The sequence below is a fragment of the Pelobates fuscus genome, chromosome 3, assembly GCF_036172605.1.
Source record: "Pelobates fuscus isolate aPelFus1 chromosome 3, aPelFus1.pri, whole genome shotgun sequence".
Taxonomy (NCBI): Eukaryota; Metazoa; Chordata; class Amphibia; order Anura; family Pelobatidae; genus Pelobates; species Pelobates fuscus.
Genome location: NC_086319.1, coordinates 188030395 through 188292686, shown reverse-complemented (window position 1 = coordinate 188292686; position 262292 = coordinate 188030395). Strand labels below are relative to the sequence as shown.

General features: G+C 40.4%; 1 protein-coding gene across 5 annotated transcripts; it reads right to left on the bottom strand.

The window, feature by feature from the left end:
- Positions 1-45158: 45158 nt before the first annotated feature.
- Positions 45159-245687, bottom strand: CALD1 (caldesmon 1). Of its 5 annotated transcripts, none has more exons than XM_063447827.1 (16): positions 245476-245666; positions 201164-201261; positions 178661-178763; positions 122450-122587; positions 101511-102657; positions 100178-100255; positions 97766-97905; positions 88066-88321; positions 87091-87231; positions 84041-84084; positions 80622-80700; positions 79081-79218; positions 62573-62668; positions 52397-52477; positions 52025-52064; positions 45159-48275 (listed from the first exon to the last, which is right to left on the bottom strand). In XM_063447827.1, the coding sequence occupies exons 3-16, from the start codon at positions 178729-178731 to the stop codon at positions 48247-48249; spliced, it is 2478 nt and encodes an 825-aa protein (XP_063303897.1). In that variant the 5' UTR covers positions 178732-178763; positions 201164-201261; positions 245476-245666; the 3' UTR covers positions 45159-48246. The 5 variants fall into 5 exon arrangements, with proteins under 5 accessions (XP_063303897.1, XP_063303898.1, XP_063303901.1 ...); XM_063447828.1 differs by having other exon boundaries at positions 45159-48272; positions 245476-245621; XM_063447831.1 differs by lacking the exon at positions 100178-100255 and having other exon boundaries at positions 102252-102657; positions 245476-245610.
- Between the last annotated feature and the right edge of the window lie 16605 nt (positions 245688-262292).

Sequence of the window (262292 nt, the reverse complement as noted above, 5' to 3'; positions counted from 1 at the left end):
GTTCTCAATCAGTGCTACGGGTCCAAGGTTAATCACTGCTGTACTGGAGGGACATTCCTCTGTATTGTTTTAACCCTGGAAGTCATCCCATAGTACAATCTATTAAGCTTTGTCTGTCTTTAACAATAGTGTTCTACAAATTATTTGCTACGTGATTTTAACACTGTGATAACAAAGTGCAGAATACATCACATTGTCTTGCGTAGAATCTGATACCCAGTGGGTTAAAAAGTGACATTGGTATTGAGTAGATATTCTTGCACAAAGCTCTTTAGGTTATATTCCAAGGATAAATTGCAGGAAATAACTTTCTCTGTGTGGTATGGGTCCTCCACACAGAATTCTCCACATTGTAGCAACATTAGTGTTATATTGCCTTGGAGTAGAGTTGTGTGATTATAGAAAATATATACTTCAGAGGTACATTAAATTCTATTCCGTGCTGTAAGCTGTATTTCTTATAAGCAGCCCTAGACATTAGAATAGTTGTGGTTGGGCATAATAAATAGCACACAAAAATTGGGATGAGCAAGGTCCACAGCATTAAATAACATAAATGGCCATTGACACAAATGCATACAATCTTCAAACTCACAAAAAAGTGTCTAAAGGATAAGTGTCATCACTGAAATATGAAAGATAACTCTGGACATTGCTGTGCACAGTTGCAATATTCCAAGTCGTGGATCTGTAAAAACTACTTTTTAATATAATTTGGCATAAATATCATTATACCTACCCTCAGAAGAAAATGTTTTTTTTTTTTGTTTTTTTTTTTTTAAATTCTTTATTTTTGCATGTGCATATAGGGTACAGGCAAGCGTGCAGGGCCACGACAGCTACTGCAGGCATAATCATGGTAGTTCTATGAGTGGCATTCTGTTAAAGCACATATTTTTCTTTTTATCAAACATGAAACAGCAAATTGAGTTACATTTTAAACATGCATACACTTAAGTTAACACTTTCAGGTTTAAGGAAGGGTAACATGGTAGGTATGTCGGTGGGTCGTCAATATCAATTGTGGAAGATCATAATGTAAGTCAACAATAAGTGTAGGACAGCAGCGTGTATGCTGACATTCTAATGGAGCATTGGTATAAAAACAGTATTCATTAGCATGTCACAGAAGTATAGACAGGCTGAAACTTTCCGATATGCAACATAAGTAAGAAAACAAGTGCTTTTCCATCTAAAACAGAGTGTGAGCTGAGGTTGGTCTCATGCGGGGTTAAGCATACTATTTAACAAGATGTACGAATGTTAATATTAGGTTCCCTACATGTCTAAGTGTAGGCTCATGTTAGAAGCGTGGGTGCAAGGAGGATTAGTGGTTGTGGTATGTTACGTGCGGGATGTTATATTTTAATCGGGTAGTGAGACCTATTTTGTGTGAGGCGGTTTTGATGGTATATTACCCCTGACCAAGGGGGCGGCAGGGTGGGGGGGGGGGGGGGGGGAGCATCAGTGTGTTGGTACCTTTCGCAGGCCCAGAGCCGTGTCTCAGCTTGTACTTATCAGGGCTGGAATTACATATATAAACTTTAAACCTAGGATTAAAGGAAAGAAAAAGCAGAAAAGAAATATAAAACGTTTAGTCCCATAGTCCATCGGCCAAGTTACTGGTTAGAGCAGTGCGTGGGAGGGTTGAGAAGTACCCTGTTCCCGGCCAAGTCTGCCTAGTAGTGTAGGCCCTTGTGTTTGCTCCAGCTGTTGTTGTCAAGTGTGGGGACTCGGTTGTGGCCTGTCTCTCGGGGTGAACGGCATGCTGGTGCCGGGTCTCCCATCTCGTGCTGTGACACTTGTGGAAAGACGGCAGGTAGGTCTGGTAGTCCAAGTTTCTTCAGGAGTGCTGGTGCCTCTTCGCTCGATGTTACCGTGTGAGTGAGTTCGTTGTGGGGGATTATCAGGGATCTTCGTGGTCCCCATCGGTATGGTACTCCTAGGGTGCGCAAATGAGTTGTAAAATGTGATAGTGTCTTGCGCCATTGTAACGTGGCCCTGGTGAGATCTTGGTAAAACGACAGCTGGGTCGTTTCAAAGGTAAGAGGGGTTTTACCTCTGGTTGCTGCCAGGAGCTGTGCTTTGTCGTGGGTGGAGGCGCATCGCAATATGAAATCTCTGGTGGGCAAGTTAGGCGTCCTGGAGAAAGCTGGGAGTCTGTATACACCGTCCAGCCCGAATTTTCGATTAGCTGCCGGCGGTAAGATGGTGGCTAAGAGTCTTCGGATGTATTGTGGCAGTTCGGTGGCCTGGATCTCTGCAGGTATTCCCCTTATTTTTACATGATTTCGCCTGGCTCGGTCCTCCAGAGCGGACATTTGCAGCATTAAGTTATGCTGTGTGGCTTGCAGTTGGTGTACTGCGTCTTGCATGTTAGCCATGTCGGTTTGGAGGTGCGTGATGTCTTGTTCGGAGGTTTGGACTCGCACTGTGACATTGTGCATGTCGGTTTTCAGGCGTCCCACATCAACAGCCAACGTCTTCTGTATATCTTTGACCCAGTTTTGTAGGTCTTGTTTAGTGGCAAAATTAGAGTCTCCCATTGCAGTGTTCGTTGCCGGCATTGTGAGTGCTGCGTCTGTTTGGGTTGATGATGAGTGGGCCGGTGAGTGGGATTGAGTTTGGGCCATGGTGGTAGTTTTGGGCTGTGCTGGGCGCTGGAGCAGAGTTCCAATGTCTTGTGCTGTAGAGGAGCCCATGTGAGCCTTCTGTGTGCGTTTTCCCATGGGTATGTGAGTCTCCGGCCCGTACGGGTCAAAGTCGTCTTCCGGATCGGAATCACCCTGTAGGTAGGTCCCGCTGAGTAGCTGCTCGAGTCCGTGTAAGCTCGGAGCGTGGTAGGCCTTAGGCCTGCGTTTTGCACTCCCCGACTTTGGAGTGTACCGGAAAGGCATCTGCCGGTTCGGTGTGTTGTTCTGGACCCTGTTCTGGTGTGCTCCGGGTCGGATGGTGGGTATTTTCCGAGATTTTGGCGGATTTTGATTTGCAAGGTGGGAGCTCGCTATAATGGCGTTCGCTCCGCTTCAGGTCCCGGCCCCGCCTCCAAGAAAATGTTATTATAAATAACCTCAGAAGGAAATATTATTATAATGAACCTCAAACGAAAATGTTATTATATATAATCTCAGAGGAAAATAATATGAAACTATGGTATATTTTCAAGTATAAGATGTAAACGGTCAGCAAAGGACATTATTCAGATAGTCAACATTCACACTGTCTGTCGGAAATACACATTTCACATATAAAGACATAATATTTACAGTCACTCGTAGGCATTTAATTACAGAGACACAAATACACACAGGCACATAACATTCTAACCAAGTAACACAAAGGCTCTTACTCACAAATTGTATGTATTTGTGTTTAATTATGTAAACCCATACACTTACAGAAAAATGCACGGTTACATACTGATACAACTCAAATATATAGTAACTCACTCACAAAAAAAATAACACTCACAGACATACAGTTATGGAAGTAGACACACTCACAGGCACATATACAGATACACGTACAGATGCATACTGGCTCATTGCCACATACAGACACAGATGCACATTTACAAATACATACATTTAGACACACTCACAAATACAAGCATACAAAAAAACACTCAGGTACACACATACAGACACACAGATATACTCTCATAATCACAAATGCAGGTACTCATTCACACAAACACAGGGGCGGACTGAGAACCCTCAGGGCCCCCGGGCAAAATAAATCAAGGGCCCCCTTACAGGCCCCACCCATACTCCGCAGCAAGCGCCACCCATGTCCCGCCTCCATGCACCGCCTCCAGCCACACCCTACACAATCTTTAGACACAAGGAACAAAAGTGCAATAATCCCTTCAAGGCCCCAGTAGAGACTACAATTGAGGGCTAATGGGCCATGGAGGGGGGTCTTTCTAGCAGAGGCTATCTCAGTGTCCTTTAGAGAGTGTGTTAGAAAGAATCCCCTCCAGGCCCTATTAGAGACTACAATGGAGTCTAATAGGCTTGGAAGGGGGTCTTTCTAACAGAGGCCATCTCAGTGTCCCTGCTGGAAACAGTCGCCTCCAGGCCCCAGTAGAGACTACAATTGAGGGCTAATGGGCCATGGAGGGGGGGAGCATTCTAGCAGAGGCTATCTCAGTGTCCTTTAGAGAGTGTGTTAGAAAGAATTTCCTCCAGGTCCCATTAGAGACTACAATGGAGTCTAATGGGGCCTGGAGGGGGGTCTCTCCAACACTCTGGTTCCTATTCACAATATAGCAACACAACATAGCTGATACCTAGGCCAAGTTGGCTCCTCTTACCTTAATTACTGTTGCTGGCTGGCAGTCTGTGGGCTTGCTGGAAGGCTGTGGGCTTACTGGCTGCGGCTGGCAGGCTGTGGGCTTGCTGGCAGGCTGTGGGCTTGCTGGCTACTGCCGGCAGGCTGTGGGCTTGCTGGCTGCGGCTGGCAGGCTGTGGGCTTGCTGGAAGGCTGTGGGCTTACTGGCTGCGGCTGGCAGGCTGTGGGCTTGCTGGCAGGCTGTGGGCTTGCTGGCTACTGCCGGCAGGCTGTGGGCTTGCTGGCTGCGGCTGGCAGGCTGTGGGCTTGCTGGCTGCGACTGGCAGGCTGTGGCTTGCTGGTTGTGGCTTGCTGGCTGGCAGGCTGTGGCTTGCTGGCTGCGGTTGGCAGGCTGTGGGTTTGCTGGCTTTAAGCCTAACTGGTGGCCTGTAGGCTGGCTGGCTGTCTACTGGCCAGCCTGTGGGCTGGCTGGCCTGTGGGTTGGCTGGCTTGCTGGCTACTGGGGCACTCGTAGATTATTTAAAGAAATAATCCATGCACAATAACCACTACTACTCTGTGTAGTCGTTATGGTGCCAGGAGGGCCGGGTCCCCCTCCCAGAGTAAGTAGTCAAACCGTTTAAGAACAGTTTGACAACTTACCTGGGGTCTGCTGGGATATGAGGCTGTAGTAGGGTATAGGAGCAGTGGTGCAATGTGTAAGGGGTGCAGTGTGTGTGAAATGTTCAGTGTGTGTGAGGGGGTGTAGTGTGTGAATGTGTAGGGTGTGTGGGGCAATGTGTGTACGAGGGGGCTGTGTATGTGTGTGGCAATGTTAGTATGGGGGGCTGTGTGTGTATGGGTGGGCAGTGTATGTGTGTGTGTGTGAGGCAATGTGTGTAAATGTGTATGGTGTGTGTGGGGGCAGTGTGTGTGTATGGGGGGCAGTGTGTGAATGTGTATGGTGTGCGCGGAACAGGAGTTTCTGTTTCCTGTACCCGGCCGGACTGACAGGAAGGTGCACACTCAGTGTGTGTGCACCTTCCTATCACTCCGGCCAGCACCGCGGACGCAGAGCAGCTCGGCCACGCTACGGGGAGGGGAGGTGAGAAGCTGCAGCCGCCTGAGCGCTCTTAAGAGAGCGCTCAGGCGGCTGCAGCATTTAAAGGGGCGGCCGGGCCCCCTGATGGCGGGCCCCCCTCCCGGTCGGGCCCTCGGACCATGTCCGAAGTGCCCGACCGGTCAGTCCGCCCCTGCACAAACACACACAGATACAGACTCAGTCATACACATGGAAACACACACTCCCATCCACATGCTGGAAGTAGTGGCCTTTCACTGCATAGAGAAAGTTAGCTGCCCCCATTTGAGAATGGTTTAAGTTAGCTGCCCCCATTTGAGAATGGTTTAAGCCCCTTGTTGTTTTAGTGCCTGGAGTGTCCCTTTAAGTTTGCATCACTATGCGGCGCGCGAGTGGCTGAACAGGAGGATTAGTGCTCCCTCGCTGACTGCAGAGACCGGTCGGCCGCCGGCCCAGCAGCCCCACTGGACCCCAGGGAAAGTGATAATCCACCCCAGCATTCCCAAAGGTAGGGAGGCTGGGGGTATTGAATTTAAAAAAAAAATGTGAGTGCCTGTTTGTGAGTGAGTGTGTGTGTGTGTGTGTGTCTGTTAGTGAGTGTCTGTTAGTGTGTGTGTGTGTGTGTGTGTTAGTGTGTGTGTCTGTTAGTGAGTGTGTGTCTGTTAGTGTGTGTGTGTGTTTGTGTGTCTGTTAGTGTGTGTGTGTGTCTGTTAGTGAGTGTGTGTGTGTGTCTGTTAGGGAGTGTGTTACTATGTGTGTGTGTGTCTGTTAGTGAGTGTGTATGCATGTCTGTTAGTGGGAGTGTATGCGTGTCTGTCTCTGTTAGTGAGTGTGTTAGTATTTGTGTCTGTTAGTGAGTGTGTATGCATGTCTGTTAATGAGAGTGTATGTGTGTCTGTTAGTGACTGTTGTTAGTGAGTGTGTATGTCTGTTAGCTAGTTTATGTGTGTCAGTGAAAGTGTGTGTCTGACACTGAATGTATATGTGCCTGTCAGTGAGGGTGTATGTGTATTTAGAAGGCGGGGCAGGGGGGGGGGGGTGGAGGGGTTGCCTGAGTTTAGTCATGCCTAGGGCAGCACAAAACCAGGATACACCACTGATAGGACCTACTTTTATTTTATGTCAATGATTGACAGGTAAGAATTTGCTATTAATTTAAGTTAATTGAGCAAATTTTTTATGTGACTCAACACTCTGTTTTCCAATTTATTGATAGTTATGCGCCTTATAAATGATATGTTCATTATGGTGTAGCAGCTTGACAAAAACCCTTTTGGGTCGAAACGTTGCTGTACACTGTGCCAATAAATCTGCTGTGCCTGGACTGTCTTCTGTTTCTCAACTATTTCTTAAGATTTGGCCTAGTCCGGTTGCACCCTGGTCATTCAGGTGCGGTGTCCTTCTGGTTTATCTACTAATGATTGACAGGTAGCCCAGATGGAGGTGCCCATTTGCAGGATTAAGATTTTATTATTCAAATTTAAAAAATGCACACTTTTTTTTAACTATAGGTGATAAGTAAACATAGTATTGAAAATCCTGGAAAGTGACAGCTCTCTTTTAAGAAGTGTGTCATATGTATAACTAATCCTGATACGTTTGGGTGATATATCATGCCCTTGACTGTTTTGTTGCTCACATAGTTCAATGTGATAGATTACTCACAGATTGTGCAAGTTTTCCTCTGAAAGTATCTGAATAGCAACTCAGCTCAGATCCACCATACATTTGAATTAAAACAACCACTTAATGTGAAATATTCCTAATATTTATACAACGTTATTAATAAATCATGCAATGTACCAGGTGACATTTCACAAGAAATGTTTTGACTTTTCATGTCCTTCTAGGCTTGACATAGAATTAAAGGGACACTATAGTCACCAAAATAACTTTAGTTTAATGAAGCAGTTTTGGTGTATAGATCATGCCTCCGAAGTTTCAATGCTCAATTCACTCTCATCTAGGAGTTAAATCACTTTTGTTTGTGTCCATGCACTTCTAGCCACACCTTCCCTGGCTGTGACTCACAAAGTCTGCATAAAAAAATGGTTTCACTTTCAGTTCAGTTGTAACTCACTGTAAAAGTTTGTATCTCCTGCTCTCTAAATTGAACTTTAGTCACACACCGGATGGCTCTGGCAGGGTCTTGCAATCTATTCACAGTGAAATTTTAAAGTAGGCACAATTTGCCATAAAGGAAGTATGAACATTATTGATGACTCTTTACATGATGTGTTTAGGAAGGCTGTGTAAGTCACATGCAGGGAGGTGTGACTAGGGTGCACAAAGTGTTTTAGCTCCAAATGGCAGATAATTGAGCAGTGAGATGGAAGGGACATGATCTACACACCAAAACTGCTTCATTAAGCTAAAGTTGTTTTGGTGACTATAGTGTCCCTTTAACCCTGGCTCTATGGGTGGTGCTTTAATCAAATTTACAACATATAGTTACATAGTTTACTCAGAGGGTATGACAAAATATAGCATAATAATAATAATGAATTATGTGTATATTGTTAAAGCATAAGTAAACCCTTGTTACACACTAGACTTGTACATCATTTTTGGGCAATTTGTTCATTCCTATAAATTACGAAATGAAAGAACAAATTACTTGTGTTCATTCTTTTTTGCTTAATTGTGAATGTAATTGTAATTGAATAAAATTATTTATAAATAAAAGCAGTGGGCAGCTTTTCCTTCCACCAATCTCCTGGCCTGTGAGATTGGGGCACTATTTACATTTCCCCATGCCCTGCTTAATCCATTGCCATGCGTGAGAGGACAATATAATTTTGCATGCTTATTTCGGGAAATATCTCCTGTACTAAGCAGCACATAAAAACCTATGAAGGTCAGTATGGCACACATAATAGTATAAGGGAGTTATAAAATGTCCCTTTTTTATATCTGAATAGTTTTCTCAACCTGAAGTTTTGGGGTTTTAATACTTTTTTCTCTGGTGTCTATCCCCTCTTGTCTGGGAGACTATAATCATGAACTTTAGAACTCACTTTAAAATGCACAAACACAGCAGCCATTGCAAACAATCATGGAAGGCAAATAATGGCCGCCATGCAGGGGCGGACTGAGAACCCTCAGGGCCCCCGGGCACAATAAATCAAGGGCCCCCTTACAGGCCCCACCCATACTCCGCAGCAAGCGCCACCCATGTCCCACCTCCATGCACCGCCTCCAGCCACACCCTACACAATCTTTAGACACAAGGAACAAAAGTGCAATAATCCCTTCCAGGCCCCAGTAGAGACTACAATTGAGGGCTAATGGGCCATGGAGGGGGGTCTGTCTAGCAGAGGCTATCTCAGTGTCCTTTAGAGAGTGTGTTAGAAAGATTTTCCTCCAGGTCCCATTAGAGACTACAATGGAGTCTAATGGGGCCTGGAGGGGGGTCTCTCCAACACTCTGGTTCCTATTCACAATATAGCAACACAACATAGCTTGCTGATACCTAGGCCAAGTTAGCTCCTCTTACCTTAATTACTGTTGCTGGCTGGCAGTCTGTGGGCTTGCTGGAAGGCTGTGGGCTTACTGGCTGCGGCTGGCAGGCTGTGGGCTTGCTGGCAGGCTGTGGGCTTGCTGGCTACTGCCGGCAGTCTGTGGGCTTGCTGGCTACTGCCGGCAGGCTGTGGGATTGCTGGCTGTGGCTGGCAGGCTGTTGGCTTGCTGGCTGTGGCTGGCAGGCTGTTGGCTTGCTGGCTGTGGCTTGCTGGCTGCGGTTGGCAGGCTGCGGGCTTGCTGGCTGTAAGCCTAACTGGTGGCCTGTGGGCTGGCTGGCCGGCCTGTGGGCTGGCTGGCTGGCTGGCCGGCCTGTGGGCTGGCTGGCTTGCTGGCTACTGGGGCACTTGTAGATTATTTAAAGAAATAATCCATGCACAATAACCACTACTGCTCTGTGTAGTCGTTATGGTGCCAGGAGGGCCGGACCCCCCTTTAAGAGTAAGTAGTCAAACCGTTTAAGAACAGTTTGACAACTTACCTGGGGTCTGCTGGGATATGAGGCTGTAGTAGGGTATAGGAGCAGTGGTGCAATGTGTAAGGGGTGTGAGTGAGGGGGTGTACTGTGTGAATGTGTAGGGTGTGTGGGGCAATGTGTGTATGAGGGGGCTGTGTATGTGTGTGGCAATGTTAGTATGGGGGGCTGTGTGTGTATGGGTGGGCAGTGTATGTGTGTGTGTGGCAATGTGTGTAAATGTGTATGGTGTGTGTGGGTGTATGGTGGGCAGTGTGTGAATGTGTATGGTGTGTGGGGGCAGTGTGTTTATGGGGCTAGAGTTCACTCTCACCACTGCGACCACCAGGAATCCCTGGTGGTCACAGTGTTGAGAGTGAACTCTAGCCCGTAGCTCCAGGGCTAGAGTTTACTCTCGCAAGAGCCGTAACGTTGCCGTGGTAACCGCGGCAACTATCTGTGCTCGTGCAAGAAGGACCCAGAGGAGCTGCAGGCTGAGCTCCCGGCTCCTCTCTTCCTCCCTCCCCTGACGGCTGCCCGCACGGTGCCACGCAATTGCCCTCCTCTTACTCCGCCCCTCCCCCTCTTCTTACTCCCCCCTCACTCTCTTCTTACCCCCCTTCTTACTCCCCCCTCCCCCTCTTCTTACTCCCACCTCTTCTTACTCCTCCCTCTTCTTACTCCCCTCCCCCCTCTTCTTACCCCCTCCCCCCTCTTCTTACCCCCTCCCTCTCTTCTTACCCCCCTTCTCTCTCTTCTTACCCCCTCCCTCTCTTCTCCTAACCCCCCTCTCTCTTCTTACGCCCCTCCCTCTCTCGTCCTACCCCCCCTCCCTCTCTCTTCTTACCCCCCCTCCCTCTCTCTTCTTACCCCCCTCCCTCTCTCTTCTTACCCCCCTCTCTTCTTACCCCCCCTCCCTCTCTCTTCTTACCCCCTCCCTCTCTCTTCTTACCCCCCTCCCTCTTTCTTCTTACCCCCCTCCCTCTTTCTTCTTACCCACCCCTCCCTCTTTCTTCTTACCCACCCCCTCCCTCTTTCTTCTTACCTCCCTCCCCTCCCTCTCTGTTCATTTCCCCCCCTCTCTGTTCATTTCCCCCCCTCCCTCTCTGTTCATCTCCCCCTCCCTGTTCATCCCCCCTCTGTTCATTCCCCCCTCTCTGTTCATTCCCCCCCACCCCCCCCCCTTCATTCCCCTCCCTCTCTGTTAATTCCCCCCACCCCTCTGTTCATCCCCCCCTCTCTGTTCATTCCCCTCCCTCTCTGTTCATTCCCCTCCCTCTCTGTTCATGCCCCCCCCCCCCCCCCCCGTTCATTTCCCCACCCCACCCCACCCCCTCCCTCTCTGTTCTTACTCACCCCCTCCTCTGTAGCGTGCCGAGCTGCTGTGCGGTCCGGTGCCCGGCCGGAGTGATAGGAAGGTGCACACTGAGTGTGCACCTTCCTGTCAGTCCGGCCGGGTACAGGAAACAGAAACTCCTGTTCCGCGCGGAACAGAAGTTTCTGTTTCCTGTACCCGGCCGGACTGACAGGAAGGTGCACACTGAGCACCTTCCTATCACTCCGGCCGGGCACCGCGGACCGCACAGCTACAGGGGAGGGGAGGTGAGAAGCTGCAGCCGCCTGAGGCTCTTAAGAGAGCGCTCAGGCGGCTGCAGCATTTAAAGGGGCGGCCGGGCCCCCTGATGGCGGGCCCCCCTCCCGGCCGGGCCCTCGGACCATGTCCGAAGTGCCCGACCGGTCAGTCCGCCCCTGCCGCCATGTGGAACGCAGATGTCATCAGGAAACTGGAAGCGGTACACTGGATATAATACCGCACCACCTTCGAGGACACAGAAAGACACTTCTCTTTTTTTTTTTTTATGGATCTGTTTTTATTTTACCACTGTTACATTATTGGGTCCTTGAGGAAGTTCAAAAGCGTAGGGATGGACCTGTAAAATGTAGTATTTAAGTTTCAGTGCTAAATACTGGAACAAAGCTAGTATTTTTTATCGGGGACAGGGCTGTTTGGTCGCATTAAAGAGTAGATCCTGAAGTTTTGAGACTCCTAGGCTCCCAAAAGCTAGGCTTCTAAGCTCCCAAATACACTTACCGGACATGGGGGAGGGGAGGTTGCATGGTGCTAGGATCTGGGCGTGTAAAAACTTTGCAGGGTGCTCGGATATGGGAGGGGAAATAACATAGGGTGCCAAGATCTGGGGTAACAAACATTTTATTTATTTTGAGACAAAGATGGCTTCTTTAAAGGGACACTATAGTCACCTGAACAACTACAGCTTAATGTATTTGTGATACCGGAGAAACTGACGGAAGCCAAGCACAGAGAGATGGACACAGGTTTCTTCAGGAAGGAAGAGATTCTTTATTGGATCACCGATCGGGACTCAGAGGGACTAGCGTCACCAAAATACAGCAAAGTCTGAGTACTGAATACATAGAGTACATTCCTTATATAGCACTGTAGCTCCTCCCACAATTAACTACACCCACACATACCCTTAACCTATTTAATAAATAGAGTCTAAACTCATCCATCCGGTCTAACCACGTGGCTCATCTGATACAAAGGAGAGGGACGCGTAATTCCAGTTCTTACATTCCTGCACCTGGTCAGTACAGTGATAACAGTATCTTAGCTACGTGTAATTAACTAACTGATACTACAAACACATATACATACATATGCCTTGTGGCAATCTTAGCCTGCTAAACTTGTATTTTACTGGAATTACATCACATTCCCCCCTTTGATGCCTCTGATATTTCACAATTACTTGAGGCATCACTTAACCTTGGTTTGCATATACCTCAGGTTACCATGAACCAGACCAGACTTATCTTATGATGTGAATCTTTTAACACTCATCTTCCTGCATTGGTTCTCCTTGATCTAGAGCCTTATACTTATATATCGCCATTATCTGTGCAGCAGCCTTCCTCTCTGCTATACTTCCTATCAGGCTTTGCACAGACCTAACTACTAAGGGTATAAGACACGGTAGGAGTAGACACAACAGTAAAATCAGTAGGACTCCACCTACCACTGCCTTAAGCCCTCCAAACCACTCATACCAGCTACCAAACCAACTACTTGGATTGTACCCTTTCCATACCTGAGTAGGCACATGCACTAGTTTAACCATATGGCTAGTAAGCTCAGCTATTGCTTGCCCTTCGTCATCTATTTGAAGACAGCAATTGCTCAGGTTAAACTTCCCACATACACCTCCCTCTACTGCCAAAAGGTAATCCAAGGCTAATCTATTTTGGTACACTGCTGTCCTCATCCTGGTAATATGCTTCGCTAGAAGATTGAGTGCTTGTGAGGTCTCATTAGTAATAATCTCAACCACCGCCTGTAATCTTATAATACGGTTGAGCATATAAATTGGGGTTCTATAACCAAAGGTACCATCTTCTGCCCACGTGGCTGGCCCATAATAATCTATGATACGCTGGGGAGGCCATTCATTATCTTCCCAGGTGCCTATCTCTAAGGGTCCCCTTTTCTTCCTATGATTCACATCATACACTTTAACACCTAAAGTCTCACCTGTTTCAATCGGTAACAAGAAGAAGGATGGTTTGAGCATACCCAACACACATGCCCCTTCCCAGTCCTGTGGCAACTCCGAATAGGCTTTCTTACCACAGATCCAGTACAAATTTGCTGGGGCTCTCCAGGTAGATGTGATGGATAAATCAAACCACACATCCTTTAAACTGGCATATCTAGCAAACGGGTTAGATGGTTCTGAGACATTTGAAGCCGACCACCAAGTTGTATTTTTAGTATCATCATCATAAGCTTTTTGCCCTAGACAAGTTAATTCTCCTACAGAAGTATTATACATTATTCCTTTCCTTGCTATGCAAACATAACCTATGATGGAGGTCTTTAATCTCCACTCAGATTTACCTCTAACACTCAAATGATAATCGGCTTGTGTAGATATTAGTTGGTCAACTGCCTCAGAACCGGACATTACCTCCTTTGCTTCCCAAGGCCATTGGTCTCCCATGTTAGTACCTCCACACACATAGCAGTTGGTAACATTAAGACTACCGGCAATACTTTCAGCTAGGTCAATGAACAGGTTTTTAGCGTTATGGGGGATCTTATTATCTATACTCATCTCTTCATAAAAGGAATGGTATACTTGATGAGTCTGGGAGGATACCGTATCAGTCTCTATTCCTATAAACAATAATGTCCCAGGATCTAAACCCGTCCCGTATATCTGAAACCCAAATAAATTTCCATACTTATCTAGGAACTTGTCGGGGTTATTAATAAGTATATGGACTGGGTTGCATTCCATAGACTTACAATAAGGGCTAGTCGGCAACTTAGTCACTATCATGTCTTTATCTACTGTCTGTCCCCAAGTCGCCCACCCCACACAAGACCAATATGGACAAAAGTTATAGTCTTTATTTGGGCATCTAGGACTCACATATTTATTTTTACTACTGGGACAAATATATTTATCATTAGACCCATACGTCCTCTCCCATCTAAGATCCCCACATACATTCCACGGTTTTCTACCACTTGATATCGCCTTACATGCATCAAATAGCAGAACACCCGAAGAATGTACGGATTCTAACACCGTCTTATTAATTAGGGTCCCCTGAGGATCTCCATTCCTGAGAGTCAACCAAATTTGTACGAGGTTGATACTCTGGACTGAAGCACTTAGGTTCTCCTACTCCTAAATGGCACACACTATAGTCTATATTTAGGTATCTACATCTTGATACCTCTCCTTTACATTCGTATTGTGAATGCCAAATTAGGGTTTGGGAAATATGGTTACCTGTTCTCGTAGTCTTAATGCATACCTCACAGCTAGGAGTGTCGGTACCTCTACCTTCCTGAATATAAAAACACATATAAATAAACACAATCAAAAGCACTTCTTTCGACGTCTTCATCCTCAGTCTTCGTCCGTGCGATGGAACCTCAGCTTCCAGGATGTGAGGGCTGCAGGGAATGGAGTTCTGCTCGTCTTCACAGGTGTCCCTTCGAGACTTTCCTGGCTTATACACTATGTGTTGGTAAGCGGACAGGCTTTATTATGGCCTTCTCACTCACACCTGTAACAATAAAATTTGTAATCCACAATAATTCCTCGTTACTCCGACTGAGTAGTGCGTTTCAACCGGATCTTGCAGGGATTCTCTGGATCTGCTGTAATTTGCCAAGAATCGACTGCTGCTGGTTTAACCCTGGAGTGATGTATCCACGGAGTTACTTCGGCTACTTTTATCGCTGTAGGGGTAGACAAAAGAACAACATAAGGACCTCTCCACTTGGGCCCTAACGGTACATTATTCCACTCTTTAATCCACACTTGGTCTCCTGGATGATAACTATGAACAGGGGGATAAATATTCACAGGTAATCTATCTTGTACCCATTTCTGTACCTCCTCCATAGTCTTACCCAACTCTACAACCTGCTGCCGGGTAATTCCTTCTCCCAACTGACTCAAGTCCCCCCTTAAGTTACCAAGTACGGGAGGTGGTCGCCCATACATGATTTCAAAAGGAGAGAGGCCCATCCTTCTGGTAGGGGTACTGCGGATTCGCAATAAAGCTATGGGTAAGAGAACGTTCCACTTAAGTTGGGTTTCCTGACACATTTTAGCCAACTGGTTCTTTATAGTTCTATTCATTCTCTCTACCTTACCAGAACTCTGGGGTCTATATGCAGTATGAAGCCTCCACTTTATACCAAGCATATGAGTCAGTTGTTGTAGGCACTGATGAACAAAAGCTGGACCATTGTCCGATCCTATAGAACAGGGTAGTCCATATCGGGGTATTATTTCTCGTAGCAGGAATCTTACAACTTCTGCTTTCTCTGTACGAGTAGGACATGCTTCTACCCAGCCTGAATAGGTGCACACAATTACCAACAGGTAACGATGTCCACCCGATTTAGGCATTACTGTAAAGTCTATTTGTAGATCGGACATGGGGAGTCCCCCCATAAACTGGACTCCTGGTGGCTTTACTGGTCCTTGTCTTGCATTATTCTTAGCACACGTTACACATCTGCGTACAATGGCCTGAGTCAAGTTGGACAATCTTGGTATGTAGAAATGTTTCCTGAGAGATTCTTCAGTACTGTCTCTCCCAGAATGTGTCCCGTTGTGATAATTTTGGACAATTTCTACCGCTAGTGATGCTGGTATGACTATTCTTCCATCTTCTAGCTGATACCACTTGTTCTCCAAATACTTTCCCGGTTCAGTCTTTAACCACTCCTCTTCTTGAGCTGTATAAACTGGAGTCCATTGGGACAGTGGAGTTGGTATAAGAGCAGCTATATGCCCCACATACTCCTGTCTTCCTGATTCAGCAGCACGCTTAGCTGCACTATCTGCCATCCGATTTCCCTTGGTTACATCACCATCTCCTCTCAGATGCGCTCGACAATGTATGATACCGACTTCTTTCGGCTCCCACACTGCTTCCAATAGTTGTAGGATTTCAGCTGCGTACTTGATTTCTTTGCCTTCTGAATTCAGTAGTCCTCTTTCTTTATACAAAGCTCCGTGGGCATGAGTGGTTAAAAACGCATACTTAGAGTCCGTATAGATATTTACTCTTAAACCTTCAGCCAATTGTAACGCTCGTGTTAGTGCTATTAATTCTGCCTTTTGTGCTGATGTTCCTTTCGCCAGTGGCCGAGCTTCTATCACCTTGTCTATTGTTGTCACTGCATATCCTGCATAGCGGATCCCTTCTTTCACATAACTACTGCCGTCGGTGTAATATTGAACATCGGGGTTCTGGATGGGAAAATCACGAAGATCTGGTCTACTTGAAAATACTTCATCCATTACTTCCAAACAATCATGTTGACTTTCAGTAGGTTGCGGCAAAAGGGTAGCTGGATTTAAGGTGTTTACAGTCTCTAAATGCACTCTTGGGTTTTCACACAACATTGCTTGATACTTGGTCATACGGCTGTTACTAAACCAATGATTTCCTTTGTAATCCAACAACGTCTGTACTGCATGTGGGACTCGTACATAAAGTTCTTGACCCAGAGTGAGTTTATCGGCTTCAGCTACTAGCAGGGCGGCTGCAGCTACGGCTCTTAGACAAGGTGGAAGTCCGCTGGCCACTGCATCCAGTTGCTTAGACATGTAGGCAACAGGTCTTTGCCATGATCCCAAGTACTGTGTCAATACTCCCACAGCCATTCTTCTTTGCTCGTGTACATATAAGTAGAATGGTCGTGTGTGATCAGGTAGACCTAATGCTGGGGCACTCATCAAAGCCTTCTTCACATCTTCAAATGCCGTTTGCTGTTCTTGGGTCCATAAGAAGGGGTCGTGCTCTGTACCTTTGATGGCTGCGTACAGAGGTTTTGCCAGTATCGCATAGCTGGGAATCCATATCCTACAGAAGCCTGCTGCCCCCAAGAATTCTCGCACTTGTCTTCTATTCTTGGGTATTGGTATTTGGCAGACAGCTTCTTTTCTCTCTGGCCCCATAATCCTTTGACCTTCAGAGATATGGAATCCCAGATACTTGACAGTTGGCAAACACAACTGAGCCTTCTTCCTGGACACCTTGTATCCTGCCTTCCAGAGAATATGTAGTAGATCGTGCGTTGCTTGCTGACATTTTTCTTTTGTAGCTGCTGCTATCAACAAGTCATCTACATATTGTAACAATACACATTCTCCTGGGATAGACTCGAAATCCAGTAGATCTTGACTTAGAGCTGAACCAAATAGGGTAGGTGAATTTTTAAACCCTTGGGGCAGTCTTGTCCAAGTCATTTGGCGTTTTGAGCCCGTTACAGCGTTCTCCCATTGGAAAGCGAAAATACATTGGCTTTCTGCGGCAATTCGGAGGCAAAAGAAGGCATCTTTGAGATCTAAGACTGTGAAGTAAGTAGCCCCGCCCGGAATTAAAGCAAGCAGGTTATATGGATTGGGTACAACTGGATGTATGCTAACAACCGCATCATTGACTGCTCTTAAGTCCTGTACAGGTCGATACTCATCTGTACCGGGCTTTTGAACAGGCAGCAATGGGGTGTTCCAGGGGGAAGTACAGAATTTTAGGATACCATACCGTATGAACTTATCCAGATAGGATTGGATGTTCTTCTTAGCCTTCTGCGGAATGTGATATTGTCTTAGGCTCACTGGATAAACCCCATGTTTCAGTTCAATTTTTATTGGTGGAATATTGCGGGCCAGTCCTGGTGGGTTGTTCTCTGCCCAAACTCCTGGTATGTTAAACAATGTCTCATCACTCCTAGGGTTTTGGCTAGTCAACACTGTATAAAGTCGCCACTCTTCTTCCTTTGGTACGGATAAAGTCATAATACCTGAAGGTCCATTAAACTTTAAGGATGTTGTTCCATTTGGTAGGAACGTAATCTGCGCTTGTAATTTTGATAGCATATCACGTCCCAGCAATTGGACTGGACATTCAGGCATATAAAGGAATTGGTGTTTTACTACGTGGCCTCCCAATGTACAGAGTCGACTTTTAAGAACCGGTTTTTCAGCACTTCTTCCAGTTGCTCCTATCACAGTAATAGTCCTTCCAGATGGAGGAGCAACTAGATTAGTCACCACTGAATGTTCAGCACCAGTGTCGATCATGAACGCACTCCTTTTCCCCCCTATTGATACATCGACCATAGGCTCCGCTCGACCAAGGGGGATGGAGCCCGGTCGGTATCAATAGTCCTCCATGACAGTGTCAGACAATCCTACAAAGTCCCTACCTTCTCTATCGCGGGACCTTTGCGCTGCTGGAATATACCTGTCTTCCCTAACACTTCCTCTGTTCCCATTACTCCCTCTATAACCATTACTCCCTCCGGGGCCTCCTCTACCTCTCGCTCTACCTCTAAAGTTTCCGTAGCCTGCCCTGGGCTGGTCTCTCTCGTACTGCTCTCTTTGCGGACATTCGTTCCTCCAATGCCCTTCTTCCTTGCAATACGCGCATTGATCCCTACTCAAAGGCTCCCTACTCCATCTATTATTGCCTCTATCTGGGCCCCGTTTATCTACGCCTGCGATCGCTACCGCTAGCATATCAGCCTTTTTACGCATCTTGCGCTCTTCCTCTTTCTTACTTTCTGTATCCCTGTTCATATAGACCTTATTTGCTACCTCCATTAGTTGGGTGATGGACATACCTGCAAACCCTTCTAACTTTTGTAGCTTGCGCTTAATATCTCCGTATGCTTGGCTGACAAAGGCGGAGTTAACCATTCGGGAATTGTCTGCGTCTTCCGGATTAAAGGGGGTATACAAGCGGTATGCCTCCAATAATCGGTCATAAAAGACACTGGGCGCTTCATCGCTTTTCTGGATCACCTCAACTGTCTTCGACATGTTAATGGCTTTCTTTCCTCCGGCTTTCATGCCAGCAATTATAGCGTCTCTATAGGCTCTGAGTTGAACCATATCAGCACCATTTACGTTCCAATCGGGATCGGTGTTGGGATAGTGTGTCGCGGCCCATGCTGCTGGATTGGCTTGGTTCAAAGCACGGGCTCTATCCTCTAATGCTTTAATGGCTGCTTGATTTATTCTTGTCCTTTCCTCATTGTTAAATAAAGTCATTAGTAACTGCTGGCAATCAGCCCATGTCGGATTATGCGTCTGTACTATTGAGGTGAACAGATCAGTCATAGCTTGTGGTTTCTCAGTATACGAGGAATTATGGGTCTTCCAGTTTAAAAGATCGGTTGTGGTAAATGGGACATATACGAAGACTGGGTCAGCGTGTGCCATTTGACCTGCGGCATCGATATAAGCTGACCCGGGATTCAGACGAAGAGGCATCTGATAGTGCTTTAATTGTTGGGCACCAGTCAACTGTCGGGTTTGGATGGGGCTACGTAGAGAGGCGTCAGTCATGGGTTCCGGTCGGGGAGAGATAGGGTATGGGGATGTGGGAGGTCGGTTTTGGGAAAAGGTCGTAAATAAAACACTTCGAGCCGAGCTAGATGAAGCTTGACCGGAAGTCTGAAGTGGCGCCAAATCAGGATATTCGTTTCTAATGGGGGTGGATTCTGGTTCCGGAAGGGGAGATTTAGTACGAGGGGGGGTGGATCCTGTACTGGAGGAGGAAGCGGAAGTGGATGAGGGTAATGAGGGGAGGGGTGCAGGACTTCCTGCGTTTGCGTCACTTCTTCTTAACGGAAAGTAAGGGGGCGGCAAAGGGATCTCGGACTCAGGGGGCGTGTCCAAAATGGGCCTAACACCAGTCCTAGTGGACGAGCAAGTCCTAGCTACCATGAGGCGACACTGCTCCTCGTGGCATGTCTGGAGCCATTTTGGCGAGTCATTTACGGCCTGTCTCCAACAGTCAATATAAGGAAACTGGCCGTAAAGTTCAGGCCTACCCGATACAGCCACGTGTAAGCGCTGTACCAGAGTTGGATCCAAACTGCCACGTGGCGGCCATGCCGCAACCAAAGTAGGCCACTCCCTAGTACACAAAGTGACCAAACGTACAGGAGACATCTTTACCCCAAAATCACAAACTTTGAATCCCTTTTTAAAATTCTTAACCATACATCCTAAGGGATCCGGAATCGTTGACTGCGACGCACCCATACTTAACAATGGAACGTCGTCGACAACGAATACTATACACGCGTACTATTCAACAGTCACACCCGTTTCCTCTGGCAACAGCACCACGTGGTACGGTTACCAAGTGAAACGTACACAATAACAATAAACACTCAGGGAATTCCCGTACACACACAGCTGTTACACCAGTCACTATATAATCAATATTATGCCCTTTGGCGTAACTATACAGTCACCCACGCTATAATTCTCTATATACGAATTACCCGTCTATAACACACCCCAGTAACATCGTCTTTTACAAATAGCGGTTACAGTACGGTTAGCATAGGTCAAAGCACAAGTTAAGGTCACAATACAATTATTAGTGGTTATGGTGTTAAACATGCAATGGACGACAATGATTAGTACTTATTATATAATGTCAGTAAATATACAGGGTTATGGTACCGTGCACTATAATACAGCAACACACTATTAACACTCTCGCTAGACGGCTGAGCTCGCGCTATCTAACAAGATATACACTTTACTAAAACAATCGTTAACACATTTACAATTCCCAACTAAACTATTGGCCAGTACCTTGAATGGACTACCTAAAACTATATACACCCGTTTTGGTTAGCCACACTGCCCAATCACCACATATATAGCGAGCTAGAGAACCGAATTTACACAGGCGCCTCTTAGTCGCACTATCAAAAGTCTAGTGGGTTCCAAATTTACACGCCTTCCCACTTAGCCCAGATAGGATGAGAACTAGCGAACCGAATTTACACAGGCGCCGCTTAGTCTCCCGGTCCCTCCGACCTAGCGAACGTAATATACACCCTAGAACGCTAGTCTAGACAAGACACCGGTGTCCGGCTAGGGCTATTTACACCAGGACCCCGCCTGACTAACCAAATCAAACGGTCTGACTAAAGAGCGTTCGATCGAGCGGTGCGCCTTCGCTCCTTCCCTCCGACAGAGGGGGCAGATACACAGATTCAAAACCCCTTTGGGCCTACCGCACAATCGGTATACCCCTAGTGGGTCCTGCCGTCTAAAACAGCAGTTGTCTTACCTCCTCGTTCCTGAACCTGAGTTCACACTCATCGACGGGGACACCCCAGCACTTCTCACGTAGAGGCCGATGATCTCCTGGACAACAGACCAGTGGCGCCGAGACGAAGGGAGGTCCACGCAGAAGTTCAGGGGTGCAGCCGTAGAGAACGTGGGCAAAGATAGACCGTCTCACGCCTCTGCCTCTCAGCTACCGTTGAACGATGAGCTTCCCGGCCAATGCACCAAATGATACCGGAGAAACTGACGGAAGCCAAGCACAGAGAGATGGACACAGGTTTCTTCAGGAAGGAAGAGATTCTTTATTGGATCACCGATCGGGACTCAGAGGGACTAGCGTCACCAAAATACAGCAAAGTCTGAGTACTGAATACATAGAGTACATTCCTTATATAGCACTGTAGCTCCTCCCACAATTAACTACACCCACACATACCCTTAACCTATTTAATAAATAGAGTCTAAACTCATCCATCCGGTCTAACCACGTGGCTCATCTGATACAAAGGAGAGGGACGCGTAATTCCAGTTCTTACATTCCTGCACCTGGTCAGTACAGTGATAACAGTATCTTAGCTACGTGTAATTAACTAACTGATACTACAAACACATATACATACATATGCCTTGTGGCAATCTTAGCCTGCTAAACTTGTATTTTACTGGAATTACATCACATTTGTTCAGGCGAGATCTATAGCTCCCTGCAGGCAATCTAATGTAAACACTGTATTTTCAGAGAAAATACAGTGTTTACATTGATTGATAGGAATACCTCCAGTGGCCGTCACTCAGACGGCCACCAGAGGGACTTCCTATCATGCAGGGCCCTAAAAAGGACCTGTACACGTCAGACGTATTAAGATACGTCTGACGTGTGCAGGAGAGAGAAGGCACTGTGTGTGCGCCTTCTCTCTCCAGCCTGTCAGTGAGGAGAGGGGGCGGGCAAAGACCGCGAGCTGAGCTGTCAGTCAGCTCAGCTCGAGGCCGCGCACACCGCGCGCATGCACGGTAGTGCGCTCAGGACTTCAGAGGGCGGCATGAATGCTGCCCTCTGAAGTATGTGCGCATGTGTGGCGAAGCCGCGCATGCGCACAAGGGAGCAATGACGCTTCCAAATGGAAGCGTCTGATTGCTCCCTGCTCGCGCCCGCCTATTTCATCATTTTAACGAAATAGGGGGCGCGGCTTCACGAGGCTCCCGGCGCTGGAACCAGGTGAGTAAAAACGGCTGCCTAGAGAGTCCCTTTAAGTGATTTTAAAGTTTACTTCTGGCAGCATGTTAATAGACTGAGAAATGCTGCAATAGTTCTGGGTTTTCTTTGTTTGCTCAGTACATCCCAGTACCTGGTAGCAGCAGATCACTGGGCTCTTACAGATTGATTTCCATTCTCCCTGAACACACTCTTCATCAGATCTCATTGTTCCCACTTTATGTCTCCACACAAGCTCCAGAGTGATTGCAAATTGTCAAATGACTGACAGCACCAAAGAGAAAAACTTCACAGCAGTGAGTCCATAATGAAGCCACAGCCAGCTACGGTGGACTACATTGTACACAATTGTTAAATGAAAGATTTTGCAGCAGAATTGCAGCAAATATATAAAGTGAGCTTATCTGGAGGCTTTCAATGCAGTCTTGCTACAAATATTTGAAGCTTGGCTGGTGCAATTCATTATCAAATTTGCAGCTAAATTACTACTTATCTGGGATAGAATACAGCAAAGTGACATGTAATTTTAAATAAATACTCCAAGTACCATAACAACTACAACATACTGTAGTGGTTATGGTAAAAGGAATGCACTGCCTCCGTCCAATGTAACTATTTTAGCATAGGTTTACTGTCTGGTCTAAACATCGTCTGAGAGCTGTCAGCTGATGCTCTGAGCCAATAAGCTAGCCCTTCACTGCAAGATTTAGCTCATGAGAAGTAACGGATGTTTCGAAGCAAGAGCTTTTGGCTCTTTGTTGGCTCTCGTAGCCGCGGGAAAAGGCGCCCCGTGGACCCAATTTAAGATATCAAACTGAAGGGGTTTCATTACTTACAATATGCATGTACTATGGTTATGGTGTCTGGGGTTTTCCTTTAAGTAAATTAAGCACAATTTAGTTCCTTAAGTGTAGTTCAGGTTATATTACTAATAGCTAATAGGAGCTAAAACAAAATGGAACAAATTACCAGTAGAATTAACGTCATCCAGACAAACTGTCTGGGCTCGTGGGTGGGACCATAATGTCACCTAAGAACCTTACATGCCAGCAACATGCTGCATCTAAAAAATATGTTGAATTCTGTACTACACCCCAAAATATTCAACTAGTTGCATACTTACTGTTTGTTTAAAATGCTATCTTGCATCATATTTTAGAAAAATAATGCATGTTCACTCAATAATTTTCAAAGACATACATTTACTAAAAGTAATATTGACAGGTTATTTTTTAATTTTATTTTTTATGGGTTTAAATGTTTTTTTTTTTCCTGTTGATACTGTGGACTCTGCACCAAGCATTTTATAGTGAACACTTAGCGCAGAGTGAACAGTTTCAATGGGAAAACAACCAATACCAGTGCATGCTGCAAACGTATCATTGATGTCAAATGCAACAACTGCAAAGACTAAGCTATATTTTGAAAATACATTTCTGCCTGATTAAGCATGTAAATGGAATTCTGCACAAGCAGACAATATACTAAGGGGATGCCTCTCCAAGTTCATTGTTCTTGATAAGCCTTTGCAAACGAGAGTACATTTTGTTTATTTATTTTTTTTTTTATTTTTTTTTTTTATATACTTATTTATTTTGGATATACTTTCTCACCCCTCCTGGTGGTATTTTTGTGTAGTACTTATTCTTGGGTCCAGGGGTGCAGAGACTAGGGAATCTGAGGGCCTTGTGCTGTCTTTGAGTTATTCTTAAAACAGCAATTTTCAGTAAAGCAATTTCAAAAGTCTCACCTGGAATCTGCAGAAACCATTCCCCAGCTTGGGGATTACAGCCATGATTGATCATATCACAACTGCCTTCACTTTCCACATCCTTTCGAGCTCCTCTTTCAATTCTGGGTAATTTTTTATTTTCTTAATTAATTCTTCCTGATGTTATGGTCACTAGGTATTGCCACATCCACAGCCACTGTCTTCAATTAATTGTCTACCACCATGATGTCAGGTTGGTTGGCCACTACTTATTTTCCTGTCTGGAGCTATCTGAAAGTCCTACTGGATCCACTGGCGGATCCAGGGGGGGGGGGGGGGGGCAACGGGGCAAAACACTGCCCACACACACACACATTGCCCCCCACATACATAGACTGCCCCCACACACACATTGCCCCCCACATACATAGACTGCCCCCATACACACACACTGCCCCCAAACACACACACTGCCCCAACATACATAGACTGCCCCCATACACACACACTGCCCCATACACACAAACTGCCCCCACATACACACACTGCCCCCACACACACACATTGCCCCCATACACACACACTGCCCCCACACACACACATTGCCCCCATACACACACACTGCTCCATATACATACACTGCCCCCACATACATACACTGCCCCCACATACACACACACACTTCCCCCATACACACACACACTGCCCCCATACACACACATTGCTCCCACATACATACACTGCCCCCACATACACACACACACTTCCCCCATACACACACACTGCCCCCACATACATACACTGCCCCCACACACACACATTGCCCCCCACATACATAGACTGCCCCCATACACACACACTGCCCCATATACATACACTGCCCCATACACACACATTGCCCCCACATACATACACTGCCCCCACATACACACACACACTGCCCCCATACACACACATTGCCCCCACATACATACACTGCCCCCACATACACACACACACTTCCCCCATACACACACTGCCCCCATACACACATATTGCCCCCACATACATACACTGCCCCATACACACACATTGCCCCCACACACATATACTGCCCCATACACATACACTGCCCCCACACACATACACTGCCCCCACACACATACACTGCCCCATACACATACACTGCTCCCACACACATACACTGCCCCATACACATACACTGCCCCCACACACATACACTGCCCCCACACACATACACTGCCACCACACACATACACTGCCCCCACACACATACACTGCCCCATACACATACACTGCCCCCACACACATACACTGCCCCATACACATACACTGCCCCCACACACATACACTGCCCCATACATATACACTGCCCCATACACATACACTGCCCCATACACACACACACACTGCCCCTACACACACACTGTCCCCACATACATACACTGCCCCCACATTCATACACTGCCCCCATACACACACATTGCCCCACATACATACACTGCCCCCATACACACATTGCCCACCATACACATACACTACTGCTCCCACACACATACACTGCCCCCATACACACACATACACTTCCCCCATACACACACATTGCCCACATACACTGCCCCCAATACACACACACACCCTACACACACATTGGCCCCCACACACAAACTTCCCCCCATACACACATTGCCCCCCACTCACACTGCAACGCACACACACACACTGCCCCCCTAACACACACTGCCGTCCTCACGTACACACTGCAACTTTCACACACACACACACTGCTCACACAGTCCTTCTTACACAAACACACACACGCTGCACCCCTGCTCATATGCCCTACTACAGCCCCATTTCCAAGCAGACCTCAGGTAAGTTGTCAAACTGTTCTTAAACGGTTTGACTTCTTACTCTGGGAGGGGGTCCCGGCACTACTGGCACCATAACCACTACAATGAGCTGTAGTGGGTATTGTGTCTGGATTATTTCTCTAAATAATCTGCAAGTGCCCCTCCCGAGGTCAGGCTCTGGATCCGCCACTGACTGGATCATACCCATGTCATTCTCAACTACCCTTTTTTATGTTGTTATCTCCCTTCTGGACTTATGCAGGTCTAATCTATATTCTGTGCCGATTTTTCAGTACACAATTCCTGTGCCTCTTAGTGTACCTACTAACATCTTGCACCCGACTGCTATGTACTTGATTGTCTCAGAGGCCTCTTTACACAGTCTGCACCTTGGGTCTTTCCTGGTGTGGTAGACCCCCATTCCTATTGATCTGGTGCTTTCCTGTGCTGCTAGAGTTAGAGCCTCATGGCAGTTTTTCAGTCATGCATTTTCCAACCACTGGTAGGAAATCGTAGTGTGAGCCACATCCACCATCTGCCGAAGGTGCACCCTATGGAGAGGTTTGTCTTGCCATGGAACCTTCTCCTTCTTTGCATCCTCTATTATTATTATTGGTATTTATAAAGCGCCAACTCATTCCGCAGTTCTTTACGATAATCTTTATCTGCTGTTCACTCGGGAACTCCCTCAGCATCTTCGTGATGTACTCTTGGATGCTCTGTGTTTCATCCAGGACTGTAGCCTTAACACTCATCAGGCTCTGACCTCCTTCCTTCTCGTTGGTGTGCAGTTTCTAGGTGCTGGATTAAGCACCTAGAAATAAGGGGAAATTCTCCATTCATAGTGAGTAATTTCTGGTTCTTGACATCCATGGTGACCAACTATTCTCTATTCTTGGACTGGTTATTATTCCAGCTGGATACCTGATGACTGGTAGGACAACCTTCCTCCCCTGTGGAAAATTGAACTCCCATGAGGGTAATTGGCTTCCCTCTCTAATGGTGAATTGCCACTCAGCGAGAGAAGGTAGAGTAGCCGGTTACCTCCTCAGCAGAAGATAGGGTTCCCGGGAGTGAAGGAAGTTAGTCTCCCTACCCAGTGGCAGATTGGGCTCCCAGGAGAGGAGGTAGCTGCCCTCCCTCCCCAGTGGCAGCTTGCAACCCAGGTAGTCTTGGTAGATGGCCTACCTAACAGTAGAGTCAGCTCCCATTAAAGGAAGTAGTCGACCTTCCTCCCCAGCAACAGGAAAAGCTCCAAGGAAATGAGGCAGCGGTAGTTGGCCTCCCTTCCCAAGAGGCAGATTGGCACTCAGCGACCAAAGAGGAGGTTGTCAATCTCCCTTCCCAGTGGCAGATTGGGCTCCCAGGGAGTGTGGGTAGTTGGCTTCCCTACCTAACAGTAGATTGAGCCATTATGGGAGGAGGTAGTCGACCTTCCTCCCCAGCTACAGGAGAAGCTTCAGGGAAATGAGTCAGATGTAGCCGGTCTCCCTACCCAGTGGTAAATTGAACTCCCAGGAGGAGAGGAAGTTGGTCTCTCTGCCCAAGAGGAAGGCTGCCACCCAGCAAGAGGATATAGAGGTAGTTGGCCGTCCTCCCCAGTTGCAGATTGGACTCCAGGGAGTGGAGGTAGCTGGCCTTCCTCCCCAACAGCAGATTGAGCTCCTGGGAGAGGAAGTAGATGACCTCCCACCCCAGTGGCAGATTGGGGTCTAGAGAAAGGAGAGCCAGCCTCCCTCCTCAATAGCAGTTTGGGTTCCTGGGAGAGGAGGTTCTCAGCCTCCCTTTCTGGCAGCAAATTGAAGTTGGCCTCCATCCCCAATGGTGAATTGCCACCCAGTAAGAGAAGCTAGTGCTTTCTTAGCAGTAGATTGGGCTTCCAGGAAAAGAGGAAGTCAACCTCGTCCTCAGCTGCATATTGGGCCGCTGAGGAGGAGGTAGTCAACTTCCCTCTCCAGTTGCAGATTGTAACCCAGGGAGTGGGGGTAGTTCACCTCCGTACCTAACAATAGATTCAGCTCCCATGAGAGGAGGTAGTCGACCTCCCTCCCCAGCAACAGGTGAAGCTCCAGGGAAATGAGACAGATATAGCTGGCCTTCCTAACCAGCAGCAAATTTAACTCCTAGGAGGGGAGGTAGTTAGCCTCCATGTCCAAGAGGCAGATTGCCACCAAGATAGAGGATGTAGAAGTAGCAGATTGGGCACCAGAGAGTGGAGATGGTGGCATCCATCCCCAGCAACAGGAGAAGCCCCAGGAAAATGACGCATAGGTAGCCATCTTCCCTCCCCAGCGGCAGATTGAAACCCAGGGAGAGGGAGTCGCTTCCCTCCTCAGTGGCAGATCGCAATGTGAGAGAAGTGTGGAGCTATATAGCCTACCTCCCCAGTGGCAGATTGTCTTATGTGTGCTTCGCTTTAGACGTTTGTGCATGGTCAGCCTCCGACGACGCTGGTGCATGCCTTGCTGCGTGTTGCAGGCCACCATAGGGCCTAGAGCCAAGTGTTGGTTGCAGGGTTTCCGGAGTGCTTGTGCAGGTGAGTGAGACTGTGGAGTTTATGTGACAGGCAGTAGACACCTGTCCTGTAGCTTCTGTCAGAATTGTTCAAAGTGGTGATTCAAGTGCTGCAGAATTCAGGAGCTCTCTTCAAGATGTATCAGGGAGGATGCGATCACTGCCATGTTGGGTGCGCCATTCGTGGCAACAGTGTGGATCGCGGCACCGCTGTTATCCTCCCACAGAGGTAACGAGCCCTTAGGGCAGGGCCCGGGATCACCCCCGCCGGTTTATAGTGGGGGAGAACAGGGCTTTGGCTCCATGAGTCAGTGTGTGTTGGGTCGGGAGATAGGCCGCCTCTCCCATCCGCAACATCCGCTAGGCCTCAAACACGATATCACGGCAGACGACTGCTGGATGCGTCCCCGAGACGGTCAGTCAATGCTGGATGGCAGGATGCTTTAATCCGCTTAAAAGTAGGAAGCCAAGGATGCCAGTGACTGGGCTTAATTCCTCAAGCATGAGGAGCCCTGAGAGAATGTGTCCAATTGCCATAACCCTTCAGGCCTCGCCTCCTCTACTTACATCTTTTTATCACTGAATTCAACATACCACACCATCAGTTTCTTTCTTTTATTTTACATATCTGCAAGAACATAGTAGGCGCTACACCACCCTTCTGTTTCACCAGATATTAAATCAACCTGCATATATTTATGAAAAACTCTGAGTTGACAATGCAGCTTTCAAGAAAAATCTCTAGCTTCTGGTCATCGTATGTATTAAAAGATACATTTGGCCACCATCGGTTATGCATGATATGTCATTTTAGATCCGGGTATAGCACTGACTCTTAAAAAGTGGAATATAAAAACATAATTCTTATAGGGTAAGAAATGTGTAATTTAACACATCACCATCTTAACGTATAACAAATGTTATTTAGAAACCTGCAATAGAAATTCAAAACATACTAGTAATGTCCTTTCTGCACTTTGAGCTGCAGAAAAACACAGTGTTTACCATATCTCATACCACAAGTATGCAATTGCATTGCATTTCCAAGGCCACATGGGATATTATAAACAGTTTAGCCCACTCTCCTAGGGTTTGCAGAGAAATGAAATTGGCTTTCACAGAAGGAACTGATGATTTCCTCTTTATCAGAAACTGAAATAGCAATAAACAAATCATACGATTTGAAAACATTAAAATTAATGCTTAGTAAAAGAAATACTACTGAAAACAGAGGATTGAGAAACAGCTAGTTGTAAATACACGGTATTCCGCTCTTAAGAGTATCCTCATTTGCGCCAGGATGGCAAAAACAACTGTATGAACAGCCAATTCTAATGCTGGAACATAGTTCATATCACACTCAGCATACTTCTGGCTAATATCCCTCAGACAGGGAGTCGGATAGACTCTTGTGACTGTCTCAGCACATAGTTCGTTCTACCAGTGCTCCGTTTTTTTTATTTGACATGATTAGATTCTATTATTTAATGCTAATGTTCTGCCATCATCATAGATGATTTCTGTAGCCCATGAGAAGTATCCTGTCTGATTTGTATGTCAGTGTCAGGTTATATTAGATAATCATTTCTTAAAATCTTTAAATGCTCCTGCTAGTACATGTTTGGTAGCTCACATGTGTTTATAATAATTTTTCTTTACCTTAAAATAAACCCTCAATGCTGTTTGTGACATAAATAGTGTTATCGGATGTACCAATTTATCTGCGTTATCATAGCTCGGTTCATGAATCTCACTAAGATATTTGCCTGCTCACTGCATGTCTAAATATATCCATGTCACTACTGTACAACTGTGTTTTATTGCTATGTGCCCAATAAAAATTCTGATTGACAAAAAAAAAAAAAATGACACATTGTATTCCAGCAATTGTTAAAAGGGGGAACTGCATGCTGCTCGGTTACTGCCCAAATAATGATATAAATGCCTGATGTATGACTGAAAGATGCACACTGTATCATGACTGCTGACTCCTTCGATCACCAAATCCCATCCCCAATAAGTAATGCCACAGCCTGTTAAGTGGGTGAGGGCAACAACCACAGCTTTATTGAAACCAGCACAGCCAAATACGGTCAGCTGCTGGTTTTACCCAGCAGACAGGTACACTTTAAACTTCTTCATCAACCAAATTAATTTACTAAACTTGCTGGGCAGGAAACCAACAGCTGTGACAAAATGAAAAACAGAGAAAACACAACACAAAACAACAATTCCAGAACAGAACCAATTGGGGAGGGTGGGTGGGAAAGAAACTGCCAGGCTGCCTCAGTATTGTTCACCAGTAGTCTGGTAATTTCCCCAAAATTCCATGATTCCAACTGTATCCATTCAGTTGCTATGCCAACCCCTCAGGTCAGCAGTCATGCTGCCCCCTCCCTATTTGCGCCGCGGGTTGGCCTGTAGTGAATATACAAAAAATAAGGAAATGAGGGAGGAGCATCCCTGAACAGAAAGCAAATCCCATCAAAACCAGTACCCCCAGTAGAGCACTATATAGAAACTTGTAAGAAAAACTGTATCTCAGACAAGGTACAAAAAAATTATAAAGTTTTATTTATAGTAAAATGTAAATTAGAAAACTAAACACCAAGTGTCCAAAATACACCAGACTGCTTGACCTATAGACATGGAAAAATACTGAGAGATATAATCCAGCCCAATTCAACACAAACTAGTAACGGAGTTGTGTTGTGGAGTCATGGTCATCTACAAATGAAAAAAACAAAACATATGTCTTCTATATACCTAATTTCTATGCACAAAAATACTTCAATATCCTATTGACTTACTAAATAGTAAATTCACTCAGACTGGAATAGCACTATAAATATCAAAAAGAGGAGTAAATTGAAAGGACAGAAAGAGGTAGATAAAGGAAATTAAAGTAAGAAGTGGTATAGAGGGTTCTCACGACTCCATATTTGGTATATATAACTAAAAACAGAGACTCAGCTGGCAAAAAAAAAAGAGTCCCTGGGTAGGTGTAGCATGTTAAAATATAACAGGCTACATAAAGACAGTCTGCAGAACGTGACAAAACACCCACAGCCCGACGCGCGTTTCGGCGATAATAATTGCCGTTCTCAAGGGCACGAGTAAACAAGGAAGATCCACTTACCCCCCTTCTCCTTATGTAGACCTGGCGCCAAAACCCACCTTCAATTAGTGGGCTGTGTCTCTATTTCAGCCGCCAATACAATTCAGCGGTGGGAGGTCCCAGAGATCGGGAATTAGTCAGATCCCAAAAGAGGACCTGCATGCGTGTAGCAATCTCGCCGCGCATGCACGCAGCGCACTTTAGAACGACAGTATGGCTGCATCCTCATTGATTCCACCAGGCCATTCGGTTCCTATGCAAACCCCTCAGGTCAGCAGTCATGCTCCCCCCTTCCTATTTGCGCCGCGGGTTGGCCTGTAGTGAATATGTTAACCTCTGAGTGCTGAATTCATGCCCTGGTCAAACTCTACATACATAGTGTAACGGACCGTTTTGCTCAAAAGGGGATAAAAATCGTTTAGGCGATAATCCCCTTTTTCCTACACCAGCAGCTACTGCAAGCACCAATCTCCCGAACTGCAAACTGTACGAATTCTGGAAACTCCCGAACTGGAAACACAGGAACCCTGGAATCAGCCGAACAGGAAAAGCATACAATCCGCTTACACTCCTGGCAGTCAGCATACAATCCAATTCCCCCAAAAATGAGACGACACATCGGTTCGAGGGTCAAGCAGAATCTGTTTTACTGAGAGCTACCTGCCCAGTATTTATGCAGGTCTCCCACCTGGTGGACACTCCCCTAAGGGACCACATGGAAGACTGAAACAGCAGACAGACATGTATCACTTTAGTACATACAGTCACAATACTTTCCCATCCTTGCTTCCTCCTCTCTGTCCTGGACATAATTAATAAAGTAATTCAATTATCTCCCAAGACAAAGGCAAGACTCCATTATACACGTGGTGACACAGAAACAGTATATCACTTTAAAATACATAAAGACACATTTTATACATAAAACACAGACATGTAACATATCCCCAGATAGCTCAGGTCTGGGTGCACATTATTAGGTGAATGGCACCCAGACCACGCGAATACAGTTTAAGTGCCATGGAGCTAAAGTCTTTAATTATACGAACAGGCTCCATGGCATTGCTATCTGGGTTAAAACATTCACATAAAACATAAAATACCGAATTTCCCTGCATTCACCAAATCCATACGAATTAGAACCAGGGGCTGGAGTTTCAGCGGTGCCTGCACGTAAAAGCGTCCGATTTTGGTGCATGAAAGCCGGGCAGAAAAGCGCTGGCTGCCCGGGGAGCTCCAGAACAGCACCACCTAGCGGCCGCTAAGTGTAACAGCGGCCACCCAGTAACAAGCAATTAAGCTGCGGTTAACCGCAGCTTCAGGGAGGTAAATTGGAGGCACACTCCAGCTTCTGGGTGGCCAATTAACGGCGCCGGCCAGCTTCCCACGGCTCTGGGGAGGTTGGTAAACGGCTGTTTGTTTGGTAGATGGAATCTACCGAACTGCTGTGCAGAAAGGGAGAAATAAATCCTTCTGCACAGCAAAATTAACCCTTTAGCTGCCGGTCCATAATCTAAAGGCAGCAGGCGGGCAACCAGGCTTCTCCAGTTCATAGTGGCGAGGTTGGCTTCGCCACACATAGCATATAGCTTCATTATATTTTTTCATCTCTATTGATAGATTAAGGAATGTAACGGTCATGATTATGAACAGGTCAAAGAGGAGACTTATGCCAGGGTTGACTTCAGGTACTTTATTTGTGATCTTAGACATAGTATGAACAGGATATCCTATAATAGAAATTATAGGAAAGAGCGAGAGAAAACAGATTACCGGTAAGAATAACTAGGCCATGAAATAAAATGGTTTAGACAATAAGCCCAAAGTTGAAAATAGGTTAAACCTATAAAAGAAGTTATAAAGAAGGAGAATGAAGATAAACCTAAGAGAAATTAAAGGTACAAATATAGATACAAAACAGGATATAGGCAATATGCCCCAGAACAGGATATAAAGAAACAGGAAAACCTATAGGAGAAATTATAGGTTCCAGTTAATAGAAGGAACAGAAGACAAGGTTTAGGCAATATGCTCTAAGTGGGGTAACAGGTAAAAGGGATATAATCAGATAAAACTAAACAGGAACATTAAGGATAAAGTAAAACAGGTTAAAGCAGCAATTGAGGTGATCGGCCTCTTTGGTTTGTAATCAGAACTGCAGTTTCAGGGTCTTTGAGGATACTTGCAAATAATAAGAAAGTCTATAATATCCAGGCAGTTTGTGAGGAGATCAATATGAAAACAAAGTCCAGTATAGAAATAAAGTAGGTTCGTTTTGGAGATCGGGTTGGAATAAATCAGGATGGTTGAAGGTAAGTAAGGGTGGAGCAGGTTTTCTTCAGTAAGTGGCCGGAGAGTTGTCAGGTTTTGAACACAACTTCTCTCAATGTAAAGGCCATGTGATGAGTTGGGTGTAGCCTTTTACAGCAGACTTGGATTATCATGCTATGCAGGTGAGAGCGACTGAGGTGACTAGTGGCTAGGGCAGGGGTAGGCAACCTTTTAGCAGCACTGTGCCGATATAGGATTGAGATGTACAAAAAAGTCATATTAAGTCATCTCTAAAGAGAGAGTAAGTTATTGCTCCTTGGCTAATAACTCCAGGAATGGCATCCCCCACGAATTGTCACACAAATCAGGATTTTGTTTATCTCTAATTCATTTTGTTTATCTTGTTTTTAAATGAATCAATGTCCCTACAGTCCTAGCATATCTCCAATGAAACTGCAGTATTATTTACTTACAGACAACTAACCTGACCCAGGGAAGCACCATCCAAATGGTAACATCCTGCTGCATGACCTGTACCAAATCTTGTTTCCCCCAAACATCTGCCCCATGACATTTATCTCCGTATGTGTCAACAGGGCGTTTTGCAAAAAACAAACAATAACAAAACAGAAAACACACTGCATATAATTTTTGCTGATTATACAATTGTTTTATATATGGATGCACACCAACTACAATAATACATTAAAATTATACTTTATAAGCTTCCAAAATGAAACTAAAACACCAGAAACAAATATTGCTGTTGTGTTTTAGCTTAATTTTGCTAATAAAAGTGTAATTATAAGTTATTTTATTTGGTTTCGATATATAAGTAATTTGCAATATAAGGATTGTAACCTTGATTTTTTTGCAGGTTTTTTTATGACGTGCACTCTCCTGTGATATTACTTTGCTGATTATGTAGAGCAAAAAACAGGGTGCAAGAGAATACTGAGAACAGCTCAAGTAGCTTGCCCTTCGGTGGGTACGGAGAAACAGCAACCCCAGACAATCATTTCAGCCTTGTTAGACCTTGTCAGTGAGGTCTAGCAGATACCCCTGTAGGCACATAGTTTTTTTTTTGCTCTCCCTAAGTTTAAAGTGATTTAGACATGGACCTCTTGCTCATGACAAGGCCTAACAAGGCCAAAAAGATTGTCTGGGATTGCTGCATATCTCATGTAAAGAGAGACATTTTGGATCTGCACCGCCCTTTTGGGTGGGATCAGTCTGATATGCAAATTGCCTAGGTTCTCTTTGTAATGGCACAGGATGAGCTAAAACTAGCTTAAGATTTTAGCAGGGACCCACCAAAAGGCAAGCCACTTGAGCTGTTGTCTGCTATTATTATTTATAAAGTGTTAACAAATTCTGCAGCGCTGTACAATGGGTGGACTAATGGACACGCAATTGTAACCAGAAAGACTGATTGAGGGACCTGCTCAATGAGCTTACATGCTAGAGGGAGTGGGGTATAGTGACACAAAAGGTAAGGGTAGAGTAGCAAAGTAGATTGCTAGAATAGTATTCACTAAAGACTTAGTGAGCATCAGACGAGCATCAGTGGTGGGAGTATGAACAGAGGATAGACGAAGATCTTCGGCAGATCTTAGGAGCCAGGGTGGGTCATACTTGTGTATTAGGAAGGATAGGAAGGTTGGAACAGCATTATGTACAGATTTGTAAGTAAGAACCAGACTTTTAAATTGAGGCCTCAGTATTCTCTTGCACATTGTTTTTTTTTTTTTTTTTGCTCTTCCCTATTTTCCTAATTATTCAAACATCAAAGTGACCATCTTGAACACAAAAAACAAGTACAACAATGATGTACTTTCTACTAGTTAGTTCTACCTACTTCTCAAATTAAGATAGGAGCTTATTTTATATGTGCTAGGGAGATGATGGATATTATGCAGAGATAAGAAGCAGTTTTAAGAAGCAGATTATTAGGACAAGTAGATGAGTTACAGTGTTCCACATCTTCTACAGCAGGGCTTTCCAAACTTTTATGGGCCGAGACCAACTTTTGAAAACTGTAATTTTTTTAGAGAATTAACATTGGCACATAATGGCAACTTTAGGTGCATAAACTTGGCACATCATGGCAATCAGCTTTAGATCCATACACTCGGCACACCATGGCAAACAGGCTTAGCTGCATACCATTGACACACCATGGCAATCTGTTTTATAAGCATACAATTGACACACCATGGCAAACAGTCTTAGATGCATAAAGTTAGCAAATGGCAGCTTTAGAGGCATACAATTGGCACATGATGGCAATCAGCTTTAGAGGCATCCAATTGCAACACCAGGGTATCAGCTTTAGATGCATACAATTGGCACACAATGGCAATTCTTTCAATGGCGATTCTTTCAATTAAACAGATAGCCAGGGAATCATGGGAGTTGTAGTTCAGCAACATCTGGGGGGCCGCAAGTTGGACAGCCCTGTTCTACAGCATCTGGTGTTCTAGCAGTTGTGACAGGCTGGCTTGTCAAAGATGGTTAATCTGCACCAATGGGTTAATGTTTCATGTGCTTTCCAGCTTCTTTTCCTTTGTGACAGTCACAGACATATTCCTTGGTGTGCATCACATATTTAGCTATTGACTGAATGTAAGTTCCACCTGTATATACATGGTAAGTTATAACGTTCATATAAGGCATACGTACAGCAGTTCTACATCCATGGAATGCTGGGATAATGTGTCTATTGGTTACAAATGCTAGAAATTGATGGATCCTGTCTATGAATGTCTAGGAATGCCAGGAATAGTACAGATGTCAACAGAGGTATTGCTAGATGGCAAAAAAAAATAGGACTTCGGTCCAAGGGTAAATGTTATGGTCCTTCCCACATAGTCCTTAAATAAGTCCTATACCATGCCATATATTCGAGTCTACTATGGTTATTTACTAGATTGGATATCAAATTTAAAGCCAGAGTAGCCAAACTGAAAGAATAGCTTCCATTTTGACCATAAACTTTAAATTCAGTTTGAATTCTCACTTTAGTAAATAACCCTGCATGTGTTCCATAAATTGCATGATAAGAGACCAAATCTTTGATTGAATTCAGAGTATTACATGACCCTATACTTATATGACACGCCAATACACCTCTGCCAGAAAAAGGGTTAAAATCTGCATGAAATGCTGTATATACAGAGTCAAAACACTGACTACTGCAAATGCTGCATTGGTCATGGTGCTTGGAGTAAAACGTGGGGGTTTTCTTCATAGTATATTCTGCTGTTTCCACCAAAATTTTCATTTCAGAAAACCACAAAATTTAGAGTCGCAGAAAAATTGTGACAGCTAAATAAATGTTGCATATTCAAAAACAACAGGGTGCATAGAAAGCAATAGATGAAAACACATGCCAGGTTTAATAAATCGTACCACTGATAATTGTACCATTGTAAATTCACTGAAAATAAAAAGTGTCAGTGACACTTTAATAAATATCCCCTTCAAGTCAATCTGAATGTACTCTGAAGCCTTAACTAAATGTTAACATCAGCAGGAACGGAAAGCAAAGCACCGTCTCTGGCAAGTGATGATTTAACAGGTAGTGCATTCTGAGTTGAACCTGAAGTAGCAAAATGCCAACATTCCATCAAAGTACTGCACCAGTTAGAAGAAATGCAAGAAACATGATGGCTTATTAGTGTACAAATGTATATTCCTAATGCTATAGAGAGGCATGGCAGACGTTTAGGTAACCGGCCCCCTGGGAGTAAAAATTTAGCTTCTATGTGCCACTCAGATGGTCTCTATGAGACTCTTTCTGCTATTTCGTCAGAACCGCGTCTAGTGGATATCTGAGTGACAACCACTAGACGCAATAAAAACATTGTTGTTTTGCAAATCAGTAATGTTTTCACATGCATGGTTAAAATAGAGAGGACATGGCATCGGGTCCACTTCATCTCTAGGTGCCTGTAGTGTCCCTTTAAGATAGATGTATACCCAGTTTGGAGTTCTAATTACCTGGTATGGGAGGTTACAGACATTGTCCCTTTTAAAATGTAGCATTCATGCACGATTATTCAATAAAGTGAGAAACGAGAGGGATTCAAAGTGAGTTTCAAATCTACGGCCAAATAGCTGACCGAGAAAATTCTTCAAGTCAGCTATGCAGCAAGTTAAGACACTTTGACCTTAAACTTAATTTGCATTCCTGACAATTGTCACTTTAAGTGAATAACCCTGCTTGTGTCCTGTAGTGCAGTGGCATACTTTGAGACACATGTAAATGCGTGGTATATGCGGGGTAGTATGACAACAGGACTTGAAACATCCAGTTCAGCTTGGATTCTATGAATAAGCATGTGAACTATTGTACTTTTCAGTTTTTTTCTTTAGCACAAGTAGTGAATTAGAGCTTTAGATGGATATAAAGCAGACAGGAAAGGTCCACAAAGGTTTGAATTTCTATTTCACGTATTGAACACAGAGCTGTGCGTTACATGGGTTTGTTTTCTTTTGTTGCCTATGTTTCCATGTTTCTATGGGTGGACTAAGCAAGTGTCATATTCTGGCTGGTAGCCCAGACTTTTTTTTAAAATGATACACACTGTGGCTTAGTCTTTTCCCTTTCCAAGCGCAGCGCATATCCACTATTTGAAGAAGGGACATCTGTAGTCAGCTTTTGGTTCCAGTGGGCAGGGCTTGATATGTTACTAACCGAGATCCATATTCTAACTAAGGGGCAATTTTTTGAACGGCAGGTATACATTTTTCCATTGATAATATATTGTGGGAAGGTTTCAGGGGGTTAAAGGAATATTCTTATACATATATACATACATGCTCTGTGCTCTGTGGGATTAGTTATCTTTAAAGCCTCTTTGGTTAGAAGTACCACTTAGTTGCTTCAACTTAAGGTTATGAAACTGGCTTGAATTTGAGTTGCCCAGCCCATGTGCATGTTATCTTGAATCATACACTACAGTAGTTATATGCTATTGCAGCCACACCATAAGTAGAGACAGGGATGCCATCAGAATTCTTGGATCCCTTTACAAATCCATGTGCCACCCTCTCCCCAGATAAACTTGTACCAATACACACATGCTCCCAGACACAAACACACACACAGCTTTACATTCATCATACACTTGATAGACACAGATACTTACTCAAAGACACACATATATATATGCCCCGGCAGGGCCGGCGCGTTCATAAGGCGGCACAAGCGGCCACATTAGTGCGCACCAGTCCGGGGGGAGATAGATTAGAGTGACCGGCAGGAGGTGGGCGCACAGCGCTCCCTCCTGCCAGTCACTTTGTGTAGCGTGGCCGAGCGGAGTAGTGCGCACCACGGTACAGGAACATCTGTTTCCTGTGCCCAGCCGCACTGAAAGGAAATGCTCACTGAGAGAGCACTTCCTGTCAGTCCTGCCGGGTACAGAAAACTGAAGATCCTGTATCGTGGTCTGCTCTGCTAGGCAACGCTACAAGAAAGGTAGGAGACACACCGGGGACCAAGGGAGTAGAGAGAGGGGCTCTAAGGGATGGGGGCGAGGGGAAGGAACACTATGGGATGGGGGTGGGGGGAAAGAACACTATGGGGGAGGAGAAAAACACTATGGAAATGGGGGGCGGGAGAGAACACTAGGGGAGGGGAAGAGAGGAACATTAAGGGGGGGGCACTAAGGTACAGGGGAGGGAAGGGAAAAGGAACACCGAGGTAGGTGGGGACCACTAAAAGAGAAGGGAGAGGAACACTAAGAAGGGGTAGTGGGAGGAACATTAAGGGGAATAGGGGGCACTAAGGGACAGGTAAGGGGCGGAACAGGAACACTAAGGGACAGGGGAGGGAGGAGAGAGGAGGAAGGGGAGAGTAACACTAAGGGACAGGGAAGGGAGGACCGAGGAACACTAAGGGACAGGGGAGGGAGGGTAGAGGAACACTAAGGGACAGGTAAGCGAGGGGAGAGGAACACTAAGGGACATGGAGGGAAGACCAACACTAAGGGACAGGAAGAGAACCACTAATGGACAGGAAGGGGAGGGTAAAGGACCATTAAGGGACTGGGAGGTGAGAGGACTACTTATGGACATGGAGGGGAGGAGAGAGGAACCCTAAAGGGCATGGAGGGGAGAGTTGCACACCCCCCTGTGTGGGGAGAAAGACACAGAGGGACTTGAGTGGGGAGAAAGACAAGCAGATGGGCCTGGGGGTGAGAAATACAAATGGGCTGGGGGTGAAAGAGACACAGAGGGGCTGGAGAAGAGGAAAAAGACACAGAGGGGCTGGGGGGAAGACAGGCTGGTGGTGAAAGAGACACAAAGTAGCTAGAAAGAGTAAAAGACACAAATGGGCTGGGGAAATAAGACACACAAAGGGGTATTGTAAAAGCTACACAAGGGAGGTGTAAGACACACAATGCGGAACAATAGGGGATAAGATACACTAAAGACATTTAAAAAGGGGGATAAGAAACAAAATGTGGGTTAAGAGGCACACAGTTGAAGATGCTTTGGGAAGGGGGGGGGGGGGGGGGCAAAACGAAGTTTATCCAAAAATCCTTGCACCGGCCCTATACTCCGGACACAAACTCGGGCATACCACATTGCCTAACACACAACTGGTGTGTAGATATGATCCCTTGAGTTCATGTGATCCCTCAGATGCACTAAGAGGTCACAGAGGGGTGTATGTGCCACAAGTTAGCACTGGTTTCACTAGGTGACTTCCTATTTCTGGGAAAGTTTTATGTATTTAAAAAAAGTTTCTGTTCCTTTTTTTACAACACTGTCTCTAGGAATACTCTGATATTTCCTCATTCACAGGTCACTGTTAAGCTGGTTTTTGTTACGATTAACATTTTGTGTACTGTAAAGGTGATTAACTTGCAAACCATCAGATTAACACAGTGGTTCCCAAACTTTTTAGGTTCAAGGCGCCCTTAATATTTCAGTATTTGTGATTGAGTGAAGGGGTGTGTTTGTATATATTTTTTTTGTTTGAATGCAGGGCAGGGCCAGATTAAGAGCCCAGTGGGCCTGGAGCTGACAATTATGATGGGCCTAATTACAGAATCTTATCGACCAAAAACACTAAAGCAGTCATACCTCCCAAGCGTCATGTCTCTGATGAAGATGGTGTTGGAGGGAAAGGATGCAGCTATACGAAAACACATACTCTATGCTAATCTCTCTCTAATGTATGCTTTCATCTGTCAAGTAAATCCATACCCCCTAATAGCAGTGTCCAGTGAAGCAGCACGTCAATGGGCAGGGTAAAAGGGTGTGCCACTGACGCAAATCACGTGACCAAACCTGCCAAAAGGGGTCAACATGCCCAAAAAGTGCCTGCCAATCATGCAGGCTGTCCAACTAAGGGCATACTAGGCAGCACCCTGAGCTTGACATAAATGCATCAAATGATGCGCCTACTCCACGCTTTCTAAGGACTGTCCCCTAGCACTCACATGTCCACTTGTCTCCTTATCATCTTACTAGCAGGCAGAAGTTCCTGGTGTATAGTCTGGGACAGAGTAAAGGTTAGGTAGTGAGTGTAGAAGAAAGGGGACATGCCTCAGTGTTAGAGAAACCAAAGTCTGCATTACCTAAACTAATTTTATTGTTAGCCAGTCCACACAAGTTTTGTTGCTTCCAAACTTAAAGGGACCCTATAGTCACCAGAACAACTTCAGCTTATTGTATTTGTTCTGGTAAGTAGAATGATTCCCTTCAGGCTTTTTGCAGTATACACTGTCTTTTCAGAAAAAAATAACTCCACTAGCCCTCCTTAGATGGCTGCTAGAGGTGCTTCCTGGTGCAGTACTGCCTAGTGTGCAGCACTGCCACTCAGTGTCTCCACCCTCTGCATGCAGACACTGAACTTTCCTCATAGAGTTGCTGATTGGCAAGGGCTATGTTTGACTTGTGCTGGCTCTGCCCCTGATCTGCCTAGTTGACAGTCTCAGCCAATCTTATGAGGAAGCATTGTAATTTGCTCAGACCACCACTTCTGATGATGTCAGTTCAGAGGCAGAGCCAGAATCTGCAGACTTGAATACAAGTAAGATTTTACTATATTTAAGGAGGCAAGAGGGGGCCAGGGGGGCTAGATGGTGTTTTTTTACATAATAGGGTCAGAAATACATTATTGTGTTCCTGACCCTATAGTTTTCCTTTAAGCAAGAGTATGTGAAGAGTAGTTAGAGTTGCCATCTTTGGAAAAGGGACACTGAGGACACTGGCTGGGAGGCATGGGGACACTGGGAGACATGGGGACTCTGAGTCACTAGGGACACAGAGACATGGGGACACAGAGACTGGGAGACTAGGGGAAATTGTGATCCATGTGGACACTGAGCCACTAGGGACACTAGCTGGGAGACATGGGGACACTGTGTCCCTAGTGTCTCCATGTCCCAATGTCTCAGTGTCTCCCTATGTCTCTCAGCGTCCCCTAGTGTCTCAGCGTCCCTTAGTGTCTCAGCATCCCCTAATGTTTTCCAGTGTCCACAAGTATCTGTGTCCCCTAGTGTCTTAGTGTCCCCATGTCTCCCTGCTGCCTTTCCCCCCGTCCCTCACTTACCTGAGCTGCTGTCTGGACTCTGTGCTGTGTAGCTGCTCCCCCATGGATCAGTGAGTAGTAGAGAGAGGCAGGGATATGCTGTAACTTCCCATCCCTGCCTCTCTCCACACACAGTGACCCCTACTGGCCGGTGCTGGTATTGCAGAGTAATCTCCGTTTATACTGAGAAAAAAACTGCATTTGTATTTCCGGAATTACTGCAATATCTGCACAGCCAGGCAGCCTCAAATACCAGCTGTGCCAGTAAAATACCAGTCAGGTGGCAAGCCTAAGAGTAGTGTGTGCTGCAGCTCCATCAGCCCCTATGTTAATCCGGCCCTGATGCAGGGGTGTGTTTGTATGCAATATTTGTGTTAGATTGCAGGAGTGTGCTTGTATGTTGTGCTCTGGTGTTTGACTGCTTGGATGTATGTACATACATATATACATACACAGGTATTCATGCACATTAACACATAGATTCATATGAATACATGACACACACACACACACACACACACACACATATATATATATATATATATATACACACACCAACACATACACACACATAGATACACACAGACATATACATGCATGCACCCTGACACACACGAACATTGATACATGACCACACCATGACACAGATACAGACTGACATAAAAACCACACACCCTGACACACAGATGTGTGTGCGCACACAGACACAAAAGCACACTGACATATATATATATATATATATGCACACCCTGACAAACACACACACACTCAAATACACACTCATACACTCAAACTCACACACACACACAAAGTGATTTTTTTTTTTATATCTCCAGCCACCCTCCTGTTAGCTTACCTGGCAGGAGAGTAGCTTGGAGTCCTGCTGCTGTGGTGTCTCCCTGCAGGATGCTGGGAGGAAGTGAAAGGCAGGCTGTCACTTCCTCCCAGCCAACCGACATTACGGGGCCCAGTCGCGGTCGGAAAGGACCGCGGCACTCAACCGGGTCCCTGTTCCGCGGCACCCCTGTGTGCACGCCGGCACACAGTTTTTGGAACCACTTTATTAACATACAATTGGCATCCACTATTTTGTTTGTTTTTCTTTTCGTTTTTTGGTCCTGATATAAGCCATGTCACTATTACTTACAGGAAGAACATTCAGTATCATTGGCAGTGGCAGCTGTTCTTATTGTGAGAGAAAATGGCATTTAATGGATTCCTGTACTCACTGTTGCAATAATAGAGGGTGTGACAAAATTCCAAGTAGGATTTGATGGGTAAATAACTTATTTGTTAGTAGTTACTTTTTTTTTTGCGGTTCCATATTATAATTGAGTCTTGGGAGATTCATTATGGGTAATTTCATGAAGGAACATCAAAATAGCCAGAGAAAACATTGACTTATTCATCAACTTATCATGCATGACAAAGCTCCATTTCATATAAATGGCTTTGTCAATAAGTAAAAACGGTCATTTCTGGGGTACAGAAAATTCACAGATAATTCATCAGCACCAATTGCATCCTACTAAATGCACGGTCTGGTGCGGGGTGACCTTACAGGAAGTTATCAGGCAGTAATTCAAGCACTAGAGCCTAAAACATTACCTTATGTTATGAACAATTCAATCGAAAGAGTCAGACTTGGGGAAGTTGCAAATGGAGCTCATTTAAAAGAAGTAACTTTCCATACCTAGTCAAACTAATCTCTATACATTAAGCATTTTCAGTGAAATATCACTGAAATTGGTTCATTAATAAAAAAGTACTCCTCAATGCAATTTAGCCCACCCTGTAAGTAATAACTATAACTTATATGTCACTCGGTGTAATTCTTCATCCCAAATTTAAATATACAATTCCAGTAGTCATGTTAAAGAGAATTGTTGTCTAATATTCTTTTGTTACTAATATTCTTAAAAAGTACCAGCACAGCCATAAAATACAATTGTCATTAAATTGTCACTTCTCATTTTCTAAATGTTCAGTACATTTGTTGTAAAATTATTTGTTGCACTAACAAGCAAATGAGGTCCTTTTAAAGAGTCACTCTAAGCCCATTTAACAGACGATGCTCAGCAAACAGCATTTATCTTTTTCCCTTTTCTCGGTGTGTATAATAATTGTACAGATTAAAGAGCTAGGTCATTGTGTAATTTAATTTTAAATATTAGAAGCCATGGGACAGTAGGGTTAATTAGGTGTAGATGTACTTTTTGTTATTCTGGGAGATCCCATGAACCTTGTAAATTGATACTATATAAGTTACTCCCATCACGGCATGGAATACCGTGCAGAAGGTACCATATTCAACATGGAATATAGATTCAAATTAATAAATAAATCCGTTCTTTAAAAAACAAAAACGTAAATGTGGGCATTTCTTTATAGAAGAGTTGGACAAGTAGTCCTATGATTTTGTTTAACCATTTGATTTGTAAAATCGGGATAGAAAAATTCGGTTGGAGAAAAGTTGGAGAATAGCTTACATGCATCATTTATTTGATTGTTTATCAAAAAATTTCAACAATTAATTTGTCTTGTGTGTATAGAACCTTGTGATCTTCGAGTACCACAAAATGGTGTACTGCACCATAACCACAACTGCAAGAACCATAACAACTACATGGTTGTTAGCTGTTGGCCCAATGTAATTAATCAGCACATTAACGGTCACCACCAATATGAAGCCCTTTGCATTAAGCCAAGTCCAGCACTAGAGGTAATAATAGTTAATTGACAGAGCAATCAGCTGGCATTCCGCAAATGAGCTAGCCCTGCAGAACTGAACTTCGTTCAGCTGGTTATGGTGCCTACAGTATCCATTTAACTTAGTTTTTTGACTTAGAGTTTGCAAATTAGTGGTTTGCAGGTTCCACGCATCTGTTTAATGAATATGCCAAATGAATGCTAGTTAATAAAAGACAGAGACATGGAGAAATAAATGTATCCATTTATTGTGGTTGCAGTTTCATAATACATTGTTTAAACAAATGATTCTACGCAGTTGCAATGTTGAATGTGGTCACAGAAATGATAGCTTTGCAGACAATTCAAGGCTGGCATGCCTAGGTTTATAACAACACAATAACTGAGTGCATCTGACATTTGTAAAATAACACATTGATTTATTTATTTTTTATAAGATTACTATATTGCAGCAAAGTGGTGGATCTAATCTTTGATATTACAGTATTATATTTTATATTTGTCTGAATTCAGTGGATGATGGTATCAGAAATTAAATTTGTATTTGATTCTAATGAGGGACAAGACAGATTCACTAAATGCACACTGCACAGTGTGTAAAAATTGGTTTATTCACAAAACTGAGACAAAAGGAGTTGCATATTTTTAAGCCCAAACTGCCACAATTCTCAAACGTGGCTTTTTGCTATGTGTCATTTTGTATTTTTTTTGTTGTCAAGTCAATGCTTAGTGAATAAAGCCAAATGGATATTTTCACAAAAAATAAAGTTGCGTTAGCTTGAAAACATAAATGCATAATTGAAAAAATAGGGCAAAAATAGCAGAATTGGGAAACATGCTTAGTTTACACAGTTGGGGATTTATATTACAAATCTGCTATATTGGCCTAGAATTTTCAACTCACCACCATAACTCAAGCTTTAGTGAATGGACTTCAAAGTGTTATTTTGCCACGGAACTAGTTTATTATTTACAAATATAATGAAACCTGCCTGTCAAAATTTTTGGAACAAGGTAAGATGCAAGCGTAGTTATAATGAAAAACTTAAAATAAAAAAAGGAAAAAAGAAATAAAAAAAAAGACAAAAAACTGACTATTGCAAGAATCTGATTAAATGGCATTTAAAGACTTTAGAAAATTAATACATTTCTGTTCATAAATTAACTATATTGTCCGTCCAAATTTCAACTAATTTTGAGAGTCTGAATACTGTACCTATGTCTTTTTTTTTTTTTTTTAATAATCTTCTTTTAAACTTTTAGATTTTTTACTTTAATTAAAATTGGGCATAATTCTTTCCTATCAATGACAATATTCTTTAACATAAAAAGTGAATTTAAAAAGCTGTGATGTTGGTTAGTATGTAAAAATATCTCTAGATATATTCTAGCACATAGAAAAGCGTTTTCCATTTAATAGTGCCATAAAATTAAAAGCTACCTGTGTAAAAGCTGTATTGTGTGTATAAACTGCAATTGTTAACACTATAAGGACAACCATATAAGTACCACTTACGGCTAATACAAATCAAATTTGGCATTGCCTATAATATATTAAAAAGGTTGAGGTTTAAAATTTATTTGCAAAATATTGGTTCAGTTACCAATGCAATATCATTCTGTTTGATACTTGTTCTTGTATATCTTCTAAATTTACTTGCTACTACTCTAAACTAAGGTGCTGATTCTTATTGTCACGGAATACTGCCCCCTTCTCAAAAACACTGTAACAGTACAGTTTTTAGGACTTTCGTTTTTATTCTGAATCTAAATTGATCATGACTCAGTATTTGAGAGACAGAAAACCCATAAGATGAGCTCTTTGATATATTACACTAGAACTAAATTAACCCTATTCATTGCGAACTTGTAACACTATAGTCACTTTAACAACTGAATTTTATTGAAGTTGTTATAGTGCCTGCAGTCCTGCCACCCCCTATTTTATCCCCCAAAAGACAATATTAAACTAAGTAGAAGGCTTGGAAACAAGGTTTCAACTGCATGTGCAGTGCTGTCACAGTCAGCCATAGAGAATCTGTGTATACAATGATTCTCCAAGGAGGAATTTTAGGTGCATGGCGGCAAGTGCCGCGAATGCATTTCCCAATTACGAGGAGCATTGGATTGGCCCATCATCTTCGAGTCATGTCATCAGAATGACGAAACCCAAGGAGGTGGTTGTGGCATCACGAAAGGAGACTTGACACTGTAGAAAGGAGAGTAATTTGTGGATTTTCTTTTTTAGATGGGGGGAGGGAGGATTCTAAACTATCTAATAATGTTTGTGTACAAATTGCTGCTCAGACACACCATTAAAATTATATAAATGTACACAGTTTGAATTTTCCAATTATCTGTCCTTTTGAAACCTTTTTTTGGGGGGGTGGGTGATAATCTCTTATCTTGCAGAGTTTCAGTCTGGATCCAAAATATTTACGTCAATGCAGAAATACCATTGCTGATAACTGCAAATGGTCAAATATCTTGTTTATTGCCTACAGTTTATCTGAGAGGAACAAGATGACATTTCTGGAAATGAGGATGTCTAAAAATGCCACAAGAACGTGAAAATTATTTCTATATGAATGTATAATACCCACATACAGGAAGTACAGCTACACCAATAATCTAGATAATACAGGGCTATTCGGGATGCTCTTTTAGTTCACAAATAATACCTAGAATCTGCTCTGTACTGAATGCCCTCTCTATTCCTCCTCTTCCTTGTTCCTGGCTACCAGAATACAGCCATGACGTTTCACATAAAAATGTGCTGTTGAGTGACAGAAGAAGGAAGAATGTTGCCATTTAGGTCCCTCTACAGAGATGTAGAGGGACAGAATGGAGTCCTAGAAGTAACATTTAAACAGGACGTTATTATAAAAGTTAAACATAAGTATATATGTTGTTGATAGAGAAGGGATTTCAAGCAATGTGAGTACCAATATCTGTATTTACTCTTATCTTTAATTCATCCTAACTGCATTATTGCTCACCTTTGTAAGTCAACTGGTCTATACAATAACAGGTATTTCGAGGTTTACTGATTGCTTTCTTACTAAATGTAGATCAAAATAAGGTATTAAGCCCCCATTTAAAGCTAACACCTCTCCCCCCCATGGGTTCATATGAATGGCACTACTAATCTCATGATCATATGTTTAGATTTTGGGCATATTAAATAGAGTGCAGATATACATGTTTTTTGTTTTAATTGGTATAATGAAAAACACATTTTTGGTAAGTAAACATAAATATAAAAAAAAGACAATTTAGCACTTTATAACTGAGTTGGTCCAATGGCTTCCAAAATGTTCCTAAGGTTCGTTTTCAAATCTCAGCCCTGCTGGAGAAAAAAAAAGAAGAAAAAAAAAAGAAAAGGAAGAGAATTTAAAACTAGTATTCATTACAATATAATACACTGAAAGGAAAAATACAGAAATTGTAATCTACCAACATGTAAGACTTGCCAAAACTTATTGTGATAGTTGTGTTAGTGAAGACACTATCTGCATTACCTTTTGAAACTTCAAAGTTTTTTGATTGCTTCCCAGTGAAGGTCACTCATTGTATCCTTATAAAGTTGATAAAATGAGTACCATTGAGTTGGTAACATGTACTTATCGTGTGCTGATCTGGTAAAGTCCATGAACAAAATGCTTTAATTAGACTTTAGGAGGGAAAGTGGTAGAGCTAAAGATATGGTTATTAAAATTGTAAGATCATATGCAGCAAAATCTAAATAAGAGGGTCAAATTGCAAATGAAACAGATTGGGCTAGTTTTTATTCTTGTCTTTAATAAGCCCTAACAGAATGAGAACAGTTTGTTCATTTATGTTAGGATGACATTCAGTATTTTTAAGTCGGTTTGAAATGTCATTTGAATGAATCTGTGCTGCCGCTTAGTAGATAGCTCCCTAGTACCGTGGGAATTGGGGAGCTATCTACTAAAGGGCCGAAAGACCAAGATTGGTCTTTCAGCCAACTTTACTAATAGTAGGGGCATATTTACTAAACAGTGAGCAGCCTGTTCACTGTTTTAAAAAATAAAAATAAAAGCACCCCCCAAATAAATGGCCCCATCTATTAACTAGCATGGGGGGCATAATGTTCCCGCCCAACCCTCACCCCAACCCTCACCCATGCCCCGTGAGTGGGGGCTATTCATCTAAACGGGGGACATAGGGCCCATGATAGGCAGGTGGGGGTCCTAAAAGACAATGGAAGTGCCTATGGGTGGGGGATGGGTGGGGCTAAATGTAAAAATACCCCCCCCCCCCAGTTGACTAGGGGTGCCAAAGCCCCTAGTCACCCCACCACACAAAAAAAGTAAAGCACTACCCTAAAAACAGTGAGGGGAGAGACAATAAAACAAAATACTTAATTTGTCTTTTCTCTACAACCCTTTTCAGCCCCAAAAAGGGCAAATAAAAGTCCATAATACCCGAACTTATAAAATAAAATAAAAATCCGAGCACAAAAAAAATATATGCCAAAAAAAAAAATCCCAACGCTAATAAAAAATAATCCATCTTTACCCAGCGAAGGCACCGCTCAGACTGAGCTCCGCAGGGCGGGGAAAGGCTTATAAAGCCTTCCCACGCCCTGCAATTTAAATCAAAGTACTCTGATTGGTTGGTTTAAGCCAACCAATAAGAGTGCTCTGATAGGTAAATAGTGAGCCTTACCTGATTGGTTACCGGTAAGGCTCACTATTTACCTATCAGAGTACTCTTGGGTAGGGCTTTATTTATTTTTTTGGGTGGGGGTGACTGTATTTTTACATTTAGCCCCCACCCGCCGCTCATGGGTAGTGGATGCATGGAATAGCCTTCCAGCTGAAGTGGTAGAGGCTAACACAGTAAAGGAGTTTAAGCATGCGTGGGATAGGCATAAGGCTATCCTAACTATAAGATAAGGCCAGAGACTAATGAAGGTATTTAGAAAACTGGGCAGACTAGATGGGCCGAATGGTTCTTATCTGCAGTCACATTCCATGTTTCTATGTTTCTATGTTTCTAGTGTGGGCAGATGATGTGTCCCACAGAGACCTTATCTGCCCACACAAAGATGGCGGCGCCAATGACCTAGGTTTGGGCATAAAATAAAGATTAAAAAATAGGTAATATGGGGGGCTTAGGGGCATTTGGAGGTGTCTTAGGAGGCAATTAGATGTAGTGGAGTCAGGAGGGGGGGTTAAAAAAAACAACTGGATTCGGCCAAGACCGTGCCGCTTTAAAATGCAAAGATTACATAGACTCCTTGCTCATCATTGTGGCGAAACCAGCCTCGCCACTGGGCATTGGAAAAGACCAGCCTCCTGCCCTGTGACTATGGCCCCATGTTAAAATATTTGACTTTCCTCTGCAAAGACCCAAAAGCCGGGTCATTCTGTACTTTCCCTGTGTAAGCAGTGTTACACCAGATAGCTATGCCATGGAGCCCATTCGTATAACGAAAGACTATGTGAAAGACTTTGGCTCCATGGCAATTGAACTGTATGTATGTGATCTGAGCGCCATTCAGTCATAATGTGCACTCAGATCTAAGCTATCTGGGGATATGTTGAATGTATATGTTTTATGCAATAGCTGCACAGTTATATATTTTATGTATTTTATTGTATTTTGCTACCATGTGGCTAATGGAGTTTTGCCTCTGTCCTTGGAGATAATTGGATTACTTTCCAATTATCTCCAGGATAGAAGACTCTGTGGAACTGGTTTGGGCAGAAAAGCCATGCTTCATTTGGTCAAATAGGACTTTCCCTTAACTTTTTAACCCCTGGATGGAATTGGCTGAATTTTGACTATGTTTATAATTAAAGTCTGAGTTCACATATGTTTTTATGTTTGTGGCATGTATATTTTGGAAGTTATAGTACATATATAAAAACTGTATTTCTCCTGCTTGTGATAATTATGTTAACAGATTGTGTACCATAATTAGATCACAAGCAGAGGGGAGGATTTTGTGTGTAATTGCTGGGAGTGTTTTCTGTAATGTACGTGTGTTATTGGTTGCTCTGTAAAACCCTGTGGGCAGTACTAAGTTTGTGGATTGGGAATAAAAGAGGCTGTATGTGCCAGTACAGTTAGTTCTGCTTGACCCTCAACACGAAGTGTCGTCTCGTTATTGGGGGAATTGGATCGTATGCTGATTGCCAGGAGTGTAAGCTGATTGTATGCTTTTCCTGTTCAGCTGTTTACAGCATTCATTTGCTTGAGAGCATTCATATGCTTCTCCGGTTCGGTGGTTGTGGTGTCTGCTGCAGTGCTTGGAGGCCTCAGGAAGCGCTAGGAGCATCCTTCAATGGAGGTACCCAGTTGGGGTGCCCGTCGATCCGTTACAATCATATACAGGCAATCTTCACTTACTGACCGGCTTCCGTTCTTACGACTCGGTCATAAAACAAATTGGTCGGTAAGTGAAGTTGCACACCAGTGCAGGTCTATGTGAGGGGGAAATTTCCTCAAGCATAGACAAGCGCAGCATAGCAGGGAATCCCTCAAATCTATGTTCAGGGAATGTTCCTCGAACATAGACCAGCTTTCTAACGTGGGGCATTCATTGAGGATAAGCAGTATATGCAAATTAATCTATTTTGAATTAAGGAATGTAAAGATAGACAGAATGACACACAGATGTTATTAAGCATATGTTTACATATGATAAGTTCCTTATTTACAGATTTATTTTATATTTCTTTTTTTGAGCTTGAGAAGGTTGATTAACACTTACTTCCCTCTTAATATGCACTGCTCAGTCCTATGGCACTTTGTGGGATAATGAGATGGATAGATTAAGCAGACAGACAGTGACAGAGATATGGCCAGAGAGTTCTACAGTCACATGAGCTAGATTCTATAGTTTATTTAATAACATAATTCTATTGTAATACATCATGTAGGCTGAGGTTTTAATTGATCTGTTGACAAACCTAACTAATTCAGAGATTTGAGACTAAAGGAAATATGGCAAACTCTCCTGGTTTAATACATTTTTATTTATTATCTATAAAGCAGAAACCATGGAGCTCTGTGATGTATTGAACTAAACCTATATTAAAAATAAAGCAATAATACGCTACATACCATTGGCATCAGACTTTTTCCCTCCAGTTTTCACCTGCAACTAAAATAACAACAGCATAGGATTAGAAATGTGTCAAGAAGTAAATCATATTTGATTTCAGTCATTTAATCAGTAATTCAGCTGCATGCCATCCAAATCTGCTTTTGGTCAAATTTTGATATAGCAAATAAATATGACTGTATACAACTGAAACAATGATGGTAGAAAGTGCATTATGCAAAGTGTCTTAAAGATACAGGATAATAACCACAATCACTCAATGCAAATGTAGTAGTTTTGGCGCTATTAAACTGTGGGTACTGTCGCCTGGTACATGAAACCATTTTTGAGCATTCCAAATGAAAGACAATAAACAATGCTGCTGTTCTCACCTTAGATGGCGATCCAGGTTTCTCCACTTGTTGCTTTTCCCAAATATTGCGTTTGCCAGATACATCTACAGGTCTTAAATCCTAATTGAGGAACAAAAGTGAAAGCTTAGTATAAAGGATAGATATGTTTAGATGTGAGATGTATAAAGCATGCAATGAGAGGTTTAATTAACAGTTTAGAGGAGTCCACCAAAGCAAGAAATGTGGAGAGTCCAGAAAAACATATCTCCGTTCTAAGCTTTTTCTGAGAGTGATGCAGCATACTATGTATGTGGTTGAGAGGAAAGGAGTTAATTCCTCTCTACTACTGAAAGAACCAATATAATCACCCATGCCACTTCATCGCAAAAAGTAGTTTGGGTGCGTTGGTACTGTGTTTTTGTTTTTTATTTAGAAACTGCAATATTTCCATTGCACTTTTAAACACACCTCCAATGACTGCCTCTCCTGGCAGCCACTGGAGGAACTTCCAGCTTTAGTCACAGAGTTCAGATGAGTCATGACTGCAGCCCCCATTGATTCAGTTTTTCCGATGGGGACATTTAATGCATGTGCAATGCTCACCACACATTTGCATCGGGTTCCCAATGCTCCTATATGATGAGCATTCCAATGGATCATCCAGAAAGAGGCCAAGCCTACTCTGTGTCACCACAGGAGGAAGAGAGTAAGCAGTGCAAAAGAAGTCTTGGCGCTGGAAAAACTCAAGCAAAAAACATTTATTCTTTTTATGCATATCCTGCTCAGGGACAGGAACACTAATCCGTATTTCGGTAAAGAGGTTTGGATTTTAACATTACATTTTTCACATTTCACAACTACATATTCATTAAAATTAGGGATAAGTAAACATATATTTTTTTAAATGCTGGGATGTGATAGTTTCCATTTAGAAGTATAGCACTGCAGAGCCAACAGTGTTTTTGAAAATGGTTACAGAATAAGTCATTATTATTATTATTATTGCCATTTATATAGCGCCAACAGATTCTGTAGCGATTAACAATATTATGAGAGGCGGTATTTAACTATAAATAGGACATTTACAAGAAAACTTACAGGAATGATAGGTTGAAGAGGACCCTGCTCAAACGAGCTTATAGTCTATAGAAGGTGGGGTATAAAACACAATAGGACAGGAAAAAGACATGAAAATAGGTTGGAGTGAAGCAGAGCTGGAGGAGAGAGTAAAGTGCTGCCCTTTAGGAGAGAGCAAGAGACAGGTATGTAAGGTAGAGGTTACTCTGGGAGGCCATAAGCTTTCCTAAAGAGATGGGTTTTAAGGCACTTCTTAAATGATTGAAGACTAGGGGAGAGTCTGATGGCGGTAGGCAAACTAATAGGAAGGGAGCCACCCGCGAGAAGTCCTGCAAGCGCGAGTTGGCTGTACGGGTGCAAGCACTGGACAGAAGGTCACGGGCAGAGCGGAGAGACCAAGAAGGGGCATACCTATGGATCTGTGAAGAGATATAGGAGGACCTAGAATTGGTCAATGCTTTATAGGTATGGGTTAGCGCTTTGAATTCACTCCTATAGGATTCAGGAAGCCAATGTATGGACTGACAGAGGGGTGAGGTGAGAGGACTCTCCGACTGGAGAGGAAAAGCAGTCTGGCAGCAGCATTCATTACAGACTGTAGCAGTGTTTTTGGGAAGACCAATAATCAATAATAACAAGGACAAAGTCACAGAGACAGAGTGATTGATCAACGGTGTCAAAGGCAGCAGAGAGGTCAAGAAGAATTAGTATGGAGTAGTGGCCTTTGGATTAAGCTGCGATTAGGTCATTAGTAACTTTAATAATAGCAGTCTCAGTAGAGTGGAGGGGGTGGAAGCCAGATTAAAGAGGGTCAAGGAGAGAGTTGGAATTAAGGAAGTAAGACGTACATTCAGAAGCTTTGAGGGAAAAGGGAGCATGGATATGGGATGATAGTTAGAAGGGGTGGACGGGTTGAGGGATGTTTTTTTCAGGATAGGCATTACAGTAGCATGTTTAAGGTCAGCAGGGACAATGACAGAAGAGAGAGAGCAGTTGAAGATGTGTGTTAAGGAAGGCACAAGACAAGGGGAGAGATATCTGATAAGGTGAGAAGGGACAGGATCATGCGGGCAAGTTGGGGGCGAGAGGAAAGGAGAAGAGCAGCCACCTCTTGTTCGGTAGCAGGGGAGGAAGTCTGAAGGGTAGGAAAGGCATGATCTATGTGTTACACAAGATACAATAGAAAAAGGTTGCGCCAAATGGCGCAACCTTTTTCTATTGTGTCTTGTGTATTACCTTTGTCTATAGGGCTTAGAGGGAACCCTATTTTTAGGTTGCCGCATCATACATTACCTATCTTAGTATTGGTTTATTTTAGCGCTTTTTCCTTCTTTTGTTTATTCCTTATGATCTATGTGTGGTTGAGAAAGAGAAAGGTAGGGTGGAGAGAATTCTTTCCTTAGCTGTTCAATCTTGTCGGTAAAGTAGCATGTAAAGCTCTCAGCTGTAAGGTTAGTTTGAGGGGTGGCCACAGCAGGGCGAAGAGGAGAGTTAAAGGTGTCAAAGAGACGCCTGGGATTGTGGGAGCATGAACTAATGAGAGAAGAAAAGTATGACTGCTTGGCGAGGGCAAGAGCTGTGCTGTATGAACACAATATGAATCTATAATGGAGAAAGTCCAACTGGGTGCGAGACTTCCTCCAGGAGCGTACAGCACAACGGGAGCATCTTTTCAGGTAGTGTGTTGATTTAGAATGCCACGGCTGGGGGCATGTCCTTGAGGTGCATGCTTGGAGCAAAGATGGAGCATTCAAGGCAGTGGTGAGGGTAGTGTTATATGTTGAGATGGCCAGTGAGGGACAGGAGAGGGAAGGGATGGATAGGAGTTGTGAATCAATATCAGCTGACAGCTGCTGGAGGTCAATAGAATTAAGGTTCCTCCTGAGTTGAGGGGGTTAGGCTTAGGTTGTTGGGTGAGGGGGTACTCGAGAGCAAATGATAAGAGGTGGTGGTCAGAGAGAAAAAATGTAGTGTTGGAGATATTAGACACTGTACATGCATAAAATAAAATGAGGTTGAGGGTATTGTCAAATACATGGGTTGGAGAATTAGCCCACTGCGATAGCCCTATGGAGGAAGTAATTTAAAGTACCGTATATACTCGAGTATAAGCCGAGTTTTTCAGCACATTTTTTGTGCTGAAAAACCGGAACTCGGCTTATACTCGAGTCAATAGTCTGTATTATGGCAATTTGCATTGCCATAATACAGACTGAGGGAGAGGGGGCTGGCAGAGTTCTTACTTACCCGTCCTGCAGCTCCTGTCAGCTCTCTCCTCCTCCGCGCCGTCCGTTCAGCACCTCGGTCAGCTCCCAGTGTAAATCTCGCGAGAGCCACGGCTCTCGCGAGACTTACAGTGTGAGCTGACAGAGGGAGCTGCACGGACGGCGCGGAGGAGGAGAGAGCTGACAGGAGCTGCAGGACAGGTAAGTAAGAACTCTGCCAGCCCCCTCTCCCCCCCACTGAACTGCCAATGCTGGACCACTAGGGAAGGAGCCCCCCTCCCTGCCATGTATCAAGCAGGGAGGGGGGACGAAAATAAAAATAATAATTAAATAAAAAATAATAAGGAACAAAATATATTAAAATAATACAAAATAATAATAAATAAAATAGTAAAATTGCCCACCACTGCAACACACACACACTGCACACACACACACACACTGCACACACACACACACACACTGCACACATACACACACTGCACACACACACACACACTGCACTCATACACACTGCACACATACACACACACTGCACTCACACACACTGCACTCATACACACATACACTGCACTCATACACACACACTGCACACATACACTGCACTCATACACACACACACACACACTGCATTCATACACACACACACTGCACACATACACACACACACTGCACACATACATACGCTGCACTCATACACACGCTGCACTCATACACACGCTGCACTCATACACACGCTGCACTCATACACACGCTGCACTCATACACACACTGCACTCATACACACACTGCATTCATACACACACACTGCATTCATTATACATACACTGCATTCATTATACACACACTGTAAATAAATATTCAATTAATATATTTTTTTTAGGATCTAATTTTATTTAGAAATTTACCAGTAGCTGCTGCATTTCCCACCCTAGTCTTATACTCGAGTCAATAAGTTTTCCCAGTTTTTTGGGGTAAAATTAGGGGCCTCGGCTTATATTCGGGTCGGCTTATACTCGAGTATATACGGTAGTTTAGAGGTTGCTGAGGTCAGGGGTGGGTTAATAGGAATGTTGAAATCACCGAGAATTAGGAATGGTATGTTAGAGGAGAGGAAGTAGGTTAACCAGGCAGTGGTCAAGGAAGTGGTAATGATTTGCAAATTCTTACATAACAGCATTGAATATGTATTTATATTATCTTACAATAAATAAACAGCTTTTTAACTATTTCTAACTTTCTGCATAAATTGCTTAAAGGACCACTCTAGGCACCCAGACCACTTCAGCTTAATGAAGTTTCAGAGAAACTGCTATGTTTGTGAATGGATTAAGCCTTCCCCTATTTCCTCTAGTGGCTGTCTCACTGACAGCCGCTAGAGGCGCTTGCGTGATTCTCACTGTGATTTTCACAGTGAGAGCACGCAAGCGTCCATAGGAAAGCATTATGAATGCTTTCCTATGTGACCGGCTGAATGCGCGCGCAGCTCTTGCCGCGTGTGCGCATTCAGCCGACGGGGAGGAGAAGAGGAGGATCGGAGGAGGAGAGCTCTCCGCCCACCGCTGGAAAAAGGTAAGTTTTAAACACTTTCCCCTTTCCAGAGCCGGGCGGGAGGGGGTCCCTGAGGGTGGGGGCACCCTCAGGGCACTCTAGTGCCAGGAAAACGAGTATGTTTTCCTGGCACTAGAGTGGTCCTTTAACATGGCAATGTAATGATGCATCCATCCAGAAAGGGTGATAATGACAGCCATGTACCAGTTACAAAGACAAAGTTTTGAGTAGACATCTAGTTGCCATTCTATGAACTACAACTCTTTAGTGAAATAGGAGGGAGATATATAACAATAAAGTGTGCATTATGGGAAAATTATTACATCAATGGTCTTTAGAGACACCATAAAGCATAGTACTTAATATCGAGTGGCTTATTGATATTTGCAAAAACACCAAGATGGCAAAGTTTGTCCTCAGCATTATATGTTTTTTATGGTATAATTCAAAACAGAAATGTAAAAAAATATATTTTTATTGAATAGTGTTCCACAGCTGGAATGCCATAGATGTGTGCCTATCATTTCAAAGGCTTTGGAAAGCAACATGCAGAAACACATACCCAGACACAGAGAAGAATGTATACATAAAAACACATCATTGGTTGTTTCTACAGCTAGTAACAGAACATTCATATCCTAGCCTGTACAACATGTATTGGAGTTACCGCTTCACCATAATTAATTGAGTCTTTCCAGGGCCGTCTTTAATATGAATAGGACCCTGGGCAAAGAATTTTGTTGGGCCCCCTCGGCCCTGTGACCCTCTCAATCCACCAACCCCCCAATTACGCCCAACCCCCAATCACACTGACATATTGACACATACACACACACAGACAGACATATTAAAACATTCACAGATACATACTGACACACACATACACTGACACACAAATATATACTGGCAGACATATTGACACACATTCAGACATACTGACACACACACACACACACACACAGACGCACATACATACACACACAGACACATACACTGACAGATATACTGACACACATACAGACACATACACTGACAGAAGTATTGACACACACACAGACATGCTGATACACACACGCATACTGACATACACACAGACACAGTGACACACACAGGCATACTGACATACACACAGACATACTGACACACACAGACAGACATACTAACACACACACAGACACATACACTGACAGAAATACTGACACACACACACAGACATACTGACACACACACAGACAGAAATACTGACACACACACAGTCATACTGACACACACACAGACATACTGAAACACAGACAAAAATGCTGACACACACTGACAGAAGTATTGACACACACACACAGGCATGCTGACACACACAGGCATGCTGACACACACAGGCATACTGACACACACACAGACAGACATACTGACACACACAGACAGAAATACTGACACACACACACAGACACACACACACAGACATACTGACACACACACACACACACACACACACACACACAGACATACTGACACACACACAGATATATTGACACACACACTGACAGAAGTATTCACACACACACACACACAGACATACTGACACACAGATATACTGACACACACACACACACTGACAGAAGTATTGACACACACACTGACAGAAGTATTGACACACACACAGACATACTGACACACACAGGCATACTGATATACACACAAACACACACACTGACAGAAGTATTGACACACACACAGACATACTGACACACACAGACATACTGACACACACACACACACACACTGACAGAAGTATTGACACACACACAGACATACTGACACACACAGGCATACTGATATACACACACAGATACACTGAAACACAGACAGACATACACACACAAACATACTGACATACATTTAGCCACCCTCCAACCGCCCTTACCTTTTCTGGAGGGTGGTTTCCCTGGGGAACAGTGGCAGGCTGAGGCAGTTGGGAGTTCTTCTCTTAAACTCCCCTCCTCCCTGCCTTTCTCCTCCTGTGCGGCTCTGATCTCCGGTGGGAGGAAGTGACGCGCGGCACTCACTTCCTCCCAGCCGGCTGACGAACAGGAAGGGGCCCGGTCGCGCTGTTTAAGCGTAACAGCGCCCGACCGGGCCCCTGCTGACACATGTCCACCGGGTGGCCCTTAGTGCATGGGCCACCCGGGGGCCCTCTTTAGCATGCGGGATGGTGCGGCTCTGTGCAGCCGCACCACTGGGTCCAAGGGGGGCTGCGCAAATCGCAGGGCCCACGGAGCAGCTGCTCTGGGGCCCCCCAGGAGCAACTGGGCCCGGGGCAGCTGCCCCGTTTGCCCCGCGCTAAAGACGGCCCTGAGTCTTTCTCCCCTTATTAAAATCTCAGGAGCTGCACAGGGAAAGAGAAACAATACGTCTCCTGCTCCCTAGCCATTTGCCGAGTATGCAAGTAATGGTTGTGACTCAGAATGAATGATGACCACAACAAAGGTCGTCTGCTGTCCAGAAATGTAACTCCCAGCAATGCAAGCAGGGAAATGTATTCCCCAGTGCTAGCCCATGATTAATGGCTTTCATAAACCCTGGTGCCAGTATGGTTCTTATTGCATGCTGTGACACTTACTATATAACTTGTATACAAAAAACAAAACTATATGTATGTCAATACCATATGTCATTTATGTAAAAAACTGACTGGCTCTTGGGGTAGAGGTGTTGCTAGGTTACAAAAACACCTTGTGCTTGAACTCAATTCAAACAAGTCTCCTCCACACAAGTGGTCCCTCCATAAATTCTACCAAAACCTGCAACATATGGCAAACTTGGATACATATATAAAGATACATACTCGCAATTTGATATTTACAGGCACGCACGGATGTACACATTAAAATACACACACATTCACAGATGCATACATAAACACATAGACAAACATATACACACACACACACACACAAATAGGCATTTACAGACAGACACACAAGGACATACACACAGACTGCATGTGTGTATACCTGTGTTAGTGTAGGCAGACTGGATACACAGATGCACACACACACATAGTCACACACAGACTGCACAGGAATAGACAAGCATGCATACACACAGACATCCATAGATAGGCACATACAGACTACGCAGATATAGGTAAAACACACATACACATATAACTATTTTTGTTCCCACCATCCCTACCTAACGCTGTGTAGAGGTGGGTGGCGTACTGTGTCCAGTAAACTTTTGCAGTACCAGAGGCTATAGCATGTGCAGAGTGAGGGAGAGGATGCAGAAAGCCACCGGCCCTGCTCTTCTAGACCTTAAAGGACCACTCTAGGCACCCAGACCACTTCAGCTTAATGAAGTGGTCTGGGTGCCAGGTCCTTCTAGGGTCAACCCATTTTTTCATAAACATAGCAGTTTCAGAGAAACTGCTATGTTTGTGAATGGGTTAAGCCTTCCCCCTAATCCTCTAGTGGCTGTCTCACTGACAGCCGCTAGAGGCGTTTGCGTGATTCTCACTGTGATTTTCACAGTGAGAGCACGCAAGCGTCCATAGGAAAGCATTATGAATGCTTTCCTATGTGACCGGCTGAATGCGCGCGCAGCTCTTGCCGCGCGTGCACATTCAGCCGACAGGGAGGAGAAGAGGAGGATCGGAGGAGGAGAGCTCTCCGCCCACCGCTGGAAAAAGGTAAGTTTTAACCCCTTACCCCTTTCCAGAGCCGGGCGGGAGGGGGTCCCTGAGGGTGGGGGCACCCTCAGGGCACTCTAGTGCCAGGAAAACGAGTATGTTTTCCTGGCACTAGAGTGGTCCTTTAAAACTAAACAAATTTTCCCATGCTGCTCCAAATCTCCCGGAAGCGGAAGCAGCATTAAGATGGAGGAATATGGCTATCGTGTCATATTGCCTGCATCTCTAACTGTACTTCTCCTGACAGAGCTTAACAAGGAGACTGGGAGGGAGAGCAGCATGGAAGGAGTAGATTTAGGGATCCACTTCCACCCTTCCCCAGCTACAGAGCCCCACATTCAGGGTTATAATGCCCCTGAAACACACCCACCTTGGGGGTCAGCTAACTGACCTTTCACTCACTGGACTTTTGTTATACTGGCTATTTGGAGCAAAAACATGAATCTACTTTAACTTCTTAAGAATTGCTAGTTTAGTGAAAAACCCCAATATTTGCCACATTACCTGATCAGCATATTGAAAAGTTCAAGTTCCAAGAAGGACAGAGTGAGGGAGAAGAGCAAGACATCTAAGAGTAGGTCTTTCTGAAGGCAGAAGGTCAGAGAGTTAAGAAAGATGATCAGATGAGAGGCACATCTGAGTGCACAGGTGTCAAGCCTTAAAGAGAATACATTCATTAAAATGCTATTAAAATATAAAAGTACTTAAAGTGAACCTGTCATGAATAATTTTACTTCGCTGCAATCGCTCCCAAATACATTGATTACACCACATTTCACAAACATACAGGACGTATTTAATATAAAATATAAAAATGTACTCACTTTCTTTCTTTTGTTCCAGCACCAGTTCGTGGGTGTTACTCTTTGTGTAACACGCACCTCCTGGCCATTTTCCGCTCCTCCTCTATTTTTCTTTGACTTGCCCGGCTTGGGACGCATCCCCAAGCAGGGACAATCTCACCTGTGATGTTGGCACTGGCACACCATCTTTGTTGCCAGCATCGGAATGGAGTGACATCATGTCACTCCGTTCCTATTCTCCCAAGTGCTAGAAGTGCCGGTTAGGGAGTTTTCATAGCAACCCCAACACATGTGTTGTGGTTGCTGTGGGAGGAGAGCAGAGGGACCTCCTGTGAGATGACTTTTCGGTTCTCCCTTGCCAGTCAATGCTTTTGCACACCTAGGCATTGACTAGCAACTGGATAAATAACTATTTTTAATAGGTATTTCTCCTGATCTATGCACTTGCCAGCAAAACTGCTAGCACAATGTACAGACAGAATTTAATGCTCAAACGTATGAGCACGACAGGTGTCTTTTAAAAGGGTTACTCCAAGTACTATGACTAGTTCAGTGTTTTGAAGTGGTTATGGTATTTGCAGTGTATATGTACAGCTTTTCTGCAGATATGTAGTTATTTTATGTTGCTGCTAAAGGTGTAACTTCATCTCTGTCTGGAACAACAGCCCGTAAGAGTTTCGGTCTGGTTAATAGTAATTCTGTTAATATTCTTTGCACATGACTTGGAGTCGTGTCTCCAAACAGTCTGCCAAATTACACAATCATAATCAGTAGGCTGTATTGGTTATGATGCTTTGAGTAACCATTTATGAAATTCTAGTGTAGAACAAACAAATAAATGAGAAATGTCCAATTACAAAGTGTAACTTACAGAAGGCTTTGCAGCAGGAGATTTGCTTGTATCTGGAGTTTTAGTTAGCCATTCACTAATACGACTTGATACGCCAACTTTTAAGCCAGCCGTTTCCTGGAACCATAAAATAGCCATGTATTAGAGTTACATGAAACATTTCAGCTTTTCATGTTGTATACAATCCATTGTTATAACAGACAATAAAATATAAACTATTTTTAAGCCTCAACTTCCATGACTTATGTTTCTGTTAAATAACACGGGAAACCATTATGTAGGGGGTTAACAACCAAAATGCAAAATGATGAAAAATATACTGATGCAAAATGCATGAATTGTAGATTTTATTTTATTTTTTGTAAATAAAATTTTTATTGGTTCAGCCATTCGTGCCTGATATACAATTTTGACGTGAAAGCAACATGGGGCTCGCAGGCCCCTAACAGAACATAAAGATCGGTGTGAGATACGAACACGGTATATGGTTGTGTGGGCTCGCAAACCCTGAGTAGCTGAGGACTCGCAGGACCAGTATTTTCGCGTCATACATAGTTTCGTTATCACAATACCTTAAATTGTTGGTAGCAACTCTAGTAGTATGCGTAGGTACTTTTGACATAACAACTACGCTGTTGGATCTGCAGGTCCGCAGGGAAGTAGTGTGGAGCATGTAGGTATCTGGAATACTGCTTGAGCCCTAGGCTCCGTGGTTCGCGCGGTGGCAAATCTAGGTGCGTGGGCATTACTGTAGGATTGCCTCTACTACGGTCTAGGGTGCTGAAATAATTGCAGCCCCAGCTAGCCAAGGTTTTCTCTCTACCCTCGACGTCTTGTTGGTGGTTGGCTGGTGGGGTGTCTATGCTCTAATGTCTCCCCATTGGTATTAAATTCCTTCCCAGGGCGGGTGTCATCGAACTCTAGGCATGCATAGCCAGGGCGCTTGGTGGTCTAAGCAGCTACGTGGGGGAAGGGTGAGGGTGGGATGGGAGTCGGGGAAGGCTGCTTCGGTAGTCGTTGTCTGTGTTCCCTGATGTCTGTCGTGGTAGTAGTCACTCGCTTAGTGGATAAGGGCTTGAAAGTCGGGTCTTTCTGTGGAGAGGATCTAATGTTGTACCATAGGGTCAGGGAAGGCGCTGTCTGTTTTTTTTCCAGTAAAGAGGAATCAAGCTTTTGGCGACGTTAAGGATCCTTATAGATTTAATTTTTTATTCCATCTCTCCTATTGTGGTCAGCATTTTACAATCAAGTTTATCAAATCTTAACAGCACACTATTTACAGATGAAATCATTAAAAGGACACTATAGTCACTAGAACAACTACTTAATGCATTTTTTCTGGTGTATAAAGTATGTCCCTAAAGGCTTTTTAAAATAAACACTGCCTTTTCAGAGAATAGGCAGGGTTTACATTACTGTACAGGGACACCTCTAGTGGCAGTCACCAGAGGTGCTTCTTGGGTCAGTGCTGCAGAGCACTGATAGTCATCGTCTCTACGCCGTGCAAGCAAACACTAAAAGTTCCTCATATAGATGCATTGATTCAATGCATGGTGTTTTTCTGCACATGCACTGGATTGGCAGAGATAATCAACTTTGATGATCTCAGCGAAGGAGGTGGAGGTGGAGCGGGGGCGGCTGCCCTATGTGGAACTGAAATAAGGGAGTTTTCACCCTTTTTTAACCATGGGAGACCTAAATAGTTACATGGTTACATAGCTGAAAAGAGACTTGCGTCCTTCAATTTCAGTTTTCCTCACATATGTTTTTGCTGTTGATCCAAAAGAAGGCAAAAAACCCAGTCTGAAGCACTTAGAATTTTGCAAATAACTAGGAAAATATTCCTTCTTGACCCCAAAATAGCAGTCAGATATCTCCTTGGATCAAGCAGCTATTACCCCACTAATTAGAAATTATTTCCCTGTATATTATGTTTTTGCAAGTATTTATCCAATTGCAGTTTAAATCTCTGTATGGACTCTGATAAAACCACCTCTTCAGGCAGAGAATTCCATATTGTTATTGCTCTTACTGTAAAAAAAAACCAAAACATTTTCTTAGATGAAATCTCCTTTCTTCCAGCCTAAATGTGTGACCTTGTGTCCTATGTATAGCCCTGTTTATGGATAGATTTTCAGATAATGGTTTGTACTGGCCCCAAATATATTGGTATAATGTTATCATATCCCTTCTGAGATGCAGTTTTTCGAAACTAAAGAAATTTAAAATTTTTTAACCTTTCTTCGTAACTAAAACGCTCCATTCCTTTTGTCAATGTTGTAGCTTTTCTCTGCACTTTTTCTAGTGCCATGATATCCTTCTTTAGAACAGGTGCCCAAAATTGCACAGCATGTTCAAAGTGTGGTCTTACCAGCGATTTATAAAGAGGCATAATTTATATTTTCATCCCGAAAATGTATGCCCCTATTTATACATGACAAAACCTTACTGGCCTTAGCAACTGCAGATTGACATTGCATATTTCTGCCTAATTTGTGGTTTATAACAATTTCCAAATCCTTCTCGTGTGTGGTTATCACTAATTCACTACCATTTAGGGTGTAAGTTGCTTGTGCAATATTGACTTCGAAGTGCATAACTTTGCATTTCTCTACATTAAATTTCATCTGCCATTTTAGTGCCCAGTCCCCCAATGCATCTAAATCCCTCTGCAGCAAAGCAATATCCTGCTCACATTTAATTACTTTACAAAGTTTTGTGTCATCTGCAAACACTGAAACATGGCTTTCAATGCCTATTTTAGGATCATTTATAAATGTTAAATAGAAGCGGTCCCAAAACAGAAACCTGAGGGACACCACTTACCACTTTTGTCCAGCCTCAAAATTTACCATTAATGACAACTCATTGTACTCTACCCTTAAGCCAATGTTCTACTCAAGAACAAGAATATTCATCTAGATCAATATCTTTTAGTTTGAAGACTAACCTATTGTGAGGAACTGTATCAAATGTCCTGGCAAAATCCAAGTAGATCACATCCACTGCAACACCAATTTGTTTCTTTTATATTTATTACCCAATAGTACATACTGTGAAATGTACCTTTGTAATATTTGTTTGAATAGTTTCTATTTATCTTCAGTGTTTTTTTCACAAAGGAGTTTATGCCAGTCGATCTGTTGTAGAGCTGCCCTAAGCTTATTGAAATTGGCTTGTTTTTAAATTGTACGTTTTAGTATACCCCACGTGCTTTTGCTTTTTTGAGTTTATTAAAAAAATTACCATATTGTGATCACTATATCCCAAATGCTCCCCTACTTGAATGTTGGTCAAAAGATCAATGTAACGGATCGCCTGGCACCCCGACTGGGTACCTCCGTTAATGGATGCTCCTAGCGTTTCCTGAGGACTCCAAGCACTGCAGCAGACACCACAACCACCGAATCAGAGAAACCTTTAAATTCTCCCAAGCATATGAATGCTGTAGACCATTGAATAGGAACCATATGAATAGGCTTGTACTCCTAGCAGTCAACTGGAACAGCATGCAATAAATCCTTCCCCCCCAATAATGAGACGACACTTCACTTTGAGGGTAAAACAGGAACTCATCCAGCCTGGCTTTTATTTCCAACTCACACATACAGGCCACACCCAGGGGGAGGCATAAAAGAAACAATGACATAGATGTTACCTCCCACACATCCCCTCCCCTTAGTGTGACACATAATCCCATTATTCATACAGTTTAAAATATACTTTTTACACAATATTTATAACTTCAAAACCATACATCACATTCACACGAAATTACATATCCACAATCAATCCATTCAGGGGAACAACATATTAAAAAATGGCATGGATCAGACCAGGGGTTCAAAAGTTACTAAAAGTATCTTTTAAAACCCCTAGCTTTCCAGGGCCTTCTCTGTGCTGGAGAAGTAATCCAATTATCTCCCAGCACAGAGACAGACTCCATTAAGCACATGGGGACACAAAGACAGTAAAACACTTTAAAATACATAAATTCACCTTTTACACATAACACACAGACATTTCACCTATCCCCAGATAGCTGGGATCTGCGCGCACAAAACTACCGAATAGCGCGCAGATCCTACTCACACAGTACAATTGCCATGGAGCTAAAGTCTTTCCCATAGTCTTTCATTATGAATAGGCTCCATGGTATAGCTATCTGGGGTATCACATTCCCATAAAGTCTGGTCCATAGTCCAAAGGCAAGAGGCGGGCAATCGGCCCCCTCCAAGGACACGTGGCGAGGTCGGTTTCGCCACAATCCCAAAAAGTCCCAATATGTCCATCGATGATTTTAAAAGGGCCAGTTGCAGCAATATAAAGTACAATATGCCCCAAATAACCCAGGGGCCATAGTCAGCAGGTAGGAGGCTAGCAAACAGGCTTCTCCAGGGCCCAGTGGCGAGGTTGTTTTCGCCACATTTCTCCCCTTTTCCAAACAGACTAACAGGGTACCTGACCTCTTGCCGGTCAGTGCCCTTGTTAGTCCAGCAGCCCACCCACAAGACAGAAACAGCAGTACAGCCCACCCGCAATAAATGGTTACTACACCTGGGTAAGGGAGAATCTTGTCCATGTCCAGGTGCCTTACCACGGCTGTGTGGGGGACTGGTAGGCTGCCTTGGTGGGTTGCTGAGGGGGCAGAGACCAGCGGTACTCTGTCCTGGTGCCAGCACTACCACGGGAGTAGTCTGGTTGGAGCCTGGTTGCTGGAGACCGACTGTCTCCTCTTTAGCTGCACAGCTCTGCTGCTGGAGACCGACTGTCTCCCCTTTGGATACATAGCTCCGCTGTTGGAGGGGGAGACCGACTGTCTCCCCTTTGGCTAAGCAGCCTTGTTGCTGGGGGACAGGACTGACTGTCCTTACCCCCTGTGCTGTAGGTGCAGAGACCACAGTCCCATCTGCACAGTTGTGGGGCTTACAGTCTCCCCCTGGTACATTAAGCTGCTGCTGGGGAGAGGTGGTAACCAGCTCCTCTCCCATTAGAACACTCTGCCACTGGGGAGAAGTGGTAACAATCTCCTCTCCCATGCATACTTTCAGTCTTTGTGGAGGGAGACCGACTGTCTCTCCTCCCAATGCAGTGTCCTGCTGCTGGGGAAAGGAGACTGGGCTCTCTATTCCCTGATGGACACTCTGCCGCTGGGGAAAGGAGACTGGGCTCCCAATTCCCAACAAATCACACTGCCGCTGGGGAGGGAGGACGGCCCCTTCAGCTCCCTGTAACTTGGGCGCAGAGACCACGGTCCCATCTGCGCTGGTGTGGGGCTTACTGTCTCCCCTTGGTGCGCTAAGCTGCCGCTGGGGAGAGGGGGTAACAAACTCCTCTCCCTTACACACTTTCAGCCGCTGGGGAGCAGGGCTGACCCTCTGTACTCCCTGTAGGCAGGGCGCAGAGACCACGGTCCCATCTGCGCTGGTGAGGGGCTTACTGTCTCCCCTTGGTGAGCTGCGCTGCCGCTGGGGAGAGGGAATAACAAACTCCTCTCCCTTACACACCTTCAGCCACTGGGGAGAGGGGATAACAGGCTCCTCTCCCTGCACCGTAGACTGCCGCTGGGGAGCAAGAACGGCACCTTCAGCTCCCTGTAACGCACACTGCTGCTGGGGATCTGGGCCGACTGCCCAGCATCCCTGTAGGGCTGGTAGAGAGACCGCAGTCCCATCTCCACCTGCGATCTGTGGGACTTCCCAGGACCAATCCGTGAGGCCCCTCAACATTTGTGAGTAAGGGCCACCTGCTTCCCCACCTGGCAACTCTGGCTGCTGCTGGGGATCTGGGCCGGCTGCCCAGCATCCCGGTGGGCCCGGTGGAGAGACCTTGGTCCCATCTCTACCTGCCTGTTGTGGTTCCTCACAGGACCAGTCTATGAGGACCCCCAATTCGGGTTCCTCCCGCCGCCTCAGGGAAAGACGGCTAACCTCCTCGGATGCAGCCTCTACTCGGCTGCTGTAACGCTCCTGCTGCTGAGCATACTTCCTCTCTTTTGCCAACCGGAATTCTCGGTCCAGCCTTTTGTTTCGCTCAGCCATGACCTGGTTCCAGATCACCCGGCGTGTCTCCATGGGTATATCATCCCCATACTCGGCCACTCGCTGCCTCACCTCGGCCAGCCAATCATCTCCAGAGCCAGAACCTTCCATACTTGTCTGCTCCCAGGGGCGCTGCACGACTGCTAGCGTTGCCCTCAATTTGTAAATCCAAACAGTGTCTCTGAGCTGCTTTACCTCACACTAGGACGCCATCCCACCGCTTGCCACCAATGTAACGGATCGCCTGGCACCCCGACTGGGTACCTCCGTTAATTGATTGCTACTAGCGTTTCCTGAGGACTCCAGCACTGCAGCAGACACCACAACCACCGAATCAGAGAAACCTTTAAATTCTCCCAAGCATATGAATGCTGTAGACCATTGAATAGGAACCATATGAATAGGCTTGTACTCCTAGCAGTCAACTGGAACAGCATGCAATAAATCCTTCCCCCCCAATAATGAGACGACACTTCACTTTGAGGGTAAAACAGGAACTCTGGACTGGCTCATCCAGCCTGGCTTTTATTTCCAACTCACACATACAGGCCACACCCAGGGGGAGGCATAAAAGAAACAATGACATAGATGTTACCTCCCACACATCCCCTCCCCTTAGTGTGACACATAATCCCATTATTCATACAGTTTAAAATATACTTTTTACACAATATTTATAACTTCAAAACCATACATCACATTCACACAAAATTACATATCCACAATCAATCCATTCAGGGGAACAACATATTAAAAAATGGCATGGATCAGACCAGGGGTTCAAAAGTTACTAAAAGTATCTTTTAAAACCCCTAGCTTTCCAGGGCCTTCTCTGTGCTGGAGAAGTAATCCAATTATCTCCCAGCACAGAGACAGACTCCATTAAGCACATGGGGACACAAAGACAGTAAAACACTTTAAAATACATAAATTCACCTTTTACACATAACACACAGACATTTCACCTATCCCCAGATAGCTGGGATCTGCGCGCACAAAACTACCGGATAGCGCGCAGATCCTACTCACACAGTACAATTGCCATGGAGCTAAAGTCTTTCCCATAGTCTTTCATTATGAATAGGCTCCATGGTATAGCTATCTGGGGTATCACATTCCCATAAAGTCTGGTCCATAGTCCAAAGGCAAGAGGCGGGCAATCGGCCCCCTCCAAGGACACGTGGCGAGGTCGGTTTCGCCACAATCCCAAAAAGTCCCAATATGTCCATCGATGATTTTAAAAGGGCCAGTTGCAGCAATATAAAGTACAATATGCCCCAAATAACCCAGGGGCCATAGTCAGCAGGTAGGAGGCTAGCAAACAGGCTTCTCCAGGGCCCAGTGGCGAGGTTGTTTTCGCCACAATCAACATTGTTTGTTATAACGAGATCCAAACAAGCATCCTTTCTAGTTGGTGCTTGTACCAGTTGTGACATGAAGGTGTCATTTAACACATTCAAAAACCTGATTCCCCTTGCTGAAGTACTAGTCACTCTATCCCAATTTATGTCCGGGTAATTAAACTATCCAATAATTAATGTGTTACCCCGATTTGCAGCTTTCCCAATTTGCTCTAACAGTTGTTATTCCTCATCAATATATACATTAGATGGTTTATAACATATCCCAACCAATAATTGATTTTCCTTCATTTGCCCCAATCAGATATCTACCCATAAAGCTGCCACATTTTCCTGGTCACACTCCACATGCCTAAGATTTGACTTTAACTCATTGTTGACATACAAACATACCCCACCACCCTTCTTGTTTTTCCTACCCTTCCTAAATAACATGTTAACAGCACTGTAGTGTCAGGAATACAGGTCTGTATTCCTGACACTATAGTGTTTCTTTAAGGTCAAGTTAAGTAAAGATGAGAATTTAAAGTGAAAGTCAGAGTAAATTGACAATCAAAATATATGTCTCTATAATTCATAAATATATAATATGCTTGGTTTGTTTACCAAAGTGAGCTTTGTTACAAATTTCAAATGTAAGGTCAAAATAGCCAAACTAAAAAAAAAAAATCCCAAGTCAACTATACTTGCAAATAGCACTTTTGCAGTGAACAAATCCTTCTGTCCTTGGGAAAAGAAAAAATGTGTAGATATCAATGGGTGGCAGGTAAAGTTGATGCCAAAGAGCTGTCACCTTAGGTTTAAGCAAGTTAATGAGTAATGATCTGCAATCACATGGAGTTCAAACCAAAAACGTTCTAACTGCACCGGAGTACTTTAGTGTCCTAACTCACTAGCTAACTAAGAAATGTATGTGAACAGAATCCTGCCTACAACCTAAATCTATATACTGTGAAATGTTTCTAACAGGGTTATTCACTGATGTGAGCTTTTATGGTGAATTCAAAGATCATTTCAAATTGAAATCAAAATAGCTGAACTGGGAAAATCTCTCGATCAGCTAGGCAACTCTGGCCTTACATTTGAAATTCACTCTGAATTTACCTTGAATTCTCAATTTAGTGATTAACTCCTTAAATCTATTATATAATTTTTTCCCATTGTTGACTGTAAATCTAATTGTAAATGTTCTGTGACCTTTATTCCATATGAATCAGGAACAAAAGCCAGAGAGAGCAAGCTCATCACAAATTATGTAATTACAGCAATTTGTGTGGTTTTGTAAACATCCTTAGGTTATATTGGATATTTTCTCTGAAATTACAGTAACAAAAAAATCCCTGAATTAATTAATTATTGCATTAACTTTGTGAACACATTTGCAGACTTTATGAAAAAAATCTTTTAGTCCCCCCCCACCATTTGTGAGCCTTAATTAAAGAGCTATGGTTACTTTGAGAGATGCTACATTTGCAAGGAATAAAACTAGATCAATACTCTGAGTTAAAGGGACACTGTAGACACCCTGACCACTTCAGCTTATTGAAGTGGTCTGGGTGCCAACTCCCATCACCCTTAACCCTGCAAGTGTAATTATTGCAGTTTTTATTGCAGTTTTTATAAACTGCAATAATTACCTTGCAGTGTTAAGTCCTACTCTCGTGGTTGTCTACCAGACAGCCACTAGAGGGTCTTCCGGGATCTTAGACGACTTTTGGTCGTCTAAACAACGCTGGAAGACCTCACGCTATGCATGAATACTTCTAGCGTCACCGGAATCCCCATAGGAATCATTGAATAATGCTTTCCTATAGGGAGATCCTAATGCAAGAGGGGCCATTTCCACACATGCACATTAGGTCTCCCCCGCCGGACATCGGATAGAGAATCCCTTTAAGAGAACAGCAAGCAAACAAATCGAGCATGAAACACTTTGAAAATAAATTTTAATGACTTAAAAATTCTAATCAACCAAGAATGTGTGCATAACCCCATAGTAACTGCAGATTTTTTCAAGATTTCATATATTTTTCACTGAAACTCTTTTTGGCACTTTTGTCTTGTGTTTGTCTTACCTTAGTTTCCTGCTTTCTCTTCCCATACATATTATATATTGATTCTTAATGATGCATGACATAATTATTGTGTCATGGTTGTCCAGCCCTTATTTCTGTCATGCAACGTTTTACCAGCATGGACAGTTTCTCTGCTGGTTACTGTGGAACACCAATATCGGAGTCCCTACTCGGTCAATAGGAGCCACAGCAATTTGCATTACTGTGGCTTAACTTCCATGTTCAGATGTTACTGAGGATTCCCTCCAGCAAAGAGATTTGCTGGGTCTGAGAAGACCCACATCAAGTCTCCTTACAAGCCTTCTGCAGTGCAATCACTGGCTGCAGATTGTGATCAACACTGGGCTATGCATGTTATCCAACACTGATCCATGTAGTGATCACACTGTCAGAGGACTTTAAAGGATATTGTGACAAGTTGGCACAATATGACTCAGCAGCATGAGAGGGAAATAATCCTTCTAGTCATATGAGTGTGCAGTGCAGATTGCTCAAAGAGTCCTCTAATATTATCTCTGGAATTAGGGTGAGCATTTGTTAGTGTTTAGGTTAGGGTTAGTAAGTGTTCGTCATTGTGGTTAGTGTTAATTTAGGGTTAAGATTTTCGTTGGTGTTTAGGGATAGACTTTAAGTTTCATTAGTATCAGTAGTTAGAGCTATTTAGTGTTAGTATTTCGGGTTCGTGTTTAGGGATAGGTTACAGATAGCAATACAGTAAGGGTTAGCATTAAAGGGACTCTTCAGTGTCAGGTAAACAAACCAGTTTTCCTAGCACTAGAGAATCCTACAGTACCCTCTCCCTCCTATGTTGCTGAAGGGGTCAAAACCCCTTCAGACACTTACCTGAATCCTGCGCTAATGTCTCCCGGCGCTGGGTCAGGCTCCACCCACGCTCCTAATGCGCACATTTGACCGAGCGGGGCCATTGCTGCGCATGCGCATTAGGTTTCCCCCACCAGCGGACATCGGATAGAGGGAACTCCAGGATTCTAAAGTGCCAGGAAAACAGCTTTGTGTTCCTGGCACTAGAGAATCCCTCAAAGACCGACACTAGAGGAGGACTTTACCCTGCAAGGTAATTATTGCAGTTTGTAAAAACTGCAATAATTACACTTGCAGGGTTAAGGGTGGTGGGAGTTGGCACCCAAACCACTCCAATGGGCAGAAGTGGTCTGGGTGCCTGGAGTGTTCCTTTAAGCATTAGGGTTATGGTTTGCATTAATTAGGGTTGGCATATTTATATTTACTTTTCTAATGAAAAAAACAAACAAACAAAAAGAAACTCTGCAGTAAGTAGTTTGGCCTTATAACTTTGTTTATGGAAAGATATAAGAACAGGTTAAGGAATTTTACTATAGTACCACAGATTTTTAAAAATATGCAGCAAAAATACAATGTATATGTAAATATAAAACAAAAATTAATACAACAAAAGCTGAAAGAAAATGGTGAAAAAATAAAGCTCAAACTATATCATCCGATAGTCCTCATTTGCAAATAGTATGGATTAATAGAGTAATTTAACCCCTTAAAGACGCTGAATGTAAATTTTCCATCATTGCAGTACTCCTCTTAAGGACGCAGGACGGAAAATTTCCATCCATTACTTAAACTAACCCCAGATTGCCACAATCGCAGCAATCGTGGGGTTAATGTTCCTGTAGTGTGTCTCCATGTTAGAGGCACACTACATCAAGCAGTTTCACTGATTTAGCCCATGTGATCGGGAGTCGGAGCGATCACACGTGCTGCAGTGAAACCTGGTCTGTCTCCCTGCAGCTCCATGTGAGCTGTGACGTGCAGAGAGACAGATAGGTGCTGATCTGTCTCTCCCTGTAAAAAAAACAACAACTTGTTAGTTATAAAATCCCACCCCTTTCAAATAAAATGTAACCCCTTCCCCGCCCTTTGATCACGGTCTGCAATGATCACAATACAAATATCAGTATTTCACCGCAATCTTATCTTTTAACCCCTGAGGGTTAATTTTTATTTTTGTTAATCCTCAGGGGTTACATTTATTTAGTTAGTTACTAAAATATTTGTAAAATATTTATTTATTTAGCTAGGGTGGATAGAGGTTAGTGGGGAAATTGGGTGATTTACTGTTAACAAAAAAACTTGTGAAAAGTTTAAACAAAGTTTTAAAATAGTAAAAAAATAGTTGTTAAAAGCTAGAAAAAGTTTTTAGAAGTTAAAAAAATGTAAAAAAGGGAAAAATGCGTATTACCTCTAGACTTGGTACAGACTAGCGAAAAAATGATACCACGCTAAGGTTTAAAATATGCCTTTTGAAACACCCTGGGGAGTCTTCTTTAGGAAATGGTATGCCTTTGGGAAGTAATTGGAAAACACAACCTATTAAAAAAAATTCCAAAGTAGGGCATGGACCTAGCATTAAAATTCAAAGGTTGAAAAAACTTAAATGGCTATGTCTCAAATGTGACATTTGTGACAGTCTCAAACTGGCAAAGGTACATATATGGGTGTATTGCTGTGCTCAGACGACATAGCTGAGCAAGATAGGAAGTATTATATAGCCATAGCACAGATAAGGTTTGCTAAATATACAGTACAAACTCACTATGTGTGTCAAGAAGGCAGAAAAAATGCTTATTACCACTACACTTGGTACAATCTAGCGGAAAAATTATTTTAGGCTAAGGTTCAAATATGACTTTTGAATTACCCTGGGATGTCTTCTTTAAGAAATAGTATGTCTTTTTGGAGTAGTTGGAATATGAAGCCTGCTAAAAAAAACTCCAAAGTGGGGTAATAACACAGCGTAAAAATTAAAAGTTTGAAAAAAACCTGCAATGGCTGTGTTCTTTAATGTACCTCTTCAACGTCCACATATACATGGCAAAGGTACATACGGGGGTATTGCTGTACTCAGACAACATAGCTAGGTGAGCAACATATGAAGAATTATAAAGCCGTAGCACACATAAGGTGTGCAAAATATACAGTACAAACTCATTGCGTGTGTCAAAAAGGCAGAAAAAAATGCTTATTACCACTACACTTGATACAAACTATCGGAAAAATTATCCCAGGCTAAGGTTCAAAATTTGCCTTTTGAAATACCCTCGGGTGTCTTCTTTAAGAAATAGCATGCCTTTTTGGGGTAGTTGGAAAAAGCAGCCTGCTAACCTATTTCAAAATAGAATACGAACCCATTAAAACCCTCCATGTAAATTCACACTTAAAAACCTGAACTTGTCACGTCTCTTTTACAGTACTGTAACTTCACAAAATAGTGTCTAGGTCATACATTGGTCTTATTGTTTTACTCAGAAGAGCTAACTGAGCGTACTTAGGAGGGATTTATGACTGTGGCACTGTTCAAATGTACAAAAAACCCAGCGAAAATGCAACATGTATGTAAAAAAAAAATGTTTTTTACAATTCTCACCACAAAATTTGAAATAAATTGGTGAAAAAATGGTGGCATGTTAAGGTATAATATATGCCTAATAAGATACCCTGGAGTGTCTGCTTTCTCAAATGGAAGGCCTTTGTTGGGTTATTTGAACAGTCAAATGGCTATAATTGCCACAAAATCAGACATATGACCATCTATGAAAATCCCAAACAATAGAAACTAAAATAGCATGGTCACAGAATAGGGACAAAGGCAAACAAAGGGGGTATTGTTATTCTCTGCAGATGTAGCTGAACACAATATGATGTTCTGTACAGGAATAACAAACACCAGCTTTCCGAAATACACATTACAAAATCCTTGGTATATGTGTATATGCCAAAATAGAGAAAAAACACAATTTTACTCCAATATTTAACAGAGCTTGGCAGTGAAATGGCTATGTAAAAAGTGTCAAAGTGTCCTAAGCTGGACATATTATGCACACGTTATTATTGCCAAAACTTGGAAAAATTTGTTTTTTTATTTTTTCCCATTATTTAGCTTTTTTTTTTTATATGTAATAAATGAGAATTTATATATGTACATCTGTACATATGTCACATCAAATTAAAGTCTTTATTTTTGTCTAAAAAAACAGTATATAATATGTGTTGTTACAATAAATGAGAGAGATGCAAATTGCAGTTGAACACAAACAGCAAAAATTGCATGTGTCCTTAAGGGTAAGACAAGCTTCTGAAGCGGTGTCCTTAAGGGGTTAAAAGTGTGATTTGCTAAAATGCCCCACAATGCACCACAAACCCATGATTAATTTAGTCCTGTATTTTCACAAAAAAAAATTGTAAAAAAAATATATCTGTTTCAGAGTTCTACTAGTAGGAATTATTATCTGCACACTTCATGCTGCTAAACAAAATTAACCCTAAAATAGATTAATTTATTAACTGGGTTTTTCACTGCAGTGACAATTGCCAGGAATTCAAAGTGAATATCAAAACTTTGAGCCAAAATAACCAAATTAGAAAGATTCTCAAAATCAATTCTCTTTCGCTTTATCGTTTTTTCTTTAAATTGTAAATTCACTTTAAATTCACTTTGAGTTCCTGGTAGGTCTCACTTTCATGGATAACCCTATTAGTCCTATTGTGGAAATAGAAACCAACTTTTTGCGATTTATTCCGAGTTCATTAATGCATTACCAAATATGTTTTATAACGTTTTAGTTATAGGGCCACATGTGAGACTTGCCTCTTCCACTGGAATTTTGATGTTAGGCCTATATTGCATGTTTCACTTTCATATTGCATTTCACATTGCTAAGTCGCATTTTCCATTTTTCACTGTACGTTTCTTAAAGGAGCAATGCAACGTTAGAAATGCAAACCTATATTTCTAGCGTCTGAGTCTTCTGCTTATTTAGAATTAGCCAGTAACTGAAAAAACAAAAAAAAACACCAGAATTTGACTTGCTTTTAGCCGTCACCACCTGCTAGTCTAGTCGTGGCCGCTGTCCCTCCCCTGTCTGAGTGACGATGGTCTCAGCCAAGATTTAGGGGACTACTGCGCACATGCCACACTACATCAATCAGTATCTCCTAGAGATACATTATTGTTTACATGTGTTGTCATACAGACTGAAAATGCCCCAAACATTGATCCTACATAAATTGCAGGACCTCACCAGGAAGACTCTTTCAAGGAAGTCTAAGTCACTGGAGGTGTCCCTAATGAGAAATAGAAACACTGCCTTTTTTAAAGGCAGTGTTCACAATTGTCAGACCGTATAAGGCTATAGTGGTTCTGGTGCTTACATTGTCCCTTTTAGTCTAGTATGGGTTAAAATACACTGGGAAAATAAAAGTTATAGCATGGTGTCCGTAACTGCTGCCTCCATGTCTAACTCTAGCACCTGCAGTGAGCGACAAACATGGAGAACTGAAACTGCTTGCATGCACTAATGCCAGATATGTCAAGTAAACAGATACTTGCATGTGATTTGTGGTTTCATACAACATATTGCTGAGTAAGTAGTGTATAATAACTGCTGAGGTCCTTTTGTGTGATCTGTCCATAAATCACATCACATGGCACAGGTTTTATCATAATTTGAGTGAGCAGAGAGTGGATGTTTGTTGGCAGGTTTTAGAATATAGGTATTTTGCTATGTACTAAGGAAGAGGAGGAACTTTTAAGTTTTGTTAATCACTTTATTAATTTAGTTGACTTTAACAACTGTATTAAACAGAGATCGAATACAAGGTAACTGCAGACCCAATTATTTACTATAAGCAGGGGATACCTGTACTTTGCACAGTGCATGTGACAAACAGCACATGTACACTGACAGCTGAACTGGAAACAGAATTTACTTTGATTTCCCAGCAATTCTCACTTTAATGAATATGTTGGGAAAGTTATAAACAGCAGCGAGAAAATCACATTTGTCTCAGCTTATTTGCTACTGAGCTCAGCTCAGTGACAATACAGTGAGTGAGCTGCTGCTGATTGCTGAAACTGGTGTCTACTCTGTGTGTGCCCTCTGAATGCCTATGTACCAACCCAGCATAGTCATCACTGATCTGGAATAATTACCATTGACAGATTCTTAAAACAAATTGATCTGCAAGGGATTCTAAATTTGGACTTAATTGACAGAGGGGAGACCCAGGTATTAACATCACCCTAGCACACTTTACCATATTCAAATACAAAAATATATGCACCCCAGGCACACACATACACACCTATGCACACTATCATACATGCACACTTATACAGTGATATGCATACACATACACAGATACACACTGTTAAACACCCACCCACAAATGTATACTCTTACACACAGACAGACAGACACACACACACACACACACACAGTCACACTCCCTCACGGCCATATACAGATACACACTCCCTCACAGCCATATACAGATGCACACTCCCTCACAGCCATATACAGATGCACACTCCCTCACAGCCATTTACAGATGCACACTCCCTCACGGCCATATACAGATGCACACTCCCTCACAGCCATATACAGATGCACACTCCCTCACAGCCGTATACAGATGCACACTCCCTCACAGCCATATATAGATGCACACTCCCTCACAGCCATATACAGATGCACACTCCCTCACAGCCATATACAAATACACACTCCCTCACAGCCATATACAAATACACACTCCCTCACGGCCGTATAAAGATACACCGTATCACACCTACTCCCAGACAAGCGTTAAAATGTATACTAAGTTTGTTTTTAGCCTCTCCTGTTTTGCAGTGCTACGGTGACTTCCCTGGGTGATAGCCGCAGGTGTAGGCCAGTGGCTTCTCTTGCCCAAGTGAGACCGTGCAAGTGGGCAGTTAAGATAGAGGTAAGTAAATATGCCAAACAATAGACTGAGGGATTGTGGGGGGAATTAGCTTGGATGCAGCACTTTGTTTGAGCTCTCCCATTACTAAAGTTTGCAATGCAATGTTCTTCATAGAAACAAAGAAAAAGTATGGCAAATACTAAAAAAAATTAAAATGGAAATAGAGGAACAAAAACAAAAAAGGACAGTGTCACACACAAATTGCACAGGGTATAAAATGAGAAGAAAAAAAACCTCAGTTTTGTGGATAAACCACATAATATATTGTTTACAAGTACCTTGTTTGGTGACAATACATTTCCTGGTGAAGAGAAGACATTCCCTGTCTCCCATTTGCTCTTTATATTACGGACACCGTCAGATGGCAACGGGAGATCAGAAGGTGCAGGTTTTGCAGGTTTTCCACCTTTGTTGCTCTAGAAAAGAATTGACTGGATGAGCAACATTGTAAACAAAAGTCAAACAGCTGTAGTGCCAAAGTTAGCTAACAATATGATATATATACGCTGAACAAAATTGTAAATGCTACACTTTTGTTTTTGCCCCCATTTTTCATGAGCTGAACTCAAAGATCGAAGACTTTTTCTATGTACACAAAAGGCCTATTTCTCTCAAATATTGTTCACAAATCTGTCTAAATCCTGATAGCGAGCACTTCTCCTTTGCCGAGATAATCCATCCACCTCACAGGTGTGACATATCAAGATGCTGATTACACAGCATGATTATTGCTGTGCAACACATCTCCTTCACATAGAGTAGATCAGGTTGTTGATTGTGGCCTATGGAATGTTGGTCCACTCCTCTTCAATGTCTGTGCGAAGTTGCTGGATATTGGCAGGACCTGGAACACGCTGTCGTATACACCGATCCAGAGCATCCCAAACATGTTCAATGGGTGACATGTCCGGTGAGTATGCTGGCCATGCAAGAATTGGGATGTTTTCAGCTTCCAGGAATTGTGTACAGATCCTTGCAACATGGGGCTGTGCATTATCATGCTGCAAAATGAGGTGATGGTCGATGATGAATGGCACAACAATGGGCTTCAGGATCTTGTAACAGTATTTCATGCAGATGAGCTTCCCTGAGACGGTTTCTGACAGTTTGTGCAGAAATTCTTTGGTTATGCAAACCGATTGATGCAGCTGTCCAATCGTGGAGGTGAAGATGCTGGATGTGAAGGTCCTGGGTTTGTCTGGGTAACACGTGGTCTGCGGTTGGGAGGCCGGTTAGATGTACTGCCAAATTCTCTGAAATGCCTTTGGAGACGGCTTATGGTAGAGAAATGAACATTCAATTCATGGGCAACAGCTCTGGTGGACATTCCTGCAGTCAGCATGCCAATGGCATGCTCTCTCAAAACTTGTGACATCTGTGGCATTGTGCTGTGTGATAAAACTGCACATTTTAGAGTGGCCTTTTATTGTGGCCAGCCTAAGGCACACCTGTGCAATAATCATGCAGTCTAATCAGCATCTTGATATGCCACACCTGGGAGGTGGATGGATTATCTCGAGCAAAGGAGAAGACATGCTCACTAACACAGATTTAGACAAATTTGTGAACAATATTTGAGAGAAATAGGCCTTTTGTGTACATAGAAAAAGTCTTCAATCTTTGAGTTCAGCTCATAAAAAATGTGGGCAAAAATAAAAATGTTGCGTTTATAATTTTGTTTATATACATACATATATATTCATATATATCTATCTATCATAGATGGGTTTTCATATATAAAATGATCATAAATAAAATATTTTGTAAACTTTTGTTAACCTTGTGGTATACAACAGTGTAAACACAGAATGATACATACCCCGATGGCGCTAGTATACTGTTCCAGCCTGCTGTCAATCTTGGACACAACAACTGATGCTGGTTGATTTGATTTAACACTACAGTAAAAAGAATAAGCTGTTTAGATACAGAAACCCATTTAGAATGAAACACAAAACATGCATTACGTACAAACTAAGAATATGTCAATGAATGGGAACCTGTCTTAATATGTAGACGAGAATACCATGTTGACATGCTGTTAAGGTATGTATGCCTATGAAAGTGATTTTATTTAGTTTGGGGATTTATTGCACTGGCAGTAAATACTGGTTGAACTATATTTATATGTTATTGTTATAATACGGTACATTAAGTAAAATATTCCAAAGGTGATAAAAGACACAGCCTGCTGAAATAAAATGTTATCTAAGCTACTGTTCGACTAAAAAGTGTGTGCCAACAAAAACAACCATAGCAAAAACACAGACTATTAAAAGTCCAAAAAAATATGAAGCATTAAGCACGTGTAACAGTTAAGGAACAAATTCATATTTTTTTTTTAGTCTGGAAATTCACACTCACATTTTTAGATTAGATAAGATGCTGTGTGAATATATAAACATATGAAAATTATTTTTAGCCTGTTAAACAGTGTATTTTTTTCTATCCTTAAAGGTTTTCTCCTTTTTTGTTTGTTTAATCCTTGGATAATGCACCATTGGTCTTATTCAACAACCCCCACTGTCTCAATTATAAAATGGTCTCATCCCTCACCTATCAATCAATTATGGCCATACATGGCTATGCCATCAGTACAGTATTTATGACTGACAGCCATGAGGCCTCCTACAAACATTTATCCTGCTCTTTTACAGCAAACTCGGCACATTTAGCTACTGTGATTTTACTTCTGGCAGCCGTGCCTTAATCCAGATGCTGCCATGCTAGCAATGAAACCAGCATGGGGCATCCCACAATGCTGCAGAATATGATGGCACTTAAGTGTAGTAATTAATGAATTAATGCTTTGCCATGGGGAAAAATCTGAAGCTGTAGGTCCTCATGCAAAGCGTGAGGATGTCCAAAGTCAGATACTGGACCAAAGGTCCGTTTCAATTCAGGAAGCCCTCTAGTGGCTGTCTGGTAGACAGCCACTATGGGCAGACTTAGAGCTGCAATGTAAACATTGCAGTTTCTCTGGAACTTCAATGTTTAACATTGTAGCACAAAGTGTAAAAGGCACACTGTACACTGACCACCTCAATAACCTGAAGTGATCTGGGTTTTAGCGCATCAAATGTAACCAAACTTAATAAAAGTTGATTTAATGAACACTAGTAGGACATTAAAAAAACAACTATGCACCATAATGTTACCTAAAGGTACATATAGAATACATACAGTAAAATGATATTCATATATTATTGTTTTGTCTGTGGGAGAGTCGCAGGACTCCTAATGCGCTACGTCCATTATAAAAACTACAAGGTCATAATAAAATAAAAAATAATGTTCGGTTTAGCCAACATTAATAATCTAAGTGATTTATGTTTTTTTTGGAACAGTGCAAACAAGTGCTCCAATCTAGTAATGTAAATTCTTAGCATCAGAAAGATAGGGGAATAGCGAGTACTGAAAGCAATGTAACAGTAATAAATTACAATGCCACGCTTTAATTTTCTCAATCTCTAGCACTGTAGATAACATCAGAAGTCAAAGATGGCTGTCTGAGCGTGAGGAAGTATGCGGCCAGCTTTAATCAGTGAACTGAGGCATTCGTTTATTAAACTTGTCACATTTAATGATTGCTTGCTTGAGAACAGAAATGGTGCTGTTACAGAAATTAGCAGAGGAAGTAAAATAAGCTCTGCAAAACAATCGAGGTGTAGATTTTAGACAATCACCTCTAAATCCAGACTCTACACACTGACGTCAATGAAGTTCCGAAAGATTAGGAATTTTTGTTCTGTGTATATATAAATGTTTAGAAAAACAGACTGCCCACTGCTATGCTACATTGAAGAGTCACTCCAGGTACCAAGTCCAAGAAAGCACTTGATAAAGTATGCAAAAACAAATCCTGTTTTTTATTTCTTTGGTTTGTTTTTTTATTGTGTATGTTTTTTTGAAAAAAAAGTATTTCCCTTAGTTCTACTTTAAGAACTAAAAAAAATTTCAACTTAAAGCTTTAAGAATACAGCAGTACATCTCCTCCCCCTGCCCCCCCCCCTCCCCCGCCCCTCACATATATACCTGATCTACCTTTTTTTTTTTCTTCACTTGAAAGAAATTACCGAGCCTTGGCAGGTGTGACCTCTTATCTTATACATGTGTTTACGGTTTAATAAAACTTAAGACAAAATAAAGAGGGATACATATGTGAAGAATTAGGTTTTTCTTTTAAGTACATATATGTACTTTGAATGCCTGACCATAGATAATAGAATTCTTAGTTATATTCAAATAAGTTGTGAAACATGGACAATAAACTCCCCGCAGCTTTGAGAAACCAGTAGTACAATACCAGCATTAGAGACACCGATAGTCACCAACACTTTCAGAGGAGCTTCCAAAGACCCAGAGTCACATAAAGGCAACATGGGAAAGATTTGAATGTATTATGGGCAGCTTAGTGAAACACTGCCACATCACTAAAAACCAACGTGATTTGCATCATGATAACAGGTTAGGGGTGAATGATGGTAATAAAATAAGAAAAAAAGAGATGTAATAAAAAATTTAACTAACGAAAGAATAGAATAAAGAAGATGAGGAAGACAAAAAGGGAAAAAGGATAAAGCTGAAAGAGAAATAAAATAAGGTTGGGAGTGGAAATAGGAAATATGTATAACTAAGAAATATGAACAGCATAAACAAATAATATGAATATCATATACATCAATGTCATTAGATTTACAGCAAAACAATAAGATCTGTTAATGCCATTCCCAAGTTGGTGGTCTGGATCTACCCATGCTTGTTGGATCTAACTTACTAACTATATATCTTACTACTTCTATTCCAAAATAAGGGAGGAAAAAGAAATGCCAGAAACAATGGTTTCATTTATGAATTCTATAAAATATTCATTTGAGTTAAGATTAGGCAATTTTCTTTATTTATGAGAGGAAATTTGAATAATGATAAAAATACTCACTGCGGTTACCATCTGCTTCTTTATCATCTATTCTAGACTGTAATTTGGTTTGAATTTGCATAGGTGTACCCAGGAGTTATTATAGACATGCCAAATTAGAAAGACACAGTCTGTAACCTGGTATTGTTTTAGGTAAATAATAGTGCTCAATGGAAGGAACATTTAGATCACAATGAGTTGTAATGTTTACAAACACTTTTCTTCATGTTAAAGTATGAAACTTTTATGTTTAGAACCTTTAACAATTCAGATTTTTTTTAACAGAGTTTTGTGTAATCTGAAAACATTTTTCCACTTACCTTTTTTGAGCTGACTTATTCAAAAATTCTGCCCGCTCTTCAATCTATAGAAACAAATTATTATTAGAAAACCTTTTCTTTCTGTCCAATAAATCCAAGACAAAGAAAAACATATTTTAGTCACAAAAACACAATCACATCCGAGCAGCTTCCAAAATATACTTTGGATAAACAATGTAACCTGGAGGTACATCCTTATTCAATAAAAAATAGTTTACACTAACTGTTTTAACCATGTGACATGGATGGCTCTTATGAAATATACATAATTATATTCACTCAAATAATGCCATCTGGAATTAATACCACCCATGAAGAGTGGCTTGTGTTTACGCAAGTTAAACATTGGTGGTGATTAGGACTAAATCCAGATACAATAGTATACTATGTACTGCAGAGCTGCGGTGGATAACTTTTGCAGTAGGCACTGCAGATAATCGTAAATTATATTTACCATAAGACTCAGTCAACCTAAGGCACCTGAGCCAATCAGAGATGTAATGAAAACATAATATATTACTATTATTAACAAATATATGAAAGGGAAAAGTCTACTTTGTTGCTAAATCACAAAAGCCCTAAAATTAGTATAAATATAGTATAATTAGTATTTGAAGCTTTATAACTGCCGATTTCCTAGGCCTGCATGGGCAACTGTTACTTTAAACACTAGGGGGCAGCAAAATATTACTTTAGCATTACAAAAGAAAAATTGTGAATTTGGTATAAGCCAATACTGAAAACATTATGCTGAGAAAAAAAAAAAAAGAACACAAAGAGTGCGGATTATTAAAGGAATTGCATCAAATACTATTCTGTCCATTACTATTGTTACAATTTTGAAGCACCAACATATTTGCAGTGCAGAATAGGATGAATGATACAACATAGGGCACGTAAATGTTTCACTAAGAGGGAAGGATGCTTTTGTAATGCAGATAAATGAGCTGAACCATTTTTTAAATTAGTTTTACATTTATCCGTGAGAATAGTTTTATTGTTTGGAATGATCACAGCCTTTACACTGGCATCATGAGGAATGTAGATACAAAAGTATGCAGTGCCAAGGTTTGCCATACATCCTGAATAGTCTTACAACTGATCACAAAATAGAAAGTGTACTGACTGGAGATAATGGAATGATATCCAGAATGATTGGGAAAATTAGCAGGGTGTACCTAACTTTAAGGGACACTCTAGCTACTCAAAGCACTTCCATTTATTTATTTATTTGACAATGGAAAATATGATTTCTGAGAGACTGCAATGTTAGTTTTTCAAATGATTCAATATGGTTAGAAAAAAACTTTCCAAAAGGCTTTATCTACAGAATTGCCCATTGAAGTCTATGGGATTTTATGTAGATAAGTAATTTGGAAGTGTTTCTAACATTATTGATTCATTTGGAATCAAGGACAAGGTTGGAGTGTATACATACAGTGGGTGGAATGTTGCCGCAACATTCCACCCACTGTATGTATATGACTTGCTGTGATTTTTAGTGTGGATAGAGAGGTTACCACACGGGTGTTTTGAGTGTTTTTGGTATCCATTTGGGTAACACGTTGTGACTCTGTATTTTCATTTGTATAAGGTTGGAGTGTAAAATGAAGCAGTTATGTGAAGTTCGGTAGTAGTATGATGCCCCAGGGCAGTTTCATTGCTCTAAGTCTTAATAACCTGACTGTGGCAGTATCATAGAGACACAGGAACTGGACCCAGCTTTAAACTCAAGCTCCAGGTATTTTTATATCCTTGACATGTCACTGGTTTAACTGTAAGAGACTGAGACTGGCACTGAGATAAGTTTTAAAAAAACTACTAATGTGAAATGGGCAACTGTGGATATACACTGATAAGCCACAACATTAAAACCACTGACCGGTTATTTGAATAACATTGATTATATTGTTACATTGGCACCTGTCAAGGGGTGGAATATATTAGGCAGCAAGTGAACAGTCTGTTCCTAAATTTCATGTGTTAGAAACAGGAAAAAATGGGCAAGCAAAATTATGGGATTGACTTTGACAAGGGCCAAATAATGATGGCTAGATGACTGTGGGGTGTTCCCAGTATGCAGTGGTTCGTACCTACCTAACGTGGTGCAAAGAAGGTCAACCAGTGAACCAGCGTCAGGGTCACGGGTGCCCAAGGCTTACTGGTGCACATGGTGAGACAACGCTAGCCTATCTGGTTTGATCATATAGGAGAGTTAATTTAGCTCAAATTGCTAAAAAAAAAAAACAACCAGAAAACGTAAAGCTGCCCATGAAAGAAAGGTATACAGTATACAGGTGCATAGCCACACACCCATCAGAATGCTCACAGAGAATCCACCGACAAAAGTGACTTAAATTGGGATGTTAGGGTAAGAATTTGACCATTGAGCAATGGTAGAAGGTTGCTTGGTCTGATGAATCACATTTTCTTTTAGATCAGGTGGATGACCGAATGAGTGTGCGTTCTTTACCTGGGGAAGAAATGGCAGCAGGATGCACTAAGGGAAGAAGACGGGCTGGCGGATGCGGTGTTGTGCTCTGGGCAATGTTCTGCAGGGAAGCCGTGGATCCTGGCATTTAATGAAATGTTCAGTAATGGTTTCACAAACATGATAAAGAGTTCAAGGGGTTGAGATGGCCCCAAAATTCCCCAGATCTCAATCCAATTGAGAATCTAGGGGATATGCTAAAACAACAAATCTGATCCACGTAGGCCCCACCATGCAACTTGCAGGATTTAAGGGATCTGCTGCAAATGTCTTGGTGCCAGATACCAAGAACACATTCAGAAGTCTTGTGAAATCCATGTCTCGATGCATCAGATCTGTTTTGTTAGACAGGTGGTTTTAATGTTTTGGCTGTTCAGTGTATGTTTAATTTGACATACAGATGTTTCTGCTCCTACTAAAACATCAGAGGGAAGGATGCAAATATTAAAGGTGTCTTGTTCTTGAGAAATCTGTACACCCTCTATAATCTTTCTTGTTCTTTTTTTTATTTTTTCAACACAAAAGAAGTTAATTAAGAGTTAGCCAGTCATATGTTTACCTTTAGATATGAGCCTTTTGGAGTAAAACACTTGAATGGTTTCTTCTCTTCTGATAAACCTTCGTCTGGAAGTTTCTGACGTTTTTCTGCAGCTTCTGCTCTTCTCTTCTCTATTTCCTCTTTCAGCCTCTTCTTCTCTTCCTAAATAAAGAATGATATAGAATGTTGCGATTATTTGGAATTATAACAATATTGTGGTTCATAACTATTTGAAAAACACATAATTTCAGTATTCAAAGATACAGTCAATTTGTAATTTTAATCCAAGATTTACTCCCTTGGTCTTTTAATCTACAACCACACCATCATCAAATATATAATTTACCATCATTCGTAAAACAACTGAACTCATTGCTAATTTAAAACTGCATTGTAAATGTATATCATACCTATAATAATGTATTTAGAATTGTTCCGTGTTACGTGTATTTAAATAGGTTTCCCAAGACAGACTTGAAAACGAGAGACATCTAAATGTATGCTTCTTGGCAAAACCTTTTTAAAATAAGTAAATATTACGAAAAGCCCAGCAGCCTCTAGATTCTGTCCCAGAATGATGAGCTCATAGGATTGTAAAGGATGCAGTTGGGCAATACACACTGAGCGATTGTCCATGAAAACTGTTTATAGGACAATCACTTTATTTGTAAAATATCTGCTAATTTGTTTGCCAAAACAATGTGTATAAAAAATTATTAGCAGAGTAAAACTGATCTCTGTCACATTATGCTCTAAATTCCTTTAACACTTTTTAATACTGGCCAGATGTTTTCAATTATAATTTGAACCTATCTGTAATGCATATATAGGTGAAAGAAGGGAGGACTATAACCAGAATTACTTGTTATAAAAGTTCTAAATATACACAGCATAAAAAATGTTTTATACTATGTATGGTTGATTACATTTATTGGCAGAACACTCAATCTGCTAATCCAGTACGGACTTCTAATACAAAAGACAAAAACAACTTACTTCCTCCCTGGCTTTTCGGTCAGCCTCTTCCTGCTTCTTTCTTTTTTCCTCTTCCTCCATAAGTTTCCTACGTTCTTCCCTCTTCTTTTTCAGTTCCTCCAATTCCACAGTCGCTTCCTGCTGCTTCTGTTTTAACTTATCAAACTCTCCACTCTCTGTTTCACCTCGGCGACGACGTAAATCTTCCAGCTTTTTTCCTGCTTCAACCTTTGATACGGCATCTGCTTCATCTGTGCTTGCCGAAGCTTTTGCACCACTATAATAGAACAAAAAAAATATTATTATAGCACACAGAACATTACAGTCAACCATTTATTTTATCTTACATGGTTATAGAGACATGTGTCCATCAAGTTCAGCCTCACATTTGATTTTGCTATTGATCCAAAAAAAAAAAAAGGCAAAAAACACCAGTTTGAAGTGCTTCCAATTTTGCAGCAAACTGGGAACAAATTCCTTCTTGGCCCCAGAATGGCAGTCAGATCTTTCCTTGGATCGAGAAGCTATTGCCCCACAAATTAAAATATTATATCCCTAATTATTATGTTTTTGCAATAAGTCCCTGTTTAAACATCTGTACAGACTCTAATAAAAACACCTCTTTAGGCAGAGAAATCCACATCGTTATTGTTCTTACTGTAAAAAACAAACACTTTCCTTTGCCTTAGATTAAATCTCCTTTCATCCAGTTTATATTTATATATATATATATATATATATATATATATATATATATATATACACATACATACATACATACATACACACACACACACACACACACACACACACACACACAGTGTAGAGAGATGACCAGCACTCACGGACTTCTGTAGTTAAAAGGTGTAGTCTTTATTGAAGATTAATTAAAACAGGACCGACGTTTCAGCCCCCGTTATAGACTTTCGTCAGGGTCAGGTATAATGAAAGTCTATAACGGGGACTGAAACATCTGTCCTGTTTTAATGAATCTCCAATAAAGATTACACCTTTTAACTACAGAAGTCTGTGAGTGCTGGTCATCCCTCTATACAGTGTATACTACTTTCCCCTGATTGCAAGCACCCGGCAACTTTATTTTTGAGCTTATGAGTGCAAAGACCCTTTGGAATGTATATAGAAATAAATATGTTTATGGAAATATTTTCAGACAATGATTTGTAATGATCCCAAATATATTTGTATAACCCTATCATACCCCCTCTATGAGGCTTTATTTAGTAAAGTTTCTTCATAACTAAAACCTAACATTACTCTTAATTGTGTGGCCCACCTCTGCACCATTTTTCTAGTGCCACAATATCCTTCTTTAGACCAGGTGCCGAAAATTGCACAGCACATGACAGCATTTATTATTAGTGTGGCAAAAGTGAATACAATACCTCACTTTACCGGCCTTCACAACAGGTGGCTGACATTTCACATTGCTGCCTAGTTTGTGGTCTATAACAACTCCCAATTCCTTCTCATGTGTTATCCCAAACTCACCACTGTTAAAGGTATAAGTTGATTGTACATTCCTTACCCCAAAATACATGACTTTGCATTTACCTATATTAAAGTTAATTGAACACTAACCTATTGTGTGGAACCGTATAGACTGCCGTGGCAAAATCGATCTTAAAATCATCAGCTTGAACAACACACACTATTTTGTTGGATATATAATCCAAGCAGTGTTAGTTGGTTGCAATAAGAAACTTTCCAAGTAGGTTTCCTTTGGTGAATAACAGACTTGGTGATTTTTTTTTTTTTTTTAAATCTGTCTTTTATTGAGGCATTAGTTAATTGGGGTACAGAATAAAAGAGGGGGTGTACAGTTTCATACAGCTTGGGGTCACGTCAATACAGTACATCATCTCTCATGAGAAACTGCCTCATTTTATATTTTTAAGCATTCAATAAAATTACGAACACGAGGAAAGCATTTATAATAAAGTGGAGAGCCTTAAGCAGGTCACCAAAGCCTCTCTATGAGGTCAAAACAAAGGTTATATACGCAACTTGGATAGGTCGTGTAAAACAGGCTAAACATTGTTAAAGATAAGGTTGCTTTGGTGTTAGTCAAGAGTAGGGTGCATGCTGGACATGGTTCAACTGCGAATACCTATGTGGTATCTGTTTAGGTATATGCTAGGCATTATGCAGTTGGCCCCGTGGAAATGCTAGTCGCTTACATAGGAGGTACACATGTTTTTAGGATTGGCCCTGGGAGTCTGGCCTGTAGTTAAGTATACGTAAAATATATATCATGCTATGCAGAGGCCAATGAGTGAGTGGTCGGGAGGCAAGGAAGACATACCAAGGGGAGCAAACAGGCATCCTACGCTAGTACGAGTTGCTGAATACATGTTTAAATACAAGCTAGATATGGGGGCTAGATAACCTGGCTCCTTAGACTCGTACAGCCTCACATGTGTGTCGTTGGTAGGGCAGGGAAGCTAAGACCGGCACCTTGTGTCCGGTACAGGTGAAACTTCGTTAGATTTCGCCCAGCGTCAAAGGTTATGAGGGGGCCAACAGGGTAAGCAAAAATGATAGTCTCGTCTTTTGGTATGGGCAAAGAAATTATACATGGTAAAGTCCCGCTTGGTGCTGCAGGCTGCCCAGTGTTGCATGCCCATATGTCCCGATGAGCGAAGTTCCCGCCTGCTGCGTCCCAAGGTATGTGCGGCATGTCTAGCGGTCGGACCAAGGCAATGTGCAGTGATGTTGCGTCCGGCTGTTCCGGAGATTTAGGCCCAAGTCCAGGTTACGTGGTATTACCCCCCCCCCCCCTGCTCGTCTGCACGCTCCACCGGGTACGTTGTTGTGTTTCGAGGTGGATTCCGTCCGTCTTCCATTTTCCCATGTGTTGTGGTAGCACTACGTCCGGACGCCACTAGCCTTCAGCCCGAGGCCTTTGTAGGCGCTCGCGCCCTTATGCCATTGATCCCATCAGCAGGATCGTGGGCCCTGGGTGTCGATCCTCATCTTCTCCCAGGGTGTATGGCAGGCAGTAGAGGGGTTCCTCTCGTTGAGCGCCCAGCTCAGAAGAAGGGCGAGCGGCCTCGTGGGCAGCCCCATCCACGTGAGCTGTGCATCGAGCAGGGTCTGCGGGGCTTTGCGCCCGGTGAGTCTCTGGGCTTGGGTACCTCGTTGTGGTGTGAGTTGCAGCCTCGTGTGCCATGTCAGGATGTGTCTGCTCTCTGGCTCGGGCTCAGCAGGTTATTCCTCGCCCATGTGGTCTCCGCCATCTTGGCCTTGGGCCTGCACGGTGGTCTGGTAGTGCCTCCGATCTCAGTTTGGGGCATGGACCGGGATCACCCCCCCGGTCCGGTGGGGGGGGGTACAGGGCCGGAACCGCCGTTATGTTTCATGTATGACATGCTCCGTTGGGCGGGATAGTGGAGCGGCGGCCGTCCACTCCACTCACCGCCAGGCTGGATCCCGTGAAATGCTTCAAGGGAAACCCCCTCCGGGGGACTAGAGCTCCGGGAGCAAGCCTCTCCCCGGCTCCGGTAGCTTGTCTGTGTTGCTGGTCACAGTTGTTGGTCGCCTGGGTCCGTGAGAATCACGATTTATAGCGTGGGGAAGCCATACTATGCAGGAGCTGCTCTTCCCTGCGACCGCTCGGCTCGGCGGTCCGGCCCCGCCCCCGACTTGGTGATTTTACACTTGAAGGGGTTTTATTACGGAGCAACTCTATTGGAAAGTATTGTAAACCAAGTTTTATGGTGTCAAATAGTTCTAATATTTTTATTTTTTTTAATATACATTTTTATTTAAACAGAGGGTTGGTACAATTGTACAATTGACATATCTTACATTTGTGATGAGTTTAATACAATATGACATAGCGTACAGTTTTATTTCTCAATTGACACAAGTTACATACATTGTGCTATATACAGTGATTCCACTATTCATACAATCTATGTAATTGTCCCTAACCATGTCATGGCATGAATAAGGAAAGGGTTCGGGTCAGCAGATGTCGTTCAGTCGAGGGAAAACCCACGGTCGTGTCTAGGGTGTTTCATAGCCTGTTTCCAGTGTACTGAAAGGTTGCTAATATGGTCAATGAACCAGCCCCTCATTAGAAGAAAGTAGAAGTAAGAAAAACAGTAAATAACGTTAATAGAACAAAGCCCATGCCGTTAAAGGTTATGTTGTCCGAGTCCGCCCCGTCCTCCCACACAACCCCCTAGAGAATATAGATATAGGTAAGTTGGTCTGTCAGTAGGTCTGTTAGGTGAGATTAATGTTCTCGAAATAGCCCCTTACAAGGCTGTGCCCTTAGTTAGGTTAGTGAGCTGCAGTGTAGTTAATCATGAAATTCAGTTGTCCTGTATATGACCCAGGGCTGTCAAATAGACCTTGTATATCTCAACTCATCCAGTGTTCATAAGTATTCTATTTTAGGTATTAAAGCCTGAATGGTAGGAGTTGTGGTTGACCTCCACAAGCTGGTAACTATCATTTTGGCCGCTGTCAGTATGAAAAAGGGAAGTGATGCCTTATATTTGTGGTGTGGTATCTTTATGTCATGGAAAAGGACAGTGGGAATATCCAATGTTATCTGGAGACCTGTGACCTTCTTGATCAGGGCACACACTTCCTTCCAGTACTAAACTATGAGGTTGCATGTCCACCAAATGTGTTGGAGTGTACCGGTATCCCTCTCGCACCGCCAGCAGGTGCCTGTACTCTCTGGAGCGAACTTCAGGGTATCTGATGGGGTAATGTACCATGTTAATAGTTTAAAGTTTGCCTCCACTAATTGGACACTGGTATGGGCAGAAGCTCCTCTATGGAAAATATAGTACCAATCCTCATCTGACAGTTGGGGGAAGATATTGTCATTTCAGCTACGGGTGTAGGTCAGTGGTCTTGGGTAGAATAGCAGTAGTAATAGTTTGTAGCATTTTGACTGTGATTTGGGAATAGGGTTTCCTATTGAGCAATGACGTTCAAATTGTGTTTCCTCCCTGAGACCCGTCTCCGGAATTGGTAATGTTTGTATAAATGAGTAGTGAAACATTTGTAGAGTATTCGGTGTAGCGTTCATTGTTAGGTCTGAAACAGGTTTCAGTTTGTTGATCTGTAGGAGAGTGTTCAATTGTGTGTATGTGTTAGTCGTCCGGTGTGTCGTTCAGAGTATATTTAAGCTTCTGATTTAAGTCGGGAACAACGCGTTATGAGATATCTGGTATTTAGGGGAGAGGGCGGGTAAAATGTCAGGGAGGTGGGACAGTTTTTTCCAAACCATAATGGTTGGTGTAATGGCTGTGTATGACTGTCATCTTAGTTTGGGTAACTAGCCAAGGTAGAGCTTGCAGTGGGACATCTATAAAGGATTTTTCCACCGATATCCATTGTTTGAATTTGTGTTTGGTAGACCAGTCCAGTACCCGCCCAATGTGGACTGCGAAGTGGTAAATCTCGATATGTGGCAGGTCTGCCCCACCTCTGTCTTCAGGTCTAGTGAAGGTGTCATATGCTATTCTTGGCCTACCTTTGGACCACACATACTGAACAAATGGATTTAATTTGGCGGAAAAAGGAATTGGGGACATGTACTGGTATAGTGTTGAGCATGTATAATATCTTAGGTAAGATATTCATGGTGATGATATTTATCCTCCCTAGCCAGCATAAGTTTTGTTTATTCCACCTCAGTAGGTCATCTGTTATTTCTTGTAGCAGGGGGTAAGTAGTTAGTAGTGAATAGATCTGAGAGTTTAGGTGTGATCTTGATCCCCATATATGTTATTTGTCAGTCCGCCCATTTAAACTGAAAGGTGCGTTTGAGTCTGTTAACTGTGTTGGTGGGGACATTGAGATTCAGTACTTCACTTTTATCTATATTAAGTTTGAAGTTGGACAGTTCACTGCATGTGTTAGTTCGGTCATCAACGGGGGTAGAGATCTAGTTGGCTATGTCAGGGTGAAAAGGAGGTCATCAACAAAGGCTAAGACTTTATAGTTATTGGTCTTGCCGTCGACTTCCCTTATGTTGGGATTGTGTCTTATTGTCTGTAGGAGTGGTTCCAGTAATAAAATTAAAAGTATGGGTCATAGGGGACATCCCTGCCGGGTTCCTTTACGTATCTGGAAAGGTTGTGACAACTGTCTGTTAACTTTCAATTTTGTGGAGGGTGTAGATTGCGGAGATCCACGTCAGCCACCGCAGCCCGAAGCCCAGCATCCTCAACGTCGACATGAGAAAGGACCAATCCACCCCGTCAAATGCCTTTTCAGCATCTATTGATAGTAAGAGAGATGGAATTTTGAGGGAATTTACAAGGTGGATTAGATCAATTGTTTTGGTTGTATTGTCTTTAGCTTCCCTTGTTAGCACAAAGCCTGTTTGATCAGGGTGGATTAGGTTTCCCAGGTGCGGGTGAAGTCTCATCGCCAGCATTTTGTTGAATAACTTCACGTCGCTGTAACTGCCACAGGATTCTGGGTCTTTCACTGGTTTCGGGATCAGGGTAATCGTGGTTTCAAGGCTAGATTGCGGAAAAGGTATTGTGGGGGAAATTGTGTTAAACACACTCAAGAGATGTGGTGATCATTCAGCAAGGAACGTTCTGTAATATGTATTAGCAAAGCCGTCTGGACCCGGGCTTTTGGCAGTCGGTGTGGATTGGATGGCGGTCTTAATTTCGTCCTCCGTGAGGGGGTCGTCTAGTGATTTGGCTATTGTGGGTGTCAGGATCTTATCGAATGTATCTGTCATAGTAGATTTTATCCTGGAGGGATTTGTCTGTGGATGGTAAGTTGTAGAGTGTTTGGTAAAAGAAGCAGAAGGTGTCTGCTATATCTGTAAGGTTAAGGATAAGGATAAGGGTTTTAGGTATGTATAATTGTTGTCTCTGTTTTTTAAGGTCATTCACCAGCATCTTACCTCATCCATTTCCCTGGAAGCAGAATTTTTTGTTTAGTCCACAGAATTGTCTGTTTGGCCCAATAGTTTAATAGTATTTTTAATTCGGTGCGAAGGTTGAGCAAAGAGTCATAGTCGCATTCGGATTGTGAGGTTTTGTGTGAGGCTTCCAGTTCGGCTATCTTAGTCAGTAAATCCTTTCTAGTCTTTCTAATTTGAGGTGGGAACCCCATTTTTTAAGTTCACCCCTAATGACTGCCTTGTGGGCCTCCCACAGTGTAAACATGTCTATATCTGGAGTGTTGTTTTACTTGCAGTAGGATTGGATGCTTTTAGATATGTTTTGTTTTACTTTATCATGTTGGAGGAGATGAGGGTTCAGTCTCCATTGTGATGATTTGGTAGAGATTATGGGTATATGTAGCGCGATAGAGACAGGTGCATGATCCGACCAGGTTATGTGCCCTATGTCTGCCGCTTTAAGCCAACTGAGAGAATGGTGCATGACTAATAGCATATCAATCCTGGTGTATGTATTCTTAGGTCTAGAGTAGAAGGTGTAATCTTTGGTGGTGGGGTGTAAAGTTCTCCAGCTGACCACTAGTCGATGTGTGAGTAGGAATTGCATTTGGGATCTAGGTGAGATGTGAGGGGTTGGTCGCTGTGCTGTCTTTGCCTGCATCCAGTGAGAGGTTAAAGTCTACTCCAAGGACTAGCATGCCTTCGGAGTGTTTTTGAGTCCGTGAGAGAATGCGTCTGAATGTGGCACATTGCCCATGGTTGGGTAGGTATAGGTTTACAAATGAAATTGGTGTGGACCCTAAGAGGCCGTTAATGATCAGGCATCCACTCGAGTTGTCTGCATATTTATTCTTAATGGTAAAAGGGACATTGTTTCCTATTAATATTGCCACTTCTCTAGACTTGCTAAGTGCATAGTTGTTATAGAAAATATTGGGAAAAAAGTACAGTTTTGGTGCAGCGGGTTCCTGAAGGTGGTTTTCCTGCAGAAACATGACATCCCCCCCATTCTAACAATATCTCTCATAACTAAGGTCCTCTTTTTGGGTTGGTTAAGACCTCTGACATTAGAGGATCGGATAGTTATAGTCTCCATGGGTATGGCCAGGGTGTGGCGGTGTCCTTGTATGCAGAAGGAGGCAGTGCGGGATAATCCCAGCCAATTTGACATGGAATACAGTATATACACATAAAACAGAATAACAGTAACAGCGCTATCGGAGCAATACCTAAGGTAAAGTTATTTCCCTGTTGTCATCTATAGTGTATGACTATACTATCAATCATGTGTCGATGCACCTGTGTGCAACATAACTCATATATAGCAGACATACAACCTGACTCTAGCCAGAATCAGTCCTTTTGTTGTCCCCTCGAGGTGGACGGTTGCAGGGTAGAAGTCTTGGTCTGTTGTGGTTGTTTCCTCCCCATAGCAGTTGTCCAGTGGGATCTCGGTGACTGTGCCGAGCTGCGGGTATGTTCCGGGGTGTTGTATCAGTCCGGTATGTCCAAGGCTGGCAAATGTAACTTGTTGAGGAAAGAGGGGATGTCTGTCGGAGTGGAGATAAACGCTTGTGTTCCTTCGTGGGTAGCTTAGAGGGAGAAAGGATATAACCCCGGTATTTGATGTTGTTGGTCTGAAGGAGCTGTGTGATGGGTTGTAGAGCCCATCTCCCCTGCAGGGTCAGTCATGACAGGTCCGGGAAGATTTGTAGTTGGCTATTGTCAGCTCTTAGGAGAGGTGCATGCGTGCTTTGCGCATGAGCTCATCTTTGAGGCTGTAATAGTGTACTCAACAGATAATGTCCCTGGAGAGAGTATTGGTCAGGCTTTTCGGTTTAAGGACCGATATGCTCGATCCAGAAGCACCAGGGAGTCTGGGGGTCGCTGGAGTATGTTGAACAGTACCTGTAGAGTGTGAAAAGGTCCTCTTTGGGCTCGGATGATTACGGTAGGCCTGTTATGCGGAGGTTGTTTCTCCGTCCCCGGTTGTCCAAGTAATACATTTGCTGTAACAAAGATGTGATGCGGTCATTGGAGGCTATTTGGTTCTGCTCCAAGTTATGTAATTGTGCGTGCACAGCCTCTTTGTCTTCTTCCAGGTCTTCCACCCTGTTGCGCACCTGATGTCTTGGGTGAGAGACATTATTTAAGCCTGGACAGAGGTCTCCAGTTTCGACAGTATCTTTTCCATGTCGGTCTCTGAGTATAATTGCTGTAGTAGGGCATAGAGATCTGTTTCTCTCCCTCTGGAGGAAAGTCCTGGGAGGGGAGTCGCGCGGCAAAGATGGCGCCGACAGCGGTCCTATCCCTTCGAGGATCAAGGCCCTTGTTTTGTCTCGGAAGTAGTGGTCAAACTTACCCGATTTCTTGGCTGCTCCTGGGTCAGGAGCCTCCTGGGCTGCTAGGGACGAGTTCATGTTACCCATAGTAGTGGTGGAAATCGTTAAACAGCCAATATTTAGTTAATCCACTGGAAGCTCAGTTCAGACACTTCCGTTCACAACGGAGTCCAGGCCACGCCCCCCAAATAGTTCTAATACGGTGATTTAGCACAAGAAAAATATTACATCAAAATGCTACTGTTATCAATCAGAAGAATGTGGTAATATTAACGAGGGATTGTTATTTGTTGGAATCTATTTTTTTTATCATGTGCATTATGTAAACTTCATGTTGATTTTGTTGTAACAGCAATAAACTATCTTGGATATTACACCTTTGTAAGACAATGTTAAGAGTTGTTTTTTTGTTTTTTTTTTAAATCCTTCATACAAAACATTAAACACAGGTATTCTCATGCATTACCCAAATTTCTCAAGTTGCTTAAGCTTCGGAGTGACTTCGTGGGGACCTTCTCCATTTTGTACTTTGGTCTCTGGAAAAGTTTTCTTGCGTTCCCAGCTGGTTTTCACCTCTTCCTTGAATCCTCTTTTCTCTTCCTTTACCTGTTCAAATTATTTTATGACAAGAAAAACAATGAACAAAAGAGCAGATTGCAACACAGTATTTGACCTGCAGCAAAGAACCAGTCCTTTCATAATATATAAAAAGCAGCTTCATTGTCACCTGCAATATAATCTACAAGGCCAAAATATATTATTTAATTGTTTTAAAAGTACTACCTGACTAATGAGGGATGCTGAAAATGTTTGTTTCACTTTGTATATCATTCAGACCAACAAATTAGACAAGTCAATAAGTAACATATTCCAGATAGGCTAAAGGAAACATGTTCCTTTCAACACAATGTTACAAACTTTGCTCAAACAAATGCCCGGTTGTCCTGATAAATTGGCAATTAAGTGAGCCGCTGTATCACCAGTCTGTGACGTTGGTAGATGATAACTTTTTTAAATAAAACTAGACGTTTAGATCTATCATAATTGGAGAATTTGAGGAGGCAAAGACAAGAATGAAGGTTAAATGGTTTATTACAGGTCCCCAAGATAGCATTACCTTCTGAAAACTGAAAACTACAGCTAAAATAATAATGTTTATTTTTAAAAAGATTTTTTAGAGATGACATGAGAATTTTTCATTTTTATTTTTACAAATTTGTGCAAAAAAAAAAAAAATGGATGTGAGCAAATTGTTGCAACCCAGATTTCTTGACCTGAATCAGGATATCAATTCCCTTAAAGGGACACTCCAGGCATCCAGTCCACTTCTGCCCATTGGAGTGGTCTAGGTGCCAACTCCCACCACCCTTAACTCTGCAAGTGTAATTATTGCAGTATTTATAAACTGCAATAATTACTTTGCAGGGTTAAGTCCTCCTCTAGTGGCTGTCTATCAGACAACCACTAGAGGTAGTTCTGTGTTCTTAGAACACAAAAAGTGTTTTAAACGACGCTGGACGTCCTCACGCTATGCATGAGGACCTCCAGCATCGCTGGAATCCCCGTAGGAAAGCATTGAATAATGCTTAATAATTATGCTTTCCTATGGGGAGGTCTAATGCCGCGCATGCACATTAGGTCTCCTCCGCCGACGTCAGTGCCCTCTATCCAATGTCCGCCGGCGGGGGAGACCTAATGTGCATGCGCAGCAATGGCTCTGCTCGCATTAGGATCTCCCTATGAAAAGGTCAAATGCGCACATTAGAAACCTGGGCAGAGCCTGACCCAACGCCGAGGGACATCGGCGCTGTATTTAGGTAAGTCACTGAAGGGGTTTTAACCCCTTCAGAAACATAAGATGGGGGGTGGGCGGGAGAGGAGCACTGCAGGAACCTGCAGTGCCAGAAAACTGACATATTTTCCTAGCACTGGAGAGACCCTTTAAATTCAATGTCTCTATATGTATGTATATATATATTTAATTCATACATTTAATGTCCTTATACAGGAAATTCATAAATGCATATTAATATTTCATTTGTGTAAAAATGTACTAGATGTACAACTTGAATGTGTTTCAATTATTTCTTAAACTATAGAAGTTGGTTTCGTTGTCAAACAAAAAACGCACTGTGTAGTGAATAAATCTCTGAAATTTACAGCTGGCTCCCTCTAAAGGAGCATGGAACTTTTTCGAGTTTGCATGTACAGCACACATATCTGGATTTTGGATAACTCTCCTTGACAAACATTACTGTGTGATATGCACTTTAGAATAATATATTGTTTAAGTTGGAAAAAAGAATGGTATCTTTATGCTCTGTTTCAAACCTCATGGCATATGTAGTTTACATTACTAAGCCTGTATTACTCAGCTTTTATGAGAACTATACGAAAGCCAGTGTCTGCAAAGACTCCCCAGAGAGCTTGACAAATATATGTCCATGTATATATGGCACATTGGCTTATAAATAGAAACTGATCAACCACAGATGATTTTATTATATTTATTTTACCTTTATAGCAATGTGAATTTAAGAAAATTATATTACAAAATTAATCTAAACAGGTAGAGTTTTGCCTATGCTGCATTTGTGTTTCAAATGGACATCTACTCTACAACAGAACCCAATTACTGGTTGCAACCACACACAACACTGATATGGCAAGTAGGCTCAGAAGTTCTCTATCTGAGACTATAAGGAGGTAGAGAACAGGTAGGTTATCCAGCATCATTTGGTTGAAGCTCTGCAACAACTCAAGATCTACATGCAGACTAAACCTTTTTCCAGAAACAGAAGAAACAGCATTTGGTTAAAAACCAAGCCAAAAACCTTCCAAATGTGTTTTGATTGTTACATTTCTAAAACAAAATTACCTCCTCTTTTTTAAATCCAGTTCTTGGGTGCACATCTTTCTCCTTCTTAGCTTCAAATTTAGAGTCTTTGTCTTCTCCCTTTCCATATTTAAAGTCAAAATGTGACTCTAGAAGGTTACCTTGAAGGACACGTGCAACATAGACTTCAAGGTGAAGCAATCCGATGGCCACACACGTGGTTGCGTGCAACTGTATCTTCCTAATGCAGGTGTGCTTAATTATATTTGGGACAGTTCTATCTACTTTACACTTGCAAACTGTGATAATGACTCCAGTTGAATTTTAAGCCTAATGGGCCTATGAAGTTGATCCACTAAACAGGCATGGCAAGCAACAACTTGCAGTTTAGAGAAAATCAATTGATTGTATAAATCATTAACTTCAAGTAATATATACAAACATAAATGCCTATCATTTATATCTACTTGTTTTTTTTGAGGGGGGGGGGGGGAGAGGGCTTAGATCTCAATTTTACATTATGCTCCCTTAATCACTAACAAACTCTGTAAAAAGCTATTTTTCCTGCTTTCAAAAGATTCATCTATATTAAGTCAAATGCAAGTTTCAGTTTAGTGAATACACCTCTGTATATGGTTCAGGAGCATTATTCTAGAGTTAGGAAGGCCATCCACAGACTGGGACAGATCTGTCTTCTTTACTGTGGTTCAATAAAGAGTATCTATACTTCTATAGATTGTGAACATTCCAAGTGCTAGCACCTACGTTTCCAAGCCATTCATGAAAACAATCCTGTGAAACAAGCTAGTCAATCTCTTTGTGAAAACAATAGCTTTCTTGTTACACTCTTAGAACAGTGGCTCATAACCTCTTTAAGTCAACTGACCAATTTGGTCGAATTTTGCCCAAGAGAACCACATTTCTAACTTTAAAGGCAATAGTCACTGTTCGGTTTCAACTTTCCATTATTAATAGAATACATGTTGTGTCTGGATATCTGAGAGCAGAGATTTGAATAAAGGCAAGACCAGAGCTTGAGAGCCACTTTCACAGAGTACAACATGCACAAACTGAGTACATTCAGCTTTAACTCAACACCCAAAAGCCTGTGGCAAATGTGACCACAAATTTGTGAAATTCAACGGTTACACGTTTATGTCTGCCCACATATCCTGACATGCTATTAACGGTTTATTTCACGTTTGGGGCATGCTAAAGTGTGTTAGTTAGGTATCAAAAAGAGTAATCTTAATTAACAGCAAAACAAAGCACGGCTATCGCTTGCCAAGAAGCATCAATGTTTTAGTGATGGGCAAAATTTGGTGTGGCATTCCATTTTCCAAAACACATGTGTTATAAGTGCTGGAAAATGTACCTGTTTCCTCAGGAATGCAGGCTGGATCTTTTCCTCTTGCGCCCTCTTTTCTTTTACCTGTTTGTCATCAGCTTTTTTGTCTTTTTTCTCTTCTGTCTTTACTTTTTCATTCTTCTTTTTGGCATCTAACCTAGCCTTCTCTTCTGCCGCTTTTTTTTCCTCTGCAGCTTTTTTTTCCTCAGCTTTTTTCTTTTCCCTCTCCTCCGCCTTTCTTTTTTCCTCAGCTGCTTTCCTCTGTTCTGCTTCTAATCTTTCCCTCTCCTCTTGTGCCTTTTTCTGCTCTGCCTTTATCCTTTCTTCTTCTGCTTTTCTCTCAGCCTCAGCTCTTTCCTCTGCTGCCTTCCTCTCTTGTTTTTGTTGTTTTTCCTTCTCTAGCTCCTCTGCTTTGGCTCTCTCTTTTTCCCTCTGCTCTGCTTCCCTTTTGGCTTCTGCTTCAAGCCTTTCCCTTTCCTCTGCTGCCTTTCTTTCTGCTTCAATTCTTTCCCTCTCTGCTGCCTCCCTTCTGGCTTCTTCTTCAATCCTGTCCCTTTCTTCTGCTGCTCTCCTTTCAGCCTCAACCCTCTCACTTTCTTCCACTGCTCTACGTTCTTCTGCTTCTTGCCTTTCTTTCTCATCATCTTCTTTCCTCTCCACTGCTTCTAATTGCAAATTTATTACTAAACCACGTCCTACACCATCTGTTCCTAAATCAAATGCCTTACTTGCATGGGATACATTTTTTACTTCAAAAGTCACTTCTACCTGATTTTCCTCTAAGTGTGTTTCCTCTACATGTTCCTGCTCATCTGTCTTTTCTTCTTCCACTTCTAATTGTGGCTCTTCCTTCTCATCATTCTTATCATGGGATACGGTCACTGTCTCACTCTCTTCAACTTCATATTTTGTTCGTCGAGTCACAGATACATCGTCATTGATAGAGGTGTCATTTTCTTCAACTTCATTGTCTCCATTGCGGTTACTTTTTATAAGTGATAGACTTTCATCGGTTATTGTGGGATCAAATTCCTTTTGACGTTCCAGAGCCTCCTTCATACGTTTTTGACGTCTCTCTTCTCGTTTGGCCAATCTGTCCGACAAAGCAGCTTCATCATCCAAGGTAATATCACTGTTTGTTATGCTTGTGGATTTGGTCTCCTCTACTGTTATACTGTAAGAAAAGAAACCAAAGTGAGTCATCAACGTATGCCCAGTATATGTTTTATATTCTCACATAAAAACACAGAACGGAAGGACAGAAAGCAAAATAAAAACCAATACTATTTGCATATACAATGAAGTATAGTTGTAGAATATTAAAAAAAGAAAACAGATATCCATTTGGTACACTTCTTGCAGTTAAATTGACACTCTGAGCACCAGAACCATTACAGCTTGTTGTGTTCGTTATGGTGCAAAGAGTCTTTTGATGACATTTACATTTTGTGAAAATGTTTTTGAGCAGTCTGACAAAAACTAGGGCTGTCTTGTACTCTTCTAAAATAACAAAGTTAGGAAGAGCACCCACCCCCACTCACCCCAATCAAGGGTGTCTAATTGAACCATGGTGATCACTTATAGTTTATACAGCTATTCCCTGAAATATAGCAGTAAAATGAGCAGGAAACTAAGAGTCATGAAGAAAAGTTACGCAAGCCACAGATGTCAGTTATTTCCCATGAATACGAAGACTGAGAAGAGTTCTAGATGTGTTATATATAAACACATACACACACAAACACACACACACACACACAACAAAGCAAAAAAGCATCAATATTAATGTTTTTTTTGTTTTAGTGAAATAAGCAGCAATATATTTATAATGAAATTACAATATCTGTGGATTTATAGAACGATCCTCTCTAGCTTTAATTTTATCAGAGACATTAAAGTCAGAATAGTAATAATGACAAAAAATGTCTCGCCAGCAAAATCCCCAAATCTACTGTTTGTTAACATCGGATTCTAGCAGAATATTTTTTTCATAAAATAATAGTCTTTAAAGATCCTTTAAAAAAATGGAATCCTCACTCATATCAAGACAGCATATCTGTACACAGCTGCTACAGATTAATGAGCAGGCCATTCCACACTAGAATAATGTCTTTAAGGTCCAGAAAGTGATCAGAGCATGACATACCACTGGTCTTTGCAGGGTTAAAGGAGAGCTGTTACGTCCCACAACGTTTTATTGTATGTGTACTTATTGCTAGATTTAGCAAATATGTATTAAATTGAAATGCAGATATCCACACTTCTTTATCCTGTATGTGGGTGTCCTTTGCATCTGGCAGTCAGCTCAGAGAAAGCATAGAGAGGAGGAGTACATTAAACAATGTTTCTATTTCTCCTCTTTATTTGCCATGTTTGTCCCAGCTATGCCTGGGATGCACTTGTTTATGAAGCAATTTGCTAAATCTTTAATACAAACTTAAAAAAAAACGAAAAAATAAATAATTAATACAAGTCATAGTGTAGGTGATTTTCAATGTTTTATTTTTATTTTTTTAATTTGTTTGTGTCAAGGTACATGTTCTAATCTAAAGGGTGAATAGATCCCACTGATAATGTAAAAAGGAGTTGATATGCCTAGTCTGATGAATAAAATATTTTTTTTTTGTAAATGAAAGTTTTATTGACATGAATAAGAAAGGACACGCAGGTCCCCAATTAATACAGTTGTCTTTCCTTTTCTGTTTTCTGGGTTTTTTTTTTGGTTGTTTACATTATAGTCACGAAGGGTCGTTTAGGAGTTAACCAGTGTAAGATTAAAGGTGACAGACAGTATGTCAAAGAATGTTGCAAACAAAACCATGGAAAAAGAAGCAAAATAAAATCTAAAAAATAAAAGGCATTGCAGCAAAACTCATCTACGGAACCACAAATTAGAGTATAATCCACAGAGGTTAAGATAAAGTTAGTCAGGCTGCCTGAACCTGTACGCCTCTATTACACAAAGTAAAAATCAGTAAGCCGCTAACTGATGCCAGTACTCCTCAGCACCCTCCCCGCATGGCTTAGCGTGAACCTTCTCCAGTATTGGAAGCATGCAACCCCCGTGTGGACGATACGGGGAAAAGCAGCAAGCAGCGTAAAGGAATAGAGTCTTGGCCCTCCCTATACATGCATAAAATATTTTATTAGCTTCATATAACACTGAGAATATCACATTCCCATCAGTTTTAAATTGCACAATTATATCATTAATCATGACAAGTTCTCTATACTTATATTTTTGTGGAGTCAGATTAAATGCAGCCTGTAGCCACGTGACGCAAGAAGAAAACAGTGAGCGTTTGATGCGTCATTGGCCATAGAATTAAAAAAAATGCTTCTTATATTTTAATTTATTACTTAGTTGTGTTTGGAAATTAAAGGAAGAATAAGCTTATTTTTTAATCTTTGCTTAAAATGCTCTCTGTTTTTGCAGCCTAGAATAGCACCTTTCATATATAAAGGGTTCACAATTCTGTTCTGTTGCGGTTACATTACAATGATAGTGTGTAGTCACAGCAGTATTGCCCTGATGTAATTTCTCTTATATGATGGTTTTTGTGTGGTATCCATGGAAATGAGGCAACACTCACTAAAATAAAAACATAACAAAAACCACAATTCATAATAAAATAGCCAAATAAGGAATCTAATTGTTCAACATTGAGAATATGCATTTTGTTTTAAAATTCAAATCTGGATACTTTGTATAACTGTGGTTTCTGTAAATCCCCCCTATACTCCAGGCATTTCTTGCATAATAGATTTTCTTTTTGATGTTTTTATTCTTAAGATTTAAAACACATGGTTATTGTTAAGATTTTTACCAATTGAGCTGTAATTCTCATGGAAATGTACCTTCTTAACAAGAACAAGTGTGATAGATCTATGAATGGAGTTCCAACTGTATTATTTCATTCACAGATTTGAATAAGAGCAGGATCAAACTTTCATTCTCATAAGTTTAATAAGACATCTGTGATCAAGTTGATTATTTTTTAATCGTGGGTAACCATAAATTAGAAAGGTACTAGACACTAGAGGCTTCTTTTTATTAACCCCTTAACCCATTAAGGACACAGCTTCAGAAGCTTGTCTTACGCTTAATGACACAAGCAATTTTTGCATTTTCTTGCTGTTTGCGTTCAACTGCAATTTGCATCTCTCTCGTTTATTGCACCGACACATATTATATACTGTTTTTTAAAGGACAGAAAGGGCTTTAATTTGATATAACAAATATATATAAATGCTTATTTATTATAAAAAAATACAGAAAAATGCAAAAAAATAATTTAATTTTTTTTTTTTTTTTTTACAGTTTTTGCAATAATAATGTGTGCATATAGAGACAGAGAATGGCAGCGACATTCAGCAGCGACTGGATGCAGCCTTTGACCAATTCTGGACCAAGCTATGGGACATGATGAAAACACCTCAGTTAAAACCACAAGCACCACCTTAGAACTTTATTGATACATAGCACTTGAGGGCTCTAAAAGACGGCTAGCAGGCTATAACCTTTTACCACTTACTCTACCAGACCGAGTGAGTTTTGCTGTATGTAATCAGACCTGTGGCCATTTCAGTCACGTTAAAGTTAGCATGTTTCTACTTCCCTGCCCCCATGGCCAGCGGTACACTTAAGTATCTCAGCATGTTATCCAAAGCCGCTAACAGCTCGAAATATGCCTTCTCCAACCAACCCCTGTTGTTATCCTTTGTGAGACAGCGATAGAGCGTTTTCACTGGCGGAGTTTAAACTGTATGCGTTCATCAATATGTATAACACGAAGGCCACTGTAAACAACGTTAAGCATTGATTAATCTATTTAATCCATTTTATTTTCTTCTAGTTAATCATATTACCTAAACTATCTCTAAATATAAAAATTGTGCTTCATTTTGCATGTACCTATATGTTTCAAATGTCTTTTAATCGTTGGAGGAATGCCTTTGGGGTACCTTGCAACAACATGTTATCAGCTTATGCACTACAAAAATAAAGAATAATAAAAAAAATAATGTGTGCATAATTAGTGCAGGTTAAAGAAAGCAATTAAAAATAAATTCATTTAGTTGTTCTGATTTACAGAATATATAATGTGTCTGGGATTTTAAGTTTTTTTTGGTAGTTACAGGTCACAAAGCACAAGGAGTAAAATAAACCTTTAATGCGGAGCAATTTTAGAATTTGGTATGTTTGTCTTGTAAGCTTAATAGCCATAAAAGAAAACAAAATTGCCACACAAAAGTATATATTTATATAAAGTAGACATCACAGGCTATTTACCTAAGGTTGTTTTGACACTTTCTACGCAGTCATTTCACCGCCAACCTCTGCTAAATATTGGAGAAAAATTGTGGGTTTTTTTTGTTTTTGGCACACAAACTTATAACAAAGAACTTCTCGTGTGTATTTTGTAAAGTTGGTGTGCGCTATTCCTTTACAAAGTTTTTTTTGTGTTCAGTTACATCTGCTGAGTAAAATTACACCCCCTTTGTATGTCTTTGGCACTATTTCGTGAAGCTACAGTGCCATATAGGAGACCTATCCTTTTCAGTATTCACAGTAGAATTTTGAGAGACAGATTTAATGAGCCAATGCTTCCATTTGGGGTATTATAACAGTTTGACTGTTCAAAAAAAAAACCACAAAGGCCTACCATTTGTAAACGTAGACACTCCAGGGTATCTCATATGGTGCATATTGCGCCTTAACATGCCCCCATTTTTTCACCACTATATGCCAAAGTATGTGGTAAAAAATTATTTTGGGCATTTTTTACATACGGATTACATTTTTGCTGGGCCTTTTGTCTATTTCATATATGCCACTAAGTTCAAACCGCCCAAATTATGCTCAGCTAAGTCTTCTGAGTAAAATGACACCGTGACAAGTTTACGTTTTTAAGTGTGAATTTTCATGGAGGGTTTTGATGTGTCTGTGTTCCACTTTGGAGCACTTGAGCAGGCTACATATTACAACTACACCATCAAGGCATACCATTTCTTAAAGAACACATCCCAGGGTATTTCAAAAGGCATATTTTGAACTTTAGCGTGGGATCATTTTTCCGCTAGCTTGTACCAAGTGTAGTGGTAATAAGCGTTTTTTTCTGCCTTTTTGACACACAAAGTGAGTTTGCACAGTATATTTTGCAAACCTTATGTGTGCTACGACTGTAAAATACTTTGTATGTTGCTCAGCTATGTTGGCTGAGTACAGCAATACCCCCGTATGTACATTTGCCAGGTATATGTGGACATTGGAGGGGCACATTTGGGACATAGCCATTCCAGTTTTTTGCAAACTTTAAATTTTTGCGCTCTGCCCATGTCCCATTTTAAAGTATTTTACCAGGCTATATAATCCAAATACACCATAAAGCCATACCATTTCTTAAAGATGACATCCCAGGGTATTTCAAAAGGCATATTTTGAACCTTAGCATGGGATAATTTTTCCGCTAGCTTGTACAAAGTGTAGTGGTAATAAGCATTTTTCTGCCTTTTTGACACACAAAGTGAGTTTGCGCAGTATATTTTGCAACCCTTATGTGTGCTATGACTGTATAATACTTCATATGTTGCTCAGCTATGTCGTCTGAGTACAGCAATACCCCCGTATGTACCTTTGCCAGGTATATGAGAATGTTGAAGGGGCACATTTGAGACGCAGCCATTCAGTTTTTTTCTAACTTTGAAGTTTTACGCTGTGTCCATGTTCCATTTAGGAGTAGTTTAGATGGTTGGTTATTGAAACTTCCCCCCAAACACATACTATTTATTAAAGAATACACCCTGGGGTAATTCAAAAGGCATATTTTGAACCTTAGCATGGGTTCATTTTTTCTCTAGTTTGTTCCAGGTGTAGCGGCAATGAGTATTTTTTAATGTATTTTTTAACTTTTTTAAACTAGTTGGTAAACTTTTGTTTTGCTTATTATTTTTTAAAACTTTCTAAACTTTCTTAAAACTTTTTTTTTTTACAGATTTAACATTTTTCTAAGCTTTTTTATCATTAACCCCTACCTAGCAGTAAGCAGCACTAACCGTAAATTCCCCTTTTGCCCATAACTCCCACCCACCCCAGCTAGCAAAATATATAATTATAAAATATTTAAATTAATTAATTAAATACATTGAACCCCTGAGAGTTAATAAATAAATAAAAGTTAATCCTCAGGGGTTAAAACAAATTAGATCACCGTATAATACTGTGGTCTGTATTTTGATCACTGTAGGCAGTGATCGACTGGCAGGGAAGGGGTTAATTTTTATTTAGACTGGGTAAAGGTGGGTGTCTTTTTTATTTTTTTACTTAAACGTTATTAAAACTTTTTTTTAAAAAGTAATTTTAAACTTTTTAAAGCCTATTTTAAAACTTTTTTTTAACGTTAACCCCTAGTTAGCCTAACTCAAAATCCCCAAATTCCCCACTAACTTCCACCCACCCCAGTTAGCTAAATATATAATTTTAAAATATTTAAATTAATTAATAAAATAAATTTAACCCCTGAGGGTTAAAAAAAATAATAATTAACCCTCAGGGGGTTAAAAAATAAAATCAGATGACAGTAACATGTAATCCCTGCCAATTGATCACTGTAGTCCGTTATCAATTGGCAGGGAAAGGGTTAATTTTTATTAAAATGGGTAAAGGGGGGTGGGATTTTATTAAAACTTTATTTTTTTTACACAGGGGGCAGGATCAGCACTGATCCGTCTCCCTGCACTTCAGAGTGAACCCGGAAGTGCAGGGAGGCGGAAGGTGAGTATACACAGAACATGTGCTCGCTCTGACATGCTGTCAGAGCGGGCACATGTGCTGGGACAGTCCGATCCGGTGCTCCTGGTCGGCCTCTAATGCAGAGGCAGACCGGAGCACCATTAACCCCGCGATCGCCGCGATCTGGGGTTAATTTTACCGCGTGACGGACGAGGTACGTCAACCGTCGTTAAGGGTATCCCCAGGATGACGGACCTTGTCCGTCACCCGTCCTGAAGGGGTTAAGGACTGAGCCAAATGTACACGTTGTGAACAGAACAAAACGTAAACAAAACCTGGCATTTGCGCTATATGTCTGTCCAACAGTAATTCACCTCTTTCATATTAAATGCACCCCCCTTATTATATATCATTTTATTCAGGGGAAACAGGGCTTTCATTTAATATCAAATATTTAGCTATGAACCATAATTTAATATGAAAAAAATGGGCGAAAATAAGAAATTATTTTTTTTAGTTCTACATGACATTTTAACTGTCAATGTCATAACACTGTTTGCTTTTACTGCAATAAAATAAACATATTTGTATTCAGCAAAGTCTCACGTGTAAAACAGTACCCCCTATGTACAGGTTTTATGGTGTTTTGGGAAGTTACAAGGTCAAATATAGCGTGTTACATTTGAAATGGAAATTCGCCAGATTGGTTACGTTGCCTTTGAGACTGTATAGTAGCCCAGGAAATAAATGTACACCCACAATGGCATCCTATTTGCAATAGTAGACAACCCAATGTATTGCAAATAGGTATGTCCAGTCTTTTTTAGTAGCCATGTGGTCACAAACACTGGCCAAAGTTACCGTTAGTATTTGTTTGTGTGTGAAAAATGCAAAAAACGCCAATTTTGACCAGTGTTTGTGACTAAGTGTCTACTAAAAAAGACTGGACATACCCCATTTGCAATACCTTGGGTTGCCTACTATTGCAAATGGTATGCCATCATAGGGGTCATTTTCATTCTTGGGCTACCATAGGGTCACAAAGGCAACGTAAGCAATCTGGCGAATTTTAATGTGAAAAAAATGAAACACAAGCCTTATATTTGACGCTGTTACTTTTGAAAACACCAAAAAACCTGTACATGAGGGGTACTGTTGTACTCGGGAGACTTTGCTGAATACAAATATTTGTGTTTCAAAACAGTAAAAAGTATCACAGCAATAATATCGTCCGTTTAAGTGCTGTTTGTGCGTGAAAAATGCAAAAAACGTCACTTTTACTGGCGATATCATCGTTTTAATACATTTTACTGTTTTGAAACACTAATATTTGTGTTCAGCGAAGTATCCCGAGTAGAAAAGTACCCCCCATGTACAGGTTTTATGGTGTCTTAAAAAGTTATAGGGTTAACTATAGTGCTAGCAAATTAAATTCCCTTCACTTTCGGCATGGGTTGTCAGGCAGGTCCCGCTAATTGTAATTAATTAAGATACCTAATTATGTAAAAATATTACATAAATATATGTGTAGAATTAATATATGTATATATATATATATATATATATATATATGTATATATATATAAATATATATATATATATATATATATAAAAAATGTTACAAATATTTTTATTTATATATAGGTATATATATATATTTATATATACGTATATATTTATGCATATAGATATATATATATATTATTTCGTTCTACGTGTATTTTGATATAAATATATATATTAATATCACAATACAGTTAGAACAAAATAACACACATCTATATATTTTTAAATTATTTTTTTTTTTTTTTATAAATTCTTTATTTTTGTTGTGCACAAAATGAACAAACGACCTTGGCGCGCCACAACAGCGACATCGAGGTTAGTTAGCAATCAGAGGTATTACATGTCATGGCAGTTGATGAACAGGCACATTTTTAAGTATAAGTTTTAACAAAGATTAACGTTTTTAGGTTTCAATGAAGGAGAATTGTACAGGTAGTCCCACCATACGTCTCCCCTGCATGAGCACGGTCTCTATACATGTTTAGAATTACAAGCACATTTCTATCAATTACTTAAGGGGCTTACATGTGGACAGAACCAAGTGTTGTGCGATTTCGTTTCAGATTAGTTGTCTGGCAATACCCTCATATCACCGTACAATGTATACTTTGCAGAGCCCCGAGCATAGACATAGGGTAACTAACTTTTCTGGGGTATGTGTGAGGGATCGCACCGCTAGGTGGCTAGGCACAATGTTGAGCATACATAGGGTGTAGGAGGATTTTCACTCGGAACCTAAGTATAACTTACGAACTCTTCAAACGAACAAGCGAAGTCAACGCTTATACGTTGAAAAAGGCAAAATAAAATATTTTAAGTATAAGTTTTAACAAAGATTAACGTTTTTAGGTTTCAATGAAGGAGAATTGTACAGGTAGTCCTACCATACGTCTCCCCTGCATGAGCACGGTCTCTATACATGTTTAGAATTACAAGCACATTTCTATCAATTACTTAAGGGGCTTACATGCGGACAGAACCAAGTGTTGTGCGATTTCGTTTCAGATTAGTTGTCTGGCAATACCCTCATATCACCGTACAATGTATACTTTGCAGAGCCCCGAGCATAGACATAGGGTAACTAACTTTTCTGGGGTATATGTAAGGGATCGCACCGCTAGGTGGCTAGGCACAATGTTGAGCATACATAGGGTGTAGGAGGATTTTCACTCGAAACCTAAGTATAACTTACGAACTCTTCAAACGAACAAGCGAAGTCAACGCTTATACGTTGAAAAAGGCAAAATAAAATATAGCAGTGTCAGATTATGCACAATTTTGTGGTTACAGAGGCAAGAGTAGGCATTTGTTGGTATCACTATCGTGTGTTCAGAGCACAATGTACGTTCGTAGGTGCTCACTTTCTGGCTAGACTTTATAGGTTGTCTTTTAGCTGTACCTTTTACTCTAGTAATAATAGGTGAGATAGACAGTGGAGCGATACAACATCATATTAGGAAGATTGGGCTATACAATTACGCAGGATTCAACTATCCGTCTGTGTGAACACCCAAGACCATGCTGTTATCGCCTAAGGGCGGTTCAAACATGGTTGCTGGGTTCGACATAGAAAAGGATAAAAAAGCAAATAATAATAAACAGAACAAGGAACGTTGTAGCATGGTTGCATAGGATATTACGTTATTTAGAGCATGGCAGGACTGGATGTCCTCTGATGGAGCAGTGCCTACTCAGACGTGCAGTATAGTGTAGGGAGGCAAGGTTGGCGTTACCTTGTCGTGATGCAGCACCTAGAAAAACAAGGGAGGGAAAAAACAATGGCATAAAAACAAACTTTTGAGTCCCGGTATAGATGTGCAGAGGCTCCATGGTCGGAGCTGCGGAGGTGGTTCGTACGTCCGCGTGAAAGTCAAGGGTGTGGTGAGCCTATAAGTGGCCGCTAAGGCTGGAGTCCACCATGTCCGCTACCGGCTCTGTGACCGTTTGTGGTGAGGAAATGTGGGCCTCAGTGTCAGAGTTTACGTCCCTCTCAAGATGGCCTCATATGCTGGGGTGAGTCTTTGGCGGATCAAGCTGTGTTTGCGGTGTGCTCCAGATTAGTCATCCTCCGGATGCAGTCAAGGAGTGTTCGCGGGTCTGGGGTTCTCCGGTCTTCGAGTCGTGCAGAACGCGGTAGGGTGGGGAAGTCAGGGTCAATGTGTACGGTCCGTGAAGCAAGTAAAACAAAGAAACCCAAGAAACCATAGAGTCCAGGAAGCAACAGTTGGGTGAGAGTCCAGTGGCATGATGAGCCGGTCCCCAGAGTCTCTGCGGGCAGCTCATGGTGTCGTGAGGATAAGTGGAGGGTCCCGTATCCCTCATTTATGTGGTAATCGATGCGTATGCGTCCGGCGTATTATGCCTGGGCACGAATGTGGTAATTCGTGTCGGGTCCCAGCTGTGAGTTGGGGAGGTATGGTCTTGGGGTCCCGCTTGGGTGTGAGGGAGCTGTGGTAGGCCCATATTTCGCAGGAGATTTGCTGCGTCCTGTGTGTCGTGGACCTGGTGTGATTTTCCTTCATGCTGTACTAGGAGTGTTTGGGAGGGTCGCCAGCGGTAGGGAATATCGTGTCGTCGGAGTAAGGACGTGAAGTGTTGAAGCGACCTGCGCCAGGCCAGTGTGCCTCCGGACAGGTCGGCGTAGAAGGTCAGGTGCATGTTCTCCAGTTGCAGGGGAGTTTTGTCTCGGAGGGCCGCGAGGACCGCCGCTTTATCTTTCCCGCTTCTGAAGGTGACTATGGTGTCCCTTGTGGCTGCAGCTGGGGCCTTGGGAGGTTTGGGAACCCGGAAAGAATCTACGGGTGTGATGTACTTGGCCTGGCCGGGTGGTAGAATGGCAGTCAGGATTCGTTTTAATGTTTGCGGCAGCTCCGTCTCCGGCAGCACGTCTGGGATCCCTCTGACCTTTAAATTATGCCTCCGCCTGGAGTCCTCTTGGGCATTAAAGCGCCGTTCCATTATTATGTTCCGCCGTTGGAGATCCTGCACTGCTGTCTGCAGTGAGGAGATATGCTGTTGGCTGTCTTGGGAAGAGACCTCCAGTGTCGAGATGCGGCCTGTCAGACCCTGCAGCTCACCTCTGAGAGCGGTGACGTCTGTGAGTATGTTTTTCTGCAGGTCCGCCAGCAGTGTTTTCAGGACCCCGGTGGTTACCAAATCGGAGTCTGTGTCAGCCCTTGGTTTGGTGGGGTTCGGCTTTTGCTTAGGGGCCGAAGCTGGGGGGTAGTCATCCTCCGCATCCCCAGAGCAGTCATCCGAGTAGAAGTCGGAGCAGCCTCCGTGGAGAGCCGCCATGTTGACTTCGCCCGTGCCGCGTGCTTGCCGCCACATGTCTCCAATTGTCAGTCCCGGAGCTGGTCTGTCTGTCGGCGATTTTTTACTTTTTCGACCCATGATGCTGGGTATGTTCTCTCGTCGGTGTTGATGTGTTTGGAGGTAAGATTTGCAATAATTAGAGTCGATTTTCCTGTTTTTCGCTGGGAGCTCAAAGATTGTGCTTCTGCTTGTCTCGGCAGTCAGGCTCCGCCCTCCCTAAATTATTTATTTTTAACTATTTTTTTTTTAAAAAATTGTAACGTATTTACATATTTTTTTTATATTATATATAAATATATATATAACAATAATTATATATATATTTAATCAGTATCAGTCTACGTGTAATTTGATATTTATATATATATATATATATATATAATTATATATATATATATATATTAATAGTAAAATACACCTAGACAGTGTATGTGTATGTGTGTGTATGTATTTGTGTATATATATACTTAGATCATATATATATAATATATATATATATGATCTAAGTATATATATATATATTTTTTACACTGATTTAACAATTTTTTTATTTGATTTTCAGCCAGCAGGGGGACTGTCATTACAGTTAGTCCCCCTGCTGGCAATGCCTCAGCCAGCTATCCCGGCCATGTGATTGTGAGGTCCTCGCAAGGACCTCACTCTCACATGGCCGGGGGGGGGGGGGGGTTCGGAAGAGGACGGAGGTGCCGCGGGGACTCCCTGGGAGTCCCCCCAACCGCGATCGCCGGCGTGGGATCGCGGGCGACCGGGTAAGTAAGAAAAGACCGGAGGGCGTACAATTACGCCCGGCGTCGTTTAGAGCCGCTTAAAATAGGGTGTAATTGTACGCCCTCCGGTCTTTAAGGGTTAATGTATGATCACGTTAACAAATACTTACATGTAGACTAGTAAACAAAAACCTCTTTCCTGATTAATTACTTTGATACTATTATTATTAAACTTATAGATTCGCAGAAATATCATATACTGTACAGATAACGTTTCACTGAATTGTAAGGTTTTCAAAATAATTGTAAAGTCACTTTCCTAAATTCTACATGCCCCCCCTCAATATTCATCTCAAACCTATTAAATATATGTGCAGGGGGGGACAGGGCCTGGCCGCCAAGCTGAGCGGACGCAGAGCACCATGTCTCCCGGCCTGAGCTCTGGAAAACAGCACTAAACATGCAGACCACCCCAAAGCTGGAACGCTTGATATTATGTTAAAGAGAAGCACCCAAGCTTTAACTGGGTACCAGATTGAGGCCAAAAACGAGCCGGGACCACCGGGACTGACAAAGCAGGCCCACTCGCCATCTTAAGCCTAGACGTCAGCGGCCCCTGAGGACGCACAGGCAAACGATCAACCAGCTGGGAGAGCAAACATATCGGTTATGATGACCTCCATGGAGGACCACACTGGCCTGTGAGGCAGCCCGGCTCCGTTACCCCCTCCCCCCGGCCGTCGGGGGTTACCGCGGCCTTATGGAGGCGGCACGCTCCAGGGTGGGAGTCCCCGCGTGGAGTCCATGCCGTTCCCCTGAACAGGCAGGGGCTACTGGAAGGGGGCCCGCCTGATGACTCATGTCGGAGGGAGAAGCTGTGCAGTGCACTTGAGAGACTGATTTGGACGGCTCATGCAGTCCCCGGTGATGCTCAGCGCCAGATGGATCCTCCGCGCTGAGCTAGTGCCCGCTGGAGGAGTGAGTACCCTGGCCTCTGGGTATGGGGGGTCCCCGGAGGGCCTTGTCCCTGATGCCGTGAGCCCTGTGGGGCGGGATCGCACTGTCCCTCCGGCGGACCGGTGGCTGTGGGGGATATGCACCAGTCCCAAGTGTGTGGCCGACACCGGGAGAGACATGAGAGTGCGCACTCCAGAGGGACTAACGTGAAGCTGGGGAGGTGCAGGGGGCAGATGGCCCGTGGACTTTGTGGGGGGTCCAGTGGACAGTTTCTGCTCCTGAGTGCCCACGGCGGCACGGAGGGCCCGGCCGATGGGCTGGGAGCAGTGTGGGGAAGACGGAAGGAGGTTGACCCGGGGTTGACCCGGGGACTGTGCTGCAGCAAGGCCCCCCTCTGACTGCTATTCAGGATGACAATTTGTGCATAGTTTTAAAATCTATTTTATTTTTTTTCTATTCCTTTCCATTTACTGTACATTTAGATACTATCTGCACCAGGCAGATGCACTATATGAAGAATATTTACATGTTTATAATCCAACCTAAAACCAAATATGCTCTTTATGTTGTACTGCCCCAGCGGGCAATAGTTTCATGTAATTTATTATAGCCTAACTAATGGCAAAATGTTCTCGATTTGGTTATGCTTATTAATCTTTCTCACTGGACATAGCGGTTAACGTCCCATTTGACCACACGTTTGAAAATATTCTGCTTTAACTTTTAGATACTAGCATACAATGGAATAACGCAGTATTCTCATCCACACATACGATTGAATTGGATGCACGCATTATCACTTACCTAGATAGGCATAATTTAAATAAGCAGTAATATATAATGCTTTATCTAAATTTAGCAAGAATGCAGCTGACTTACCGGGTTGGGCTTAAATGGGCGCTCATATAATGCATCCTACTAAAACCTAATGAGCTGACTAACGCTGTCTGACCGCTATGAAAGCTTCACCATATGTGCTTAATGTGATGGTGTGCTGTTCAGATTAGGATCTCTTTGCTCCACGGACGCTAGGATTTGGCTCTATTGCCAGCAATACTTGGGGGTTAAATTGCTTAAGGCCCGATCATACATTTAATGGGGACCGTACTGAGCTGATCTTCGCTCACGTCATTAGTCTTCGTTATCTCATATTGCACTATTATATGCCCCCTAGATAAGCCATAGTTTAATAATATGCCTTCATGTTAAGCCAAAGTTTTATTTCCCGCTGTCAAGTTTGTCAACATCTGCGGACTCACTATTAGGTTGACACACATTGCCCAGTAATGCTAAGATAAGATTGACCTAAACTGTTACATACGCTACTCTAATTTGCCCTGTCATAACATGGTGTGGGCAACAGAGCTTAAACTTCAGCTAAGATCTATCTTACACTCTTATTGCCAACACACGCAGAATGATAAATGAGATGTTATGACTGGCTTGTTAACACTTACGACAGAACTGATGTGCAGTGTGATGTTTGTCTAGCCTATATTTGCAATATTATGCCTCCACGTAGGCAACAGAACATCCATGTATCTCAAACCCGTTCTCTGTCTGCTATTAACTTGCATATAACATAAAACTATTTAAAAGTAAAGACATGACCACATAGGTTATCGCTGTGACACTAACAAAGGGCTGTCGAACGCATTATACTAGGCTCTTGGTACAAGCAAAATCTCGCATATCAACTAATGTCAACCACATTGGTTATCACGTTACGGCATTGCAAATGTTTATACCATGCCGCTGTTTATTCCACATGTCTATATTCTGTGCGCCAACGATGTCGTGATGCGGCAAGCATGTTTGTTCTCGAACAGATTGTTAACGTTTAGACATATCTGCCTAGCTTATGTTGCAAAAAAAAAAAAAATGTGAATACACAACGTAGGCTAACTTTAGCAATGTTTCACTGCTATATGACATCTCCCGGCTCGTATACACATAGTTTACCTTTTTATATGTATTTTTCACTTAGCTACTGCTACACTGCAAACCGTGCTTATGCATTATGACTACGATAACATAGCAAAATTAGAACTGATAACTAAACGTCAGTTTCTCATTGAATGTTAGATAATCGTATTTTACCAATCTGTCTAGTTAACCCCTTAAAGGACCACTCTAGGCACCCAGACCACTTCAGCTTAATGAGGTGGTCTGGGTGCCAGGTCCCTCTAGGATTAACCCTTTTTTTTTATAAACATAGCAGTTTCAGAGAAACTGCTATGTTTATACTGAGGGTTAATCCAGCCTCCAAAACCTCTAGTGGCTGTCTCATTGACAGCCGCTAGAGGCGCTTGCGTGCTTCTCACTGTGAAAATCACAGTGAGAGCACGCAAGCGTCCATAGGAAAGCATTGTAAATGCTTTCCTATGCTACCGGCTGAATGCGAGCGCAGCTCCTGCCGCGCATGCGCATTCAGCTGATGACGTCGCAAGGAAGAAGGAGAGGAGGAGGAAAGCTCCCCGCCCGGCGCTGGAGAAAGAGGTAAGTTTAACCCCTTCCTCCCCCCAGAGCCCGGCGGGAGTGGGTCGCTGAGGGTGGGGCACCCTCAGGGCACTCTAGTGCCAGGAAAACGAGTATGTTTTCCTGGCACTAGAGTGGTCCTTTAAGGACCAAACTTCTGGAATAAAATGGAATCATGACATGTCACACATGTCATGTGTCCTTAAGGGGTTAAGCATACCTAAAAAACATAAAACTGTGCGAATTCTCAAGCCACTGTCAAACTGTTTTGTATCCTGAAATACGCTGTTGTGGCGACCGTTAATACATTGTAATTATCTGCACAACAAAAATAAAGAATTAAAAAAAAAAAAAAAATTATATGTGCAAATGAATACCTCGAATATGTATGCAATAAAAATGGACCACATTTGACAAGTGTGGCCATTTTATTTTAGTAAATAAGTACAGGATTTGCATTATTTTTAGTGGAGTTTTTATTTAAGAAGGTGGACAGTGTCAGACTATCAAGGAGGGATGAAAATATAGAATAAATTATATTTACTATTAAATATATAATAAACAGTACCATTTCTCCAACAGTCTCAGTTACCATAAAGCTGGCCAGATGCTCAAGGAAGCAAGATGAAAGGTCAGTGTAGGACCCGCCTAGCGGGATCTGCCTTGACATTGACAGGCGGGCATTCCCGTCAATGGCCATTGGAGTAACTAAATGACCTCCATTTGTTTAAAAATACATAGGGATTTAGGAGAGAGCGCAGGTAACTCTCTCTTTGGTTTTTACCATAAAGCTATGCCTGGCCCTCCTAGGTTTGTTCCCTTGTGTTCTGCACCTAGAACGCTTTGAGTTTCTTATCAGCAAGTGTGGTGCAATTGCATTATTAGACATAATGAGAAGAGAGTTTACGGGAGTACTAAGATTAAGCTAAGAAAGGGGTTTAAAGGGAGAGATTAAAACTACGGAGAAAAGTGGGATACTTTAAGGGACTAATGGCGAGATACTTGGAGTTGACAGAGACATTGTAAGTTGATGCCTGGGAAGAGTTTTGAGGCAGAGGAAAATGACAAGCTGTGCAAGACTCTGGACATAGAGATACTTGTGAGGTGTCCACCAAGTAGATTCACAGAAAATAATTTTGGGGGCTTCTGACTGCTTTCTGGTAACACTATATTGAGACAGGTTTCTACTTCCAAGTTTTAATACATCTAATAACATTGTCTTAATACCAGTCACTGGGTATTCAGTTCACAAACAACACCGGGAGATAGTAGTGAGACAGTTAGCTCAGATGTTACTTTTCGTATTCTGTATTGCACTTCACCCCAGCAATAACTGTTGGGTATGGCTCCATATCCAAAGACTCTGCTGGTGCAAATGGTTGTTGAGAATATGTTTTGGCTTCACTAGCTGAAAGAATACTTTGGTTTTGATGTGATTTGACAGGATAGAACATACATTCTGTGTCACTGCCTAAATCCGTAGGCTTGGGGTTCTATTAATCTCCATTTATTGTTTAGTATGCTACATAGACTTCATGGCAAATATCATCCAATCTGCCAGGAACCACAGACGCTGCACCCAAAAAGTAAGTTTGACATATCTGAACCAGAGAGCAGGAACGCTCTCTGATTCTAGCACCATGATTAAAGTCTTTCACTTTTTATGTTGTTTTGAGAATGTTGTTGAGTAAATACCTAAATGTTTAATGCAAGGAATTGGTTTATTTGTTTCTATTTGTCTACAATTGATATACTATGTAGATACATGCAAACAGGATTCTTTTGTATGGTTTTATTTGTAGTATCTTCATTCCACTGCATTTCTCCAGTTTTGCTGCCAGTTTCCCTGCTTTGTTATGTTTATGTATTGTTTTGAGTGTGAATGTTTGGTTGTTAAATGTTAGTTTTGGAGTTGTAGTGTAGTCTTTGTAATTAAGATGAGTGTTGTGACAAGTCTGTGTACTTGGTCGTAAAGAGTAAAATAACTAGGGCCTCTGAGCTAAAAAGCATCTTTATAAAAATATATTAGCAGCAGGCAGAGGAAAGATGTTTGGGACTATACCTTCCAGGCAGGTATAGTCAGGGTCGGTGCAAGGATTTTTGCCTTCCTAGGCAAAAAAAAACAACTGGCCACCCCATTTGCTCCACAGTGGTCCTGTAGGTTTAAACCCACAAGATCAAACATTGCCTTACCTTGAAGGATTAAACAAGACTCCAACAGCTGTCACATTGACCGCCACTAGAGACACCTCCACTACAATGCCATGTTTATATATATGCACACACACACACACACACACACACATACAGACTCACACTCATTCACTCACTCACACTCAATGGTCCACACAATCAGTGACCAATGCAGACATAAATGTACTGACTCACACAGAGTGACACACACGCACACACAGACTCACGCAACATACACTGACCCAGACTCAAAGACTGACATACACACCCTGACCATGCAGACACGCACAGAGACCGAAGCAGACACACACACTGACCCAGACTCAAGCAGACACACATATTGATCCAGACACACACACACACACACACCAAAGCAGACACACACTGACCAAAGCAGACACACACACACACACACACTGAACAAAGCAGAAACACACACACTGACCAAAGCAGACACACACACACTGACCAAAGCAGACACACACCCACACACCCACAGACCCAAGCAGATACACACTGACACAAACACACTGAATCACACACACACTGACCCAGACACACACACACACATTGACTCAAGCAGAACCACACCGACCCAAGTACACAAAAACATACTAACTGAAACAGGCTGACACACACACACACACACACACCATAAAGTCCCCCACTTGCCTTCATTTTGCTCTCCGTGGGTCCTACTCTCCTCTAGGAGTAAAGGGTAAGCTTGTAAAGGATAAGCTTGAGGGGACAGCTTTCAGCCTGAAAGACAGGGCAGAGGGGACTATACTGGCCAGACCAGTGGGTTGATGGACATACTTTGTCCGGAATGACTGCAGTGGCGCATTGTATTGGGGTCCTTGGTGTCAGAGAATAACAAGTTATACATAAAACATACATAAAGATAGCAGTATGTTGCATTACATCTGGTTTCTTCATCCATGTAAACAAGTGGTTGTAGAAGAGCAAGTAAATGAAAGTCAGTTATGTGTATGCTCTGTAGTCCAGCTGTCATAGACTAGATGTCTCATAAAACCCAGCTATTCAAATGTTCTTTAAGCAACAGATGCCATGCTAAAGGTTAGATATCACAGATATAGACGCTCACAGTATTCAGGGCCTCGATTTTTTTTTTTTCGTAGCTATAGTGACTTCCTTGAATAAATATAAATCTACAATAATGTACTTAAATTCCAGCACGTACAGACACTTTAAACTCCCCCCAAAAAAACAAAACAAACAAAAAACACAGACGTTTTTGATTCAAGCTGTTGTCTAGTTTTCTTCCCTTTTCATCTCTCGGTATTATTTATATTTGGTGGAGTGTCTGCAGCATATAATTTGTTTTTATATTTTCCTATTTTCCCACAAGCTGATACAAAAATGTTTTGGAAAAAGGAATTGCAAGCATTTTCACAAAACACATTATGGTTTAGAGTTGGACTTAAGGCATATTATAAGTCTGGGTTTTGGACGTGTTTAAGTCAATATATGTGCGAGGGGGCAAAATATAACTCTGGAGAGACACCCCTGGTCTTTTTGTCACTATGCAATGCCCCTGAACAAAAAGACAAAACATGTTTTTAGTCTGAAACCATAATGGATCATCACTGGTCTGTAAGGACTAGAAGTCAGCAAGACACTTTATGACTTGTTTTATTTTGTTTTATTAGAATTAATCAACTGATAATCAAGACAATTAGTTGAGCTTTACATTTGTTCACCCAAAACATTTTTAATTATACATAATTTTGTTTAGCTTTTAATTAACAGCTTATTAACAGCCAACCTAAATCCATACCATCATGATCATTTTCTTTAAAAACTCTCTGCCAGCAATGAATGCCCGCGTCTTTTTCTATTACCATAACAATTCAGCCTCGTTTACATGCAATAGTAGGGTAACCAATAAACAGATTGTTATGACAATGTAAATCATCACTGGTCATTAGAGTGTTCCCTTTACAAATAAAAATAAAAATATGTTTATACCGATTTACCTATTTTGAGAGTTAACTTCTGTCACGTTCCCATCACCAACATCATCCTTTTGCAAGCGCTGTCTCTCAAGGCGAGCCCGACGGCGGCGTTCTCTTGCGGCTTCTTCCTCGTCATCATCATTTCTTTGATAGGTAACTCTGTAAAAAGAAAATACACAATTTAGTAAAGATAGACTAAATAAAGGCAATCACAGTATCCTAAGAATTGCTTTTACCAAGGGGGACTGAAATAATGAAATTGTTCCTAATAAACCATCAATGTCCGGAGTTTCCATAAAGTATATGTAGACATAAGGGACAATGAGATAGTGACAAGAACTTGCTCAGAAAAATTCCTTTATTTTCGTACTGAGCAAGAAGTTGTCCAATGGTCAAATGTGTTTGCTCTGGACTCCATCACAAGCAGCACACCCTCTAAATTTGGAGAAATTGATTGCACATGTTAGAGTGAAGGCAGGCTGGAACGTTCTACTTCTTGACTAGCAAATTCCCTTTCATAGAGCTTTTCCTCCCCCATGACAACATAAAAAAAATGAGAACACACATAGACAGGAATAGAAGACCGGGACCTGCACATGTAATGCAGACTGTATTGTCTAGAGACAGAAGGATGAAACCAGAAAAAAAAAATATAGCAATAAAGAAAAGACAGAGGTTAGCCTATTGAATGCTTATGTTCCCATGATGCAGAGCTAGTTATCGCAGCCTGAACATCATGGAAATCTCAGACCACAACAGCTGGGTGCCAAAGGTTAGCCTTCACTAGACGAGCAAATAGAAAGAGGCACAAGACTCACACCAGGGGTGGAACAGAGACCAGGAGTCACAAAGTGTCAGCATGAGAGCATCACAGAGAGTTCAGGGGGCAGGCAGCAACACAGCTTGACTTCAGTTATTCAGTGTCACATACCAACCAAGGGAGCATCGAGCTAGATATACAAAGGCTTTGGTTCCCATCTCAGCTCTCTGATGTGGTCTATTTTCCCATGATAAAATAAATGGGAATAGAATGTTTCCCTGATTAATACATATACAGCCAAGCATGCACTTGATATTGTTTCCATAACATGTCATTTATTTTAATCTATTCAGAAAGAAACCTGTGTGAATGCTGGAGGTTACATTTTTAAACATCACCTATCTCGACAATGCTCCACCAAAAATGACAATACAACTAGTATCAAAGAATAGGCATCTAGCACAAAGCAATGACTTTATCCTTTTGATTGGCATTGCAAAACAAGGTACTGCAGTGTTTGCAGTTATAAAGATTAGTTATTATTAGTGCTGGACTGTTAGGAAAAAAAGGCTTAGGACGAAATAGTATCTGGATTATTCACGAAAGTGAGAATTGCGAGGAATTAAAAGCAAACTTTTATTGAGGCAATAATAGCCAAACTGAAAACAAAATATTATATTTCTTATCTGGCTATTCTGGACTAAATTAGGACATTCACTTTCAATTGAACTTTGAACTCACTTTAGTAAATAGTCCTGTTTATCGATCACCTAAGGCAAAAGAACAGCTAGGACTGGATAAATGCTGCAATTCTGGAGTCTAGTTTTAAACGTGTTAAAGGAGAGAGCTTACATTTTTTCTTTTTTTTGCAAAGTTCCTTTCCAAGGAAATTAGAATTAACATGTAACTCATGTTTTCTCTTTCTCATACCTGTTGTTCTCTCAATAAAGGATAATGTTTTGTTGCTGGAGAAGATTATAGGCAACGGAGATAGTTAATCCCTGGCATTAAAAATGGATATGAGGGGAGAGGCAACAAGAAACGTATTATTACTATTATTATATTATTTATATAGCGCCAGCAAATTTCACGTAATTGTAACCAGACAAATGGACGCACAGGAACAGAGGGGCTGAGGGCACTGCACAATGAGCTTACATGCTAGAGCGAGTGGGGTATAGTGAGACAAAGGGTATAAGTAGGGCTAATGAAATAGGTTGCTAGAAAAGTATTCACTGAGAACTTAGTAGGTTATTTTTGACAGTTACAGGAGAGGAGTCATGGGAGGAGGAATGATATATTCGTTAAATACAAAGCATATACAATGTTCTATATATAACCACATTTATTTTCATGCAACTGATTAATACATTTGCAGGCAATGGACTAGAACTTGTGGTTATGGTGGGAGAGTCAACCTATTATTTTGTACGTGTAAGAGTAAGAAGAGCTGAAAACCTGACAGCAGGGTGTAAGACATTTAGACAAAATAAAATTTGCAGAAATGTTTTAGATAGATACTAATCTGTGCTTATATATGTTGATCATGACGCTCAGCCAGCTATAAGCCAGAGCTAGCCGAGCATCAACAATAGCTAGCATTGCATTAGCATTAGCCATCACTGGACTAATGAAAGTAGCAGGCAGAATGGGAATCTTTATTTGCCTCCTAGGTGGAGTATGTTGATTATATGTTCTCCCTTACTATATTAAAACCAAAACTGAAACATTTTTATAAAGGTCAGTGTTTGAGGTTTAAATGTCACTGTCTACAGTCATGAGATGGATAGATCTAATCACATTACAAATAAAAATTGACATCATGTTATGTTATTTTATGTGGCTGATTCAGCCAGCTTGGAGTTATTTTAGATTTTTGATGAATCAGCCTCACAGGTTAGTCGACCAGACCATGATGTTATGTTCTCTTACACAGCAAGAAAAGTGCTTCAGCAATAAATTCTATACTACTGAATACATAATACATATACATTTATAAACCACCAACTTATTACACTATGATGGGTACATTGTTCAAAGTAATACAAATAAAACTTGGAAAAAAAAGAAACAAAAAAAAAACACTAAAAATATAATACGAAATTGAAGATTATGCTAGCTTTAGTGTACTAATAATCTTAATTTTAGTAATGACAGGAGGCGAGTATTTTGCATAATCTCTTTCTTTGCTGCTGTTTGGAGCTAGTAAAAACATAGAAAAAAGAACCAATCACAAGAGAGTAGGATGTACATTAGACAGAGTGACCTCATCACTTCCTCATTCAGAAAGCAACATAAAGCAGAAGTAAACATATAACCAGCAATAACAATAACTCCTAAGTCCAACATCCGACGGAGCAAACTTCCCCGCTGTCACATCCTGTTCCAAGCTGTGGATCATTCTGGCAATGGCTTCTGGTATCCAGTACTCTTTTTACAATTCTTGTTTAGTTTTTCTTGGTTCTTACTGGTTTTCTATTCTGTCTGGTTTTCTTTATGCTGGGTTTTTCTGGGTTCATTCCTGTAATCCGTCCCTGGAATTCCCAGTCTCCAGGTTTCATTTAAATGTTTGTTTTATGTTGCCACACCCGTTTGTTTTCCATCATTTCTTTTGTTTTAGTGTCCCTGCAGGCAGCTGCTCAAGTCTTCTGCCCTTTCTTGCAGGTAAGTACCGTGTGTGTTTTATTTGGTTGGTTTAGCTTACATTAGGCAGAGTAGGACCTGCCAGATATGGGGTACATTGGCGTTGTTGGCAGGCTTATGCAATGTATGATCATATAATGTGACTAAATCCCCATGATTTTCATTTATAGTACTTAGTTATTTCTCCTCGTTTTAGCCTATCATATCTTGTCTTGTTTTAGTTTGTATTCCCAGTTCATGTACAGTCCTGTCCAGTCCTGCCCATGTTTTGTCAAGGTTTCCCTTGTGGTTGTCCGAGAGCACGTTCCTGATTCTAGTTTCTTCTGATTTTTAGACTTTGGCTTTGATTTTGACTTCCCTGTATTCTGGTATCCCTGACTTCTGGTTTTCTCTTATCGTTGTGTCTCTTTCTGTATCCCCTGACCTCGGCAAGTATCCTGACTATTCTTTGGTACGTTAAGTCCGGCTAATCTAAGGCCCGGTAATACATTACCTATTAGTCATCTGTGTGACACAATTCTACGTGCTGGATCAACTAGTAATCCTGACACCCGCCAATTATACACAAACAACGAAAATGTATTCAGGGACGAATCAAATCCGAAAGATAAAAATTCCATAGAGTGTCACACGAACAACCAAATGTCTTCAGAGACAAAACATACTAAACAGAGAATGTGTCACAGGTTTAGACACAGTCATGAACATGTAAATCCAAGTAACGTATCGTATACATCATCCCATAATAGAAAATTGTAAATTACAATCTGATAACTGAATAATTTATGTAAAACTCCAATGAGAATTCCAGATTTTACAACATGACAGGAGGCTTTGTATTTAGCATTTTTAACGCTGAGAAAGGAATAGAAAATTACTGAAGAATCCGAAAGTGCAACGGGATACCTAGCACGTCAGGTCTATGGGAGAAACCTCCCCGACGAAGGCCCGAACATCCGGTACCTGAAGGAAAGCTACCAGTCCAAGCATAAAAGTTCATCAGTAGATGACCCAGTCCCGAAGAAAAACGGAGAACGACCTCCACGTCCCATCAGCCAGAGGTGGACATCACTGGGTAACTGGTACATAAGTTTTAGGATCCTTGTCCACCGGGCGTCTCCGGAGCGGGACAAGTGCCATAGAGCCGTCCAACCACCACATAATGGATCAAAGTACAGTTCCAAAAATCAATCAGACCGGACATGCCCAGAAGGAGAGGTAGCATTGTCACGTCCCTGGGGCCCAAGAGACCCCTAAGAGGTCCCTAGCAGCCTGCAATAGTCAGCCGATCTGCCAAGAACCCCAGCAAGAGTTCCGGCCACCAGGGTCAGCCGACCCTCCAGGAATAGAAGATGCTGGTTTCCTTTGGATCTGTGAGAATAGTAGGATATGCATGAAGGAGGAGGAGATCCTCACCAGTCTGTCCCATAAGGTCCGGGAAACAAGGTTTACTCCATCACAGCAGGACGGCCAAGTTTTGCAATAATCGCAAAGGAGGAAAAACCGTCCGCAAGGGAGGCCCAGGTGGCCGGAGTGCGATCACCATTGTGCACCCTTGTGCAATGTGCCAATTGAAAAACACAGCATTCTGGCAGTCCCTCTGATATGTGTCTCCTCCCTGGGAGATAGGCAGACCTCGGGGTTCTGCGAGGAAGGCAGGAATTGAAGATGCCTTTCATGAAGATGTCTGATAGATGGGAGTCAGTTTCATCCATGGCTCTGGGCGACCGCAGGGTTGTACTCTGAACAGTGGCCAAATGAAAGACTGGGCTCACCCAGTAAGAAGAGGTTGCAACAGCATGCCTCCATTCAGCAATCCAGTGCAGCGCAGATATAGTAGGGGCTTCACCCCGGGTGCACAGGGTATGAACCCTTAAGTGCTAGTCAGAGCCCTGATATAGAACCTAAACCAGTTCTCCACAGTGGCTCACTGTCGAGGGAGATATTCCACCAAGTAAGAGGCGTTGAAAATCCTGTCCAGTGGTTAACAGAGACTGTCCCAGTATGTCTTCCCTCAGCAGTATAATGCGGCGTACATATAGTAGGGGCCTCAACCCGGGTATGAACCCTTAAGTGCTGGCCACAGCCCTGACAGAGCGCACCAATCAGTTCTCCAACAATTAGGTTCGCTGTCGAGGGAGAAATTCCTATAAGCAGGGAGTGCTGAGAATCCTGTCCAGCAATTAACAGAGTCTGTAACAGCATGCCTCCCTGCATCAGTGCAGAGTACAACTAGTAGGGGCCTCACCCCGGGTGCACAGGGTATGAAGCCTTAAGTGCTGACCATCAGCCTGACGGAGAGCCTCCCTCAGCTCTTCCAATTATTAATGCACGGTCATGGGAGATTTCCTGTTAAGCTAGAAGTGCTAAAAATTCTGTCCAGTAGCTAACAAAGGTTGTCATAGCCTGTCTCCATTAAGCAGTGTAGAGTAGCGTATACATAGCGGGGGTTCACCCCAGTTGAACCCTTCAAGTGTGGGATATGGCCATATAAAGTGCACCAATCTGTGTGCAAACAGTTGTTCAAAGGTCATGGTTATATCCCTTTAGTCGTATTTATTGGAGAACCAGAGGGTATATCTTTTTAAGCCGTATGCCCTGGGAATCCTGTTGCAATAGCCTGACTCCATACATTAGGACAAAGTAGAATGACCTAGAAAGGGCAAAACTCCAGGTGTACAGCAGTACAGGATATGAACTCTAGAGTGTGCATGTCACCGTCCAGAGAGAGAGCACTAATTCGTGTTAAAACAGTAATCTGAGGTTAATGGGAGGTATCCCTTTAAACATCCCATAACTGAAGTAATTCCACATAAGGTGTAGTCATACGGCACAGTCCTGGTATAGAGCACTGAACCGTGCTCTAACAGTTAATCTGAGGTTAAGGGTGGTATCCCTTTAAACCTCAAATACAACTGAAGTAATACAGCATTACCATGTAATGAGAACAGATTAGAATACCGTATTTTTCGCTCCATAAGACGCACTTTTTTTCCCCTCAAAAGTGAGGGGAAATGTCTGTGCGTCTTATGGAGCGAATATGAAGCTTTACTTACCTGTCTTGCAGCGTTGGCCGGCAGCACAGGGCGCACCGCGGTAGTGGAACTTGAATTTCATGTTCCGGTTTCCGGCGGGACTGAAAGGAAGTGCGCACAAGCTGAGTGCGCACTTCCTTTCAGTCCCGCCGGAAACCGGAACATGAAATTCAAGTTCCACTACCGCGGTGCGCCCTGTGCTGCCAGCCAACGCTGCAAGACAGGTAAGTAATTATAGGACAAGGGGAGGGGGACAGTATGGGAGGGGGATAAAGTCTATGGGGAGGGAGGGGGATAAAGTCTATGGGGAGGGAGGGGGATGAAGTCTATGGGGAGGGGGAGGGGGATGAAGTCTATGGGGAGGGGGGGTGGAAGTCTGTGGGGAGGGGGGGTGGAAGTCTGTGGGGAGGGGGGGGTGGAAGTCTGTGGGGAGGGGGGGGTGGAAGTCTGTGGGGAGGGGGGGGTGGAAGTCTGTGGGGAGGGGGGGGTGGAAGTCTGTGGGGAGGGGGGGGTGGAAGTCTGTGGGGAGGGGGGGGTGGAAGTCTGTGGGGAGGGGGGGGTGGAAGTCTGTGGGGAGGGGGGGGTGGAAGTCTGTGGGGAGGGGGGGGAGATGAAGTCTGTGGGGAGGGGGGGAGATGAAGTCTGTGGGGAGGGGGGGGAGATGAAGTCTGTGGGGAGGGGGGAGATGAAGTCTGTGGGGAGGGGGGGAGATGAAGTCTGTGGGGAGGGGGGGAGATGAAGTCTGTGGGGAGGGGGGAGATGAAGTCTGTGGGGAGGGGGGGAGATGAAGTCTGTGGGGAGGGGGGGAGATGAAGTCTGTGGGGAGGGGTGGAGATGAAGTCTGTGGGGAGGGGTGGAGATGAAGTCTGTGGGGAGGGGGGGGAGATGAAGTCTGTGGGGAGGGGGGGAGATGAAGTCTGTGGGGAGGGGGGGAGATGAAGTCTGTGGGGAGGGGGGGAGATGAAGTCTGTGGGGAGGGGGGGAGATGAAGTCTGTGGGGAGGGGGGGAGATGAAGTCTATGGGGAGGGGGGGAGATGAAGTCTATGGGGAGGGGGGAGATGAAGTCTATGGGAGAGAGGAGAAGACTATGGAAGGGGGGGACACTATGGGACAGGGGAGAAAAAAAATATTCTGTACAAACTGTCCCATAGTAAGAAACACTATGGGACAGTTTGTTCAGAATATTTTTTTTCTGGGTTTCTTCCTCTAAAAACTAGGTGCGTCTTATGGTGAGGTGCGTCTTATGGAGCGAAAAATACGGTACTTACCTGTACCTGGATTCGAACTTGGGACCCTGGAATCCTATGCCTGTGTCAGAGCTATGAGAGCAGCTAAGGCTAAGCTGGCAGCACAAGCTATAAGTTACTCCTGAGCGACGAAATTGCGGTGCGTGGGTGTATCAAGATGGCCGCCTTCAATCTCGCGAGATGTGAGATTGAAGATGGGCGCCGCGGCTCGCGGGTGAAGCAAGATGGCCGCCCATAATCTCTCGAGACTAAAGATGGCGAGATGTTCACGAGGGGCCGTGAGTCCGACTGGCGGCAAATGGCAAACTGAAGAGTGCGGCATGGCCGTGGGGGAAAGGTCGCAGTCGTGCTGGGGATATACTGGGGAGAAAGTGGGAAGGGGAACAAACGCCCGGGAGCCAGCGGGAGGGTAGGGATTAAGCACCAGCAAGGCCGAAAAGCTCCTTAGAGAAGAGAAATAAGGAGGGGAGAGGGCCAAGCATCCAGGATAAGGTAAAAGTAAAAATAATAATATAGAAAGACCCTCAGATGCCAAAGCATAGAAGCACAGCAAAACAAATAGCAAAACCTATTAAAATACAATCCCAAAACAGTCCCAAAAAGGCAATAGAAATACAAATTAATGGAGTATAGTAATACTCTGACCGGTCTGCTTGATGGAGCAGCAAACAAAGAGGAAATGGGGAGGTCACTATGCCTTATGTACATCCTACTCTCTTGTGATTGGTTCTTTTTTCTAGGTGTTTCTTTGCTGCTGTGTGGAGTTAGTAAAGAGAGATTATGCAACATACAAAGCCTCCTGTCATGTTGTAAAATTCTGAGACTTCGAAATGTCCAGTCTAAACATGGGTGTAGGAACCAGGGGTATGGGGGGGACGCATCCGCCCCAGCAAATCATGCGGGGGGGACAGGATATGGGGAAATCCCCCCTCATGCTGCAGCCGCCCGAGCGCTCTGTAGAGAGCCTCAGACGGCTGCAGCTTTGCCCGGGCTGGTGCGTCCATGAGGGAGGGAGGGGGGGGGGGAAGAGAGTGACAAGGGAGGGGAGGACAAAAAAAGAGAGTGACAAAGGAGGGGGGATAAATAAAAGAGAGTGACAAGGGAGGGGGATAAAAAAGAGAGTGACAAGGGAGGGGGAGAAAGAGTGACAAGGGAGGGGGAGAAAGAGTGACAAGGGAGGGGGAGAAAGAGTGACAAGGGAGGGAGGGAGGGGGAGAAAGAGTGACAAGGGAGGGAGGGAGGGGGAGAAAGAGTGACAAGGGAGGGGGAGAAAGAGTGACAAGGGAGGGGGAGAAAGAGTGACAAGGGAGGGGGAGAAAGAGTGACAAGGGAGGGGGAGAAAGAGTGACAAGGGAGGGGGAGAAAGAGTGACAAGGGAGGGAGGGAGGGGGGAGAAAGAGTGACAAGGGAGGGAGGGAGGGAGGGAGGGAGGGAGGGAGGGAGGGGGAGAAAGAGAGTGACAAGGGAGGGAGGGAGGGGGAGAAAGAAAGTGACAAGGGAGGGAGGGAGGGAGGGAGGGAGGGGGAGAAAGAGAGTAACAAGGGAGGGAGGGAAGGGGAGAAAGAGAGTGGGGAGGGAAGGAAGGGAGGGAGAGAGGGGGAGAAAGAGAGTGACAATGGAGGGAGGGGGAGAAAGAGAGTGACAAGGGAGGGAGAAAGAGAGTGACAAGGGAGGTAGAAAGAGAGTGACAAGGGAGGGAGAAAGAGAGTGACAAGGGAGGGAGGGGGAGAAAGAGAGTGACAAGGGGGGGCGGAGGGGGAGAAAGAGAGTGACAAGGGAGGGAGGGGGAGAAAGAAAGTGACAAGGGAGGGAGGGGGAGAAAGAAAGTGACAAGGGAGGGGGAGAAAGAGTGACAAGAGAGGGAGGGAGGGGGAGAAAGAGTGACAAGGGAGGGAGGGGGCGAAAGAGTGACAAGGGAGGGAGGGAGGGGGAGAAAGAAAGTGACAAGGGAGGGAGGGGGAGAAAGAAAGTGACAAGGGAGGGAGAGAGATTGACATCCATCACACACACACACACACACACACACACAATCACACAATCATGGAACCCTTACACACACAGAAACACACAATGCATTCCTTACACACACTCAATGCACCCCATGCACACACACACACACACACAATCACACAATCATGCAACCCTTACACACACAGAAACACACAATGCATTCCTTACACACACTCAATGCACCCTGTACACACACTCAATGCACCCCTTACAGACGCACACACTGCATCCCGTACATACACAGAAACACACCTTGCAGCCCTTACACATACAAACACAGATTCACACAATGCATTCCTTACACACATATCAGGACATCCCTTACACACTCCACCCCCTGTGAACAAACTCATTGGTGGAACATGAAGGTGGACCCTGGGACCCAGACCTTGAGCTGTGTAAAGGGCCCCCAAAAAATGGAGCTGCTTCCCGTTCTCCCAGAACATTGATTTTTGTGACCACAGTTACAAACAGCCTCCAGAGAGCCTGTTCTACACCAGACCGGTGGAGCCTGACTGCAGCTAGAGCCCATCATCATCCTTATCTGGTTGTAAGTAGGCAATCTAGCATATTATTCGTGGCACTAATCTCTAATTTACCTCACATTAAAGAAACACTATAGTCCCCAGAACCACTGCAGCTTAATGTAGTGGTTCTGGTGTCTATAGCCTGTCCCTGCATGCCTTTTAATGTAAACACGGCGGCACTCCAGCACTGGCGTTAGTTAACATGGCAGAAAAATAATTGGAAAGGGTTAGGGGGGCTACTAATAAGGATATGGGGAGAGGGGTAGGTAGAAAAATAATTGGAAGGGGTTAGGGGAGTACTAATATGAATGGAAGGGGTAGGGTGGGTTCTAATATGCATGGAAGGGGTTAGGGGGTGCTAATATGCATGGAAGGGGTTAGGGGGATACTAATATGCGTGGAAGGGGTAGGGGGTTAATATGTGTGGAAGGGGTAGGTGGGGTTCTTTTGTGCATGGAAGGGGTAGGGGTGGTTTTAATATTCATGGGAAGGGTAGGGGTGGTTCTAATCAGGAGGATCCCGGCGCTGTATCCGGGTAAGTAAAACCCCTTCCCTGTAGTGACCCTTTAATGTTATTATTTAATCATTTATATAGCGACTGCAAATTCCGTAGCGCTGTACAATGGGATAAACAACTCCTAGTTTACGGAATAAGAATATACCCGGCGAGTAAAAATGCTCCCCCCCTCTCCCCCCCCAAATTTTTTTGGGTTCCACGCCCATGAGTCTAAATGAATACAGTATTTGGATATGAAATAATAGGACATAACTACGTGAACTATAACTTGCAAAGCAAACTATTATACTTACATATGATAAGGTAATTTGACCAGAAATCCCAGGGCACAAACTGGAAAAATCGACAGCAACACGTTGCTCTGCTAAAGTTTTTTTAGTTTGAGGAATGCTACAATAATGCTGCTTTCTTCATAAAGGGCCAAGCCTAAATCTCAAATGTCTATTTTCCATTACTGTTCTACCACTCTACATTCTACCAACCTCATTGTCACATCACCTGTATTGCCACAAGTGCTGAATCAGAACTAATCTAACCATTTCTCAAACAAATACCTTTAAAATGATCTTCCTCATCCACTCACTTAACAGAGGTGGCCAAACTAAACATAGGTTACACCGAGTATCATTATTTGTTCTCCAACCTAATCAAGGCACCATGAATGAGGTAAAATGTATGGTAAAGGATTGTAATGGTGGTATATATGTAGAAATAATGGCAAGAGGCTGAGAACAACTGGAAGGCTTATGCTGAAAACTTAGTTGAGTTTTTGGCTTGATGGTTTTCATAGGGAATTGTGTCCCACCAACACTACATGACCATTTCTGATGTAGAATCTTGTCTAACTGGTGTCTAGAACAATGAAACATTTTGTAAACATATTCTGTATAATCATGTTATCCTAATTTCAACTAAAAGTTCCTCAATGTGTGTCATAAAAATCATCTTAGAAGAGGAATCGTTATTCTAAATTACACAACATGGTTAACATTGTGAGGGAAACTTTAGGTCCTCTGCTTGGTTCTTAACAGATTTCTCATATTTCACTTGGTGGTGATGTAAGGAATGAAAGCCTTGAAAAGAAAAAACTCACTTCTAGTCTCTATGATGGTCTACTGAAGGGTTGGTGGATTGAGAAATCGGTACAATGCCTTCACTAACAACGATCTCTCTTCACAGGTCAGTCACTTTATAGTAACATGGATGAACATGGGTAAAGATCCATTTAAGGCCTCAGAGCCCCGTTGCACCTTTTATTCAAGTAGTGAAAAGGGTGAATAACTAAGCATTAAGTCAGAAAAAAGGGTCCATAATTTTTACAACTTTGAACCCTATTCCTCATATTTGCACTAGTAATGTGTCTAGCTTCATTACTTTGTCAATGCAACAAAATAATGTTCCATTATAAACAAATGTAAATAGCGAAACTTCACCCTCTTTAACCCAAAGTTAATTTCTAAATTTAACCGTTAACTTTTCCTTGAAAAGGACTCATTAAACAAAAAAAAAGTTGGGAATCATTCAATAAAAAAAATAAAATTAAAAAAAAAAGCCCACACTAAGGAAACGTTTTATTCGGATCACTTGGCATGGAATATTGCTTGTAAAAACATCTTTATAAAACGTCTATTTTACATATCTCATAAACCAGTCATCATTATAACAATAGCTGTCCAAACCAATGTGGTAGCTGCCAAACCACACCTTATCCTCATCAATCATCAGCAGAAAATACTCACAGGCTGATTTTTCTGACATCACCAGGAGAATACATGTATTTCCATATTAGGAGAATTTCTGACTAATAAAAAGCCCTTTACAAGCATTTCAGTGACAATAACCATGTGTTCTAAAAGAGGGGGGGTAGGGGGGGGAGGGTATAGGGTCACAATTAGAATATTATCTCGCTCTCAGAGACCATGACTTCCTAGTAACTACGCATTTAGGAAGAGTTGGTTAGGTATGATGACATAAATAAAAACTGGAGATAACATTGAGATGCTTTTTGTATAAACAGCACAGACCACATAATTGAAACCACAGATGTTTGCATCTATTGAAAGAACAAAGATTTTAAATTGTAATAAAAATCAGCAGAAACGAATCAACTCAACATTCTGTGCATGTTGATGTTCCAACTCGCTGGTATGAGACCAAGGAATAAAAACAAGGGGATAAAAACAAAACAAAAATAAACCTTAAGTGTATTCCCCTGGCCAGGGAGGGGTGGGCAGGAGACAGGAGCCAGCTGTCAGTGGAGTTGGCCGGCCTCTCCTGATGATGTCAGGAGGAGGGGGCATGACTTTCACTGCTCTTCTCCCAGGACCGCTGGGAAGTCTGGGAGAAGAGCAGAGGAAGTCATTCCCCCTCCTCCTGACATCAGGAGAGGCCGGCCAACTCCACTGACAGCTGGCTCCTGTCTCCTGCCCACCCCTCCCTGGCCAGGGGAATACACTTAAGGTTTATTTTTGTTTTGTTTTTATCCCCTTCCTCAGCCCCTGTCCCACCCCTCCTCAGCCCCTGTCCTCCCCTCCTCAGCCCCTGTCCTCCCCTCACTCAGCCCCTGTCCTCCCCTCTCTCAGCCCCTGTCCTCCCCTCTTTCAGCCCCTGTCCTCCCCTCTTTCAGCCCCTGTCCTCCCCTATCTCAGCCCCTGTCCCCCCTCTCTCAGCCCCTGTCCCCCCTCTCTCTCAGCCCCTGTACCCCCCTCTCTCAGTTCCTGTCCCCACACAGCCCCCATAGCATCCCCACTACAGCTCCTCTACCTCAATTGCAACCCATATCACCCACAGCCCCTTTCCCAAATTATAGCCATCAACCTACTTCAGCCCCTATCCCCCACTACAACCCTGTCCCCTTACTCAGCCCCTGTCTACTGGCTTTAAAAGTGTAAAGTGTGTGTGTGTGCGTGTGCGTGTGCGTGTGCGTGTCTGTGATGGTCATTATGTCTATCTGTCTATCTGTATACAGGGGCTCCCTCCCCTGACTGCAAGAATTAACTTGTTAACATAATTTGTCTGGCAAAGCATCTCAATGAAAATAAAAAATAAAAATTATAAAAATAGCACAAACAATAGTTAACTTAGTTAGCCATTAGGTTGTGCCAAAATCGAGTTAGTGACAGTTGCTACTTAAGAAAACAAAATTAGTACCCAAAAACTGGCACCTAGCTAATAAATAATAAATCCTTGGTTGAAACTAAAACACATGACATAATTTAATTATTATATGAAGTGTGAACACAAAAGCTGCTTTTAAAAAATAAAAAGCATTTCTTTATCCTACAAGGAAAAAAAAAAAAAAGAACAGTATGTGCAGTCACTTGTCAAATGCACGCAAAGGAGGATTCCATGCGCTCCCCATTACCACTGCTGTTCTGCTACATTACAGTGAAAACAGTAATTAAGATTTGTCTCTGATCTAGTAAGATTAGTCCCACACCCACAGAGGTTTCAAATAAATAAGTAAGTTTGTCTGGAGAAAATCAGTTTTCTGGCACTTCAAATTAATTACCATGTCAGAATCTGTATTTGTTGTCTGCATTATACAGTTTATTATAATACGTGCAGTTAGAGAATACTTTAGGGGTTATTATCATTCTTGGGATTTCTCAGGAGGGATGTACTAAGATGAGAGTTGACTGTCCAGCTCTCTTCTTGCTTGTATTATGGTGCACTCTAGCTGAACTCGGCTGTAAGTGCTCAGTGGATTCACTCAAATTGAAACAGCTCCAATCACTGCAGAATTATCACTTAGATAAGCAATGACAGCAAATACCTTTTTAAACAGATACTTAACTTGGGGAAAATTTACCTCAATCTGAGTTGGTAGTGGAGTCCCCCCGAGTTTTCCCCATGCCCAACAGCTCCTCTCATTACAGTTAGTCAGAAGATTGCAGATGCAACTAAGCCAAGCAAACCAATAAAGGTTGCAGTTTTTGCAGTGCTACCCATAACATAAAAGAAATTATAGGTGTCTATAGTAAGGTGGCCTAGTGGCTACAACAAGGGGCCTCAAGATTAAAGTTCATCTGGCAAACAGCATACAAGTTAAGGTAACATACCATGGTGTATAAATATAGATTTAATATATTCTAAAGTGCTGCATGGTGCACCGTGTCCCCACAGAATTCACGGTGTTGACCTGCATTTTAAATAATTTTTTTAAAGTAATGCCTTGATGTCATCATCTGACTTCCAGCCATTTTACAATAATCTCTTTTAAATAATCCCAAATCCTAGACGAGGACTGTTATCTTTCAGCTGATAAAATCACTCCACAACACCTTAAAAACATTAACTCGGGGGCAAACTAGAAAATAACTGCCTAAGCAAAACAACGTTTTTGAGACGATTTATGTTTTGTTTTTTATACAGAACATTTGTATTCACGAGACTATTTTTACATTTTTGGTCCTGAAAAAATATATTTCCAGAGAGCTTTATAACCAAACATTTAACAGCTTCAGTAGCACACAAATAAATGCATGCACAAAAATTTTCTCATTATTTATTTTGGAGAGAAGGAGACACACAAAGGGGCTGGGGAAGTAAGACACACAAAGTGGGGTTGTAAGAGATACACAAGGGAGGTGTGAGACACACAATGGGGAAAAATAGGGGAATAGATACACTAAAGGGGGTAAGACATTTAAAAGAGGGGTTAAGAAACAAAAGTGGGGTTAAGAGGTACACAGGTAAAATGCTTTTATTGGGGAGTCGGGGTTGAGCCAAAATGTATATACACCTGTGTACCCAAAAATCCTTGCACCAGCCCTGAATATCGTTTATTTGAATGCAGCAAGTAGATAAGGCATTTTATTAGAAAAAAAAAAAAAACCCTCACAAATGCACGATTACAATGGTGTACTTTGGTAGAATTTTGCTTCCGTTTAATTAACCCGTTACAGTGGAAGTCATACATTTTTTTTAGAGATTCTATTTAGAATACGGTTTTAGTTTGACAGAAAAGAACACCTAAGAGTTGGATCTGAGGTGGGTGGAGCCAGCGCCTGCACATGTTGGACGTGATCTGCAACAGCTCCGCAAGGTGGCCCGGCTAAAAAGAAATCTGTACCGACACAGACCTCGCTACTGGGCTCAAATCACCCCAGCCCAATCCCCAATACCATTAGGAATAAAAATAAGAAGCTGCGCTCTGACCTGGGCTCGGGCTCCCGAGACATAGGCACATTTCTGTGCACGACCGCGCAGCCTGAACCCGCCTAGCGAAGGACTCTAGGTATACTGGGTAATCAGTTGGTTTGATCTCATACTAAAACTGATCTTATCGCTTTATGGTTTCTCTGTGGTATGTTCAGTCAGTTACAACTGGGAAATTCAGATACACAGCAATATCCCCTAATCTCAATGATGCAAAAATTAAACACACAAAAAAAGATTTAAAGGAACATCATAGGGTCAGGAATATAAACGTATATGTGTGACCCTATAGTGTTAAAAAGACTATTTAAACTATTTTAAAACGTACCTTTATTCCAGCCTGTGGCTGGCGCCGGCTCCGTCTCTGACCCGCCTCCTTGGCAGACATCAGAATTGATGATCTCAGCCAATCAAATGCTTTCCCACAGGAACCCATAAATTCTGATGATATCAGCCAAGGAAGCAGGCGTAGCCAATTATACTGAATCAATGCATCTCAATAGGGAAAGTTCAGTGTCTCCTTGCAGAGCGTGGAGATGCTGAATGGTAGTGCTGCTTACTCTGCAGCACTGACCCCTGAAGCACCTTTAGTGGCTGTTTGAGGAGTGACCACTGGAGGTGTCGCTAGAGAGCAATGTAAACACTGCCTTTTCTGTTAATGGCAGTGCTTACAGCAAAAAGCCTGCAGTGACTGACTTTACTCACCAGAACAACTACATTAAGCTAGAAACACTGAAGAAATAAAGAATGCCAAAAAAAAAAAAAAGACAAGTTCTATAAGAGAACACATGCTGTAATAGGAGTGGGACAAGTATAAATAAAACATATATTCTTCAAATAGACTATTTATATAAATTGAAAGCTGGATCAATGATATTCTAGTTTATATTTCACATTTTAACCCCTTCAGGACGGAGTCAATAGTGCACGTTCTGATCAAAACAAAACGTAAACAAAAACTGGAATTTGCGCTATATGTCTGTTCAACCGTAATTCACCTCTTTCATATTAAATGCACCCACACTTATTATATATCATTTTGTTCAGGAGAAACAGGGCTTTCATTTCATATAAAATATTTATATATGAAACAATTTATTATGAATAAAATAAAAAAAACTGTAAGAAATTAGAATTTTTTTTTTTAATTTGTAGTTCCGCCTCACATTTTAGCTGTAAATGTCATAATACTGTTAGGTTTTACTGCAACAAAATGCACATATTTGTAATCAGCGATGTCTCACGAGTACAACAGTACCCCCCATTAACAGGTTTTATGGTGTTTTGGAAAGTTACAGGGTCAAATATAGAACGTTCCATTTTCAAATTGAAATTTGCCAGATTAGTAATGTTACCTTTGAGACGGTGTGGTAGCCCAGGAATGAGAATTACCCCCATAATGGCATACCATTTGAAAAAGTAGACAACCCAAGGTATTGAACGTGGGGTATGTTTAGTCTTTTTTAGTAGCCACTTAGTCACAAACACTGGCCAAAGTTAGCGTTCATATTTGTTTCTGTGTGAAAAAAGCAAAAAACTAATATTTGGCCAGTGTTTGTGACTAAGTGGCTACTAAAAATGACTGGACATACCCCATTTGCAATACCTTGGGTTGTCTACTTTTGCAAATGGTATGCCATCATGGGGGTAATTCTTATTCCTGGGCTACCATACGGTCTCAAAGGCAACATAACCAATCTGGCAAATTTCAATGTCAAAAAAATGAAATGCGAGCCTTATATGTGACTCTCTAACTTTCCAAAACACCATAAAACCTGTACATGGGGGGTACTGTTATTCTTGGGAGACTTCACTAAACACAAATATTAGTGTTTTAAAACAGTAAAACATATTACAACAATAATATAGTCCATAAAAGTGCCGTTTGTTTGTAAAAAATGCAAAAAACGTCACTTTTACTTAAAATATCATCGTTGTAATACAATTTACCAGTTTGAAACACTAATATTTGAGTTCAGCGAAGTCTCCCGAGTAAAACAGTACCCCCTATATACAGGTTTTATGGTGTCTTGGAGAGTTACAGGGTCAAATATAGTGCTTGCGAATTAAATTCTCTGCACTTTCTCCCTGTGTTGTCAGGCATGTCAATCAAATTTTAATTAATTAAATGACATAATTATGTTAAAAAATTACTTAAATATACACGTAGAATTTTAATATATATGCATTTATAGGTATTTAAATTCTACGTGTATACTAATGTAATCTTTCATGTAATTATATGTATTTATCTATCTATATATATTTGCGGTTATTTGTATTTTATATATAGATATATATAGAATGTCATTCTAAGTGTATTCTGTTTCCAATATATATATATTAATAACAAAATACAGTTAGAATTAAATTACATATGAATATATAATTTATTTTAAATTTTGTTTCAATATTTTATTTATTTATTTTATTATTTTATTTATTTATTATTGCAATTATACGTATATATATATAATATATATATGTAGATCTATTATATATATAATATATATATACATATTATATATGTAACGTCATTCTAAGTGTATTTTAATACTAATATATACTAATATTAATATTAAAATACATTACGTATGACGTTACATATATATAATATGTATATATATTATATATATAATATATATACATATATTATATATATATAAATACTTGTATTTTATTTTAACATGTGTATTTAATTTTTTTTTTATACTACCTACCAGCAGGGGGACTCTCTAATATTTTAGACAGTCCCCCTGCTGGCAGATCCATAGCCAGCTATAGGGGGCCATGTGATCGCTCTTTGAGAGCGATCACATGGCCCCCGGGGGCCTCATTTGCCGGAGGGGGGCTGCCTGGGCTCTCAGGCAGACCCCCAGAAGAGGATCGCGGCGGAGGTAAGTATAGCTTACCTCCTGGGGGCTTCAGCCGTTACGGCGTTCTATGCCGCCGCAACGGCTTTAAAGCCCTTTAAAGCCGCGACGGCATAGAACGCCGTAACGGCGTTAAGGGGTTAAACAATGTTATCAATAAATTCATGCCCCCTACACTGAGAAAATGATATTGCTGGTAAAATCACTGGTAAGCAAGCATCAGGCAATTGTTCTGCTGCGGCTATTAGTCCCTCAATGAGATCATCCATCTCAAAGAAAAGCATATGATAACTATAAGAAGCATATACCTCGAACTTTTTTCTGCTATGGATCAAAACAAATTCAATGCATATGCAAATTAATTGCTTTGTTGAGAGAGAAAGGCAGGGTAACAACTGATTCTAAATAAATTAAATACAGAGGCCTTATTTCTTTACTGATCTTAGGTGATATATTGAAACTTTAACTCTGGAATGTAGATGACTTTGTAGATGTAACGACTACTTGCAGAGGCATGGTATCCAACTCTATTCACTTTAACTTGAAAAATATTTATGTAATAAGAGTTATTTCACATCTATCTTGAGATAAACATGAAAGGTCAGGTTGCACTGACTTTTGAACAGATTGAAACAAAGCCAAGTGAAAATGACATCATAAGGAAACGTCTCAGAATTTGCTATTCTTTAAAAAAAAAGTCAACTATTGATAGTCAATGTACACAGTTCACTGGGCACATTCCAGTATGGCTTAAAAATGCCCACGATATAGGCCATTCACAAAGGTCAGCTTTAAACGGTCTCTTGTAACCCAGTTGATTATTCAGGCAATTTGATTTAGCATTTATTTTTTTATTTATTTTATTTAGCTGATCCTGATGCTAACATTTTAACAAATGGAAAAGGTAAATAAATAACTAAAAACAAGACTGCCTACCCATATTCAATACCATACCCAGCGAGGGGAGTCTGGAAAAATACCTGTGGGGGTCCCACAGACTTCCTTCGAATCAGTAGTGTTATTCTTGACCTTAATGGTCTGTCAGTTAATATAATAAGAAAGGACATGTAGATTCCACTTCACCTTCTCCTCCCTTGTGACCTGTGGGATAGAGATTTTAAACAGAATATGTGGGGATTATCTAGATATTCTATCATGAAGAATGATTCTGCTCAATAGTTCTCTTCTCCCAAAAGATTTGTGTGTCAGGGAATAAGTTATAAAGTAGTCATCCCAAGACTGGCCCTGTTCGCCTAGATCAGGCTTCCCCAAACTCTGACCCTCCAGATGTTGCCGAACTACAATTCCCATGATTCTATGAATTAAATAGATAGGCTGAGAATCATGAAAGTTGTAGTTCAGCAACATCTGGAGGTCCAGAGTTTGGGGAAGCCTAGTCTAGATAATAAACAGCGGTAATGGAACCTCAGACTCTCTGGTTCTGTATATCTACCACTTCCTACTACTAGACAACCAGGGAGTGGCCGCTTCCCTGGCTTCTATATAGCTGAATATCATCTTGAGTATGTTGTCAGGAAAATATCCCTACCCACTATAATTAAGAAAGAAAAAAACCTAAAATCCTCCTTACGCATACCTTACCCATACCACAGATCACAACACATAGTGGCATGAAAATATGTCAGAATTGTAGGTCAACATTTTTCAGTATGCAAAGATGTATTTTCAATAATGGGGTGGAAGCAAAACTTACTTTATCAAATAAAAAAATAATATAACATATATTTGGTATTTCCTTCTGAAATAGCAAAGTGAAAGCAATTAAATTTTGCTTTAGCCAGATACAAAAGGTTCTTATTTAAAAGATTAGGAACACTGATGTTCTCTCTCAATTCCAAAGTCTTATCAGCTGAACTTTGCTGCATACCACTGTCAGTACAATTTTAATCAGTATTAACAAACATGTTTTAATTATTTTATTTTGTTATTTTTCACTGTGAATTTGTGTGTGTCAGCTCAAACATGCTTTGTAGACCTTAGGTAAAAAAAAAACCTTAAAAAAACCTTAAAAAAAAATATTAAACAATATATTTAAAATATTTAACAAACAATACAGATATACAGTAAGGTCCGGAAATATTTGGACACTGATGCAATGTTTATCATTTTGGCTTTGTATGCCACCACAATGGATTTAAAATTAAACAACCAAGATGCAACTGAAGTGCAGACTTTCAGCTTTAATTCAAGGGGTTGAATACAAATATTGTGACCCCCAGCACTGTAGTCACTGACAGCCCCCATGACACAGATCCTGGGTGAAGAAGCTACTGTGCTGTTTCCAGGTGAGCAGTGAGCGGGCTGTGCCCGGTGTCCCCAGACTGGCCTGCCCGCGGGGACCGGCCCTGGTGGGGAATGGAGGACAGGGAAGACCTCTGGCCGGTACCGGTCACAGGTAATCCCACGGGGAGGGAAACCATTAGATGTCACTCCATAACACAGCTGCCGTTCACTTCCCAGCAATTACCTGGGATTCCGGGATTCACCATCCGAGTCCGGCAGCGGAGGAGGGTCTCAGGTACCGGCAGGGAGCAGGGTGCAGGGACTCGCCTCTCAGACCCGCCCATCGGGTGGCCCTTTCTACCAGCAATGAGTGCGGCCAACAGGGGCAGCGGACAGGGGAATGTGGATACAGGAAACTACCGAGCGGTCTACAGCTATGAATCCAAGAAAAAAAAAAAAAAAAACACCCCCTTTTTGTGAATGGAATCTTCCATGTTATGCAGAGGCCCACACTTCCTCAACTGGCGTTTTATATATATATATATATATATATATATATATATATATATATTTTTTTATGTGATTCAAAATTTTCCCCAATGTTTAACAAAAATGTGTTTGTAATGGCTGTGAAATAAAATTAAATGTTAAAATCCACATTGTTGTATTCAGCAACTTTCTGGAACTGATCACCTCCTTCATTGTCAGTAATGGAGATAGATAGAAGTCACTCTGTCACCAGTCACAACCTCCTACACTGTAATAAAAAGTCTAATATTAATAAAATTATAGAAAAAGTATTTTAAAATCATTTGGGGGGAAAAAAGTCAGTTTCGGTTTCCGGCCAAGGGCATCTTGAGTTTTCGGTTCAGGTTCAGAATTTTCATTTTGGTGCATCCCTAATTGCAACCATTGTCATAAACAGTCCCCTTATTTCAGGGGCTCAAATATAATTGGATAAATGAACACAATCATAAATAAAATGTTCATTTGTAATACTTTGTCGAAAATCCTTTGCAGGCAATTACTGCTGGAAGTCTGGAACGCATGGACATCAATTGCTTGTTTTCCTCCTTTGTGATGCTTTGTCAGGCCTTTACTGCAGCTGTCTTCAGGTTGTTTGTTCGTGGGCCTTTCTGCCTTAAGTTTTGTTGTCAGCAAGTGAAATGCATGCTCAATCAGGTTGAGATCAGTTGATTAACTTGGTCAGTGTAGAATATTTCACTTCTTTGCCTTAAAAACTCCTGGGTTTCTTTCTCAGTGAGTTTTGGGTCATTGTGCATCTGTAAAGTGAAGAGCCATCCAATGCACTTTGCTGAATTTGAGCAGACAATATATCCCTATACATTTCAGAATTCATCTGACTGCTTCTGTCTTGTGTCTCATCATCAATAAGCACTAATGACCCAGTGCAATTGGAAGACATGCATGCCCATGCCATCACATTGCCTCCACCGTGTTTTACAGATGATTGGTTATGCTTTGGACCATGAGCTGTTCCAAGCCTTCTCCATGACCAGCCCCCACAGCAAATATGAACCAAGGTATAGTTCATGACTTCACTATGCAAATATCAGCATAGCATAAGTTCATATTGGTACCAAGAACAGTTCAATTTAAAAAAAATTCAGCCTGGAAGAATTTTCCAGTTCAAGTGTATCTAGGGACATGCTATTATGTTGTACTGTTAGAATAGGATGCAACTGATATAACATGTAGGTAGAACAAGCACATGTTTTTTCCTACATACACTGTACACAAGACCATATTGCAAACTGAAATTCTGACAAACAGAGACTCAACTGGAAATCTGGGGATAGCCAGACAAAAATGTACAGATATATATAACATCCATATTACTTAATTACACATAATCCAACCACCATACATGCCTTTTGCACAACAGTGATAACGTATGGGTAAGGATGGGGCCAAGGTGGAGCAATATAGTCTCAGAGAGCCCTTTTACTTTTAGCAGGCTTGGTCTACATTAAATACAATTCTAAGTCTGTGTAGTATTTCTTGATCGTTAAAGGGTTATTGTAAAAACCCCTTTCTCCATAATCCTTTTAGCTTTATTATTCCATTGGAACTACTGACCAGGCCCCCATTACTTATCTTTAAACTAAACTTGAATCCAACGCCAGACGAGGTCCTCGTCACCCATTTCCAAGCATTTGATTGGAACGTTTACTCCAGCTCAGAGGACTTGCACATGCTCTGAGCCAAGGATGAGAAGGAAAGGAGAGAGGACTTTTAATATAATATAATTATATATATTTTTAAACTGGGAAGCTTCCCCTTGCAGTCTCACTGCCAGCAAAAAATGTTTCGGGTTTTCCCCTTTATCAATTCCAGAAATTTCATAGGACATTTCTGGAACTGATAAAGGGGAATACCTAAAACATTGGCTTTTTGGCCCTTCAATAAATTGTATGTAGCACTATGTGTGCACATTTAACATCAAGTTGCGCTTCCTTAATTTATTTACCTTATGCAACAAGAAATACACAAAACTTTATTCCATGACCTTCAGATATATTCAGCTTGATGGAAATCACATCGTATCCTTAGTTAAAAGGATATTATGTAAATGCAATTAGTAAATCAGTGTTATAATTAAAACAAGCATCTGACAAAATAGCTAAAATGGATTATGGAAAATGAGAAGAATTCAATGAAACGATCTCTACAGCCTCTTCTGGATTTCTCTTTTTGTTTCTATTTTATACTTTTAGATTGTGTTCGTACAACACCCTCTCATTAATACCTTCTACAACTGCTGCAATACATATTTAAAAAGATTAACCAAACTAAAATGAAAAATAACATACAGCTACAACATTCTACAAACCATTCATGCAATGTAATATGTCCAAGATTTTTGTTCTACATATTATCAAAGGCTAGGGTGTTCAGCTTTGTCCCTGTGTTTGGGTTACAGTGCCCATAATGTTTTACTAGCTACTAGGGACTTTGTCAGAGCCACTAGGTAATCGTAGTCCAACAGAAGCTATAGCGCCAAGTTGTGCCAATTTATATAGTCTTACTACTCTATTTGTATAGGATCTGTTTAATTCATACACACACACACACACACACACACACACACACACACATACTCTATAGACAAAAGTATTGGGGCATCTGACATTACACCAACAGAAACTTTTATGAGATTGTATATATCTAAAGATATAGACATTATTAATATGTAGTTGGTCCCCATATTTGCAGCTATAAAATCTTACACTCTTCTGGGACGACTTGTGCTTCTGTGGAAATCTTTGCCCATCCATCCAGTTCAGTATTTGTGAGGTCAGGACCGGATGTTGGACAAGAAGGTCTGGCTAGCAATCTCCATTCCAGTTCAAACGGGTCCAATGGTGTCGAGGTCATGGCTCTGTGTGCTGGCCAGTCAAGTGTTTAGACACCACAATAATACAACCATGTCTTAATGGATTTTGCTTTGTGCACTGGGGTACAGTAATGCTGGCATACAAAAGGGCCTTCCCAAACGAGTCCCACAAAATGGGAGCATAGCACTGTCCAAAATATGTTGGTATGCTAAAGCATTAAAACTTCCCTTTACATCAATTGATGCGACACATGCCATTGTACATGGTGACATGAGGCATGCATGCAGCTGCTTGACCATTGAAATCCATTCAATGAAGCTCCCGCCACACATTTTGTGTGCCAATATCAACACCAGTGGAAGTTTAGAACTCCTCACCTTTGAAATCAGCAGAGCATTAATGAATTTTATGCCTCAGCTGCTGTTCCCAAATGCTTCCACTGGCCAATAATACCAAATTACAGTTGCCCATGGAAGGCATGAAATGTCACAAACCGACTTATTGCAAAGGTGGCATCCTATCACAGTATCACGCTTGAACTCACAGAGCTCTTTATTTCACAAGGATTTGTAAATGCAAACTGCATGGCTAGGTGCTTAATTTTTAACACCTGGATTCAATAATTAGGAGGTGCGCCCCAATAAAATATATGAATTATTGGGGCACACCTAATTATTGAATCCAGGTGTTAAAAATCAAATATTATATATACACACACACACACACACAGCAGTCAAAGCCATGGTGGAACTTTCCATGGGGTCAGTACTTTATGGCCAGTCAGATAAGCAATGGAAAGTTTGTTAAAAGACCAGCATACAGGATTAGAAAGAGAAAAATTAAAGTACACAAAGGCATTCTGATTTGATCTTTAAAAATTAACTTTAACATGTTTGTACAGAGACACTTCTTTTCACAAACCATGACAAACCTAACTATAAATTAGTAGAGGGAAAAAAACCTTCCCACAGATATATATATATAATATCCATGAAGGAGAAGGGTATTCCAGTTCTGCATACAAACATACTCTGTACTATAGTTTACAAAATTAACATGAAGTTACATTTCATAGTTGGTAAAGGGAACATTTTGCATGTACAAACCAACTCAAGCATTTGCACACAATGTCAGTATTGTTGAAAATGTAATGATACAAAGCATACAGCTTTGACAGTATATTTGTTATAATTTCAAGCGCACGTACTTTTTAAGTAAATAAGCATTCAGAGGCAGGATTCTGACATTGTTCATTGACCCTTTAAGAGTAAATCTTTCCTCATGTGGTTGAATTAACCATTTATGCACCTGGCTTGTAACACTTTGTTCTCCTCTAGTATATATTTGTGCTATTTTGTTGCCTCTAATTGCTGTTTAAGTACAGAACCCTCAGCTTTACTAATCCAATGCCTGACCTAAAAGAAAACACAGGTTAATCAGAACAAGTATCAGTAAATAAATAACTCACTGGGATAGAGTGAACAGGTTGTGTCTGCAGTAGGATCTGCTGATCATGTCTGTCTTTGTGACTCAGTGTCTTCTTGCCAAGTGTTCATTTAACGAGAGAAGGATGGAATGAGACAGTGTAAATGTCATAATCCTTACAAACGCTGATTACTGCTCTTTACACCTATACAGAAAACGCCTGCCCATCAAACCATGACGAAAGCTCCAACTTGCTGTCTGCCAGGCTGACCCACCAATTTTTATCACATGATCTCATGAATGTGTGTGAGCATTTTTTTTCATTTGCCGTAATCTCTGTAGTAGAGGTTCTTTTGTTCTTTGTCTGGAAATATTCACATAAATTCTCTCTAGAGACTCAGGAATGTGTATACCATGCTGACATCAACTATGAAAAATTACACAAGATATGTAAGGTCCTGTTATCTTGAGAGAAAAATGCTACAACCAGATATTTAGCTGGGAATATACACAGCCAGAACCGTTCAAAATGAGACAACCCTGAGACTAGTCAAATTATTAATGCTTTAATAGCACATTACAGTTAAAGTATGTTTTATATATTAGTTTTAATAGTATACAGAGCAATGATTTTCAACCAGTGTGTCTTAAAGCGGCAATGTCATCCCCCTGAAAAACTAGTATTTTATAACTATAGAATCTTTATGATTAACTGAATTCATTGATTTTTTTTGTATTAATACAAAAACATAAGTCCTGCGCTCACTCCCATCACTCCTGGGCGACAGCAACGACCACAGTATACATCAGCCCCGATATATACAGTAAAAACCAAAGAAAATGTTACCTGCGCTCTCTCCTGAATACCTATGCATATTTAAACAAATGGAGGACATTTAGTTACTCCAATGGCCATTGGTCCGGAAGATAGCCACTAGAGGCTGGATTAACCCCAAATGTAAATGCATCTGAAGGGTTTAAACCTGAGGGACCTGGCACCCAGACCACTTCATTGAGCTGAAGTGGTCTGGGTGACTGGGTGACAATAGTGTCCCTTTAAAGCCAGCAAAACTATACACATGCTCTGTACATGTTGCATACTTCTCTTCTAAGACTACAAGTATGTGCAACTTTTACAAAACTCTGAAAAGATAATAATGTGTGTATATATATATATATATATATATACACATATATACATACACACACACACACACACACACACAAACGTATGCCTTAGTCTTAAGAGTTGTGGATGATACTTTATAGACATCCACAATAGCAGATAAGAAAGCTAGAGATTGGGGTGAAATTTGATGGCCATCACAAGTATATATGTGTATCTTGACAGCTCTGACAAGCACAGGCCATATCCAATAAATAATGGAGCATGGTAAGGCGATCTTTCAACTTGCTTCCAGTCTGCATCAAGGTCTGTGAACTGGCTTGGCCCACTGTTGCCTATAACTACTAGAAAACCATGGTCTCATCTATATGTTGCACCTGCCCAAGACTGCACACCACCCATGGCTATTGCAGACAGTTTTAAAGCTGCTCCACCAAGGCAATCTGGGTTTGGATGTGTAATGGACTCTTCTTCTACCCTATACACACATCCATCTATATTCTGATGATTTGTGGGCTAATTATCATCTTAAAGAAAGACTTAAGTCTTTAGAAAAATGTGTTTAGGATTCCAATCACATTAATAGTGGCCAAGGCCACAGGATTTAAGTTGAAAGCGGTCACTCTTGGGGACTGAAATCCATTGGCAAGCCATATTTTAACCCCTCTTTCTCCATATATTAAAGTGGACATATACCATTTCTCTGGAAGAGAAATAAAAAAGGAGGAAACAGGAAAGGAAAGCATTTTCAATTCAACCTTACTGTATCTCACCCTTGGAGATTGTGCTCACCTGCTCTATTTCACTTGATAAGCTCTCAGGTAATCTACAGCGTTTACAGACTTTCTTTGTGCTTCATTAAATACCTCACTGCATACATCAAAGGACTTGCATTTACTGTTTGTTGTGCAAACTGACTAATGACCCTCATCACAGTTCCTACTCATGTATTGATTCATGATTTGGGCAGATACTTTACTAATATGTGGGTATGTAAGTTGATGATTGAGTGCGGACCACTAAATTAGTGGCTCTAGCGAGTCGGAGAATGGTTATGGTTTATTGGCTGTTATGAGACAATGTTCTGCTTTCTGTTTTTCATTCCAATTAGTGTTTTTAGGATTGTTAATCAGAAGAGAGTCAACTATGCATTTCCTTCAGTGGGCTTAACCCCTTAAGGACCAAACGTCTGGAATAAAAGGGAATCATGACATGTCACACATGTCATGTGTCCTTAAGGGGTTAAAATATAGGTCCCTTGGTATGTTGAGCATAGCAAATGTAACTATGTAGTTCGATTATGGCTTTAAAAAAATGATATTAAAGATTAAACTACAAAGAATTGTGATTAGTTACAATGTTGTCACATAATATCTACATTTAGCTGGAATGTGTACATATTCGACTAATCTGCACTGTATTGTAACTAGAACCCGTTGCCTACTAGAGAACTGGTAATATAGACAAAGAAGAGGTTTTGGATTCTCCACGGATACAGTATAGCACTATTACAGGAAGCACCTCTAGTGGCCACCTGAGTGACTGCCACTAGACGTGTTCCTAGGCAGTAATATAAACACTGCCTTTTTGACTGAAAAGGCAGTGTTTACATAAAAAAAAAAAAAAAACCTACAGTGACAGGCTGTAGACACCAGACAAACTACATTAAGTTGTAGTTGGTGACAGAAGTGGCCCTTTAATGAAAAGGTGGTGTGGGGTGGGGTGGAGAGGAATTAGCGTTATATAGGATTTAATGTAAGAGTATATAGAGTGTTTATTGTTAAGAGCATTACAAGCTTGAGAGAAGTTATGGTTGTGGTATAATGGGTATTTATAATTATTGGGTTTAATATTAGAGAAGAAGTTGAATTTTGTATTGGAGTGCAAGCTGTGCTTAATTTTGAAGAGATGTTAAACCTACGATTAGAAAGTGTTCTGTTTTTGTGTTTTTTCAAGTTTAGGCTTTTGCGTGCTTAAATTTTGGACTAAGGAAAGACTTTAAGGTTTTGTGAAAGGTTAAATTTAGGGTTAGGATAAAAAGAAAAAGAAAAAAAAGTTGTTTTGAGTACACTCATGTGGAGTTTGAGGATTATTTGCAATGTACTCACCCTTTTATGATGGATAGTGAAAGTGCAGGAGTTATTATACAGTATGCATCATTCAATGTCCCTGTTAAACCTTTAATGTATTTCCTGCGGGAGAGGCTGTTAGTGGGCAAATGGGAAATGATCCCGCCCACTTCCTGTGCAACCTCACACACAAAAACTGTAGGAGCTGGGATAGCACTGAGTTTTACATACAACCTCTATAACGGTTCCTGTAGCTCTGCTATCTAAGCACAGAAGGCTGAGAGGACTAAAGGGAATATTAGCCAAGGTTCATGGTATTTAAATCCCCTCGATAGCCCAATGAAGCTCCAAAATGGAGCAATATAAGTGCTGTAAAAAGGCACCTTCTAGAGGACAGGCGCCTGTAGGCAGATAACTAAATGGAAATCCAGTCCTGACCCTGCCATGCTCGTTTTGCTGGAAAAGTGGGTTTTCCGAACTAACCATATGATGGCTAGGTTTTTGCTTTTTAGCCATTTCTAAGGTTTCACTACATTTGCATTTGCAGGGCTGAGAAGTAACCTACATGTAGCGAAGAGCATACCCTACCAAATCGGATCATATCCAACCTCAACACAAAGAACAACAAAAGGTAAGTGCTAATTTACAGACAATATGTAGGTAGGCAGCAACCTTGAAGAAGGGAATCCCTCCAATCCTTCAAAGAGACAGAAAATAGTACAAAGACAGGTAAGACTGCACCAATAGAGTTGGTAGTTAAAAATAAAGTCTCACTAATATAGCAGGATAAAACAGGGGTGCAATCTTCAGGAGTTGATCCGTCCGGATGGTTTAAAATATTCGTATATGTGGAGAGACAAAAGGGATATACAAAAACAGCCAATAGTGCAATAAGCCAAGATCCAGTGATAAAATGTATGAAAAAAGTAGGTAATACACTCACATTTACAAGAACTATAACCAGCTCTGGAGTGAAGGGCGTGCAGCGGTATGATCCCTGCTTAAGGGATATGCAGGAGAGGTTTGTCTGTTAATACAGTCTGGGTATCCAAGGCTCCAAAATATGATGAAAAGACAACAATAGTGCTCTCAATATGATAAAATGAGATATAAAATAGATAAAATCATACTCACAAGTGTAGAGCAGGAAATACTGCTCTATTGATAAAGCGTTGGTGTTATGATTTCTTTGAGTACAGGAACAGATAAAAATGCCAGGAAGAATAAAAAATATAAAAAAAAGTGCATATAAAACACCATAAAAAGAAAATTGGTACAAATTTTGGACGAAAAGACTTATTGCTAAAATACACAAATTAAAACCATAACGCGTTTCACCATATGTGGCGTCTTCAAATGGAGTAAAAATAACAACCTGGCATACATTGTTTATATAAGAGTACAATGGGATTCAAATTGGCGCCTAAAATTCAATTAACCAATGAAAAAAAATTGAATTTAAGAATAATACCAAACATGAATAAAAATCATACAGTTAAAATAGTACAGGAATAAACAGTAATATAACTTTGTCATCTAAAATGAGCATTGGATGACTATGAATTTGATAGTATCAATGAGACATGTGACCTGTGAGTAATAATTGTCCCAAGGTATGATGGATAATGTAGTTCTTGATGACGGATTGACGTCCGCCCATTATTATAACAAGCCGGCCGCAGACAGAATATGTGCGGTCGGGTGAGAAAGGGAGGTGAACACGCGATCAGTATTTTGTAAAACTGGTTGCGTGTAATTCACGATGTTTGCCGGCCGCATACTGAGCATGTGCGGCCGGCTCAGGGGAATGAATGGCAGTATGCCATGTTGTGGTTGGCGGCATACAGCCGAAACCTCTTGCTGGGATGATGCTATATTATGGTTGGCGGCATTTAGCCGCAACCTGCAGCTAATAGGAGTTGTGGGAAAGAGGGGAGATGAATTAATCTGAAAATTGGGCAGCATACATTTAAGTATATGGATGCACACAATAAAACACATTTGGAGATATATGAATACACCTAATGGGACACAGTAAACACAAATAATAACATGAATAAAAACAGCGTAGTGGTAATAAAACAGAGTGATTTCAAGAAGAGAAATAAAAGTATAAATAAAAATGCATAAAATTATATAAAATTGAACAAGTAAAAGTCTACATTTAGACCCTGGGGGTTTAGTGTTTTTAGGTTAAATACCCATTCCATCTCTGTTTTACCCCAAATATTTTTGATGTTACCGTCTCTCCAGGGGTTGACACATTTTTTGATACCAATAAATTTGAGTAATCTTGTATCATTGTTGTGTATACAAAAGTGTTTTGAGACTGAGTGATTTAAAGGGACACTATAGTCACCAGAACAACCACAGCTTATTTCATTTGTTCTGGTGAGTAGAATCATTACCTTCAGGCTTTTTGCTGTAAACACGGTCTTTTCAGAGAAAATGCAGTGTTTACATTACAGCCTAGTGATAACTTCACTGGCCACTCTTCAGATAGTTGTTAGAGATCCTTCCTGGGTCATGGCTGCCAAAAATGCATCCAAACATTCAGTATCTCCTCCCTCTGCATGCAGACACTGAACTTTCCTCATAGAGATTCATTGATTCAATTCATCTCTATGAGGAGATGCTGATTGGCCAGGGCTGTGTTTGAATGATGCTGGCTCTGCCCCTGATCTGCCTCTTTGTCTGTCTCAGCCAATCCTATGGGGAAGCACTGTGATTGGATCAGGCTACCACTTCTGCTGATGTCAGCAGACTGCTTGTTTTTTCTTTTTTTAGGCAAACAACATGCAGATCTACAGCTTCTGGCTTGAATACAGTAAGATGTTGCTATATTTATGGGGGCATGAGGGGCCAAGGGGGCTAGATGGTGGGTTTAACACTATACGGTCAGGAATACTTGTTTGTGTTCCTGACCCTATAGTGATCCTTTAAGTATCCCTTTCTTATGTTTCTACAGTGTTCACTCAGTCCAGTTTTAAGGCTTCTTGTCGTCATGTCTACATACTGGAGGCCACAGGGGCACTCCAGTAGATAGATTATGTTTTCCCATAACAACTAATAAAATCTTTAATAGAATATGTTTTATTTGTTATGTTTGATTTAAATAAAGTAGTCTTTGGTGGGATAGATGGGTTGGTATTTTTACAGATAATACATCTTTTATGAACGTACTATACTCACTATTGTAGAGATTCAAGTATAATTCTTACAGTACTAGCAAGTGAAACTACAGAACAATCACTACTTATATTACAAAGTAACCCCAAGTAAACCTCTACATACATATTTCCAAGGAAAACAATTGCAAAGCCAAGCAATCTTTCCCATTTGCTATATTAAATGTTCTAGTTTAGAATGTTGAAATGCAACTACAAGCCACAAGCATGTGTTCAATAGAACATATAACAAAGACACTTTACCAGTCTGGCATGGCTGAACTGTAAACAAAAAAATAAAAGAAAACATTTTTGTGATTTTTTTTATTTTATTTAGAAATTTGGATAAACTTTCTGAATGCCAAAATTCCACAGAGAATGCTGAATACAATACATTACCAGAAAATGTTTAGGCTTCAGTGTGAAGCATGTATGATGCTTAGGGACTCTCATTGTATCTCAAAGGTCCACTAACTGACACTCTGATGCGGTCAACACCATTGCTAATGGGTAGGACTTGGTGCAGATGTCAACACAGAGGCTAATTGGTTATGGGGCAGCAAACAGTACAAAATAGCTTGCTCCAGGGGTCCTTTAACTTTTTTTTGTTTTTTTTCAAGAAAGTAGACAAGTAGAAAACCTGTCACCTTAAGATTTAGTTTTGGTCTTGTAAATGCCTTTGAGCGGAGTAAATAAATAAAATAAAGATTGTGCCGTGTTCCAAGAATATTAACCCAGTGTTTAGCATGTATAACAAAGGAGTATTTAGATTGTCTGAAAATTTTTTGAATTTTTTTTTTTTTAAAATCACACGACCAATACATGAGCAGTACCTTTCCAAAAATGTTCCCTATTGACAGAAAAAAAAATGTCATGTTTATTTAGATTGGTGTTTAAGTTGATTAGAAGTTTTCCAATGACTCCCATGAATAAATGCAGGAATTAAAACAGCCACCCTTTGGCCAGGGATGGATAAAGAACAGATGGGACTCCGAAGACAAAGTCCCAATATACACTGCATATTATTTTTCTATAAGAATTATTTAAACCCTTCCCTCCCAACCATGTGTATAGATATGCTAACCTATGTTTTACACTGCAAAAGAATTCATCCCACCCAACTCACATTCTACAGCAAGCGTGATGCTTATGCTAACGGACAGGAGAAAGGAATCAAGGAAAGCTATTTCAATTCTTTAATTGCATTCCTTCATGTCCTGTATTCTGTGTAGTTATCCTTAATGGATATGGGTATTATATTTTGAAAAAAGTAATGCTAGTGAAAGAGTTAAAGTGACACTGTAGTCACCAGAACAACTACAGCTTTTTGTATTTGTTCTGGTGAGTAGAATCATTACCTTCTTGCTGGAAAACTATTTTTTTCCCAGAGGGAATGCAATGTTTACGTTATAGTCTAGGGATACCTCCACTGGCCACTCCTCAGATGGTTACTAAAGGTGATTTGTGGGGCAGTGCTGCACACTGTGCCGCACTGCCATTCAGTGTCTCCACGCTCTGCATGGAGATACTAATCTTTCTTCATAGAGATGCGTTGATTCAATTAATCTCTATGAGGAAATGCTGATTGGCCAGAGCGGTGTTTGGCTTGTGCTGGCTCTGCCCCTGATATGCCTCCTTGACAGTCTCAGCCAATATAATGCTTTCCTATGGGAAAGCATTGTGATTGGCTAATATCATAACTTCTGAAGATACCAGCCAAGCACGCAGTTCAGGGGCAGATCCAGCAGCAGCAGACTAATACAAATAAGATTTTATAATATATATATATATATATATATATATATATATATATATATATATATATATATATATACACACACACACACATATATATATACACACATACACACACGGTTGGGCCAGGGGGGCTAGATGGAGTTTTTAACAATGTAGGGTCAGAAATACATGTTTGTGTTCCTTACCTTATAGTTTTCCTTTAATAGGAAAGAAGCCAGAGGGTGAAAATGATTAGTGATTTTTATATCTGTACAGAAAAAGTGATTTAAAATGAAATCAATTGCACAATAAAGCTGACAAATTTGGAATGCAATGCAATTTGAGGTTTCATAAAAAAAAAAATAGTTCCTATAGCTGTAGTAGAATTATGACAACAAACTGCTTATAATCCAAATTAATTTCTATATTTGGGCCTAACTTTGCATACAAATCCCCTTAAAGGAACACTATAGTCAACAAAACAACTTCAGCTTAATGATGCAGTTTTGGTGTATAGATCCTGCCCCTGCAATAACCACTTAGTTCACGGCCATTTAGGCGTTAAATCACTTTTGTTTCTGTTCATACAGTTCTAGCCACACCTCTCCTGGCTGTGACTGACATAGCCTGCATGAAAACAAAATGGTTTCATTTTCAATTAAATGTTAACTTACTTTAAACATTTTTATCTCCTGCTCTGTAAATTGAACTTTAATTATATACAGGAGACTCCTGCAAGCTATTTACAGAGCAGGAGATAAGACATTGTAAATGAAACAGAACTTATAATAAAGGAAGTGTAAACATTAGATTACTCTCTACAAGAAGTGTGTAGAAAGACTGTGCAAGCCACATGCAGGGAGGTGTGACTAGGGCTGTATAAACATAGTGATTTACCGCCTTCAAGGCAGAAAATTAAGCAGTGAGACTGCAAGGGCATGAACCTAAAGTTTGTCCCTTAAAAAAAAAAAAAAAAAAGCCAAGCTGTAATTTCAGATCCAGTTCCGCACATCTTATTAATTGATAACCATCAGTGATTATTGCCTACCACCAAACTTTGAAAGGCAAGAAAATAGAATGGAAGAAGGTATGCAAATTTGGAAAATTCTACCGTGTTTCCCCGAAAATATGCCCTAGCTTATTTTCGGGAGATGCTCCTAATATAAGCCACAGAATTCCATTCGCGAGTAAACTTATCTATGTGCAGGGAAGTTTCCCCGAACATAGATTTGCAGGATTCAATGCCCTAGTGAATAGGTCTATGTTCGGGGGAATTCGGAGGCTTTCTAGCACACACATTTTTTTCCAGAAATAAAACTTTCCCCCAAAAATAAGCCCTCGTGCGTTTTTCGGGGGAAAAAATTATATTAGACCTGGTCTTATTTTCAAGGAAACATGGTATATATACACATACCTCTCAAGCAGTGGCACAACTACTGCCTCATACTCTGACACAGACAGATTTTAGTGGACCGCAAGGAAGCCACCCTACTGCACCTAAAAAGTATGGAGACAGAGGGTGCCTACATATATAGAAATTATGACTTTGTATTTGTCAGTGTGTATATGTGCGATTGTGTGTATAAGTGTCAGTATGTGTATTTGTGTGGCAGTATATGTTCTTACATTATAGCATTCAAATGTCAACACTACATACAAACACACCCCTGCATTCAAACGAAAACACTAAACATAATACAACATTGCTTTCAAATGGCAACAAGATATACAAACACAAAACAGCATTCAAATTACGTCATTTTGCGGACCTCGAAACTCAATAATAACAAGGGCACAGGGTGTAGAGTGCCCTGCTAGGGTGTAAGTACGTAAAAAAAACATTGAATAGGGGGAAGGAGGGAAAAATAGTATTAAAAAAATCCTATTTTCCCTCCTTCCCCTTATTCAAAGTACATTTTTTTTCGTACTTACACCCTAGCAGGGCACTGTACACCCTGTCCCCTTGTTATTGAGTTTCGAGGTCGGCAAAATGCCGTTTTTTGCTGACCTCGCTTGCATCTTACTGGGAACTACATCTCCCAGCAAACCTAGCGGCCGGCATATCTAGCCGCGCACGTGAAGTGCGTCACGTGCCCCGGCTTCTCTATGCAGCTACTGTTTACTACATGCTCGTTTTTTTAAACCTAATATGATATTAAAGGTCTAATACCTAATGTCGAACAATTTATATTATTGTTTGCTTTATTTGAAATGCATATTATAATGATATATGCTGATTGGATGATTAGCCTATGACATAATTTTGGCGCCCATTTTAAAATGTCCTTCCTGTATATATACGCCTACTAGCCAGGTTGTATGTTTTTATGTCATTTGAGAAAGCCTTATTGGTGAAACACGTAATGGTTATTTTATATTGTGTATTTTAAGATCAATTAAAAAAGTTTTGGTTACTTACCGTGCCAATTCTATTTGTATTTTTTACTTTCCTGGCTTTTTACTGTTCCTGCACTTAATAAATCCCAGGTGGGGATCATACCACCAACGCTTTACCAATAGAGCAGTGTTTCTGCTCTATACTTGTAAGTATTATTTTAGTTAGTTTTACTTACTTTTATCTAATTGAGAGCACTATTGTCGCCTCTTTTTATCCCCTGTGGAGCCTTGGATGACCAGACGGTGTTGACAGACGCACTCCTTTTACATATCCCAAAAGTGAGGATCATATCCCTGCATGCCATTCACACCAGAGCTGAATCATAGAGAATCTATACAAATTATAATTTAAGTAGAAAAAAAAACAAAAAAAACCTCCAAACTTTCCTCTGCTGCCCATCTGCAGTGTAATGTCATCAAATTCCATGATGCCTCAAATGTCAGCATGGGCACTATAAGGATTCATTCCGTATGTGAATATGCAGTCTCTAGCAGTGCCAAACATGTGCCTGCGTCATGCGCAAACCTCTGTAAGAGTTACATGTTACACCTACTTGGCTGTAATGCACAGATAAACACATATAGCGGATTTTTTATGGAAATTAATGAAAAGTGTTTATTTGGAAAAAAAGATGGTTGCTAAAAAGTACGTTTTTGTTTTGTTTGTTTTCATAAACAATACCACACATTAGGTATCAACTAAAAGACGGGATATATCTGCATGTATGTGCAGAACATCTCCTAAAAAGTGACTGTTCATTGTTTAACTGCAACAATGATATATTTGTTTCTAAATGCCTCCATTGGACACCTCGGCTCTTTAAAAACTTCAATAGCCTTTACTTATATAAATAAAAGGAAATATTTGCACTATATAAATTACAGTTCCACTTTAACAATGTGTGGTCATTAAATCCCAGTAGGTTAAGTAGTGTAATTCAACAGGACAGTGATTCTCGCACAGTGATCGATGGGAAAATAAACATCTACTATCACACTAAATTCATCCTTTGGTTAATATAAAGAGAATGTGTTTATAGGGAAAATGTGTGCAAGAGAACAGTATGTTACTGAGAACTTCAAATGATGAAAATTAGGTTGAAGCGATTAGTATTTTAAGGGTTTTGTTGTTTTTTGTTGTTGTTGTGAAGAAGATTGTTTACCAATATGTTCCTCACATTCAAAACATTTAATAGCAGTCAAATCAACAGATTTCCGGGTTGTGACACGTCAAACATTTCAAGTGAAACCAATTGCTCAAACCCAAACATTTTTTGGTTCTTAAATCTGCATGCCATTCCTGGCACCAGGAAAAAAAAAGGGGGGATGGAATGGAGAATAGTTTTTTTAGATCAGACAAAATAAGTAGGTTAGTGGACAAGAGGCCTGACAATCATGTGGGTTGGAACTCCTGCCCAGTCAGAAGATATTTAAAAACGATGACTGATGTTAAGGAGACAGACACAAAATCTTAATTCACAGACCAAATGAAGTGACCAATAGAGGTAAAAAAAAAGGAGGCTTCCAAGCAGGATTATTCTAGACACTTTGACTTCAGCTACTGACGGGAGACACACCAGCAGTGATCCGGTGTGTTTTATCCTTGCTGTGTTGGAGCGAGAAATAGCTTGGGTCATTGATTCCAGTGCGAGACTAGCTGTAGCTTGAGGACTGCAGACACCTTCACAGGCATTGCTGCCACCACCACAACCAATTTTAGTAGTATTCAGCCTCAAGATGGGGATTAGCAGCATGACTGTTACGTCTGATTCACCCATAAGGAGGCAAATTAATGTTTCTCAGACTTATCATGCTGCTGTAGTGTGTGCTGGTTCTCCTGCCAACACTGGCAGTTTCTTCTAGCACAGCTAGGTAAAGGAGCCTGCCTTTTATGGTGGATGAAGCAAGGTATCGGTGAAACGAACCAATGCCAGTGTTGCCATCGCCTGTGGTACTCCTTAATTTCTTGTTGCCCTTCCCAAGAAGAAACTAAGGGAGAGGTCAGCAGATACTTTATCAGTGCTATCAGAGCTACAATTTATTGAAGAGGTAGAGCAGAGTACCCAGGTAGAGTCCCCAATGCACTGTTTTTGTGAGTAATCTAGTGATGATCTCACACTCTCCTCACCACTCCAGACATCTGTTAAAGTCTGCCCAGAAGGAAATCTATTATGATACAGAGGAATTAGAAAAGGAGAGTCTGTAAAAGGCAAGGCAGCAATCCATTATTTTCTGGAGCAACTGTGCATTTGCCACTTTGTCTATCTCTGCAGTAGAACAGCCTAATTTACTTGAAACAGTTGGAGCATCATCTCCTATTTGTACCATAATAATCTCACTTGGCAAAATGATAATTAACCACCAACTTTCTTCTCATTAGCATTAGTCAACCATGTGCTAGTTTAGATGCTAGTGCTGTGACAGCTTCTAAAGATGCAAATCCCCCTGCATCTTTATCAGCCACAAGGCTCAGGGTTGAGGCGGATAGATTGAACCACAGCAAAATTTGCCAAACAGCCTCCCAGAATGGAGTTGAATTTTGTATTAATGCGGTTAGCAGTTTGTTGGCAGCAAGTGAAGCAGCAAGCCCCCGAAAGGAGAATATTGCCTCTGAAATTAGCGCTTATCTGTCTGGATAAACTGGGAAGAGAATAGAAGTGCTCTGTGCCTATTTGTACATCGGCTATTATGTCCACTGACCATTGTACCCACAACTGATGGAGAAAATAGCCTTCCTCAAGTTTAATCTCCCAAACATTTGATAGATGTTGGCGTCATTAATGTTATGTTATTTTTGCATGATCAAATCTTTATAGTCTTTGTACATTAAAAAAAAAAAAATGTTTTGCCGAATGTTTCACTATAAGCTTGCCTCCTTAAACACACCTCCTCACTCCAGGAAAAGATTGTATTAAATTTATATACGTTTCTTACCCATTGATAGCAACTTTTAATGCAGGTAGTTCAGATCTCTCTTTGAAAGGATAAGTCACCCAGAGAGACATAGGATAATTTCTCTGACTGTCTGCAGCCAGGTTGTGAATTCAAAGTAGCTCACTCAGGACTGTTAAGGGAGGTGCTATGTACCCACACTCTGATGAGGAAGTCATTCTGGCATGAAGGGGCGTGGCTAAAGAGAACAGTATGTTACTGAGAACTTCAAATGATTAAAATTAGGTTGAAGCGATTAGTATTTTAAGGTTTTTTTTTTTTTTGTTTGTTTTTGTGAGGAAGATTGTTTACCAATATGTTCCTCACATTCAAAACATTTAATAGCAGTCAAATCAACAGATTTCCGGGTTGTGACTGCTTCACCTGCAAATTTTTTTAAACTATAAATATGTAAGTAGGGGAAAAATATTGTATAAGAACCAAACAATAAAATCCATTAGTGGTCTAAATATACATCTCTATTCTTCCAAGAGAATTATTCCAGTTGATCTATTTATACCCTAAATTTTAAATGCAATTTTAGCTCTCATGTCAGTGAATAATCCTGTTTACATTAAATGCAAGCTTTGTTAGCATTGTAAAAAAAATCAGGAATAATGCAAGTTTCGTACATTGTATCTCCTCCAAGAGGCCTTAAAGAACATACATTGCTATGCGTCATTTGATTATTTGTGTTTATCTGTTACTTGTTCTTTAAAAGATCATCTCTACAATTTTGGGGTGCTTGGGTGGTTGGGGTACTGATTGAGGAACTAATTGAGTAACAACCATTGTCAGGTACAGGGATTGTCCTATGTACGGCACTAGCACCACAGCCAATGATATGAATGTTTGTATTTAGCTACCTACTTATCTGATCAGGCACATTCCTACACACTTGGAAACAACAGTTGTGGTAAAAATGTACAATGCAACAAGTTAACGGTAAATGAACATCACTCTAGTACAGGGGTTCTCAACGCAGTCCTCAGGACCCCCTACCAGTCCAGGATTTTGGGGATTACCTGGGTGTGTCTAAGGTGTTTAGAAAAAGGGAGAAAAAACACCTTAGACTCTAAGGTGTTTTTTTTTTCTTTTTCTAAATACCTTAGACACACACAGGTAATCCCTAAACAAACCCTGGACTGGTAGGGGGTCCTTGAAGACAAGGTTGAGAACCCCTGCTCTAGAACATTACGGATAGCTACTTATGTACTATAAGCAAAGAGTGTTAAGTCACATCTTCTGCAATGCCATGTCTACATAGTTGAGATCACTCACATTGTCTAACAACTGGGTTACTACCGCTCAATTACGGTTATTCCTGTTCAATAACAACGGTTTATTTACGGACTACTCAATGTGTGACAAATGTGAAAAGCAAGAGACGTGATGTACACTATTATTCTGTCTGAATCAATAAAAATTATATATGATAAAAAAAAAGAAAGATTTTTAACCTTTGTTTTGTTTTCTGTTTAAAAAAAATAAAAATTAGATTTAAAACATGCAAGACATATACATTTTTCTTTGAAGCACGCAAACACACTTTTAAGCTGTTTTCCATCCTATGTCAAGGGATTTCTGTGTATTTTTATCGTTCTAGACAATAAAGGGCATATGAAATCCTTGCAGGGGAACATGAGTAAGCTGAAATTTAATAAACGAAAACCAGCTGCATGGTAAAAAAAAACAAAAAATCAATGAAGCGAAAAAAAACAACCCACAAACCATTTTAATGATTTTTTTCTTACTTTAATAAATAAAGCAAGCTAGAGACATGTAAATTCATACTGAATAACTGAATATTATTTTGTCGCCTTTCTCATTTTACTTTGTGTATCGTCATCACATAGAAGACCTGACAAACTGGCTATAAAAACCGCAATGCATCAACGATCAAAGCTGAACTCTTACTTCCTGAGAATTCTGAAAATGCTTGATTTCTGCTGGGAATAGAACATTGTCCATCATTCCAATTTTATTTCTCCTAAGTACTTTATCATGACTGAATATCATTTTAACAATTTAAATGCTCAACTAATTTTAACAGACTCTTGGACCAACGGTTACTCATGAACCTAAACATAATTAAGGTTTATTATGTCTTATAATATTGTAAAGTGCTACGGAATATGTTGGCGCTATATAAATGCTGATAATAATAATAATAATAATGTCCAAAAGTCTCCTGAGAAGAATGAACTATACTCTAGCCTGTCTAATTGGGATCATGTTCCATTTTGGCCCCATGCATTCATGCACTGTGCGCTATCCCAATTGTAGTGCAAATATGTGACATAATAGGGATCAGTGAGTAAAGTGCTATGCTCACAGGAAGCAGAGCTATAAGCACAATTACAGTATTACACTCTGGGCTACACTCAAAATACCCTGCAAGTCATTACTTCATTGATGTCAGTGCAGAAAAAAAAATGATTCTATTAACCATTTAAAAGTCAATAAACAGTGCACCTTAAAGAAACACTCCAAATACCATAACCACTACAGGATGTTTTCGTGGGTTACAGAAGCTTAGTGCCCACACCTTATGTTGTAAAATAATTTTAGATCAGTTTGACGTCTAACCTGCAGACAGTGTAGCAACCTCTCAATGCCTCACTCAGCAGCCAGGAGAGCTGGAAAGGGTGCTTACGGCCTTCCATTAACTCTCCTGAGTTAAGTCCTGCAGTACATGGTTAGCTCATTATAGGCAAAGTAGGGAAACCTCTGCTAAAAAGACAAATTATATTCTGTCTGGACCCTATTTGTATGTATTCTTTTTGGAAGGGGAAACCTTTGGGGCAATATCTTCTCTCATTAAGAGAAGTTATTTACTATTAGGCTGGTGAGATAGCTCAGTGGGCTAATGCATCATCAGCCCTTGGGTTGCAGGTTTAGATCTTGGCAGGGTTGACTCAGCCTTTCAATCTTCTGAGACAGATAAAATGAGTACCATTTAATTGGGTAATAGTACCAACCCCTGGATGTTGGGCTAAGGAACGTCTCCAGGATGTACTTGAAAAGTAATCTGAATGTACCTTTCATGGTTAAATACTTTATTATTTTATTATTTTCATTATTTTAAATACTTTATTTCTCACTCTATGCACTTTAGATTGCGATTATCATTTTGCATTGTTAGTTCATTGCATGAAAAGACTCATGTGAGCTCTGCACTGCTGAGCTCCCTCTAGTGGTTTTGGTGCTTGGGTGAAATGTAGTGGTTATGTGAGTGTTGCTGTAAACAGATTTTATATTCAATAAATGTTTAAGTTTCTTTCTTTTTTTTGTATGAATAAAATCATACAGAAGATTAGGAAAAGGAGGAAAGAAAAACCATTAACATTTAAGGGTGAAATGTGCAAATTAAATATGCTTTATTTGCTCAGTATTAAGGACATGAAGACTGGGTATAATATCTACCTCGCACACATGGCACGGTGTCAAAATGACACTGCGTCACTAATATAACCACCACCCATAACCACGTATATCAAAGAGAGAATCATTAAAAGATATGGGTTAAGAAGCCCTATTGGGCTCAGGGTTGCTTAGAAGTGACTCATTAAGTCGCTAATAACATTGCCTTGGTCTATCGAGGGTTGAGAAAAATCATAGTGAATGGGCTGTGGTCTGACCAGGTTATCGGTTCAATTGTGCTCCGCTTCTATACCAGTAAACAATGAAAGGGGAGTACAAAATAGAGGAGTCTCATGCAGAGTGTGCTACCGGATAATAGGTGTAATCCCTGTAGGCCTCTCCAGTAATCCACTAGTTGGTGTTTGCAGAGTAATTCAGTAGCCTAGAGATACCTTGTATAGCTAACCTGGTATTATGTGCTGTAGAGTCCTCCGCAGGGTGTAGCGGAACATTTAGATCACCACCCGCTAAGACTCACAGGAAGAATATGCCCTTTGCGAAGGTGGTCTGTGAAGTGAGTGTCTTCTGCATATGTGCCAAAAGGTTTAACGTTAAGAGCGTATATTTTCAACAATGTATATTGTTAAGCTCCAATACAACCCTAAAAAAATAAATAACTTCCCTCCAGGCAATAAAATGACAGCCTGCTTCTCAAACCGCGTGCAACCAGAGATAAAGATAGCCACTCCCTTGCAAAAATAGGCCAGTGGAGCACTACGATCTCAGAACACTGGTGTCCTCTGAAGTGCGTTTCTTGGACAAAAGCGATTGACACTTTATGTGCCTTAAGATTGCTCGGAAGTCTAGACCTCTTTTCAGGAATGTTGGGTACCCTAGTGCTGGTAGTTTATAAGACCAAAGCCGCTGACACAGAAAAAAAAAAAAAAAAAAAAAGAAGGGGGGATAAGAGAAGAATGATAGATAGGTAGAAAATTAAAAATGTAAATAAACACCCTAGGAACCCTGACCGAGTAGGGCCAAACTCTATCTGGTACACCAGATCCAGACTGAAACACTGCAGCCCATGAGTAGAGTGCTCAGAGGAACCAATTAGAGTTCGTCCAATGGGGGTAGGAGCTTCAGACCCCTACTCCCCTGTAGTTACACATGGCTGAAAAAAAAAATTAGGTCTCCCTGCCTTACTCCCTCGGTGGACCAGAGGATCTATACTAAGCAGTGCAACAGCAGTATATATATATATATATATATATATATATATATATATATATATATATATATATATATATATATATATGAAAGTAGATAGCACTCCACGGTCTTTTTATCATTAAAAATTAACATACATACACACACACACTATGAACTGTAGCATCCCTTCCCTGTCTATTACCATTTAACAATAATTAAGTACAACAGTGACTCGGATCTAGAGATCTGTAAACATTTTTTTTTTACTATTTATAGGGGAATCATTGATTTTCTGGAAATTGCATTGAATGTCACCAAAATGTGTTTTAATATACATTTAAAATTGAGCCTCACTTAAATAGATTAAGGATATAGCAGTTGACACAACAATTCAATTGTGCCCTGGCAGTTCAGTCTCTCATAAATCCTTTATTTATGCAGATGTAAGAATTACTTGTTATTTTATAAAGCATAAAAACGGTTACAAATTGCAGGTGCCTTGTTAATGAGCAGTGTATTGGAAAGTTCCTACCAAGAACTGTCTTGGCCAGGTCCTGATGAAGGTCTCAGGAGCTCAATGAAAAAGATTCCCATGCATCTTACTGAGAGGGGGTCTTCTACAGTCTCATCTTTTCACATAAATCTCCTGAATCTGGTGAACTTTTCACTGTCAATTCAATGAACAGAGTATCCACTTCTTTTTCAAATAAATGTTCTATGCTACAGACGTGATGAGAATATATACTAAATTGTGTTTGTGTTGATTTTGCCATTTCCAACTGTGAAATACATGCAAGATATTGTTGGGAATATAGTTTTAGAACTTTCTGGTATTATGATATCTTTTTATTTTATATTCATTTAAAAAATGTTTTTTATAACAATATAGCCAGCTAAAGTAATTTCTCAAACAGACACCAAACACCAAAACACTTTAGCAGTTTTGGTGTATATATCATGCTCCTGTAGTCTCACTGCTCAATTATCTACAAATTAGTTAACAAACTTTATTTTTGCAGCCCTGGCCATACATCCCTGCATGTGACTTGCATAGCCTTCCTAAACATTTCCTGAAAGAGTCCAATCTTTTTAGCTTCTCTTATTGCAAGTGTGCTTCATTTAGATTTTGTTTTCTTTTTTAATCTCCTGCTCCAGTTAATGACCTGCTGGAGCCAACAGTAGCCTCCTGTATGTGGCTAACTTTTTAGTTTAATTTTCAACAACTTTTTGGAACAAATGATGATAACTGACAGTTCATATCACCAGTTATTTTTGTTTTTGCAACGTTATTGACATTTGAGAATATGCAAAAAAAAATTTGCTGTCCAACTGGATGGCTGAATATTTTGGCCACTTTTTCCAACAGAAGATTGGCAGAATTTTACCACCACTATGAATCTGGCAGTCGTCTGAAATGAGAATGAAAACCAGCGGAATTCACTTTTCAGAACATTTTGATAAATATCCTCCACTTAGCTGTATAAATCAAACCTATTGTAATGGGGACTGTGAGTCATAGCAAGGGAAGGTGTGGTTAGGGCAGCATAAACAAAGTTATTTAACTTCTAAATGGCTGAGCACCGAGCAGTGGCAACATAGGAGCATGATCTATACACCAAAACTGCTTCATTTGTTATTTAATGGTTAGATTGTCTCTAATAAAGTTAATTCTGATATGGTTCAGGATGGGAAGTAACAATTTATAGATGAATCCCATATGGTTATGTTATTTAGGAATAATATCGCTGTGGATGTCAAAGTCAGTTTACACTAGGTCCAAAAAGTAGGTTGTACTTCTGGCCCAAAAGTGATGAAGCTCATGAACCAGTCTTTCCAGTAACTAAAACTCATTCATTTTATAGCACAGTGAACTACATTATTCTGCATTTGTTTAAGAAATCTATACAAATAAGTATCGAATACCATTCTCACCATAACATTTAACAAATACTACATTTCATCACCTGGCATTTTAAGTGAGTGAGTCCATCCTTATTTAAAAGTCTACGACAAATAGTAATTTAGTAGATTAATAGATATTCTATCAATATAATAATGGTTTTGTCATACACATGCTGTTATTCTACACATAACTTTGAATTCAAGAGTAGCTCCATTGTTTGACTCAGACGGGTAACAGAAAGGTAGAGGGCAATGTTTTGGTTTTTTTGTTTGTTTTTTTAAATGATGTGTACTTGGCGGCAGATTGTAAGGCATGTTAGAACAACTTCCTCATTGCTGTCCCTTCGCAAGCCGAGCTTTAGACTGTCTGCACATTTCACACCAATGATTACGTTTTCTAATGAATCTCTGATGAAGGCCTTGGTGGTCTTTCTCACTGCTGTACAGCCCAAGCCACATATTTGTTCTACAGCCTGCTATTTTATTTTCATTGTATTGCTTAGTTTGGCGTTATATGCTATTGGCAAGGGTTGGTAATGGGGATGTTGGCTGCATCTTCAAACCGTTCTTCAGCGGATTGTAATAGCAGGAGATGCCGTGGGATAACTTGGTACAGGAATAACGCAGCAGGCAAGAATTGTGCAGGCCTTTACTAGTTCGGCACTGTGTAAGTCAATGCGTTGGTGATGGTCTGCAATCACAATGTTCACCAAGCCTGGAGTGACCTACGCCATACCGTATTTACTCAAAACTAATGTGCCATCGAATCGAATGTGCACCTCAATTTTTGAAACCTGGAAGCTGAAAAATGTTTTTGCTGGCGAATGTAATGCACATTTATACGAGAAGATACTACTATACAACATTGTGCTACAATGAAAATGTATATTGCCATGTAACATAGTAACACTGATGGTATTTAAATTTGAGTGTTACATGTTCAGTCTATTCTTTCTTAAACCTCTTTCAGGAATGGAATTTTCCTGTGTGAATTCACCAGTGTGAGTCCGACAGAGATTCACCCATAAGGTTTCTCCCTGGAAAATAAGGAAGGGAGAGCATGACTGATGCCCAGGCTTGGGGGGTGTGGTCCCCAGATAGATACATAGTTGCAAATGGGGACCAGGAGATGAAAAAGGGTGATAGCGCAAACAAGTTGAGGGATCCAGACTTTCCCACCCTCCCTCCCAGTAGTAGATTTGTTTGTGTTCTGTTTCTGGTGTCTGTGTCTTTGTGCTTTGTTTTGTCACAGCTTGCGGTTCTTCCTGGCCAGCACAGATACAAGGGACGAAAACGCCAAGGCGGCTTGGGGAAACGCAGCCTGCCGGGTGCTGATGGCGGGAGACACATTGTGCAGCACTGCCCCAGGAAGCACATCTGGTAGCCATCTGAGGAGCGACCAGTGGAAGTGTCCCTAAGCAGTAATGTAAACACTGCCTTTCATCTGAAAATACAGTGTTTACTGCAAAAAGCCTGAAGGGGATGATTATACTCACCAAAACAAATACAATAAGCTGTCGTTGTTCTGGTGACTATAGTGTCCCTTTAACCATTGCTTTAGGAGTAAAAGATCGTTTAACCACAGTTCTAGTACAAGGTGTGCTAACTTGCCCTGGAGGAGTAGTAAAGCAGGTTTTCTACCATGACAATTTGGTGAGATAACTTGCGTATATTCAGACACGTGTCAAGTTTACCAAATGCCCACAGAAATGTGAAAGAAAATGTATATTTTTTCCCATTTCTATGCAAATTAGAGTCATAGGGTCTCTTAGTATGGGAAATTGTAAAATACACCATAGTTTCACAGACATTTTCCGCAATGCAGTACGCAAGAACATTATGGCCAGTTTACAGAAAAATCTCTAAATGATTCTGTATGCAAAGAGCAGTTTTACACACCACCATGCCATCTAAATGGTTAATTCAACTCCAATAACTAGCTATAGGAAAAGGAAAAAAAAAAGTCTGTCTCACCCAGAATAGCACAGGAAATCAACGTAATCTATCTATCACTTTTCCGTATTTAATGACTTTTCCTTTCACTGCTCCAAATACAGTGCGGAAAGCTTGCTCGAGAAGTGTGATTTTCCCACATAGCTCGTTCACTCAACAAAACACAGCATTTGTATTTGTCTATTATAGACCGGAATGGACCTGACAAACGCATTGGTAGTTGGCTGGTTTCAGTTGGCCTTGGTTGTATAGGAGTACTGCCATGTCAAAAGTGATGTAATTACAATAAACAGTATCTGCAAAGCAGCAAAAAAAATAAACAGGGGGTCAAAACAATGACTGTTAGTTAGATCAACTAATAAGCAAAAAAGAAGAAAAAAAGGTGAAAAAACTGTGTGCCCCAATCCTTCATTTCCAGCCTGATATCAACACCTGACCACATGTGATGAAGAACTGATGTACTTCCAAATGTGTAAGCGTACTAAAAATTTCACGCACCTAATCAATAAAGCAAGTAATAAAAAATGCATTCTATTTTCACTCATTTTATCTAAACTTTAAAAATGTTAAAATAACCCTTTTTCTGTATTTTTAAATGTTATCTATAAAAGCGTTTGATTATTTTTTCATTTTTTTTTTTAGATGCTTTTCAGACATTTTTATATTTCAAATAAAAACATCTCCCTTTAGATTTAGATTATAAATATTGTACATATACATGTTAACATCTCTGGCTCCACCCATAAAACATGGCTCCTTAACTGCACTGCTTTCATGTTGCCTTCCACGTTTTAACATTACACTGTGTTTATGGGGATTTGTGGTCTGCCTTTTTGGAATAAACAATTGTGCAGAGACTGTGGGGGCTGGGTGAGCCTCATCTCCATTTGCACCATCACTTCCTGTTAGAGGTCTCGGTGCAGTTTGTACGACCATGTCTAGATATGTGTGTTACGATCTCTAAGTTCATGCACAGTATCTTTTTATACACTCTTGTTGGACAAGAAATGCAAAATATTTGTATACGTCGACATATTTAAAGTGATGTAATCACGAGGAAGCACCTACCTCTGGATTAATTTTTTTATTTTTTTTGCTGTAGTGATGGATGATGTAAAGATGTAATAACATTTTATGCCTTTACGCACTGGCCAATGAACCACCTCTCTTAAAAAGAGAATGGAGAATGGAATATAAATAGAGAATAGAATATAGCCATCATAGTTTCAGACGTGGGTGCTACAAACAGACCATATGGAACTAAAAACTTTTAAACTAAAACATAATTCAGACACTATATGTATAGTTATTTAATATGTTTCCTATATAATATTTACAGTATTCAATTAAATTTTTCTTCTACACCTTAACTACTCCATCGTCAAATATCGGAGATTTCAATATTTTCATATACTGGGTTTGCTCCTATGATTCTTGAAACCAAAGACGTCTTGTAAAAACAATGACAATCTGAAAAAGTGTGAATAGTTACGTTGGCAAATACTCTCCTGTGAAATCCAGCCTTTGGAGTAAAGCCTGCCACAAAAAACAAATGTGTTCTCTTGGCCACACAATGAATGTTTTATTGTTGGAAATACAGATCTGGAGTAAAGATTAAAAAAAAAAAAGAAAAAAGATAAAAAAAAAAATAAAAAAAAAGTTTTTTTTACCCCCCCCTCCCAGTTTAATAAATGAAACATATCGACTCTTGGGCAGATTATTATAAAAAAGGCTGCCGGAAGAGATTGAATTGTCTGCATGAGTGGCTTTCCCTTATAAGGAAAACTTGTATAATATGTGTATACTGTCCACGTACTAGGCTCAAGTTCCTTATTAACGAACAGTTTATAATATTAATAAAGTGATGCTCTAAATCAGTGGTCTGCTTGTCTCATATTTAACTAACATGAAAATAACTTCTGTAAATTTAATAGGAATTACTCATTTTCTAAAGAAAATGCTTAAACAAGTCTGACAGAATATCTGATTTATCTGATTTAATATGAGATTTGGCACATGTTTAGGGGAAATAGTTTAAAATATTTTCTTGTTAAAGTGTTTATGTATCCTAGAGCACCATAACATGTCAGCAGACAAGCTCAGCCACCCACTGGCATCCAAATATGTACAAAATTGAAATTGTTCTTTGAAACATCCACATTAGCAAATCGATTAGCATGGGCTCATCCATTTTGCAAAAAACAAACAAACAAACAAAAAAAAAAACACCACAATGAGATTTGGAGGTTACGGTGCTTAAGTGATATTGCGTCTTCTGAAATTTTTACCCATTTTCAAAATCCGAAATTCATGAACCACAATATATTTCTAACATTTCAGTGCCATCACCACAAGGCTTGTCCACTAAAGCAGAGCAATAATAAGCAGACAACTTAGATGAAACAATGGAATGACCTTCAAAAGCTAGTTTGAATGAATATCTATTTCCATAGGATAATGGTAAATAGTTGTTACTTATTTTACAGGGATTTTATAGGTACATTTTAGGTAAGATGCTATTTCATGCAAAAAATATATATAGGTTGGTGGACATATAGACTTTTAATAGCCACCAATAGTGTGTCAGAGGTTTTGGATTTGCATTTCACTTCTCAAGCTCCCATCTCACCGAACCTTACTTATGAACCCCTCAACCTTACAAGTAACAAAAGAGGGTAGTTTATTACCACAGTTAACAGATTCTTATTTTTTTATTTTTTTTTGCAGTTTATGTACAGGAAGTTCAGTGCAGCAATAGGTCTTTTTTTTTTTTTTTTTTTAGGTCAGTCCTTGTGACACTGACCGAACCTTGACCATCAGCAATTTATGTCAATACATTTTTCTTAAGCTCAGCTAATAGTGAACTGGAAGAGTACAAACCAACAATTTGAAAAAAAAATTTTTTAGATTGACCTTCTTTAAAATGTTTGAAAAGTTTGATATTAAAGTCTTCTTACATTAATTAGCATACTTGGATTAAAAAAAAAGTCTATATGATAGCTAGCTATCAAACATGACTGCTAAAAAGAAATTACCAGCCAGGTCAACGGAGCACCTTTAGGTCAAATGTGGAACTGCACAAACATTCTGCTACTTCTGCCATTCTCATTCTTTTTCATTAGCGACTCACTTCCTGCACTGATTTCTTGAACGTATTGTTGATTTAAGCAGGCAGAACTCAATGAAGAATAGTTTAAGGAAAAACTAAATTACAGTTAGCTACTTTTAATAATTCATTCATCTGAAATGCTTCGGGTACAATCGCATTCTTTATCCTAAAACAAAAGCCATGTTTAAAAACAATGTACACTGTTAAATAGATCATATATTTTTATAACTGTTGTCATGTAACATCATTTTCCTCTTCCTCCCTGCTAGTAGGAGAACTGGCTAATATGAACTTCCTGCTCATCATCCGTTGTCTCATACACATGATTTAGCTGTGTTTGCCTGTGGAACACTGTTAAAATAGAAGCACAATGCCAAAAGTAAATTATTAATATATATATACTGCCTATGTGCTTAGTTACTAAGGTTGCCAAGTTGCTAATTTTCTTACAATCATAAAGAGATCATATCATTCACAGCTGCTGAACAACCATACCAGTATAAAATATAAAATGCTATTAGTTTTATGCAATTCATTATTTAATTTGATTATAGGTATTTAACATCAATATATAGTCAAATAACTGAAAATCGGGAGTTTTATATACATGTGTTGTAAATAGTTTCATGGAGAGCTTTTTAATTTGTCCCCAAAGATAGACCAAATTTAAAAGACCACAGCTGCAAAAGAGTATGGATAACTATGCAAAAGAAAACTATTGTGAAATGCCAAAAAATCTTTTTAAGTGGGATTTGTGGATTACAGATCAAACTGTAAGGTCATTTTTGCTAAACGTGATGGGGGCTAAAATAACGCTTTGGTTTTCTTGTGTGAGAAGCAACATAGGGGAGTTTTTTTTTTTTTCACAAAGACGAATCCTAACAAATTACACAAACTAAGTTTTGGCTGTAAACAGACATCTACTGGTAACATATTTTTGATTAAGATTTGTACCATATCATCATGAAAGATTACATTCCGTTTAAGCTTTAGTTTAAAAAAGCAATACCACTGTATAATTTCTAAATGTATATAAAGTCCTTGTTACGAAGTTGAACATTATCCAAATTAATTGTTCTATTCTTTTTACATATATTGATGTGAAAAAAATGTTACTCTGATACCAAAATTGACTTTGAAAAGGCACAACTAAGATATTTTATATATTTTTTATATTTTTTAACTGATCTTTAGCAAGCATCAGAAGAACATATTTCCCAACTCTGAACACTGGTGAACATTGCTTCCGAAGGCAAGAATCTCTGCCTAATAATATTAAAAAAAATTTCTTCAACCCTTAATTTTAGGCTTGGCAGTTATGTTAGACATTCCAAACACATTATGTCATGAGTTTCCAACCTCACTTGGAGAAAATATTTTGTATGGGTCACACTTATGTGATCTCACTTTTTTCCTGCACTCCTCATGTCAAAAATGTGCAAGTCATCAAGTACCTATTTATATCAAGGCATGTTTTCTTAATATAAGCTATTATGTTATTTTCATCTGGTTTATAATTTATATCACTTTAGCATAACTTTGTTTGGTAACAATGTTTACATCCAGATAAGTGGCACAGCAATGGGGGCAAACATGCCCCTTCCTTCATCATTCTACGTGGGTTTTAGGAAGTGTCCTACATCTTGGATTTGGAGTGTTTATACTCTTTAATTATGCATTATGAATTATATATAGAAGGTCTCCTCCTGACTTGATAATCTAACATAACTGGATACTTTTTGTGTCTATGAATAATGGCACTATAAAATGTACTATTACCCTGCATTTCTGCATTATCTAGACCCATCCTTTTCTGTAAAACTGAACAGATGGCAAAACTTTCACCAAAACGACAGTACTTTTATTTTATTTTTAACTATGAGATAGTAACAATTTCCTATAGACTTCTCATTCCACCCCAAACACTAGGTTTTTAGTACTGTACCAAGTCAATGTATTCTATACACAGAAACTGCTATGAATACTGTGAGTATTAAAACCGTATATGTGTAAAATATTATAAATAGTATGCTCAGCTCCCCTTGCCTGTATTATAAGTACTGATGTTTTTTTAAATAAGCCAGCTTTAGGCATCTTGTCTTAGAATTTTTATTCATAATTTATAAATCAAATGTTCTGCAACTTACAACTGAAAAAGTGAATTCTGAGATCTAATTTTACAATGAAAAAGTGATATGTCTTTGTAATAAGTTTTGAAGTTTTTTGGTTTTTTTTATCAAAAGAGATTCATTTTATATTTTTTTTTCTGATTTATCAGATTTTAAAGTTGGTTTAACTTCAACCATTTTTTTCCATTAGTTTTCTAAAATTGGTAATATCCCACAAGATCTTAATTTTACAATTTTTTATAGAATATATAGTTTGAAACATAGAATCTGGCGGCAGATAAGAGCCGTTCGACCCATTTAGTCTGCCCAATTTTCTAAATACTTTTAGTCTCTTATATCTAGGATAGCCTTATGCCTATCCCACGAATGCTCCCTCGCTGTGTTAACCTCTACCACTACAGCTGGAAGGCTATTCCATGCATCCACTACCCTCTCAGTAAAGTAAAACTTCCTGATACATTTTTAAACCTTTGCCCCTCTAATAAAACGATGTCCTCTTGTTGTGGTAGTTTTTCTTCTTTTGAATATCGACTCCTCCTTTACGGTGTTGATTCCCTTTATGTATTTAAATGTCTATCATATCCCCCCGTCTCATCTTTCCTCCAAGCTATACATGTTAAGATCCTCTAACCTTTCCTGGTAAGTTTTATCCTGCAATTCATGAACCAGTTTTGTAGCCCTTTTCTGAACTCTCTCCAAAGTATCAATATCCTTCTGGAGATAAGGTCTCCAATACTGCGTACAATACTCCAAGTGAGGTCTCACCAGTGTTCTGTACAATGGCATGAGCACTTCCCTCTTTCTACTGCTAATACCTCTCCCTACACAACCAATCATTCTGCTAGCATTTCCTGCTGCTCTGTTACATTGTCTGCCTTCCTTTAAGTCATCTGAAATAATTACTACTAAACCCCTTTCCTCAGATTTTGAGGTTAGGACTCTATCAAATATTCTATACTCTGCCCTTGGGATTTTCCACCTAAGATGCATTATCTTGCACTTATCCACATTAAATGCGCTGACCATTTTTCTACTTTACCTAAAGCATCTGCCATTTGGAATATCCCTCCTGGAACATCAACCCTGTTGTAAATTTCTGTATAAGCAAAAAGCAAATATTCTGTACTCTGCCCTTGGGTTTTTACGTCCAAGATGCATTATCTTGCACTTATCCACATTAAATGTCAGTTGCCAACACTCTGACCATTTTTCTAGTTTACCTAAATCATTTGCCATTTGGCTTATCCCTCCTGGAACATCAACCCTGTTACACATCTTAGTATCATCCGCAAAAAGACACACCTTACCATCAAGACCTTCTGCAATATCATTAATAAAAAAAATGAAGAGAATGGGTCCAAGTACAGATCCCTGAGGTACCCCACTGGTGACAAGCCCATGCTTCAAATATACTCCATTGACTACAACCCTCTGTTGCCTGTCACTCAGCCACTGCCTTACCCATTCAACAATATTGGAATCCAAACTTAAAGATTGCAGTTTATTGATAAGCCTTCTATGTGCAACAGTGTCAAAAGCCTTACTGAAATCTAGGTAAGCAATGTCTACTGCACCACCCTGATCTATTAATTTTAGTTACTCAATCAAAAAAATCAATAAGATTAGTTTGGCATGATCTCCCGGAAGTAAACCCATGTTGTCTCTGATCTTGAAATCCATGTGTTTTTAGATGTTTAACAATCCTACCCTTTAACATGGTTTCCATTACTTTCTCCACTACTGAAGTAAGGCTTACTGGCCTATAGTTGCCCGACTCCTCCCTACTACCTTTCAGTCAGCTATACCTTTATCCTCTACTACATACCTTCCTTTTGTTTTTAGTCTAACTAATCCTTGTTGTACTCTCCTTTTCTCATGTATGGATTTAGAAATAAAATAATTAGTATTGGTTCAGACTATATCTGGCCATGTGTTTTTGTTACAATGACTACAAATGTATAGATGTTTTTATTAGTCATTATATATAATGTTCTCATATTAAGCAACCCACCTATTGGTTGCCTTATGGTCCTCAATGCTGTCTATTTTGTGTATGTTTAGGAAGATACTAGACGGTTGAACTTACCACCTCTGTATTTGGAACATATTTCTTTCATTGATGTACAAGAGCTACGGTATATAACTTATAGAAATTTGAACTTTTTTTTTAATTAAAGTTAATGGTTTAATTTATATAATTTTTATATATAATTTTTTATTAATCTATTTAATTTACAATACAATATAAGTTCAGCCAAGATTTTAGTTATTCTGTATAGGAGTTTCAATTTAAGATCATACATTGAAAGAGAATACTCAGTAATTTACAGTCATTTTTATTGAATAGTTAACATTCAGGTTTATCTTAATAAAAATAAATGTGTGTTTTTGTTCAGGCTGATATGCAAATGGTATAGGTTCAGTTTGTAATGGCGGTGGTGCTGTAGTGGTTATGGGGCTTAGGGTGTTCATTTAGTAGTGGGGTCTCCAGTTCACTAATTTTCAATTTTAAATAATTATTATTTTAACTTCGCTCACTATTGAATGCAGCAACATGACAGAACTATCACTGTACTATGGATTTCCATAGAGCTTGTTGAAAAATGTAGATACATTTTTATCTTCAATCTTATTTGACAATTTCTGTAGAATAGATTCAGGACAGTGAATAGGTGATACATGTGAAACGTGATGCTGTGCTATACAAGCTCATATCAACCCTGAGCAAAATTCAACAGTGGAAGGGTAGTATGCGTACACCCAGAGTGAAAGGATGTGCAACACAAGAACCAATTCCAACAATACGATGCCATCTTAGGTCACAAAATGACAAATTGTAATTACCAGTCGATGGATTATATGGTATAAACTTGCAGTCAGGATGCAATTCCTAATGAAGCAAGGATTTAGGAATTTGTTCAAATTAATGTTTTCAAAGTAGATTTTTCAAGTTTCCCACCTGGTGTTACATTACTCTTCACATGCACACTACCAGTCAACTATGAAAAGAAAGTATTAATACGGCAACAATTTTCCTTATTAGCAATATGTCCAAGAAAGCAGAGTCACCAGCTGAGAACAACGGAACCATAAATATAATTTATAAATAGCATTTAGTCTCTTCCTAAATTCTTTACATGCCTTATTTGGGCCAATATACAGCAGCCACTGCAAGGCATTATTTATGTCCATTTTTGGAAACACAACATGGCTGGTTACTTCATGGTGTGGTAGTAACGCTTGCCAGATATTACTGCCAGACAAGGGTGATATCCAATGCAAACATTAAAAGGATTATTTTAAAATGACATCCAGAGCCCTTGCAATTAATCACATTACCTTTCTACTTCTTGGCGCATTTCCTCCCGTTTCTGTCTCCTGAGCTCTCTACGACGTTCAAAGTCATCCATGACGAGCTCTTCAGAGTTTCAAAATTTGGAATCTAGACAAAATATAAGATGATTTAGTTGTAGGGTGTACTTTAAACTAAACAAGCTAGTTATAGTTAAGATAAAAAAGGATGAAACTGAAAATAACAAATATTATTGGTCAAATTGAATTTTTATTCCTCATTTCTATTCGGTTTTATTTTGCATTGCCATTATTCATTTTTTCTCACGGTCACGGTTTAGTAGCTTAACTCCTACAAGAGGAAAAAGTACACTTGAGGAGACACAGACCTCATACACAAGATTAATAAAGCAAAACTGGTCTGGATCTAGATGCCAGAACACAGAATGTCAGTGAGGCTCAGTATGCAAGCTGGTACTAATGCTTCACACATTGTCACATACACTACACCTACATTACTTTCTGCACCACTCACTTATCCATACAAATAGCTTCCTCTCAACACCTTGTAGTAACATAGAAGTTTCATTATCACATTTGTACAGACCCACTCACCCACCACGATTCTCACATCACGCATCCACACACGACACACATCCATCTTCTGGATCACAGGGAGGTCTGGTGAATTATAAACAGCTGTGTGACTCTGGATGGTGCAGTAAACAATACCCCATCAGTATGGTTGATGCTGTTATATTATTGTGCTATACATCTCACATACAGCATTCAAAACAGGTGTATTAAATAGTTCCTACTAATATTAGACCAGGAACAAGTGAACCAAAAAGACCCTTTTAGGATTGTGAGACATATCACAGTTTTTAGAATATTATTATTATTTATTTATACAGTGCCAGCTTATTCCTTAGTACTTATTTCCTGGGTTTAACATGAATTGCGTTCAAACTAAAGAAATTCCTTTAAGGAAAAAGAGTAACCCCTTAAGGACACATGACATGTGTGACATGTCATGATTCCCTTTTATTCCAGAAGTTTGGTCCTTAAGGGGTTAAAGAACAAGCCGACTGTCAGGACACTTGAGAAAATTGTAAACCAACAACTTTTCAGATAAAAATCAGAAAGAATTCAATCAAGCCTAGTAAGAACAAAAGGATAGCAAAAAAAAAGGATTTAGATACAGCGCTAACTCAAAAGGTGGCAGCAAGCCTGTTAGAAGGATACCCTAAGAATCCAACAGCATATAGCAGGTAAACGAGGAGAGAGGCAGGGTGTGCCAAAACAACTAGACATGTGCAATTCGTTTCGGTCCGAATATGAATTTCGGGCAATTCGGACATTCGGGTACTTCTGAATGTCTGAATTGCCAAGGTCCCGAAGTTCCGAAATTACCGAATTTCCAAAGTGTCGAAGTGCTGAAGTGCCGAACTTGCGAAGTGTCGAAGTTCCGAAGTGCTGAAGTGTAAAAGTGCCGAAGTTCCGAAGCACAGTACTGCCTAAGTACTAATATACTTACCCAGTGAAAGATGGGTTTTAATTTTAAATAAAAAGTATACAAACATAGCCAGGATTCAGCTGTAAGCATTTGCAACACTTACAACAATCAAGTAACATACATTCATATAAAATGTAAGTTACTTGGCCAGTCAATGTAATGACAGGAATGAATAAGTAGACAACTCACTAATTCCCACGGTATTAGGGAGCTATCTACTAAAAGGCTGAAAGACCTAAATTGGTCTTTCAGCCAAATGTACTAATACCAAGTAAAGATTACCTATAGCCCCCCCCCCCTGGCCCCCACCCCTGAGCGGCGGGTGTGGGCCCTAATGTACAAAAAATGGGGGGGGGGACCGCTCAGGGGTGGGGGCCAGGGGGGAGGACATTAGTTCCCTCCCTTATCAGTATTTAGGGCCCCCAACCACCGCTCAGGGGTGGGGGCCGGGGGGAGAACAATAGGTCCCCCCCATCATTTTACTTTAGGGCCCCCACCCGCCGCTCTGGGGTGGGGGCCGGGGGGGGGGCAATAGATCCCTTTTTTTTCTGTTTACTAGACATGCCCCTACTCATGGTATAGCGAGTAGGGGCAAAATTTACTAATACTAAGTAATTTTTACTTAGTATTAGTAAATTTGGCTGAAAGACCAATTTAGGTCTTTCAGCCTTTTGGTAGATAACTCCCTAATACCGTGGGAATTAGGGAGTTATCTACTAAGCGGCTGCAATAGAAGCCCCGAAATGCCGAAGTTGGCGAATTGCTCAAGTCCCGAATGGCGAAAATCCTGATTTTCGGAATGCCAAACCGAACCGAAAATTTTCCCCATGCGCATGCCTAAAAACAACTAAATACTTATGATTCTTATAGATTATACAATTTTGATACTTAATACATGAATAATGAATCATTTTCAATTTACAAAAGACAGTTCTTGTTGAATGGTGAATCGTAACAAGGACTTTTGCTAGCACAAAATGTATTTGCTTAAAGCAATATAGTCTCTTGTTGTAGGGTATTGTAGATAGGCTCAAGCAGGATCTATATTGGAACCTCAATATGTCTTGTGGGATTTTAAAACCATGCGCATCATATATGAAATACAAAAGAAAATAGGACCCAATAGGGCACTTCGGTTGAAATAACCTTGGTGTATGTATAAAAGCGGGATAAAATAAATACACTCACAAACAAGGAGATCCCAATTCAGCTCTTAGTAAAGTATCCCCGCTCACAGATATAGCTGGAAAGGGGTATTCTGCCGTTGGTAACAGCTTGGGTGGTAAAATCCCCACCTGGGATGTGTGAGTAAATATGATGCAGTAGTGGTAGTAGGTATTCTTAATTTAGGTAGGATGATAAAGGTAAAAACCAATATACCATAGAAAAATAAAATAAAATAGAAAGCAGGATGAAAAAATAAATAAATAAAAAGTATAAGAATAAATTGAATGGTAAAATAAAATTGTATTTAAAATTAAAATATTACCAAACAAACAAAAGATAAAACACTTGACAGTCTCTAAAAATTACAACGCGTTTTGCCCAAATGGCTTTTTCAAGATCACTTGCTCTATGTCTAATATTGCTGTTTTATGTTTATTTAATGACCTGTTTATTATATTATTATTATTTTTTTTAAATGAACAATAATAGTTAAAGGGACAATATAGTCACCAGAACAACTACAGCTTAGTAGTAGTCGTTCTGATGAGTATAATAGTTCCCTTCAGGCTTTTTTCATGCAAACACGGACTTTTAAGAGAAAAGGCAGTGTTTACATTGCCCCTAGGCACACCTTCCAGTGGCCAGTCCTTAGATGGCCACTGGAGATGCTTCCTGGGTTAGTGCTGCCAAAAATGCAGCCCTGACGCTCTGCATGGAGACGCTGAATTTTCCTCATAGAGATGCATTGATTCAATGCATCTCTAGGAAGAGGTCCTGAATGGCCAAAATGGCATTTGGCCCTGCCCTCGTGCCGATTTTAGCCAATCCAATGCTTCCCCTATTGGGAATGATGTCCCAAAGGGGGCGGAGCCAGCACCAGCAGTCCCACGCAGCGCTGGAAATAAGGGGAGTTTTAAACTTTTATGGGGGGCTAAGGAGGGTGGCGGGGGGAACCAGCTAAATGGTGGGTTAAACACTATAGGGTCAGGAATACATGTTTGTGTTCCTGATCCTATAGTGTTCCTTTAGTAGTGAAGGCATTGTTATTTATCGCATTTAATTACAATCCCACCTATCAATCAACACACTAACAGCTAACGACATTTAGGACTTGAAAATTACCAACAACATTTTTTAAACTCAAAACCTAAGCAATAACTAAAAGAACATCGCAAAATCAGTCACACAACACATACACATGTGCAGGGTACCTAAAATGTCCATTTGAACACCTTAAAGAAACACACACTATAATGTATCCTATTTAAATTAATGTTTTAAATACACTTGGTTAAAACATGAGTTAGGCCTATGAGTTAAGCCTGGGTAGAATACAATAACTTCCTCTGACTTCTGTTGTATTACTGGCAGTAAAGTGGGTAGTGACATTTTAATTGTGATCACGTTGATAAGTGCCCTAAAGTACCGGACGAAAGTCAGAAAATATTATCAACTCTCAATTATAACATACCTTTAAAGGACCACTATAGGCACCCAGACCACTTCAGCTCAATGACGTGGTCTGGGTGCCAGGTCCAGCTAGGATTAACCCTTTCTTCTATAAACATAGCAGTTTCATATAAACTGCTATGTTTATAATAGGGTTAATCCAGCCTCTAGTGGCTGTCTCATTGACAGCCGCTAGAGGCGCTTCCCACTGTGATTTTCACAGTGAGAAGACGCCAGCGTCCATAGGAAAGCATTGAGAAAGCCGATGACGACGAGAAGGAGGAGGAGAGGAGGAGGAGAGCCCCACGCCCAGCGCTGGAAAAAGAGGTAAATTTAGCCCCTTACACCCCTAGAGCCTGGCGGGAGGGGGCCCTGAGGGTGGGGGCACGAGTATGTTTTCCTGGCACTATAGTGGTCCTTTAAATTACTCCAAAAGCAAAACAAAAAAATAAAACTTTTTATAACAGAGACGAAACTACCACTCCACTATTTTGTAGTTTAGCGTAAATTTGTTTATGTAAAAGCTGGAGACCGGTTCCATGTAAGAACTGTCAATTCAGTAAAAAAATATACACATACATAGGATTTATGTCAGAAAAAAACCCAGTCATGTCTTAAAATTGATTTTCAAACTGATACAAAGATTCAACCAGTTGAGTTGTATGTTTTGGCAAAAAATAATGTTTATATTGTGTTACTAAGTACATGATTTATTGAGACTTATACAGGAATATTTTTCTCACCATTAGACCTATGTCTCTAGACAAAACATTGCTCATTTAACAATTATTTTCATCTACCCACATATGTACTTGTGTTTCAATAAATTTGGCAAAGCTTTCTGGTTGGGTGTAAAAATGCACTTGCTATGAACAAATTCTTTAAGAAACAACACTCTTTCCCGTGCTGAAGAACTCATTGGGGAATTAAAACTTGGGATTAAACAAACATATTAGGTCATGTGAACGGACAATTGTGCTTTAAATTAGCCTTCACTGTGTGAAATGCCCCAAGTTTATATTATTTAGTAATTCTCTATTTTTGGAAAAATGTAAAAATACATCTATTCTTAATAGGCCAGATTAACATAGGGGCCTATGGAGCTGCATCTCCATTCTCGTGCCCCTTTGATTTATCTGTGGTTACTGTAGCCTCCACTGCTGTGTCCATCTCTCGTACTGCTGCAGCCATCTATATCCCTCCTTCCAAGAGATTGGAGCGAACAGCACAGATCAGCTGCCAGTGCTCACACTCGATGCTCTCATGGTATGCTTTCTTTTATTAAGAGGATATCATGTAATTTCCTCTAGTCTTCCAGGAGGAGGCACTTCACACTACCAGTACCATGAGAAACAGTGAAAGAAACAAAAGCTTACTACGGTTTCCACACTGCCAGATCATCAGGACAAGTGAAGTGTACCATAAGATATAGAACAAGATAGAATTGATGGGAAAAAGGTTAGGACATTAGAAGAGGATATGTGATATGGGTAGGGATATTTGGATTGGGAGATCAATATTAAAAGAGAGAAACAGAAAAAAAGTGCTACATCAGACCTCCAAACAGTCCTGCTTTGGCAGAGCAGTCCTGATTTTGGGGCACTCCAAATGCCAATGCTTCTAGAATAGTCCCACTGATTTAAAAAGTGTATGTATATACCGTATTTATCGGCGTATAACACGCACTTTTTCCCCCTGAAAATAGGGGGAAAATCGTGGGTGCGTGTTATACGCCGATATCCCATAATTACTTACCTGTCCTGAAGCGTGGGCCGGCTTCACAGCTTGCACCGCGGTACAGGAACTTTAATTTCATGTTCCGGTTTCCGGCGGGACTGAAAGGAAGTGTGCACAATAGTGTGCACACTTCCTTCAGTCCCGCCGGAAACCGGAACATGAAATTAAAGTTCCTGTACCGCGGTGCAAGCTGTGAAGCCGGCCCACGCTTCAGGACAGGTAAGTAATTATGGGAGGGGAAGTACACTATGGGAGGGGAGGGGGGGGAAGTACACTATGGGAGGGGAGGGGGGAAGTACACTATGGGTGGGGAGGGGAGGGGGGGGGAAGTACACTATGGGTGGGGAGGGGAGGGGAGGGGGGGGAAGTACACTATGGGAGGGGGGGAGAATACTATGGGAGGGGAGGGGAGAATGGGAGGGGAGGGGGAGAATACTATGGGAGGGGAGGGGGAAAATACTATGGGAGGGGGGAGAATACTATGGGAGGGGAGGGGGAGAATACTATGGGAGGGGAGGGGAAAAATACTATGGGAGGGGGGAGAATACTATGGGAGGGGAGGGGGGAGAATACTATGGGAGGGGGGGAATACTATGGGAGGCGGGGAATACTATGGGAGGGGAGGGGGAGAATACTATGGTAGGGGAGGGGGAGAATACTATGGGAGGGGAGGGGGGGAGAATACTATGGGAGGGGAGGGGGGGAGAATACTATGGGAGGGGAGGGGGGGAGAATACTATGGGAGGAGAGGGGGGGAGAATACTATGGGAGGGGAGGGGGAGAATACTATGGGAGGGGAGGGGGAGAATACTATGGGAGGGGAGGGGGAAATACTATGGGAGGGGGGGAGAATACTATGGGAGGGGAGGGGGAGAATACTATGGGAGGGGAGGGGGAAAATACTATGGGAGGGGAGGGGGAGAATACTATGGGAGGGGAGGGGGAGAATACTATGGGAGGGGAGGGGGAGAATACTATGGGAGGGGAGGGGGGAGAATACTATGGGAGGGGAGGGGGGGAGAATACTATGGGAGGGGAGGGGGGGAGAATACTATGGGAGGGGAGGGGGGGAGAATACTATGGGAGGGGAGGGGGGAGAATACTATGGGAGGGGAGGGGGGGAGAATACTATGGGAGGGGAGGGGGGAGAATACTATGGCAGGGGAGGGGGGGAGAATACTATGGCAGGGGAGGGGGAGAATACTATGGGAGGGGAGGGGGGGGAATACTATGGAAAGGGGGGGACACTATGGGATGAGGGGGGAACACTATGGGATGAGGGGGGAATACTATGGGATGAGGGGGGGGGATACTATGGGAGGGGGGGAAATTTCCTGGAATTTCTTTCTAAAAATGAGGTGCGTGTTATACGCCGGTGCGTGTTATACGCCGATAAATACGGTATATATATATATATATTATGGGGAACAAGACTAGTGTGGACAGGCTGACTATAACAGTTAGCAAAAAGCTGACTTTGCCCACTGTGCAAATGCTCCAGCTGCTTTGGTCTCTCTACAGTGTGGTATATTCCCTCCCTACTATACTCATTACATCCACCTTTTCTCTGTCCCAGACCGCTTAACAGGATCTACTGATCGCTAGTAAAAAGGAGAGGAGTGGAAAAAGGTTTTGCAACAGGGCCCTCTCTATTTTGGTTATGCCACTAATTACAGTTTTATTATTTTAGTTGGCAAAAAAATAAATTTAGAGAGATAGCATTCCAAGTAAAAGCAAAAACAAAACACATGTTGAGCACGCATGACAGTGGTGGATGAGTGTAGGATCCTTTCCATGGTAAAAAAAAAAAAAACCTTCAGAACATCCAGCCAAGCGAAAAACTCTCTCCAGGAGGTAAGCATATCATTATCCAAGTCTACCATAAAGAGAAGACTTCACAAGAGCAAATACAGAGAGATCACCACAATGTGCAAGCCATTCATAAGCCTCAAGAACAGAAGGGCCACAATGGAAAAATCATTAGCCATTGTGTTGGTGTCCAAATATTTCTGGACCCAACTATAGTAGATCAGTTTCCACAAAGCATATACATATACATTCCACAAAAAAAGCCCATTCTTAAAATTTGAGTGTGCTTGCTATTAAGCAAGTACAGATGTCAGCAGTGTAAGCACACACGGTCATATCATGTCATGCCATGCCATTTCAGACTCACAGGAGTCTCTACACTCTGGCTTTCACAAACATGTGAAGGTTCTGTTTGGATCATTGCCAATTAATTATCCCTCTCATCTTGGCTTGTTTATTATCAAAGCATGAATAAAAACATGCATTTGATCTATGCCAATCAATGCTCTGATCTAATATGTTGGTTCTAGGAAAAACATCATACAATCCCTGGTGCTGGCCTATTTTATTACAAAACAAAAACTGACATCTGTGTCATTCTGTATTAAGAAGATATTATTAGCTATCACTTTACAGGAAAGTACATTTAATTTCAACTTATAATATATACAACATTGTTATCAAATAAAGCAAAAGATACTTCCATGTTTGTTTCCTCCTCAGCAATTACTCCTATTCCATATGCATTCTGAATAAAGATTAACTATATTGTGCCACTGTTAACTATGCATGCAACATTCTGCAGTGGTTAAAGGAACACTATAACTTAGGAATACAAATCCGTATTCCTAACGCTATAGAGCCCCAGTCACCGTTTAGGTGACTAGGGCCCCATTCCGTGGCGAATAAATGGTTAATTAATTTGTTTGCTTACCTTAATCCAGCACTGGGCTCCCTCGGCACTGGTGACCTTCCTCTTCCATCTACATCAGCTTCCGAGTGGAGCCTAAAGTGCATGCGCGTCCAGAGGCACTCGCACATTCAAACCCAAACAATGGAAAGCATTACTCAATGCTTTCCTATGGAGATCTTTTTTGACACTGGATTCCGTGAGGATGTTCAGCGTCAAATAAGTACGAATTACTCTGTGTAAATCACGGAAGCGGCCTCTGGTGGCTGTCAGGGAGACAGCCACTAGAGGCTGGATTAACACTGCAGTGTAAACATAGCAGTTTCTCTAAAACTGCTCTGTTTTCAGCTGTAGGGTTAAAACTAGGGGGACCTGGCACCCAGACCACTTTATTGAGCAGAAGTGTTCTGAGTGCCTATAGTGGTCCTTTAACATGCACTCACACATTAGCACGCATGTCAATATTAATATGTTCAACAGGCAGCTCAAGCACTGTATCATCTCCCCGTCCCATATACTCAAGTGCTGAGTAAAAATGAGCTCCCGTCTGGAACCTCAGCTGTTGATTGGCTGCTGGTTTCAAGAAAGTCAATTCAAGAAACTACATAGATTTAAAGATTTAACTGGGGTTTTTTTTTTTGTTTTGTTTTGTTTTTCTCTTTTGGATCAACAGCAAAAAACAGGTGTGAGGAAGGCTGAACTTGATGGACGCAAGTCTCTTTTCAGCTATCTAACTATGTAACTATGTAACTATATTTCAGATTCAAGAACCATACTCACAAATAACCTTTCTTCACATGTGAAATAGAAATTAAGGCGCTACAGATTAGTTTGCTTGGAAAGATAGATACATTTTATTTTTGAAATAGATAAAAGAATATTTAGTTGACAGAGCCCCTTTAATGTTTTAAAAAAGGGAAATAAATCTGGTTTAGTGGACATATTGTGTAAACAAGTTGTTTGCTTTGCAAATACTAATTTCAGAATTACCAAAACACACATATTCCCAGTGCCATAAATTCAGTTCAAGCGGGAACTTTCAATTATTATTATTATTATTATTGCCATTCAATGTAGTCACCAGAGCAACTACAGCTTATTGCATTTGTTCTGGTGAGTAGAATCATTCCCAACACGGTCTTTTCAGATAAAATGCATTGTTTAGATTACAGCCTAGTGATAACTCCACTGGCCAATCCTCAGATGGCTGCTAGAGGTGATTCCTGGGGCAGTGCTGCTTACTCTGTCTCCACCTTCTGCATGCAGACACCGAACTTTCCTCATAGAGATGCATTTATTCAATCAATCTCTATGAGGAGATGCTGATTGGCCAGGGCTATGTTTGAATTGTGCTGGCTCTGCCCCTGATCTGCCACCTTGACAGTCTCAGACAATCCTATGAAGAAGCACTGTGATTGGCTCAGACCAATACTCCTGATGATGTCAGCAGACATGGGCAGTTCACAGGCAAACAGTGGCAAAGCCAGGAGCTGCAGACTTGAATACAAGTATTGTTTTGCTATATTTAGGGAGGCAAGAGGGAGTCAGGGGTGCTAGATGGTGGTTTTAACACTATAGGGTCAGGAATAAATGTTTGTGTTCCTGACCCTACAGTGCTCTTTTAATTTAGTGGAAATTGAAAAGGAGTTTCATATATTGTAAAGTACATCAATAATAAAATCTGTGATTTAAAATGTCAACTTATATCTAGCTTCTACATTGCCTCCGCTCACTTCAGCAAAACTTATTTTCCAGTCACTTGAAGTTGGGACATGTTAAATGAGATCACATAAAACACACACATGGTAAATCTCTGTGGAAGCAAACCAGGCTCTAACCTATAAGTCTAGTATCTAAAAAATAAATGGTTCAAGAAGTGTGTGATATAAAATATCCTGGGTCTAAAACCCTATTTAAATGCAATAAAGTTATAGCAATATCACTTTACAAATAAAAAGGGGATTTCTGTGTAAAGCAGATGGGTGGGCTGTAGAGAAGGTTAGCGATCACTAGTTTTTCACATATCTCCAGCAAAACAAAATAAATAATAAAAGCACAAAAGACCTGGAATAAAGCTAGTGTTCCAAACTTCTCAATTCTCCAATACAGATGTTTATGTTAGAAAATGTATGATATTAAAATTGAGTAAATATGGACATTTTAACTACAAAACAAATCTCAAACAGTATTCTGAACTCTGCAGGAGAAAAAAAAAATGAAAATGATTTAAGTTCAGACCATCTGGAAAAGTTAACTATCTGAAACCAAAGTCAAAGCCAGAAATGAATTGTAGACAACAAACAGGAAATGGCCGAACTAGAGGTCATAGTTGATATCATCAACTGTAACATTATCCGCATCCATACAAAATGTTCTTTTCTTCATTTAAAAAAAAAAAAAGTTTCCATAACTACAAATACTTTTGATGCTTAACGCAACTTTAGTTTAAAGGGACAACAACACTTTTCTTTCATGATTTGCTCTACGACACAGTTTTTTGTTTAACCCCTTAAGGACATATGACATGTCATGATTCCCTTTTATTCCAGAAGTTTGGTCCTTAAGGGTAAAGTCCAAACGTAATTTCTTCTAAAAATGGTGCTAAAATGGCTGCCCAAAACCTGAAGCAACAAAGGCAGAAAAAGTGTCAGATGAGACAGGAGATTTTGATGAGTGCCTATGGAGTGTGAGTAAGTTTGAACTGTTCATTGATTTTTACTTTTTTATTTTATTTTATTTTATTTACAACTTTGCTACCTATTAATATTTTGATATTTTAGTTTGAATAGTTAAATAAGAAAAGGCACATTTTTATTCAAAATATAATGTCCATAATGCTGCAGATCACTGAACTGGCCCACAGTTCTACTATCCAGCTTTAGGGTAAGTAGTAATAGGGATATATTTATTTATGAAATATTTTACCAGGAAGGATACATTGAGATATTTCTCATTTTCAAATATGTCCAAGTTTGTTGCCTAAGGATAGGTTATAGCTTCAAGTTATTCTGGCATGACAGCACCAAAATGTTTCATGTATTTAAAAAAAAAAAAAAAAAAAAAAAAAAACATTCTTGAATAAAAAAACAAAAAACTTTTAGGCATCAAAAATGCATGAAGCAGATTATATACCTACAAAATAAATTAATTAATTTAAAAAAAAATTAAAGATTCAGGATATTTAATTTTTACCACACTTCAAAAATGTAGTCTAACACTACAAATATTTTAATTCATGCATCCATTAAAAACAAACATTTTAGGCTTGACTGTCCCCACAATTACCATATTTCTGTTCACTAGGGATAGATTAAGTAAGTTTCCCACAACCTAGAAAGCCTGATGTCATGGGACGTTAAGAAAATAATAAAATTACCACCTAATAGAAAAAAAAAAAAAGAAAAAAAAAGGAAATGATCAGATGTGGGACAGCATTTGATAACTGGGTAATAATTATGTTCTATAGATATGTATGAAGAAAAACAAACACTTTTAGATGTTGCTGTAGAACTGGAACTAAATAATATCAGATTTATTCATGAAAGCAACATTCTAATTCCCATAACAATTCCAGCTCATTGAAGTTGTTATGGGGCTGGAGTGTGTGAGAGCAGTCTTCCCTTCAGTAGTTATAAAAAATCTGCAACGGCTTAACAACAAATTGGTTCGTCAGGTGCCAGAGACAGCTGCCTCCCTGCTCCCTTCCTCTCTACCTCCACTGTATGCATGGCTAGAGTTACCTGCATTGCTGCCCCAAGGCCAGTATGTGACTTGATGGGTGAATGAGACAAGTCTGGGTTATGATCGGATGGTCAATGTGACTAAGCAGGTAAATGAATAAGTGGGACAGTCAGGGTACAATAGCTGCAGTGTATGTTGGGGGTGACATGGACTGTAGTTTGTGTTGAGGGAACAGAGACTGCTCAGTGCACGGGGGGATTCATACTGAAAATATATAGATTTTAAAAAGGTTATGTTTGTTCCCCTCCACCTTGCATAGTGAGTGCATCTCCTGGTCTGCATTTCCAGCTGATGCAGGAAACTTGTATTTCCTCTTTTGGCAATGCTTGCAGGAGCAATAGATGTGGTCTGCATCATCCAGGGATGCAGGATACAAGTTTACTGCACCTCCCTGGCATGAAAATCGGCGAGCCATGCACCCCACTCGCCCACCGGGCCACAGCCTCAGTGGCTTTTGGCAAATCTGGCCATGACACCAATATGAAGGTTCAGCAGTGAATCAGCTGGTGCTCATAGCTTATCACTGGAAGAGAGAAATATTGTGTAGGTAAGATTTCACCTGGGCACTAATTTTAAATACATCTGAAATTTGTCTGTTACTATAGAACAAAATGTGAATTTCCCTGTGGAGAGACTGAATACACCAATCTTAAAAAGGACATGGAATTCATGTTGCAACCATCATCTGCTTGTCCTGTAGTAAGAGATTCGCCAATTTGCCGTTGCAAAGTCAAATCCTAACTCTGTTCTACAACTCATACAAGGTAGAATTTTAGGCTATAGTAATGGTTTTGATGAAATATAGTAATTTTTAAATGCATATGAATAAGGCATTTAAAAGCATTTTCCAGGTGGTGCCAAAAATCATTTAAAGGGACTCTCCAGTGCCAGGAAAACAAATTATTCAATGCTTTCCTGTGGGGATTCCGTCAACGCTGGTGGTTCTCAAGCATAGCGTGAGTACGTCCAGCGTCGGTTAAAACACTCAGTGTTTAAAAACTGCAATAATTACACTTGCAGGGTTAAGGGTGATGGGAGTTGGCACCCAGACCACTGCAATGGGCAGAAGTGGTCTTGGTGCCTGGAGTGTCCCTTTAACACAGAAGACTTAATTCACAAGCGCCAAAATGGAATTCTCCATTAACTGTCATAACAGACAAAAACTCGGAGCTCGACCCATAGAATCCTTGCACTATACCACGATAAGATATAGTGGTTATGGTCCTTGGATTGACCTTTTAAATAAGAATTTAAACAAAAATAAGATTTGTGCTTTCTTAAAATTCTAGGCCTCTATTTAATATTATGGAATCCATGTTTTCAAATGATTTAAGATTTTTGGATAAACTTTTAAAAATATTTTTTTAAGGTATTAAAAAATCCAAAATATGCCTCATATAAAATAGAACAATATAAAAAAATAAATAAAAAAATCCATCAATATTTTATAATAAATTCATTTGAATAACTTATCCAAAAAGGCCTTAGTGTCTTGAAAAACGCATATATGATAATGCGTTTTAAACATTTACAACTAAGCTGAGAGAAAAAAAACAAAATTTTCTATTAATACTATCTTAAAGAAAATTTTGCCAAAAATTCTATAAAACTTTTTTGCAATGCTTTCTGAAGTGCTCAAATCTAACGGATGTGCACTTTTATTAGAAAAAAATAAAGAATTCTAACTCCTTGCTGATGTAAATGGTTTAAAATAAGTGTGTAACAGTGCCAACTCTCACAGACATCATTGCATGTGCTCCAAGTAAAATGCTAAATTCTGCTAGTTTATTATTATGGCGCTTGTTTAGCAATATAGGTTATTTTATCATTTATTTAAAAAAAAAAAAAATCTAAAAAAATTTAAATAAAATAGCGGCAGCCATTAAAAATCCAAACACTCCATTTATGTCTCTGTATTTCTAGAAAATATTAATATTTCAAGCTAAATTTTACAGTCATGACTAAGAGCTATTTTTACCAGCCGAACAGAAAAAAAACAAACAAGCAACCTTCTAGACATAAAAAAAAAATCTCAAAAATGTTTTTTTTATCGGTCTGATTAACAAAGCCCTCTATTTCTTAGTGACCCGTGGATAAATGAACCAGATACCATAAATAACAGTATGCCAATGTCTATTTTCACCACTTCATAAATCTCCCCCTATGTTTAGATTCCAAGAGCAATTGGAGTCTTGGGAACTGTGTATCATTTCACCCTGTTACATTACAGAAAAATGGGATTTGCCGTCATCTTCCTCATTATGAACCTACTTCACAAAACTAGTTATTTTCTTAATCTCCAAAAGAAACAAACCCCCGTTGGTGAGAAAAAGAAAACAAAATACAAAAATACAAAAAAAAAAAAAACAGCTCCTCCATCATTTTTATGGAGTAACAGTGCTTTGCCAAAAAGGTTACAGGCAAACACTTTCTTGGACAAATTCCCTTGCCTGCAATTATTACTGCTATAGCTTTGAGAAAGTAACATGCTTGAGACATAGAACAATCTCTCAATAGTTCAGTCATTATTGGGATCTGCTTGCCAGCACAGAAAATCTCTGTTTCCCATGATAAGCACGCCTAATTCATGCTTAACAGGCACAAATTAAATGAGCGGATATGGAGCAGGCCCAGACTGGCCATCGGGCAAATGCCCGGTGGGCAACGATGGCCACGGACCGAGGTCGGCAGGGGAGATCACAGGATCTCTCCAGCCGGCCCATGCAGGGCCCGCGCTATCAGAGCCGTCCCTGCTGTGTGCCTTCGTGTGCCAGTGGGGAGATCAAAGCACACTCACACTAACAGCACCCTTAGACACACACAGCACCCTCACACACTGCACCCTCACACTAACAGCACACTTACCCACACAGCACACGTATAATATATAAAATAACCCTCAGTGAGTTAACAGACAAAGAAAATTAGAAACATAGAATGAGATGGCAGATAAGTACACCCTTACACACACATGCTGCACCCTTCACACACACACACACACACACACAGCAGTCCCAACATACTGCGCCCCTCACACATACAATACGTCCAAACATATATACATATACACATATACTGCAGCACCCCTCACACTGCACCACTATACACATTATGCTCCAGATGCACGCAAGGTCCCTTATCCAACTCTGGATCATCTAATCTACACACACACACACACACACACACACACTCTCTCCTATACACACTCTGGGTTCTTTACACATTAGATCAATTACACACATGCACACACACACACACACACACCGCACCACCTACACACACTACATTCTTGACATATGAACTCTGGATCCCCTATGCACACACTACATTCCTTGTAAGTAAACACATACTATATTCTCTAAACACACACTCTCTACAAACCCTACACACACTATAGCCTGTATGCACACACTCGCTACATCCCCAATACACACTATGCCCCCTATCCACACACACACTCTCTACAGCCCCTATCCACACATATTACACCACACACACAAATAAAATCTACCTATTTACACAATACCACACCACAATCAGTTCACTCTACACATACGCAATCCCACAAGCAGGCTCCAAACACATGTCCCACTTGTGGAGACACCAGAGACAAGTTAAAAGCAAACACAGTACAAGCATGTTATTACATTTGCTTGCGCTGTGTAGAACAAATACAGGGCCTTTTTTCCCATGCTAGAGCTCTTCAGCAGGGCTCTGCGCATTGAACCAACATGCTCACTTTGAGAGGGGGCGTGCTTGTCATTAGTGATGTCTATAAACTTAATTAAATTGTACTGGCACGTGTAAAATGAAATAAAACATAAAACAAAACAAAAACATGGATACATCGGCAAAGATCCAGTGTCCGGTAAGTCAAGATCAAAATTATTTAAATTCTTCTGATGTTTATATACTAATATTTTGTGCACATATAGTTACATGTTTTGCTATAAGCTTCTTTGACGTTGACTATTATCATAGTCTCTGCTTTTGATTCTAGTAATCTGTGCCCCCACTATAGATTATTCTTGGAAGGTAATTGCCTATAGGCACCATGTTAAAATGTGGGCAGTAAGAAGTCTAAACCTGAAGGGAAACCATGTCAAGGGCTTTAATAGTGAGAATTCTGAGAGGGGGGAATAAAGCTGTGTAAATAAGGGGTTTTGATTAAAACCATATGTATTCTGTTAAAACAAAAAAACATTTTTTTTTTTTACATTAGGACCTAATTTGCATATGTTTAACTAAAGGAAAAATATATTTCTACTCTGTGTAGTAAGCACTCCATAAACTGCATGGGGGAATTAAACCTTACAATGGGCAAAACCAGATAACCAGTGCTGCAAGGAAACCATAACTTAACCTTATCTTCACCATCAGGTCAGGGAAAGACGGGCATAGTTTGGCCCAAGGACCTAGTATAAACAAATTACCTTTTTATGCACAGATCTAGTCCTACTGACAATGAACATGACAGATAGATCGATAGATAGATATAGATTGGCAATCCCTCAAGTATTAAGCAGCTATCTACTAAAAAGATGAGAAACCACGATTACATAGTGTGTCCCCAGCCCCAACACATTAGCTGCAGTAGGTGCCCTAACTGTTATTGGAGGGAACCTATTGTCGCCCCCCCCCCCCACCTTCATCCATTAGGGGCTAACTGTAAAAAAAACCTCCCACCCACAGTGACTAGGGGTCCAAATCCCATTGTCACCCCCCCCCCCCAATAAACAAATACCCTATCTGCCCACTGCACGAGGGAGAGGGAGATTTTACTCGTTTTTGCAATTGTTTTCTCTCATGGATATCAAACAACAAGAAAAAGAAAATATATATATATATATATATATATATATATATATATATATGAATTGAATCATGTTTTAAGAATACTGGAATAAAGAGGATTTTTTTACTATGAGACAGACCGTGAGTGCAAGCCTTCTTTCTATATATTGTATACTTTTTTGGCTATGGCTATATGCACCCGGCATTTTTGTTAATCTCTGAAAGTGTGTGTGCAGGGTACCAGTGGCATATTATATATATATATATATCACAATTATTGGCAACCTTTTAATCAATACTTTGTGATATCTCCCTTTGCCAAGATAACAGCCCCGAGTCTTCTCCTATAATGCTTGATAAGGTTAGAGAATCCATGGCAAGAGATCTGAGTCCTCCATACAGTCCTCCATACAGAATCTCACCAGATCCTTCAAATTGCAGGTCAACGCTGGTGAATTCTCCTCTTTATTTAATACCCCAAAGTACGGGGGACTGGGACAGCCATGGCAGGACCATGATTTTAAGGTCAGTAAACGTTTTTGTTTTAAACTTTTTTTGATTTATGCTATGGATCGTTGTCCTGCTGGAAGATCCAACCACAGACAATTTTTAGCTTTCTGACAGAGGCAGACGAATGTTCACTTAATATCGGCTGATATTTGATATCCATAAGAGCAGAGTATTTTTGTATATTATTTAACCTGTTGATTGTTTGTTTATTATTTTATTATTTATATAGTGCCATCAGATTCTGTAGCACTGTACAATGGGTGGACTAACAGACATGTAATTGAAACAACTGTATGTACAGGACAGAGAGGTGGAGGGCCCTGCTCAATGAGCTTACATTCAAGAGGGAGTGGGGTATAGTGACACAAAGGGTAAAGTACAAAATAAAGGGTGTGCACAATTTGGCTGATGTGTACTATGGTCATCGCTGACGCCCAGGAGTAATAGGAGTTGGAGCGCTGGACTAGTTTCTTTGTATTTGTATTCACTTTTGTATCACACAGCTAGGTTGCAATGCTGCTGCCCATCCCATGTGTTCCCTATTAAGGGTTAATAAGCATGTAGGGATGTATATAAAAAAGAAATACCCCTTTCTGTCTCATTAGAGAAATTTTTGCCAGAAGCTCAAGGAAGCAAGGCAAATGGTTAGAGTTAGGACCCACCTAAGAGGTCTGCCTTGATGTGGCCATTGGAGGTAACTAAAAACCTCCATTTGTTTAACCCCTTAAGGACACATGACATGTGTGACATGTCATGATTCCCTTTTATTCCAGAAGTTTGGTCCTTAAGGGGTTAAAAATACATAGGGATGTGGAAAGAGCGCAGGTAACTTTTTTTTCTTTGTGTACAAAATAAAGACTATTTTTTTACAGCAGGGCTCTGCAAATCCCAGGCACCAGATTGCCATTGCGACTAGAAATGTTGAACTGTCTGGGATTTAAAGCCCTTTTAGCTAAAGGCAGGATGGGGAACAATGGAGCCGGCCGCCTTAGGGATCGTGGAGGCAGCCGCCCGGGGCAATGTGCAGGCAGCCGCCCTGGGGAGCATCACTGTGGTTGCCAGGGCAGCTTGGGAGGGAGCAGTGATCTTCAAGTGGCTCGCCTCTACTCCCTAGAGCTGTTTAATGATGCCAGGAGCCGGAATATGACATCATTCCGGCTCACGGCATCACTACAGGGATCAGAGAGGAGCCGCTTAAATATCACTGCTCCCTCACACGCAGGATGAGCGAGCAGCCCCACTGGACCCCAGGGAAAGTCCACTCAGCTCTCCCAAAGGTAGGGAGGCTGGGTGGATTCAAATTAAAATGGAAATTGTGTGTGTGTGTGTGTGTCTCTCTGTCAGGTATGTTTTATAACCTTTTAAGGGGACTAATGAAGGGTGGGGGAGAGAGAGAGGGGCCAAAAATCAAATGGTTGTTTTAACTGTATTTCTGACCCTTTGAATTCTCATTTAGTGTGTCTTTGACTGAGTCACCTGCATCCTGATTGCAATTACAGATTGTGGTTAATACAAATCAGAGTGCTTATCAACTGTCTATTTGAAGTATGAGAAACATCAGTTTGAGGTTTGCCCATGAGAAAAAGCGTGATGTGTCCCAGGAATTCAGATACCCAATTTCAAACGATCTGGGTTCGATTTTTGTTTCCTTAACCATAATTGGTAAATAGAGCCTTATATATCACAGAGTAGGTTTCTAAATTAAACAATATGGTAAATGTCTTGCTTTTTTCAAGCAACCAAAACTTTTTTTTATTTTCTTGTCAAGAGTAAAAGATTGACTTTTAAATGTTTTTTAAAATCAGCATCTTTTAGACTGCTACATTCTCACAGTTAGGGCAAGCGGTAATTACATGTTGTATGGCATTTATCTCCATATGCAACAAGTCTTGTTTAAACTCCGATAGATTCCTAACAAATGAACTGCTCTTCTGCAGAATGGCTAAAATGGCAAGTACGTCTTCTATTTTTGCAATTGCAAAGAATACAGATAGATGCAAAATATAATTTTGTACATCATATGTCATCTGTAATGTTGGAATATGTGTGACATTACTGCACACTCGGCAATCATTCAGTGCTTATATACAGTACCCTTCATTAATATTGGCACCCTTGGTAAATATGAACAAAGCAGGCTGTAAAACAGGGCTTGACAAATCTGTTTGGAATCTAGGAGCCAGCTAAAAAAAAGGTAGGAGACCGTTTTTTTTAAAACTAAAGAAGTTTAATTCACGAGAAATATACAATTCCTAAGGTCAAAATAGTAAAAAAAAAATTCAGTTTTTCAGCTACTCTGGCCTTAAATTCAGAACGCACTTTGATTTAAAATGTGTATTCTCACTTTAGTAAATCATCCTGGTCACACACGGGAAGACCACAGCTATATTACCATGTGCTCACAATTAAACAATGAAATAATAGTTTGCAAAGGATAACCAGCGAGGTGCAAGTATGGATAATGCTTCGATGCTGCTAGACTGCGATCATTGCTGGAACTGGAATGGGGCAACGTCTTTAACAATATCTGCTGATCTATTTCTTCTTCTTAGTTTTTGGATATAACAGTGTAAAGTAAAATAGTTAGCAGATTTAAGCAGCACACTATTTGCTAAGTGAACTAAAGTTCTACATACACAAACTGGCTAAATGGTTGGTCCGTGGTACACAAATCTCACAGGCAGTGGGAATAATAAAGGCAGAAAAATCCAACAGTTCTTCCAGACAAATAAACAGCAGGTAGGTCCACAAGCAATTTTACAATGTGTTCAGATTTTCCCATATTATGCAATGCAGCTATGAAGATACTCATTTCCAGTTACAAATTATATTGTTTCACGTTCCATCACTTAATCATAGAGATATTCCTATTAAAATCAATGGTGAACACTTGAGCATGCAAAACACAACCACCCACTTATTTCATTCTGTATAATACAGGGAGCCCTGACACTGCAAGACTCTGAACTAAGCATTAAAGGACCACTCTAGGCACCCAGACCACTTCAGCTTAATGAAGTGGTCTGGGTGCCAGGTCCTTCTAGGGTTAACCCATTTTTTTCATAAACATAGCAGTTTCAGAGAAACTGCTATGTTTGTGAATGGGTTAAGCATTCCCCTATTTCCTCTAGTGGCTGTCTCACTGACAGCCGCTAGAGGCGCTTGCGTGATTCTCACTGTGAAAATCACAGTGAGAGCACGCAAGCGTCCATAGGAAAGCATTATGAATGCTTTCCTATGTGACCGGCTGAATGCGCGCGCAGCTCTTGCCGCGCGTGCGCATTCAGCCGACGGGGAGGAGAAGAGGAGGATCGGAGGAGGAGAGCTCTCCGCCCACCGCTGGAAAAAGGTACGTTTTTACCCCTTTCCCCTTTCCAGAGCCGGGCGGGAGGGGGTCCCTGAGGGTGGGGGCACCCTCAGGGCACTCTAGTGCCAGGAAAACAAGTATGTTTTCCTGGCACTAGAGTGGTCCTTTAATCTAAAGCGGTTCTGGTGACTACAGTGTCCCTTTAATTATATTTGTGAATTGAAATATAAAATCAAATTTAAAAAAACAACAACAAAAAAACCCAATCAAACATTTGCTAGTAGTCTTTATTCAGACATACAGACAACCAAAATTGATCCATTTGCTTAAATAGGAGATAACTCCTTGTTGACGTAGATGTTATTGGGGTGGATCAGACTTAGGGATGTTGTAAAAAAAAAAAAAAAAAAAAGAAGACTATATGCATTTATGGAAATATTCATGTATGTTAGCCAATCACAGAGGAAAAAAAAGGAAAGAATAAGAGTAAAGAGAGGAAGCCAAAACAAAGCGATCCTCCTAACTGGAGGGTGACCCCTATAATGAACAGCAAAAAAATAAATAAAAAAGACAGGAGGGTTTCTGTGTATTTAAAGGTAACATAGTAGTAATTACTCAATATCAATCTATATAACTCGGTAGGAGTGGAAAGAATTTAATTCTAATCGCTGTATAGCGAAATAAATAAAACAACTCTTAATACTAATACTGACTAAATAGGCAAGACTTATTTAATATTAAGAAGAGAAGTTTAGAAAATCACCAACTAACAGATAAAATAAATAGACACACATAGAATGTATTGAAATAAAGTGTTGGTCTACTAATTAGTACTCGAGTATATGTGGTCACGGTATAGGTTTACAACACATACTCGATCGAAATTAGGTGATTTTAGTGTAAAAACTTAGTAGAATATAGGGGTAAGTAGCCTCTAATAAACTAGTTGGTCACTTATATAATGATACATTCAAAGCTCTCTCACACCGAGTACAGGTTATGGCTAGAATCTGTGGGATATATACAAGAGCGATACAGTTACCGATCTTAGTTTATCAATGTATCTTATTGTATCTCATGTGCTACCTGGCTGGAAAGATCCATAGTCGTACAGAGCAGGGTTAAATTGGTGCGATACACTTAATAATATAATGTCACTGCTGTGCCTTCGATGGCACCCCTTAATAAATGCTGTCCCTATGATCAGGATAATAGACACCCAGCCGCCCACGGATCCCTGTAAATGTAGTAATAGCAGACTTAACTAGCGTTGTTGCTGATTTGAAGTACAAATCGGGTAGTCACGAATTCAGCATCCTGAACGCTAGATGCTGCCACTAGAGATGTTACTAGTAATGTAAACACTGCCTTTTCTCTGAAAAGTGAGCTCACAAGTCAACAGAAGAGAGACCTGCGAAACTGCAAGCCTCTTAACTAAGCTTTAAGGTAAAGTGATTCTGGTGACTATAGTGTCCATTTAATGAGATTTGTACATTGAAATGTAAAAACCAATTTAAAAAATAAATATATATTTTTTAAAAATGGTAGACTTGCTGTGTTCTAAATATCAAACAAGATAAGCCAAAACAAACACATAGTAACTTCACTTACTTGAAGGCAAACACTGACTGTGTCCTATGAATCAAATGAACCAGCAGCTCAGCAAATAAACATATAACTGACGACTTATCCAGCAAACCAAGTGAAACCTAGAAAATAAATCAAGGCAAGTATTTTGAAGTTAATCGGTCTTGTTCAATTGGCAGAATGTTACAACGAATTGGTATAAAGAAGAAAATAATTACTATGTTTAAAACACGTTAAACAGGAAATCAAGAAGAGATTTTAAAACATATGTTCGCTAGAAAAAAGAAATTAGATCATACAAAATGTGTCAGTATTTGGCTTGTAGATACATTTATGTATAGCTTGGATAGGCAATTTAGCTGTACAATAATTTAACCTATTGATTAATTGAAATCCACTGAATTACTTTACTTTGAAAACTTTACTTCCACTGGAAGACAATTCCAGGTATGTACTACCCTTTGCGCATAAGAAGCATTGGCTAATTTAACCCTCCTTTCTTCAACCTACAACTTCATACTATGCCACTTTTGCTTGCATGTTTATCTGGTTAATTATCTGGTTATTTGCATGTTTATCTGGTTAATTATCTGGTTATTTCGATAATTTTCTCTTCCTTTACTAGGCTTTACACAGAATGCTTCACACTATACTCTGACGCCAAGTTTCACACAATGTTGAGTATTAATATTTCAGTGGACTGTGCCCAAGTCTTGCCATCTTACAGGAAAGAAATATTAAACAATTTTAAAAAGGACCACATATGGGGAATATCCTAATGGGAAACTTCAACTGAACAATTATTAGAGCTCATGCTAAACATTATGCAGTATGGCTTACCTAGCTTCTCAAAATGCTATGCACCCAAAACAACTTTCACACAACTACAAGTGCTCATGCTAATTCAACAGGTTTATGCCGAATGTCTTAAAGTAACGCAATGCTACATGTCCTGGAGGAGATAACTAAATGTTCCTCGGCCTAGAACTATATAAATGTATTATTACATTAGAATTGAAGGACAGCTGTCACCTCAAAATTTATATACTATAGGGTCAGGAATACATGTTTGTGTTCCTGACCCTATAGTGTTCCTTTAAGAAAATAACCCTTTCAATATCAACAGTGCCAAGTTAAAAAAAAAAAAAAAATCCCTTATAAAACAGAAGTATTAACATTTCTTGCTTTTCATAATTCAGAAAACACAAGCTACAAGATTTCTTAATATTTATAATAGATAAAAAAAAATGTGTAAGTGTTAATCACACAATAAACATAATGTTTATTTGGAAAGAAACGATAGTATATAAGATCTGTAAAAAGACATGTTCCATCTTGCAATATATGATCTTCAAAAACCGAGGAGAAAAATAAATATATAAAGCAAAATAATCCTATATATCACAAAACTAAACATAGTGTATTATACTTGTACACTTGCCAGTTCTTGTTTTGCTTCTAAGAAGCTGTTATCACATTGTCTACTTTTGCCAAAAACAACAAAATCAGGCGTATATGCGAGACCTTGAAGTACATTAAACCATGAAAAGGAAGTTAACTCTGAAAGTGACAGTGGCTAGGAAAATGTATTCCGCGTCCTCCAAAAACATTAAGAGAACTATCCCAAGTTTTACCAATGCCATTTTTTTTAAATATAACATTCTGAGCGCATTGGAAACAAAGCGGCACATGCTATACAGTGAACAGAAACATTCCAAGATAATACATTCCAACCTTTTGAAAGGGGAATGTGGAGATCAGCAAGGCCCGTGAAATGGACATGGCAGTTCCCTAGTGTGGACGTCCTCTTCTCCAGACCAGCAGACACTCAGAGTAGCTCACACATGAGCAAAGCACAGATAAAAAAACAAAAATCACAAACACCCTATTTGAGCGTGTGGATAACAGGATGCGTTATTATTTCTTCCAGAGAAGCAGAACATTAACCAGGAATTGTAAGACTTGCATCCAAAATTGCGATGGTCACTCTGGATTTGAGTCTTTAAGAAGCACAGTTGGGACTCTGAGTAATATTTATCACACCAGGGAACCTTGCCTATCGCATATATTTAACATAGCAGGGATTCTCATCCTCCTAGAGATGTACTCATGCAGTATTCCCCGGGAATACTTACCTATGTCAACTCACCTATCACATGTTCAAGGTCAACTTGCATATTAGTTATCCTAAAGTCCCAAATGGTTCCAATATATTGTGTTAAGACAGTCACTAAACTGCAAATGCCATGATTCTCTTCTAGCATAACGGTTATCGAGGGATAACATTAGGTGAAGTTCATCTTTAGCTGAAAGATCACACACTGACTACACATATTTCATTAGCATGTCGAACTTATAGTTCCCATCTTGCCAGATGGTGATAGAGTAAGCTATTGAAACAGACCTCCCTGTGTGTAGAGATTACATTACAATGTCCAGAAAAAAAATATTTGGTGGAGAAAAAAATATATATATAAAAAAATAAATAAATTATGTTCGTAATCATTAATTTTTTTCTTTTTCTATTTTATTTTCTATAAAAAAATAAATAAATATCTGGAGATGTTAGGAATAAATCATTTGCGGTGAAAATGCATAAAGGGGAAAAGACAGTCATCCACACATGTTACTTGCAATTTTAATTCTGTCATAGAACACCCTATTTGTGGTCTGTACTGTAATAGGTTCCATTTCACATTCAGACGTTTACTCTAAAATTCACTTGAATGTTCAAATACTTTAAAAGAATTGGGCTATCCAGTACAACCACTGTCTTGATGTAGCACAATCCAAGTAATTAGAATGACTAGTTTGGGAGTTCAAGAGCCTTTTGAACTTTTGTTTAATCACAATTATCTTTGCAAAGGTCGATCAGGGCCAAAAAATACTAAAGCAATTCCCAGAACTCTGTCACAATGAACACTTTTTGAAGCCTGCTCTGAGTTATTCCTCAAGGTCTTCGGCATCGGCACCTGGGCCAGACATGAATAACTTCCTTCATGCCTTCTAGTCCTGGCATGGGCCCACCACCTGCGACAATAAAAATTATTTCATTTTGCATATCTTTTTCTAAGAATAATAAAAAACACAGCAAGAAAAAAAAGGCTGTTCATTGTCACGAAAAAAACACACACAACAGCCTAGTAAACTACCTTATAGATTCTAAGTCTGCTGTTCACTTTGATCCACACTCCACACACTTCACTAACCCTTGGATATATCCTGCAATTTTCTATTAGTGGATCTATTTAAAGAGGCACGGTTACGCTGTACTTACCTTTTCTCTTAATCGCTTCTTCTGTCTTGTGTATTTAGTAAGAATTAGATTAAAAAAAAATAAAAAAAAAAAAGAAAGTAGGAAAGAGGAAGAGGGAAGTAAGGACTACATGCAGCATTATTTTTCCTATGCATTACTTTCTTAGACACTGGACGAAGCCACCATCAAGAAGTGTATCCCTCAGCCGTCACCAGTGATGATTGCAGAGAATTGGCTCCGTGTATGGAAAATCCCACTGTCTCGCGGGATCCTCCATAGACCTCAATGCTGTACGCTCGCACATGTGTGAGAGTACAGCAGTGGCATCGGATCCTGGAAGCGCCAGGAGGCGAAGAGGACTCACACTGAAGAAGATGGCAGTGCCCCTGTAAGTAAATCTCGCCTTTCTGTTCTGACCCCGGACCCTCAGTGGCTATGTCACCATCAAAAGTCTTTGCAAATTCCAAACTGGGATAATGCCACTTTAACTATAATCTCACATGGCACCATTTCCCATATTCTGGTGATAAAGTGTGGATCAATACTATTAATTAAACCATTGTCATTGAAGTGGTGATAACGCCTAGAGTCCAGCAAGGCCTTCTTACCTTTAAAGTGGTTTTGTCAACTTAAATGTACTTTTCTCCTACGGTTTCATTTCCACTTTCAGAATCTGTACTTTTCTGATCTATTTATTTTTAAAACTTAAGACAAAGTATGGACTACTGTCTTATGTATTTTTCCTATGCTTAATAATCTTGACAAAGGGTGGAGTTTAATGCAAGCTCCACTTTCTTTGTGAATATAGTGGAACTTGCCTTAAGCTTAACCCTTTGTCAAGAGGGTCAAGCATGGATAAAAATATACAAGTTCCTAATTTGTCTTATTTATTTATTTTTTTAAATAGAAATACATCAGTAACAAAGAAAAGAAAAACAGATTCTGAAAATCAAAGGAAGAGGAAGCAATAGGAGAAAGGTAAGTTTGTGGTGACAGAGCCAATTAAACCATTTGAAACTGGCTTCATACTTAAACTCGTACGTTTGGCTTCTTCTCCTCTGAGTCCTTGCAAATACATAAACATTTGCTTGAGCAGCAGTGATAGGCCAAGATCATGGTCAGGACGTATTCATACTTCATTACATGCCATTTAGAAAACTGAAAAGTACATGATAGCGAATAGTTGGACACGGATCAAAAAATAAGGAATGTAGCAGTTCCTAATTGGCAGATATAATGCAGTTGGCAGATAGGAAAGTATGGATATTGTACTAACATGATATTACTCTCAATTCCACCTGATTGAATCTGGCAAGATAATATAAGTACAATAGCATAATTATCATCATGTACATACAAGAAGGGCTGAAACGTAAGATACAAGTTCATATGTTTTATTACTGTGATAAGGGCGATATTGTCTTGTGGCCCATGCCATTTACCAATTGGGATTTCAGTATTATTATTTTAATTTATATATGAGTATATGTCTTTTATTTCATGATCGGGGGGAAAAAAAACACATGCAACAAGAGTGACATAGGTACTCTAGGTTTGCCTACGGATTGGATTGTGTTTGTTTAGTAATGTGTCATTTATTGCTGTGGAGAGCTGTTTTCTTAGAAAATGAGACATGAGAAACACACAAAGCCTCAACCAGCTGATTTTTGGCGCCTCTCTCTATAACCTAATATGGTGAAGTATATTTAGGCCAAACTTAACAACCGTTCATTGAACACGATGCCACTGGGATCTGTTTAAAATACGTGTAATTCAATTGTCAACGAGTTTATATTATGTGAACAACGACTGCGCTTGTAATGTTTAACACAATACAGACACATTGTAGATTTTATTTGTTGGAATATGGTCATAAATAAGTCTGACATTTAATTTTGTAGACTAAGACTTGAAACATTTTTGGAAAACTGATGGATAAGGATAAATTGTTTTTATTTAATGTAATTGTTTCCTGAAAGAAATTTAAATACAAGTAAATATTCAAAAGCACTTGGATATTAGCTATTGGTATTGATAATGTTTTAACACAGCATGAAAAAACAAAAACAAAAAATGTTTAAAAAAATTTAAATATATATATATGTATATATAGACTACATTCTATGTCTGAGTATATACATATACACACACACACTAATTATTATTATAACATTAATTGTGAGCTCTCCTATTTCATGAGATGCACATGGCCTAAACAAGATCTCATTTGCCTAGAGATTATTATTAATTTGCCATTATTTGCTTAATGCACATGCAATTCTAAACCAATATCTGGCTATAGCTTTGTTTTTTTAAAGGGATGCTAGAGACACCAGAACAGCTACAGCTTAACTCTGGTTAAGTATAATAATTATATGCAGGCATTTTCATGTAAACATTGCTTGAAACAGAGAAAAGGCAATGTTTACATTGCCCCTATGGACAACTCCAAGTGGCCACTCCTCAGATGGCCACTGGAGGGGCTACCTGGCTCAGTGCTGCACAGTAGGCAGCACTACCGTTCGGTGTTTCTGCTCTGCATGGAGATGCTGAATTTTCCTCATAGAGATGCATTGATTCAATGCATCTCTATGAAGAGGTGCCGATTGGCCAAAACAGCGTTTTTAACCATTGACGATTTTAACCATTCCAATTCTTTCATTGGGTTGGCTAAAAATTTGCATTTCTGATGATGTCACCAAGGGGGCAGGGCCAGTGCCGGCAGGCCCACATGGCGCTGGAAATAAGGTGAGTTTTTCATGCTTTTAACTGGGTTAAGGAGGGGGGGGGGGGTGCGAACCATCTAAAAGGTGGGTTTAACACCATAGGGTTAGGAATACATGTTTGTGTTCCTGACCCTATAGTGATCCTTTAAGCATGTGTAGTTTAAAAGTAATTTTGTGAGACTATTTTATCTTTACTATTTTAGGAGTATCCCTTTCTGGTTGCAACATCAGAGTGTTAATTGGTGGATGTCCTCACACTTGATCACTCCAACCTAAAGTCCTAGGGTATGATTTGGTTTGAAATTAAGGTTTGTCTTAGAGTAGGAGCAAGTTAGACTTTGGCTTAGAATATGATTTAAAGTAACTAAGCATCATACAGCTTGACTCAGGCTCACTGGTGTTAGTAGATGGGGAGTGGGGAACAGTACCTAGAGGATCCCACGTAAGAAGTCATGCCATTCAAAAAATAGATTGACTATGTATAATAGGTGGGCAGCAGGGTACTCCTGATACCATAAGCACTACAGTGAGCTGTATTGGTTAAGGCGCTTTGAGTGCTCCTTTAAATTTAGAATTAGATTAGTCTTTGTTTAGGTTTGGGACATCATTCACAAAATATTGGCAGGCAGGTTTAGTTTTTATTGTAGATATATAAAAACAAAATTTAAAGTAAAAAACCTTACATTAGGAAGTTAACTTAATTTGTGCAGAAATTAAAAACCGAACAAAACAAAAAAAACCCATAAGTAGAGCGATTATATATATTTTTATTGTTGTGTTACATATACACACACATAGCAAGACAATCTTTGTGTGCCTTGTTTATAATATGGATGAGTGCATTCAAGAATGAAGTGTGAAATTATTGTGAAACAAATTAACAGCAAACGGATATAATTGCACCAATTGTATCATATATTTACAGTTCTATTTTACAGATTTTTAGCTGCAGAGTATCCTGGCACTTTATAAATAAAATTCTATTGCTAATGAAGGATTCCCAATTTGCATTGCAACTGCAGAGCCCGCAAGAGTATAATGAAAAACAAGCATGTTTGTTTAGGACTACTCGTGAGAGACAGTTTATCTGCATGACAATCTGTGTAAACATACATTGCTGTTAGATATTTACGCCACTACTGTGAATACAATTTTCTGTAAAACCAATGGTCCATACCTAAAAGAACCTGCGCAATAATTCATTGTTTGTAAACCGGTTAAAATTTTGGCAACAGGAAGAATGTCATATCGTTATTTTGGGTTCACTACAGCTTGTGTTTGTAAATATTATTCTTGTCGCTAGACTGCCATTGACAACATTCCCAGCAAATGGAAAGATAGATGGAAAAAAAATGTAGTCTGCTTATGACTAATGATATCAGTACATTCACACACATTTTTTGGTAGACAGCTATGGTTGACTAGCAACAAAATGTATCCTGAAGGGGCTCAAAATAAACCAGATAATCCTGCACTATTAACCAAGACAGAATTTACCAAATTCACTTTCCTTTAAATGTTTCTTGAATGCCAATAAGTTCTATGGATCAGAGTTTTGCAACCTTTTTTTTTTATTATTTAAATCTGATTACCAAAAAATGTTTAATGATTTGTGGGCTCAGGATTTCACATAGATGCAAAAAGATCTCAAATTGGGGGTTATTATATTCCCAAAACCACAAGGTATAAGGTCAGACTTGTTGATGTGATGAAACCGCACAAATCAAAAAACAAAAAATACTTTCATCACGGTTACGTTATCTCCTACTTATGACCTGTTCTCACTGGAACGCACATAGAAGCCATAAAACACCAACATTCCCACCTTTACATGGTTCTTTACCAGAGTGAGGATTGACAGGAATTCAGTCAATATCAAATAACGGACGGAGATTTTTTTCAAATCAGCTACCTAAATGACCTAAATTCCTTAATAATCTTAATGTGTTCAAAGCCATCCTAACCATAGTGGGCTTTAACTCCATTAGGACAGTATGGACTGTACTACAGTTTTGGTGTGAGCAGCGATAAATTCCTGGTCACATCACGGAACTTCCCACTGTCCAACTATTTGTTGCCCTAGACTGATGAGCTTCACACAGAACTAAATCCCATCACTTGAAAGTCTGATACATGCAGGGTTAAAACCACTGCTGACACCAGAGGGGATCTAGGTATCATATTGTTAATAGGGCTCCTTTCTGTCAATTAGAGATATGTTTAGTGGTCCCAGTCTGACAGCTGAGCTGTATGCAGTGCTCAAAGTGAGCGCTGCATACAGCACTTCAAAGGGTATTTAAATCCCCTCTGCGTCAAAATCTGTGTAAAGGGTCAAATCCCGGCTGACACCAGTAATTCCCAGGTATTAATTGATACCTGGCCTCCCTTCTGTCAACAGGGGACATGTTTAGCGGTCCCAGACTGACATAGGAGTTGGATACAACCCTTTTAATTTAATTTATATTACTCTGCATCAAAGTCGGGTGTAAGTAGAGTTAAATGTCTGTTAACACCAGGAAGACTCTGGTATCATATTGATTCCTCGGTCCAGATTTAGTGGTTCCAGACTAGCAGATGAGCAGTATACAAATCTCAAAGCGCTGCATATAGCTCTTTAAATCTATTTAAATCCCAGTGGCTAACAGTTCAGCCACAGTGATCCTTGAGCTGCCCACAGTCTGAAAAGATGCTGACAGGGTCTTCCAGTATGCCCCCTTGTCGATGGTCATCCCTGCTGCAATTTGCTGCGGCATGGCACTGATACAGTGTGATCGGCACAAGCAGCATGCTGGAGCTTCAGCATTACAGGGAGATCTCGGTCATGCTGAAAACATGAAGTAGATGGTGGTCACAGACCATTCTCGATTTTATCTTGGAAATCCTTCTGCTGTTATCAGTACTCATTATAGCAGAGGGAAATGGTTTTATGGTAGGATTAGGTTTAGATGTAGGGTCAGTGCTTGGGTAAGGTAAGGATTAATGCTGGGTTAGGGTAAATACAGTTCTAGGGATAATGTAGGGTTACGGTTGTGGTAAAATTAGGTAGGGTCAGTAAAGGGTTGGAGTGTTCGTATAGGGTTAATGTTAACTACCCCAAAAAAAAAGTAACATTTGTTTTAAAATTAAACTATTTTTTCATGAAGGCTGTGTCAGTCACAGAAAGGAGAGTTGTGGCCAGGGCTGCATAAACAAAAAGAAAAGTGATCTAGCTCCTAAGTGGCAGAGAATTGAGGAGTGAGACTGCAGGGACATGCCCGTACACCAAAACTGCTTCATTAAGCTAAAGTTGTTTCATTAAGCTAAAGTGGTTACATTAAGCTAAAGTTGTTTTGTTGACTATAGTGTCCCTTTACGATCATGTCAGCATGGTCTGAATAGACATAACATTTTGCTATAAGCGGGTAAAATGGGAATTCACTTCACACAGAAAAACTGTTGGATACTTCAGTGGCAATAGCTAGGTTATATGAAAATAGCATACATTTTGTGGAAATATAGTTTAATATAGATTTTACTCAGTAACCTTAAAAAAACACTATAGCCATGCTTCGCCAAATCCAAAAAATCTTTTACATTTTTATATTTGCACACGTGTGTCCAACTTTAATAAAATAAAAAAAATAGATGAGCAGTCTCTTTTGCTTAATTGAGATTTTCTACCAAATTCTATATTCTGTAATGCATTCATGCCTGCTTAGGAACAGTGATAACTATATAGGTAATATATATATACAATTTCAAAGGAATATACTATGTGTTTATGTAGTTTATTACATCAATGTATGATATTTTGAACATTCCACCTAAAAGCAGGACTGTTTCAGTACAGCATTTTTTTCTGTAATAAACTGGTTATATCTCCAAACTGTACCATAAACACATTGACACATAAACCCTTGATACATCCATCACAGGTAATACGATCCAGCCTTATGTGTCACATGCCATATGCAGAGTTGAGCAGTATTAAACTTAAGAGACACCCAATTAAACGCATATTTAAAATTCCATGGGTTTACTGTAACAGTAAGTAATAGGTTAGGATGAAATTCCAGTCAGTAGCTGAAATAGATTTAGAGATATAATGAAAAGTCTCCTAGAATGTTAAAGTACATATCAAATGGCAAAAAAAAAAACCATTACAAATGCTTCATATAGTGCAAAAAAAGGTTATATATGAGACAACATTCCACAGGGAATCATAATATTTTAGGAAATCAATATGCCATGCCAGCAGCACAAAGAATGTTTTAATATTTCCTTTGATTATGTAATTTGATGTTAAGGCATACTAGTTGGCATTTGATTTATATGTCCGATAAAATATTGTAATAAAAATTAGGGGGAGGGAGGAAAGAAAGGAAGGAAAGGGAAAGGAATGGTAGGGAGGAGAAGGGAAGGGGTGGGAAGGAATGCTACCAGGCCAGCTGGAAAATAGACGGTTTGCACAAAAATTTAAAATCTACATTAAAATGTGGTGCAATTTTGGGAAGTTGATTTTTTAAGAAAGACATTGTGGAGCTTAAAATGAGATTGACTATATAATTAAAGAAGAACAGTCACTATTAAGTTTTGCAAAATGTAATATCCAACTATAAGTGCGATAAAAGTGGAGCCATTTTGGTACATAGACCATGTCCCTTCTTTTGGACAATGTAAAACTACCATTTAGGTGAGGAGAAATACATTTGTCTGAGATTCCAGCTCTTGATCCTCATGTGGTTTCAAACACTGCCTTCCTCAGATGTTGATGAACTACAACTTCCATAATTCTCTGTCCATCTGTTGCATTGGAATAATTCCGGAAGTTTGTAGGCCATCAACATATGGGAAACTGGAGCTTGAGATCCTTGACCTAAAGGCTCTTCTTTCAAAAGACCTTGAAAAAATTGAACATGCACAATTAATCTTGTATAGAAGCACTGGATTCAGTGCTTATGTCGAAGAAGCATTTCATTGTTAGATTGCACCAATTCATGCGCCCTACACTTGTCTAGAGAATTGTCAATTCCTCTTCAATAAAGACAATGGAAACGTTTAATTAAAATGAAAGGTTTTGTGAGTTTAGATTAGAGAAGATGGTTTCCCAGCGAAGATAACATAAAACAAATAAATACAAGAAAAACACAAAAAGCTCCCTGGAGACTTGTCAATTCACGGGGCTGTACAGGGCTAACAGTTACCTTTTGAGAGTCATGTAAAGGAGATTTCACTAACAGCTGTGAAAAGGGTGCTTTACAGTATGAAAAATAAAGATCTTCTGGATATACCTGTAGTTCTCAAATTCATTAGCCTTTTTAGAAGTCTGCAAAGCATATTGTTTAAGTTAAGTAACTAGTAAAGTCATCCAGACAACTTCATCTCAGATCAATGATTTTCAGGACTACAAGGTACAATTCTGACATCTAAATGCCCCAAAACTAAATCAAAAGTATTTGTGTAGGGTTGCTTTAATCACAATGAAACACTACAACAGGGATTCCTGACCTTTATTGGATCAAGGCACACATCAATTAAACAACATTTTAAAAGGCACTCCTCTTTGTGGGGAAAGGGGAGGTTTGTATTTCTTTTTTTTTTATCTTTACACCAGTTTAGAAATGCTACTTTTGTTTCTGCCTTTGGCTGATATAGTGAAGGTAGGGAGCAGCACCATAGATCCCAGGTAAGAAGTCCATTTGTTATAAAACAGTGTGACTCCTTACAATGCAGTGGCGCCAGAGCACTCAGGCACCATAACCATCACAGAGCTCTGTAGTGCTTATGGTGCTAATAAATAAATAGAAGACCAAATATCAGAGTAGCAGCATATGATATGTGTGTATATATAGTACTGCACATATTTCTAGTTCATTATACTGCAGATCGCTCTTCAAAGTTAACATTCCAATCACAGAACCTAGAAAACATCTAAATAGCATATCCCTGTATTAGTGTTCAAGAAGAATCCATGACCGATGAGCACAGTCCATGAAAATCAAATGCCAATGGAAAGAACCAGGCTTCTATCTGCAAATACTTGGATTTCAGACATACCCGAAAACACTAGTGATGGATGTTGGTATAAAACACATTCAATTTGCTGATTAACATTCATTTAGTATTATTTTGCGCATTCACCAGACTACACAGCAAAAGTAACGCAGTAGTTTTCAGGTTTAAAGTTCTATTTGTCAGCAATATTCAGTCCATATTTTATTTGTTGTAAAGACAACATTAAAATGAATTAACCAATAAATATCTAGAAACATGCAGATCATTAAACAATTGTTGAATAAAAAAACAGAATCCAGTTAGAATGTTCTTTGTTACAGCTTAGATGTGGTAGAAAAAAAAGAGAAAACATTCTTTTGGGCTTTGTCATGCATTCTTGGACTCTTGTGATGGTTAGAAAGTTATAGGGCTGCTTTTGATTAGATAATTGTAATCGGTCTGCAACCCAGGAAAGGAGATTCTCGGGCAATAAATGGAAAGAAAGGTATGCAAGCTTTGTAAAGCAACTAGATTAATTCATCTGTAAAAATATTAATAGCCAACAGATGACACAAAGAAATCTTTGTTTTTGGGGGAAATAAATGACTTTAAAGAGTATTTAAAAAAGAGGAATGTGCAATTTTTGTAGAGTAAACTAATCTTTGAAATTGCAGATAAAAACAATAAAATTCTATCAAATTGTAGTGATGATAGTTAAAAACAATTGTGAGCAAAGATATTGCTAAACAAAATGTATTTATTTTTTGTCGATCTTTGTTTTTTGAGCTGAGCTTAGAATTACAAACATGCTTTTATTGCCACAAAAGCGGGTACAAGCTAGTGAGAGAACACAGGATAAACATTTCCATGGCAGTAAATAACGGCACAGAATTTTTAGTAGAATCAGGTTATGTATAGAATTGTAGAACATGCATTATAGGTATGCCAGTGGTGAGAGAAAGCTTTCTATACAAGATGGTTTTTGCTGAGACCGTACGATATGACACGTGTTTAGTCATTGCATATGAGAAATTACATGACAGGAATAAAACACGTTATGAACAAGTCATCTTATAAGGGTGATGTCACTGGTTAGTTGAGTTTAGAATGGATAAACAAGCTAAATTAAAATAGAGACGAGGAGTAATAACAGGTTATGCATACTGGTATTTTGCAATGTTTGGAGGATACAATTCTAACTTCAACTTTTCACATTTATAAGGGGTAAAGGTTAATAAGATAGAACAAGTTTGGCAACGATCAGCTTTTCCAATTCAGGTGCCCCTCCCCCATCGGCTGCCACAGTCTCTCCAATGGCATGAGCATGGAATTGTATGGAGATCAGCTGGGTTGAGCAGTTTGGGGAAACAAAGGGTTGGATCTGTGTGAAAAGTATATGGTTCAATTATCATGGGGTAGTTTAAGTCCCGAATAGGAGGGAACGATCGTATGGCATTACAGGAGGCTGCGTGTCCTATGCATCAGTCCCAGAGAGTCCCCTCTAACCTATGCCTTCAAGAGTTTATTTCCAGCTTTGTATCCGCAGAGGGACTCACTCATCCCAACTGTCAGGTCTGAGTGCCTCAGGGACGTGCTTGTTCGCTTGCTTAGGTTTGGGCAGATTGCAGACCTCCCAGGGATACGTGCCGGTGCACTGCGGGTCCTTCTTGTGTAGGGGCACAGGCACTTCCCGGCTCTTGTAGCGAGCTGCTCTATAGTTGCATGCATGGGTGAGGCTGGCTGTGTCATAGTTACATAGCTGAAAAGAGACTTGCATCGATCAAGTTGAGCCTTCCTCACATATTTTTTGCTGTTGATCCAAAAGAAGGCAAAAAACCCAGTCTGAAGCGCTCCCAATTTCGCAACAAACTAGGAAAATATTCCTTCTTGACCCCAAAATAGCAGTCAGATGTCTCCTTGGATCAAGCAGCTATTACCCCACTAATTAGAAATGATATCCCTGTATGTTAGGTTTGTATAATTATTTATCCAAATGCAGTTTAAACATCTGTATGGACTCTGATAAAACCACCTCTTCAGGCAGAGAATTCCATATTCTTATTGCTCTTACTGTAAAAAATATTTTCTTTGAAATCTCCTTTTTTCCAGCCTAAATGCGTGACCTCGTGTCCTATGTATAATCCGGTTTATGACTAGATTTCCACAGTGGTTTGTACTGGCCTCAAATATATTAGTATAATGTTATCATATCCCCTCTGAGGTGCCGTTTTTCCAAACTAAAGAGATTTACATTTTTTAACCTTTTTTCGTAACTAATATGCTCCATTCCTTTTATCAGCTCGTCTCTGCACTTTTTCTAGTGCCATGATATCCTTCTTTAGAACAGGTTCCCAAAATTGCACAGCATATTCAAGGTGTGGTCTTACCAGTGATTTATAAAGAGGCAAAATTATATTTTCATCCCAATAATTTATGTGTGTGTGTGTGTATATATATATATATATATATATATACACACACACACACACACAAACACGACAAAACCTTACTGCCCTTAGCAACTGCAGATTGACATTGCATATTGCTGCATAATTTGTGGTCTATAACAATTCCCAAATCCTTATCCCTAATTCACTACCATTTAGGGTGTAAGTTGCTTGTGCATTCTTGACCCCAAAGTGCATAATTTTGCATTTCTCTACATTACATTTCTTCTTCCATTTTATTGACCAGGCCCCCAATCTATCTAAATCCCTTTGCAGCAAAGCAATATCCTGCTCACATTTTATTACTTTACAAAGTTTTGTGTTATCTGAAAACACTAAAACATGGCTTTCAATGCCTATTTCAAGATCATTTATAAATATGTTAAATAGAAGCGGTCACAAAACTGAACCCTGAGGGACAACACTTACCACTTTTGTCCAGCCTGAAAATTTACCAACAATGACAACTCGTTGTACTCGATCCTTAAGCCAATGTTCTACACAAGAACAAGAATATTCATCTAGACCAATTTCTTTTAGTTTGAAGACTAACCTATTGTGAGGAACAGTATCAAATGCCTTGGCAAAATCCAAGTAGATCACATTAACTGCAACACCTTGATCTATACTTCTACTTACTTCTTCAGAGAATGCAATTAGGTTAGTTTGACTTGACCCAAGTTTCATAAAACCATGCTAATAACAAAGCTTAAATATAGGAATGACATCTGCCTTCCTCCAATACTCCAGTACAATACCTGAAACAAAAGAATCTTGAAAGATTAAATAGAGGTTCACTTATTTCCCCACTTAGCTCCTTAAGTACTCGTAGGTGAATACCATTGGGCCCCAGAGCGGTATTTACATTAATTTTCTTTAACTGCTGTAGCACACTTTCATTTTTTTTAGAATTGATGTACTTGAAAAAATGTTTGGGGTTGGTTTTGCATTATTTGGCTATCAATATCTCCTTTTCTAGTTTAGCCACTTTAATTGCCTTTTTGCAATTATTATTGGCTTCCTTATATAGGATGCCTCGGATTTGTCCGATTTAAATGCTTTAAATGCCCTTTTCTTATTTTTAATATCTTGTTTTACTTCTCTGCTAAGCCACATTGGTTTCAATTTGTTCCTTTTATATTTATTACCCAATGGTACGTACTGATAAATGTACCTAATATTTAGTTGAATAGTCAGTCATCGAGTTTCTTCCAGAATGCTTCCGATGCAGCCTCTAGCCGCGTCAGGATTTCGGTCTCCTGTGTAAGGTCAGATGCCCCAGGTGTGCTCTCCGCCATATTGGAGTCAGCTCAATTCTGTAGGGGTTGCCGCCACAGCCTCTGGAGGGGCCTTCTTGGGACCGGGAGGGGGGGGGCAGATGGGGGTGAACTAGGGCCCACAATCAAGCTTGTAGCTGTTGAAGGCGCCAGGGGAGTGGCAGCCTCCCCTGCGCCGACCGCGCTGGCAGGCCTTGAAGAGTGCTTCCGTGGTTCCTGCCTGTTGTGCCACATGTTTGGTATCTGCAGGTAGCCCCCAGTTTTGCCTCTTTCAGGTGCTTGTGTGAGAAGATTGAGGTACTTGGTAGGCTCATAACCCAGGAGATATGCCCATAAGAGCAGGAGCAGCTCTTTTCTGCTACCTCTCGGCTCAGCAGTCAGCCCCCCCCCCCAAACAAAAATATTAAGAAGAGTTGGAAAATCTGTAAATATTTGCTACCTTTTTACAATTTTTAAGTATTTGTGTTACTCTCAGGTGGGTGAGTCACCAAGAAACATTACACAAGTGCATACAAAAAAACCACACGCTTGAAGAAGGCAATTTGTACTCAGAGCATTCAACTTACAGAAAAGTTTTACCTTGAATCAAAAAGGCACACCCCAATATGCTTAATCCCCCACCATCTATTCACGCCTTCCAATGTTTTCTTCCAACTTTAGTATTTCAGCCTAAATTGGGCAATTCAGTTTTTAATTTAATACAATTTAGTGTTTAGTGAATTAATGTCTAAGCGTTTATTTCAAGCAATTTTCATGGATTCCAAGTAGTATAAATGAATATTAAGTAGGGCAGCCAGAAGTGTGGACCCGTGATCCTAGATGTCTCTGGATTAACATGTCTGCAACATGCCAGTTTGCAAAAAAATAAATAAAAAGTGTAGTGGGAGTTGCAATCGAACTATATCTAATTGCACAAAGTTTGATACTCCTGGGATGATCATAAATCATGAAGGGTACCAGTCTTAAAAACTGGTCTTTACATTAAAGAAAAAGTATCTGCAGAGGTGTAGAGCTTGGTACCTCTACCTACATAATGTAGGAGCCGTTATTATAACTACTTGGCTGATTGAAAACATATAATGTACAACCTAGTTCGTCTCCAGGTGATATGAAAACTCAGATTACAAGACTTTTTTTTTAATTCTTAAAACATTTTTTTTTATGTTTAAGCCGAACGGTCACTTAAAAAAATCAAAATGCAGACCATTGGAGGAATCACCCCCTCTCCCTAAAAAAAAAAAAAACCCTATAACTCCATTTCATGTGATGCACTGCAGCCTTTAAAAGCAATGTTAAATATTTAGCAAACTACATTATAATCCATCTTTTGTTATTGTGACTGACCGCCTGGCAACCTGACCGGGTACCTCCGTCAATCGCTTCTTCCTAGTACTTGCGGGCACCATTAACCCCAAAAACCGCCTCAGGTTGGTTGGGGTCTTGCTGTCTTCCACCCACCCTGGACCCAAGACCAGGATCCAGCTTCCAGTGGGTAGACCTCCTAGTCCAGAGAGCAAAGAAGGCTGCTCTTCAAAGAGCAATCGTTGTGATCCAAGGGAGTATAGTGATTATAGCAATCCCTAGAGTGAATATAGCTCTCCAATCCCCGAAACATGAGCTTAGACTTCATGAAGGGTAAAACAAATCTGTTTAATGGCAGCCACAACTTGCCTTATATGCAGGTCCCCATGCAAAGGGCACTCCCCCCTGGATCTGAGAGTAGACTACAGTAAAACCTGCCAACAAGATTACATTGGCTCTCAGGTCCAGGACACTCTCATAAAAAATAGGTCAATCCCTCCCCTGTGCCTGGGAGATAATAGAGTCAAGCACTGTATTACATTATCTCCAGGCACAGAAAACATAAATTTTTACAAAACCCCCCAAAATACCTTTAAACACACAACATCCCCACAAAAGTTACATCCCCTGATAACCCCGATCTGGGTGACCAACATATACAAAACTATACAAGATCAGTTAAGGGGTTCGGGAATTTCCTGGAAAATAGTTGCAGGGCATTCGCGGCTAAGACCCCCTGAAGTATATTCGTGGTTTTGGTCCATGCGAACAGCCACCAGGGAGCTAGCGTTCGGTTCTATGCGCATGAATGGAAAGTGCCGAACTATGGGAACCAGGGGCAATAAAATATGGGTCTTTACAGTCGCTTATTGGCTCATAGTTGGAGGGCAGGAGGCCAGCTTCCACACTTCTCCAGGAGTCCATGGCAAACGTCTGTGGAAAGCGGTGTTTGCCACAGTTTTTTTATTTCAGTTTGTTCTCTTCCGCTACTTGTTCAATGGAAGAAACAGTCAACATTTATAACAATATGTGACAGTGAGCCAACATGGAGTTCCAGGAAAGATATGTGAATTTCTACATATAATTGTATTTTTCAGACTTCACAAAAACATATTTGATAAACATAGAGGATGCATAAGCAGAATATTAAAAATCATAGAAAGTGTCAGGTTGCCCTTTACAGGTCAGCATCACTGTGAAACCCCTCACTCATTAATTTTACATATATTGAATATTATTTAAAAAGTGTTAGAATATAAATTAGCACTGCGCAACAGGTAGTTGCAACATAACAAGGCTAACAAACATCAACACAAGGTTCTAAGGGACCTGCTCAAACAAGGTCTTCCATTATAATTGAAAAATAATTTGTGTTCACTCATAGTTTAACCAAATCTTGCATGCATTGGTGTACTTTACTTGATATAATATCATAGATAAAATCCATTTTGAAAAAGAAAATATCCAACCAAGGTGTAAAACAGCATATTAGGCGCAAAGAAAAAAAACATGCCATATCCACTTTAAAATAGTTTGGTGATAATTTAGCTATTTAAAAAAAAAAAAATAATAATTTAATCATCCTAATACTGGCAATATGTATGTCTTATTCTATTCTGTGTATTTTATTGAACAATCCGCCAAAAGCACAATTAGGCAAAATTTTAACAAAGTTACAACTACTGCTTATTTTTTTAAGCAACAATAATTATGTACCATAATTCAAAAAGTCAAATGTAGATTAAATAGCTTATTTTCCTAGTCAATTATGCAAAAATAATAAACACTGCCAATTTAAACAAACACTGTGAAAAATGTGGAATGTTTAAAAAGAAAATCAGTTCAGACGGGTGAAAGTACTTGCCAAAAATTGCAGAGTGGGCATGGAAGAGTTTTTCAATTTCACTAAAATAAACTTTTCCATAGGTTTCAGATTTAAGCAAATAGATCCAATGAAAGTGGATATGCCATCTAAATAGAATTAAGCATCCGTTCAATTCATGTGTATATCGAACATGAGGGTTTATTCACTGACCAGTCACTTGTAATGAAATGTAAAGTATATTTTTATATATTTAAACCAAAAGAATAAAGCATGAAACAAAGGTAATTTGTAGACACCCCTACCCCCCACCCCTTTATCATGGCCTAATTATTGCACATTACAAGTTCAAATTTAAGGACAAAGCAGCCAACCTAAAACGGACTTAGAGAATATTCTCAGTTTGGATATATTTACTTTATATTTTAATTTTCACTTAAGTTAATAGCCCTGTGGTTTCCAAATTCTCTACTATTCACTGTTAAGTTAATAAATCCCTCAGTCTTCATGTTTTTGGAAATCTATCTTATTTTACGACAAAGATAACATTTTGAAAAAATACAATTTTGGAAACAAAAGCACATGTAGTGATAACAGTGTTCTCACCTCACATCAGTTTGCATTTATCTCAATATTTCGTATTCAGGTAGTCAATATAAGAACAGTCAGTTTTAAGTGATTTTGGCAACTTAAAGGGTCACTCAAAGCAACCTAATTACTACAGCTAATGTCAGTGGATAAGGTGTAGTGAATATTTCAGGATTTCATAAAAAGTCATCTCTCTCTCTCGGACATCTAAAGTCTGTCCCCTTTGCTGCTGCTAGAAAAATGTGGACTATTTACTTGTGCATTTACTGTCCAAAGCCATCCAATCTTAGACAGTAAATATGCAAACACTGGTGGTTTAACAAAGATAATTCAGTGGCTCAGAAGGGCCAACTAAAAAGCAGTAGTAAAAGCTTCCCGATCTCAGACTAGAAATGTATTTCATAGAGTAACAAAATATAAATACTTAGATTAATTTTAAATTAGATTAAAATGAGCAAAAACGTTTTTTTTTCAGTTTTGTAGTCCCTTGAAAACCAGAATGGCCTATCCACATACCGGTATTTTATAATCTCAGTTACTGCATTAAAAATCTTAAATATGTCTATTTATCCTATTATTCAGTTTTGAAATGAACTAGCACAGTATTTATTGAAAACCATGCTGCTATCAAATTACAGTGAACATCCACTTTTCTGCATGCTCTAAATACCTTCTAAATTAAATTTTTCTAATAAACGTACAAAATAAAATCCATATTTGCTCTGTACAGCAAAGGGGGCATTTTACATGGGCATGCAAAATCCAGGTATTAATGAGGAGCAAAATGTGAATATACACGTTCAACCCTTTAGGAATAGAGGAGAATCAAACAGGGATCTAACAACCAAAGGTCAACTTTTCAACAGACTTTTGAAACAATGTCAAATTTGAAAAATGAATTCTAAGTCAATTCAAAAGTAAAAGACTCAAGCACTGCAACTGGCATATGCAGATTTTTCTCAAAAAAAAAAAAAAAGAAACACAAAATAACGTTTCAGCCACGCTATGTGGTCTTTATCAAATATTTTGGTTGAAACATTATAATTTTTTGTCTCTTTTCCGATTAAAGTCTGCAGATACCAGTTGGAGAGGTTGGATCCTTTTCTAGTCTTTGAATATTTGCATGGGTTTTGCCACCCTTTCTGTATGGTTGCACTTGTGGGAGCAATGTAATCAATATTCTGGAGTGTGTGTACCGTCCCTATCTGTGTGGAATCCAAGTAAATTCAAGGAGGTATTATATTATTATTAGCAATTCCGCAGCGCCTTACATTATAGAAAGGGAGTATTCGAGGTAAAGAAGAAGCTCTAACAAGCTTCCAATTCAATACCTGGTAGTTTAACAGTGCTCGTTGTAATCTCTAAAAAATGAGAATGGGAAAACATTTAATGAACATTAGCCAACTTGGACATATTGTAACAGGGCTCTAGATGTAGTATAAGCTCGTCCCAAAAAATATGAAGGACCAATTAACTGGCACCAATAGCTGTATTCCTGGATTAAAATTACCCTCTGTCTTGTTGTTTAGTGCAAGTTTGTATATATTTTAATTTGACATTAGGTCTATATATCTTTTTATAGTTTCTCTAAACTGTGCAGCAATTTCCCAGTGGAATAAAAAGGGTGCTCACTAAGCTATTAAAATGCAAACACGTTTGCAATGAATCCTTCAATAGGCAGGTATGCACATGAATAAATCAGATCTGGAGAGTGGCAACATATTCTGTAAATGGCTTTGTTAATGGAACCTAAAAAAAAAAAAAAAAATTAAACACAACAAGAACCTGCTTTACACTTCTGTGATGTTACTGAGGCCTGGTAAATTGACTTCTAAAACTGTTTACTTAAGTAACAGAATCATTTGTTACTTTCATTCTGTTCTCGCTTCCTGCCATCTAAGGAATCGAGGCCTACTTGGCAAAACAAGGACTTTTCCAGAAGTATCCGTTTCACTAACAGCACTGCTCTCAAGTGATACATTATATTTTTCTGTTTATTGCAATTATATACAGTTTCATTTCTTTCTATCCATAGTTAAATGAATACATTTTCCATTTTCCATTCTGAAAATGACATTTAAAAATGAAATTATACACAAAATAAGTCATGCATACTCAGTCGTGGTTTCTCCCACCATCTGCCTTTTTTTTTATTTTATTTTTACAAATTTTGTTATTTTTTTTATTATTAATACGCATATGATTGAAACGGTCAAAAATGGATAAATGCAAGAAGCTATATTTAAACAGACTGGTTCCAATGGAGTCGGAGTCTCTGCATAGCAAGGTTAAATAGAGCCCTGGAATGAGGCACCTGTGACAGGGAGGGGTGCAAAACCAGGGAGTTGGCCTGACTCCCAAATACCGGTATATATGAAACCAAGAGTGTTGCACTCACCTGAACATGCATATCTATAGTGGTGCCGCTGGGGCCACCAGGGAGTCCCAGGAGAAAGAATTTCCAAATTAAGTGGATTAATTTCATAAGAGCTAGCATTAGGTGCTAGAGTAGGACCTGCCAAGAATGGGGTACATTGACGTTGTTGCAGCCTTATGCAATGTATGATCATATATTGTATCTAAACTGCCATTATTTTTGCCTAGGTGAGCGGTTTTTAAATAAAACTATTACATTCTGTGAGACATGAAATTGTTGTTTAATGAATGAGTGTGTGCGCTGGCTTTTGTATGATTAGATATATTATATTGTATTTATATATATAAAAAAATCCTTATAAATCCCAGTCAAAACTTACATGATAGTGATAATGGAAAGTCCAGCACAAACCTTCAAATTCCTGAATACTGCTTTTATTGGATATAAAACAAACAAACATGCTTGTCAAAACAAACATGCTCGGATATTCTACAATTCCTTTGGTTTATGATTTAACTAGGTTTTGGTTAGAATTTGGGAATTCACATGATCACCCAATCTAGTAGTAATACATTTTGAAACAATCCAGTAAGTTTTATCCTACCAAAAAACAGATTTAACTAAGGGCATAGCTATGGGGGCCTTAGAAACAAAAATTGTAGAAGTGAGGGAACTGTCATTTCTCACTTTTCTTTCGGTTTGTCCAAAAAGTAACAAAATCCAATTCTTTATGAAATGAAACCATCTGTATTCAACTGGTCATATCTAATGCGCGCCCAATTTCACCCACAAATACACTTTTTTGTGCTGTGCTAGATGCAGACATTTTGGGAAAAAAAACACATCACTATCCCTTGCCTTCCACTTCTAAGAGAAAGTAGTAAAACATGTATAGATGAACATACAACTATCTAATTAATCTATCTATTGCTATTAATTCACAGATCTATGGCAATTTGGTTCAATACAAGCTAGTGCAAACACTTGCCGTAGTTATTAACAAATTAAGATTGTGATTATTTGCAATCTATATTAGAACTGGTTGGTTATTTTCAGAACACTGATTATACCAAAGCGGAAACTTATCAAGCAAAATAGGGTGCTACTCTGGGGGCAAAGTACTAACTAAGGAGCAATCACCATGCCAACCAGTAGTCTGTTTATCAACACTTAGCTCTTTGAAAACAAAATTGCCCCTGTTTTTACCTTGATACCGGTCATAATCTCTAAACATTTGTAACTTTGCACTCAGATCAGCACATGCTTCACAATGATAAATCTCCAAATAGGAACCTTTATCAAGGAAAAAATAAGTGGCATTCGGGTACAAATAGTCGAAATAAAGAGCAATGAGCATGGAAACCAAAGAATGTCTACCAGTATTGATCACTTTACTTTAGAATACCACTTATTTAGTTTTGATACAAAACTCTTGAAAATGTTACCGTCTTGTGTGCATCAACCAATACGTTTCCTATTTGTTTAAAGTGTACTAAATTACAAACACATTTTATGAAATACACAAATGTGGTATGTATCAATATGTACCACAGATTTAGCATCATAACAAGTATTTACTGAAAACAGACTTAGCATGATAACATGAAATAGCAAAACGATGACAACAACCTTACTGCATTGAAATGTTATTTTATAAAATTAAAGCCGTGTGCATGACCCACATCCCCTACTTTAATAATCCATGACGGTCTACATATGCCAAGCTATCATGAAGAACCTTAGGCCATGGTGTAATAATTGGTGCATCATCTGGACTATGTAATAAAATGCAGTTACAGTAATAATTTTGAAACCACAAGGCACAGACCATTCCTATTTAAAATGTACTTGATTGGATTGCATCACATTTATCTGTCACGTTTTAAAAGAGTCACTGGTTTTCAAATAGATCAGTAAATCCACTACTCAAATCGTGGCTTCTACAAAATTGTAGAACACCATCATGAAAATTCTGTTTAGAGGTATCCATTCATCAACTTCTGACAACCAATTTGAACTATGCATATTCAAATTAGCTACTTTTATGCACAGTATAGACCTTACCCATGCACCGCCACCCGATCACTAGGATTCAACATAGTATACCCTTCTTAATGAAAAGACGCCTTACAGCTTTCCCCATTGACACCAACTCATTATGTTCACCCTACGTTCTGAATGTAGAGGGAGAGGATGTAGGAGATTCAGTCTACAATAGACCTTCTACATAGTTTCGATGAGAACTATCAGAAAGGTTACAACTACCACTTTCTATTGTTCATAAGTTTTTAAGTTCTTATGAAAAGGAGTTTGTCAGAACAACAGAGAACTCTTCAGAAACCTGAGAAAAGACCTCCCGTGAGTCAAACACTCTTTTTGATCCCCTTTTCTTTTCTTGACATCTTCCCCTCCGACATTCCCACACACACACACACACACACACAGGCTCTACCTGTACACCTCATTCATATTGAATACTGGCACGAGTGGAATTTCTTATATCATGAAGTTTAATCATAATTAATTTACTCCAAAATGCTTATTTTTCTATAAAAATTTAGCAATTCCATTTTAAGTGAATAAATTTTTTTTTTTTAAATTGGATATAATCTCCAATTCAGGCCAGTTACATATTGTTAGCACTGCAGTTTTGGCCTAATTTGTGCATATCAGTGCTTAATTTAAAGGATCTCTAGGTTTAATTAATAAACCCCTATATTTCTGCACTTGTGAATGTAAAACTCGTACTCCGGAATTTCCTTTAGCCATAAGGAGACATGCTCCTACCAAGGCCATGATTTAATAAGGTTTAATAAGCTTTTCAGATAATTTCATATTTCTGAAAAAACGTAAAAAAAAAAAATCAATCATTTTTAAAAAAATTCTTTATTTTTTAAAGTGGTGCAGCAATTTACAACAGAGAACGGCACAAATAGCCATAAGTACCACGTTTTCATTTTTGTTAGAGTAAGTGGCTGCATAACAAATTCTAGAGAAGACAGCAGAAGGAGCCATGGAAAACGAAGGCATGAAGATACCGAATTAGTAGCTAGAGTGTTAAATATAAAGTTTGTAAAACTTAGCCATTGTGCTGCACCTAAAAGCAGAGTAGGCGTAGCACTATGTACCTAAAAGGGTACATGTCTGGTGTCCATGCAGGAAAAAGAGGTAGAGGAGGAAGAGTTTGCTGGGCTAAAGCAGGTTGAAACGTACAGAGCCAGGTGAACAATAGAGAGTGGAGAAACAAAGGAATGCTTCAAAACTGCTTCATGGAGGGAATCCCTCTGTCTCCGATGTGCTGGGCACTGGCACAAAGGACATGATATTGCCGACAGTGAGTCTCCAGAAAGTCCCATTGTTTGCAGGAAAGCAGAAGCCTCAGTCATGGATGTGTTGGTATATATCTTGCCATTCCGATCCAGCAGCAGGCGCTGGGGAGGTCATTGTAGGTGATGTCATTCTCTCTCAGGAGTTTAGTCAGCGAGCGGAATGACTGTTGCCATAGAACTGTCTGCCTAGAGAAGCAGGGCCGGACTGGCCCACCGGGATACCGGGAAATTTCCCTGTGGGCCGTCGGCACGAGAAGTCCCTGTAGAAGGTAAGTTGCGAACCTTCAAACAAAGCAGGGGAGTTTCCAGCAGCCCCCAAGAGAGTTGCCCTGTCTGAGTCCCTCAAGAACTTGGCCAGCACATCTCTAGAGGCCTACTGTGGTGCCCTTGGTGTCCTGGGCATTCTGAAGCAGCTGTCCAGAGATAGTAGCTTTGCTTGCTTGGGCAGTAAGAGTGTAAAGAAGAGTCGGCGGAGATAGTGTTAGAGCTCCCAATTGTTGATTCTCTTTGGTACTCCCCTGATGTGGATATTTTGCAGTCTGGCCGCATCTTCAAGTGTAGTGACTCGGGCACTTAATGTAGCTTGAGATTTCTGCATTGTAGATAGTGCAGTATCTGCGACTGTTTGAGCCACTTTGGTAGCCCCAGCATGTTCCTCAACGGCAGCCATGCGGCCCGGAAGAGTGGTCACCTCCTCCCTGATCACTGCAATGTTGGACTGGAACATCACCTGTATATCCCTCAAAAGTGCCTTTATTTCGGCTTTGGTGGAGGGGGCTTCATCTCCTGGGGTGGGAAGCTGTGCGGGACTAACCTGTTTGCTAGAAGGAGCTGGCAGATCCTCATCTAGACTATAATCCTTTGAGGACTCAGACGAGTAGGTCAGGTCGGGCGCCATCTTGCATGCATTAGTCCTGAGTTTGGCAGAGCAGGGCTCCTATATCACGGGATCTGGCTGGTGCTTTTCATTTTTCCTCCCCATGGTCTGTATGTGGGGGTCGTCTGCCTTATATGCCAGGAGAGAGTGTTGTCTCGTCGGGAGAAGGTAGACTTGAGACACTCGGTGCAGAGGCATACACGTGCGTCTCAGTCAGACTAATATTATGAAAATGTTAAAATATTGTAATAGAGTGCCAGATTGAGAGACAGATGGATACAAACAAACCTTTTTTAAAGCATAATGAAAAGCTATAGCAATTTATATAAGTATAGTTTTATTACAATTCGGGACTGCTTCCTTTCATTTGCACCATAAGAAGTTAATCAAATCCCCCTTTTAAAAAAAACACACACCAAAAAAAAACTTCAAGCCATGTAAGGTAATCTGAAATTGTGTAAATAAGGAACACTATCCTTATACAAAATGTTCCTTCTTCTCTAGTCAGTTACACCTGTATAAATGCAAGAACACATCTGGTTCATAAATCTCTACTTTCTGGTTCTCTGGAGAGAGTCATTTATGTATGTTATAAAAACTTCTTCATGGATAACAGTATAGACCAATTTAGTACAGAGTCTCCAATAAAGTACCCTTTGGTTACAATTTGTCTGGAGGTGAAATCAATTATTCACCTGAGGTTGCAGAAAATGGGTGCCTCTAGGAACAGAACTGACCTTTCAATTACCAGGTGTGTGCAACCAATTACAAAAAAAAATAGTTGATTTACACTTTGGCAATTTGTGGTTTCTACAAAGATTGAGGAACACATTTTTGATATTTTATTTTTGTTACATTTTCATTTAGAGAGGCTGCATCATGAACTTAATGAACCGATCACTTGAGAGAAAAAAAAACACTTTAAATAAAGTAATAGTGCATTAAAAATGTGTCTTTATAATGTGCTTAAACATTTAAGACAGATCAAAAAGAGCATAATTCAACTTTTCCACATGATGGGAAATGCACAAGAGATAAATGTGCTTCTAAAAATATCAACACAAAATACAGTTTGCTATGTTTTCTTGACCTATATAATAATGTTAACACAATGGGCTATTAAAATGTTACAGAGCCACTAAACGGTACTTTTAGGTTTCAGATCTGTCTCTACAATAAAAGGTAAAAGTAAAAAAAAATTTTTTATTAAATTATTATTTATTAAATTAAAATTACAAAAAACAAACATTTTTTAAATGGCTGAGGGGGAATTTTATCTAAACTTTACTGTATTCTGTTCCAGTGGAGAAGCATGCAGCCATTCACTGCTTTTCGTTTTGGATGAACTCAACGGAGCCAGTCATGACAAGGCAATAGTGAAATGCAACTACTTCACTACAGCCTACTGGAGCTCTGGCCTAATCGGTTACAAGGAAACAGAGTGAAAAAATGCATAGGAAGACAAACTTTGCTGTAATGTTAGTTTAAAGTCTGTAAAGAGTCGCAGGATCATTTATTTTAGGTCACCTCATACTTTAATTACGAGATGTCCTAAAAAATTAGGTTTAGCTGAATCCTTTTGTACAAAAACAAAACAAACAAAAAAAAACCAAAAAACCCAGTTTGGTTAGTACGAGATTTGTTCATTTGGTGGTTCAGCTAGACCGAATACCATCCATGCAAAAAATTCAGGAAAACTATTTGGATTAGCCAAAAAGGGAGCAAAACAGGCCTTTCAGTGTATTGCAAAATATAAATATTATGTATATATTTTGCAGTACACTGATATGTGCATTTAGCACCATTTGGTTCACATTTTGGTTAAAAAAAAAAATATATATATATATATATACACACATACACACACACACACACATATATATATATACACATACATACACACACACACACACACACACACACACATATATATATATATACACACACACCAAAAAATATATACATATTTAAAAAAAACATTTTAATGCTCAAATTTTTTATTTATTGGTTCCGTTCTTTTCATTTTTTTTATACCTTCACCTTTTTCCTCTATTTTATTCACAGATCAAGAGACATGTGACTAATAAATATTCAATGGCTGTCCGCCATCTTTATGGCGCACCCCTCGAGGCCTACCTGCATGACCGGCTGCTCCCCTGTCAGCTTTAACCACCACAAGCTTGATTGCAGGCTCTTGTTCCTCCCCCCCCATGGACCGGCGGGGGTCATCCCGGTCCCAGGTGCGCCCCTACAGAGGTTGCAGCAACAACCCCAACTGAGGCAAGTTGATTCCAATGTGGCGGAGAAGGCACCCGAGCCATCTGATACCTCACAGGGAAGTGACATCCTGCCGCGGATAAATGCTAAATTTGAAGCGTTCTGGCAAAAGCTGGATAACAGACTGAGCAACACTCAGGCTCAGGTCGCAAACTCACCCATGGCACTACCCTGCGGCTCCCGTCTAGGCGGCTCTCCCATCCAAGCCAAGCGCGCCAAAAAAATGGCGCCAAAGACTACGGCGGGGACACAGATGCTGAGGCGCACACCAGCGACCACAAGACACAGCCAGCCTCACCAAAGCATGCAGCCAAAGAGCAGCTCGCTACAAGAGCTGGGAAAAGCCTGCGCCCCTGCCCAAGAAGGGCCTGCACAATGAACAGCGAACCGCTGGGACGGAGGGCCCAGAAGGCACTTGCAGAAGGCACTTGCCCATCGTGACATGACGACATCTGGTGACAGACCCCAGAACCAGACCCTGCAAGCGAGTAAACAGAGGAAAAGCGAGGTGACAAAGCAGTTAGGAGTACCGACACAAGGCTGGTGGGAATCAGCGAAGGTACCCACTAATGAACACTCTCCCTGGCTTTTGGGACACTACCTGTCAGGTATAGGCTGAACCGACAACCCTCTGCAACCTGTCAGCCACATGGACTAGGGCTATATATGCTCTCCAGCTCATTTTAACCAGTGGTATTTTTTCATATGTTTTTCTTTAACTTCCATATATATGTGTTTTCTGCTAGTCTCATAGTCCATAAGCCTCCTCATGTTAACACGTAGGGAAACAAGGCACTACTTCTAATTCAGAAGCCGGCTACCAGCACCCAGTGGCGTCACAGCATTGTTGCTTAACATAACAGTTTGACGTGTCTCCACCAGATATCAGCTTTGTGCATTCTCTCATGCTTTACTTACCCTATTACCATGATATGTCTCTCAAACTGTCTTTGACTAAGCAAACTTTAGCCACTTTCCCTTAACATGTACTCTAAACGTAAGCTGGTTAGGCTGCAATCTAAGCATAATATAAACCTTAAAATTGTGTGACAACCAAGCCTGTTCTTAACATCTTCTTAATTAACTAAAAAAAAAAAAAAAAAAAAAGTGCACGTAATCTTGAATACCCCACTGTTATAAATGTTGAAAATAAGCATGAGGAATGCCGTTGGGGTACCTCGTGCATCTTGTTATAATTCTTTGCACTGCAAAAATAAAGAATATAAAAAAAAAAAAAATAACTTATCCGCTAATATATAATTCTGTATTAATAGGTCAACTTATCAATTTCTAATTTAAAATGGCATTCAGGTCCTATATGGCAGCAATTTTTTTTTTTGACAACCAAGCTCAATCGCTAATTCCTCTCGGGAATACTCCAACAAGTGCTTTGAGCCCTCATACTAAAAAAATACAAATGTAGGCATAGTTTTATCTAGGAATCTAACTGAACTACATATTAGCTGGAGATACTGGTTACCAGAGGTGACTGCTTTAATTTCCAATTTCCACTCATATCTTTGCCCCATCTTCTTCCCACCTGGGTCTGTAGGGAAGACCTGACAGACTTATATTACAAGTGGGTGAGTGAACAAGTACATATGGTACTACAATGGTCTACTTCTGTCCAAGATGGGTTCCACTCTCAGGAAGATGAACCAGCTGCTGCTCCCTCAACCATTTCTGGCTTCTTCATGTCTTTGGACAACCTTTTCATGCTTTATGTTGATGATCAAGTAGAGATCATGGCAAGAGTCAGCGCCCTTTAATTTCTGACCAGGTGTCTTAAACTGTACTTCCATCAGCAGAGATCTCACACTGCTGCTCCCAGCTGGTGAGATTGTTCACCCAACAACTTTATTCTCCATCTCTCTCCCGTTGGGCAGTATTCCAGACCAGAAGTCTTTGCCTTTGATGTGCTCATCTTGGGAACAAAAGGCACATAGATATGTAGATTTAATTATAAGAAGCATATCCATACAATGGAAACTGGACTGTGGTCTCTAGTATAGTGGAGACTTTTGCTGAAGCACAAAGTGGCATGCTTGGAACAAGACTTTACACACAATCCTACAGGAATTAAAATGGAAAACTGTGGCCCTAATGTGTGACAGAGGAAGTTTGTATTGCAAACTGGAACTGGGTGAAATGTGACTATTTGGTAACTGTGGAAAATAGGGATTATATAGATGTGATATCCCAACTCTTCATTTTAGTCTATAATCTGCCTGCAGCAGCTTTAGTTTGTGTTAATATTCTGCTCACATCTTTTTAGCTATTCAGCTCATGCTTTTTACCACCCCATACTTGTATGCTGTGTTACTTTTCTATAAGATAAGTAGACAGTATATTTTCCTGTCATCTCTATTGTTCTATGGCTATTGATACCATAAATAAGATCTCACTAATTCCAGCGGTTTGCATTCAAGTCAGTTTATTAGATTTATCCCCACTTAAATGAACACTATAGCATTAGGAATACAAACCTGTATTCGTAATGCTAGACTAGAGTGTCCCTGTTCCCAACTTATTACGGTCCCCTCATCACTGTTGGATGATTAATTGGTTAAAAACCCTTTTTTACTTGCCTTAACTCCAGCGCCAAGGCTCCCTTGGCACTGGCTAGGTCTCTTCCAGCCATTATGTGATGGTGGGACCTAATGCTCATGCACAAAGCATTGAGTCTTTACTTGCAAAGTGTTAGATATACTCATGCAAAGTGTTTTAAATGGTTTCATGGAGTAAAATTCCATTAGGGTCCAGGAAGTGCCTCTAGTGGTGGTTCTGCAATTCAATGAGATGAAGTGATCAAGTTTCCTATAGTGTCCTTTAAAGGCAACCATAATTTCACAGCCATAAAATTAAAAAAAAAAAACCCTCAACATTTTGTACTATAAGCAACATATGTAGCCTATGCAGTTGGTTTTGCGGATATCTTTTGTTTGTTTCAGTACATGTTACTACAACAAAAATAAAATAAAATTGCATTTAGGGCTCTTTAAACTTTTCTAGTGCACCTAACATAAAGACAGGGCAGAAGCATACCTTAAAGATTTAATAATTTGCTCTGCAGATTGCTAGCAGATCCATGGATCAAAATGTAAGTTATGCAAAGAATTTAGCATCTTCCTCTGGGGGGCATTAACTATTGCTATACCAAGGGGAAACCGAAAAGGTCAGATTCATAACCCTATAAGTCTGCACATAAAAAAAATAAAATAAATTACATGTCCCTACATTAACAACTATAGATTTGTGAGCAATCATTTTCCCATCCTGTAGATTTTGATAGGTCTACTTCAGACTTGATAATAATGGTTTTATATTACCATCGCTTGAGTTTAACATTTTTCTCTGAAACATTTTACAATGTAACATCCTTCAGGGTAGTATCAGAGAGTACCAGACTAATTCCTGTGGCAATTTACTGCCTAGATAAAGTCACTCATTATACTGTCTCCTTAAATTAGAAAAGACTGACACTGCGGATTAGCAAGATAAAATTGGCACTGTATTCTGATCCTGATGTATTTGAAGACGTGGAATTCCTGTGTTGGAAGTCATTACAAGCATGTTGTTAAAAGAGAGTGTATGGGAAAACAGGAAACCATTACACAACAATTGAAAGTCATCTTATAATAAATACGTGAAATTGTAAAAAAACACAGAAAGTTGTGCCAGTGACTGCCAGAGTAGGCCTGCATTGCAGAATCCAAAGGGTCTATTAACTAAACACCTCACTGTTGTGAATTTAAAAAAAACTCAACTGCAAAGCTGAACTGCCAAATCAGCTACTTTGGCCTAAATTTTGAAAAAAATTGTTTCAAATCACCACAATTTGTATTTATTGAATAAACCCTTTGGGGATTTGGTCTCAACATGAGAGTAGGTGTCATAAAAGTATGTATATTAGGAGTTTACACTAAAGTAAAGGCTCATTGATGTGCATAAATATTCCTTTGTAATGAAATTGTTGTATTCACTCAGCCATTTAGTGTGGCAATTATTTGGTAACAACCCAGGAACTAAACTAGGAATTGTGTGAAATAGACAAGGTAAGGATAAAAATAATTTTATGGAAATAAAACATGCAAAAATATATATTTTTAAAAAAAAACACATAAAAAGAGAAATATACACCCCCAATTCTAAACCCCATACATAAAACTATTAAGCATAAAACAATCCTAACCCTAAAACCCATCAAGTATTTCTATGTGATGGCAATTTCCCTCTTTAAACCCCAAACATGAGTGTTCTGTGAAGCAGGACGCCCAAAGGGGACAGACCCACCCCAAAAAGGGGGCAGGTCTGCCCAAGGAATTGGCAGGTCAGCTTGGCAAAAATGCACGCAACAATGCCGGCCAATTAAGCTGGCCACACCACCAAAGGCGGACCATGCCTTGCTTGCAGCATAAGCATGTCGAATGATAATGTGCTACACTTTTTGGGGACAAAACAAAGTTGGGACACGATGACAGGATCCTAAAATCGGTAAAATAAAATAAAGTATATATATATCTATCTCAAGGTCTGCATTTGTCCAGTAGTGATAACACAAATTGGGATTTATATATTCAAGTGTCCTTAATTCACTATGTTATCTCTAACCCAAATAAATAGGCCAGCTGCTGTATTGCCATCTGACTAATTTACTGCGTTTGCTCCAAGTCATATCATTCTAGGTACTACCAGCTGATTGAGCACCGAAAGACACAGTAAACTCTAAGTGGAACTCAGAGTTGTCTGTTACAGTGCCAGCTAGAATTGAGGACACCGTTGTAAACCACAAAGAACATGAAACTGTCATTTAAGCATGTGTATAATAGTAACGGTGAAAAATGAACATTATTATTATTATTATATTATTTATATATCATGTGATTTGGTTCCATTTTAACACATCTGGACATATGTTTAATTAGATGTTGCACAATATTGTAATTTCTGTAATTCATGCTAAAAATGTTCCCATGTTGATCATAGACTGATTCTCCTATGAGCTCCCCAGGGTTACAGGATCAAGGCAAAAGAGCAAGGTTTTGCTTTTTTTTCTTGGAATCTTAAATTTGGTATTGAGACATGCTGGCACCTCCTAGATCCTGTGGCTGTTGAGAGTGTTTTCCTGCTCTCAGTGGAATTACTTAAAACTGCTGATTTAATCAAGGGAGTTCCCCCTCCCAAGCAGCATTCTCTACTGTACATATTTTAACTGTACCTAGAGTTATACAGGTTTCAAACCTATCAGCAAAAAAGATAGATAGATAGGGCACATGCTGATGACCTCACAGAGGTCTACAAAAGAAATAACGATGTGTTTGTTTGAATAAACCAACAATAAATAACTAATCGGTTATGTTTTATGAACATATACATGGCATCCCTTTGATTTTTTACAAACCATTTTCAAGCCATCCAGCTCCATTGCCAAAAGCTAGCCACCTTCATTGTGCAGTCAGGGAGAGATACCTTGAGCAAGTTCCTCTCTCCCCATACATGTGGATGTGTTGGAAATGTATGGAAAGATTCTAACGTCACGGTCTTAAAAGCAACACTAGTCCCCCAAACAGCTTTAGCTTAATAAAGCAGTTTTGGTATATAGATTATGCCCCCTGCAGTCTAACTGCTCAATTCTCTGCCATTTAGGAGCTAAATCACTTTGTTTATACAGCCCCACTCATACCTCCCTGCATGTGACTTACACAGCCTTACTGAACACTTCCTGTAAAGAGTAATATAATGCTTACACTTTCTTTATTGCAAATCCTGTATAATTAAAATGTATCATCTCCTGCTCTGCTAATAGCTTCCTAGACTCAGTAGGAGTATCCTTTATGCAATTAAAGTTCAATTTATAGAGCAGAAGATAGAAAACTTTGAAAGTAAAATACATCTGATTGAAAAAGAAACCATTTTATTTTTAAGAAGGCTGTGTGAGTCACAGCTAGGGGAGGTGTGGCTAAGGTTTCATAAGCAGTAACATAAGTGATTTAACTCCTAAATGGCAGAGAATTCAGAAGTAAAACTGCAGAGGCATGATCTACACACAAAAACTGCTTCATTACGCTAAAATTTGTTTTGGGGTTTATAGTGTCCCTTTAAATTATGTAGCATATTATAGCCTAATGATTTGCAATGCATTGCTAAACAACATTTTATTACCATTTTATTTTACAATTTAATTTATTTTTTCTCTGGACTTCCCGCTATGCCATAGCAGTACAGACTTCTGATATGAAGTCCACTAAGATGGTATACTGCAATGCTTAGCATGTTCCTACATGCCAGGAATGGTTGAACAATGTAGGATTCATTTGGAGGTAGGGTGGCTGCTCAGGCTTCTGCCCTGTACATTCCCAGAGGTCATGTGTTTAGGGGGAGGTTTGCAGTTGAAAGTAGCTTTCAACTGTAGCACTTAATTCAAGCAATGTGAAAGACTTAAAACTTCAAATGTTGGAAAATGCACAGCTTTCAAATATTACCGGTTCCAGGTCTAACGTGGGGTAGTTAAGCAGTCCACAATTTGATATCTGATCAAGTTCTTTTTATTCCTCACAGTTTCCCATGCAACTCTCCATATTCACAACCAAGGTGCATGCTACTTTCATTAAGTAAACCCGGTCTTTAACAGAGTCCAACTTATAAATAAATAACCAAGGGTTGCACAAACATTATCGGGGTCTCAATCTTTAAAACAACATTAAAGCCCTGCAAATTAGAATAGCCTTTCAAGGCTGTGAAATTAAAATATCACTAGATACCAAAGTGGTGTCAACTTTTTTGTCAGGAGTATGGAAACCAACACGCAGTGTGTAACCTCAAAATACTGTACCTGTGCAGAGCGGTCGCACTTCTCCTGAAGTTCCTTACAGATGGAGTTTGCCACGAGCACTCCTATAAACTGTGCAGGGCACTACCCACAGAGCTGGAACTTATATAGTTACATAGCTGAAAAGAGACTTGCTTCCATCAAGTTCAGCCTTCCTCACATATGTTTTTGCTGTTGATCCAAAAGAAGGCAAAAAAAAAAAAAACGTAGTCTGAAGCGCTTCCAATTTTGCAACAAACTAGGAAAATATTCATTCTTGACCCCAAAATAGCAGTCAGATGTCTCCTTGGATCAAGCAGCTATTATCCCACTAATTAGAAATTATATCCCTGTATGTTATGTTTTTGCAAGTATTTATTCAATTGCAGTTTAAACATCTGTATGGACTCTGATAAAACAACCTCTTCAGGCACAGAATTCCATATCCTTAGTGCTCTTACTGTAAAAAAACCTTTTCCTTGCCTTCGATGACTCCTCTTTTCTTCCAGCCTAAATGTGTGACCTTGTGTCCTATGTATAACCCTGTTTATGAATAGATTTCCAGATAATGGTTTGAAAAAACAAAAGAGAGTATATACACTAAAGATAAGAAAACGTATTACTGGGAGTAATCCCAGGTGTACTCCACAGCCACCTAAGTAAATATGGTTATATATAGAAAAGTGGAACCCACCCAGAATACGTGAAATATAGTACAAAACAGAATAACCTGTATAAGCAGATATTCCGGTATGTGTTCTGTATAAATAAATCAAAAAGCTAACATAGCGTAAAAAATATATTGAATATTGGGTCTCAATATATGTGATATAGGTACACTCACAAACGAATGAGAAAAACGAGCCTTTCACCCACTCAGGGGTACTCTGACGAAAATGAGCGGTAGTCTTCCAACCAGATATGTAAATAGAGAATAAGAATATAGTGAAGCACGTATGTAAAAAAGTATAACAAATTTATTGGTCGCACTTACACTTCAGTAGTAAAAAAGAGGCATATCTCCAAATAATTATGGACCTCCTGATGTTTGGAAATCCCGAGTTCCGTAGTAGGAATCTTGGAGCAGTTATACAGTAATAACAATACATAAAATAAACAGTGTAAAATAAAAGTCCACAGGGAATAAAATCTGTATAATTATTCCCTGTGGACTTTTATTTTACACTGTTTATTTTATGTATTGTTATTACTGTATAACTGCTCCAAGATTCCTACTACGGAACTCGGGATTTCCAAACATCAGGAGGTCCATAATTATTTGGAGATATGCCTCTTTTTTACTACTGAAGTGTAAGTGCGACCAATAAATTTGTTATACTTTTTTACATACGTGCTTCACTATATTCTTATTCTCTATTTACATATCTGGTTGGAAGACTACCGCTCATTTTCGTCAGAGTACCCCTGAGTGGGTGAAAGGCTCGTTTTTCTCATTCGTTTGTGAGTGTACCTATATCACATATATTGAGACCCAATATTCAATATATTTTTTACGCTATGTTAGCTTTTTGATTTATTTATACAGAACACATACCGGAATATCTGCTTATACAGGTTATTCTGTTTTGTACTATATTTCACGTATTCTGGGTGGGTTCCACTTTTCTATATATAACAATGGTTTGTACTGGCCCTGAATATTTTTGTATAATGTTATATCCCCTCTGAGGCGCTGTTTTTCCAAACTAAAAAGAGATTTGTAACTAAATGCTCCATTCCTTTTATCAATTTTGTAGCTCGCCTCTGCACTTTTTCTAGTGCCATGATATCCTTCTTTACAACACGTGCCCAAAATTGCACAGAATATTCAAGGTGTGGTCTTACCAGCGATTTATAAAGAGGCAAAATTATATTTTCATCCCGAGAATTTATGCCCCTATTTATACATGACAAAACCTTACTGCCCTAAGCAACTGCAGATTGATATTGCATATTGCTGCCTAATTTGTGGTCTATAACAATTCCCAAATCCTTCTCCTGTGTGGTTATCCCTAATTCACCACCATTTAATAAGCAATATCTTGCTCACATTTTATTACTTTACAAGGTAACTTATCAGGCATTGGAAGACCACATGAGCAAACTGGGCATACTGCAGGTGGCGAAGACCAACAAGTCAGGCATGTCTCATCTAGACCCAGCGAACAATCCAAGAATTCGCGCCTCGAGCAATGAGATCCCCCCCAACCCACCAGCGCTGTGACTGGGGACCTGATAACAAAACCCTAGCCGCAAGGGTCTCTACAGGCGCAGAGACTTACAAAAAATTTCCACCGAACAGCTTAACACCGTTTATACTGTTTTGCTATGCTTATTTTTCTATTTCTATTATTTATGTTATGATACTTTGCCTCTTGGTAGTTATCTTACACACACCTCTACGACTTTCAGGACCTAGGGCCACTTCCTGGTTTTAAACCTCGCTCAGGCTCATATCATTCGTCTGCTCCAGTGGGCACCTGGCCTAGTTGGCTTGCGGCCAAGAGATAACGGTTATGCTAGTTACACTACGCTACTCCCTCCCCTTCTATAAAAAGAAACACGAAGTAACCACCATTAATCACTCACCAGAGGGGGTCAACCTCCCTGGGGCAACTGTTTGCAGTGTACCTTACCCACACCTCATGGGGTTCACAATGTATAGCATCTCTCTTCACATTACAAATATAAAACCTCATTCCATTATGTCCTTAACCACAACACGTATCTCATCCTATGTTGTACAAATATATATTGGCGTTTTATTGTCTAAACCTGAGCTGTATTGTCAATCTTGATTATGATGTTATCATGAATGGATTGAGACAAAATAAAGAAATACTGTACCTGTAACATACACTGGTCCTTAGAGTAGCCGATCTTCATGTAAAATGTGACAGAGAATGGTCAAAGCCAGTCACAGGATAACGAGAGACAATAGCAGAGTAAAGGATTACAGAGAGGATAAGTCGAAGTAAAAAAAAAAAAAAAAAAAAAGTCAAAAGAGATAGTACTAATATTATATCTCAACACACTATTGGTGCCAAGATAGAACCACAACAGGGCATAGAACAAAAGCCTAGACCACATATTCATAGTGTGGCTCATTATGTGAGGAGCCGCTGAAATTGGCGCAATGCGACTTCATTAGCTTCACGTTGACGTGCACAAGTCGCATAATAAAATGGAAAGGAGTCACAGGTCCCGCCATCCGGACTGTTTGGGAAGTCAGAGGCATGAGGGACAACACAGACTGCCTGAAGACCTCCAGAAAAGTTTTCATAAGGAATAAGTATGCAAGGTACTCTAAAACGTATCTAGTCAAGTCAATAGCTTGTTCCAGCATTGGTGTAAGATAGAACTGAAGCAAAAACTGAGGGTCCATGTTCTGTTTATACAAGTTCCACATTGCATTCATTCTGTGATGTTTGACGTATCCCTGTCCTAAACTGCTGCCAATTCAATTGTGACATCTTTACATGGTTGACTGTGCCAGCTACTCATAACGTGAAAAAGTTCACACTGTATGAAATAGCATTTACATGTAGGGTTGTTAAGTTCACGCACCATTGTCTGTACACAGGGTATCTTTCATTATTTGCTTTCTAACTGTTCTGTAACCATAGTTAAATAAATAATAGTGGAGCTAAATAACAAGTTGTAACTGCATGATCTGCACTACATACAAATAAATAGAATTGGAGTAATTAAATGTATACTCCATAACCTTTTCAGAGAAAAGGCGGTGTTCACTCAGACAGCCACTAGAGGTGCTTCCTGTGTCAGTGCTGCACATTAAACGCTCCCCATAAAGATGCTTTGAATTAATAGCCTTTCTTTTTTATGGATTAGCTTAGGCCGTCAAATCGTATGATCTCAGCCACGAAAGAAGAGCCAGCAGCGGCAAGACTGGTACGACAAAAAAATAAAAAGGGAGCAACATCACCTTTTTAAAGTAAAGAGAGGGGGTCGTTGACCTAAATAGTTATTTTAGCACTATAGTGTCAGGAATATATGTTTGAGTTCCTTACTCTACAGTGTTCCTTTAGCAAAAATAAATAAATGAAACCAATCACAGCCAATACAGACTTATACAATGGGCATACTGCTCTAGAAGGCTTGGGTGTGTCTTCTATAGCTGAAAATGTGTGCATATCCAGTACATTGTACATTAGGAGTTCAGATAAACTATTTCATTCCATTTTTGTTTGTGTCGTCAGTTAGCGTGCTTCTCTCTTTCTTGTTAGACTGTAAGCTGTATTCGATCATATTCTACTTGCTTTGTTTTTTTCAGTGATCTGTGTTGTTCCTTTGCAGGTAATTTAGAAATAATAGAATACTTACAATATTTCCATTCACTGTATAACCACATGATTCTCAGTTGCACGGTCTGTGCAGCTAAATGGTCTTTAACATTCTCTAAATGTCACATTTTGTCCTGATGTTGCAAGGCAAGTATTGAATTTTAGAATTAAAAACAAAAAATGTGTGTAACGAATACATTATTCTACTCATTAATTTAATGGCATACCTTATATAGTCTTCTAAATTACTGTGTGGTTTTGTACTTGTAAACCTAAACATAATTATAACCCGACTGCCATAATCATATGCCTGCATGTAAATCTCCTACCTTTGATTTCGTATTTTCACCTACAGATTTATTACTTATAGATATATTATGCCTCCACAATCGTATGCCCTCTCACAGTCACTAACCCCTAGACACTTTCCTTTGTGGTCCAATGTGGAGAGAGATCTGCATGCTCCTGCAGCACATACCTCACAAATAGGCAATGTTAAGTCTATTTAGCCATAACACGCCAGGTGCGAGACCAGCCTGATCACTATACTGCCAAAACATCTCAGTGACTTAAAAGTGAATTGGACTCTTGGTAATAATGGAGAATGTGGTGTCCAGTTCAATACCTTTCTACTAAATTAGCAATGATATAATTATATATTTGGCCATGGACACTGTCAGCGTTAACATCAACAACACAGGTTCAGGGGTAAATTCCAACCCATTTAAAGCTCAGTAAACAACCCGCTACAGCTAGTAGCAGAATTCAATACAGTCTCCTGACTGTTATGCCCCACTGCACACTCAACAATGGTAAGGGAGCACAGATACTGGAGTCTCATAGGTAAAATAAATTTTACTTGCATTGAAATATGTTCCCATTTATATATACAAGAACTTTGTTGACTTAGTTTTATTTAGTAAGTAATGCGGTTTGGAATATTCAGATCAAGACTCTATGCATATATAACTGTGGCTTGTATCCTGTGTATAGGGACACGTTGATATTTCCAAAAACTATGTTTTGATCAGCATCAGCAGACCATTAAGTTATTTATTCTGTTATTTTACACTGCACAACTGAGGGACATCATGGAAATTAAGTCACAGGATAAGTACAAATATAGGTCAGAGAAATAGCATAAATGTAAACACTTCTAAGGCACAAATAAGAACACGTCTTACTGGAACACTTCAGGCACCATAGCCACTGCAGGTTACTCAAGCGGTAATCCTGCATGGAGATTCAGGTTTTCTCAAACCGTTTCCCAGTAATACAATATATTTGCAGTGTTAGAGCACATGGTATGCTGATACTGCCATAGTAGGCTCTAAGCAATCTGGTATACCAGGGTTCAGTCACATCGAACTGCTACAGCTCTACCATGAAACGTGACTGGTCATGGACCCTTTCCGAACTTTTGAATTAGCACAGGTTGCTTATGTTTCACAGAGCTGAAAGTGTCAAAGGCAATTCAGTCTTGCCATAGAAGCAGCAGTCATTTGGGGAAACCAAATCCTACTATACTCCAGTGTATAGCGAGGCTATCACTTCACGTTGTGAGAAAGTCATGTGTGTTCACACAGTACTGATGTTTAAGGTGGGTAATGGGGATATATAACGGTTCTCATCCTAAAGGAGAGGGTGGGCTTTGGGTGCCAGTTTTTTTTTTGCCATTTTCAACTGGTTTGACAAACAAGCTGCACCCATAGTCTTCTTACACCTTAACAATAATAATAATTATTATTATGATGATGTTTATAGTGATAGGAAAGTGTTTTTAAGAATAAAGATTTTGGCCAAAGCAGAAGAATCAGAAACCTTTTCCAATTGGGCCAGCGACACTACGGATTACAACGTGGATATTTCAGTATATTGTTTGCAACTTTGTTGTCAGATGGCCAGAACTCATTAATTATTTCTATGACAAAGAAAGTTGTAGCAGATTGTGGAGACATGGCCTAGTAAATGTGATGGTGACTGAAGGAATGCAATCACTTTGTAGCTAATAGATGTGTTCAAGATATGCTTTCTGTCACAATGGTCAGGCTCCCGAAGGCATCTGGAATAGCCCAAGGCCAGTGACATTCCTCAGATAGCTAAGGGAGATGCTTGAGTGGTCCTGCAACCATCAACATCTACAGTGTTCATTAGCGGGAAATGTATAAGCTGTAACAAAACATGTGTTCACTTTCCTCTTAACTTTCCTGTAACAACATCGTCTGGAATACATTTCAAGACCATCTGCAACCACAAAGGTTAAATACCACTGCCAATATCTGATTAACGTACAGTGTTCCTTTCATACATAGCTGTATATCCTGGTTCTGCTGGTTTTAAGCATATCGTTTCCTTCAGACTGAGTTCAATGGAACAGAGACTTTGTTGCCTTTTACTTGTGTTTGTCAACTAGATTGGTCAAATTACTTATTTGTCTAATCTTTTGCATGTACATTCTGCCTTTTTAAAAAAAACCACTAACATGAAAAAGTGTTTACCGATTACTTTCATGTATAATGAAGGCAACACAAAAATCTGATAGCCACCAATACTTAACACGGACAACAAAAGGAAGGAAGTCTAACCATCTGAAGATCAAAGCCTGACTAAGTACAATAGGAGTTGCAGAATAGGACAGAGCAACTGATATGAATAAATTCCATATAAAAACTCTCTGAGCAGAATGCGAGCAGCAGTCTCAAGCAACTGAACTCCAAGGAAGTGATAGTCAGCACGCTCACAGCAGCTGTAGAGACAGAGGCTGCCTTTCTCCATCTATGCCTGGATTACTTAAAGGGACACTATAGTCATCAGAACAACTCCAGTTTAACGTACTTGTTCTGGTGTCTATAGCACGTTAATGCAGGCATTTTAATGTAAACATTGCCTTTTAACAGAAAAGGCAGTGTATACATTACCAAAGAGTAACACCTCTAGTGGCATTGAATGTTCCCCAGGAGGAGATGCTGATTGGCACAGTACAGTGTTTTGCCGTGCATGCGCAACAGCCTCCCAATTTCTTTCCTATGCACTGAGATCATCAAGTCTCCGATGATTTCAACCAAGGAGGCAGAGTGAGGCGGGGCCAGCCGTGGCATGAATGGCGCTGTGCTTAAAAAAAAAAAACCCAAAAAAGTTAACTCACCTTTTTAATGTAAAGAGAGGGGGCCGGGACCTAAATAGTTACTTACCACTAGTGTCAGGAATACAAGTTTGTGTTCCTAACATTACAGTGTTCCTTTAAATGGTAATTATAGTTGAAACAAGCTGAGGCATCATAACACCACAAGTAAATTCACACTTTTATTTATACACAATAATGCTTGTAATGTGCCATTACAGTAACTCAAGCCAGTGATCAATGTAAGCGCAACAGAAATCTCATATATAGCAGTGAAGCATGCAATCGTACATTTACATATAAAGTATTCTGGTTACAGCAGATCATCTTGCTTAGCACAATTCAGCCTTTGATGTGATTTTATAATCTAACATAGTAGCTCTGCTACCAAAAGTCTGTGCACACCTTCAATCTTCACTCAACTGATCAAGAACAAAATACTAAACCAAATTGGCCTAAATCATCGTTCCAGCCATGGTGAAAATTGTATCCAAAAATGTGGTACCTCTCACACTGTTGTCTATATTTACTCAGAAGACTTGTAAAAAATAATGTTTCAAAACACAATCATACCATAATGGATATTACACAGAAGGCAAGCCTAACATTGCTACTGCACATTTGCGAACTACGCTGCCCATGATGCTCAGACAGACATTCTTTGGTAGGAAAATAAAGCTCATATTTTAACATCTGCCGCGGTAATCTTAGTCATCTAATAATATAAAGATATATTGTCCAAGATAATTTAAATGACAATGTGAACGATGTCATGCTATATACAACTGTGCTGATGATGACTATATTAGAAACAGCAGCATTGTTCTCTTAATGTAGTAATTAGCTCTGAAGCTGTAAATGTACAGTGTGACTCACTTAGTTGAAGTAACAGCCCTTTGTAATGAGGTGTTGAATTCCAGGCAAGTTCCTTGCTGTTTGAATGCTAAAATATAAGCCATTAGTGTGTTATGGACATTAAACGAGATCTGCAAGATTAACTAGAGGTTATCAGATTAGCCATTCTTTTCTAAACAGATCTGCCTCCTGCTAAGGGTTTTTAAAGTAGAAATTCCAAGCAGGATACAGTATCTCTAGAAGCCATCAAGGCTGTTACAGCCAGGGCTGCCTCAGCATGTCTTAATAGTTTACAAACTTGCTGCCCTTTTCATGAAATATCTCATTGCATGACATACGGTTGGTGATGTTCCTAAAATTCGACCCACCCAATTTTAAGGCGAATTAATAGCAGGATGTACATTCCCCTTAAGGGAAAAATAAGTCAATGCTTACTTAGACAAATGAATAATAAATCATACGAATATCTGGAGAGAATGCATGCAACCATAGCTACAATGGGACAATCTGTAACATAGCAAGGGTTATACAGTCAGAATTATATAGCCATATTCAAAAATAAAAACAAACATTTTAAATATGCAAAGTGAAAGCTAAACATGCATCCTTCTAACAGGCATTACAGTGTACTAAATTAGCATTTAAAATTATACATTAAGCATGAATAATAACAATGAATCTAAACTTATGTTTTCTTTCAACTTCCAATCATCATCATCAATACCCAAAACAGTCTGTTTAAGATGGAGAATGCTTCTGCAATCGCCATACTTTATAAATACAAATCATTTTCATTCTCTCTCCGTTCAGCCATTTCAATACTTCTAGCCAGGTAAAAAAATATCTATGGAACTTAAAGGGTAACTAACACGTAACAAAATGTTTTAAGAAATCTCTTTTTGAATGGGGTTAATATGCAACCCCTTTAAAAAAAAAAAAGAGAGAGAGAAAAAGCACAATAAATAAAATGCAGAAATAAGCATTGCAGCCCCCTTACCTCTGTGTTTAAAGGCTGGAAGGATAAAAGAACAGCCTGCTTTTAGAAAAAGCTCAACCCCACAAAACGCACAGGCGCTCTCTGTTCTGTACAGCTCTATTGCATTAAACTGCAGACTTTGTTTTAGCCACTCCCTAAAATTGATGCTAAATGAATCTTTATCCTCTATGTTTACAATTGACAGCCAGTGGAAGCCATTGTCCTGGGCTTATTTCAATATGCAACCAATCACTGTTCTTAAAGGTGGGCTTATCCCTGTGCAGCTCAAATGCTTGTCATTCCTCCACTCATTCCATTCTCAGGAAGCCACTCAAAAAAAAAAAAAAGAAAAAAAAAAAAAGAAAGGAAGGAAGAAAAAAAGAAAATAGAAAAAAAAAAAAAAATTCATGCAGCTTGCCAAATCTAGCTACATGCCCTTTTTTGGTTATGCATTTTAAGACCTCTGTAAGTAAATCCTCTGTCAGGCAAGATCTTAAGAAATGTTAATCTTACAAAAAAAAAAAAAAATAACTGTCATATGTCTAATGCTAAGCGATCCCATATTCACCATTTTTTTGGGTTACTATTTGTTTATTTTTAAAATAAGGAAACTGGTTGAAATTAAAGTAAATCACAGGGATCTAACTATTTAAATGCTGGAGCGGGAGTTGCTATACATCTCTGGTACTTAAGCAGTTAACCCTGGGGGGGTTTAGAACTAAAGAGGAGAAAAATGTCTTGGAAAAAAAAAAAAAAAAAGGTCTCTTGTTAATTTGTTTTAAATCAAAACCAAATGTTCTCTGTAAAGTAACACAAATGCTGTAGTATTTTGCTTCTGCTGGTTAGAAGAGGGAACAATCGAATGAGAAGAAAATGATAAATATATATATATATATAATTTAATGTCTTGGTGAGTGTATGCTGTATATAGAGAGCGCTTTCAAGCAACAGTATATTTCTGAGCTTCCAATATATAATGTGATTTCTGGCATGGGTCCCAATGGTTGTATAGGCAAAGTACTGTCGCCGTTTATGCAAGAAAACTATTTTTTTTAGCATCTAATATTTGTTCTTCTGTACATAATGCAAAGGCATTTTTAAAATGACAATGGAATTCGGCTCTTTTTCGAAAGAAAGGATTGCAAAAAAGATTTTTGTCTTGGTTACAAGATGCTGAACTCTTAGCTTGTGGTTAAAATGGCATTGGTTAAGGCATCTAGTGAAATGAGAATTGAATTGTTTCTGTTACCTGTGTGAAATAAACACCTCTAATTACAGACAATTAGGAGTAATTAAACATTTTGACATCTGGCGGCAAATTGCAAGAAATAAGCATGACCTCTTACATATTCATCTGCAATTTATAAAAATGAAAATATGACACAGGGTAATAATTTAAAAAAATAAAGTTTTAGGCTTATATTTAGCCACACACTGCTGTCGTTAAACGGTCTGTGGCAAATGGGGTTGGGGAGGGGAATAATAAATAAAAACATAGAATATACTTTAAAATTAAGACTAGTACTCCTTCTGTTAGCCAGAGAAAGCAGCATCTCTAATTACAGAAAATTAGGAGTAATTTATGTTTTTGGCACCTGGTGGTAAAATATAAGTTGTTAGCTTGGACGTCTGCCAGCTTTCTCAACCAATTTATACAACTAAACTATAACAGAATGAAAAAAAAAAAGTATTTTTATAGCTCTGATCACAATGTGTTACCCATTTTTGGTATAGTCTCATCATGTTGCCCATTCTGCGGGAAAATATAAAAAATATTCAATGTTATAAGATTGCCATTGTGTAAACAATCCACTTCCCATCATATTTAAACACGTTTTAATTTGTCCGAAGATATTTTTGTTGATCATTGTATCCGTTTATATCAACAGGGCTCATTTAATGTTGTTTTCTTTTCATACTGCATGTGCTAAGAGTATCTGAAAATACCGTCTCATTAAATATAATTGAACAAGAGCATAAAGGCACTATCTATCTATCTTTTTAATTAAGGGCCAATAATAAGACATATTCTTTACTCTTCAGAAACAAAGTGTCAAAGGCAGTAATTTTGTCCATCCCACATCTTTGAAATTTGTGTACTTTTACCTGGTTTGGGATTACAACACACAGGTTGGGTTATTGGTTTTATGGGCCTTTCTCTTAATTTAGTAAACACAGTTAATAAGTTAAAATGTATTGGTTTGCGTAAGGATATACAAATACACAAAATAAAAGGGTATTGTAACTGATGTGTTCAGCTTATAAAATGGTTCTTAATGTACACTATACAAGTGACACACGAAAAAAGAAAGATGGAATGAAAATGCATTTCCACGGACTAACAGAAGACATACCTCCCAAGAGACAGTCCATCTTTTGTTTCCTAATGTATCTTTGTTATAGTAGCTGCATATTGTTGGTGTGTCTGAATGTATAACAATGCGCTACAGCAATAATACTCACAGTAATGTTTCTTTAAACTACAATACATTGTTTAGAAATCATTATGTGCAAATAAACATTTTAGTTGCATAAATTGTTATAAGTAAGTTACCTAAAATCTCTCAGATCAGCCCCTCCCCTGGCCCCAGGGATGGCGCTACCATTAGGTTAATAAGGCATTCGCCAGGGGCTCCTGCCTCTGAGGAGGTGCCCACCGGGAAGTTTCCTGGTGAACTGCCCTGTTGCTGTCTGGGGATGCTGTGCTGGGCAAATGGCTCCTCAGCCACCCGCCCCCCCCCCCCCCCCAAGTGCAGCCATTCAACTGCTGGGCTCCCTCTGCTGCCGCTTGCCTGCTTGGTTAGCGGGATATGCTGTAACCAAAGCACTCGAGCAGAGCACTGTGCTTCCTGCAAGCAGGGGAAGCCAGGACATGACTTAGTATCCCGGCTGCCCCCTGCCTGTGAACACCGGAAGCACTCTGAGGGGAACAGGAAGCAGCCTGTGCTCACAGTGCATGGCTTTGCTACTCGATTGTATGTGATAGGCAGTCTGTGTGGATGAATGGATGTATTAGGCAGTGTGTGTGTGTATGGATGCATATATTGGATGAGTGTTTCTACACAGTGTGTTTTCTTCCCTAAATGTCTCTTCATTGCAATTCAGAAGTTAGTGAATAAACCTGTGAGAGAATGTAGTTCCCTTTATTAATCCTTGCACAGGCCCTACCTGGCCCCACCAATAAAATTAAAGTGTCTCTTTGTCCATGTGAAATGTTGGCAGGTATATAATGACATGTTTTTTTTTTTTATATCAGCCTTAGCACAGTGTATTAGATAATATCTGTGATTCCTTCTGTTCTGTGTTAACATGGGGGAACTAGGGCACTATTTTCCCAAGGAGTCTTGGAAAGATCCCGGAGCCGTCTTTAGAGCATGGATCTTGTACCTCCTACAAACTTGCCATTTTATAACTTGCCTCTATGCTAAATTGTGCTACATCATATACCAACCATATAGAGGCAAACCTTTACTACTACAGGCCTTCAATGTGGGTATGGTCAAGCAGAGGTTAATTCTTTAACCCGTATAAAATGCTGTTTGGAACTAGAACTCCAAGTGAAGTAAAACATGACTGACTGTTGATAAAGGTGTTTTGCAGATGAGATGCTGAAATGTTGTATGAAGTCAAGCCAACATTGTAAGAATGCAGCCATAGACACACAATGATTGAATGAGCTAGCTTTAATACTGTCTCCAAATTGGTAGTTGTAGTGTGAGTTATTATTTTTACACAGTTCTTCTTCTGTTATACACTAAGATATGTCAATCATTACAGTTTTGTTAGTAACATTATAGTTGTGTTTATTTGAACCTCATATAATAAACCAAGGTACGGCAAATATGAGACGCCAAAAAAAAAAATCAAGTTAAAAACAAATTAAAATGACTGTACAGTCACACTCTCCTGACATAGATCAATAGAGTCACAAACGTTGCTTTCTTCAACAACTAGTCTGCTGTCAATGAAGCATGAACTTGTCAAACCGTAAGGTACAAAGCTTTGAAGAAATATTGAGTTGTTTTGACTGTACTTTTTATTGTTTTTAACGTGCATACTTTATATAAAGATGTATTGTAGCATTTTAGACTTTATAGTTAACACTTACACCTATATTTTACTGTGATGTGGAGATGTGGAGAGCTTAGCCAATCACTCATTGCTGTCCAACTTTGGATGGATTTGTATAAAAATTCCAGAAGTGAAACTTTCACGTCAATTGAGAAGGGCAGCCTCTGGGTTCCAAGAGCTTAGAAACTGTTAGACAGGAACTGGGGGGAGGGAGGAAACAGTGATACGGATTTTGTCATATAGACTGATCAGGGCCCACATGGAGATGCCTGCCCTGGGCCCTAATAATATTTAGATTCCACACACATTTTCTTGTTTCCTGTGCTAGTGTCTCCTAGTGTGAATACCTAGGGTATTATATAGTCAGCAACAAACCATTATTAATTAATTTCTTTTAGGAAAATATTACTAATGACTAATAAAGTCATCATTAGTAATACGATTGCTGAAAGGTAAACTATAATACTTTCCATGTCATTCCAAATGAAGCAGGATGTGTTTTCATTCATTTATATAGTAGGTTTGATCCCTGGACAAAAGAAGACTAACTATGGTGCAAAGAAAACCAATTATTTATGTATAAAATATTTTACCAGGAAGGATACATTGCGATTTCTCTCGTTTTCAAGTATGTCCTGGGTCCACAAAACATTGCATTGATACAATAGGGTACAATTAAATGCAAAAAACAAAAATACACAATATATACAAAATTTGAATTAACAAAGCTTAGGAGAACAGTCCTAGGTCATATTTCTTCTCGGAAAATGCAGTGATGAATGTAAATCAAATTGTGTTTTATGACCATTATTTGCAATGTGCCATATTGTACCATGTGGTATTTGACTTATGATGGTGCATTGGTATTTTGGATAGGCCCACATGCCACTCTTAATGCCTTTTGAGCTCAGACAGTTCTGAGCTCATATTGAAGCTGTAAAGCTAGTGTCTATTTAATACGAATAATATATGTACATATACATTTTTGTTTAATATAATATGTTTTATTACTAATTTATTTTTTTCATATATACATTTTTTTATTTTATTTTTGTCAGTCTCTTTTTATTGAGGCAAAAAGTTGTAGGGATACAGAACGAAAAATATGGAAGACGATAAAGTTTCATACATGGCGGGTAAAATACAATGCAGTTTATATCATCTCTGAGTATCTGTTGGCCACTTTTTATATTAAGAAAGATAAAGGACTTCCTATAACTATAATACAAGATTATTAAAGCAGTGCCGAGGCAGTGTTTATAACAGTATATATGATATAATAACAAGTTAAGTAAGTCTTATGTGTGGTGTCTCACGGTGTCACTTAAACTCAGCCAAACGGTTAGGTGCATTTGAGTATGGTAAGGTAATGGTAATGCTGATTAAGGCATGTTAAGTTTGGCTTTCACATGAGAGTAGGTACCGTACACACAGGCAGAGCTTTGCACGTTGAACATATAGTATGATAAACTGTCTGAGCTACAATTGCTGGCATTATAAATGTGATTTCGCATATAACCAGACATTGCACATTTTAGTTTAGAGCATTAAGAGGGATAGATAGAGAAGAGATAAGGCATGTTATTAGGGACAAGTACATATTACGGTCTGAGATGCTGATATAAGTAAGTGTCCAGTATTCATGGTGCACGCTGTAGAAATAAGTGCCTACCTGGAAAAATCAGAAACATAAACATAGAGAGCATATAAGCCACTGAGTCCCCGCTTTTCCATGCGTTGCCGAGGTTGTTGCTTAAAGTAACTCTTTCGCAGTTGATATGCGTAAGTTAGTGGCACAGTAGTGCAGGTTGTCGATGGTGGCCCCATGGTTAACATCCTAGTGTGGCTGGGGACCAGTCCTGCTGCGTGAGTCTAGCATCAACCAATGGCGGTTGAAGCTGTTGTGGAAGTGTACACATGAGTTTTGTCCCAAGTCAGTCCGTTTGCCTATCAACAAGAGGGGCGCATAAAGAGGGGCGCATTGTTAGCTGTTTTCAGCCGATTCCCCGTGCATGCCATAGTGGCCAATCCATCCCTTGCTCGGGTGTATCGGTATCCCTACCTGGCTTGCGGGAGGTCAGGCTGAGCTGCAGGTGCTGTAGACTGGCTGTCAGCGCTTCGCAGCACGGCAAATCTGAGGCTCTGCAGGTTCGGGCTGTAAAGGAGGCCCTTGCCCTCGGCCCGTGGGTCTTTCTTCTCCGAATGACAGGATCGTGAGTCCCCCTGGGCATTGTAGTGGTCTCGTGTGGTGGGGGGCTTCTCCCCAGCTCCAGACTTTGCGTGGGGTCGACACCATTTGGCCACAGACTTGGTTGCATCTCAAGGCCGGGTCTTTCCCTTTGTGGGCGCTGAGGAAGGTCCTGGTGGTCGTCCGCCGCTGTCGGCGGGTAACCTTCCTGCGGTGTGGTTGGTGTTTTGGAGGAAGTCTCCTAGTGACCCTCAGCCTCGATGGGCACTCCGCCCTTTGGGGTAAGGTGGCTTTGCCCGGGATCTGCTCTGTCCGCCTCGCGACTCTGCCAACTCTTCCACCGTGTAGTAAGTGTGGGTTTGTTGGGCCTCCCTTCGCTCCAGTTTTTCCCAGAAACGCAAGGCGTTCATGTAGGGGCCGAGAGGGTGCAGGCTCAGCCGCGTGGTCTGCAGCCGCCATTTTGTTAGTGGCAGTTTGCTCGGTTGATGCACGCCCTAGGCTGTTGTCTTCATTTGCTGTCCAAGTCGGTTTGTGATACATGCTGGTTGGGACCGGGATGACCCCCACCGGTCCTGGGGGGGAGGGGAGCCCGATACTTCGGGTGCCGCTTGATTTGATGAGCCGGTAGAGCGGCCGTCTCTCCCCTGCGCAGTGTAGGCCCCAAGCCTCTGTTCCGGGAGCTCTGCGCGTGTTTGAGCTTGCGAGGTGTCCCCCAGTTCCCATGTCTCCATGGTGCACGGTGAGGCAAGTGGGGGTTCGGGATTGGGTGTTTTACCTCCGGTTCTTGCCGAAAATCGAGTCCAGGCTTGGGAGCTCACAGAAAGCATGACTGCTCAGCTCCCCCCGGTCAGGCTCCGCCCCCCCCATATATACATTTTTACTACATATGCATACATGCTTCAGTGTATCTCAAACTCCTTCCAGGATCATACGTCCAGTAATCAATATAAGCATGTGCCAAAAAAAACTTATTTTTAGTTAATTCACTCCACAGTACTAAAATATGTAATGTTGCCGGAACAGAGTCATTTTATACAAGGCAAATTAAGTTATGAGACAAACAGTTGGTTATAAAATTTTCATTACATTGCCAAGTGAAAACAAAATACAAATAATTTACAGATTGTAATGAATCAAAATCTAAAATAGCAGGTCTTGGAAAAATATTCAACTAGGCTATTGTCACAGCATGGTTATTTTAGCCTAATTTGGGATTTAAGTTTTCTCCAATTGAGAGTTTAATGAATACACCCCTGGGTTGTATTTTTGCCAAATGAGATTGATTTAGAAATTATTTGAGTTAAAGAACACAGGAACCATGCCTTCAAAGATAACCTTATACTGTTATGCTGTGGCAAAACGAATGCATCTAAAAATAGACAGAAATACAACAAAGAAAATACTGAGTCATACAAAATGTGTAGGTAGCAAGATAATAGCTGTGGTTATCAATATATAGTAGCTTCTCATAATAGTCCAGTATTGCCCAAAGTAGAGGCTAAAATAATATGATTTAGGTAAGCTTTATGTTAAACATATTTTTAAAGGGTTACTCGAAGCATCATAACCACTACAGACAGATTAGTAATTAAGGTGCCAGTAATACCTTGACCTGGTTCTCCCTGTAATGGATAAACAGTTTGCCTTCTTATCTAGGTCCCCACTGAGTTCCAAGGCTCCTGGAATGGCTGGTAACATTTCTCTGGCGTCTACTGATCTGCAAAATGTTGAAGCTGATCCAGTCACCATTCAATGGTTGAGAACGTCAGATCACCACCGTAACCCAGCGAATGACATACTGTGTAAAAAATTTTTCACAGAATTTACATTATCTAACTCAGAATGTTCATGTTCACGGTGCTTCGAGTAACCCTAAAGTTTGAAATAATAGATTATTGTTTAAAATAAACGTAACACTTTTTTTAAAATTAAAACGTACTGAGCAGTGACGGAGCTAAGAACTTGAATGTCAGGTAGAAGTGTGTTACCTTCATTCACTCCAGTTAACAAAGTTTGCAAAACTCTAAAAAGAAAAAAAAACCACTTGAAAAAAACCTTTATAAACTGTTTTAAGCAATATTCGCAAAATATTTATATTATTCAATCTAATCAACCTGCGTTGCATTTGACCCTAGCTATTATTTGAACTCGTGACTGTGGTGTTGTGGTGTTTAGGCAACCATCTTCAAACTACATAAGATGTTCTCTTCAAACTATACCGTTTCAAGAAATTGATTAAAAAAAGTCAATGGCAGTCTCTTGTAGCCAGCAGCCAATAGGAATGTGAGACTTTCTGAGTTGAGTTAATTGCTTCCCTGCATTCCACTGGGGCAAAAGACTAGAAAGGCTTTTCTAGAGCAAGCAGCTTTGAACTACAAGTGTGGTTGTGCTTTCACTTAAGCTCTTTTTGAAAGATGGCCTCATAGAGTGTTTCCCTAACGTTATTTATTCTTGGATGTAGTGATTCCCTCAAATTTGTCACATACATTAATAGTGTAAAGGAAAAAATAAACACAGAGAGTACTAGTAAATCACAGAAGGGAGAATATTTGTGTTCAAGTGTTTAGAAGAGATGAGTTCTGGTTTTCATCTCTTGCTATGTGATGCTGCTAAGAGAAGCACTACCTCCAGCAGCCAGATCCAAAAATAAACAGAGTTATGCATTATAGATTTCATGTTTTGAAGATGCATCCAGACATATACTTGCGTGACCTTCCCACACTTCTCTGGTTCACACATTTCCCTTTTGGGAGCAAGTTAAGTCTGCTTCCATTGCGCTTTATATGGAGCTAAGATAGTACTGTAAACTAATTTGTTTCCATTACAGGTGGAAAATATGCCAATAGTTTCCCTGAACAAGGGATACTGTCTTACACAGCAAAACAAAACAGACTGTATTTTGCAAAGAGCCACTAGCTAAAGTGTACCCCATTTAGGATTTTACTGAGTTTAGAATTATTACTTTGACAGGACCATTGAAAACATGGGGTTGTTCCAGAAGCTTGATGTCCAACACATGACCGTAAGAATTGTCTTCATCACTGTGTTGCAACGGCATGGATGACACTGGCAACCCTAATAGTAAGAGTTACAGAGATAAGTTTAAAAGCGTATGTGTAAATCAGAACCCTCATATATATGACACAGAGAACATTGCCTCCAAAAGACCAGGGGTGGCTAACTGGTAGCCCTACAGCTGCTGAAGGAATGCAGCTACCATAATGCTCTGACTGCCTGTTATCTTGGCAAAGCATTAGGGCAGTTAGACTTGTACAACAATTGGATAGCTACATCTGCTAATAAAGATTCAATATTACACACAACTACAAAGAAACCGTGATGGTAAGTTTAACATAACATCAGGTGTAATATATGCCATCATTTGTTGTTTTATTCACCACATTCTTTCTCAGTCTCCTGTTGTTCTTTTTTACTTTGTCTACCTTTTACAAACTTTAGCAATATATGCTAATGTATGCTAATTCTTTACCTGTTCTAGATCAAACTAATATCCTAGAGCAGGGCTTCCCAAACTTTTACGGGCTGAGACCCACTTTTGAAAACAATAATTTTTCGAGACTTACTCGCTTTTATTTTAATGCACATTTTCAAAATGAATAAACTTGGCACACCATGGTAGCTTTACAGGCAAAAAATTGGCACACCATTTCAATCAGCTTTAGAGGCATAAATTGACATCATGCCAATTTGTTTTAGATGCATAAAATTGGCACATCATGGCAATCGTTTTTAGAGGCATACAACTGGCACACCATGGAAATCATCTTTAGAGACACCATGGCAATCATTTTTATATGCATACAATTTCCACATCCTGGCAGCTTTGGATGCATAAAATTGTCACACTATGGCAAGCAGTTCTAGAGGCATGAAATTGGCACACAATGGCAATCAGTTTTAGAGGCATACAATTGGCACACCATGGCACTCAGCTTTAGATGCATACAATTGGCACACCATGGCAATCAGCTTTAGATGCATAAACTTGGCACACCATGGCAATACGCTTTAGAGGCATACAATTTTCACACCAGGGCAATTGGCTTTAAAGGCATACAATTGGCACACCATGGCAACCAGTTTTAGATGCATAAAACTGGCACACCATGGCAATCAGTTTTAGAGGCATACAATTGGCACACCATGGCAACCAGTTTTAGATGCATAAAACTGACACACCATGGCAATCAGTTTTAGAGGCATATATTTGGCACACCGTGTCAATCCGCTATAGATGGATAAAATTGTCACACGATGGCAATCAGTTTTAGATGTCTAAACTTTGCCCTTTATGGCAACCAGTTTTAGATGCATAAACGTGGCATGTCATGGAAGATTTAGAGGCATAATTTTGGCACATTGTGGCAGTTTTAGAGGCACAAACGTGGCATATCATGGCAGTTTTAGAGGCATAATTCTGGGATCTCATGGTAGTTTTAGATGAATAATTTTGGCATTTCATGGCATTAGAGGCATAAATTTGTTACACACAGACTCAGAAGTGCTGTGTCCCTCTTTTTCTCACATTGAGTATCCCAGTGTTAGATCCTCATCTGTCAGAGAACTCCAACAATGCTATGCCAGCTGGGGATCTACCATTTGCCCACCGTTAGTGGGTTGTATTTGTGAGCAGTGTTTGAGCGTTTGAATGTAAGCATGTTTTTGTATGTAGTATGTGTGCAAATGAAGGTGTTTGAATGTAGGTGTGCATTTGTGTGTAGTGTATGCAGGTGTGCATGAATGTTTAGTGTATTTGTGTGTAGTGTATACACACACCGAAACACCTACACACACACATACATACATGCAACTACACAGACACACAAATACTCAGACTGACAATACACATGCAGACACACACAATGACACGTTACACACACTGACACAGATACACAGACACTCAGACTGACACACAGTACACACACAGACACACACTAACACACAAATACACAGACACACTCATGCACTGACACAAAAGGACACACAGACAGGAGTGTGGGGAAGGTGAGGGTGACAGTGTGAAGGGGAAGAGAGGGTGGCAGTGTGAAGGGGAAGAGAGGGGGACAGTGTGGGAGGGAGGTTAGGGTAACAGTGTGGGAGGGAGGTGAGATTGACAGTGTGAGGGGAAGGTGAGGGTGACAGTATGTGAGGAGGTGAGGGTGACAGTGGGGGAGGAGGTGAGGGTGACAGTGTGGGGGAAGTGAGGGTGACAGTGTGGGGGAAGTGAGGGTGACTGTGTGGGGGAGGTGAGGGTGACAGTTTGGGAGGGAGGGTGACATGTGGGGAGGTGAGGGTGAGAGTGTGGGAGGGAGGTGAGGGTGGCAGTTTAGGGGGGATGTGAAGGTTACGGTGTGGGGGGAGGTGATGGTGACAGTGTGTAGGGAGGTGAGGGTTACAGTGGGGGGTTGTAGTGAGGGTGACTGTGTGGGAGGGAGGTTAGGGTGACAGTGGGGCAAATATGAGGATGACAGTATGTGGGAGGGAGGTGAGGGTGACAGTTGGGTGGAGGTGAGGGTGTGTGTGGGAGGTAGGTGATGGTGACAGTGGGGGGTGAGGGTGACAGTGGGGGGGAGGAATTTTACAGTGAGGGGGTGAGGGTGACAGTGTGAGAAGGAGGTGATGGTGACAGTGGGGGGGAGGTTAGGGTGACAGTATGTGGGAGGTGAGGGTGAAATACTTTTTTCAGAGGTCCCTGGTGATCCAGTGGTCTCTTCTTCCTTCCTTCCTGGTGGTCTGGTGGCTCTTGCTGTCCTGTCTGCAGTTCCACTTCCGCCGGCTGCAGACATAGTCTTGCAAGCTCTGGCACGTGAAGTCTCACAGCGTTACCACGGTAATCCGCTGTAACGCTCTGTGATTGGTCGAGCTCACTGACACTTACTGCATGGTCTGCAGCTCTGCCCCTGACAGAGGCGGACCTGCAGACCGCTGGGCCCCTTCTTGGTGTCGGGTCTCCCGAGTCCACAGTGAGGGTCAGCGCGACCCACCAAAAACCAGCCAGCGACCCACAGTTTGGGAAATCGTGTCCTAGAGAAAATACTTTATAAACACAACCGACATGTTAACATATAGCAAATGTAATAATTCTTAACTAGAAAAGAACAAAAGTTTTCAAAATAAGCAAATATTAGCCTTCATCAACTCACCTCCTCTGAATCGCCTGTTTCATTATAAATGTTCTCATGATCGATGATAATACACTGAGAGATTATGTAAAGTATAATATATTTCATAACAGCACACTGTACTTCTAATGTAGCATTTGCAGTTACTGTATGTAAATTATTCAGTGAAATAGTTTGTGCATTTACAATCTGAAGTGCTCCTGCAAAAGGAAGCAGGAGCACTTCAAGGTTGGTAGCATGTCAACAATTAGGGAGTTTTTCAGTTGACCAGGTGGCAATTAGAGGTAATTTTAGTCAGATGTAGAGTCTTGCTCTTTAAAGTAAAGTGAAAGGGTGGAGATTGGGTAAGTTATAATTGCAATAATGACTCCAGTGGGGAGTTGAGGCCATAGTGAAAGAAAAACTAGTTGCAAGCTACTAGTTTAAAAATTGTCATCCCATAGAACAGTTGTCCAGGATACATTTTCCCTTTCTCAATGTTACCTATGGCTCCCATTATTTTAACTCCAATCTATGTCATTTTATGACAGAACTTACTACTCATCCCTCCTTATTAGTATCCATTGCACCCCTTCATCTAAGCACCAAAGCATCCTCACCTAAGCTATTGTTTAATTGTTGCATAGCCTTAGTTTTGTATCAGCTGTTAACACCTTCCCTGATTTGTGCTGTCCCCCTAGCCAGTACTAAAATCCCCAGACCTTTTCACTTTAGAACCAACTTCTCCTCTTAACTCTTCCTCCATTTCATCTCTCCACCCACCTCCCAACACTCCTCCATTTTTTTAAGGATCTTCCATCCCAAAACACTCTATGTACACTATACACCACTCACTATCCGTTTCAGCTCTGCGGCCCAGCATTGAGTTTAGCAACACTTCTCTTTTATCTTTTCACACTCTAACAGGTTTATTCACTAAGGTGAGAATTGAAAGTGAATTCAAAGTGAATTTTAAATTCAAGGCCAAAATAGCGGCACTGGAAGCATTCTCAAGTCAGCTAAACTCCCAGTTCAACTACTCTAGCCTAAAATTTGAAATTCTCTTTAAATTCACTAGGCATTCTTAGTTTAGTGAATAACCCGGTAAGTATTTCTGTGACCGGTATGGACCTCCTCATATCTCTGCAATCATTGTCTTTTTTTTCCGTAAATAGAGCATCAGTACTATGATGTTTGGTTCAGGTTGTTTCTGATGGTGAAAGTTGTTCTTTTTGCCATAGTGTTTCTAAAGGGAGGCTGCTATTGTTCTTAATAAAATGATGATTCTGTAAGGCATAGCTCAACCAAAATTGGAATGAGGCAGTTGGGTAGAGACTGCGGGTTTGATAAATACTTGCCCACATATGATACATATGATCCAATCTAAGGTGTTGTATTGTGTACGTGAGTGTTGTACCCAGGATGCCATTTATTATTGATGTGTCACCCTCTCCCGGGTCATAAAATAAAAATTTCGGTTGAATAAGTGCCATTGGGAAACTTTCTAGTCAGGATTGATGGCCTTTTTTGCATATGAAATATAGAAAAAAATGTCCCCGATAGTCTATAAATGAAAATACGGTTTCTCCTTTTCTAACTACCTTTGTGCATGCTTTTCATCAGTTAATATGTGGCTGCTAATGATTCCTATAAATATGTAAGAAGATATTTCATTGTCCTTCCTATCTAATTCTTTAACATTGCAGAGGGATGTTGTAAGGTGTTAACCATCAGTGTTTCTTCATATTCATATTAGGAATGAATCCATGTATACAGATGTAACCATACAACTGTTGTAGAACTCCAACTTAGTCATCTAGCAGTTGTAGGTCTACCATCTGGCCACCTACGGTGTTATAGATGCTAGTTTTTCTGTGTGTTTTCTATGTGTAAGGGTTCTGACTAATACTTTGACACCCTATGTACTCGTTGTAACTATTTTCATTAGGAATGCCTTTTTTTCATCTATGGATACTTTAATTGTTCATACAGAGCCTGAAAGTGCTGCCCTGAATCATGACCATTCCAAAGGAACCACCATGAGTATCTAAAATTGATTGAGTATGGGAGCATGTGAATTGCACATACTGCCAGTCAGCACCTTCATGCCCACACCCATATGTAGCATCTCTAAATACTAAAATGAGCATAATGATTAACTTGTTGAACCACAAAACAAAGACAACAGAAAACATAATTTCTCTCTTACTCTATATGCAAGTGAGCTTGTTACTCTGCTCTTCTGTAGTTGGCTGGATTTAATGTATGTTACCCTAACATTGCGATGTTAACAAGAGCTGCTGGCTGCCAACTTCTAGCAGTGGAATTAAATCAGATGAAAAACAAATTATGGTAGCTTTAAAAAATTGCAGAGGTTTTAGAGTGACTCTCTAAATTGACCCCTTAATATATTATTATATAAGTTTAAATGGAGTACCTAACATCATAGCTAAACTGACTTGTTCAGAAAAGAAATTGCAGCTGATTTAAAGAGGTATTTTCCTTTAGGAAGTATTCTTGCACAAATGTACACAGGTTTCAATAAACATCATATAAGTCACAATTCTAATTATTAAATTGAACAGAATGCAATGCCATCTTGGCAGTAATTAGTGCTATTTTGTATGGTTAAATAAGGGTAACACTGTTTCACTTTTCTGGTGGTTCATTATTATTTATAAAGTGCCAACAAATGCTGCATGATTCATTGATTGGTTCTCATCTAATCTTATCAGCAAATGTTACTAGTTTGTTTTTCCCAAAGTATTTAATTGTCTAATATTCGTATTGGTTTTTTTTGCTGGTAGTATAAAATGAAGAGCTTAAGATCATATACTGACTTATGCATCAACATTGAGATTATATACTATAGCCCAAACCAGATATTAATGCCATATTATAGTATTTATACAAGTATTTGAGGAGCTTAAATTGTAAATATACTTATACTACTTTAAGGTACTCAAGCTGTCCAATATGTACGCTAAATATTATACACAAAAAACCCTCTAACTCCATGTGGAGGCAGCAGACTTTTCTAATAAACATAGAATGCGAAGGCAGATAAGAACCATTCGGCACATCTAGTCTGCCCAATTTTCTGAATACTTTCATTAGTCACTGACCTTATCTAAGTGTAGGGTAGCCTTATGCCTGTCCCACACATGCTTAAACTCCCTCACTGTGTTAACATCTACCACTTGAGCCGGAAGGCTATTCCATGCATCCACTACCCTCTCAGTAAAGTAATAATTCCTGAAATTATTTTTAAAACTTTTGCCCATCTAATTTAAGACTAGGGATGTGCATGGGCAAAAATACTATGTCCTCTTGTTGTGGTAGTTTTTCTTCTTTTAACCCCTTAAGGACCACACTTCTGGAATAAAAGGGAATCATGACATGTCACACATGTCATGTGTCCTTAAGGGGTTAAATATAGTCTCCTCCTTTACTGTGTTGATTCTCTTCATGTAATTAAATGTTTCTATCATACCCCCATCTCATCTTTCCTCCAAGCTATACATCTTAAGATCCTTTAACCTTCCTGCTGCAATCCATGAACTCTTTAGTAGCCCTTCTCTGAACTCTTTCCAAAGTATCAATATCCTTCTCAAGATACGGTCTCCAGTACTGCTTACAATACTCCAAGTGAGGTCTTACCAGTGCTCTGTACAATGGCATGAGCACTTCCAATACCTCTCCCTGTACAACCAAGCATTCTACTAGCATTTCCTGCTGCTCTATTACATTGTCTGCCTACCTTTATGTCATCTGAAATAAATACCATTAAATCCCTTTCCTCAGATGTTGAGGTTAGGACTGTATCAAATATTCCATACTCTGCCCTTGGGTTTATACGCCTAAGATGCATTATCTTGCACTTATCCACATTAAATGTCTGTGGCCACACCATTTTTCGAGTTTACGTAAATCATTCAAAGCACCATGACTACTACACAGTAGGGGGGGGGTGGTCCGCCCCAGGTGACACTCGCTAGGGGGGTGCCCAGGGCAGACTGCAAATGCCCCTCCTGTGCCGATTGCCGAGACCAGCAGTCTGCAGCTCCGCAGAGCTGCAGACCATGTGTCTCGCGAGCACTGCCCAATCAGAGCGTTGCCGCGGGTTTCCACAGCAACGCTCTGATTGGATCTCGCGAGATCCATGGTCTGCAGCTCCACCGGAAATGAGGGCCACCGGACCACCAGGGACCCACCGGACCACCAGGGACCCCACTGGACCACCCCACTGGACCAAGGTAATTTTTTAGTCACCCCCCCACTCACAATCACCCCCTCCCTCTCATCCTCACCCCCCCTTCCTGAGCTCCCTCTCACTTCACCCCCACACCATCACCCACCCCCCTCCTTCTCACAATCACCCCCTCCCTCTCCTCATCACCCCCTCTCACTATGACCCCCTCCCTCTCACAATCACCCTCCCTCCCTCTCCTCATCAC

What these genes read in the sequence shown, in the direction of transcription:
- CALD1 (XM_063447827.1), bottom strand. Translation starts at nt 178,731, where the DNA reads ATGGATGACTTTGAACGTCGTAGAGAGCTCAGGAGACAGAAACGGGAG. An exon ending in ATGCGCCAAGAAGTAGAAAG is followed by an intron (nt 122,588 to 178,660) that starts GTAATGTGATTA and finishes TTCTTTTTACAG; the next exon opens with AGTTACCTATCAAAGAAATG. An exon ending in AACCTGGATCGCCATCTAAG is followed by an intron (nt 52,065 to 52,396) that starts GTGAGAACAGCA and finishes TTGTTATTTTAG; the next exon opens with TTGCAGGTGAAAACTGGAGG.